At 40.0% G+C, this 238,371-nt stretch overlaps 8 protein-coding genes across 29 annotated transcripts; 4 read left to right on the top strand and 4 right to left on the bottom strand.

Annotated features, from left to right (window-relative positions):
• Positions 1-469: 469 nt before the first annotated feature.
• Positions 470-2,273, bottom strand: LOC119898599 (A.superbus venom factor 1-like). Of its 2 annotated transcripts, XR_005443605.1 has the most exons (5): positions 2,119-2,273; positions 2,021-2,038; positions 1,887-1,921; positions 1,528-1,566; positions 470-985 (listed from the first exon to the last, which is right to left on the bottom strand). XR_005443605.1 is itself a non-coding variant. In XM_038712746.1 (4 exons), the coding sequence occupies exons 2-4, from the start codon at positions 1,892-1,894 to the stop codon at positions 709-711; spliced, it is 324 nt and encodes a 107-aa protein (XP_038568674.1). In that variant the 5' UTR covers positions 1,895-2,038; positions 2,119-2,261; the 3' UTR covers positions 470-708. The 2 variants fall into 2 exon arrangements, 1 of the variants encoding a protein (XP_038568674.1); XM_038712746.1 differs by having other exon boundaries at positions 1,887-2,038; positions 2,119-2,261.
• A 1,053-nt stretch (positions 2,274-3,326) lies between these two features.
• On the bottom strand, positions 3,327-9,235 carry LOC119898596 (coiled-coil domain-containing protein 130 homolog). Its single transcript, XM_038712744.1, has 10 exons — positions 9,147-9,235; positions 8,376-8,426; positions 8,225-8,278; positions 8,044-8,126; positions 7,255-7,310; positions 7,101-7,161; positions 6,820-6,962; positions 6,386-6,558; positions 5,852-5,990; positions 3,327-4,234 (listed from the first exon to the last, which is right to left on the bottom strand). The coding sequence occupies exons 2-10, from the start codon at positions 8,376-8,378 to the stop codon at positions 3,723-3,725; spliced, it is 1,224 nt and encodes a 407-aa protein (XP_038568672.1). The 5' UTR covers positions 8,379-8,426; positions 9,147-9,235; the 3' UTR covers positions 3,327-3,722.
• Positions 9,222-10,788, top strand: LOC119898597 (transcription factor IIIA-like). The gene has a single exon (XM_038712745.1). It carries the CDS (start codon positions 9,340-9,342, stop codon positions 10,423-10,425), a length of 1,086 nt encoding a protein of 361 aa, XP_038568673.1. The 5' UTR covers positions 9,222-9,339; the 3' UTR covers positions 10,426-10,788.
• Positions 10,789-15,949: 5,161 nt separating this feature from the next.
• Positions 15,950-17,280, top strand: LOC119898759 (persephin-like). Its single transcript, XM_038712971.1, has 2 exons — positions 15,950-16,028; positions 16,297-17,280. Exons 1-2 carry the CDS (start codon positions 15,950-15,952, stop codon positions 16,761-16,763), a joined length of 546 nt encoding a protein of 181 aa, XP_038568899.1. The 3' UTR covers positions 16,764-17,280.
• A 264-nt stretch (positions 17,281-17,544) lies between these two features.
• Positions 17,545-22,289, bottom strand: LOC119898595 (WD repeat domain-containing protein 83). Its single transcript, XM_038712743.1, has 10 exons — positions 22,138-22,289; positions 21,662-21,772; positions 21,390-21,510; positions 21,105-21,210; positions 20,739-20,787; positions 20,348-20,474; positions 20,083-20,150; positions 19,780-19,888; positions 18,776-18,890; positions 17,545-18,469 (listed from the first exon to the last, which is right to left on the bottom strand). The coding sequence occupies exons 2-10, from the start codon at positions 21,762-21,764 to the stop codon at positions 18,314-18,316; spliced, it is 954 nt and encodes a 317-aa protein (XP_038568671.1). The 5' UTR covers positions 21,765-21,772; positions 22,138-22,289; the 3' UTR covers positions 17,545-18,313.
• Positions 22,290-22,407: 118 nt separating this feature from the next.
• Positions 22,408-26,682, top strand: wdr83os (WD repeat domain 83 opposite strand). 2 transcript variants are annotated; one of them, XM_038712742.1, is made up of 5 exons: positions 22,425-22,568; positions 23,148-23,337; positions 23,504-23,609; positions 24,668-24,765; positions 26,295-26,682. In XM_038712742.1, coding segments are annotated over exons 2-5 (273 nt in total). In that variant the 5' UTR covers positions 22,425-22,568; positions 23,148-23,335; the 3' UTR covers positions 26,362-26,682. The 2 variants fall into 2 exon arrangements, with proteins under 2 accessions (XP_038568669.1, XP_038568670.1); XM_038712741.1 differs by lacking the exon at positions 23,148-23,337 and having other exon boundaries at positions 22,408-22,568.
• Positions 26,683-79,299: 52,617 nt separating this feature from the next.
• On the top strand, positions 79,300-222,068 carry cacna1ab (calcium channel, voltage-dependent, P/Q type, alpha 1A subunit, b). 20 transcript variants are annotated; one of them, XM_038712719.1, is made up of 52 exons: positions 79,300-81,255; positions 119,378-119,483; positions 119,870-120,009; positions 135,941-136,032; positions 136,592-136,744; positions 137,299-137,486; positions 139,774-139,877; positions 140,037-140,152; positions 140,297-140,341; positions 140,799-140,891; positions 141,141-141,338; positions 145,371-145,483; positions 146,592-146,704; positions 147,602-147,733; positions 147,842-147,914; positions 149,793-149,913; positions 150,245-150,312; positions 150,593-150,699; positions 151,501-151,521; positions 153,119-153,272; positions 155,255-155,847; positions 156,629-156,936; positions 158,555-158,687; positions 158,887-159,016; positions 160,061-160,120; positions 160,445-160,551; positions 161,480-161,482; positions 166,346-166,357; positions 168,901-169,000; positions 169,880-170,040; positions 170,515-170,652; positions 171,240-171,441; positions 171,578-171,742; positions 173,077-173,187; positions 173,533-173,616; positions 178,882-178,998; positions 179,086-179,151; positions 179,499-179,596; positions 180,102-180,252; positions 180,869-180,996; positions 181,701-181,797; positions 190,159-190,264; positions 190,622-190,729; positions 193,696-193,799; positions 197,480-197,601; positions 198,884-199,019; positions 202,298-202,411; positions 205,114-205,131; positions 205,665-205,700; positions 209,451-209,652; positions 211,070-211,308; positions 212,159-222,068. In XM_038712719.1, the coding sequence occupies exons 1-52, from the start codon at positions 80,957-80,959 to the stop codon at positions 212,885-212,887; spliced, it is 7,314 nt and encodes a 2,437-aa protein (XP_038568647.1). In that variant the 5' UTR covers positions 79,300-80,956; the 3' UTR covers positions 212,888-222,068. The 20 variants fall into 20 exon arrangements, with proteins under 20 accessions (XP_038568647.1, XP_038568668.1, XP_038568666.1 ...); XM_038712728.1 differs by having other exon boundaries at positions 80,957-81,255; positions 153,119-153,251; XM_038712722.1 differs by lacking the exon at positions 181,701-181,797 and adding an exon at positions 185,407-185,503 and having other exon boundaries at positions 80,957-81,255; positions 193,699-193,799.
• Positions 222,069-231,397: 9,329 nt separating this feature from the next.
• On the bottom strand, positions 231,398-232,894 carry ier2b (immediate early response 2b). Its single transcript, XM_038712718.1, has one exon. It carries the CDS (start codon positions 232,740-232,742, stop codon positions 232,191-232,193), a length of 552 nt encoding a protein of 183 aa, XP_038568646.1. The 5' UTR covers positions 232,743-232,894; the 3' UTR covers positions 231,398-232,190.
• Positions 232,895-238,371: the final 5,477 nt, after the last annotated feature.

Raw genomic sequence — 238,371 nt, 5'->3', positions numbered from 1 at the left:
AGGCTTTCATGTGTCTTGCCTTTCCTAATCAAGTCCAATCAGTATAATCAAACACAGCTGGACTCAAATGAAGGTGTAGAACCATCTCAAGGATGATCAGAAGAAATAGACAGCACCTGAGTTAAATATGAGTGTCACGGCAAAGGGTCTGAATACTTATGACCATGTGATATTTCAGTTTTTCTTTTTTAATAAATTTGCAAAAATTTCTACATTTCTGTTTTTTTCTGTCAAGATGGGGTGCTGAGTGTACATTACTGAGAAATAAAATGAACTTTTTTGATTTTTGGAAAATGGCTGCAATGAAACAAAGAGTGACAAATTTAAAGGGGTCTGAATACTTTCCGTACCCACTGTATGTGGTACAAAGTTTGACTCTATTTGTTGTTGCATTTGAATGCTAAATTCAAAATGTATCAGCATTGCAAAGCTAATAAATCCATCTAATGGCATTCCCATGAGACAGTAGTAATGATTTTGGCCTAAATTTACCTTTATTTATCCAAAAATTCAAAGGCATAAACCTCACCTGATAACGTTTCTTATCAGTTACACACATCAAATAACTTTTACAGTGAGGAAAAACAATTGGAAGAAAATGCAGACTTCCTTTCATTTTCAAGCACTCAGATTAGGTCCATAGTTGTGATATTACAAAGACAACACAAATGCATTTCTATGAACTTTGAATCTACCTTCTACCCTAATTTAAGACAAATTAAGTTTTTGCCAAAACACCCTCATGTCTCTTTGAACTAGACCTAGGCACCTTAAGTTATGACCCTGGTGAGTCACCTGTATGGATTTGAGAATGTAGTATCCATTTTCCACATTGAGTGTGACAGAGTCCTGGAGGAGTGTGGCAGTCTTACTGAAGTCCTGGATAGAGATGGAGACAGTGATGGGGTTGGATAGACCGTCTGCCTGTAGGTAGATGTTCTCCTGGCTGTCTGTCCTCAGCAGATCTGGAGCCAGAAGGGTGAACCTGCAGGAAAACACCACAACCTGAGGCATGAAGTACTACTACTACTTTCATTGTCGTTAGTACTACTTGACTAACTACTGATACATCGACTACGTCAATACTTCCCAATCACATTTATATTCCTGGAAATGTTGTGAAGGCTTTTAAATCAGCATTTAGATACATAACATTAATAGAAAATATATTGAAACAGTTAACTGAATTAATTCAATAGAAACATGGCCAAATGTTTCAGGTGAAGGAGGAACTTGGACTCATTATCTCTGACCCTGAATACTGCTGCTACTGTTAGGCCACAGCTGCTGCTGTGCAACTATTACCACTAAAAACAAACAATACTTAAATGTGTAACATTTTGTTTTGAAAGATAACAGGCACACTGCAAAGCTTGTGAAGGGCAAGCAAAGAGAAAGAATTGATGAGTGATAAGATGTCAGAAGGTTACAGAAGGTTACAACAGAGGTTAGGTTGGAGTAAAACTTAACCCAGTCCTCAGTTAGTAGTACTATTCTGTTTGACTGTTGTATTATTGACAACTGTACCTCGGTGCAGAACTAATTGAGACCACTGGGTCTGCAGCGCTGCAAAAAACAGGACAAGTATTAATTTCATCATGATAGATTCGTCATGACACAACCCTGCAAATTTAAGCAGAGCATTAAAAGTCAGGTGGTATTTAGTTTCAGTGGGCTATGGCGACATATGGAAATTACAACAAGAAGGGAAAAGGAAGTGACACTCTTGTACTAACTTAAAACAAAAGAAGCAGGAATTTGTCATTTTTAAACTGTTTGTGTCAAACACAGTGTATCCCATCATTCATTCTACAACATGATAAGAAAATAAATTTTTAAACTGTATTTATTTCTTTCATCCGTTAAGTCCAGCTTTGGTAACTTACCCGTGCATACAAAGAATGTTTCTGCTGAGACAAATCTGGGGAGCAGAATCAGAAATAACAACTTAAGCTGTCAAAGGTTGCAACCGCATACATGATCTCTATGCGTACACGCACACTCACACTCACACTCATACCTGTGTCGCCAGCGTAACCTGTAAATAACACAACTTCATTAGTAAACACAACTTCAAAGGTGTAAATTGTCCTAAGTAAGCAGTCAACAAAAACTTACCTTCTTTTACTTTCTGTATGTCCATCGCAGTTGCAGAGAAGCACGAAAAATACAATGCCCTGTAGCATCCACTGACTCATGTTTACTGAGTGGTAGCCTCAGTGGACTGTGGCCACAGGACGAGATGGTCAACTTCTATAGCAGACCCCAAGCCCCCCCTCCTACCACATCAGACACTGTACAGTCAACAGGAAGAAGAGGGGCCATGGTTTCAGATCAATAATAAGGCCCGGACTGAAAAAACAGACTCCAGGTTTGCTGGTCAGCAGGCTCTCACATGCAACCTGTTCCCAAACTATAAGGAATCAGCATTAAAATGGGAAAAAAATGTTATTTCAGATACACATATAAAAACTTCGAAAAGACTCCGAAAGGACAAATACACTTCCGAGTTTTCTTCATTTCATCTTTCATCCTCATCCCCAACAGTGCCCTCTAAAGAGCAATGCCACTGCTACATTAGCTGCCTGTGATTTAACTATTCTTTATCTTCCATACAACAGTGCCACTGCAGCAGGTTTACTAATTCCTGAGCGATTTGAGGTAAAGACCATTTCAAGTGTGCGTCCTGAAAGTTGTTAAAGCCCCTAAATACCCACATCACACACACTGTTCTGCATGATTAGAACTCCTCTCTGGACTGTGTGTGCGTGTTCCAACTGTGGTTTACTTGCATCTCTATCACTTCGCCGTTAGCGGTGTTCAACTTCTTACGGTGGGACAACTAATCATTCTTATTAGTACATAGAGTTTTGTGACATGTAATTCGAGCATTGCGCTTCTCAACTTCAACAGAGCAGAGGTCTAATCAGTAACAACAACTGAACCTGTGTGGGTAGGCATGACCTTTAACACAAAAAACACCCAGCTTAAAGCAGTGTCTGTAACATGCAGTGAAGTTTTCAGATCACTCACAAAAGAAAAATACTATGAACTGCACTGGACATTAAGGTTCTTGGTGAAAACTAGATTTACTTATTTTTGTAATCATTACTCAAAATGTTTTTAGGTGGCATTGTTTCTGCTTTACAGGAGATACTGTTAGTGGACAACATGTACTCTCTGCCGTCTCGTGTATGTTAAATGAAAGTAGGTTAGCAGCTTTGCTCTTTGATTCTTGACCAGAGTCAAAAACATGATGTTCACCACTGGTTGAGGGTGGGGTACAGCAAAAGGCTGCAACAGTTTACAATGTTCAGATAACAAACTCAACTCAAATAACAGTTTTAATGGTATTACACAGTATTTTGCATTTACTTTTACAAGGTGTCTGACAGTGTTGTCATCAGTCCACAGATATGTGGAAATCTAAAAAACTAATAACATTTTAAGCTGGGTTTTCAGCATTTGCACTTAGTCCTTATGAACAGACTGGATCATCATATGACACATTCATGACAATGATTTCCGCAGGCCGCCAAGCTTAAAACTAAAATCTTATTTCACACATTTTGTGTTAGAAAACAAAATATTTCCATTGTGACCAGATAGACGAGTTAACACCACTGTTTTCACAAGTGAACGGCAACACATGTTAAAGCAGATGTCTGCAGCTCTCACAAGCATTTTCAGTTTGTGTTTAACTCTTACAAAATGATTATCATTCAGCCGCATTGTCCAGGGTCTGAATCTGAGTCGCTGTAGTCTGCCACCAGAGATGTGACGGCTCCCAAACTTTTGTACTGTTCCTTCTCCTTCCCAAAGTCCTTCGTTAGTCCTTCATCTGCTTCCTCTGTGGTTTTGGCAAGCGCCTCCCTGAAGCCACTGTCATTTGTCTCTGTTACCTCCTGTCCCACTTTTGTAGTGGCTATACTTGGGGCTTCCTCTCTTTGTGCGACCTTTGAAATCTCTCCATCACATGTGTTGATTTCAGGGTATGACTTCCTGCGAGTGATGGTGGCGCAGGGTTCAGTTTTAATTCCCAGTCCTCCTGTGCGTTTGCGGATCAAGGGGCTGTGTGAGGAGCCCAGGGCTTTGGCCACTGCTGCTTCTTTCCCCTGCAGGCCAAGCTTATGGAGCAGACTGCCTGCTGCACTTCCTGGTGTGGCTGAGGTGGAGTTGAACCACGAACGAGAGGAGATCTCTTTCCGCTTGCTGTGCTGCTTGTCGTCATAGGCTGATTAGGGAGGGAAGCCGTGTTAATATTAGAATTCAAGCTCTGTTTACATACAAATAAAGTAAATATATTAAAAACATATTTAATCTGTTCTTAACATTTGCAAAAAGAGAATGTTTTTGGTGTCATTAGAATTTAAAAGTTTGGCCATGCGAAAAAGCAAAAGTAGTGAAGAGGATATAGGATTTGACAAGATAGGCTTTCTTAAAGAGGTCTAATGTGTCTGCCATTGGCTATTTAGCTCAGTTAGCTATTATGTTATTGGCTGAGTCAAGAATGGGCACCAGCACCTGGTCTGGAACCGTGCAGACCAGGGTCAAACACAGCCTATGAGACTGAGGGAGACCAGTTTGATGACAAGGCTCAGCTATATATTTTGGCCAAATCATACACTGTAGCTTTAACATGGGTATTTTTTTCAGTTATTTTCATTTTTCTCTTTACTGTTGCACCATAGTAAAAATTTGACAAATGTTTCCTATGATTTTCTATCACAATTATTTTATTTATTTTGATGCAGCAGCTTTTTTTTATTAATACAAGGCCCGTGTCCACCAAAGCATTTTTTACCAGCTGATAACGCCACCTGCTCTTCTGAAAACGCCTAGCTGGGAGCCCTAGGGTGCGTTTTGAAGGCACAGTGGGGGGGTTTTTCGAGACACTGTGGTTGTGGTCCGTACGTGGATTTTATGAGATTTTGCGGGCGAGGAAACACCTCCGCGAGTAGCACATCGTTTCGTTCAAGATCGGATGTGCTCGGTGCGGTGTGTGTCCCGCCCCTTCTGCACTGTAATTGGACCGCTGGGTAAAAAGTGACAAGTGACGAGCAGCGTTTTTCCCCAAAGTTGAACATTTTTCAACTCTCGCCGACCGGAAAAAAAACACTCAGCGCCTCATCACGCTGCTGGCGTTTTTACCAGCTTGGAAAAACGCGGCGCTCCCATTGGAATGAATTGAAAATAGACGCTGGCGTCAGAAAAAAACACTTTGGTGGTCCTAATACATTCTTTTGCCAGTTTATTATGTACAACTAAATACAAGCAAAAAACAATGAAGTGCCCTGAAAAATGTTCTGTTTCTAGAAAACGTGTTGATTGAACTTGACGTTCATTTTGGAAGCTGTAGTCTGGTGTTGCGGTAAGATGTACTGCATTTTTACTGAGGGGCGTTTTACATCTCCATTACATCAATGCAAGTGAAGTAATTATTATATTATATATATAATTATATAGACTGAAATTAAAAAAAAGAAATAAAAAATTGTGCAGACTTTGTGCATGTGTGCTGTCTGGATGGGGTTCAGATGGGTTTGTAAATGTGAAGTTTCTCAAAAATATGATGTGTTTCCAGGTCCAGATAACACACTACATCTACATTTTGTTCTAAAAGGGTCTTCCGAATATGCATTTTTATAAAATCCTTCCAGTTAGAAAAACTTGCAGCATGTAACCTGACATGTACAAGAATAAGCTGGTCTGCCCCATTTGAAGAATTCAATTTAAAGAGCTGCTTATGTCAGCCATCATATTTCTCTTAAAGACGGTGATGGTGCATAGATGTTCGCACATGTATTTGAACAGTGTGTTTGTGAGTTTAGACCCTGTATCTGTTACGTACAGTCAGGTGCCTGGTAGGTGAGCAGTGCTGCCAGTTTCTTGTCCTCCTCCTTCTCTGGCAGCAATGGTATGGACAGGTTGGTCCTCATCCTGACTGTGTTGTCCTTCTCCTCTTGATCAGCCAGAACTTTCTTCTCCGTCTGCCCCGCAAATTAAATCAGCGCTGTCAGTTTAGTGTGCAATACAATCTCAAATAACGTCAAGAAATCTGAACCTGGAATTACTGCTTCATGTGCTGCTTGAAGTCATTTTCTGGTGATTATTTTGTCATCTTTAAAATTGTAGTTTTTGCATAAACCTACTTACTCCCATGTACATAGGATGATGTGTGAGAACGACAGGCATGCAATAATTGTAGTGGATTTTATAGAACAATACACATTAGGAAAAAATACTGTGGTACTGCAGGTTAACACAACTTTAATTAGCCAATTTATCAATGCAAAGGCACATTTCAGAGAAAGATAGTGAAAACAACTGATGATGAATGTAATGATAATAAAACAGTTACCAACACAACAGGGCACTATCCTACCCTGAACTTCCTGCGGAGGGTACTGTTGAGCTGAAAGTCGTCCTTCCAGCTGGACTGGTAGTCTTGAATCTCTGACAAAGAAGGCAGAGCCTTCTTAAACTTCTCCTTGTCTTTCCCACCATGGTCCAGTTTAAACATGGCATCTGTCTCCAGTTTCTCCTTCTCCGTCCGCTCTGTACAGATTGAATTGATTAGAAACAGAAAACATACAGACAAAAGAAAAATCAATTATCTCCACCTTTATAAAAAAAAAGATCTGGAAGACTCTTTATAACCTCATAGCTGTGAGACCATAAAGACAAATTTTCAGTTTGTGATGGGCTGTGCACTTTACACTGCATGTTCAAAAAGGAAAACCTACGTTTAATGGTCACAGGGCTGATTTCCAGCCTAAATTACACCATCAAGAAACAAAGCAAACATGTATCCTTTACCTGTGGTGAGTATCTGTTCATTTTCAGCCATGTCCCAGCGTTCCTCCTTCCTGTTTGCCCCAGATACTATTACATAATCGCAGGTCGCTGGATCTGTCTGCATCTCGATGTAGTTGACACACAGATGGCACTTCATCCTAAACCTGGTTGAGTAGACAAAAACTTTTAGAGGTCAGAGATCCATGATGATTTTCTGTTGTTTAAGGAGATATCATAAACTGCACCACAAGCTTAGAATGTAAAGTTCACATTAACAGTCAACCCAGTCCATCTGTGTTTACCTGTAGATTGGCGTGGTGTAGTAGTTCCCCACTTTCTTCTTCTCAGCATTGTAGCGGACCCCTGCACATGCAGAACATTTGTGTCATGGATATGAAAAGACATTGTATCAGACTGTGAGACCGATCCTACTTAAAAGTTGTTCTTCAAACTTACCCATGCCAATGTGATTTTTGCAGCCATCACACCAGATGTTGTAGGGCATCTCAAACCTTAATGAACAAACAGTCAGTTAAAACACTTGTTTGTTGAAAACAATGAAAAACACCAATTCAGGGATTAAAAGTTCCATTACTTCCCATCTCTTTCTTTTTAAGATCTTCTTTACAGATGTACTGTAGCATTTCTGCCTGTCATTTGTTTGTATAAATATTAGGGGTGAAACAACTAATCGACGTAGTCGACAAAAATCGATTATTAAATTTGTCGCCAACAAATTTAATAATTGATTTGTCCATGACGTCATCGGGCCGTAGCGATACCATCAGCTTAACGGGGTGAAGTGATAGTATTAACACCTAAAATCACAGAGTTTTGTGAGTTGTTGAGTTTGGGGAAACTATATACTTTGTGAAACACTGTCTACTACAAAATCATTATTATTGGTCCCCTTTTGTAAATTTGGCAAATGTAATACATTAAGTTATTCCTTTCTTATATATACACACATATATATATATACACACACACACACACACACACACACACACATAGCGTCATTGTGTTCAGTACCAAGTTCCATTACTTCCCATCTCTGTCTTTCTAAGGTCTACTTTTCGATTATTCGTTTCAATAATCGAGAGATTAATCGTTTATCAAAATAGTCGTTAGTTGCATCCCTCTAATAAATATGATAATAAATATGTTGAAATAAATGTACCTGTTCGATAACATGTCAGTACCTGTATTGCAAATGATAATCATTAATTATTTCTGTGTACTAACCTGATAATGAGAATGCCCTGGGACAGTTTCCTGGCCCTCTCCCGCAGAGCGTGGGTGTTATGATAGCCATTGAGGGATCCATGCTAAAGATAAAGAATGACAGCAGTGTAAGTCAGTATATTCACACACAAAAGCTGAACTAAAAACAGTGACACATACTGGTCTGCGGGATCATACACACCTTGGCCGGATCAAAATCTGGAGGGTAGTACTTGTTTGTTCCTTTTCTTTCACCCTGTCACGTAAACAGTACAGGGGTCTTTGTTAGTAAAGAGTACAACATATGTTATTATCTGTATCTTGACAGACCGATTATATACATCACTGCTTACCATAGTGACACCTGGATCTCCACACCAGTAATGGATTCACCCTTTTTTCACCTGAACAAAAAAAAAGTAATGTCACTGACATCATACTGTAAAGCTCTTTGGTTACATGTAAAAACAAAGTTATATACACTTAGTTGCCAGTTTAAGTCCAGCCAGCTAAAACTAAGGTTAAGGTTAGGGTGTTGTAGGTGTTTCTATTTTATCTGCTCTTTCACATTCACCTTGGTTAACGATACGTTGGCTGATTTCCCTTAACTTTGTTGTCTTAAGTACCTTGTTTAATTTGCTAACAGAACACAAGAGAAACATAACTTTATCTTCTTAGAAACTTAAAAACGCAATCCTTCAACAAATTTACTTAGTTAGTTAACGTTAAAAACGTGTAAACAACGTACGTTAGTTATAACGTTAAGTTATACACAACGCCGTGGAAACAGTTAAGTTAGCAACAACAACTTTGTTTGGCTAAATACTGGGACCTTCTTTCGCTTCTTTTCTGATAGGTTAGTGAGGTGTGTGTGTGTGGACCGTAAACCCTTACGTTGTTTTATAAGATATATGAAATTATTAAACTGCCATATTTTGCATAGAGTTTGGTGTGACAACGCATCGGAGCTAATAGCAAGCTAACATTAGCATTAGCTATGTAACGTCAGCGACCTCTTCGTGTTAATATGGCAAACATGTAGCTAAATGACAACTGCAAACAAACTCATTTTAAACGCGCTGCTGTCATGTTTACTCTTCAGCACAAACATAAAAGATACTTACAAATGCTCTTGTAGCTGCACAAGCAACCATCAGCTAAACACCAGAGCATAACGTTCAGGTTTCGGAAGTTGCGTCACGTTGCAGAGGATTGTGGGTAATACCGGTGTGAAGACGGAAAACGTGCTCGGAGCAGCAGACTCCAGGGGAAAATATTTTCAACGTGTGTTCGCTGTCGTATGTTAACACCGCAGATATGAAAACTAAAACGGAACCGCAGAAACGTTACATCTGCTCGTTTCCCGACTGTCCGGCGGCTTATAACAAACAGTGGAAACTGGACGTTCACTTGTGTAAACACACGGGGATCAAGCCGTACTCGTGTGAGCACGATGGCTGCGGCAAGTCCTTCTGTAGCCCTTATCACCTGTCGCGACATGAGCTCACTCACAGCGGTGTGAAGCCTTTTCACTGCACCGAGGATGGCTGTACGGAGGCCTTCACCACCAACGCAAACCGGAACAGACACATCAGCCGTGTTCACACCCAAGACCAAAAGAAGTATGTTTGCAAGTTTGAAGGCTGCACGCTCGAGTTCAAGAAGAACAAGCAGCTAAAGTCCCACATGTGTGAGCAGCACACCCAGCTGCCCCCTTACCCGTGCACTTATGAAGGCTGCCAGATGCGATTCACCTTCCCCAGCAAGCTGAAACGACACGAGAAGGTGCATAAAGGGTACCCCTGTGCAGAGGACGGCTGCAGCTTCATAGGAAAGACCTGGACGGACTACCTGAAGCACAGGAAGGAGCAGCACAGGCTCATTGTGAAATGTGACCAGTGTAACAAGGTATTTAGGGACTCCTGGTTCCTGCAGCAGCATCAGCAGGTCCACTCTGAGATGCGGGTGGTCCTCAGGTGCCCCCGGGAGGGCTGTGACAGATCATTTACCACAACCTTCAACCTGGAGAGCCACATCAGCTCCTTCCACGAGGAGCTGCGGCCCTTTGCCTGTACCCACGCAGGCTGCAGGAAGACCTTTGCCATGAGGCAGAGCCTCCAGCGCCACAGCATTGTCCATGACCCTGACAGAAAGAAGCTAAAGAAGCCTGGACCCAAAAGATCTCTTGCTTCCAGGTTAAGTGGTTACAGCGAAACAAAGAGAGTGGTCAGGAAAAAGCGCAGGGAACCTGAATCCATTAGAGAGTCTGCTCAAAAGACTGATCCACCTGGTCCGGTTGAGTTGGTGTCCCTCCTGCAGGACACGTCCTTGCTGTGCAGCCCTGGTGTGGACACACATGGACTTACTAATGCCCTAACTACACCTCTGACCATGAAGGCTTAAATAAAGGAATTCATATGAACATTTTGAAGACAGCCGGCACTAGAAAAGAGCATTTATGATGTATTATCTTTTCTACCTCGGTAGTTGGAGTTCTTTATGTTGTGTAAATTTAGTCCACCACTTTCTTGGAATCAAATCTTGTTGGCATCATTTTCAGTTATACTCTCTACTTAAACTATTTCTGGTGGACTTTTGTTGATTTTCTGGAGCCAATAAATCCAGTATATTTGTGCCATTATAAATTTAAGAAAATAAACCGTCTATGTTGTAAATGTTTTTTTTGTAAAATGTAATGTAAAATAAAACATTGCAGTAAGACATTGTTGTGTCTAAATTAAACCTGTGGATGCCTTGATGAATGTATTTTGTGTCTGGATATTCTGTTCTAGTCCATTAGGCCTAATGTGGGTAAAAAAACATGTTTTGATATGATGCATTTTATCAGTTTAAATCCATAAAATGATAAAAATTTGGCCATTTTACATTTACAAAATGTCTGGCAGGATCTTTTACTAATGTGTATTATTATTATAGAGAGAGAGAGAGAGAAAACCTGCAGATTCTTGTGCCTTTATGACACATGGTGGAGTGTCTCAGCTCTGACCATCAGATTTACAGCATTAACAGGAGCAGCTCCATACAAGTTTGAGATTCCAAGGTTAAATCCTCTCTGAATATTTCCCGTTACTAGAAGCCTGCTCCCTACATTCCTGCCCTGCTCTGTTCAGACGAGCCCTATATGGACTGACTGTCTGACCAGCTCACCCAGGAATGCACAGCAGACCTCATCCAATGAGTATTTGTACAGTTTGAGTGTAACGTAATCATTTCCTCTTCTTACATGGCTTTTTAAGTCATAAAACCTGAATTCAGCATGTGGAACAAATGCTCAGATTTGCCTTGATTAGACTGCTGCAGCGACACTGACCGCTCTTTGTAACACTGCAGTGTAATCGCTGTGTCGTCTCATGAGTCAACATTTGTTTCTACAAACTACACATTTTCAGCTTTCTTTTGTAAACTTTAACTGGTGTCCTTTGTTTGGCCATCTTATTTTTAACCTTTACATCTCAGATTTTCCATACTTTTAGCAGCTCATGTATAAATAGATATTGTTCCTGTTCTATTTTTATCACTTCATATCAGTTTTGGCATGAACTCAGGCTACATTTAGCCAAGTCTGGATTCATGCCGGAGCATCAGCTGTCTGGCTGCCTGTGAACAGATTAGGTAAAAAATGGTTACAGGCTACATAAAATGTTTTTTTAAACATTAGATAAGGTACAGCAGGTTTAAGTATGATATATATATATATATATATATATATATATATGGTTTTTTTTTAAAAATGAAGTCTGGAATGAAGAATTTGTCTGGATTAAAAAGGAAGTAAGTAATTTCTGGTGGTTAAAATTCCATCTGGATTAAGAAATATATTCTTTGTATAAGCTAACACCTATAGAGGAGCATGGATGTAATTACTGTTTGATTTTAATTGGCAAGATCAAGTTATTAGATGTTCTATAAATCCTCCAAAGTAGAGGATTTATTTTCATTTTTCATAGAAGAGAAAGACACACAGGAAGCGGTATATTCTAAAAAAAAAAATAAAAGTCTGCTTCATGAGAACAAAATAAACGTTCTGAACGTGCAGGAATGCACCAGAGGAGAGAGTGCTGGAGGGAGCGATTTTCCCCTAAAAGATCTATGATGCCTTGAAAAAGATTGAAAAGTAGGGAGCAGAAAGCAGCCCAGAGGTTAGACAAGCTGCGAGGTTCCTACTGAGAAAGCTGGGCCATTGGGGATAAAGGGACGACCTGCCCTGCAATAACTGTAACTGCAGGTGTTTCCTTGGAAAAATGATGAAATCTGCAGCTGCTCCTCTAGAGTTGCTGTGGCCACCAGTAGAGGATGTTTATCAATGTGAAAATCTGTTGTACGTAAGATATATGTATATAAACAATTTAAGAAAAGTATTGCTGACAAAGCTAACATCATGATATTTAGGAGGTGAAAAGTTTAACTGTGCTAAATTTGCTAATTAGCATTCATCACAAAGTACAGCTGAGGCTGATGGAGTTAGTGTTGCAGGTATTTGGTCATAAAACACGGTACTGGACACATTTCTGGTGCCAGAGTAAAAGTCAGGGAATCACCAAAGTAATCAAAATCATCCTGTGGAGGACGATCCATCCAATAGTTATTGACACATTTCACTCAAAACCATGAATGTCAACCTCATGGTGATAATGGGGAAAAGCCTGGGGATCACCAAATCCTACCACCAAAAATCCTCACATAATGAATCCCATGGGTAAACATATTATGTTGTTATCTAAGAGCTTATTGTGTGATTTCAATCCAAACAGGCTGTCCTTTGTTTTAAATTTGTGATTATCAATTTTGGCTTAAAGAATAGGTGACACATTTAAAATGATTGGTATATAGCACCAGTAAGGTTTTGAGATCTGGCCAGGTTTACCACTGTATAAAAATCATTGTGTCTTTTATCCCTTATTTCTTATCTTTTTTCTTTTTTCTTTTTTTTACAGAAATTGATGCCACGTTCTTTCCATTCTTTTCTCATGACAACCCTGAATTCCAGACTGGTTCTTTAGGCCGTAATCCAAAGGGATTTCTCTATCTCCACTGTATTTCTCCCACCACCTCCTCTGCTGTCCTTCTGTCTTTTCATCTCTTGCTTGGCCTTTGTCCTGCTGTCTATTTGAGAGGTGGAAGGAATGTGTCAGGCCCTTTGCCCTGTTGTGTTCTTTGTTTTCTGTACAAATTACCAGGAAATAGAAACTGTCCGTGTGAATGATTTTGCTTGCTTGTGGACAGCTGAGTTAAGCAGAGCTCTTATTGTTTTCAACTTGTGCAGGTTGACAAAGGTCTTTATTTACTGTATCTGCAGAAACGTGGAGGGTTAGATTCCCAGTATAATTACAGTCTGAACAAGGCCATGGAGAAGATCCAGACTGGGTCAAGACTGGGTGCAGTTTTGTGTCTTGCTCAATGGCGCTTCACCGTCACTATATTTACCCCAGGCTAGGAGACTAGGACTAGGAGAGGTCCAGTGATCCAGTTTTGAGTGCTAAAACTCACATTCATTAGCCTGTTAAAGCCATTAAGCCTTTTATATTTAACTCTATAAGATAAAACAAATCTATTAACATCACATTTGTGACTCTTGAAAATAAAGTTGTCTCAATTAGTGTTTATATGAAGGTTAAGAGGATGGTGATGTGAAGAGGATGTTGATTTTTTCTTATTTTCATCCTTGTGTGTGCATGGGTTTTCTCCCACAGTCCAAAGATATGAAGGGCAAGTGAATTGGGATGTCTTAATTGCTACAGGCATGTACGTGTTTGGCTGTTTTCGTATATATGATCCATCCTAAAACATTCAGTTTAAAACTGTAAAATGAAACCATCCCTTAAAACTATTGGTGAATATTTAACAGGTAGTCCAGAATGCATGAAAATAGGTAGGATACTGAAATAAAGCATGAAGAAACATAGGTATTTGGGGGAAAATGTGCTCAAGTCAGATGTATTGAGTTTCCTAGGCTATAACTGAGGAGGAGCTCACTACAAAAACACTGTAATTTTTCAATTTAATGTCTAATTTACTGCAGTCTCTAAAACCTTATCCTTGAAAGAATTATAGAAATTCCTGGCAGTAAATTTCCTGGGCCATTATTAGTTCAAGATTTAGGGATGATTCCTTTGTAATTCCTATCAACAGAGCTATAATACATGAAAAATGGGGTTGTTTAAATATAATAAATAATCTTGTCTCATTGGACACACTCCTCATGTCTAAATATAACTAAGTGAAGCCAGGAGTCAGGCATTAACAAAATGCAGTAGAAATAATGTAATAGTTATGATAACTGCATTAATTGCCTGCATTGTAGTGTATATTTCACAATATACATATTGCTTGAGTTGCTCTTTTTCACAAACATTTTCTCACAATTCTTTAGCTTTTATCTTTAGTTTCACACTTTCATGATGCACCTGCCCGTCTTATTTTGATTGTTAATTCTGTCATTGTTATTATTTTAATGACGTATCCAACATATGTTTGAGAAAAGTAGCTACTTGGCTAACAGTTATGTTAATCATATATTTAAATATCATCAAAGTATCAAGATTAGTTAGTTTTTGAGTAACTAGTAATGCACCATTCCTGTTTGTCTAAGCCACATGGAGCGTTTGAAATACAACTTACAAATGGACCGCATGGGGAAGCATTAGGGAGTCAAAGAATGTCTCTCTATGATAGTCAAATGACACAACCATATTGGCTTGAGTGAGTAAATCTCTTACCCAATATGAAACCAGTAAAATCATTCACTTACTAACTAATAATTTCCATTTGGCACACTCAAGCTGTTGTTATAGCTAAAATGTTTTGAAAATAATCAGCTAATTTCCTATGCACTTGTGTATCAATCATCATCAACACCAATCATGTCAGATGTAGATTAGTGTAGGAAAGACAGATAGAGAATACGTTTAGCAACTCACAAATTGATATGGGTTCAGTTCACAATTTCGGTTACATCAGTTGCTAAATGAGGGTTGCACTTTCTTGTAAACTCCAAATTCCATTCACTGCCTTTTTGGGCCCTATAACCGTTACATAATGCATATTCTACTTATTCTACATGTCAGGCACACATTGCTGACGAGATCCCTCAATTTATGGACCAGCTCAAGACGAGTCACCCGTTGTGGAATGTCTGCTGAAACAGGCCCTGTTGCGTTCTAATTATAACCCGACTTCCCTTACTTCTTTGGAGGTTAACCTTTTAAAGTTTTTTTTGCTTTCCTGTATTGATCCTCAGATGTAACATTTAAAATAAGATCAGTGACAAAAGCCGAATACAACAGGGGACTATTATAAGACATTTCACAATGTATTTTCTGCCTCCTTCCTTTACATTTCCTACATGGATAATTTTTGTGTTTATGTATTGATAAAGTTCTGTCTATGAATTTATAACTCGGCTGCTTGCCTGCCTTTCCACTTCCGTGTCTGTCTAGCTACCTATCTACTGATTCATTTATCACACATTCTTCTCAGCATCATCAATGTGACATCATTGTCCACTCCTTAGCAGCTTTTAAGAGCCCCAAACCTCTGGGAATCCATATTGCCAGGGGCCAACATCCTCTGGAAGAAACATCTGGGGGAAAACTTAACAATAAGCTAGTGATTTACACCAATTAGATAATCCCAACAGGACAAATTCTGGGTCAAGCTCCCGCCTGCCCTCCTACGCTCCCTGTCAGGCACAGGTGAGTGGGATAGTCTGTTGGCAAGTAACGGGTTAGTCTGTCTCCCCCCTACACCTCCTCACCTCATCCCTTCACCCCCCTTCATCTCCGAGGGCTATATATTGGAGGTTGTGACTCGTCTTCATCTTAAGCATCACTTGCACCCGCAGACATACAAACACACAAGTGTCTGGTTCATTTTGAGCGACGGCTCAGACGAAGAGCAGACTCTAGCGATGAGGTCCCTGTTGAAACTGGTTGTGATTCTGTTTTGCGTCCAGAGGGGAGAGAGCCGCTGGCTGACATCATTGATTGGTAAGTGCCGGTCGAAGGGACGGCCGTGACCTATGACCTTTTGGCTAAAATCTAATTTTTGATTGCTTTGAGAGCAACGTGTTAACTATTGTGTCTAGACTTAAATATGTTTCACTTTAAACTTTAATTTTCTGCCTTTTAGAAGTTACTCATTCTTAGTTAACAGTGTAAATAACTGGTTGAGTGTTTTATACATTACATCTATCAGAATTTTGTACATCAGATGTATATATATATATATATATAAAACTCTTTTTGCCTTTTCCAGATCAGAATCAAAAAACAGCATCTACACACACGTCACCAAATGATGACAAGAGAAACGGAGATCCAGCTGCGGAAGATGGCCAAACAGAAGCTTCTGGAGTCGTGCCATCACCCGATCCCTTCGTCCTGATCCCAGTCCGGTCACGTCGCTCTACTCTGGACTCCCAGTGTGGCCTGCGCTCCATCCTGTTGCAGGTTCGAGACCTCGGGCTGGGATACGACTCAGACGAGACCGTCCTCTTCAAGTACTGCAGTGGGACGTGTCCTCACGTTCGCTCCAACCATGACCTCACCCTTTCCAGCCTGCTGTTGAGTGGGGTGCTCCCTCAGCCAGCACCTGGGGAGCTGTGGCACAACGCGCCCTGCTGCAGGCCCACCCACCACGAGGACATGGCCTTCCTCGATAACTCGCACCGCTGGCACAAGGTGGAGAAGCTGTCAGCCGCTGGCTGCAGTTGTGTGGGTTAGACAGCTGAGCGTAGACGGTTGAATGGGGGAATGTGAAGGGGTTGGGGTGTATGATGGTTTGTGAGGACACATTTGCTGGCAGGTTTTCTTGTAATGTCTGTTAATGATTTCATTCGAAAATGTCTTACCATTGAGGAAGCTGAAACCTATTCTTACAAAGGTTATTTATGTCAACGTCAATGAGCACTTTTGGGTGAACACCTCATGAATCCGGTGACGATAATTTAAATGTTTTGACTTCAACTGGTGCTCTCATGGGCCTCAGTTGATTAGATTTGTATTACTGTTGGCATTTGCCAACTTAAAAAAACTATAGTGATGGCAGTCAAGGAAAAACTGCTCAACTGATCCCTCCCTATTCTAAATCTGACAAAGCAGTGCAAAATGGTAAAAACTGAGCGGAGACACATTTCTACTACAAACTACTTGACTATTTTTGTAAATAAGCTGACATGTATTTATTTAAAATCTTCAGTGCAATTAATAATACGATGGATCATACATACGAAGCTGCGCAGATCCACCTTGTGGTTTGACAACGCAGCTGAGTGAAGTTCTTCACAATTCAGACTTATTCATCAACAGTCCAGCTACAGTTTTTAAAAAATGTATTTATGTAAGATAAGTTATTTATTTATTTGCTGCCATTCTTTTGTCATGCTGATTAACTTATTTTGTAATGCGCCTATCTATATGTTCATTGTGCGTAAAGTTCCTAATAAACGTGTACAGAACTCAACAGTGTGGTGGGGGGATCATTAATTTCAAGAGAAAAATGGCATGTGGTGTATACAAGAATATGTTTATTCAAGGTTTTGTACAAAAATATATGTTTTGCACACATACAAAAACCCAAGTCCTAGATCATTTAACTAGAATTAGATTCACATCCAGATCATGTGCGCTGTACATCTGTGAACCAGAGTTCAACATCATTTTCTGTTTTTGTGTCAGATGACATGTCTAGAGAACTAAATCTTTGTAAAGCTAACAGTCATAAAGACAGACTGATGAGCTGGCTAAGATGTTAGCTGTACCTGAATGGCTGCTGTGTGTCTATGTAGCTCACTTCTGGCTAAAATAAAACATTTCCCCCTTTGGCTACCACCATGAGCCTTTGAAAATGTGATTCACTTTCATGTATTGACTATTCCCTTTTTGACTGACCCAACAAAAGGCAAAGAAATAACGATTCCCTTAGGAATCTGTGTGATTTTCCTGGTGCCTCTCAAAAAGGTCTGATTGCTCAGGTATGTGTACTTTTCACTGTCCCTACCCTGTATCACATTTGACAAGTATGCCAGGGTACAAGTTCTGCTAGAAATGCTCACACTGTTAATAAAAAAAACTACCTTCAATGGTCCTGTGTTTAGAGTCAAAAACGAAATGTGAGAGTAAGTTATTTTTAATTAATCAATTAATTAGTTTTCAAGCATAAAGTTTATCAGGTTTTAAAGTTACAATGTTCACAGACTGTATGATGTTGAAATAACAGAAAAATAAATCAATCCTCTTAGCATGTAAATGTGGCTTTTGAGTATTTTCACCAATTATGTGGCCATTGCATCCTCCTCTGTCTCCTCTGGCTCTGCGCCCCACACCTGAACACGCCCCTCCATGGCTGTAATGAGGCAGGTCTCTGTGGGATGGAAGGACAATGACTGGACAACCGCTTTCCCCACTGGCAGTTTCAAGGACAAAGATCCCTGGTGGTGAGAAAAACAACAACAAAAAACACATTATACAGAATTTGTATGCTTTCAGTACACTTTCTATATCTGTTTCTAACATAAGGTTAGATCATATTTGAAAGTTTCTGCAGCATTCATGTGCTGGTGAGATGCAACCCAAAGGTTACAGGCTGCTCTTCTGCATGATACAAAGCAGTTTAGTATTGGTGGAGTGCCAACTAGCTCCATATTTTCCCTGTTTTTCTGTGCACTTTCTAAAATGCCTATGTTGAATTCATTGTGTTTAATGCATTATGAACATAAATGTAACCACACACTTACTTCCACCAGGTCCCAGCAGTAGACATGACCGTCCTCTGAGCAGCTAAGGACGTGAGTATCTTTACTGGACAGGCAGCAGTCCAGCTTATAGCCCTTCATCTTGTGTCCTGTATACCTGAGTGACACAAAGAAACAAACAGAAACATCATAATAATCTAACCTTATGTTAGAAACAGATATAGAAATTTATTATTATTATTACATTACATTTATTTATCTCAACTGTATGTTTATCTACGTGTAGCACCTTATCACCAAAGCAAATCCCTCGTACGTGTAAAATACTACTTGGCAATGAAGCTCTTTCTGATTCTGATTTGAGTCTGAATTAATATGCATAAATTACATACATACCAACATTACAGGGGGTGGACAATACAACAGATACACCTTTACAATAAATTGTACCTTTTAGAATTTTGTGATGTTCACTTGTTGTTTGTTGGGCTGAGCTGGTTTAGATAGGTACAGTAAATATGGGCCGAACTGCTACTTTTTGCATTTATATGTTCAATATGCTGAAATTGTTAGTTAAGCCTCATTGCGTTTGGTTTTATGCAGATTTTTACCCAATAATACTGATTTTTAGAACGAGCAGATTGGTTTAAAAGGATTGACACCCACATTTCTATGTCAGTGTGCGTTTAAAATATGTTATGTTTCCTGCTGCAAGAAGACACTCTTCATGAGTGTCACTGAGTCATGTCCTGTTGGGGTTCAAACATTCTTTCACGGATATAAAGTGAAGTGAAATACAGAATGAAATCGCAACTTTACTCAAATTTCCACTTGGATTTCTGCCTTAGCTATTTTTATACCCCACTTTTCAGATGCTTTATAATATGAAAACAAAAAGATTACTTGCTAAAAAAAAAAGCTGATAAATGAGGAGGCCCAGTAATAATGTGTGCAGTGGAGAAAAACTGCTGTCTAGATTAGTTGACTAGCAAGTGAAGCCATGATGGGGACACACCACACTGAAAATGAGACTGAACAGCACTCACTCTCCCAGCATTTCCCCAGTGCTCTTGTCCAGTAGTCTGACTGTTGAATCTAGACTGGAGCTCAGAGTGCACTGACCGTCCTGACTGAAACACACACATGTGATGGGACCTGGAACACACACAAGTTACAGGTTCTGTAGTTTCATGGACATAGGTTTCCAAAAGTCATTATTTTCATTCACTACTATTACTACAACAATTGTACTTCTGCTAATTCTACTATTGCTCCTAATACTAACAACAGTAGGATTCATTGTTTACTATTGATGAATGCTGAAAAGATAGAATGAAAAGATTACTAACTGCTGATGAAGTCAACATGCAGCTGTCCCATTCTCAGATCGTAGCGTCTCACTCTCCCATCCACAGACCTAATTACCAGATAATAGTTTTTAAATAGTGCCACAGTGAAATCTCCAAATTAAATCTCTGTCTAACTGGTGGGAATGTAAAAGGGGGAATACATTTTCCCTTTATTTGCTTCCAGTTCAATGCTGCAGTCTGGACAAGAAGATATAAGTGGTGTATATATTTGTGATAAATACAATCTTAAGTCTTCTGTGCTGACCCGGTGAGCAGCTCGTGTTGTGCCACCTTCAGGCTGCTGATACCATCCTGAGCCTCATCTAGAACCTGGATGGGCTCAAATCTTCTGGACCTGGTGTCCCAGCACCGAACTGTCCCATCTATGGACCCTGGATGAAGAGAAAACAAGCCCAGACCACAAATAAATTGATATACATGTTTACTGGAATTAACACTAAAACGCAATTAGAATCAGTAAATGGTAAGTATTAGTGTTAATGAGTTGGTTACAATTTAACATAAATACAGACCAAGAAACTCAATGTTCAAGTGGCAAGATATTTCACATAACAATGCACTATCCAAGAAAATACACAATGTATACTGGATAATGTATTGTGCACTGTAGACATTTTACATGAGTGAAGACATACCAGACAAAATGACAGTCGCCTCCTCGTTGAACTGGACACAGTTGACTTTCTGTAAGCAGGAAATTTGAGTGTTTTAATATTCTTTAATTTGTTTTTTTGTGAGTGTCTTTGTGCCTGGGTTTGAAGGTTTGTTGTTGGGACTGTGTTGTTTTCCAGCGTCTTCTGTCTGTTGTTTGTGTTATTTTATTTAATCCCAGTACCCATTCCCTATTGGAGGCCTTTGTCTCCTGCCAGGTCGTTATTGTAAAAAAGAATCTTTCTTAATTAACATGCCTGGTAAAATAAAGGTGCAAAAAAATTAAACTAAACTTTATAAATGACAAAATAACAATTGGGTTACAAAGAGTTATAAACAGCAGAACTGACCCCGGCATGACCTCTGAGTTTACGTGTGACCTGGCCCGTGGCGACATCCCACAGGATCACTGTTTTATCCGAGCTGCAGGAGCAAATCTGGCTGTTGTCGAAGGAACTGTTGAAACAGCCAATGAGAAACAAACACTGTAACGTCTTGCGGGGTTCAAATATAGCTTCAGCATTTGTTCTTTCATACACACACACACACACACTCATTTATCATGCATTTTAATGCTATATTGGTGGGTTGACCTTCCCAACGCACTGTGGAGGAGGCTGTGACAATTCCCTCACCCATCAGCATCCAGAACCTCATATCCGTGGCCACTGTAGGTCTTCAGCTGGGTCCCTCGGCTCACACTCCACAGCTTTAGAGATTTGTCACTGCCACAAGACAGCAGGTAGTTCCCATCAGCTGACCAAGCACGGACACATCAGACAGAGGCAGGTATAAATAAAAAAGGTATAAATACATTTCATGGATGACCCACATCTCTCATTAAAAAGCAAGCTACTTATGCCGATATCTCAACATTAGGATGATAAATATGTTGTCTCTTTCGCACCGTTGAAGCGAACAGCTCTCACAGCTCCTTGCGCACAGTCTATGGTCCTGAGCAGATGTTGAGGGAGTTGAGGAGCCTGAGGTCTGGGCTGAGGAAACGCCATGACATAACCTGTGTGGAGAAACACAACACAAACATGTGAGCCACACTAATAACTCCCCTTTCAAGACAGTTAAGTGTGCTGTGGTTTAACAAAGGTTTAAATACTGCAACACTAACTATAAAGTAGGTTTGTGTTATTTCTTGCCACATGAAAATGACAGCACTTCGTTAGCTTTCTCAAAGGACACTAATAGAAGTTACAATGGAAACCTATGGAGCTATATGGAAGTTTATGGGATAAATTTTTGTGTAGTTACTAGTTTGAACAGTGGATTATTAATACATTAAGCGTGTTTTACTTACTGAACATCAGACAGCTTAAACGCATCAGTTCCTACTTACAGCAGTTTTTCAGTGCTACTGAGTTAACTTACTTGAATCGTTTAACCAGAGTTCAATTTCAAAGGAGTGGCATGTTGACGTTCCTGGTGCAATTACTAAAAAAAATAGGTTTATCCCCTTGTTTGTAACAATCAACAGCTTCTTCCATTCATTTTTCTCATCATGTTTGCTAGTACGCGCAATGCACACTGGGATCCCATTCTCTTGTCAAAATAAAAGTTCCACACCACCCCCCCCCACCTGTTTCACCTTGTGGCTGCGGATCGCTTTACAGTATTATTTTGAAATCCACCGGATATACCTAGCCCTTCTAACTCGATTCATGACGAGGCTGGTCAGCTGTCTGTCGGTAACCGGAGTGTATACATTTCTTAATAATAAGTCTCAACAGGAGCGCATTATTGTAACACATTATGTCTACCAACAATATGGCAGACCCGAGGAGACAAAATAAGATTTTAAGGTGAGCATTTCATGCAGAAAAACGAAGTTTTTTGTTGATGGACTTAGCTAACCATATTAGCTTGGTTAACGGTAGCTAACTGCCAACTAGCTAACCTTTAACACAAGTCATGAGCACAGCTTAAAAGGGATTTGATTGAGCTGTGGGATTTACACTCCCCAGAACACCCAATAAATAAAGATAACTGCTTAATATGTAGTCGATTGTCAGTGACTAAATAATGAATCACTAAACATATCGTGTTTTAGCAAATGGGTTGTTTTGTGTCTTATTGCGATTTGCCCTTGTCTCAATTGTGACCACCAATCTTGTTAGTTAACGTTAGTTGTTAGTTGATTTCTTCAGGCTGTGTGTGAGACCACAGGGGCACGGTAATGAACGACGACTGTAATCAATTTGGTCCCACTAAGACATCACTGTACCCCTTCCACATATTTTAGTGTAGCTTTGTTCTGGACCTCACATATTAGCCTCTATACTATAACGTTACCACTGAAGGGAAACTTTGTGACAATATTTTGTCGAAGGTCCTGTTTCATAGATGACAAAGCTAGGTCCATAATGAAATGGTGTTCCCAGTTTTGTATTGAGGAAATTGACTGGCCTGCACAGAGCCCTGACCTCAACCCCATCCAACACCTCTGGCCAGGCCTAATCACCCAACATCAGTATTGGACCTCACTGATTCTCTTTCGGCTGAATGGGAGTAAATCCCTGCAGCCAGGTTAAAAAATCTGGTTGACTACCCGGAAAAGTTGGAGGCTGCCATGTGAGTAATAACCATGGTTTTGGAATGTAATGTCGTTCAGCAATCGCATATGGGCGTAATCATGTGATACTGTAATTGTAACAGAAGACAAGTGGTTTAACAGTGAATCTAACATAAAAAATTGTTGCATCGTGTTTCTGGTTAATAAAAGTTGGTGGTGTCGCAGGTACAAGCCGCCCAGCACAGAGGCCAATCCCACACTGGAGGACCCCACACCTGACTACATGAACCTGCTCGGCATGATCTTCAGCATGTGCGGACTGATGCTCAAGGTGACCTCCACACACACACACACACACACACACACACACAGTAGAACCACTGTGACTCCCATCTCTCTTTTGTCCTCTGCCTCTGTGTTTACGTGTGTGTTGTGTGAAAGGGCTTTTGCCCCTGAATGGTAGACCTTGGTCCAGCTCAATTGTTCCATTTAGAAGATTAAAGGTAAACTCACCTTTTTAGATGAAAGGATGAAGGGCAGCTTTTGACTTTCAGCACTGAGGACAAAGTAAATTAAACAAAGACGGGAAAGCAGTAAGCTCATGTATCCTCTCAGTCCAATAGTAGAGTTATTTGTTTAATTGATTGTCTTTCCATCAACAAACAACTATGTTTACTTGTCATTGTTTTTTCCCCCCCAAAACAAATAGCCTAAATTGTTTTAAGAATGTATCAGGCAAAGACTGCCTGATTGTGGGTTTTCTGTAAGTATCATATTAAAAATGCAATTAAAGATCTTGACGCAGCTGCTAATACTGTATGAATATCGGGCACATATGAAGGACTACCAGGGCAACCCATTCCCTTCAGAACAGGTTTTTCCCCCAGGGTGCTGTTATGCTGTTTGGAAATTGAATGTATGTATCAGTTATCAGTCACTTTTTACTCCCCTCCAGCTCTCTCTGTAGCTCAGACAATCCTTGCTACCTGCATGTGCTGATCCATTTTTTCACCCATATTTTTTGTCTTAATAATTGCTATCTTTATAATAACAAACAGCAGCTCATGTGTAGGTTCGTGTTTTACATTTCACGTGTGTTTTCTTGACAAAATGTGGTTTGGAGACCAGCGTCGGGTGACAGTTGTTGTCAGCTCACAATGTGAGTGTTGTCACCGATCAGTTACATAGTGTGAACGCCACAACGACTTCAAGACTCCCGTCACAAGATGGCAAGTTGTGTAGTCTGCACGAGGGATAAGTGTTACTCTAGTTCCATAGTAAACTTCAACAGCTGAGCCTTTTTCATCTGATGTCCCATTATATACATTTTTATTTTTCTATTATTCCACATGCGTGTACAGCTAACCTTTTGTAACATGTGTGTTTCAGCTGAAGTGGTGTGCCTGGATCGCAGTCTACTGCTCTTTCATCAGCTTTGCAAACTCCAGAAGCTCAGAGGACACCAAACAGATGATGAGCAGCTTCATGTGAGTATACAGCACCATGTGTTTATGCAAACAGGATATACTGTATGTGTGTCCTTCTTGTGCACCATTTTACACAAATATATGCTGAACTTCTTGTAACATCACTACACATCACAGCATGCTGCAATTTACCAGAAATGTCGTTTTGAGAGGGCTGAACCAAAGGGATCAGATGAAAACATCTAAAATGAGTTAGTTAGTTAATTAGAGTCCAGCTTTCTGGATAAAGTGCTCGCTGTCTGCTGTTGAGGAGACTGCTTGAATTTCTATCTTAGTTTTGTCTAAAATAAAGTAAGGAGATAGTTGGATATTATAGTTGACTTAAAGTGGACTCTATCTTGAAGAAACGTACAGAATTAGTTAATAAGGTTTTACATTATTTGATGTCTTTATATCAAATACATAATGGTGGGATACAGTTATTCCCATTAATTGATAAGTTTTATTGTTTTACATAAACTTGATATATTGCTATAAATGTTTATGGTAGAGTGTGTGCTCACTCGAAAACAAACTCATTTGGTTTAATTAGGTAAATGGCCCACTTCTCTGTTGAAAGTCTTGGGTTTGAAAATGGCTAATAAAGGTACTATGTGTTTACATTGAAGTTTTGAATTATGCAGCTTTTAACTGTAGGTTAGACTGACTTCTGTCTGCCACTGGGGCCTGAGATGAGCCAGCTCTAATGTCCAAAACCTTTTAACTGTCTGACCTCCCGGGGACGATACATTTCCATCTGCATAGAAAAGAGTACTACAGTAGGGCACCTGTCCAGGCCTCACAGACAGATTTGCAAGGAGGAAAAAAAAAACAACCCCTTCTGGTCTATAGTCAAGATGAGGTTGAATTAAAGACAAGCTTGATGCACTCTTAGTCTAGTATTGCAAAATGTTTGGCTCAGCAAATAATGTCAGACGATGGACTTAATACATCAGCCTCATGTGCATAGAAGCTGGTTCAAGGCCAATTTTAGGACATTTGTTAACAGCCAAGATATGATGTCAGTATCCATCTGTTATTAAACAAAGGTGAGTGCCTATACAAGATGAAAGAGCTGTGGAGGGCAGGTGTGTCATAGAGGTTATCAGGAGAACCTGCCTTCACACATGTTTAGACCAATTAACCACAGAGGCTCCAGCGGCTCAGGGATAAAATCTTCACGCTTGCATTATTACTAATCGGACCTGTGCTCGCCTGCATCGTTTCAGGATATGCCAAACTTGTCAGCAAAATATCTTGCTGAATAAGTAAAAGACAACTGGAGTGTGTTTTGCTTTGTAGGCAATAAGTAAAAAGTAATTTTAAAAAGTCACATAAACAAAGCTACTCAAGGACCGCAGCAAATGCAAACAAAGAAAATTCCATGGCGGGGAAACTGTTAATCTACACCTCGATAAAGAATAATCTGTATTTCATATATTCTTTACTCTTTCAAGTAATATTTTAACTTCCAGAAGTGCAGGTAAATGATTCACTTCCTGTAGCACTCTTAAAATTATGTTTATTCTTGTTCTCTGTGCTGTCGGCAGGCTGTCCATCTCCGCAGTTGTGATGTCCTACCTCCAGAACCCACAGCCGATGTCGCCGCCATGGTAGCTGAGAGCCAACCACAGAAGAACATGGAAGTAAATTGTGGATGCTGGACTGATTGGCCCCCCTGGCCATCATGGAGGAAAAACAGAGACAGAAAGGAAGATAAAATAATAGAAAGAGAAGAGGTGAGGGAAAACAGATGACCAGGAAGGGGGGGACAGTAAGGTGGACACTACGTCAAGATGGAGAGATCAAATGGTCTTCGGCTGTGTTCTCATCTTTTTCTCTTTTTAACCTTTTCTAAGTTTGTTTGACAATGAAATTTTACTGTTGGGCCGATCTGTCGCAGGATTTCGTAAATAAAGTTGTACGATTTAAAAGGAACTGCTTCCTTTTTTATTTTTACCTTATTTACTATTCTATAACTTATAAATACTATGTTTATGTCCACATCCTCGTGGTCATTTTAACAGGGAAGCTCAAATCTGACTTTGTGCTTAACAGGAAGTGTTATAAAAGCAAACTGAGGCCTCTCCAAGTAAATACAACCATTTATTGCACACTTTGGTTTTTACGCAGTTTTCTTTTAAACCTACACAATCAACCCAGCTTATAATACACTTTGACAAATGTTCAACTTCATGTAGCATTTTAAACCGGACACTTGATTACAGCATATGGAGAAATACAAGAGAAGAAAGGACAACAAAAATAAAATGCCAGATATCGTTTTATTCTCGGTCTAAATTAAACTGCCTATTAACAAGACTGTCACTAAAGTTGTCAGATTGTGTAAACACAGAATATATGACAGAAATGTTGGCATAAAGCCCCCCTCAGCCACAGTAAATCATCACATATGAAGGAATAGTTGCTCACAGGTAACCCAGATTAAAAACTGACTCCCTTTCTTGTACAGAACACTGATTGAGTGAAAGGTTTCCGTCAGCTTTTCTGTTCGAGAGCTGTTACATCTGGTAATCAACCACCCACACACCCGGGGCTTTCCTCCTCCAGCCTCTCATCTAGTAAGGGCGCTGCTCTTTCTCCTCTACAACACATGTAGACGCACGCAGTATTAACTGCTTGTGTGTGCTGATGATGGGAAGGAAGCTGGGGAGTCAGCTGGATGCAGACTGATTTACAGGCATTATAACTCATGTGTCCCCAGACCTGGCACTGCTGCAGCCACACATAGTGGGTGCTCAGGCTTCTTGGCTTGTGGCCACTATTTCAGCTAACTCCAGTGGCTTTTCTCCTGATTTAGTCCTGACTCACACACCTCTAACTCACTCTTTTATTTTTTATTTTTTTGTAGAACGAACAACTCTCTTTATCCCATTGTTGTGGTTTATAAATTCTGTCTGCCCCGGTCATAACGGTGCATTTGTTGTTGATTGCTGTCAGAGGGAGAGGATATTGAAATTGTCCGAGTCAGCAGTTATCGTCTGCATTGATCGGTGGGCTGCGTAATTTGGATATTAAAACCTGTCACAGTTTGCTGAATGTAGATCTTAAGTTCAGTGGGTGACGGGCTGGGGGCGATTTTAATTAAATCTAATCTCCATACTCTGCTGGATCTGCCCAATGAGAGCAGTCTAGAGAGACTACAGGGAAACAGGCCTCCTTCTTACTCTGTAACACTAGAGGGCACAATGGCATCACAAATCAGTGAGTATCCAATGCATCATTATAAAATAACATAAGGTGTATGTTGCCTAATTAGTTAATTTATTCATAAAAGGCATTAAAAGTCAAGTAAAATAATATCTCCTCCCATAAATGTTTGAATGATAGGCATCAAGAATAGCATTATTAATTATATTTTTTATTTCATTGTGTTGCTTCTTGGAGATGTAGAATGAATGGCAGGTGGTCTAGTTTAGAGAGACTCCTAAAACCAGATGTCCATCCAGTGACCATCACAGGTCTACCATAGGAGTCCAGTCATCTCTGTTACCCCCCCCCTGCTCAAACATCTTGCTGCTACCAGTCAAATTAGATGGAGACACCAGAGTAACTTGGTTTTTTTTGCCCCTTAAGAAGAACCCGTTTGCCTGCTATTCATTTGCAGTGTGAATTCCACAGATTTGAAACTTGCTCTACAGGAAGCCTTAATTTTGTTATGTCCCTTTCTTTGGGCCTTGAGGGATTTCAAATCAGGGAGTAATTGCACCCATCATATTTTCTTCCGCTTCAAGGATCAAAATCTAAAAGGTGAATAGTTTATAGAAGCATCATAACCAGCAACTATTCAGTAACGTCGTCCCCTCAATAAGGGGAACAGGACACAACCAAACTACACAAGTCAGCAAACACGAGGCTTGCTGACTTATGGAGCTGATATGGTTAAGGAAAAATCAGCCTGACATCAGCACCACCAGCCAGATCATCCCAGGGTCAGGGATTTGAAGCAGTAAACTTTCAGACCTAACACAGTACTTTAACCTTCAGTTGGTGTCCTGCCCTGCCTGTCATTATTATAAATTATAACACTTTTTAAGATGTTAATTATTTACTGTATTTGATCTGAACTGTAGCTCAAACTGCATGGTAGCCTTAACACCGCGCCTGTGTCATTTGTGCGCGTGTACTTGTGCCTGTGTGGACGTGTTGGTGCATGTTTACTGAACCCCACCAAGTCTCTGCAGTATAACAGCGAGGTTGCTTTCTGTGTCCTCAAATGAGGTTAAACTGTGTTGCACCTCGCCTATATTTGAATCCTTTATATGGGTGTGTGTGTGTTTGTGTGAGAAAGTGTATGTACGGCTACAGGCTTTAATTTTCAGGAGCAAGGTGTTATTACTTGATGTGAATGCCAGCAGTGTTGGTGGGAAGATGCTGAGTTGGGCATCCTCTATCGTGAGCCTGTCGGACACACACACACACACACACTATAAAGACTCTGGGTACACAAAGACTGAAAAGGCATACAGAAGTGCTAACACACGCACACATTCAAATGTTAGTGTCACCAGTATTATGAGGTGAATTTTCCGGCTGCATCACAGCTTGATGTTTTTTTTAAAAAAAAGGGCCAAAGTCAGTTCCCTGTGACATTGGTCCTTCAGCTTCTGCCTAGTTGCTTAAAATGATCTCAATATTTTCTGTCGTCCTCCTAATCTCTCTTTTTTTCCTCTGTTAAAGGCACCCGCACATGTGAATGGACCTGCAATACCACAGAGAGACAGAGGGAAAATGTTGAATAGGATTGAGAGAGGGGGAGAGAGAATTCATGACTGCTTGCCAAAACCTGCACTACAGTGGACACTGATGATGTCTGTCAATTGTCTGTTAAATCAAGTTTATTTTAAATATATTTGTTCATTTTAACATCCGTACATCATCTGATTATATTAATAATACAGTAAGTTTGTCCTCTTCATGTTATGGTAGTAATTGGGAAGATTTCATTCTGAATTTATTCTTATTACTTTATTTATCCTAAGTAATCTATGAAACACACACCAATGTGTTTAAGGTGAACATTAGAGTGTGGCAGTTCTTTTAGCCTGTCTATGTTGCTTATATAGATTTTATTGTTGTAACAATATTGTCCGCAAGGCCTCTCTTGAAAAAGAGATATTGGCTTCAATGAGACTTTTAGTTAAATCAAAGACAAAATAACATACAACAAACAATAACAAAAGCAGGATGGAGTAGCAGTAAGTAGAATTACAGAATAACCATCAGGGTATTTTCTTTTACAGTGTAGCCTATGTAGGCTGATATTAAGTAAATCTATTGTAGGATATGTAGTGTAAACCATGCGAGATATTTGAAATACTGTGTACAATAGTCTAACATGAGTGCAACGTACAGTTTATCAACAAAATACAACATCTGAATGAAGCTGATCTGCATGGACAGGATGAAGAAGAAGAGCTAGAAGTGTGAAGGTGAGACTTTCAGATACTCCGATTCAGACAGATAAAACGAGAGTGAAGGGGCAGAGGGAGACCTACAGACAGAGAAAGAGGGGTGGGTGGAGAGAAATGGAGAGCCAGATCGAGTGGAAGTTGGAGAGAGAGAGAGGGAGAGAGAGAGAGAGGGAGAGAGAGAGAGAGTCCTGTGTGGTGGATGAGGAGCATGCAGCGCACAGAACGAAGCGTCCTTTTAAGAACAACAGACCTCTACAGGCGACTCAATCGAAAATTGACTTGATTGCTTTCCAGTTCTCCAACTGACAGCTCGGTGTTAGCGTCACCAAATATTAGCCTACCGGACAGGCCTAGTGCCAACACTGCTCTGTTGACATCACAGTGACATTCATTGACCGGCGGACATCACTTTTGTCGGGATGTTCTGGATGTGAACATGGAGTTTTCCTCCCGTCCGGTGGTGGATACGTTACTGTTCCTTCTCCGCCCGTCCAGTCCTCCTAGCACCGCTGACTGGTTTCCAGTTGCCACCGCCCGACAGGTGAGCAGGTCGAGGGCAACGGAGTCCCGGTGGGCGGGTCTGGAGTCCCCTGAGCCCGCAGGCTTAGTACCCGCTGGACAGCAGAGCACATGACAGACAGGTAAGACAGCGTGGACCTGACGGGGTTAACAGCTGCGTTTAAAGCACTGTTCATTAAGTTCAGGCGTTTTCTTTTTTCACTCAAATGTTTGCCAGAAAAGATGAAATAGGAAGTATTTATGGAGCATGTAGTAGCCCACACCTGACAAGCCCAACATGAGATCATTATAGCTATTGTGCCTATTGGGTTAAAATCGCACGTTTTTTCTAGATGTACAATGAAACTAACTTTGGTCACGATGATATTAGCCTACTAAATGTTTGGCCAATTTAATTTGATTTATTTTATCATTTCTGCTACGTCTTTGCTTTACGTATTTTCCCCAAAAAATATATATGACTCATCACAAAATGACCCAATCAGGCCAATCAGCAACATCACAAAGTTGAGTCAGTCATGCAATTAATTAAAAAAGCGTGACACAAAATTACAGATATTCCAAAATCAGAATTTGATGCTTTAGATTCATCTTATTCTGGAGCATAAATGAATGGTTACCGTTCAACTGGCAGTAAAAGTATGATTCATTCATTCATTTTTTACCTAGGGCAGCTGATGTCTGAGCTACTGAGTCAGAAGAACTACTTTTAATGCCTCCAATGAGCGAGCAATTGTGGGAAGAGATTTAATTTGTGTCCACTTTTATCCAAATTTGCAGCGTAGGAGTTAACCTGATTAGCAAATGTGTAATTAAAATTTATTTGGGTAATTAAAATGACCATTGACATTGATTAAAAGGTCTAGGTCTGATTGATTAACGTTTTTTTTCTTGTTATTACAGTATATTTCCCCATCAGGCCTCCAATTTTGGTCAAACTCAGACCAGTTGTTGTGTGAGACTTTACATCATATGATGATGGCAGAAAGATAAGGCTCAAACCAAACCGAAACACAGAGCAGTGAGCTGGAGCATCTTCATCTCAATGTAATTATAACTGTATTTGCCTTTGCTCAGTCACTATTGATAAAGGATTAGAGGACAGACCATGGTTTATTTTCTGTACTCTGATACAGATGCTGATATTGAGATCTTTGCACTCCTTATTGATTCCTTTAGCATTTGAGATGCATCGGGCTGTCAGAAAGCCTTTCTGCCAGAAACACGTGGTAAACGTTGTGGAACAGTCACAGTTTGGTTAAGTTTAGGCACCAAAACTTGGTTAGGTTTAGGAAAGATCATGGTTTGGGTTCAAATAAGTATGTAAGTTACATCAGTTAAGTTATGTTATGTATGAAGCTTTTGTGAGGTAAGTTTAAATACTTTAACTTACGTAATTTAACTTCAAATAAGTCAATGCTGAATTTTAGTGTTACATGGGACATGAACAGCAGTCTCTTGGGTGAAAGTTTGTTTGACCCATCCATGTGCTTGACTATGCTCTTTATACTACCTGACTTCCTAAAGGCTTTCTGCCAGAAGCCCAGTGTGTCCCATACATACATACCTTGTGCATCTGTAGTCATAGAGTTTCAAGTCATGCGGTGCAACAAAATGTTGGTATGTGACAACCTGGGAATGAGAACGGGCTGAAATGCTCCACTACATCACCAGCTGGTTCCTAAATTTCTTTCAGTCTGAAGTTTGGTGCTGAGCATGTAGTGCATAGTGAGTTTATCAGAGTTTTTTCACTGAAAACTGCCTGCTGCCTCTGGAAACTACACTGACGAGAGCGTGAGAGGAAACCAAAACAGTAATGTTGCAGCCGTAAAAACAAAAGAATGAAAGACGCAGCTCTGTAGAGCTGAGGGAAAGAGCCTGGTGATGTGGGTTCACTACAAGTGACCACTTTGACTCATGCAGCTTTAACCTAAAATTCTGTTTTAAAAGATCATTACGAAGATCTTTTAATAGTCAGCGTGAACAGAAAGTATGATTACAGAAACAAAGCCACATTTACAATGTTGAAATGGGAACCTTACTCCTGTTTTAAGACAGTATTGCACGACTGTGAAACTGTCCTTTAACAGACATTTAAAAAAAGAATACATGCGTAGTATTGTTTACAAAAAGAGGTCTAGCACATCACATCATATATCATAAATATTTGAAATGCACTTCATATAACTCTAATGAACAGTCCTCCACATTCAGCACTGTAAAAAAACAAGAAGCAAACTTTTAACAGCTACCAGAAAATAGAAAATAACTGCAGGCACAGTGTGTTTAAATGGACAGAGCTTCACTCTGTTTAAAAATAGTTACAGCAGAAGCACCAAAACACTGACAGCCATGTAACCAATACCTAAATTACGTCATACCACCAGAGCATCATACCATTTTCCGATAAGACACTGCATAAGGTTTGTCTTCCCTGTGCCACAGTGGGCTGACAGAGGGGAGCATTTGAACTTCTTAAGATGCTTCAGGGCTGCTATGCGGGTCTAGAAAACACCATGAAAGTCTAACACTTTCAACACAAGGTAGAGTGAAAAATAATAATTATATGAGACCACCCTCTATCTATACAAAGAACAAACAGCTCTCCTACTCATGTTAAAGAGAAAAAATCCTCCTGCAAAACCTCAACTCTTCTTCTATAGGAGCCGAGAACATGATAGACATCGGGTTTTTCTGCGCAGGCTATTATTGTACACATTCAGCATGGTGTCAAATCTGCTTTTGGATGAGTCAGTTATATAAAATCTCTATGTACAGATCTCTCGAAAGTAGCACTGTACCTCTTAGCCAAAAATATTCTGTTCCATTACTATTTTGGCCTGTGTTGGTCCAAACCTGACATCAGTTTAACATCATCAGATCTAAATGTTATATCGAATCTTTACAGGGAGCAGATTTCTTCCTGCTTCAACCCCCACAGAATCAGCGTTGTAGAAAGGATTAGAGTCGTTCTGACAGCTCTGAGCATGTGTGTTTGTATTCCTGTTTACTAAATGCAATCTCACACCTGCACTCTTTCCTGTTGCTTCTGGGTCATCTCTCTGCTGACCCTCTCTTTTCAGGACTGCATTTATCCATCTCTCCATCCCATTATCCATCAGTCCTCTCAGTGTTTTCCATTCCTCTGTCAGCTTTACTCGACTGAATAGAGCCTTATTGGCATGAGACAAAACAGTGGTGCTGTCAGAGTCTGTTGTTGTCAAACTAAGCCAACAATAAGCAGAAGCTGCCAAAGATGAAAAGTCAACAATGTCCAGCATTGGGGACAAACGGAGGTAAACAAGATACACGTGGAGAATAAATAAATAGATAGTGTAGATAGGGGCTGTGTTGCTGCCAGTCACATAATTTGATAGGATGTGATCAAATTAGTGCCATGTTGGCGTATACTATTATTGATGATGTTACAGCTGATACGATAGCTCAGAGGGTTGTTACTGCTCTAAAGACATTTGGAACGGTTTGTCAGGGAACCCATGGATGGTTTGATCTGGTCTCAACCACTACAGGGTGTTAAAAAGTCTAGAGTGACGCAGCTTTTATGGGTTGTTGTAGTGGAGTTGAGGAGAGTTGTCATTAATGACTGCATTGTAACTGTAATAGAACTAGACTAGGTCACTGATATAGCTGATCCACCAACATATATTAATTATATTTGTCGAATTATGCAGTGTGCTGTGAAATCATACTACTTTCCAACTATATTCTGTAAAATGAACAAGAGACAAAATAAGTCAGAGGAAAATTATAAACCAACATTTGAAGATCAAATGAGCTTGCTCAGATCTGAAGACAAAACTCAGCCCTGTTTCCTCACTACAGTTCTTATAGATGTGTTAATGTCATATCAGTTTTTGTTTACTTTCTGTATTTCCTAACATATCATCAAGCAAGATTCTTTACCCTTAGATTGGAAAAACAACGGAAAACAGTAAAGAAAACACAAGTGATCTTAAGTGTTGGAGGCAAAAGCTTCAGCGGCTAAGCTATTTGTAGCACACTGTGTTAGATGTGGCGTTCTGTCAAATATTCAAGTGCAACATGCACTGTTTCATGTATAGCTACGTATTTCCAACAATGTAGAAAAAAGGTGAGCAAAGTAAAATAATACTTTAAAGTGTGTTAGCAGTGTTTAGCTTAACATCCCTACTGGGTTATGTGAATCTCAAGTATAATATTGAAAGGAATCCATCAGTTCTAGTTATTTGTTGTTGCTGTTTTTATCATTGTTGTTGCTTTTTTGCAAAGGCAAAGGTGCTTATTAAATTCCTACACACTACATGTCTATATCTCAGAGTATGAATAGTGATTGACGTGGCTTATCCTTTAGACAGTGGAGGCCACGAATAGACCTAAAAACAGTGTTTAGTCTATCTTTCAGAAAATAAACCTCCAGCATGTCTGCTGGAGGTTATAGCCCAACATATATTTCATACTCTTTGTAGTACTGCCCTCCATGGTAATCCTCCTATGTTGCACAAGCACAAACGTACACTCTACATGGACTCTACCATGTTCAATAAAGTTAGGTAAGGTTTTTGTATCCAGGATAAAGTATGGTGTAAATTTGATGTGTTGGTACAATTTTTAGGAAACTTTGGCAGACTTGTAAAACATATGATTTTTGTTTACAGTAATCCATCAACAAAAATGATCCTATAATATAGAGGCTACAGGTCTATAATATAAAGGCTACTCTGAAAGGGGCCACTCTGTGAAATGAGTACTTTTTATGTATATTTTGCTATACTTTACTATACTTTCACAATTTTGAATGCAGGCATTTTACTTGCAGAGAACTTTTACAGTTTGCTGTTGGTTCTTTTACTGTTCATGATTGGAATATTTCATCCACCGCTTTATTTAATTTGAATTTTGTTGTATCCTACATCTATTCATTTTCTGTCACATGACTGGTTGAGTTTTTCTGTTTACATCTGGATCTCTGTGATACAGGTAGGTCTTCCCACTCAGAGCATGACGTAAATCAAACGTGGTCGTCATGGGTGTACTGGGCTCAGCGGAGTAAACAACATCCTGTGTTCTGGCTTTTATGCTGTAGTTGGGATGAAAGCTGGAGTGAGTCAGCGTGCCGTGGCACCCTTGGGTGAAACCTAAAGTAAATACTTCCACTGCAAAAAAGTGGCAGGGTTCAGCAGAGCATTGATGCAAACAACAGCTGTAAAAAGAGGCACTTTACTATTTTGCCTGCCTTTGTCATGGCTGTCTGTCCCCGTGTGTCCATCAGCAACTTAGATTTATAAGCTCCAGTAAAATCTTTCTCCTCTACTGCCCCATAATTTTGGTCACCTCTCTCAGAATAATGAATCTTAGCATGTTGCCAGCTGATTTTATTCATGTCCAGAGATAGTGTGGTGACTCAGTGAGACAGTTTACAATTTAATTACGTTTTCCCGAGCCAAAATCACTTGATCTCCATTTGCTAATTGGAAACAGCTTTTGTTTTTTCTTTTTCAGCAACACTGTGCTGGGGTGATCTTCTTACAACCCATTATGACGTATTTGGACTATAAATGTGAACATCATATGTGGAATTAGAACAAAGCTGTTGGAACATATAAATATATGTATGGTATGAGTGCTCATTTATTGTTTTATTACCTCAGTTTTTATGGTGGGATGTTGGTTGGTAGTGCCAATGGTTTGTCTTTCAAAAGTCTTAAACCTCCATCTATGAGGAATGGTAAGCAGGTTAGAGCAAGTCTGGGTAATACACACATAAACACACTCTTCATAAATGTGCACTGCTCTTTTCGCAGTTCAGTGGTCTAAGAAAAACACTCCTACACTTCATTTAGCTCAGTACATTTACTCCTTAATGTTCCCACCTGGGACATTTCTGCTGTCATGGGATGTACATTTTATTGCACAGATGAAGTAACCTACCCACCTGCTGAGGCTCACATACAGATGCACTGTATAATATTTATACAATATCAGGAGGCTATGGTTTTGTGTATACTGTATGTTATGTGTTACTGAATATATATGGGATTTTAAAGCTGAAATGTGTAACTTTCTGCAAATTGTCATTCTCTATAGCAGTAAAAGGAAATTTAAACTACAAACAAAGATGGCGAGCATCCAGGGTCCTGCTTGTGATGAAAAATGACAATTTACTATACCCTTTAACAAAATGTACATTACTGTGCATTCTCATGGGCGCAAGGTTTATATAGACTGTTACAGAACCGCATTCTCCAATATAACGTCAACGTTTTAGCTGTTTTAAAAACATCTATGTCAAGTGTGAGTGGTAAATTATTGTGTGACTTTTTTGTGTGCTGTTTGAGCCTCATAGCTTATGTGAGAGGTTAAAACAGTGCAACGTATCAGCATTCACCTGCTTCTTGATAGATGCAGCATTCAGAGATCTGTGACCTGAGAGGTCAGAGCGTTTGGGGAGTTGACAGGCAGAAGGAGGTCAGCGGCAGTCAGACAGTCAGAATACCAGGAAAATAGGAGCTGTATTAGGCTGCTAAAGGGTAGGCTGAATCACCTTTATTCCTGCCGAATGAGTGACTGACCAAGTGGCTGCCTGGACTGTTTGCCTAATCTGAATGACTGACTTGCTATAAAACGTTGGTGAGGCTATGTTCCTCTTTTTGAAGACTGTGCTTGCAGATAAGTGGCTGGCTTACTAAAGCTTGCAAGCTAGATAAGTTACCTTTTACAGGATGCCAGTTCTTTTTCCTAGGTTGGTGAAGTCATGACCCCCCCCCCTACTTTGCCTCTGATTGGCTTGTACTCTTTGATTGAGCTTGTTAGGTTTCGGCAAGAGGAGTGAGATTGGTTAGAGTCATGCTGGCCGCACACTGGAAGTTTATTGGGCTGAGTTTGGGTCCAATTCGCCTGTCGATTATCGTCCCAAATTACCCCGAAATGCAAGGGGTTTACCGACTGGATCGGAGGCACCCCGATTTCAAACTGTTAAGATTGGGGAACCTCGCAACAGCCAATCAGAACCAGCTGATCGGGAAGCATCACCAACATGTTGCGTATTTGCTCGAAAGTCTGACTCCATGTTTAATTATTTCTGAAGTCACATTCGAACATGTAAGTTTCTGTGAGATCCCAAGTCCCCAGAATCGCTAATATATACGGCAAGTATGTGGTCCTGCATCTTGAGTGAGTCATCTGGTGTTTGCGTTCTTACCATTAAAATATTGGTTAATTCTGTTGTTATGTCTGTGGTGCATGTTATTCAAATCTGTTAAGATTTGAAAATCTTCTAGTGTGCACCAGGCATTAGGGTAAGATTATCATGGTAAGCCAATCAGAGACACAATAAGCCAATCAGAGGCAGAGTGGGGCGGATCATGCCTTCGCCTTCCTAGGAAAAAAAATATTGCTTACAGGGTGAGTCTGTCACTTAAAGAGAAGGTTTGTCCTTTTGCTAGGCTAGAAAGTTTCGTGTTTCGGTCCAATGCTGTGCTTATGTGTTTAATTTTAGAATCCGTCAATGACTTGGCTTTTTTTTTTTAGCTTCTAGTATTTGTTATTGAGAACAGGCACTAATTCAGTACGTTATAATGTGAAACTGGTGGGTTAGGACAGGACCATATTTGTAATGTTGCTAAAAAGCAAATCCTTTGTGTGGTGGAGAAAAGTATTCAAACCTCAACTCCTCAATACCGCTAATTTTTTGCGTCATGGTCACTGACTTGGAAAGCATTTAATGTATAGTTTAAATGTGATAATGTGAGGAAATGTATGTAAGTCAGTGACTTGGGTATTTCTTTCATGTTTCTAGTACTTTCTCAAGAGGAACAGGCATTTAAGTGTGATAGTGTGAGGATAAGATTTGTGGACAGAAGCACAAATTTAATGGCAGCTAATTTTAGTTAACGTAGGCAACAAGCCAGCCAGCAAAGTCAGGCTTTCTTAATTGGTCCTTGTCTGCTGATAATGGTAATGACAAACTCATCTCTGAGATTATGCACATGTTCATTTTCTGACAAACAACCCTCGGGTAATTCTCATCCTCTGTGACCCAACTGTCCCACACCATTGGCACTAGTCAGTACTTACAGGCTGTATGGCTGGTTCAGCATGTTAAATCTGCCTTAGAGGCTCTAGCACTGTAATTAACTTACTATATTTTACCAGAAATTCATGATTAATATGCACTGATGGATTGTTGCTACTATCTGACAGGAACTAGGGAAATTTGTGATTTGTGTAATAGGAAACACCTTTATGTTTGATTTCTGTTAATGTAAAAGAAAAAAGTTCTTCTTGGCTAAATTTCTTAGTTTTAACCATCCCACTCTATCCATCCATCCATCCATCCATCGTCAACCGCTTATCCTGTGTACAGGGTCGTGGGGGTCTGGAGCCAATCCCAGCTGAAAGGCGTGGTACACCCTGGACAGGTTGCCAATCCATCGCAGGGCCGCACATAGACAGACAACCACTCACACCTAAGGACAATTTTGGAGACAACAATTCACCTAGCCTGCATGTCTTTGGATGGTGGGAGGAAACCGGAGCACCCGGAGAGAATCCACACGGACAAGGGGAGAACATGCAAACTCCACACAGAAAGGCCGGGGCAACCAGGGTTTGAACCCACGACCTTCTTGCTGTGAGGCGACAGGGCTAACTGCACCACCGCGCCGCCCCCATTCAGTTTATATATTTATTTATTAATTATGATCTTGTTTGTGGTAGAAGCATTGTTACAACACGTTTTGTAACGTTACTGCGCTGGAATCTGTAATTAGGATTAAAAACATATTGTGGACTTATGTTGTATAGATACGGTCATGCACTGTCAGGTAAAACAGCCTCCCTTGCCCATACAAAATAACTTGGCCAGTCAGCTCTACCGCTGCTGAATTCCCTGTCAGTCCTTACTGTATTGATGATGAGGTGTTTTTCACAGTAAATTTTGAGAAATTATGGTCCAAGTAGCTGCTCAGAACTGCTTCAAGGGTAGGAAAAGGTTTTACTCATCCACTTTCCCAGGCCAGATTTTCAAAGCGCTGCCCAGGGATCCAGTTCAGTGACCTTCCAATCAAAATCCTGCTTCTGTGGGGTATTGCTCCCCATTTCTCTTCTCCAACTCTCTTAAAGGTACAATGTGTAATTCCTGGCCACATGTTCCAAGCACTTAGGGGGCAGCATTTAACCTTCCAACCTACCGTCCGAGAATTGTATGATTTATTAATTGCAGCGATGACACTGTTCAAAATTGTGAACAGCTTGATACAATAAAAAAATGTTTAGCGAACTTTCCAAATGTCCAATCTCATCAAAACCGTAATGCCAAGTAGTTACAATATGGTGAAGCAATCAACATTTTCTCACTCAGTCTACTACTGGATCCATACAGTCTCAATTCAAAGTCATTAGTTATTTAAATTAAATCTAACAGCAAGGCAAGAATACGCATAGTTCGACCAAACTGCAAAATAACACTGCTATCTTATAATCTTCACATGTGCTGTTGGCCTCTAGTTTACATTAAGCTTGCTTAGATCAGTTTTAGCAAGGTCCTAGAAGCAAGAAAACATGTTTTTCAGTATGGTTTGTGTTGTCATTAGTTGCACTAAAGATACCTTTTGCCATTGAGTAACCTGAGTTATGTCGGACCACATGAACCAATACCCCAATTTAGGTTTTGGTATGCTTTAAATAATAACAATAAAAAACTTAATTTATACAGCACTTTATGAAAACAAAGTTACAAAGTGCTTTACATGGTTGGAACCAGGATTAAAACATTTCAGGACTGAGGCAAGTAAAAACAGGAAACAAAAAATGGAAAAGCCAGGTCACCTTTAGTCTTGAGCCAGGACTATGAGGATCTGAGGCCTGGGTCATATTGGATCTGAGCCACCCACCAAGAAAAATGTTCGAAGAAGTGCAATTAATTATTAAGATCCCACTCTCAAGTTTAAAAACGGATTTAAGATTGGCTTTGTGTTATCAGAAATTATTTTAGTAGTGTGCAACTAATTATTATGTACATTATTGATTGTCCAGGGTGTACCCCGCCTTTCGCCCGATGTCAGCTGGGTTTGGCTCCAGCCCCCCGCGACCCTGTACACAAGATAAGCGGTTGACGATGGATGGATCGTTCAGGATGAGCACCCACTGTGTCATCTTTCAAGTGCTTATTTTGTGCTGAATAACAGTATAGTTAGACACTCTGTCCTTGTTTGAAAAAGTAACCGCTTCTGCAAAGATGACATGTTTGATAATGTCATAGCGAATTCTGTTTATGTATTTGACTAAACGATTAATCAGCTGATCGTTTCAGCCCTAATCTTCCTGCAGTTTTATAGTGACTGAAGCATTCAACCATGGTGGCTGCTACTTCGTCTCCAGTTATTACCTTGTCTAACAGATGGTAAATGTTTGAGTAGTGGAGTTGTAGATGCATGGTGTGGCTGCGAGGCAGGGCTTTGGTTGTCTTCCTTCACTGGTACTCTGCAGTGTATATCTACAGTATGCAGAGTTGTAGTAGTTTCCTGTTAAGCCAGACTTGCAGAAGCCTCCTTGTCCCTTCTGCTGTCATTCCCCGGGGGAGAAAGAGAGACATAATGACCAAAAGCGAGAAAGGATTTTGCTTCATATGCATGGCTCTGCTCTGTCTTTCTTTCTCAGCAATTAGTCATTCCTCCGCTCATCTGTCATGTTCCCTAATCTCTCCCACTCTTTCTCCCTCATCCTGCTGGCTTTTGCTGCCTCTGTACCCTTTATTAAAGTGCTCTCTCCATCGTACCATTGTGCCTTTTGGGTAAATGCTGGTTGTGTGTTGTTTGTTTTCCCCACCTCCCCAATGTCTCACATTTTCCCCTCTTCCATTACTGTCTTCCTATTTCACCCTCATCTACTCACCCACTCGCCCTCTCTATCTGTCCATCAACCTCTCTGTCTCCCCTCATAATCTCTTAGTGTGTCCTCTGTGTCTGTGTTAGTTCTGTAGTTTGCCCTTGTGCTATGTTATGTGCATGGTCCTTAGTTTGTGTGTTCTCTCTTGCTACCACTAATACAACTAGACCTGTGTTATTCAAGCCCTGCGGCACACATACACACCCTCAATCACCCTACAAAGTCCTTACCATAGCAGTATGTCTCATCATTGTACCTGCAGTGTGTGAGTGTAAATCTGTGTGTGTGCGCCTGTCTCTGTGAATTAGTTTTCGCTTTACACCATGTCAGGGAGAAATAATGTGTAATGCACTCTCAGCAGATAACTGGTGAGGAAAAATGCTGTTTCCAATATGCCAGTGTGCACACACACATGCACAGATCCACATGAACACGTACGAACAAACCAGGAGCAATTTTTTGTGTGCAGTTACGTAGTAAAAATTTAAGTGCCAGGTTTGTGTCATTAGTCTTTGCAGGCATTTAATTAAGCGTATTTCCCCTTTATCTTCCCATCCACCCCTCTTTTCTCCCCACCTCTCATTGTTGTTTGTCCTCTGTAGTTTTATTGAATGTCTGGTTTATTAATGTGCCCACTCTCTATGTGGATTCGCATTCTTCACCTTTTCTCACTTTTGTTTTTTGTTCTTTACCAAGGGAAAAAAACATTAATTAACTTTTTTTCAGATAGTACGCTCTGGTTTATACTTATTTCTAACATATAAAGTTGAGAAAGAGCAAAGCACATATTTTTAGTAAGGATTATTGGTTGAAAACTGCAACATAATAATATAATATACAGTATAATATTTTAAGGCTGTCTGAATCCGGCAACATTTTCCTGCCATAGTAAGTCATCAGTGCAAACTACACAAAAAATGGTATAGAAGGATTAATGTGCAACTGGAAATGTATATACATTGATTTCTAGAGAGAAAGTTGAGGAAGTCACAAAAGCATGTATTCTCACTGTGACATACAAGACAATTTGTGCATCCTGACCTTGAGTTCACTTGCTTAATGATGCCTGACTAGAAGTTCACAAGAGGTTAACTAAAAGAAGAGTTCATGGTCATTGCTAAATCGCTAAACAAACCGGGGTAGTGACTGTGCATTGGATAAGACACATGAGACCCAGGTTCGAGTCCTCACTGCAACACATCCACTAATGTGTCCCTTAGCTGGCTGTTAGATTGTGATGGTAAACAAACTCCAGTCTCCCGCATGCAAGTTGAATGTGCTACACATCAATCCACCATCCTGTCCTTCACACCCTTTCTTTCCGCCTTGCAACATTAAAGCTATTCCACTGTGGCAATGGATTGTGTGAAAAAAAGTATTGCCATATAGTGCCTTAATGTAATTTCTTTTTCTAAACTGAAGCTGGCACCATTATTCCTTCAATTATATGTACCATTAACATAAAATGATGACTAATGTCAGTTGTATTAACTGAAATACCTTATCTTCAAGTACATGTTCAATAAACAGTATAAACATGATAGTTTAGAAAGCAGCTTCTGAAGATACTCTCTTATTAAAACACTTCTGAAGTTGTGAAGCTGCTAAAGCTTTGCTGACAATGGTTTTAGTGGCAATATCTGTTTTTATTCTAGTGCTAACTTTTAATTTTTAAGTTTTTGTTGTTTATAAAGTGAGTATCTTTGGAAGCAGCTTGTCCTCTTGTTGAACAGGTAGTACACATTAACCATACATGTCATGGATGACATAATGCATTTTGTTATAGATGGCATTATTTTTATGATGAATGCACATTGGAGTGAAGGAAGTTTATTTCAATTATTTCCTCCCTTGTTCACCTACACCTCCTTTTACACCAAATCTTGATTAGTCACAACTTTCTTACTCTTGTTATTTCCCCCAATTTTTACTCTCTACATCTCTCACCTTCTGCATCCGTCAGTCCCTCCACATCCTTTCCTTTCATACTTTCTTCCATTTTCTTTTCACAACTGTACTCTCTGAAGTCTTTCCCTCCCTCCTGTCTGTCTGTCTCTACATTCAGGATTGAGGTTGCAGTGTCCCTCTGATGTTACTTTCACACATTCACAAAAAAAGGGAGCTACAGCAGGTTATTCATCATCATGATTTTATAAAAATGATGATATTTGTGTAAGTCTTTCCTAAAATCAATCATTCAAGGAGGAAGACAGCAGCTGGTAAAATGAAATACAAACCAAATTTCTTTTAAAAAGAGTTAATACTGTGTCTGTGAGGGGATAAAGAAGAATATAGCTACATCATGCACAATTCTCATTTAAGGCTGCAACGCTTTTATTTTCCAATGCTGTCAAATCTGACATGCTTGCAACAAAACTGGGTCATACAAAGTGTTGTCCAACCATGTCTGAATGCAAAAGTGTTTGTACCTGTTATCATGGCCACTCTCAAAGTCGGGATGAAAAGCCTGCTTTCATAGTCTCAGGCTATCCTTCAAGTTTCATTTTCAAAATTTGACTCAAAAATTAAAAATCAAATTAGGATTCTTGTATAAATAGTAATTCCATCTGTGCAATCTGCCTTTATGTGGGTCCTTGACAATGGAGATATTCTTCATTGTGATACAACACTTCAGCAGTTAAATCTTGTGTATCACAGTGCATTACGCTTTATCACAAATGACACATTTTGTACTCAATCATTGTTCTCTGTATCACACGGTTGAGTGGACTTCATTACAGCCAAGAAGAAATAGCTATCTTGTGTTATTCATCTATAAAGTTGTTGAAGTTTCCAAACTACCCCACATCTCTTCTCTCATTTAAATCTAGGAAGTACAATTGACAATCCAGTTCCTACCTGACCTTAGATATCCCTCATGTATGCACTAATGTTGGCAGAAGTGCGTTCAGGTACTTTGCACCTTTTAAATGGTAATAACTGCCCTCAAACTACAGTCTTACATTCACCTAGAAGATTTTAAGGCTTTATTATCCGCTGTTTTCTATGGTTTTTGTAAGTGTGTAAGTAATTCTTTGTTGTTGTTGTTGTTGTTGTTTTAATTCTGTTTGTTGTTGCTGTTGTTGTTCCTGTGAATGTGTCTGTTCTCAGGTCTCTCTTGGAAAAGAGATATAATCTCAATGAGACTGCCTGATTAAATAAAGATTTAATTAAATCCTGGCTGGATTCCACTGCCCCCCTAACCTCCCTCGTCTGTTGTTTGCGTGTCTTTGTTATCTCTATGAAATGAATCATACAATGGGCATACAGTAACAATGCACACTTTCAGACAGCCTCTCCTTGAAGGCATAGATGGTGCTGCACATGATAAGTCACTGTGATAATGATCAATAGCATTCTCCCTACACACATTCACACTAGCTGGCCAATCGATGGGTGAGGCGATCATGCTTGTCTAATCCAAAATTGTTGGACGGAAAGAAAACTCACCACCAGCTCTCAGAACTTGATGTCAAATGCTTATTTTAGTTTGTGTAAAAGTTAAATGTATAACTTCAAATCCCCACTTTGGAAAAGCATACACATATTCAGTTATTTGTTGATATTTAGAATAATATTAATAATTGATTAATTGAAACAATACATCAATTGTTAATATTGATAATTATCTTTTCATTGATCAATCCATTATATCTGTCTGGAAAAGAGTATAAGTTTTGAATGTTCTTCCCTTTCCTCTCCCCTCTTCTCACTTTTCTGCTTCCCTATTTTCTTCCCATACCCCTCTTCTTTCTTCTTTCATATCTCTTTCCGTCTCCTCCTCATCCAGCTCCATGCTGTCCCCCCTCTACCAGGACCATGGCGGCTCGGTGGTGTGGCCCCAGAATACATCCTGCTCCTCCTCCTCTCAGGGCCTCCAACGGCCACTACGCTGCCACCCTCCCCCAATCAGCGGGAGCAGCGTGGGCCCCAACCCCACCTACTATCACGCTGTCTATGACGTCCGGGTGGAGCAGTACAGAGAAGTGCCCTTTATCGGTGGAGGTGGTGGCTATGGGGTTCGCTCCAGCCGGGGCTCCATGTCCCTGGTTACCAGCAACACCGACCCCACAGTTCCACCGATCCGACGAAGGGGAGGACTGGTGGACCACCGTGATGTCATCCTGGCCCACCAGGCACACAAGCGGCACAACACGCCACAGGCCAGGAGGAAACAATGGGAGTGAGTACAGTTGAAATAATAATAGAATTATTAAGGGGAGGAGCTGCCTTTTTGTGATATATTCATCGTTACTCAAAATAGTATAATGTAGCTTTTCTAAAGTTTCTGAAAAATCTTATTTTCCCCAGTCAGTGTATGGCAAATGTCTCTAAATACTTCTTAATTCATCAGACATTGGGGGCAGTATATATGGTGATAAGACAAGAATCAGACATGTAGCTCATTCTGAACGCTTCACTGTAATCAACATTCACTTGTAACTGAATTTATCTGACGTTGACACAGAATCAAAAAGTGAACAATTAAGCCTTGTGATCGTATGTTTATTACCAAATACAAGTTTGGAATCATATCAGACTCCCAGTTTTTTCTTCTCATCATAACTGGGAGTTTCATGCTCATCGAAATCTTGGACTTGATCTGCCAGTAAACTAATATTGCCTACCTAACGTTTGAGTTTAAATTAGGTTACTTCTAGAACCCTGGACAGCCAAAATAACTCGCTACTCTTTAGGGATGGGAGCATAGTCGGTGAAAGGTACTGTATGTAGGAGAGAACCTGGTCAGGTAGCATACAATAGGTTTATCAGAGCGTGTTTGTTGAAAACAGCTAACTTCTGCGGCTGGAAATGAGGATGATGAGAGCTGAGAGACTGAACCTAAACAGTAAATGTGCCGTTAAACCAAAACATTTAACTTAGAGAGGCTAAAACGCTTCGTAGAGCTGCAGAAGTGGGTGATGATTCTCAGTGGGTTAGTCACTTCAAGTGACCCATTTCATGTAACATGTATTCATTTGATTCATTGTAAATATAAATAATATATAGATTAGCAAAGCTTTAAACTGTCGTTAAGGCGGTAAACGTTTTTCTGAGAACATAACTGGAGCTGAAAACAATGTGTAATCAACACTGATGGTAATTGCGGTGTGGTATCAGCTAATCAGCTTCTGTCAGAACATCAAGGAGAGCTGTTCCTCCACCTGCAGGTCCATCCCTCAATCTTCCTCTCACCCTCCCTCCTCCTCCTCCTCCTGTTTCCCATAGAGATGTTATTCATTATCCTGCACACCTCATATGTGCAAAGCTCCTTCTGATTATCTGTTACCTACCTAACATAGGGCTCTGTACGGGTTACCTAGAGACAGGGAAAGAGCCATTAAACATAATTACTATTGTTTATCAGTAATTGCCTTAATCATATGTGCGATCTAGCAGGCTTAGCAAGATCCCAGTTCATCCTAGCCATGATTATCTAATACAAGGTGTAGACAAAAGCTTTTACCTTAGAAGTAAGGGCTGCATAGGAGGGTCAAATTTTAAGTTGCCTGTCAAATAGAAACATTTTACAGCGATAAACAAACTTTGTAATATGTTTAGGGGAACATTAACAAAAGACTATGACAATTTATATGAAATAAAGACAAATGGTCACAATTTGAAGCTACCCAACAAGGATATAATGTGGCGGGTTGATCAACAGCGCTAAAATCTGACGATTGACATTGCAGATGTGCCGAAAGATTTGATGAATGATGGTGTTTTCAGTATGTGTTGGAGAACAGAACTAAACAGAGCTGAACTTTCCAACCTGGGGTGCATCAGATGGTAATTTGGCCTAAGAATTGGAAGCTATAAGATTTACTGCAATTTGCTGTATATGTGTCCAAATAGTGCGAGAGCTTTTAGTAAAAAAGTGATTCAAACAACTAGAAAATCAATAGCTTTGTGTCTTAAGTGATTGTATATCTCTGACAGACAGCTTAGGAAGAGAATGTTTTCTTTAACATCACAAGCTGTATTTGTGGATTTGATGATCACATAATGTAGAGACTGTTCCCAGTGAGGCACCAAATGTCTTAAAACAGCGTTTAAGAATTTGCTTTGGAGCTGCCACATATAGTTTTTAGAATGGAAATGAGCTCTGTGTGCTGTATCTCTCATTAGAAAGTCACGGAGGACAGAGAGTCTGCAGGTTTTTCTCGCAGTCAAACTCTACAGCAGCTGATTTGAGTGACTAACACACCTTCAAAAACAAGAGGACGTAATCTGTGAAATAAAAGTGAGCTTGGCTGCAATAAGAACATGTACACTATTCATTCAAAATGCCACACGGTTGCGAACAGTTGCTCTATACGTTGCCTGAGTTGACTGTCTTACCAGCTACTGGTAAAACTTGGCTTGGCATGTCCTTGAACACGTGGAGTTCGGAACTTTGTAATAGAGACAGTGGGTGGTGACAGAAAGTGACTTTATAAAGCCTTGGTTTTTTTGACACACGAACAAGCAGGAAGACGAACCGACAGACAGCTGCTGACCCAGTTGCAGATCAGACCAGGTGTGTCAGCAAAGCCTGGGGGGCTAAGCTGATTTTTATTAGACATGACAGGTTAAAACCCCACTTACCTTGTCATGCAGCAGATCCATGGATGGAAGGATTGCCGATAGGTTACATAGATTTAATTTCCCTCTGGTCCTGTGTGACTGTTCTTCTCTCCCCCTTTCTGCCACCCCCTCTGTTTTAATGCCGCCCTCCATCTCTAAGGTAGTCCATGACGGCTAGTTGATCACACCCAAATGGCATATACTGCAACAGGACCAATAGCCTTTGGCAGCTCATCTGCCAGTATTCCTCCCTAATCATGATTGAGAGCATGTTTACTGCTTTTGCTGCATCACCTGTCTCTGCTGTCTCTGCCACCTGTTCCGTTCATTAGTGACAGAACACAGCGATTCCGTATGTTGCCAAAAAATTATATAATCAATCAAATAGCAAAAGAACATATTAATTCATTAAGAATAGATGAAATGTGATGTGCTACATCCCCAGTTGTGAAAGTAGTGTTACGACCACACAAGAAACAAATAAAACAAACTATAAGGTAAGCAAACTATACAGATTATAAATATACTATAAATCTAAAATAATGATAAATCTAAATTAATGATAAATCTGAAATAATTGACTACAATAGAATACAATAGCATAACAATAGTACAATGACATGATGTAAAAAGAAAATATAACAAGTTATTACACAGTAAGAGAAGTGTAGTGATTATGTGGTATGATGTTCTACTAACATAAATGATAATAATATGAAATTATAATAATTACAGTGTCATTATGGTGACTGTAGTGTCTGCAGTGATGAGAGCTTTTATAATTCTGAGTTGGTTTTTCAATGCAAACTCTGCAGAAACTCTGAAACAGATGGAAATAAAAAACGGCCCCAGTGCGCTATTCAAATTTTCATGTTGTTTTGCAGTGTACCCTGTGGACTGTTACAGTTTTGGATGAAGTGTGTGTAAGTCAGGGTGACAGGGCATGCCTCATAAACTGGTAAGACTGGAGACTGGGGAGACTTTTGGGTTGAGGGTGTGTTCGGAGGCTGTCTTGACCAGAAAAATGAAAGCAGTGGTTGTTTCATCTAGCAACCTCATCAGGACAAAATTATAGTTTGTTTAATAATTATTTGTACATTTATCTTTGGGCTTTAATGTCCTTTTGGTCTGGACATACATTGAATATTTTTTCCCCCTATTTTCCTTGAGCAACATTTATCATTTTCCTCACCACATTTGCAATTTTGGTAAAAGATACACACACTTAAAATAAATTAAATATATTTTATCAACTAATTCACTGTAAAAGAAAACAATCCTAAGAGTTTGGATCCTTGCAGCTCTGTGAGACTGTAAGACACAGCAGTGCTTTGACCCGAAATGCTAACATGAGTTTAGCATGCTAACATTTGCTAATTAGTGCAGTAGAAACAACAGAAACTAATGGGAATGTCATTAGTTTTGCAGGTATAATGCAAATGTCATGCCAATCCATCCAAGAGTTAGACATTGCAGTCAAAACCAATAATTTGAACTTAATGGTGGTGCTAGAGAAAATGTCAGTGGATCACCACAGTCATTAGGATACAAAATCTGTGAACCATGAATAGCTGTAAAAAAATGTTACCTAATAGATGAATATGAGTGAAAACACTGACCTGCTGGTGGTGCTAGAGTAAAAGTCTGGGGATCACCAAAATCATTAGTGGGGAACATGAACGTTGAGATATTTCAGTCTGGACCAAAATGGAGGATCGACTGACAGACCGACTTTGCCAAGAGCAATGCATAACGTAGCTAAAGAAGTTTTTAATTTTTTTTAGCAAGTGATTGGAAGTTAAAGGGAAAGTGTAAAGTTTTGTATTTATTTTACACTTCAGTTCTATTTTTGAATTGTCTGATAACCTTTTACTACATTAAAAAAAGAGAGCAACAAGGGGCTCAACCATGTTAATTTTAGGTTTTTGTGGAAGTGAGAAGTAACATCTTATTCGACAGCCATAACCTATTTTGTTTTTCTAAAGCCAGCCTTGAAAGTCAAACTTGAAATGCAGTCCCTGTCCTGGTCATGCTCGTGTTCCTTTAACCTCTTTGTTGCCACCAGAATTCAGTTACTGTAGATGTGTTTTTTAGGCAGTGACATTCCTAAAGGTCACCGTAAGCTGAGAAAGCCTGTGGTTTGGAAAACATGAGGCAAAAATAGGGAAAGGCAGGGTCCGAGGGAAGAGCTGACTGCCCTATGTATTCCCCTGCCGAGCATGGAAGCGTGTTGAAGCAAGAGATGATGCTTTTTCTTTCATGACAATAAATTATCCAAAACCAAGAGGACCAGGCCGTGCACTGGTTGACATTGTGATTAAGAAGTGAAAGTACTTAGATTCTTAGATGCTCGTTTTTTGATCATGTGATGTCATTGGAGTGAGTCAAACCTCACACTAACACTTACATAAATTAAAAATAAATAAATATAAAAATAAAAAGCCTCCAGCAAGGAAAGTGGTGGATTCATTTACTATGTTTTTAAAGTGAGAAATAACTCAACTAACTCTCTTCATTTTTGGACATCTTTAAAAAAAAACAAAAAAACAATGAGAACATACATTATATACCACTAACAAACACAATTAACAGCAACAGCTATTAAAGGGGCAACATGGAAAATACGAGAATCTTAGTTGAAAACGTTCAAAAAAATGAACTAACCTTATCAACACAATGTGAAGAAGTAACAGCTCTGACTTTATATGAAAGATGCGTCTGTATTGTGTATTTCAGAGATATCTACTGAGGTTAGCATGCTAACCAGCTTTTATAAAGTTCAATGAAGTAGCACTGTGGGACAAGAGAACCTGATTTTTAGTCATTTCGTAGGCAAAGACACCTGGGGCGGTGCATGTACTGTGGTTGACATCAATCATGGCTAATCAAATCAGCTGTCTCCTGCCCAAACGGCACACCCGCTATCTTGCTGACAGTTCAGTGACGGAGAGGAGAGGCTTGTCCCCACTGGTCGTAACACATGTAAAATATACATTAGTACAGTCATATACTCCACCCTTATTAAATGATTGTCTAATTCTTCTAAGTATAGTTTTTTGGGCATTTTGTTTCATTATGTCACATATACAGTATATCCACATATCTTGTGTGTGGTGGTGTGCAGCAGACATTTGGATTGGTTATATTCACAATTTAACCACATTTACAGTATAATTACTTTACAAAAATTTATTTATTTATTTTTCATTTTGCTGGTAATTTGTTCTACTTGAATGATTTAAATGATTCTATTATATTTGCAAAATTGAAGTGAAATTATATGACCAAGAGAAAATGGAAAACTTAGAAACATAGAAACCTACAATAAACAAACTGAAATTCTAACACTACAAAACATCTGTCCATTCTGATTCGAGTGATGTCATGGTGAGGCTCAAAAAAAATGAATGAAAGAAGAGTAACAAAATTCACCAAAATTCTTTCTGTCTTCTATTCTTATAGTCCGTCTCTCTCTCCTCCTCCTGCCTCTTTTCTAGTTTCTCTTTCTCCTCAGAGGGAGGTGGCAGCCATTTGCAGTGCTCTCACGCCAAAGCTACAACATCTTGCCAAAATCAGCTCCACACCAACAACACACATCCAGTGATCAGATAGAACAGACTTTTTCATTTTCATTTATTTCAGGTGCATAATAATGAGAGAGAGGGGAACAGGTTCACAGATGATCAGCCTGTGTTTGTATGTAGTGTCTGTTCTCCTTGTTGTCAACATCAGCTAAGTTGTGTGTTAGCAAACTGTTGCTGCAGATGCTGCTGCGAACTTAACACGCAAAGAGGACGAGACCGTCCCAGAGTCAGCACTCCGGCTCAAGACAGCAATACTCACAACACTCCTGCTACTATAGCTAACATCACAACAACAGCATGTAAATAGAAAGTAAGTTGAAAGTCTGTGGGCAGTTAATTTAACATTACCTGACACACAAAACATGTCTGGAATATTGTTGCGTGGCTTTGTCCGAGCCACTTTGTTTCCCATTTACAGAGTCAGGGCTGTGTACAAACATTACAGTGTAGTGTACACACAGAACAGACAGCTAGCAGACCGTGGGGAGATATTTGAATTGAAAACAAAAAGACGTGTATTGGATTAGAATCGCATACCCCACCCTGCCTAATTGAGTTTTGGTTATGTTGAACACCACTGATGGTCTGTGATTTATGAATGTTGGACTCCTGTTCACATGTGATTATATAACCCTGTAAACTAACTAAGAACTTTGACAGGTCATACCAGGGTTCAAACAAACTACGAGACAATACAAGTCTCATTTAAGGGCGTGTCCTTACTGGATGATTATTTATGTTTGAAGACAAATGTTTGAATGTTTAAGAGCAGCAAACTTTTTCTTCTTCAGCGCACCCCTATATTTTTAGTATATCAGTCTGCACTTTTTTTGGCCTACAGTCAATAATTTAATAACATACACTTAGCGCCGTATTAATTTGGAGGAACATTCTCTCTTTCTCTATACAGAGTTGAGAGTTAAAGTCCCACATTTTGTACCCCCACCATCCACCCTGACCACCTCCCGATTTCCGGTGCTGTACAAGAACATTTTCTGGACTCGCCATGTTGCCATTCAACATAATCAACATATTTGGCAAAACCATATACAGTAAATGTTAAACGTTTTGGTGACAGGATTGCGTGAGTGGCAGATGGAGATATTAAAAGAAAGGAGGGGGAAAGTCAAATGTTCCTCACCTCATCTCTGTTTGTCCCTCAGTGACTCTTTCTGTTGTGTTGTATTAGTGCCAGCATCAGTCAGTTTGTTTTGCTGGCTTGGCGACACCACTCTTCTGCCAGCTGCACTTCAGCCTGGAGAGTGCACATCATTCATTTTAATATTTATCCACCCCCCCTTCTACTTCTCCTTTCCATTCACCCATCAGTGCTGTCCTCTCCTTTCCTCATCTTTATTTCACTCCCTCTTCTTATATATTTTGCTATTTCCTTTTAGCTTCTGTTCTGTTCTTATCCGTCCCTCCTCCCTATTAGTTAAACTTTTTTCATCCTTCCTTTTCTCTTTTGTCTATACACACTACTCTCCCTCCCCTGTCTACCCATTCTGGCTCTCTGTGTCTCCTCCCCCCTTTTCATTGATGTCAGAATTAGTATTCTGATTTGCAGCAACTATTCATGCTGTTTTTGTGATAAATCGATGTGACTGTTCGCCTGTGAAGCACAGTGATGTTATTTTTTTTCACCCAAGGTTGTTTGGTTTCATGAAAAGTGATTTAGTTTCCAGTGCTCAACACCCATCAAATTTTTCACACTACACTGATTGGCTGCAATAAATCAAGTTACTAAAAGTTGTAAAGTAAAGTTCAGTTTATTCAGTCTATTCAAGTTCTAAAGTAAATTATCTTCTAGATCAGAGGTGTATTGTATGATAATTACATTTGTAACCCTATCTCCTGGAAAAAACAAATGTAATGACCTGAATTTCTGTCAAAATCTGCCAAGTCGCAAAATGTTGAGACTGAACATGTCTGCTAAAAGTTAATGGACAACATGTTGCCCTACAAAATGCGACCATAGCAACCAAAGCATGTTGAAACTTCGTTATGGTTATGTTTAGGTGCTCACAGCACTTGGTTAAGTTTGGGAGAGATCATCTTGCTTTTCCTCAAACTTCTTTCCCCCAGGTTTGTTACCTAAACCATACCACACGCAGGACTCAGGAAACAAACGCTGGTGTCAAAGTTGGCCACAAACCCTGCAAATTGCACGTGATACAAAAATATTTTTCAGAACATAATCCAGGCAGAAATTGTTTCCTAAAATGTTAGCTGGCTGATATTATTTCTCCATTGAAGAGTCTCAAATTATTATGCTTCATTTACAGATACCTTCATCTCTCTGTCATTTATGCCTTTCATCCAAATCCTCAGTGAATCACCCCACTTCCTTTCCTTTATTTCACCTCGACCTGCCCACCTCCAAACACAAGCTCGCACATGTGTACCCCACCTCACCCCAACAGCCAGTCAGTTTGATCAAACGTTTGATGGTTCTTTGACTGACAACCACTCAGAACAACACACACACACACACACACACACACACACACACACACACACACACACACATAGAGGATCAAAGCTGAGTGTGTGTTGGAGCTGTAGGAGTCCCCATGTGGGAAACTGCTGCCCTCTTGTGTTGATGGTGATGAAGTGATCTCATTATCTTTTGAGATGTGTTTGATTTATTCTCTTGAACGCATAAAATTGGAGTCCTCCCTCTCCTCCTGTGTTTTGTGTGTGTGTGTGTGGGTTTGTAACAGCAAAGTGATACAGGACCAAATGCGTAATGCTGACACATGCTGTGACGCAGTTAGTCTCCATGCCCCCACCCCCCCCACACACAAACACAAACACACACAAACACACACCCTAGTGAATACAAGGCACAAGGTAGATTTATTTATCATTTTAAAACACAGGGTTGTATAATGAGATGAAGTTGTGGCTCCCTTTATGCTACTCACAAAAACTAAAACGTTACATACAAAAATGATATACTGTAGATGAGTGGATAAATAACAATTCATAGAAATAAAACTATTTTTCATGGTGCAGTGCTGAGGATGAATTTAAGAGTCTCAGCCTGGGGGAAGAAGCGGCTCTGTAGTGGTGCAACAGCAGATGCTTCTGTATCTCTTGCCAGACTGCAGCAGGGTGAACAGGCTGTGGCTGGGTGGGTACTGTCTTTTAGTATCCTAAAGTTAAGCTTGAATTAATTCATTGTGTTGACTATTTGAAAATTTTTCCTGTTGATTTAACTTGCGTATGTAAGTTATCAGTTGAAAAAAAAGGCCTAGTTGCTGCATGTTTTGAGTTTGAAAGAAACATAGACATAATCAACTAATTATTAGGGTTGAGCAAGTACTCAGTTGAAACGTGTTTCCAGTACATATCCTTTTTACGAGTATGACTTTCATCAGAGTAAAATGTGCCAATATCTGTTTTCTATTAAACTATAAATATAGGAGCCTTTAAATATATATATATATATATTATTGTAATCAAAAATACTGCTCTGAAGCTCAATTCTGAGGCTGTTCTGTAAATAGTTTTCTAATAAGTTTAGCAACTTGTGATTAACCCATACCAATTTCAGGGTTAAATAACCAGTTAGTCCTGCCCACATCCAGGTTTAGCACCTGCCCTGCCTGTTCCAAGTAAGGGACAGCCGGGACGAATGAAACACTTTTCAAATATACGTCATTTTAAAATATAAGGTTACAGACAGAAATCATTTGCTGTTGTCATTAACAACTCACATGTGTGTTCTATCAATACCAGGTGTTATCTTGTTAAAATGTGGAACGACTTCAGTATAATTTCACTTTGAAGGAAAGGTGCGCATTGTTTCATTGATCCCTACTGTGCGGGACCGATGAAACACAACGACATACATTTAAATAGTTTAAGTTATTCTTGTTTTTATATAGAAAGCTTGAGACTGCCCTTCTTAATACCTAATTGCAAACTCATTATGTCCTTTTTCTCGTTCCAACAGTGACTCTTGACGTTTAAACTTCACTAGCTTCTAAACTGTAAAACTTTGACATTTAAAACTTCAGTGTTAAAGTACTAACTAATCTTTTATGTGATCGTGACCATGGCACACAAAAAGATCGCTTGAGTGAATTTACTTTCTGTGATTGAAAACAGCTTCTTTCATATAACTCCGTGAAAGTGTGACGTATCCACCTGATTTTTCCCTGTTCTGTTAAGCACTGTGGACTGAATGTGCTGAGGTAGTTTGGCATATCAGACTTGTATGGGCTCCGAGAAAATCGCTGTGTTTCATTCATCCCGCGTTTCAATCGTCCCGGCTCTCCCCTACAGATACAGAAAATTTGTTGAACAGATACAGATGCAGATAGTTGTGTACTTGCTCATCCCTACTAATTATAAACTGCATATAAGTCATATATTCAAATTCCAACCAAAATATAGGGCATTTTGTGGTAAACCAAAACTAGTGCTAGTGCCACTGCTGGAGGAAAGAATTCCCGCAGCAGCCTTAAGGCTCTTTCAGGTAGGAGGTGATATGCGCCATGCTTGCTGCTGGGTTCAGTGTAAAAGTTCAACTTTGACCACGGCGAAGCTCGCCAAGAGGCAACAAACTGCCCTGGTACGATGGAAGTCATCGAAGATAATGGGTGGTTCTGTTGTAACGTCTGTCTGAAAGGCCCTTTTTACATGTACACTGAAACAAATTTGGACTTAAAATCCTCTTAACTTGAAATGGAAAGTAGTATAAATGTGGTTAAGTTGTTTTAACTTAAAATTGTAAGGTAGAATAATGCAGAAATGTATGTCGGTGAGACTAGTCAAGAGACGTTTTCTTGCATTGAAAAGTAAAATAATTTAACTCAATGTATGAAGTTGAAACAAGTTGTTAGTTCAGTCAACTAAAAAAATAACGTTGAGACAACTAGAACACTGTGGTTATATCAACTTTATGAACTTTAATTTGTGAATTGAAACAAAGACAATTGTCGAGTTGGGGTTAACTTGTATTTTCAAGGCAGCAGGTGATCTTGCACTTCCAACTTGAATTGCAACTTTATGATGTTTCCAGTCAGGATGTTTTCTGCTGCTCCTCTGTAAAAATGTTGCCAGTCGTTTCTGAGCTTTCTTCATCAGCATGGAGATGTGAGATGACCATGGCCGGTTCACTGTGATGCTGATTCCCAGGAACCTAAAACTGTTCACCTGCTCCATCTCAGCTCCACTGATGTAGACAGGAGTGTGTGTCTCCACCTCCTTTTTCCAAAAGTCAACAATCAGCTCCTTGGTTTTCACTGACAGTGAGGTTGTTCTCTGTGCACCACTTTTCTCATTGTTGTTCGGCCGATGGTGGTGGTGTCATCTGCAAACTTCACGATAGAGTTTTCTCCATATTGGGGGTTTTAGTGTACGGGATGTACATCATGAACAGAGTGGGGCTAAGCACACAGGGGGCCGTTGTTGAGTATACAAACACACACACAAGGTGGTGTTCATGTTGCATTCATGTCAAACAAAAACTGTACTTCTCAAAACTAGCATGGGCATCCAGGTTGGTTGGTTAGTTAGTTAGACTTTATTGTCTGCCAGGGGCAGAGCATTGTACATCCAGGGAAGACACACATCATCACACACCAGTTACAGACAGAAATACATGATTAGAGAAAGGAGACATAGGAAATGAGTGAAGGTGAAGACAGAAAAATTCAAGACATAGTGATGAAGGACTTTGGGAAATGACTAGAGGGGGTCACTGCTAGTTTGGGCAGCATTAGCTCTGCCCGTGGGGACTTGGCTTCAGAACCGGAGGGTCATGAGTTTGAGTCCAGCATGGGCCATTGCCGAAGATGCCCTTGAAAAATGGCTGCCCAATGCTCGTAATTAGGATGGGTTAAATGCAGAGAACAAATTCTGCACGCATTGTGCTTTGTCTAAATTGTATGTGGTAAATAAAGTGGATTATCTGTATCATCAAATATGGACTGAGCTTTGGTGATAAAGAATGAGGAAGTGATGAGTGGAGACTGAGGACAGAAACAGAAGTGTCAGTAAAGAGAAAAGTAATTGGTAATTATGGTTCTGGAAGAGCAATCAATGCTTTGCGTGTAACAGGCAAAGAAAGGCTGAGTTCACAGTTGTACTATACATAAACTGCACATACACACATATAGCATTGATTACTTCTATTACTGCTGTGATTTTTAGGTTGACAGAATAAAACAACGATGTGCTGCAGTACTTTGTGTGACCACTAGATGCCAGCAGACACAAATACTTGCAGGTCTTGACTAATTTTCTAAACCAGCAAGTAGACTACAATAGTTTCAGCACCAGGAGAGTCAAGTTTGAGGTTTGTGCATCAGAATTAAGCTCATGGTCATTTAGGGTTTGTGTTAGAGACACAGTTACATTACAGACAACTTTAGAGAGTAAGGTACATTTTAAAATGTGGATTAACAAATGTCTGTGCTGTGGTGGAAGACACACTCAGATATTTTATTTAACTAAAGTAACAATGCCACAGTGTTGAAATACTCTGAAAGTCCTGATTATAAGTAATTTAAATTTAAAGTAGAAAAGTATTAGCATCAAAATATACCAAAATCACTTCATTGTGCAGAATAGCCCATTTCAAAGTAATTTATATAATACATTGGGTTTTAATTATAGATGAGTTAATATGTATATCACTTTAATGTTGCAGCTGGTAAAGATGGAGCTAATTTTAATTACTTTATATACTGCTGGGAAGCTGAATATCCCCCTGGGATCAATTAAATTCTTGTCTTAACTGTAGTGGAGTAAAGAGTATAACATATGCCTCTGATTGGTAATGGAGTAGAAGTGTAAAGTAGCAAAAATGGAAATAATCAAGTAAAGTACAAGTACTTCAAAACTGTACTTAGGTACAATACTTGAGTAAATGTACTTAGTTTAGTAGCTTTCCAACTCGTATGTGTGTGTGTAGCAATGCAGAAATATTGTACTTATCTGCAGTATCTCATGTGACCACTATGTGTCAGTAGAGGACTTCCCAAATGAATCAGTCATGATATCAAACACATAATGAAATGGCTGATTTTGTTCCCACCACTTTTTAAAGCAAAATTTATTGAATAACGTTTTGAAATATAGCTTAAATAACAAATGAAAATGCTTTTAGAAAGGTTTATTTGCACACTAAGAAAACATGCAATGCTATTATAATATAGAAGAAAGAAATGTGCATCCCGATCTTATTTGACTTTATTTTATCCCTTTTATTTTATTGTATTTTACTAATTTTATATTAATCTGTATTTTAGTCTTTTCAATGTTTTCATGCTCTTATCTTGTTTTTTTGTATTATTCTTTACACTTGTTAAAGCACTTTGTAACTTGTTTTTGAAAAGTGCTCTACAAATAAGGATTATTATTATTATTATTATTGACCAAAAAAAGTAACTTAAAATAAAAAAAACAAGCTACTGATTATTAAATGACCCAAAAACATGCATGCGCCAATCAGTAACTTTAACAGTTTCTTTGTGGCCAAGTTTTCTATTCTCTCCCTTTGAACATGACAAAAGACGAGGGAAGACTAAATCATGCCTACATACAGTATGTGTTGCCTCAGCAGGGATGATATTACATGAGAAAGGTTTATCTACAGGAGAAACAGATCTGAAAGCAACACGAATGACTAAGAGCGGCACTGACTTAGATTCTATTATATTTATATATTTCCTTTTACATAAAAAACTACATTTTCACCATAAATTGGTGCAGAAACTTTCACCAGATTGCAGAAAACAAAGTGTTTAATGAACAAAATTTCCTGGGGGAGGTCCCCTCAGACCCCCCCTCATACATCTCAGCATTAAGGATATCTTTAAAACATTGTCTATGGATCTTTTCGTCTCATTCTCATGAACCTAATACTGCTTATCATGATGTCGTGAGCTAAGTGTCTTTTCACACCCCAAATCCTATGTCCCCACCACTTTTCAACACAAAGTGACGCCCTTGGTACTACAGGACTCATGCTCTATTGGGACAAACACAGGTTTGAGGTGAAACAGTCAGCTGGGATTGGCTCCAGCAACCCTGTACGCAGGATAAGTGGTTGACGATGGATGGACCAACATGTTTAAAGCCGACAACATGCCGTTTCTGTAGACTGTAGGTGTTTCTGGTCAACGACAAAGAAACTTTGCTGGTATTTTCATTGTTTTCACCATTATTCCAAATTGCATGTGTAAAAAAAACTGAAGACATTTAAATTTGGTTATAGTCAGGAGATTTCAGATGTAAATATGTGTGCAGTAGAGACTGTAAAGCAGAACAGTCTGACGGCTCAGCAAATTCCTTTTTCCTGGATAAATAGAAGGTTTAGAAATAGAAGGTTTAGAAATCATTGATTCGTCCTTTATTTTAATGAGGAGAAATCCACAGGGAACATGTTTGCTCTCTCTGAGGAGTGAACAGTGCACAAGGCAGCAGTTTAAACAAATATCCTTTTGCAAAACCACGCATAGGGAAATACACGTACTTCATGCATTAATTCACACTGTCATACTGTATTAAAACACTTAACCCATGCCATTCCACAACAGTCTCCATTATCAGAGAAACATGGGCAGAAAATCACAAGTTTGTTCCCTGCATTTGTGTTCAATATAGGTGTTGATTTATTTATTTATGTATTTGTTATTGGCATTTCTGCAATTTCTGACAGTAAAGAGAGAGAGACAGGCAGGACAGGGGAGAGAGACTGAATGACGTGCACAAAGGGCCCCGGCCCTGGCCGCTGCAATCAGGACTGCATGCTTAACCAGGTGAGCTACCGGGTTAAAGATGATTTTTTTTATTATTATTATTATTATTCTGCAGGGGAAAAAAGTCTCAGTCAAAAACTATTTTTCCCTGGCAAAGGAAACTTTGCCGACGTTGGTTGGAGTCTGAAATGACTATTGCAGAAACTGGGTGTGTTTGTTTTGTTGTGTCAGCGTGGATTGCCAGCCGCATGTTGTGGCCAAAACAGTCAGCCTATCAATTAGCTAATAGTCTTAGTCACAGCTATCTTCCTGTAATGACAAAGCCATTTCTCTGCTTGGAGAGAAGGCCTTGTTGGATGGTGGCGTGTGAAGGGTTGGGCTGCACAGCATGGCTATAATGGCAGTGGTGGAGATTTGCAAAGCCTTTTTTGTCTCACTCACATTGCTATTTTAGATAGTGAATTGCACTCTACTAATTACTTTTACTTGCAAAGCCTCATAGAGGCTTGCTAAACATTTATTATTTTTCCTTCTGGGTTCAATTATTTGACAAAACAAAAATTGAATGTATTATTGCTTAGCTGATGAGTTTGAAATTCAAGATGTTGGACTTCTCCAGCATGTGAAACAGCCTAATAGCCACAGTTTCAAACATGATTGTAATCTAACAGTGAAAATCCCACATGTCAATGACTGAGACAAAAAAGTATGAACTGGTGTGAATAATACAATGAATGATGGCTGAATTCCATTTAGCTTCTTTTGTGTCTTTAGGATCGCCAGTCGTAACACTTACTGGGACATCTTTATTTTGAAAGATATTTTTTGGGGCTTTTGATATTTTTTCAGCCTTTGTACATGGGAACCGACTGGCATCTTTGATGTTGTTAGTAATAGTAGCAGGTGTAGTAATCCCTCTATGAAAAAAAAGAATTGTCGGCCTAGCTGGTCTCTATATTGCACATGGGAATGTGTACTATAGACATAAAAAAGTCCCCTTTCATAAACAATACATTTTGCTATTTGGCATAATCAAATGACATTTAAAAATAACTGTCTTCTTTGAGATATGGTCCACTAAAGTTAAGAAAAAGTAAAAGACCTGTAATGTTGCCTTTTGCTTGATGCCCCCATAATACAAGACAACCTCATGTTGGGGGAGTTAAAACAAGCTAAAACAGGGTTAAGTTTCTGTTTCAGGTCTGGGTAAGTTGGGACAACTAAAATAAATGGGTGATGCCGTCATTATTCTAGCGAGGACAATTTCAAAGTTCTCACAATACAATACTTCGCATACGATAAATGACCATGACGCCGTAATCTCAGTTTACTGCTCCCTATGGAGTAAACTAGTGAGTGTTTTATGAAGGGAATAATGAATGAATGAAAGAATGAATGACTACTCCTTCTTGATTGTGGTAGATGACATTCTGTTTTTCCTAAGAGCTCTTTATACTCTTTCTCTCTCTGACTCTCTCCAGCTGTCACTCAGGGCACCCCCTCTTTGTGATTGGCCGGCTGCCAGCCACTCCCATTTAGTAAGGGCACAGCCTTACCCTTCATGCATCAGCTTTTTCTCAATGAAATCTTTACACTGGGGACATTTATGGCGAACACACACACACACACACTGGCATTATACTTATGTATGTGATATGTGATATATGTGATATATTGACTTAGTAAATTAGTTTAAACTTTAAATGGCTTTTAAGCACATTAAAGCTGCACTCAGCCAGTGTTTTATGAAACAATCCACCTGTTACTTAATGAGTTATTGAATTAATTGAATTATAGCTGTAGCACACCATTTCCCACAAATTATTTAGGGTGACACATGCATTATTTGTAAAAGGTTTACTGGACCTCTTCATAAACTGAAGCTGTTTTCGCCAAAATGCAACTTTTCTCAAAAACTCATCATGCTGCTTCCAGGTTATATAATGCAGCTGCCTAGATACTGTACTGTAGGAATATGACACATTTCACCAAAGTGATCAAAATCTTCTAGATGAATTCAAACCGTACATTCGAATATGCTCAACATTTCAGATTTGTATAATTTCCTAATAAAAGTGCAACTCTTCCAATGACAGTTAAGAAAAAGTTGGCTTAGTTTTGATCGAGTCTCTTAGATGGATTGAGACTTTGGTCAGTTGATTTGTTTAGTGTAAAAATTCAGCTTGTTTCAGCAGTTTAGTGTTTGATTTGCACCACTTTCATAAGTAAACGACAATAGTATGTAGTCTTTTTTCTCACTTGGTGTGAAACTATCAGACAAGGAAAGGGAGGAGGGTGGGTCTCTCTCTCACACACACACACACACACACACACACACATAGATTTGTCATATCAAGAGTTGGAAAAGAAAGAGAAAAAAGTAGGGAGAATGAGGGGTTATGGAGATGCAGAGAAAGGGACAGAGAAATGGAAGTAAAAAAATAGAAAGGAGGACGACGAAAAAAGAGCAGAGACACAGTGACATGGAGGTAGAGTGAACGTGAGACAAAAGTCAGAGAAATGAGAAGGAAGCCGATAGGTGAGAGACAAAAGCGGATGGAAGTGAATGATTAAGGAGGTGGGAGAAATAAAGGGGCAATGATGGAAGAGACCAGCTCGTCCTCGCCAGAAAAACGACCATATAGGTAGATGTGCAGCAGCTTATTATGACCCATATATACGTTTGTTGTTACACTGCGATCTCCAATGTATGATGCTATCAAATGAGGAAGCCAGGTGATGTAAAATAAGGAGCGAGAAAGTCGAGGTAATGAGGTGGATTGGGTGGGATGGATGGGTCAAACAAACAGGACCCAGGAACACGAGTTTTGAGGTCCAAGTCAACCTTGACGTAAAAAGTTATAAATGAAATATTGTTGCGAGGGTGAGTTAAGTTACGACTTAACCACAGTCTTTTTGGTGACCAAACCAAGTAGTTTTGTTGCCTAAACCAAAGCAAACAGCAACATAGAATATTCTTACGGTCTAAACATCAGATAGATTTGTTGTTCTAGTTGTATGCCGGCACTGTATCTCCTCAGCTAGGCTCAATAAACCACACTATGTTAAGTCTTCATCAGTCTCCGAAAGTTCTTTACACCTGAACCTGGCTCACAATATTTCTTCAACAAATTTGTTCCGGTATGCCTGTCGCTGGACTCGTACTTTCCAACAGACGTATATTTAGTTTTGGGGAACAGTCATGTCGTTTTGGGACAATTGACAGTAGAACTATTATGAGGAGATTTTGCGTGAGACGATAGGACGCAAAGTGTGAATCAGAGAAAGAAGAGAGAGGGAGGTTGAAGAGGACAGAAAGAAGCTCCGGAGGGGGAGCGAAGGAGAAATAGAGAAGGAAGAAGGAATAAAGTTAGGAGGAAAGGAGAGGGAGAGGTGACTTCATCTAGGATAAACAGCGAAAAGAGAGAGATGAGGAGGTATGGAAAGGTTCAGGTGAGAGCAACAGAAGGGAGAAAGGAGAGATGTGGGGAGCAGATTTATCCAGTCACTTTATCATTGCCTCGTTTACCTCTGTGTCCTGGTCTACTTACAATACACACACACACAGTGTTACTTACAAACCTATGAGGACCCTTACTGGCCTAACACATTCCCATGCCCCTAACAATCACATCTACATGTCTAACCCAAACCCTTACTCTTCCCTTAACCTAAGGCTAAATGTATCCTGAAATGATCATTATGGTTTATTACAACTTATTTTGTATTTTGCCCATCATTTCTATTGATTATGGTAGTCTACTCACCAGTTTGAAGGACAATTCCACTGATTTAACACACAAAAGCCTGTTTATAGGTCTTCTACTGCATATATTGTATAAAGCTTCTTGTTGCCCCCAAAGGAACGGCATGACATCTGATAAATTACCTCAAGTGATGTCACTTGAGTCAGCGTTGGTTAAGGCCGAAGAATACAAGCCAGAAAATTAAAAACATCGGCGGAAGAAGAGTTTACCGGATATCTATAGCCCATCCCTCATCTCTGATGCAGGCTAGCGGCTCGAGGCTAAGTTAGCTGCTACTATATAACACACCTGAAACTTGACCGAACTGTCATGAGTTGCAGTGTGAGACATGTAAGCGCCAGGTTTTGACAAGACAGGAGAATGCGTCCAGCTCTCCATTATGACTCTGACAATGTCCATCCATCCATCCATCCATCGTCAACCGCTTATCCTGCCTACAGGGTCGCGGGGTCTGACAATGTCATCGGACTAAAATGGTAAATTAGTAGAGTACTCTTTTCATAGTTGAGATCTAGGAATGCAGCAACATCGCTACAAAGAAGTCTAAAGCCAAACTTATTTGAAGGAGAAAACAAAGGCAAATGGCAAAAAAATATTACCTTGAAGACATCCTTCCCAGTTAACAGATGAACTTTCTGGTTCAACTTTAATCTACTGTGCTGTAGTGCACTTGCAAATTTTAGAGATTATTTTACAGACATTTCAGGTGCGCTCACTTTCAGTTTTACCTCCAAATAAAGCATTTAAGGTAATCTGGATAAGCAGGATAGTTGTCCACATACATACAGTGGGTACGGAAAGTATTCAGACCCCTTTAAATTTTTCACTCTTTGTTTCATTGCAGCCATTTTCCAAAAATCAAAAAAGTTCATTTTATTTCTCAGTAATGTACACTCAGCACCCCATCTTGACAGAAAAAAAAACAGAAATGTAGAAATTTTTGCAAATTTATTAAAAAAGAAAAACTGAAATATCACATGGTCATAAGTATTCAGACCCTTTGCTCAGTATTTAGTAGAATGAGTCGTTTTGGGAAAGTTTTTCACATCTGGATTTGCGTATCCTCTGCCATTCCTCCTTGCAGATCCTCTCCAGTTCTGTCAGGTTGGATGGTAAACGTTGGTGGACAGCCATTTTCAGGTCTCTCCAGAGATGCTCAGTTGGGTTTAAGTCAGGGCTCTGGCTGGGCCATTCAAGAACAGCCACGGAGTTGTTGTGAAGCCACTCCTTCGTTATTTTAGCGGTGTGCTTAGGGTCATTGTTTTGTTGGAAGGTAAACCTTCGGCCCAGTCTGAGGTCCAGAGCACTCTGGAAAAGGTTTTCGTCCAGGATATCCCTGTACTTGGCCGCATTCATCTTTCCCTCGATTGCAACCAGTCGTCCTGTCCCTGCAGCTGAAAAACACCCCCACAGCATGATGCTGCCACCACCATGCTTCACTGTTGAGACTGTATTGGACAGGTGATGAGCAGTGCCTGGTTTTCTCCACACATACCGCTTAGAATTAAGGCCAAAAAGTTCTATCATGGTCTCATCAGACCAGAGGATCTTATTTATCACCATCTTGGAGTCCTTCAGGTGTTTTTTAGCAAACTCCATGCAGGCTTTCATGTGTCTTGCACTGAGGAGAGGCTTCCGTCGGGCCACTCTGCCATAAAGCCCCGACTGGTGGATTGCTGCAGTGATGGTTGACTTACTACAACTTTCTCCCATCTCCCGACTGCATCTCTGGAGCTCAGCCACAGTGACCTTTGGGTTCTTCTTTACCTCTCTCACCAAGGCTCTTTTCCCCCGATAGCTCAGTTTGGCCGGACGGCCAGCTTTAGGAAGGGTTCTGGTCGTCCCAAACGTCTTCCATTTGAGGATTATGGAGGCCACTGTGCTCTTAGGAACCTTAAGTGCAGCAGAAATTTTTTTGTAACCTTGGCCAGATCTGTGCCTTGCCACAATTCTGTCTCTGAGCTCTTCAGGCAGTTCCTTTGACCTCATGATTCTCATTTGCTCTGACATGCACTGTGAGCTGTAAGGTCTTATATAGACAGGTGTGTGGCTTTCCTAATCAAGTCCAATCAGTATAATCAAACACAGCTGGACTCAAATGAAGGTGTAGAACCATCTCAAGGATCAGAAGAAATAGACAGCACCTGAGTTAAATATGAGTGTCACGGCAAAGGGTCTGAATACTTATGACCATGTGATATTTCAGTTTTTCTTTTTTAATAAATTTGCAAAAATTTCTACATTTCAGTTTTTTTTCTGTCAAGATGGGGTGCTGAGTGTACATTACTGAGAAATAAAATGAACTTTTTAGATTTTTGGAAAATGGCTGCAATGAAACAAAGAGTGAAAAATTTAAAGGGGTCTGAATACTTTCCGTACCCACTGTATATACACACATGCACTGTATATATTTATATAGATAGATAAATAACCTACACATACATAAAAGTCCACACTTAAACACACAAAGAGCACACAGCATTGAAAGAGTAAAACTGACACACACTTTCACACAAACCTACACAATCACCAGTTTACAACACACCTCCAATACCGAGACTGTAACAGCAGATAAACTCACACATTCATACGGCACAGTAAGCACATAGATAACACACACATATACACTAAGGAGATGTGTTCAGAGTTTAGCAAGGGAACAGAGAGAAAACAGGCTGTTCTGTTCCCCTCCCTTCCTCCTTCATATCTCTCCTCCCCCCACGCCCTCTCACTACCCCCCCCCCCTCTGTCCCTGTTCTCATCCTTTTCACCTTCCTCCACCTCCTTATCTTTCCCTTTCAATCGTTCGCATGCTCGCTCCGCTCCTTGTCTCCTTTTTGTCATTTTGTTATCTCTTTTCTCTCACTTCCTATCTGACCTTATTTCCTGCCTCCTCTACATCTCTCCTCTTCCACCATATTTACCTTCCTCTCAACTGCTTTTCATCATATTTTTAGCTCCTCACCTTTTGTTTTTGACCTGGTTACTTGTCTCCTCCCTACTTTTTCTTGTACTTTTTCTTTTTTGTCCTTTTATGCTTTCTTCTGCTCATTTTTATCCTTTTCTACTTCTTCTTCTTCTTCTTTTCTCATGTTACATGATACATGTGTGTTTTTGTAGAGATAAGGGCTTTTGCTGACATGCCTGTAACAACCATTCATTTATCTTTCTACCATTTTTTACTGGTCCCACCATACATCTAGTGGAAGGCAGATACGCCACCTGGAGAGACAAAGGTTCTGTCCACATAGTACCAAAAATAGGCAGACACTCGCATTACTTCCCAGTCCACCTGGTCTAGCTTTACTTGAACAGGCCCCGCTTGGGAATTAAACCTCTGTTGTTGATCTTCATGCTGCTTGCCAGATTTGTTGCCAGAGACATGCAACTATTCTCGAGGACACGGGACTAAACATGCAGTACTGCTGTTGAGCCCACTACCCACTGAGACAATGATGACTGGTTTGTAGGGCAACATTGCAAATGAGGCCATAGGAACATTGGGCCCTGCTATGAGGTTTTGTGCATCCACTCTTGGGTATCTGCCACTAGCCTAAAATAATTTGTATTGTACAAATTATTCTGATTTCATTTTGAGCTAATTTTCAATGTAATGGCTCAATTAAACCCAGAAATATTCTCTTGAACTGGAGTGGTTGATGATCAACTTTGATTTGTCTAAGTTTGCTAACTTTGTCTCAAAATCCTAGAAAAGAAGGCCCTATGAACTATTTAAGTAATATCCTTTGAATTCTCCAGTACTATTTAAATGTTGCTGAGAACGTTCTCGATTGTTGGCCTTTTTTTGTTTGAAAATGTATATGCAGCACAATGGTTCTGGCCTATCTGTGGTGTCCTTTAAGTCCAGGAGGGCTGGGCATAGTAGTATGCATGGCAATAATAAAAAACATAATTCATTCATTCATTCAATGATATCCCCAGGAATTTATACTGGATGAATCTTCAATGCACAATTAACGTCAAGTGCAAATGTTCATTGTCAGTGCAGAAAGTGGAAAATAATGATGTTGTAGTCGGGGCAGTGGATGGGTTTGTAATAGACCTGCAATCAATGATAAACTTAATGATAACTTAACGACAGTTTGTTTTCCATTATCATGATTTTTCCCTAACCTTAACCGTACCATAGTTGTCATGCGAAGTAATTTTTAAAAAACTGGTGTGTTCATTGTGAGAAAGAGTGTGTAGCTTATTTATTTGTTGCAAAATATGTGTTTTCCCACCACTGAAACCTGGTGTGTTAATATTGTAGAAACACAGGGATGTGACAGTCCAAGGATCACAGAAACATATAAAAGTTGATGAATGAAGTTTAAATCAAGTTCAGTTTAATTGTGCTATTACTGCAGTCACCTAATACACTTAGCTGTAAAAGTGAAAATGTAAAGTTTAAGTTAGTTCCCACATTTCATTTTCTGCCTGTTTGGCTCTTAAAATTTTTAAAATGTCTATTAGGATTTAAAAATCATGTGGTAAATCTACAAAATTAGTCTTAAATATAACCAGTGATGACCAGATTACTCGTTGTCGGTTGTTGCATCCTCAGTTTCAGAAAAAGGGCCATAACTCGACAGACCCTATTCTGACAGCATTTTTTTTTTTTAATGTGCACAGATGACTCTTCTGTTCTGGGCAAAGTGGGACTCACACAGAGCTGTGGGTGCACTTTTATGTCAAGAAAAGAAAAATTGCACAAAATACTACAGGGAGATTGCTTTGTCCTACTTTTTTGCAGGTGGAACGCAGCGTTCTCTGGCCATGAACATGCTGTTAATTGTTTAATTGGTTTAACATATTAATAGCACAGAGTTACCCAGTGACACAAGATCAGACGCACATGGAAATAACTAATTACATGTTGGAATATGGGAACAAGCTGACTGTTGGTGACTACTTATTTTAGGTTCTTAACCTTATGTAACAACAACATGTGGATTTTGATGTTATTTTTTAATGTCTGTATGTGAGGGTTTGGGTTGTGTGATACTTCTTTTTACTATGACAAGGCAGCATGATCTATTTCCTAAATTGTTCATGTATTTAGAGATAAATGTAATTGTGTCTGTAGCGCAGCAGAGTAGAATCTCTCTGTTCTTCAGTGTCCATCTCTCAGACTGGACTGCATCAACATGTGTGATTCATCTGTCTTAAGATGCTTAATTCAAGCTGGACACTGAGCTGACCCACTTTAGTGATCTAACTTCATCCATCCACCTTTTCATCCTGCCCCTTCCTTTTCTCTCCTGCGGTGCACTCATCACTTATTCTCTTACAGATATCTACAGTCATGGTGGACTATTAACATTCAGCCTCCTTCTTTTTGACGTTCTTTATTTTCACCCAAACTCGCCCCGCTAATGAAATACTAGCCCAGAAATTTTACCTATTAAACCCCTCCATCTCACCTAAATGGCAGAGCTGATTTTGAACGAGAAAAAGGCGCATTAGGATAAAAAAAGATTGTGGATCTTAGCAACGTCCTGACTGTGCTCTTTAATCAGTCAGAGTATTGGGAGTCATAATTCACTCACCCACAGTAAGGAGCAGTAGTTCCCACACTACAGCCTCTTTGAAATGATGGATCATGATGTTTCCTCTGGTTATACATCAACTAAAGTAACTGTACAGTAATAATAGTATGAGGAATTTTAGGAAGACTGACATTTCCTTGCGATACACTTAAATAACTTTGTGTCTGGAAACCTTTCAGACTCTTTCCTTTTCTCATTTCTGAATTTTGCGGCAGCAAGGTCTCTCTATTTTCAGCATTAGTGGCTCCAGCTCTGCTGCAGAGTAATTTTTAACGTTAACCAAAAATGACTATTTTAAAATGTCCTCTCTACAAAATAATGCCTACAGTAAAAGGGTTAACCAAACAGATCATATTTTCCAATCTTATTTGGGTTGATTCTCCTGTAAATTTAACATTTATCCGACTGGGTGGTTATTACAGCCCCTCGGTGGGTATTAGACATCCTGAGACATATGGGCTTGACGTGCTTGACTTGCCTTTCTGTTGGCCATCCCTCAGACTCTGGCAGGTTGCCACAAATTGTGCTGCACTGAAATGAGCATTCTGGGTTTTCTCCCGAAATTTTTTGAATCTTGGATTGGCCTGTGAGGGTTTTTATATTATATTTACTGGTGATTTTAGGCAAGAATGCTTAATGCTGATCTGAATTTCTGCCAGGGGATAAAGTAATGGTTGACTTTCTGTCTGTCTGTCTGTCTGTCTCTCTCTCTCCCTGACTCCCTAACATATTAGTGAAGATAACCGAAGACCATTTCAGATAATGGAATAGATTGTAGTTTATCAGTTATTATGTTACTGCATTTTTTAAATGAATTATTTATATTAATATACCAGAACTGACAACTAAATTGTAAGCTTTTGTAGAAGGTTGAGCTTTCACATTATTCATCAGATCAGCTTTTTCTGATGACGTAAAATGTAAGCACTTAAGAACCAAAAATGTTAAGCTGAATTTTTTGGGTCAGTATTGTATTTTATTATATCACCATCATATCACATATCCTTTCTACTTCCCCTTCCAGTCCTTTTCAATGGTTTCCTCAACAATAAGCACTTAATTTATTAATTTTGTTTCACATGCACTATATGAAGCCATGTGTGCAGAGGAAGCAGGATTTAAACTTCCCTCTCAAGCTGTCGTGTTTCATTCTTCACACAATTACAACCTCCTTTTTGTATGTAAATGAGCACAAAACGATGCCTTTCATCTCCGCCATTACATCTTGCCCGTCTATATGTAGGCCGTCTTTTCACGCTGTGTTGTAGTCCCGCTATTGAGAACAGCTATAAGCACTTATGCCTTCTTATGTAGTCAGACGGCAAGTCGTACAAACTTCATTTTTGGATGAGATCACAAACTGACATTGTATAAAATAGGTGTTAATGGTTCAGTGTTTAAGTTTTTACTGTAGAAACATGGCGGCACATGACAACATCCATGTAAAGGGACCAGTGGTGTATGTAGATAGAAATGGCTCATTCTAAGGTAATAAGAACATAACGTTTCATTATGTAAAGTCTTTATACACCACTGTAAACATAGTTATGTATATTATATTTCATTTCTGTTAATAGATCCTCCTAAATATTAACCACTGGTCCTTTAAAGGTCATTCTTGACCATGGGAATAGTAGTTTGACCAAAGGAAAATACTCAAGATCCATTTACTACCTTTTCAGCTAGTGGGGCCCAAAGCCTTTAACTGCATCTAATTGTCTCAGTCAATGTATGGATCAGTATTTGCTCAGTTCTCATTTACATGACTTGTTGTTTAAAATGTAATCTTGCATTGGGTGTGAATGACCTTCTTGAGTATTTTTTGGCTGTCTGCTGACTCCTGGTCAGTGACCTTTGACTCCTTCCCAGCCGACGCTGTGACCAGTTTTACTGTAGTCTTTAGATACACCTGATCGTCTTTTTCTATTCATTCAGTCTCTTGTGCAGGGTCCTTTCCCTTTCACTGATGTAGTATTCCCCAAGATGAAATTTGCAAATAATGTCATAAACCACTCCAGAGAGATAGAAATGTCCAAATGTGCCAAAAGTGTAACTATACACGCAGTAAATAATCATATACATGTATAGCCTACATATGTGTGTGTATGTGTATGTGTGTGTGTATATGTCAGTACTATATTACTGTGTGGTCACTGGTGTGTGTGTGAGCGGAAGTGTACTCTAGGTGGTCTAACCTCTATGGTTTCATCATGCAGTTTATTAAAGTCTCCTTCTCTTTCAGTCAGTTTCTCCGTCTCTGATCTCAGTCTTCCTTTTTTCCGCTGTTCTCTCCTTCCCTCTCTTTTTTTTCTTTCTATCCGTCGTATAGTGCTGATTCTTTGACTAGAATGCTTACTCCACACACCAGAGCTGGGCCCATTAGCTGAGACCAGCACACTCCTCTTCCTCCTCCTCCTCTTCTGCTTCCCTCCTGCATTCCTCCTCTCCACTTCCATTAACCAGCCAATCAATTAATACAGGTTGAGTCGGCGTGAGAACGAGCCAAAAAAAGAGCAATCTTCTAATTAGCTTGGACGCTACATCAGCTCGCTATATCTCTCTGCCTGTCTGCATAACCCCTCTACACCACTACCGCTATTCTTTCTCTCTCTCTCTCTCTCTCTCTCTCACACACACACACACACACACACTCTTTACATAATGATCTTGAACAGTGAGAGCTGAGTTTCCTGAATATTCTCTGCACAAGTGCATACACATACACACAGGCGTAAGTTAAAATCAGCATCATGTCACTAGATGTTACATATATACCTCTTGTTTTCATCTGCCACAGTCCAGTAAAACACAGCTAGTCGACATTATGAGTGAAACCTTGTAAGTGTTTTGTATGTGTGTTTGTGTCTTAGGCGGGCAATCTTTACCAAAAAAAAATCTAATTTGTTGTGTACTCAATGGCAAAATAGCAGTATTGTGAAGTATTGTGCTCGGCTTCGACTGCCGCAGTGTTGCTGCAGGCTGTCATGCTGAACTGGTCCAAGTAATCAGACAGCCTCAATTCCTGTCCTGTAACTGTATCTGACGTAAATACAAATGTACCTGTAACTTTAAATCAGCTTCTCTTCAAACATTTAGTGAAACTGTCGGGATGCTAGCTCTATGCTGCTGGATCATTTTGACTCCAGCTCGTTTTTGAAATTGCAGCAAGTACATTTGCTAGAAGTTTCTTGCAGTGCTATATTTGGCAGCAGTTTGAATAGACAGCCCTCCAAAACACACCACACACACAACACAAGTTGATTTTGTTCAGCCTCGGTGCTGTCAAACTTACACCCAAGTTTCATTTCAGCAAGCTAAAAATCCAATTCGGTCATATCTAGTTAGCAGCTGGAAGATTAAAATAAAAAAGGAGATGTGGAATAGTCAGAGCTGTAGTTTTTTTCTTTAGAATGGATATTGTGAGCTGTAAAATTCAATAGAAAGAATACTATATCATCAGCAAACAGTACACCAGTCTCTAAAATAACAAGTTTATTTTGAGGAATCTACATAGAGTTGTGTGCTAAAATTGGTAAACAAATGTTGTCATGAGCCGAAAAGCAGCATGTAATATATCCCAGTTAGTTATGGCATTGCAGCAGTCTTGGCTTTTTAAACATTTTAACTTGAATGAACATGAATTTTACTGCTAGCTACTCACTATATCATGCACAAATATAACAAATGCAAGAAAATAATATTGTTACATGAAAAGCTTTCTATCAAAGACAAATGATATTCAGTTTGCTTGTAACTTGTAAATGTTTGTGTGGGTGGGTGTGGTGCGTGAATATGTGTTACAGAGGAGGTTACATACAGTAGCTTTGAACTGTAGTTGTGGTGATCATTTAGCAAGTATTCATGCGCTTCATCAGTATGTGTACACATCTTATCTGCGTGTGAGAGAAACTTCCTCTCTCTCTGACTGTACAGAGTTTACAGATCAAAGTTTAATAATGAGGATGATGTCTAATACGCAGTCCTACCATAAATAATGAAGAGACAAGAATCTTTGGTCCACATGTACTGTATATGTTCACACACACTTCTTCAAAGAGAAATAAGACATATTAATTGCAGTTTATCCACTGTGTGAAGATCCAGATATTTTAGTTTAGTTTTTTAGAAAGCACAGACTGTCATGGTATTTGTTGTTGTTATTGAATTTCTTTTAACTGCTATAGTGTACAGTAGTTGTACTAGTTGTAGTGTGAGTACCACTATCAGTAGCGTTAGATGAGAATAATATTTTCCCTGCTCTGCTTGTCAACAACTCGTCTCGAAAATTATTTTGAGTTTGAATGAAACTTTGTTGAAGTTATCATTGGGCGACACCAGATTAACTTCTAATGAAGAACCTACTTGTTAATTATTAACAGTTATATAGTACAGGTGCAGGACCATCTTAGTTCCAACAGCAGTGTTTATATGAGTTTATGTATTACTAGCAGCAGCAGTTGTAATAACAGTAGAGGTTGGCAATTTTAGTAGCTGAAGTAGAGGTCATATTAGGTCCTTTGGAATACTTATATTTATACTATTATATTAATAATAGTAACAATAGTAATGCCTGATGGTACCAAACCAAAATGTTTTATAACTTATTCAGGCCCATTTGTCTTCTACTCCTTCAATGCTTTTGTATCTACCTCTTCATGCTGATTTTTCAAACCTTTCTGTATCCAGGACAGGGTTTTGCTGATGATGCAGGCTGTGTTTTTAGCCTCCCTCATGCTCCCACAGTTATGCATTCACACCTGGAAGTTTCCAGGCACAACTACAATATTCTTCTATGAACTGCTGTCCTGGTGTCATTAGAGCTTAGGTGCTTTGCTCAAGAAAATCTCACCTGTGTACGTTATAGTAGAAGATAGATTCTACTACCTCTTGGCTCGCCAAACTACTCCTTCCAAACGTAAATGGTGTGTCCAGAAAGGAGGAATTCCAGGATGTCATTTGTAAGGGGTAGCACAGTATATTTGTTAACAGGTCATTTCTTTAAAACTATGCACAACCCAGAAAATACTGTGCAAATTATTCCTCCTGATGATACAGATAAATGCTAAACACTTGTTTTAATTTGCATAGGGAATAGTTTAGTGTGTATTATGTGTCACAGAACCACATGAGCTAACTCGTGATATTTGTGACAGAATATAATGTACATGGGAGAGCAGTATGTGTTATGTTTATGTGATGAATTTCAAACCTGCTCTGAAGTGAATAGCTTTATACTTCAGCCATTTCACATGTAATATATTATAAACGATATATTAATATATTTAAACGAATCATTCCAGTTGAATAAAACAGATCAAGTAGTGAATTTGCTAGAATAACCGTAGAGCGCGGGGAAAATGTGCAATTTCGAGAAGAAAAAAAAACAGGAGACGAACGAAATGTATTTGATACCATTCAGGTATTTTGTTTTAAATTTAAATTTAGTATTGGTGCATAAAGTCGGGAAACTTGTGATGGAAAGATTTAAATCAATGGTCAAGTCTCTTGTATCGGTCAAGCTCAAAAACACTGCATCCCACCTTCACTACTCCACATCCCCAATTTCCAACACCGAGTCTTTGTTTATTCTTGGAGGCTTTGAATGAAGTTATCCAGATGACATTACTGTAACATCATTAGGGGTTATATATTCTGTATTTCTGACAGATTTTCCTTTAAGCATGATGTACTTGTTTGCACTATTTAGACCAATTAAAAGCTCTGTAAGCAGTATCTTTTACATGAACAATGAAACAAATAACACTATAATATGGAAGTGCTGTTAAATGCCGATCCCACTGAGACCAACACCCCAGTCTGTAGATCTATTTGTATGATTGTTTTTGCTTCATCTGTTTATATGGTCAAGCTGGAAATCCATTTTAACAATTTGTTATTTTTGGGGGTATACTGCAGTCATTTTACTTTGCCTATTTTAAATTTCATCTATGTTTACTGTACGTTTCAGCCATTAGAGAGTAAAAATAAAACTGCCATTTGACAAACTGCAGCTGCAGCAGTCAATGAAGAAAACAAGCTGCTGGCACCGGCAGCCTGGCACTCAGCTTCACTTAAGGAAAAGATGGAGGAGACCTTTTTTGTGGACCTAAATCTATCTGAATCCCCATAGGTTAAAATAAAATCCTAGGCTGCATTTTAGGGAACCACTTCATCTTCAAGTTAAATTCAATAAACTAAGAATCATGTTCATTGCCGCAGTTTCTTATCATTTATAAAATCACAGCTATTTTCTGGATTAGGCCACCATTTCTACTCAAAACTAAATCTAATTTTGTAATGAAACTTTTAGAATAGACATTAACAGTTCTAAGTGAATCATATTGTCCAATTTAATTTTTGAACTCGAATTGGCCCTCTTTACCCTGCTGTGGTGTAGCTCTCTCTTTTCTCATTCTCTACCTCTCAGACAGCTCTGTATCTTTGGCCTGCTGAGTGAGATCAGAGAACAGAAAGGGAGGGGGTAGGAGGAGGAGAGGTGGGGGTAAGGAGGGGGCGTCGTTTCAAGGGGGAGGTGCCAGGGCTTCCTGCGGGGGTTGCCTGTGTGAACGCACCCTGAATGACAATGCTGCGCATCAGGGCCTCAGCACGACTTCCTCAGCAGCAGCGCACACACCAACCAACACACAAACACACACTCACAAGGAGAGAGCTTGGGAGAACTGCATGGGCATGCAGCAGCAGCAGCGATAACAGAGGCATGCCAGTGTGCAAAAAAAAACAAAACACAAGAAAAAACGAAAGGACAAGGAGGGAGAGCGCTAAATGTCTCCAGCCGTCACCTTCCTGTCCGGTCGTCCTCATTATCAATAAGTGATGGTGGCAGCTTTTCATCTCTGGCATCAGATCACCGCGTGGTTTCCCGTGAGCGCGCAAATCACAGGCAGGCTTGTCCACCAGCACCACCCCACCCCACCACCAACCACCTCTTCCCGACACTCACTTTCACTATCTCTCCCATGCTGTCAGCGGGAACGGGCTTTTATCATGCCTGTTAGTATCCACTAGTCTACGGGAATCAGATGACGAGCAAATCCAGCGATGCGCACACGTTGTGACGTTGAAAAGCCATCTTGTAAATGATACCATAGCTCTGAGACCATGACAGCAGGTGGGTTATACGCACTGCGTGACCTCAAGGTAACAGTAGAGCCCAGTCAGAGCGTTATAATAGAGAAATTAGCCATAATGCAAATGCGACTCATCTTAAGAAAATGTATTGTTACATTTGAGAACTATAAAAGGCCAAAATAACTGATGTGAAAGTGCAAATAGGATTCATTTGACCCACTTTATTTATGGCCAAAGTCCATTTTGTGTTTTTTCCAGTGACTATAACATATTTATCTAACAAGGTGGGAGACTCAAACATGTGAAATAGTTTGTGACATGGAAAACAAATGGGTTTAGGGCTGTATTGAAAGAGTGAACAATGCATTGCATGTGTCCTTCAACAGGGTTGCTCAAATAAAGGGGCAATGTAAGTACTCCAGGTGCACGGTGCATTGTTCCTCCAGTACTTAAAAAAAGCTTAAAAAGATATCGAGAACTTAGATTTGGTGTGCAGAAAACCCCTTTCACCTTCCACACAGTGCCATTGTTAGATAAGCACCTGACTGAATTAAACTGCAATGCAGAGGATTGCCACTTTTCTTGACTTAGTGGGATTTACTTCTTAGTAGTTTGTATTACAAGTAAATGAAAATATTATGCCCAATTCAACACAATCATCTGTGAGGAGGACATTAATTGTCACATTATATGTAATGTAGGTTGAAAAACACAACCTACATGTGTTTGCTCATTTAACATTTTTTTTAAACATACATAGGTCCCAAGTTTGATGAGAAGGAAAAACAGGAGTACATGTACACCACACACAACAGTTTTGTGAGACTTTGTTGACCTCTACATAGTCTAGCACAGTTTGCCTTCAGATCCATTCTAAAACCCACCATATGGCTCACTTTGAGTAATCTACCAAGTGATTTTTAGAACAGACTCAGAACTCCAAATTATAGGTGGTTACCTGCCAAAGTAGCTGGTAGAGAAGACAAACAGCGAGCAGAACTCACAAACACTTCTCACCATTTAACAGATGGCCGGAGGTACACTAACTAACCCACCCTCATGCACACCGAAAGTAATCTCTTCCAAAGGCATGCAGGTGGTGTACAGAGCTTTAAACTCTTGTTTCAGCACTTTGAACAGCACCACAAGGCCTTGGAAACATGTCAGTAGCTGTTTAAGGACCAAGGACAGCGTCTAAGTGCTAATGTGACCAAAATTGGTGTTTTTAATGGCCTTTAACTCAATTGTTGTTCTTATATTTATTATATATCTATAAATAAAAATCAGTTTGAAAGGGATTTTCTGGCCACTGTCTTTTCATGGATTTCACAACCCCAACTACATTCCCAACCACCACCTTCATTTTCTTGTCCTGGAGAGGTGACAGCTTGGTCCATTTAGCCCATGCAAACAGCTTGCTGAATTGCATCAAAGAAGACTCAGATGCCAGAGCCAGAATGACAGACGGCTTGGAGGAGAAGGGAGGAATGAAGGGAGATAAAACCTCTTTCAAATTGTCCTCAAAATAACAGTATGTCCTCAAAAGAACAAACAGAGCACTCCAAACTCTCCCTGGTCTCAAATGAAATGTTGGTCCAACTTAGTTTATTGGCAACATCTTTTTTCATACATTTATCAGTTGAGAAAATTCTACAAAAACCATGGCCGTTTTTTTACCAAGGAATCCCATTTGAGCCGACTTTTATTGTTAGATTTGGCTTGGTACAGGGTTACATAACTGTCTGTGCTGTCAGGTGTGGGATGAAAGTAGGGACAATGGAACTATCGATTAAAAATAATCATCTGTATACACTAGCCAACAGATACTGCTGGGAGGATCCCCTGAAGTCTTTCCCCTGAAGAGACCAAAAGTGGCCACTGAATCATTTATTGGTAATCAGTTTCTCACCTTTAGCGTACTGTAATCCACATTAATTTACAATTCCCCGCTTATGGAAAAGCCTTCTGCTTGGCCTGGTGTGTTTAAGTAAACAGTGAATGGGGGGATTGCACTGTAGTGTTGGTGCTTGTGACATTTGGCGACCATGTCAGGAAACAGTGAGCGGGATCTCCTCAAGGGCCCATGTCCACAGTGTGCGTCTAACATCATCGGTGACCAGTATTTTAAAACATATTACTGATTAATACATAAAGAAAGGAACAATTATAAGACCTAGATCACCAAAGCGTAGTCTAGAAGTATTTTAGCCTTTCGACCAGATGACATGTTTCGCTGGACGTAGTTTCTTTATAACAATTATACGATTCAATTTAGAGTCACCCGGCTATAGGTAAGGCCAGCTGCCGTACCTTACCATACCCAACTGACACCCATACTCCATCGTGCGCTATGGGTAGTGGGTTGGAGTGGGGGAGGCTCCGGGGAGGCGGCGTGCGTCGTGCGCTGCAAGGCTTGGCCACGGATCTGCGCGCGGCGCTCGGTTCCTGTCAGACTGATCAGATGTTCAGTGCGCGGCTCAACCCGACGGCTGACTGAACGCAGGAGCGCCGGAGAAACGCTCCGCTCGTCGGGGTTATTCGTTTCCAAGGCTGATCTCCAGGGGAATATACAGCCTCCGGACCGACTGCGTGTTGGATCACGTCCCCCTGGGGGGTCGAGGGAGGAAAGAAATATAACAGAAGGAGGGATAGGGAGAGAGAGAGTGCTAGAGAGAGAAGACACGCTGGACTTGCTGTAGCTCTGCGGGGCTTGCTGCCTCTCTCTGGTTTGGGGAGCCTCGGGGGCGATGCTGCTGGGCGGGGATGCTGCACGGTTTCTGGCCGATGGCGGAGAAGATGCGAGCCGCTGCTACACACCCGCACCGCCGCCGTCGTATTTCCCGAACAAGAATTGATGATAGTGATGATGCTGCCTCCCCCAGTGGTCTTTTTCTGCTCCTCCGGATCCTACTCGTCCTGGATTCTTCTCCCAACCTTGGATTATAGATGATTGTTGTGGACATTATTTTTCTTTTAACTTCATCAACTCTTTTTTTCCGGGGGGAAGTGTGGGAAGACATAAATTAGTAGATTGAGGACCGGTGTATTTTCGTCTCCAAGTGCGCGCAATCACGCCCAAAATCAGTGACCGACGCCTTGGTGAGGAGGAGGGGGAGGAGGACGAGGAGGAGGGGGGATGCCGCACCGTCCATCACCAAATATCAACAAATGTCACCAGGCTCGGATTTTGGGGAAGCCCCCCTCAGTTGGCGTTTGCGTGTAACCCGAGTGGCGTGGTGGCAGTGAGAGGTGGCAGCAGGGATATCTACCGTGCCACATCAAACATTGCAGATAAATGGCACAAGAATAAATGAATTATTGAAGATTGTACTTATCTATTTCTATTTTTATCTCGCGAAAAAAGGGGACTTGGGGAGGGGAAAAAAGACAACTGCAGATCCTGTCAAGATGCACTAGACTGTTGAGAGGGAAAAAAGACGCAGTCTCCAGCAAGGGTAGCCTACTTAGTGATGATTGCAATATGTATTTAAACGCACAGCTATGCATCCTTCTCGCATGTATTTAAGGTGATCGATTTGTTTGCCTATTGAATTGCAAGATCCGGCTCACTCTTGGAGAGGTTTTTCCCAACCAAAAAAATAATAAAAACTGGATGCCTTGCTTTTTCGACGGAGAGAAAACGCCGATGCTCTGACAAGATATCTAACATTTTTGACAGTTTTCTCACCCGCCAATAAAACCAACTGTGTTTTTTTTTCCGTCAGAGAACTGATTTGCCAGAAATTACATAAACGCATCGCTCTATTTGCCATTCATATTCCAAACACACGATCAGAGACACTGTGCGTTTTCCCTCTCCCTTCCTCTCCCTCCCCTCTCCTCTCCTCCTCCTCCTTTCCTCCCTCCCTCCCTCTCCACACACAAATGGAGGTATCTTCTCGGCGCTGAAGATCTGGGAAGGAGACACAGATAGATAGAAGGAGAAACAGACAGAGATAAGCCAGAGAAGGAACCGAATCCAACTCTATTCTGCATGTGTGTTTGGAGCCGAAGCTGATGGGGTGGTGGCATGTGGAGGTGTCACTCTAAGGTTCCCCCCCGGCTCCTTCCTAACCTCTGGCGTTTGGTGTCTGCAGAATGGCGCGTTTTGGAGACGAGCTACCCAACAGGTATGGAGGAGGAGGAGGAGGTGGTGGTGGCGGTGGTGGCGGGGGTGCCGGCGGACAAGGGGGGCCCGGCCGTGGCGGCAGCAGGCAAGGGGGGCCCCCCGGGGGACAGCGGATGTACAAGCAGTCGATGGCCCAGAGAGCCCGGACCATGGCCCTGTACAACCCCATACCCGTCCGGCAGAGCTGCCTAACGGTCAACCGCTCCCTCTTCCTCTTCAGCGAAGACAACCTGGTGAGGAAATACGCCAAAAAGATCACCGAATGGCCATATCCTTTCATAAGCATTGCCGAGCAGCCTGCCAAGGTACTGGGGTTGTTGTGTGGTGTGTTTGCTGGTGTGGTTGGCGAGGTGTGGCCTAGTGTGGTAAGAGTGGTTTGGTGCTGAAATAGCCAGCACCTGCAGGATGAAAGTTGTGGTTGTTGTGGTGATTTCCAGTGTGGAGTGGTGTGTTTTTTATTTTATTTTAGTTTTTGGCATTTAGTGATGTTTTTTAATTGTCTTCTTTTTTACACTAATGTGTTTTGCAGTGTTGCTTTGCAGTGAGATGTTACATGATGACATGATGTGTGCCTCTGAAGTGTTGTATGGCTTTTTGCAGTGTGCTGTTGATTGATACATGACACAACACATGATTTCACTTCACTCTCACTGCTGTGTCAAACACCGATGGCCTCAGGCTCATCTGATAAAGCTGCTATTGATGGAATAAAAGATGATGTTGATAAGGAGGGTTGTCATGAAACCAGCCATCACAATCATGTTAATGCTGCTGGTGATTAAGATGCATCTTGAATACAGCGTTTAGCTAGAACCTGTTAGTGACCTGTGTGTGTGTGTGTGTGTGTGTTTTGGGGCAATAGTTGTAGTCAGAGCTGAGTGCTGATGTCAGCGTTATGAAGGCTTAAGCACCATGCCACCAGAAGGGAGAGGAAATGACTCTCTCCCTCTCTAATTACTACTGACCATATATGGGCGGCCTGTGGCTTGTCCTGCAGGAAGGCAGTGGAAAAAGCTGTAATTGTCAGGACAGGTCAGTCTATTGCTATTAGAACCTGGAATACTTTTATCTCTTTCGGGCTCAAGTCTATTACTTCTTGGTTACAAGAAGAAAACCTGCTAAATCCGATGTGCTGTGTGTTAATGTGTTTTGTTGCTTGGTGATGTAGTTTTAAGTTATTAGATGGTCAGTAAAAAGATGAACCGAGGGGCGCAATCATTACACCATTAGCATCTTAGACCCGTATACCACCAGAATACCCGAGAGGGCATAGTTTTCAGATTCAAGAGGATAACTGGCCATATGTAGACAATGTGACATCACAATAAGGTATTTTCAGTCGCTGCAATCAAGCTTTAAATTTAAACTGATTAACAGATTAACTTGCTTTAGGGCCACACATCAAATATAAGCTGTAAACAAAGCAGACCCCACATTAGAGCTGAAATATCTGTGGCTCAGGAGGTAGAGCGGGTTGGCGGGTTGGCCGTTAATCGGAAGGTCGGCGGTTCAATCCCGGGTCCCCAAGGCTGCATGTCGAAGTGTCCTTGGGCAAGATACTGAACCCCGAATCGTGTATGTGTAATGTGTGTGTCTGTTAGTTTCTGTTTGAGCACTTAGGCTCAGTGACTGAATGTGAGTGAATAGTGAATGCAGATGTAGTGTGAAAGCGCTTTGAGTGGTCGAAAAGACTAGAAAGGTGCTATACAAATAGTGAGCATTTACATTCTTGCTGGTTGAGTAATTGATTAATCAACTAATTACATTTTACAAACAATACATTTTTTTAGGGATAGTGCACAGAGACAGATCATGGGAACATGCAGGAAGAGAAGTAGGGGGTCTTCAAACTACAGACAAAGGCCCCTCTACAAGATGCGCTGCAAAATGATATAATAATTAAGGACCTATTTTAAAATGTGGTTTCAGTTGAATGTGTGCTGAAATGATGGATATTCCTGAACAAATGTGCAATTAATGAAATTGCCACAAGTCAACTGGGGCTGTTAGAACCTCTAGAGGTCTGAGTCACAGGCGCAGTTGCTCACTTTGTTGGTAGTACAGCTTTGCCTGAAGATCAAGTTGGTGCACCTGTCATTCTACCATTTTGGACCAGTGTCTGTCAATCACAATGGGAGAAATGGGAGAAATCTAGGGCTGGACGATATGGCCAAAAATGTTATCACGATAAAAAGTTTCATATCTTTCGATATCGATATCGATCGATATCTATCGAAGTATCAAATCTTCATTTCTTTCGAGTTTAAAGGCTGATCTTTGCTCCTGAGTGAAAGTTGAAGAAACTAATTAATTAATTGTGGTTTAAACTCTTCTTTTTGGTCAACACTTGAGGCCAAACAGTGTATCACTTCACAAATCTGAGGTAGAACATTCAAAACAATTATGATAAAGTCTTTGTTAACAAATATGCAGTAAAATTAAGTAAAAGCTTTTTTTCCTCAAAGTACAAAGACAAACTGCATCAGCTGATCTCAAGTGTTTGATACTGTTTATCAGTAGGTGTTAAGCCATGTAACGCCTTAAATGATGTGAGAATCAGGTTGGTCATATGATCCTGTAGTTGTGTATGTGCCTGTGTAAGTGTGCGTTTGTGGTAATGGTGGTGTGTGTTTATATGTTATAAAAAATTCATAGTGATATTCTCCCACAGAATAACAAAATAACTTTAATGACTACATCAGATCTTTATGTGCTTGAATCAGAAATGAACAAAATAATATGCATCACTGAATAACCAGACTGGCCTTCCTCTTTCAATTATTTTCCCTGAGGTATTTTATTTACTGCAGTATTCACTTATTTACCTTTATATGTATACTATCATATAGTATGAGACTTGTACAGTACAGGTGTCATCTACATAGTGTGGCCCTATACAATGCAACTTTACATGACTAGAATATACAGTTACATTTTCCATAGAGACAATTAATATAGAAAACAGATTGAGATCTCACAATCCACTTAAGTCAATAAAGAGCATTTTATTCTAAAATTTGATGTAAGGAATCCAAATGTTACCTATTCACACCAACTGAAAAACCTTTTGAGACCAGTGCATGTTTGAAAAAGAGGCTTTATTGGACGAGAGGGACTGCTGTGTTTTGGCAGAGAGCCTCCATGAAGGGTAATCTTTCTGCCAAAATGTTTTGACTTTTTTGCAGAAATAAAAACACTTTTAGGAATTCCATCAGCTTACTGAGCTGAGTTTGTTCTCTCCTTGCAACTTTCTTTTTTCAGTGTGTATACGTTGCTTTCATGGTGAACATGCTTTTATTTTTGATTCAATATTTAGAAATGTACATTGCTGAGGAGGATTATGTTTAGTGGTAATTTTGTGAGACTATGAATGTGTGAATCAAAATGTTATATTTATTGTTTTGCAGTTGATTGATCTAAAATTTAAATGAAATTAAATGTAGTCATACCCAACCTACTGTATGATGAACTTATACAGGCTAAATAGAAATATAAACTGTTATTGGAACATAAATATACATGCATATAATGTTGCGAAATAAAATCAGATGCAATTAAAAATAAACCAATCACAAAAACATTTACGCCTACAAATTAAGAACTAATGTTAATGCTGTTGTCCACTTAGCAAGGCTGCTGACAATATAATAAGCCTACTTTATAACGACAAAACAATGTGTGAAAATAATCGAACGATCTTCCTTGTTACTCATCTCATCAAGAAACATGATGTCATGAATCTACTAGTCATTAAATTATCACTTCTTCAACAAATGTGAATTACAGAGAAAACCTGAAGTAGAAAGCGTCAAAAGTTAGCCTTTAATTAGTTAAACTATGATGACATAATGAAAACCTACACCACCTACAGATAGTTTTCTATTGTCTCAACCAAAAGGTGTTGTTTTTATTTTACTGGCAATGTTTTGTTTCAACCCAGGAAGTGTGATGCTCTTATGCGTCATTAGGGAGAAGTTTGTTGGATGCATGGTCGTACAAAATGCAGGATTTGGATTTAGATGGCTTTGGCCTCCTGCTTTAGCATTATCTTCACCTGGTAAAACAATTGGTAAGCACTAGAGCCAGACCGATATGGGATTTTAAAGACTAATTAAATTTGAGGATTTTAAAATCTGATATTCCGATGTATTGGCAGATACACATTTGTTTGCTTCTTTTTATAAAAACTTCCATAGATTATCCGAAGTTATGAGACCTCACCAAGATAACATGACACAATGAAGTCTAAAATGAATTATTGTTATTATTGTTATTGTTAATTTATATTATTATATTTATTATTAATATTGTTAATAATACTTTGAACAAAGCTGATAAATGTCAGATGATTTTTGTGTTTTGTGATGCATTTGTGAAACTGCAATAGGGAAACTATGCAACGGCAACACCCATAACATAATTGAAAGAGCCGTCTCTCCATTTCTTTTTTAAAGAGGTGGTATTAAGCTTTTTGCCTTTTACCCTCTCCTTTATTGAGTTGGAAATCTTTTTTGTGCATATAATAGGTTTGCATAGTGAAAAAGCCCAAAGTCCATCACCCATCTCCCACAGAAAACACTGCTCTGAACTGCCTGAAAACAGCTCGTTTCCCAAAATGCACGTCATAGAACGCTCGCCAAGCGGCTAGTCCAACACACCCTCTCCTCTCCCTTCCAAACACTAGCTACCCTCCAGGCAGTCAATGGACATAAAGTTGTTACTGTGATGTAGAGACAGAGCTCAGTTAAAACTTTATGGATGAAAGATACAGTTGTTACAGATTAATAACTCACCACTCTGAAACTCTTGCTCCGGTCTATGTTGCCAAGCTGGTCGACAACAAACATATACAGCTGAACCGAAGCCATGTTTACTGGCCTCTCGCTGACCTGCCCTTCTCTGCTTCTGATTGGCTCGTAGTCCTTAACTTGGAACTGCGCATGTACAACTAATAATAATAATAATAATCTTTATTTGTAGAGCACTTTTCAAAAACAAGTTACAAAGTGCTTTAACAAGTGTAAAGACAATAATACCCAAGAGACAATAATACAAAAACAATACAAGATAAAAGCATGAAAACATTGAAAAGACTAAAATACATGTTAAAGATAAAATAAATAAATATAGATAAATATATAAAATAAGTAAAATAGAATAATATAAAAGGGATAAAATAAAGTCAAATGAGATCGGGAAAGGCTCTCCTATAAAAGTATGTATTAAGAAGGGACTTAAAAGAGTTCACTGACTCAGCCAACCTGATTTCCTTGGGCAGGCTGTTCCAGAGCCTCGGGGCCCTGACAGCAAACGCTCTGTCCCCTTTAGTTTTCAGTCGTGATGAGATGAAGGCATGTAAAATGGTCTCGGTGTCCTTAAAAGTTAACATAGATCGAATTTTTGCTATATTTCTAAGTTGATAAAAACATGATTGAACAAGCTTTTGTGCTGCTCAAAATTTAAATTACAAAACAAACACCAAGGTTCTTTACAACAGGCTTAATGTGATATCTGCTGGGACCCAATGACCAGGATTTCTGTTTTGTCTGAGTTCAGCTGGAGGAAATTATTTGACATCCATTTTTTAACTTCACAAATGCAGTTGTTAAGTGAACTCAGCATGCCAGGGTGTGTGGATCTGACGGGCAAGTACATTTGTGTGTCATCAGCATAAATATGAAAAGAAATACCATGTTTATGGATAATATGTCCAGGGGGAAGCAGATACAAGGAAAACAAAATGGGTCCTAAGACCGACCCCTGAGGCACACCATATTTAACTGGACAGAACGAAGAGACATAGTTGTTTACAAACATGCAAAACTTCCTATTTGACGGGTAGGATGAAAACCATTCTAGGGCAGTACCAGAGATCCCCACCCAGTGCCTCAGTCTGTCTAACATGATGCTGTGATCAATGGTGTCAAAAGCATCGCTAAGATCCAGGAGTACCAGGACTGAGCACATACCTTAATCGGCAGACATTAAAAGGTCATTGGTGACTTTAAGCAGGGCAGTCTCAGTGCTGTGGTACTTCCTGAAACCAGATTGAAACTTTTCAAATAATTTGTTATTTTTCTAGTACAGATGTATCACTCCATTGCTAAAATGAAGCCTTCAATACACAGGGTGAAAAGCCTTCTCTCAATACACAGGGTGAAAAGCCTTCAATACACAGGGTGAAAAGCCTTCAATACACAGAGTGAAAAGCCTTCAATAGACAGGGTGAAAAGAGGAGCTGCAGCAATGTGAAGTTTGACAAAATATGGTGTTTTTTTGAAAATGAAACCATGTAAACCTGTTCTGGTACAACCCATAAATAAGATTTTGAACCTGAAAATTATTATAATATTACCTTTTTAATTGTCGGATGTTATTAACACATATACCGATTTATCTGCAATAAAGGGTAGGCTATGCATTGACGTTCACTTCTCCTCCAAAACATGCTGGACTGAGTGGCAAAACATCTGTTACTATGGCTGCGTTTAACAGTGGAAACAGCGAAACCGGCGACTATCAAATTAAAGGCAGTTGGACTCAACGGTGATCCTTACTGCTTACCAAAGAACCAGTGGTCCTTTTAGATGTGCTGTTTGTGTTTTCGCTGATTCAAGCTAACGCTGTTGCTTGTCTTTCTGCCACTCAGTGAGCGTAACTGCAGTGACTTCCATGTACTGTGCCATGTACTGTCACACGCATACCCTCTATTTGCCCATATTGGCCAATAATATTGGCACACAGATTTATTGGTCAGGCTCAAGTAAACACATTCATTTGAGTATCCTGTTTAAACATTCTGGGTATGGAAGCAGCAGAAACATAAGCATAAAACAGAATCTGTACAGGGTTTTACTCAATATGTGAAGAGTGTTCATTGCAAGAGAAATTTAAAGAACATCCACTTCCTGATTTGAAAGCGAACTGACACATCCCAGCATGCCGCCATCTGTACAGAGTCAGGCTGTGTTGGCTGGCAGGCGCTGTGGCTTCTTCCACCAGAGGCCCAGAGGACTTCATTATACCTCCCTCCCCTCCCTCTGTCTGCACTTTCCCATTCCCTCTCTCTCTCTCTCTACCCTCCTTTCATCTCCTCTTCTCCGCTGCACTTCTTCCCCTGCAACTCTGCCTTAAATGTTATGTCCTCCATCTTCTCTCTTTTTCTCTTCCCTGTTTTGTCTTTATTCTTCTGTCACTCTTAATATAATTCAATTTAGATACTGTTTTAGCAGTATTGTTAATCATAGAGTAGTGTACAAAATGGAAAAAGGGGAACACTACGTAGAAAACATGATTGAAACTTGACATTTATCTTCGTTTCATGTATCAATTAGAGGAACGTTACAATCATATGTAATCAATATATACAAACATATCTAATGTTTTCATCTGTCACAATTTTCCAACTAAATCTTGATTCTAGTCTCTTTCTTTTGCAAATATGTTCTGAATATCTGACATTTCCAGGTTTATTTATGCTCAAAAAATGTGCTTAAAACAGGTGGATGGAAACACAATTATGGTATTGTATTGTGTTTGACTACAAGTCCCCAGAACAGCTTTGAATTAAACATTTAATGTGAAATCATTTTTATGAATCTTAAATTCAGACTGTACTTTAAAAGTGCATCTATCTGACCCACTGCATACCATGTTGCCATGTTGTCAGTAAAATAGACTATCGATGTTGAACAGATAACCACGACACCAAACACTGGATTTTGTATTCGACACCATGGATAGATGGAAAAATAATTGATTAAGGTGGCAAGGGTGTTTTTTCGGCTCTGTGAAATGCTACTTCCTTAACGTAAGCTTTTCACGCAAATAATGCAGCAGAGGCACCATGATGGAACTATGTAAATTCTTTTAGTTAGGCTACATGAGATGCGTTCACATTAATTCCTTCAAGATACATGTTTGTTTGAATTTCCACAAACTAGATTTTTATATTCTTTGGGGGTAAAGGTGACAGCCCTACAGCGTGGGAAACAAACCATTCAGTGACACCTCATATCCTTGATGGAAGCATCTATATTTGTTGTTTCTCCACTCATTTATTCAGGTTTTTGAATTTGTCCCTGCTGTATCTTCAGTCACTCCCTGGCCTTTTCTTTTATCCTGTCAATTGACTTTAGCTTACTTCAAATCTGCTTTATTGCTATACGAATAGAAATCTATATCTATTTCGCCAAAGCAGCAGAGTATCAAACAAGGTGATAGTATCAGTATATGCTTTATGGCTCTCTCTCTTTCTGTCTCTCTCTCTCTCTGACCATCTGTCCTGGGCGTTCATTGTCTGTGTGGGTTTCACACTTGCCCAGCTGGGTTCTGGCCACACTGCCTGGTATCATGTGAGGGAAAGACAAGTGGAGAGAGGTAGACAGTATTTGGCAGTGAGAGAGAGGAGAGATTAAAGATAGACCCCCCCACCCCCCACCCATCTGGGACAATCAGAAGGAAGAATGTCACCTTGTCTTTATAACCTGTAACTGAGTAGCGCCCCCCTTGGGTCAATCAGTGGTTGTGGAATGCATCATATTGTCAAAATCTGATCCTAAGGTAATCAGTGTTTCAGTGAACAAACACAAATACAAACTTAAGCACTAATCAGAATATTCATAAAAAGTAAAGATACACAGGTTTGGGATTCTTTTAACTAACAATGAATCTGTTGATAATAGGTATTTTAAATTCTTTATTATATAAAATGTCTAAAATAGTGAAAATTGATAACTGCTGAAGCCAAAGGTGAGATCTTCATAATACTTAATTTGCCCGACCAACAGTCTAAAACCCATAGATTATTAATTTACAGTCATATCAAATTGTAAACAGTAAATATTCCTCAGATTTAATCAGCTGTAACCAGTCAATGTTATTTTTTCTTCATAAGTTAATTAATTGCTATGAATCAGTTATTAAAATGATTAAACATTTTAAGTAATTATATTTTAGTAAACTAATTGTTCAGTTGAGCAATCGTTTCAGCAATAATGCAGATTTTTTGATCTATAGGTGTGTGTGGATGAGCATCTCCTAATGTGTGTTTATGTTAATATGAATGATACATGAATGTGAATACTAAGAATAATGAATATGAATTCCAGCTAATCAGACATACAGATACTCTCTCTCACACACACACACACAGACAGATACAGATACATAGAAATAGTAAAAATAGACCGGTAGTCAAAGAAACATGTATGTGGCTATTAAAATCATTTAATTCAACACTTATGCATCCGTAAATAAACATATAAATGATGTATGGACCCATACTCACACACACACACACACACACACACACACTTGCTGACGAATCAGCTGGTGACTTGGCTTCATCCGTCTGGTGTGGAGAAAGCAGATCCGTTCAGATCAGTCACGGCTGACAGAGGCTCTGATAGCTGCATGTGTGTGTGTGTGTGTGTGTGTGTGTGTGTGTGTGTGTGTGGGTGGGTATTTGTGGGTGGGTGGGTATAGGGGCAGGTGATACTGTAACACCTGTTCAGCAGGATCACTTACCTCAGGGGGCTCGGTTGCATCCCAGCACATGCACATGCACATACACACACACACACACACACACACACACACACACACATGCATAGTCAGTGCAGCCCAGTGGTTGGCAGAAAAAGGACCATTTGGGACGTTAACGCTTCAGTGTGCAATCTATCCCCCTCCCCCCTCTCTCCCTGCGTCTCATTTACCATAATACAATCTGATGACATAATGGCACGTTTGATATTGCTGATGCCATGATATCATATCATTGCAGTATATCAGTATCTTCAAAAAATATTATATTTCAAGCACCAATGACAAAAACTAATAAAAAATAAAATAAAAAAGGGCGGCACAGTGATGCAGTGGTTAGTACTGTCGCCTCACAGCAAGAAGGTCTTGGGTTTGAACCTTGGTCGTTCCAGGCCTTTCTCTGTGGAGTTTGCATGTTCTCCCCGTGTCCGCGTGGGTTGTCTCCAGCTTCCTCCCGCCGTCCAAAGACATGCAGGCTAGGTTAATTGGTGATGCTAAATTGTCCTTAGGTGTGCGTGTGCCTGGTTGTTTGGCTATGTGTGGCCCTGCAATGGACTGGCGACCTGTCCAGGGTGTACCCCGCCTTTTGTCCGATGTGAGCTGGGATTGGCTCCAGCCCCCCGCCACCCTGTACGCAGGATAAGCGGTTGACGATGGATGGATGGATGGATGGATGGATGGACATAAACTATATAGCAGAGATGTGGACTCAAATATGATGACTTTAGACAAAATCAAAAAATCAAATCAAAAAAGTCAACTTTAGCTTTATTATCAGTGACTCTTAACTTCACTTGGACTTCATCCTTTAGACTTGGAATGACATGATATATTATGAATCAAACTGACAGCCGCAGATCTTATTGCACAAGCACGGAGGAGGAAAAGGTTTGTCTGGCAGTGCAGGTGATACCTCAGATTTTCACATTTGAACGTTAAAATCATTCAAAATGATTCATTATTTTGGCAAAGGACTTGTTCAGGATTTGAAGCACAAACTTTAGGACTTGGTCTGACACAGAACATACTGTAATAGCCTAGACCCACGACTTGTGAGAAAATTATCAATGAATTTGTTCAACCTCTGCTAAGTAGTGGACAGACAGATTCACACATACATACTTCATTTGATTAGATACATACTTGCATCCATCCATGGATAGATATAGTTGGCTCCCTCTTACAATGTCCTGACAGACAAGCACCATAGTAATGGTTGTTTTGACAGAACTCTACTCCAGATATGCGATCCTCACAGTCAATTCCCTCAGTGTGTGAGTGTGTGTGTGTTTGTCTGGATCTCACTGTGGTGAAATGTGATGCCCCTGCTGTCCTCTCCTCAACTCTGTGTGTGGGCTGCCACCGTGCTGTGTGTGTGATGTCTGGTGCATATTATTGCATAAATTACCAGAAAGACAAGAAAGTTTAGCCTTTTGACATAAATCCACAAGATCTGGGTTTTTGTTTAATGTGTGAGAATTTTAGAATGAAAAAAAGTGTTTTTGTAGAGGTTTAGAAGATGCAGATGAAGAAAAACTAAAATGAAAAATTGAATGGAAGGAGAGACAGCGGTGAAGAGAGGCACTGAAAGTAAGATGAAGCAAAAAGAAGGGATGTAGAAAGATGAAGAAATACATAAAGAAGTAGAGTGAAGTAAATATATAGTAGAGCCAACTAGAGAAATGTATAAAAAAGAGGGAAACAAGAAAATGGTTTGATGACAACAGGAAGAGAACAAGAGAAATGTAATGGAGAATAAGAACAAAAGGAGATCAATCAACTGGTCATGAAGTAGGTTCTCAAACTGAATGTAAAAAGTGATCAGTTTTTTCCAGTAAAGTTTACCTAACAAAATGCTGGCAAAATATTGACAAACGGCAGCTGTTTACGCAGAAATTTGTCCCAAATAATACAAAAATATGTAGGAAGCCACATATTAAGGGTTAAAATCTGGCTTAATTCATACAATGTCTGCCCAGTTCACCTGGGAAATTCTGATGACTGAATTTGAAGTGACTTGAAGTGATTCTTTCACCAGACAATACTCACCACTAAGTTGGTCTTGATGAACTGCAAATTGTAATTTCTTTGTCAAACAAACAACCAATGAAGAAAATCATCCTGCGAAGAACAGCCATGTTTCATTTTAGTGAAGTTACTTAAAGAATAATATTAGCTACAGCTGATCTAATTTGTCATTTTAACTGGTGAAAATGATGGTCAGCGTCAGCTAAAAACACATAACAGAGAAGAGTGAGGACAGAGAAAAGAATCCAAAACTCAACTTTCCAGAGTCCAGCCTAGAGATGAGAAGGGATAAAGAGTAAAAAAAGGAAACGACAATGAAGTGTAGAAAGAAATTGGTTAAGACAAGAACATAGAGAACTTGATAGAGGTTGGAGGTTGAGAAAGATTTTTTAAAAAAGAGGTGGAGAATGGAAGCGGGAAATAGAAAAAGACAGAGGCGGAAAAAGAGAGCTATATGTGCTGGGAAAGAGTAGAGAAAGATAGTGAGCAGTGAGGATAAAAAGACACCGCTGGAGAGAGATAGAAAGAGACAGAAATGTGGAGAAAGCAGGAGAATTAGAGAGTGATAGAGGTGGAGAGCCATAGTGTTTTCCCCCCATGTTGAGTCACTGATCTACATTCAATCTGCTCTATGTGAATTATTGATTGGCCTTTAGCCAGCCTGTGTTTGTGTGTGTGTGTGTGTGCGTGTGTGTGTGAGTGATGTTGCTGAGATGCTTTTGCTGAAAAGCACAGTGGTGGCGTTTTCTTCTCCTTTTTTATTCTATTGATGGAAATGGAGGTAGAATAGGGAGAATGGGACAGATTGATGCACACATGCATGTGTTCACCCCATGCACACAGTCATACACACACACACACACACACACACATACTGTATCCATCCACAAACACATTTCCATTTTTTCGCTCACAACATCCATGCATATGAAATTGCACTTATACACACACATGCGTATGTACACACACACACAAAAGAAACAAACCTTCGAGGCAGTGCTGATATCTAAATACCAACAGGAAGGGGTTTAACACACACATGGGAGACTGAGGTTCTTTAAACCAATAGCCCCCTTTTTACCAACCTGGATGGTTTCTTCTGAGGCCAGATGAACCAGCAGTCATCTCATTGTGGACTGACTAGTTTTCAGTTTATGCATTTTGGCATTTTATGAACATTTGGATTCAGCATTTCTTCAACGCACCTGCACAATGCCTGAACATCAGAAAATAGATGTTATTAGTAGACTATTGTTTCTTTGTGTGGGTGAGTTTCTATATTTGTAGACTGTCTCATCTCCTGCTCACTTGTCTGCATCTCAGGTGTCCAACAGACGTCTTAGTCATCGTCCTCTTAGTCAAGATGCATTATTCATTTCTTATTTACACTCAGATCTGTGTGGGCCAGTTAGAAATGATGGTCAGTTATAAGTTTGGTTAACCCAGCACTTTGTCCTGCCAAAATCTGAGAGAAACCTATTTCCACAGCAGGAAGTGGTCATGCAGAGGACATGCAAGTACAAACGACAAGTAGTTTGACACCAAAACTCTTGGAACTCCAAAGGGGAAAAATGTAATGGAAAATTGGAGACAATTTGTGGAAACTGGGTTTAATTAACAAATGATGAGTGAAGGGTTGAATAGGGGTGAATAGTTTAGAAAGTGTATATGCTGTCCAAGTTCTACATAAAGTTGGTATGTTACAATCAATACAGGACAACCTGTTCTTCATTCTGGACAAAGCTGTAGATTTCCATCAACAGAATGGAGAACAATTATGTCTGCCCCCTCCACAGTTAAGTCAAAGATAACTGATCTGTTATTGTTCATTCTGGTGGCTATTTCTAATCTTTCTCTTTCTCTCAGTAATCAGGTTGCAGGTCATTGCAATGAAATTAAATAAAAAACAATTTTGAACATTTTCTTTAATCAATACCCAAAGCGAAAAATGCATTTATGTTGTTTACACCTATTACAGACTGTCTTCACCAGAAAAACAATGGCATTGGACGTGTAAAATGACCTAATGTTTTAAGTAATCAGTTGAGGTCATGCAAATGATTGTCATCTTACAGCAGCACGTCTTGATGGCGATCAGAACCTTTCAGTAGTTTTTACTTTACTTTCTGGTTTCATTTGGTGTCAAAGTAAGATGACCATCTTCTTATATTCCTGTCAAGAAACTAAGCTTGAAACAGACCCGCTGTTTCAGGGTCAGATTCAGGTCATTTCTCAAGGTACTAGTCCCAACAAAAACAACAAAGTCACTTTAATCCACTAGGATTTTTGTTCAGTGAATTGCAAGCCATGTCCGTGTTGTCTAGAAAGGCATTGTGACATTGTATAACGGTCTGCCATGGATACATGGTTGGTGTCTGACTACTGGCATCCATTGTTTGCAAATGTGGTATGCGCCTACTTGATGTCTACAATATAACCTATATGGGCAAAATGTTTAGTTCATTAATTATTAGTAGACTGAAAGCAGGTTAATCTGCTATTACTTTAATAAGTATTTCCAGTTCTAGCCTTTCAGTTGTGGGGATTAGTAGCTTTTCTTTGGCTGATGTTTTGGTTTTTCAGGCTGGCCTACCTGCCTGTCTACCTGCGTGCAATCTGCCTGTGCACTCATTGCGCATGAAAAGTGTTTTGGGGGAGTGGTTTTGGAGGCAGGCTTGAAGGAAGGGAGTGGGATTTTTGGTTGGATACTTTAAGGTTTAGCTGTCTCTTGCTAGAGTAGCTCACCTCCGCTCCGAAACGAAATAATGAAATAGTTGCAGCCCAGTTTCAGATTATTTTAAATTTTCTACTTTGTTTGAAAGCAAAGTGAGACTGCAGAGACATTTTTAAACACAACTGTGTAGGATTTGAACTAGTGACCTTATATTTACATTGCTGATGGGATGTAAGGAAGGTGGTGAATTTCTGTTGCAGGGAGGAAAATGAGGGCCGTCCTCCCCTCTATCCCAGCCAGTCTGCTTCTAATAGTTATTTTGCCAAAGTAATGAATGGTGGTGTCGGGAAATGATCACCTTAATGATCGTAATTATTGTAATTGAGCTGCAATAGAACATTATTTGAGGTTTCAGATAGATAAGGAGAGGAGTGGTGCGTGTTTTTGATGTGAAGGGTGTGTAAGGTTGGATAAGGACAGGAGGAGAAGACGTAGGGAGCGGGAATATTGCACAGCTGCTCATCTTCCTCTCATTTATCTCTTCTTTTCCTCTCCGGCTCTTCCTGACTGAGCCTTTCACCCGCCCTCCTCCTCCTCCTCCTCCTCCTCCATCTCTTCCTCTTCTTACACCCATCTCAGCTCGCTTGTGTTTGCTCTCCTCACTTCCCCCCCCCCCTCCATTTTACTCTGGCTGCTGTCGACTGCAGTGTGGAGAGCAGAGCGGAGCAGAGAGAGGCAGGAAAAGAGATGCAGAGATGCAGAGAGAAATATGCAGTGCAGGGGATGGAGGAGAAAAGAGAGAGAGAGAGAGAGGAATGAAGGAGTAGTGACAGGCTCAGTGTGTGTTTGATCTGTGCTGGTTTCTTCCCCCCTATAGCCCCAGGTACCTCTACCCAGAAACAGGGCCAAGTGCAGGCATCTGAATGTGTGTGCGTCTACTAAAGTCTGTGTGGGCAAGAATGCGTAGGTGTGATTGTTGCTGTCGTGTGTTCTTGGCATTTGTGTGTGGTTCTGTGTTCCTGTTTGTGTGTGAGTGTATATCAAAAGCTAATCTGAAGCTTGATTTTGTTTTGCAGTAGAGTCCCAAGCTGCTATCGGCCATTCTTTCCATTACCCAACATTTCTTGCTGTGTGGAGTGTGATTGTGTGCCCCTTACTTAAAGTAAAGCACCTATCTCCGCTGTCTGTCTGTCTGTCTGTCTGTCTGTCTGTCTGTCTGTCTGTCTGTCTGTCTGTCTGTCTCTGTTGCTGGATGTTTACCGATGGTGCAGTTATTGCAGTGATGCATCATTAACATTGCAATGCCTGTAGTGCATACTGTATATACTGCACTCACACCAAGTATCATATTTACTGTAGACAATACATTTATGTAATAAATTATATTTCCCATTATAAATGTTATGGCAGACAAAAGATTTTAAAATGTCAGGCTTTTATCATTACCAAGATTAAGAACAAAACTAGTGCTTAGGAACTAATGGAAAGTCGTAATAGAAATACATCTAAATAATTAGTTATATTCTTGTTAATGCAACCAATTATGCCAGTTTAAAAGTGGGCTACATCTACTTCATTTCACTTACTGGTAATTGTTAAAGTAACGTGTGAACAGCGATTCATTAGACAACAGCAATTCTTGACTGATTTACAGGGATTTTCTTTCCATAAGATGAACTGTGACACGCACGTTATGTAAATATACAGTATATACAGCATAGTAGACAACAAAAGACATATCACACCATAGTTTTGTCAGATGTCTGTTTGTTATCAGTGGATGGAGATAATTCTGCAATGACAGGACTAATGAAGCCAAATGAAGTCATTTGATAAACTGAAGAATCCAAGCTATGATAAATTGGTTTTAGTGCTTGGTAGGTCAGAGGTGGTTATTGAACAGCTGGTAGGGATTTGGTGTGTTGCTCAAGGGCATTTAAGTGGAGTGGATGCTCTCAGGTCAGATGAGATTGAACCATTGCTTTGTATCTGAAGGACAGGTCTTGTTTAAACCTTTTACTATGTTTAGCAATTCCCCAATTTAAAGACAATAGCTAAGTTTCTTTTTAAAATTGTAACTAAATAGGTTTTGTGGAAATATTGTTTTTTGTTATTGTTTTCTTCTACAATATGGTATAACAGTAAGTGCATTAAGGATATGTAGGCTGAGAACTGGAAGTTGTGTCCATGAAAATATCTTGCATCACCATATAAGGTCTCCCAAATTTCTGCAAAATCTATAACTTTGTAAGATCTTCAACAGATTAGATTAGGGTTGAATAAACCTCCTTGCAGTTTTAGAATTATCAGTACACACCCATGATGTCTTACTACACAAGCAGTAAAACTGAGAAAAGACCCTTCTTCTCATTAACTTTTTTTTATCATGAGATAATGAGTGGAGAAAAATAACACTCTTCTTTTGGTCAGAGCAGGCATTTGGTCAGCGTTGCGCAAACTAAACAGAGTGCCAGCTGAGAGTCCAGTCGAGCTGACTGAGACACTGCAGCATCAGCAGCGTGCCAATCAGCCTGCCAACCAGTTAGTGTGTCACTTGGCCAAGCCAGGGGATTGGTCCTGTCACTCGGAGAGGGTGGGCCCTGGGGTCAGGACGGCTGTCAATCAACGGGCCCCGAGGCAAAGATGCTGAGGAGGATGAGTGGATAACTGAGTGGAGGAGAGTCATGCTGTGAGGGCCGAAGGAGGCGGTCAGATGGATAAGTGACACTTTAATTAGGTAAAGAGTAGTGAGATTTTATGGTGTGTGATGGGGTTAGACCAATATAATGGTCTGCCAATATAGTGGGCTGATTCAGGCTTTTAGTTAAATACTGGGCAGTGTTGGTGTTTCTCTCTGACCACAACTGTGAAACCTGAAATTGATATTTTTTACAGACCTTAATTATTCATGTAATCATCCCAATATGCCTTTTAGAGCTCAAACTACTTGTGGATTAATCATCTAGTCGATCAACAGATAAGTAATTGGCCAATTTTGATATTTGCTAATTGATCAATTTCCATAATAAAAAAAGGGCAGTCTTGCGGTCCACTTACTAGCCTTTTCCAGTGCTCTGTGATATCTGAGGAGAAGGAGGAAGAGGAGGTGTGTTCAGCATTAGCAGCTGTTTGTCAGCTCCTGACCCCGGATGGTGACCTCTGCGGTTGTCCAGGAGGGGAAGGGGAGGTCAAACAAATGTCCGTCTGACCTCGCCCTTGTCAGCTACAGCACAAAGCAAGTTTATGGTTCTTCTTTATCAGCCCAGAATATGTCTAATTTGTAAACGAGACACTTTGTGACAGTAACACATACTCGTAGAGAAAATTAGCAAAATAAAGACTGATTTTTAAGGGAACGCATTTAACATAAGTCCTGGTTTATCAGCCACAGGTTGGTCACTATACACATATGTAAGAAATGTTGAATGTGGACCTAAAGGTATTTTTATTATTTTTATTTTTAATATTGCACTTTCTAATGAATTATTCCAGTACAATCCATGTTGGTAAACTGTCCACTTGAGTGTGGCAAGGAACAGCAGTAGTAATTTATTTCTATAGAAGAAAAAATTTAATTAAGAAGGCATGAACTGTGAAATGACAGAAGGAAAGGAAATAAAATAAAAAATATTTTTAACATTTTATGAGTGCACCAAATTGTAAGAATGCTTGAAATAATCTGATGACATGCATTAGAGAAATACAACCTCAGACAAAATTGTAGAATAAAAAAAAAAAAAGATTTAATCATGCATTTCAGATATCAAGTAGGATGTGCCCCTGCACTTGGACATGTCTACTCTGTACTTTGCATTCGATTTTGCAGCACCTAAACCGCATTATAAAGTAGGTAGCTCAAATCAAGCGAACTGATTGGTTCATAGTAGTGTGATAATGAGTGCCATGTTGAATTGAATTTCTTTGTGCAGATCCGCATCACTCCGTGACAAAGTAACGTTACACTGTAACGTTTAACTGGCTAGTTATAAACTCCCCACATAATGGAAATGGACACTCCAAATGTAAACTTTGACCTCCTGGCACGCCTTACCAAGTGGCTTGAGCAGGTCTCTCTGGAAAAAAGACACCAGTTAAACAATATGTGCAAAAGAGGAGGTCAACGAGCTCGTGTTGCATAGCAACCCCCATGTATTATGTGCAGGCAGCCAGGTGGGACTACATTTTGTATTCATAAAAAATATTTATTGACGAAATAAAAAAAATCAAAGTGAAGTATGTCTATTACTTTTTTTGCCATACTTGACGACTAAGACGACCCTTAACTGTGATATATTAAAAGTATATCACAGCCTGTTGTGAGCTATAACTTAAATAATCTTTTTGCTTTGCTGAACCCAAAATGCAAGAGTATTCTTGCTTTGTGTCTGAAATTGCTTAAAATAACCAACAATTAAAATACGCAAGACAACCTGCAGCAGTTCACACGTGTGGATTAAATATATAAGCATAGCAAATTCAGAAGTCTTACTAATCCTAAGTTTATGGGGCATCTTAATGTTCAGAGGTAATATTCAAACATCACTATGTTCCACGTAAAGAAATTATACGTGAAAATTTTGTTAGTGATACCTAATCGAACTCTGCAGCATCAGTTTGGTGGACTGGATTGTCTCAGTCATGTCTGCACACAGACTCTTATCTCAGTCTATCAGCAGGCCTGCTACATTAGCCAGGGTCGCTACGTCAATACAGCCTCAGATCTCAGGGTCAAAGGTCGTCTGTTTGAACCAGAGGGGACGAGACGTCGATGTCATTAAGTCTCCCAGGGCTCCTCCAATCACAGAGCAGCTGTGTGCTCAGGGTGGTACAGTAGAGAGGACTTAGAGAGGTAGACAGATATGAGTGTATGATACCTATTTATAAACTGAAGTCTCGAAGGGAAGAAAAATAGATGAGAAAATAATATTCTGCTACATTTTCATATACTGTATATGTTTTCTATCAAAATCCCAATGTTACTGTTTGACCTAACAATACTCAGTAGGGCAGATATTTTAATTTAACACATTTCTTATCATATTATGACAATATCAAGGGTAGGACTATGGATACTCTAACAATACTGAACCTAAACTCAGTGTGGGTCTGAGTGACAAAAGCCCTAGCTTTAAAGTCTATTTTCATTTGAACAAATTACATGAAAAAACTGTGTTGTCCTTTAAATATGCTTGCCACGTTTGATGCTTCAGACTGCATGATTCAGATTGCATTTACTTTGCAATGTCTTCTATCTTGTGGTTTAGTCATGTAACAAAACTAATTCTTCCATATATAAAGAAGTAACAGTTTGGATTTCAATCAAGATTTTATCAACCAGACGAAGAACATTTGTTGCCATGGCAACTTTACCATATTCCTACTGGACAGTATCTTACAGTATAGGAAGCTATTTTAGATCATCCTTGCAACACATACAAACCAATTTAAAGCTTTTGTAAGGAATAATATCTTAACTGAAATCTTGATGAGAAAATGTTTTGTACAACTTGGGCCAGTGGCAAAAAAGTCAAGATTTTAGCAAATTCCGAACTAAAATTTTGATTATATCCAGTTTCATGTCACAGTAAATCTCCCTACACAAAATATTTGTGCAATAAAATGCAGCATGGACTATTCTGTGGTGTATAAGTCAGTATCATTGTTGTCTGTTAAGTACTTTTAATTTAACTAATGAAGCATTTTCACATTGGCTTAAAAACATGAGCAGTAAAAGCTGCAGATAGACAGCTCGACTCCTTACAGTAACAGGGAGACCTCGCCTTCTGTTAATGTGACTATGCAAAATCTGACATGAAGAATAAGAAGAAAACCACTGCTGATTTCGTCCATGGTGGTCCAGAGTGGGGAGTGTTTTTATTTTTTTTGTGCTTGTGTGTCTGTCTGTGGAGAGAAATCTGTGTGTATGTAACAATACCAAGAGAGTATGTGCTAGGAGAAGGTGGGGAAAAAAAGACAGAGAGGAGAGGACATAATTATAATTACAGTCTTTAATCCTCTGGACACACGCACACACACACTGGGCAAGCTTTTAATTAACTATTTGGCGACAGGGGATTCTGGTATTGGGCTAATTATTTGAACCACACATCCCTGCACTCGTCTCCTACTCTGAAACACATTCAGAGAGGCAGACAGGTATTCCTCACTTTGAGCTCACCTGGTAATTGAAAGGTTTTGCGTGGAGATCAGTTCGCTCCAAAATCCCTTGAAGCTGAAGTCAAAATCATCGGGGACAGCGAGCGAGCTAAAGTTAGGCTTCTTTTCTGCTGCAGACTTATCCACAGTCTAATACGGATTTAGTGTTACAGGAGGACAAGGAGGCAGAATAACCGGCTGTCGTCTCCTTATTAAAGGTTTTTAAGGCTCCACAACTTTATCTCGCATAATTCAGCTCAGTTAAAACATTGTCAAATCCTAAGAGGGATTTTGTTTGCAGAATGAGTTTACAATAGAAATACAATATAAAAGCACAGAATAACACCCAGTACCACCAGATAACAGAAGCAGACACCATTACAAGCAAACGATTCACCATATTATTGTATTTACCATATAAACTAAAAGACAAGAGAAAATGAGGGATATGTTAATAGTTTGATATTATAGCGACAAATATTCATTCTCTGTATTTAACCCATCCCTGAAGGGAGCAGTGGGCAGCCGCTGTGCAGCTCCGGGGGACCATCTCCAGATTCTGGTGTCTGGTCAGTGGCACTGACTAAAGAACCTGACATGTTTTTGATGGTGGGGTAAACCAGCACGTGCAGAACATCCAATACTTTGAGTAAAAAGGTGATAAAAACGTGTTATAAAGATGACTTCCACTTCCAGCAAACACAAAGTAACATGAACATCTTTAACTGCTAGATGTTAAACCTTGTTCATCAGCCACTCACTGACTTATATTATTATAATGCTATTATTTTTTGTTTGCTTTGACACACACAGATTATGTAGAACCAGAGAAACAATGAGTTTAAAGAGACTAAAACCTTCTGAGATGATTTTCAGTCCATTCAGCACCATAGAGACTCTTTCTCTTGACAGGCACTTGATTAATTTGTAATATGAAAAAAATTAAATAAAATAAATAATGTAATATGAAATCGTGAATTTTAAAGGAAATATTACAGCACAAGACATCAGTTATAGTAGTTGGCTACATATATAACTAGTACGTGGATATTTAACATACATTTCCCCATTTTACAATAATTACTAGACTTACTGTCAAGAATTTAATATAAAATTCAGTGAGTTTGAATTTAGATTGTATAAACGGACTAGCTAAAACTTACAATGAAACTTTATTTTACACATTACTTTTATCGTTTCATTTGCTCATTTATATTTTACACAAGTAGACTCTTTTATTTAAAGGTCTAATAGACACAGTTTGTTCTTCCTTGCCTTAGTTGTGGTGGTCTTAAAGGGCAACTAACATAAGAGAACATCATTAGTTTTGAGTGTTTTAGTGTTCTGTAACTGTGTCATCACTGTTTAAATGGTTAGAATGAAGTGCAGCATCAATTTTGTAAGCAATGAAAAACCTTTGTGAGAATATATTGAGTATTAGATGTAGAACAAACATGATTTTAGTCTAGTAAACATCAAATATCTGTATCTGTCTTGATCAGTGTATGTGGTGTTAAGTGTCTGTGGGTGTATTTTTTACACGTCTGATTGTGAGTGTGCATAAATGTGTCTGTGTAGGTGTGTGTATGCCAAAATGTGTGTGTCTGTGTCTGTGTGTGTGTGTGTGTGTTTGCTGGTGGAAGCAGCAGTCAGGTGGATGCAGTCTGTTTCTAAATCAGATCTCTGTGTGATTCACTGGGATGATGAGTCACCACAGCAGCACCGGCACAACCAGCCTTGTCTTCCAATACACCCCCCTAACACATACATGCGCGCGCACACACACACACACATTTAGTACCTTGTAGCTATGGCCCTATGGTGTTTGTTTCCGACTGTACATGTATGTGATATTTTAGCGTGTGTTTTCATATGTACACTTGCTTGTGCGTATAGGTACTGTGTGTGAGTGTGCTAAATAATGGGATAGTGTGCTGTTTTGCAGATGTGATTTGGTGACTAATGTGGAAGGTGCTGATGTCATGCATTTGCTTCTCCTCACTGCTGAACTCCTCATTTCCTGGACATTCATCATTTATCAGCCAATCACCTTGCGCGCACACACACACACAAGCATGTGTACACTCATTTATAAACCAGCTTGAAGATGCAGGCAGTACAATATGCAGGATATAAGCTATTGACACATCATGACAAGTTGCTTTCATTGAAGGAACTGTGTGGAACGAGGTAGAAAGATGTACAGAGGAAATAAAGCAAGGGTAAAAAGAAGGAAAAATCAGGGGATAGATGTGTGATTCAACAAAGCAGCATTCAAGAAATTGACTGAGAATGTGTGAAATCAAACTAGTAACAGTAGTAGTAGTACTACTAGTAACATGGATCCACATTATGTAACCTCCATCTGCGTCAGACAGCTGAGTGTAACTGGATCATATTGATTGGAGCATTGAACACACATGGATCCTCCAACTAACTGCAGTCTACATATGTAGTCTGATTGAATTTGGATCAAGGAAAAGTGCTTAAAGGCAGGATTGTTCTGGAGAAATACAGCCAAAGCTGCAGAGCGAATGGCGTTGCGATTATTTTTGTTACACCCTAACCCTAATTAAACCATTTAACTAATTAAATATGTTTCAAGTGAATTACTGATCTCCAACACATAACCTAACTAGCTAACGTTACCATTAAGTGAACGAGGTTTACTATTCAGAGTGAACACCAGCATCAACGCCAGAGGGAGACCAGGGAAGAAGTCAAGACAGCGTAGGTTACTCCTATAATTCATTGATTTATACTAACTTTAAAACTTTTAACTTTTTAACAAAGATTTTTGCTTTGGAACGATATAAAATAAAAGCAAATTAACTGTACACTAACAATGTAATGTCTATTTAGAACAATAAAGCAACAGTCCCCTTTCAAACTACTTCTGTAGTTTATTTTTCTTATTTGCTTATAGGTTTTCGGCAGTAACTCAGTGGAGAATGTTGCTGTAGGCAACATCACGAGCCAGATGTTCCTTGATGTACTTTAAACCATTACTCATTACTAATAACTTTTTTAAAGCTGGGTCTCCGACATTGGCAGCGTTGTGTTGGACAGATTTGTGCTGCGGTGTTCATGAGGGGGAGCGAGACGAGCGAGAGGATGTGCTGCGTGAATGCGCCACGGTGCTGATCTGCAATCAAATAACATTTTAAATAGGCCTAGTAAAATTTTAAAAAACCTAAATCAGTAGGTGGCGGTCAGCGTTGATATTGTTATAACTGAACGTATAGGACAGACTGCTTTTCCTCTGTCTCTGCTGCTCTGTAGTTGCTGCTGCAGTGGTCTGAGTAACTGAGTCCTGTGGGGCTGACTGGCCGGCCGGCTGGCACCGCTAACCTCGCGGGCGCTTGGGGAGCTTCTCAACCCCGAAAATGTTTGAGCACATTTTCGATTCGCTGTCAACTTTGGTAAAACTGTCAATAATCAAATTCTACACAGTTGATTTCTCGCCTCAAAACCGCTCAAAAGTGTATTTAGTGATCAAATTTGTAAAAACAAAAGCCGTTCTTTCTCCTTTACATTCCACTTCTTGCATGAATGCTTCTTCTTTGTGAGTAGTTTTACAGTCAAGCAGTCATGGCAGACAGTGGAAGCGACGCTGCACTTCCTGCAGTGCATTGCAGAAATAAACAACCAGAAATGTTCCTAATATGAAGATTGCTATCTCTCCCTTAAACGACATCTATGTAATGATGCGTCAACAATGAAATTTCACGGCTAATAATTATATGATTGAAGAAAATTTTATTTAAGAAAATAAAGGTGCCCTGATCAACAGTCAATACAACATAAAAAACTAAGGGTTAATTTACACAGTTAACAAACAGCAAGTTAAATATAACAGCAGGTGTTATAGTTCACAGGGGTCCTCTTGCAGTTTAGTTGTAATTTTAGTTATTCTCGTATATTAAAGATTAATCTGCAATTTTCTGCAGAGGTCCCAGAAATATGTCACTTGACATGGTTAAGCTTTATTTGAGAGTGAGAACATGACCACAAATACTGACATACTGAATATTCTGCTGGCCAAATATTGTTCATGTAGAGCTCATCCTGTTTTTTAATGCATTTAAAATGTATTTAAAAATAATTGCATTTAAAATATAATCTCCTCACACTTTCACAAGACAGCCTATATTTATAATGTATTTTGTTTATTTTACTTTCCAATTTTAATTATTTGCTTTCGTCAGTCATGTTCTCGGATCTAGGTATTGAAATGAACCAGTATCACATTCTACAGATGTGTATTGTATATGATAAAACGGGAAAAAAGTTGATGAAAAGAAATTAAACTGTATTTCCTTACATTTCAGAGGTATAAACAAACACACTCTTTTGTTTTACTGATTATTTTTGCTGTGTGGCAAAGATGTTACCAGCAGAAACACTGACACACACCCTGAGCTGTGGTCCATACTTTGAATCGGCGTCAGCACAACGCCACTGCCTCGACACCTAGCTACCACTGATCCTACCTCTGATCCTACCAGCTTGTACACCACAGCTTGTACACCAAAGCTTGTACACCAAAGCTTGTACACCACAGCTTGTACACCAAAGCTTGTACACCAAAGCTTGTACACCACAGCTTGTACACCAAAGCTTGTACACCACAGCTTGTACACCAATGCTTGTACACCACAGCTTCTACACCAACGCTTGTACACCAAAGCTTGTACACCACAGCTTGTACACCAAGCTTGTACACCACAGCTTGTACACCACAGCTTGTACACCAAGCTTGTACACCACAGCTTCTACACCAACGCTTGTACACCAAAGCTTGTACACCACAGCTTGTACACCACAGCTTGTACACCAAAGCTTGTACACCACAGCTTGTACACCAAAGCTTGTACACCACAGCTTGTACACCACAGGCTGATGCTATCCACCTATAATCACGCAGCTTACTAGACTATGCTGCTTAAAATAGAGGAAATGGTTAGCAATATGACACTTCTAATATATTGCATGTTTTGCTAACTAGTATCATAAACATTGTTTAATTGTTTTCATTTGTCTGATTGTTCTCTGAAGTGGTGTATAAATCAAGGAACTCATATACCTGTAAAATCAGCTCAGCCCTTAGAGTATGCATCATCTTCTGCAGAGTTTATGTGAAATGTGTGAGCATGTGTAAGTGCATATTTGTGTGTTTGTGTATATGAGTGTGTACGTGTATGGAGCAAGTGAGGAGGGGATGTTCAGAGATTTGTGGCTAAGGTGTGTGTGTGGGGGTGTGTTAGAGAGAGAGAGAGAAAGAGAAGACAGAATACTCGGTCATCAGTTTTCTTGACAGTTTTACGGCTGCTGAGCTAGCAGGACGCTGTGGGATGTTAGTTAGCCCACCTTCTCACACATCAGACCTGTGTGTGTGTGCATGAGTACTGTATGTGCCTCCATGTGTGTGTGTGTGTGTGTACTTGACTGTGTTGGCTGCTGATTCCTCCGACTGCAGCTGCAGACACTGCATCAGCTCTCATTGACTTTGACTACCTGGTCGACCTGTGGGCCCGAACATGTTCCCATGTACTGTATGTGTGTATGTGCATCAGTATAATGTTTGTATATGAGATTATAATGTGGGTGTGGCCAGGAAGTGGATTTAACCTTAAAGCTTACCTGAGTCATGAAAGGGAGCCGTAATTGAAGGGATGAATATGTATCCCTCAATCTCAACCCATCTAATTTTTAAGCAGGGAGGATTTTCAGTACTGTGGTCCACCAAAGTTAATCAGACATATTAGGAGAAATTGGTTGTAGACCAGGCACAAAGAACTTTTTCTCTACCTGCAGTAGCCTCTATAGACCAGAATACAATAAAGCCAGAATACACTGACCCCAGATTCAAGCGACGTGTGCGCTGCGTTACGGCTGCGCCACGCCTGCCAGAGCTAATTGCAGACATTTAGTCAATGCTTGTGCTCACACCTGAAGCATTCCAGCGCATCCCAGAAGCGACCCAGAAGCGTCTCTTCGCTCTGCAGAGAATAAGCAGCGAGTCCATTTTTGACGGAAGCCGCGTCAAGCAGGACAGAGTGGATGAACCAGACTGGAGGTCAGACACAGAAACGGCAAAGAGAATCTGGTCGATTTTCAAAATTAAAATACCCTCTGATTCCCGATCGTATATCAACAATAAACACATTTAAAACAGAAATAAAAAAATTAAATAAGAACGTAGCCTATTTAACCAGAGTAGAAGCACAAAAATCAAGGACAACTGACAAAAACAACACAATCTGAACATGTAAGCAAAAACATGTTGGCAAAACGCTCTTATTCTGAAATGCTCCATGTGGGACATGAAGACCTGCAGAAAATGGAACAAAATCGGTTCACAGCGACCTGTTATCTGTAGTATTAAGTATAATAAACAAATAAACAACAAGTCAACAACGCTTGCTGCTGAAACGCTTCCAGTGTGCGTTGACGCCTTGCAGAGGACAGAACAAAACAGCACAGCTGTAATGCACTGCACACGCCGTCTGTGTGAGTCCAGGGTTAGACCATACAACTAAATACCAAACATTAACACTCATATGCTATGTCAGCTTCATGCCTCATTCAACTTCTCATACCATTGTAGTTTCTCTGTGATTATGCGCTTAGCAGCAAAAGTTGTTCAGGAAATCAATTGCATTCAATGCCTGGGATAAATCATTAACAGCAACAACAAAGCTATAGTGTATCACCATGATGCATTTCATTAGCTCTGTGCCTGTACTCTGCATAATGACAATAAAGTTGAATATAATCTAATCTAAAGATATGCACGGATGTTTGCTAAGTTATTGTAGGACCGTCAGAAAAAGGCCTGTTACACGAGTGTAATGGATTGTAATGACTAGACATTATTGACCAAAATATATAATTCCATAACATACATACAGTGTTTTCTCCTTGCACATTCACAGAGCCGCATAGCTTTTATGGTCAAAAATTCTACTGCATTGTTGCTAATCATGTTTCTGTTGGTGTTTACTATGGTTTGTTGACTCCACACAGTCAGTATCTCTGGAAATAGCTTCTTATCTGACAGCATAATCTCAAAAATAGTAATAATGGTTTTATTATGGGGTGGGAGGCCACAGGGGGACAAAAATCAATAAAAATAATTGTCTGTAATCAACTGTCTGAGCATAGGTTCAGGTAGCATAGGAGAAACAGTAATGGTGTGACTGACCAAGAAAAGAAAGAGACAAACTATAAGCATGATTAAGAACTCATGAGCATGTGTTATGATTTGTGCTAGCTATCTCAAGTAGGTGACATCTGCTTAGTTCTTTAAGCAGTAGGTAAAAGGTGTTCCATCAAGGCTATCTGATTATATATTGGGTTTGTTGAAAGGCATTATGGGAAATAAAGGATATTAAAATATCAAGTAAAAGTAGACATGCAACAGCACTTACTGTACCAACCCATGTATTAACCCATTGACTGCCTTGAAAATGACAGATTGATCATACCCAACCATATCTTTTGTCAGTCTGCCATCCACAAAGGAACAATGTACAAACCTTTCAGGGGCACATTGAAAGACTTGAAGTGTCTTAAATCTGTATTCCTGTCACTATAATTGGAAATATTCATCATTATTTTTTTTACATGTAAAGGTTGTTGTGACCTAGAACCTGTATTCAGTATGTGATCATAACCTATACATGACCTGTTTCATAAGTCCAGTGTATTTTATCAGTGCATCACCAGAACCCTTTGAGGGCTGGTGTGTTCTGCTCCTTCAGTCTTTACTGCTGAAACATCCACTGCTGCCATTTAGACAAACCACTTGGTATTTTAATGTTAGAACCAACAGTTTAGCTGGTGGCTCACTGAGCATGCTCAAGGCTCTCTCTCTTGCTCTAACTCTCTCTCTCTCTCTCTCTCTCACACACACACACACACACACACACGCACATATATGCACACACATCCTGCAGCTGCTTCAGCAGCAGAACTAAAATGGAGATGGTACACGTGTGTGTGTGCGTGTGTGTGTGCGTGTATGTGTGCATGTGTGTGTGTGTGTGTGTGAGTGTGTCTCCTTGTCTGCTGACAGTAACCTACTTTTATGGAACCGACTCACTCAGAATGATAAAAATACTTCCTCCTCTTCCTCCTTCTCTCTGTCTATCTTTACTTCTATCTCCTCTTCCACTTGTCTCTGCACCCCCTTATCCTCCCCTCCTCTCCTCTACCCATCGCTCCCTCTATCTCTTCCTCTTTACATCCCCATTTCTCAGTCTCTTCCTGATCTCTTCATCTTTCCCTCTTCTTAACCCCAATCTTTCACCTTCCTTCTTTATTTCCTTCTTATCTCAATCACTCCCTCTCCTTATTTCCTTTCCTTATGTATATCCTTTCATATCTTCCATCTCTTCCTCCATCGTTCCTTCTTTGCTTTCTTATTACCCTTCTTTCATCGTTTCTTCTCTCATTCCTGTCTTTTTTCCCTCCTTTTCTTCTCCTCTTTTTCTCCCCCTTCACCAATTTTTTACTCCCTTTGCCCCCTATCCTCCTTCCATCTCTTCTTTATTAATATTACATTTATTAATTATTTAACTCTCTCTCTCTTTTTCTCTTATTCTGGCTACTCCCTCTTCTTAATTTTTGCTCTTTTTTCCCCTTTTTTAAAATTCCTCTCCCATCTTCCCATCCTGGTACGGAGAAGCTGATGCTGCAGCCATCAGCTTGGTTGAGGTAAAACTGTATGATGGAGGGAGTGAGAGAGGAAAAGGGAACAAATTGCAGAAGGAAAGGAAGTAGCAATGAAAAGAATAGTAGGAGAGTATCTTCCGGCACAAGAAGCCCAGATTAAGAGGGAAGAGAAAGAGGCCTTAACTCAGGATAGCGTGAGAAAGAGAGAGAGGGAAGATTAAGAGAGAATGATGGTGGAGATATGTGATGCCTTTGGCTGGATAAGGGAAATATGGTTAGAAGAGGTTGGATTCAAAATAAAACAATAACAAAAAATAATTATTTAAAAAAAATAATGCATACTTCTTTTAGTGGTTGATTATGATTCTATTATATATATATTTTCCCACCTTTACAATATTATTAGTCATTGATTTGTTATTTCTGGTTGCTTCTTGCTCTTCACTGTTTAAGCCAATAGCCAATTTTTTCCTGTACAACAATCCTCAGGTTGCTTTTCAACCAAATTCTCCAGTAGCTCATTTGTTTTTGTCTTTTTTATTTTAATGTAAACCTCAGTGGTACATTGTTAAGACTACTGCAGCTCTGCAAGTGATGGTAACCAGTGCGTTTTTTGTTTATTGCACTTTGTTGGATTGTAAAAGCTGCGTCAGGATTTTATTGAAAATGCTTAAATGCCCCAAAGCCATTTTTGGGTACCAGAACAACAAATGCTAGGATTCAGGATGTGACACGTTTGAGAGAAATAAACAAGTAGTGAAAGTTAAAATAAGAAAACAAACTTTTTGTCCTCTGCAGCTGGTAAATTTATCAGCCACCACATTTAATAATTCAGAAGATTGTTAAAATAGAACAGGACTCCAGATGATGGCTGACCTACAAAAGAAGCTGCTCAAGCAGAGTTACCTGCCAGAGTTAAAATCAGCATAGCACTGGTGGCTGATGAAAGCTTCATATGTGTTTTGTTTTATTACTCGCACTTTTTGCGTAGATCACAATGTTTTGTGAATATACATATACAAAATTATGTATATTCACAGCACAAAAAATTGCATCGCAAAATATTCTTTTCTCGTGTCTTTTGTAACACACTGCACACTGTTATATATAATGACTGATGTTTCTGTATATTCATACAAATGTTTGATAGATAGGTTTGTTGTTTTATATTTTTTTGCAGTGACATTTCTTTGCTTTCCAAATGACCCAATTCTAATGGCTAGAATTAAAATCTGATCTTCTCTAATCTAATCTAAATTAATGTAATTTCTAGTTAATTAAAGTAAACTAAACACAGGAGAGAACAGTGCCAGTGATGAAGCCATGATCTGAGCGGTTCAGCAGTTATACAGTATGTATATGTGCGTGTGTTTACACAGCTGGCACAGCCTAGAAATGAGACTCTTTCATTGAGTTGCATCATAGAAGACGCTGGAAGTGTTACTGTGTGTTTGTATGTACTGTGTGTGTGTGTGTGTGTGTGTGTGTGTGTGTGTGTGTGAATCTATGCAGTTCTCATTACCAGCCTGCAAAGTGGCATAGCAGATATTTGGCTAAAAAACAAGCTTCTTCCACAAATCAAAAAGAGCTGGGGTCAGGGGAAAGATAGAGAGAGTGAGAGAGAGAGACAGAGAGAGATGCACCCTTTCATCTTTCACATGTCTATATATAGTGGTTCATGAAGGAGAAGAGTGGAGCAGGATATGAGGGAGGAGGGGAAGTGGAGTGAGGGTATGGAGAGAAGGCAAGATGGCTGAATAAGAATCGAGAAGAAACGAAGTAGGGATGGGCACTTCAAGCTAAAATAATATTCAATGAAAGTATTCGACCATTCTTCGAAGACGCCAAGAAAACACACACAAAGCGAGAGACAGTGAAAGTGCGTCCGCTTTGAAATAACGGAATATATTTGAATAGTTTTGTAGACTTTTGATATTCTAGCTTTACCTGTGTTACCTGTTCCAGATTTCTTGCCCAGAAATATACATTCAGACCCAGATCTCCACACTTTGTTTTAGCACTGTGCCAGCACTGGAGTGAGTAGCTGGTAACTGGTGGTCCCGATGGCTCTGCTGATGAAGGATGTTAGGGAGACGTTGTGGTAGTGTTCAGTACTGAAAAAGGAACTTTATTTCCAGCGCATCAAGCCCATCTCCTTTGGTGTAGTCCAAATGATTGTGCCACACGCACGTTTTACTGACTCCTACTTTTTCTAATTGAATTACTATTCAAAAATTGTGAAGCATCCCTGAAAGAAACATGTAGAGTGATTTTCAGTAATTTTAGGATCTGAAAGACAGAGAGAAGGAGGAGTATTCAACCTGCTGAGAAACTGAGGACAAGAGAGAAGGAGGAGGCAGGTGGAGCGATCGAAAGTAGGGGGAGTTAGAAGGATGGTGACATAGGTAAGGGAGGAGGAGATGAAACTTTAAGCATGTGACAAAAACTAGACTGTTCCATAGCGGCAAAAGCTGCAAGGATGCAAAAATATAAATGAAAATTGAAATAAAATAAATGAAACAAAGCGTTACCTCAGGCAGATCACTTCAGTGGCTGATCACAATCATTAGCTCATTTACAGCTGTGTAGCGATCAACTTCAACAATCATATTAATGCACGTGTAAAGCATGGAGATTATAAGCTGACACTTACCACTGTCTCTCTGCTGATTACGCTCATGCAAATGCACATTGCTGCCAAGGGTTCAAACTATTTTACTACCGTCAAACTGACGTGAAAAAAATAAAGACAGAAGCTAATGCCTACCGATCACAGAGTAAAAGTGAACCACCGTATTAACTTACCTGACTATTGAGAAAGAGGACAATGATATCAAGGATCAACACTGTTCGTGTACAGCTGGGTAGACCTCTATTCACTATTACAATCATTAAAAAGCAGAACAGTTGGGTTATATAACGTTACATTCAGTAGTAAATTAGCTAGCGTTAGCTAACTAACATTACATTATAAACAATCCACAGCCTACATTTTCCATATTTGTTTTAGGTTTTGGAAAGTGAATAAATCATGCTTCTCCTTTCAACCTCTCTGGGTAGCAACTGTAATTACAAGTTTCACAGGAACATTTGACCGTATTTTGGAAAAATACAGCGAAGAATTGCTAGAAAAAGACTTCTTTTGCATACGAGTCAATGGAGCGCATCCATTAAAGTGTCAGACCCTAGTTACAGCGAGTCCGATACTGCGCTGCGATTGGCACGCTGCATATTCGGGGCGTGGCTTAGCAAAGGGTCAATTCGATCATAGAAGATCATTTGGACCCAGTCTGATTCTGGTCCCGATACTAGGAACTGAGTGAACCACTGAAGACCTCTTTTTAGTAGCTATTATCTTCAACATCCCGTCATTGTGTTATTTACAATGTTCTTCTTCAAGATGAATGTTGTCACTTTTGCATATTGCTACAAATACATTGTAATCTTTAAATATGGATCACAAACAGCCAATGAACATGAAAGGACAGACATTTGCTGAATTTTCTGCTCAAGCTGAAATATTTTGAAGAGCACACATGAAGTTGTATGGATGAATTATTTCTACATTGACCTCTATGGGTCTGTTGTACTTGTTAGCGCACCCCAAATCACAGATGGCTGTGGTCAGGTATGGTGGTGGTACATTTGTGACCACACCGAGCTGTGATGTAGCACTGCACTAAAACACAATGAGAAGTGCTGTAGGACACAGGGTGTTTCAGAGAATGAACTACATGTAGATGGCAGCACAAGCATAATAATTAGACTGGATGTATTGGGATACTTGTTAACTCACAGAGCTATGTCTTCGCCTCATCTCGCACTGAATCTGGAACTGTTTGTCTGTTTGCCTTTTTACAGTGACCTCATATGCATTTGTGTCGTCTCTTATTTTCCCTGCGGACTTGAAAAACATGAGTGAAGGAAATGCGAGTGAATGAATCTGCAGAAATTCCTTAAGACTCTTTTAAACTTTAATTGGAGTTGAAATTTGAAGGATATTCAACTGCGTATACCTGCTTCTTGCTATTTTTAAGCTCCGCATGTTTATGAGGGGGATGGAGAGAGAGAGAGAGCGAGAGAAAGAGCACTTGCGTCACTCCCATAAAGGAACTGACTCTTGCTGAGTCGAGTGCTACACAGTTTCATTTATTTGATAAAGCTTCATTTGGTGTGATTTAAAATCTCCCCCTCATCAGGCTCGGCTCCCCTAAAGCACAGCCTCAGCGCCACGCCAAAATGCCTCATCAGCTGAAAACACACACACACAAACACACTTGGGTGAACACACTCACACACACACACACACGCACACATACCGACAAGCAAACTGGTACACAAGGACATTTTTCACAGGATGACTTAGACTGAGGCATATTTAAACAGGTGTGGGTAGTTTTGTGGAGGTTTGGGCTTGGAGACAGAGGAGGAATATTTAACAGGTAGTTAGTTTACTGTCTTCATGGAGGAATTCTTCACCATGTTGGGTACACACACGCTACATTAGGCTGGAAACACTGTGACAGGTAGTACAAAATTTGTGAATGTAGTAAAGTACACTGAACAAAATTATAAACACAACACTTTTGTTTTTGCCCCCATTCATCATGAGGCTGAACTCAAAGATCTAAGACTTTCTCTATGTACACAAAAGGCCTATTTCTCTCAAATATTGTTCACAAATCTGTCAAAGTCTGTGTTTGTGAGCACTTCTCCTTTGCCGAGATAATCCATCCACCTCACAGGTGTTTCATATCAAGATGCTGATCAGACAGCATGGGGATTGCATAGGTGTGCCTTAGGCTGGCCACAATAAAAGGCCGGATATGTGAGTGGATCGTTTTATTCTTCTGCCAGTGGCTGCACCTGCAAGTGTTTATGAGGTATGGAAACACTGAATATGCATCCCCCGTTTACTAAATAGGCTGAAATATTGGCCCTTTCCATCACAGCCAATTTTACATAACTGCCTGTTTATATTGTATTGTTTTCCAAACTTGTTTAATATTGGGATTCTTGAAGAAGTGTAAAATACATCTTTCAGATTGCTTGTTGTGTCTCACCAACAGTTCAAAACTCAAATATAGTCAATTTGCCATCAAAGAAGACAAAGAAATCCAGCAAATGTTCACTGAGATGCTGGAACCAATGAATGTTTGTATTTCGTGCTTACAAAAAGAATGAAATGACAAATTTATTGTTAAAATTGCCAGAGATTAATATTGCGACTGATGAATCAATTTTTTCAGCACTAAACATACATTTTCTTTTTTCCCCATTTTGGGACAATTTTCTGGGAGGAGTAAGATATTAGTGTGTGCAGGAGTTAAGATACAAGCAGTCAGATGGGACAGATGGGTGGTAATAGTGTTTTAAAGGCTATTAAAATACAGGTGTATATGAAGAAATATAAGCTCCATAATACAACAATGTATTGGAAGTGCTAAAAACGCTTGCACAAAGAATTTACCTTCAAAAACAAGCAGAAACAATCCTGTGACCCAGTCAAGACATACATCTGAAACTGAAGACTCCAGGGGACTGATGCAAAGACGTTTCATGTGGTACCTTGTTAATCCTGAATCCCCGGGAACACAGATTATTTGAGTCTGTGAAACTGAGGTTTTAGGTTTACAAGGACGGGGCTTTAATGCCTAAAGGGTCAATTCACCATAATCACAATATTACTGTATTTGATCGCTTTCTGTTCGTGGTATCAGCCATTTTGAAATGTTGCCTGGAAAATGGAGCATCTCCATAAACACCAATCATCTCTCTCTCTTTAATAAGATAATACACTTGCTGGCACAACCATAGCGTGTGTCTGATTGTGTATACACAATAATAGGCAAAAGAGCAACAAAATGTTGTTGATTTAGGTATTACCTTTCTCCCTGCGTGTGTATTTATGTTCCAAAGCATTATCTGTGTATATCTATGCACTAGTTAGTTTAATAATGCATGTTTGTGTATGTGTACATTGCCATGTATTCATTCTGTTTGCATACATGCTTTTGTGTGTGTGTTTAATTGTTTGCTTTGAGTAGCCGCCTGCAGTGGAAAGTAGAGATAAAGAGTGAAAAGAAGAGGACAGACAGTGAATGTGCGTGCGCTCGTGCGTGTGTGTGTGAGGTCAGTGTATTTTGGCACGGCAGAGCTTGTTTGTGGCCATCAGAAAGCCATTTTAATTAATGAGAGAGGAACACACACACACACACATTTTTGCAGTGCTCACCAATAATACTGTTGCCAAAAATTTCTGCTCTCTAATGGCTTCCGATTCAACTAATCTTTCTTTCTCTCTGAAAAAGAAGTAATGGGTGGAGTGGGAGACAGAAGGTGAGGAGAACAGAGGGGAAGATACAATTTGGGGGGAGCCAGAGGACGAAAAGGAGCACGGGAAGACAGAAGGAGTGACATTTCACACTCAACTGGAGAGTGGTATAAGAATACAACAAGAAAGAAATTAAAAGAGAAAAGGTGTGAGGAGAAGAACAGAAAATCACTAAAAAAAAGGAAAAGTGGTAGAAGACAAAACAGAAACGGAAAGAAAAACAAAAGACAAGACAACAAAACAGGGAGAACGAAAGATCTCAACACATAAAGGGAGACACACACACACACACACACGCACACACACATAGAGAGGGAGTGTTCCCTCCTGCTTTCAGCAGGTTGTTAGGCCAGCAGAGTGTGTGTCTGCTGAATAATAGATGGTGTAGCAGGGTAGCATGTAGTCTGACCAGTGTGAACACACACACACACACACACACACAGCATCTGTGTGCTGCATAAGGTTACTATAAATTGCTACAAAATCCAAAATGTTGGTCATACCGTACTTATAATGATTTGAGAATTTTTTTTAAATGAAATATAAATGAGTCTGCCCACTAGATGTCAGCATGTTTTCTTATCGCACTAGATGTGTATTATCTGCCTAATTACAATTAAAAAGAAGACTGGCTAAAATGTGGTTAATTAACCAAATATGTATTCCAACTTTAAGTTTTAGAGTTCTGAACCCTTTCTACAATTAGAGCTACTTAAAAAGAAATCTGTCGAGAGCTAAAGACCTAGCTGATCACATTGAATATTTAGTGTGTGTAATATTTAGTCCTCTCTTCTCTTGTATCGTCAACACATACGTTTTGTTAAGCTGAAAAGATGCATGAGGAAGCATCTCTTCACTGTTAAAAGAAAAAACAGAGGCTTGATCTTTACAGTGTACTGTATGGAGGAGTGGTGAACTCCACCGGGAAAAATGTCTGATGTTAATACTACATTACCACGGCAGAGTGGAGAAAGAAATTGGCTAAGTAGATCAGCTACTCCACATCTGTTGATGTCAGGATTGATAAGTCTACAACCTAGCTGGAATCCCAGCTGTTTTGTGGGCAAGTCAGTGTTAAGTCTTGAGTACAAGCTTAAGCAAAGATTCAGACCGAAAACAGCCCTGCACTAAAACAGTGGAGGGGGCTGCGTTGGTGGGAACGTTAGATGCACCCTGCTGGATGACATTGCATTGCAGCAAAAGGTGAGACTGCTTCAACTTTTTTGCCACTCGACCTGTTGTTGTTTTGCCAGAACCCCCTCATTTGGCACCCCTGCTGCATCAACAGATTGGCTCCATTCAAAGTAGTCTGTTTCACACAGGGCTACTGTCACTCTAAACGTGTCAAGAAGAGGACACAATCTTCATGAGCAAAATGAAAGACAAGATGTAGGTCTTTCATGATGCTGACATGGCACTACATGGCATTCATATAAGCCTTGCGTGCAGTGTCATGTCAGAAATCCTGACGTCAACTTGTCTTGAAGCCAGGTTGGTTTAACTGTTTGGAATCCCCCCGTGTGTAACTGTAATTTTAGTCAAGCTTCACGAAAATTATAGTTTCAAATAGCTACATAACAGTTTTTAACAATAATATTAGGAAACTAAAATTGCCAATCTAACCCAGAATGCCGTTTTGCCCTCAGGAACATTATACCCTGTGTGTGTCTCACAAGTAGGTAGGTGCGTCTGACAGCCAGCGTGTGCTGTGTAGTTCAGCATCGTCTTGCTAGTGTGTACTACTCAGACCGACCTGTCTGATCCTCTCACATCAACCAGCAGCCTCTTATCCCTCACACACACACACACACACAGAGGCCGTCCTCCGGCCGTAGTGTCAATGTCAGCGTTGCATCTGGTAAACACGACAATAGACACGTACTCCCACCACACACACACACACACACACACAGACAAACACATACAGGCTAACAGGATAATGACTGGCCAATTAGACACAGGCTTGATCTGTCTGGATGTATCCAGTCATCTTAGCCCCTCCGGCAGCCATTACTCAGGCATGGACACACACACACACCACAACACATACAAATACACTTGACTGGTTGGAGCGCTGTGAAAAGCTGGCTGCTCCACCAGGCGACCTCTGTGAGTCAGCCTGTGTGTGTGTAGAGGGAATTTGTTTTTTCACATAGCGCTTTGATAAACTGACCATTTTCAGTTTAAATTTAATAATGTCAATCATTGCTGCATTTCTGTTGCATCTGATTTTCAGGTTGCAGGAGCGCAGAAGCCTCAAATACCTAATGTGCTCATATAGTTAACCAAACCTCCCTCAAGCTTTTCTGGTTGTCTGTGTTATTGATAGCCACATACAGCAGTGAGATGCACGTAAAGGGACAACATGTTTTACACACAGTGTAAAATCAAAGTCAACTACTGTGACATTCAAGCAGAGTTAAGTGTATTTACAAATTAAAACAAACAGATGAGTCACAATGTTCTTTGCAGGAAAACCAGAGATGCAAAAACAAATAATCAAAAGCAATAACACCAAAAAATAGTCTTAGCACATTGTATTTTCCATCCTTTATGTGTCTGTCAAAATGAATTTGTAATTGAACATGATCATTGTGTTTTGAACTTTAACATAAGAGAATCAAATGGACTTTTGGGTTCTAAGAGAATGCCGGACAAATTATTTTATGCAATTTTGAAAATGTCATAACTCGTGGATCAATCATTTTAATGCAATTTCACCTTTATTGGGCAGTTTGACATTAGAGACCATAAGAAATATATGGAGAGAGAGGGTGGGGTGGGGGGGGGATGTCACTAAGGTCCCCATCCAGACTGACAGCTGGCCATTGGGACACAAGTCACGGTGAAATTTTAAACAAAAGTTGATCAGCAGTGGCTTGATCTCTGCAGTGTGAATGATTACAATATATATGTATATGAGTTGTGTATTTGTGTGATACTTGTTGGTGATGTTGGCCTTAACTCCAGCTGCACTCCGTTTGAATGGATGATCCTCACCACCATCATTGCAAACTGCATCGTCCTGGCTTTGGAACAGCATCTTCCTGATGGAGACAAGACACCTCTGTCTGAACGACTGGTAACAAAAACACACACACACAAATCAGTATATACAAACATGTACATAAAGGCAGTATGTCTACGAACAGAAATAATACACAAAGGCTCAAACACACAGAGACACATGGTTTACAGTAAATACACAGATGAATACGTAGACATGCATCCACAGAGCACACACAGGCACAAAATACACAATCACACAGACGAATGACAGTACATGCTCACAGTGGTTGAAATCTTTTCTTACAAAAACTGCCACAATCTGCCTGTTGCTGACCCTCTTCGCATTCCACTTTCCTCACCTGATCTACCCTGTATTCTTTTGTTCAACCCTGTTTTCTCTCTTTCCATCCTCTTTTTTACCCCTTTGCTCCTCACCTCCCCTGCTTTCCTCCCCTGCAGGAGGAGACGGAGCCCTACTTCATAGCCATCTTCTGTTTTGAGTCTGGGATAAAGATCCTGGCTCTGGGTTTTGCATTACATAAGGGCTCCTACCTGAGGAACGGCTGGAACGTTATGGACTTCGTGGTCGTGCTCACTGGGTGAGTTCACAATAATACCCCTATTAAAATTTTATACTTTTTCTACTTCTGTTGTTTATTTCTTCTTCTTTTATTTTAAATATACTATTTTTCTTTACTCTCTCCTGCTCACTGTTTATTTGTATGTTATTCATGTTATTCAAATTAGTTTAGTGTTTTTACTTATTTCTGTCCACATGGTGCCTAATGTGTACCTCTGGATACTGAAATGTGTAGGATTTGTTTCCATGGCTACCTGCTCCACTTCAGCGCTGGGTTAGTTGGGCCAATCAGGTCGAGGCTTTAAAAAAAAAATAGAACATCACACAGCTATATACAACCAGAAATGAGCTTTTCTTCTGCTATAGTGCTATTTTTCATGACACAGCAAAGGGTTCAAACATGTTTTATTACATCCTTAAATCTGATGGAGGGCAATTTACAGTTTGCACAAACATTTCTGCATTCAGGTTTCTGCCAAAAGCAGACTGTGATCAGATGATTTAAGTGCATTTAAGCCCACTGAGTAAAAGGATCGCTGTTAATATAGGTAAGCAAAAACTTCTGTGTGTGAGGGTGTGTTAAATATGGCTGCCTGAGCTAGAGATGGGGGATGGGTGGAGATGGTAATAAGATATAGTGTTTGTCAAGGGGGGAAAAGACTGAAATACAGGCACACACAGTTATTTCAGTGAATCCAGTTCCTTTCAAAAAGTGTGTTTTATTAGCGTTGATGCTGATATCAATGTTACAAACGCATAAACGTAACCAATCGCCATTTTTACATTTAATCCTTACGCTGAATCTGTATGTGTGAGCATCTTATAGTAGCATGACTTCCTCTTTTTTCTGATTCAAACACACTCACACAGACACAGCAGAGGTCTAGTTTGACAAGGTGTGCGTGTGTGATCAGGGCCACTCCCCCTCAGTCGCAGGCCTCCTTTAATGAGGACACACACACAGGCAGGCTGGATCAGAGCAGCACTGCAGGGAGCAGCAACCAGGGCAAAGTGAAATGTCACTTCTCCAGGAGATGGGGGAGCAGGTTTGTTGTTATGGCAATAGCCGAGAGTGGTAGCAGAATTTTCTCCTTCTATCTCTCTCTCTCTCTCTTTTCATTCTTTCTCTGTTCAATTTTAATGTACATTATTAGAAGTGCACTTACTGTCAAAGCTAAAACAAGAAATACCTTATATCAGATTACAACAGCAGCTGTTATATTAATGATAAACACAATTTCAGCACTGATCAAGAAATACACTGATAAAACACCAGCACCTACTGTCGTACCCTGCCGGTCCCTTTGTCTCGTCACTCATCTTCACAGGGTGTTACCTGCTACCACGGAGTTGACGCACGCATAAAATGTTGCTAGACCTCGCTAAGGTGTGTTCACATGTAGCGATGTTTTTAACACCTTTCTTATCCCATAGTTTCTCATGGGGAATGCACATGTGGTGCTCATAATGGCAGCTCTGAGGGCAGGGACCTCTGGGATGTTGAGCTTGAAGTATCATTCCTGAACTTGGAAAGATAAGACAAAAAAAATCTCAACACAAAAAGGGCCCCTCAACTATTCAGAACTAGTTTTGTGAGTGAAAACAAGAAGCTTCATGTCATGCCCAGTCAGATCAAGTATAAAAGAGACTTTAAAATAGTAGTGTGGACCTGGACATTACACCAGTCATACTCACCAATCTGCAATATCATTTTTATTTACTATTTATTTTCAGTTGCTTCTACTTTGCCTTAATTTTAAGTAGCTGGACCATCAAAAACAAAAGCACATGCTGCAGTTCTCACAGCATCATAGGTGCAGTATAAAAAAAGAAATAAAGGTAATAAGAATAAAAAATTATTAGAATCATCTGCTATGGCCTTCATAGTCACCTGGTCAGACAGTGCTCTCCACCACCATCATTAAAACACCAAATGAGAGACTCATATCTCATTTGTTCATCCCTCCAGTAGAGTTCCACAGACTTGTAGAAACTATGCCAAGCACTGTTGCTCACTGATTTAATGAGTCACCCATAGATAGATGGATGGATGGTATATACAGATAAATAGACAGAGAGACTGAGGGAGCCCTTGAGAGATGAAACCACCCCTTGCCAGAGAAGCAGTAGAGTAGAGCTGTACTACTGCAGCTAGATAACCGAGGGAGGAAAAAGGAGGAGGAGGTGGCAGAACAAGAGGACATGTGACGATGTCTCTTTGTTCCCCTGGGCTCTGGAGAACAGGACAGAGAGAGAGAGAGGGGAGGGGGGGATACAAGATGGGTTTGGCTGTTAAAGAAGGTGTGAGAGGGATGCAGAGAAGAGAGGAGGAAGACCACAGGAAGGAGGGAAGAGTGATGGGTGCAGGGACAGCGGAGGTGAGAGTGATGTATGGAGGGAGAGAGATTTGGAAGAAGGATAGGAGGAGGAGGGAAGGCAAAGATGGAAGAAGGGGGGAAGGGAGAGAGAGGGAAATGAGAAAGAGCAAACGCTGAAAGGAGCATGCTCAGAGAAGGAGTGAGTGTGTGCGTTTGTGTGTGAACGCTGCAGTAACCTCCTTTTCCCTGCTCCCAATGATCAATCACTCAGCACAGCCTATATAACACACACTGCTGTTACCTTGTGGTGCATAGACACTCGTACACATATGCACACACACATAATGTATTTCTGTAGATACTGTGTGTGTGTGTGTGTTTGTATACACACAATTACTGTGCTTGGCCTATATTGCCAATTGTAGTCATATTTGTATTTGTACAAGTGTTAGTGTATATTCATGTAGAACATTTGAAATTGAATGCAAGGTCTTGGTATGAACACATGCTGCAAGAAGCGAGCATATGTTCACCATGTTTTCCTCCTGTGTGTGTGTGTGTGAGTGTGTTCTTGGAGTACCAATTGAAGACCTCGAGAGGGAAGACATATTTGGAAACTTCTCTGAAGGGTCATTTGAGGGGTTCAAATCTCTCTCACAATATAGTAAAAACTCACTGCTTTATTAGATTTCCCAACTGCCTTGTTTGGAAGTTCCTAAATTCAAAAAGTCAAACCGTCAGTGACGCTCATTGGCTAAAGAATGAATTATGCCTGTAAGGGTCCTCACTTGTATGGTAGTGCAAACATGTGTGCCGTTCTTTGAAGTTAACGTGCCTCCTCCTCCGCAAGCTGTAGCTTTCATTTACCGTCGTTCTTTTGGTGACCTCAGTGTTACTGCGTTTACACTTTGCATATAAGATGCCTCCAAATCAAAGTAGATTCCCATTACATTTGCTAAGCACATTCATGATCCCAATGTGAGACTCACTTTTAAAGAACCTGTGACCTTTCCTGTAGTGCTACCTTATAGACAAACTGTATTTGTAGCCCCACTACTGCTAAGAATAGCTAAATATAATTGTTTGGTCCAACACTTTCATAATGTGGCAGGTAAAAAACATTGCGGCTTTGTTCGATTTTACGTGTTAATAGTGTCAGACTCTCTCTTTCTCACTTTCTCCTCTTTTGGTTTCTGAAGGAATTTGTGCTGTGCAAGTCGTGACTGAGGAGGCTTCTGGCACTGTGCTGTGAAGTGTGCATGTATGTGTGCTGACTTCATTCTTGGCAAACACTGGAGAGAGATACTTGATGAGGACAGGAATTAATGAGAGAGGGGGAAAAGGAGGACAGGGGACACACACACACAGAGTGACTAGTGTATTTAGTATTCAGGGATGACGGTCCATTGATTTTCAGTGCCATGCTGTGACGTCACACAGTAATCTAATCATTTACGATAGACTCTGGGCCAGTCAGTCAATGAGAGGACACCACAGACGTGCCTATGACTCTTCTAATGGATGTTCACAGATACAATGATCAAAAATAGAACTCTCAGTTTACACGTTTGGTATATATTTTTAAGCAGTATGCCGTATACTTGCATGTATATTTTCCTGGATGGACTATTATGGAGAGGCCTAACAAAAATAGAATATTGAAGCAAAAAACGTGATCCGGTAATTCATATGGGAAAGTCTGATTAAATAAATACCCATACCTTTGTCTTTATAAAAAACTCTTTTTTGCTTAGCTTAGTAACTCAAATGTTGTGATAATGCTAGTAAACCATTATCACAACATAGCATGTGCAATGTAAATATAATATCTAAAATATGATTGGAATCATAATAAGAATGTAAGGGATCTACTGTGCAAGTAAAAATTAACAGACAGACGATGTCTATGATGTCACAGATTAAACTTAAACATCAAGTTATTTGCCTATGATACTACATAATCTCAGACGATGGATGTCTGGCCTAGGACGCCAAGATGGAATAGGTCAAAGTGGTCATTGCCTGCTAAACCTCTATCAGTTTATGTACATGCATACGACACTCCTAAAGGGAGTGTTTTGCCCCATCTCAGGGGGAAAAACATAGCATACTGAGTCACTACACTAGAGTATCTGGCAAAGATACCAAATGACATCAGAGCTCAACACAGAGGGAAACAGGAACCTCTGACTCAATGCTGGGACGACTCACAGCTGAGTTTTGCATCAGAAACAGGACAGATCAGATGAAACACATCTTCTTAAAGATATTTATCAGGCTGTATGGACTCAGAGAAACATAGCTAACTTTGGTGTGAATCAGGTCACTCTCTAAAATATTACTTCAGATTGGTAATTGGTACACACAGGTGTTACAGTAAGTACAGTACTTCCTCTTAGAAAATGAAATATCGACATTAAGTGAGGAAATGAAGTGCAGCAGGGAAAGAGAAATGAGGTCACAGAGGGAGAGTACCTGGCTGAAAATTGTCCCTTTGCCATCACTTCCATTATCATTATTGCTCTGCAGTCATTTACAGGCTCATCTCTCTCTCTATATATGTTACCTCCAACTCTACGCCCTGAAGGCCATCTGCTGCATATGAACACACACACGCACACTAGGTTGCACAAACATTATAATGGCTGCGTGTCTGAGAATAGTCAATGAGCTGTTCCAAGAAGATGGAGTTGAAAACCTTTAAATGTAAAGAGGAGAGGCGTGTCACCAATGAGGTGAGCACATCTTCACAAGAAAAACAACAGCATTGTTGTTCAAATGCCTAAAATGTCCTTTGGAAGTAGGTGGAATTAGCGAGACATTGTAGCACCTCAAAATCACACATGGAAGAGTTTGAGGTGGATGGATGGGTCAACATGGCTGTTCCCTACTACTAACCAAATAGCTTTAACCCAAATCAGCCAAATATTTTCTCTAACATTAAACAATTTGTTTTTGTGCCTAAACCTAAACAACCCTCAACTACAGTGGTGGCAGATTAGAAATTGGTCAAAGTTTTGGAAGGCACTGATGATTCTGACTTGTTCAGTGAGAGGTAAGTGGCAAAAAGTAGACATATCTCTTTAAACAAAATCATTTTTGCCAAAAGCCTGTTTCAGTGTGTGGTGCTTTGTACACACCCACACACCCTTGTGAACAGAAATAGAGACACAGACACAAACACACACCTTCTGACACACAATGTGAGGTCAGCAGAGTGATAAAGTTAGGCATTAAACCAGTTCATCATCACACCCACACTGTTGACAACCATTTGTCTTGCTGAAGTGTCCTTTTGCAAGACACTTAATCTTAACCAGCTCCAGCTCTGCTGCTCTCTGCCTGACTCTGACTTCTGACACCTCTGGCAGGGAAGGAAAACTGCACCACAAGAAAATTTTCTACTAGGGGGTGGTGATGGAGCAGTGGATAAAGACACATACCTTTGGTGTTAGAGACCCGGGTTTGAATCCACTGTGAGACACCAATGTGTCCCTGAGCAAGACACTTAACCCCTAGCTGCTCCAGAGGTGTGCGACCTCTGATATATATATATATATATATATCAATTGTAAGTTGCTTTGGATGAAAGCGTCGGCTAAATGTAATCCACTACTTTCAGGGGATCAGTACATTTTACCTTTTAAAACACCCATGACTGAACAACTGACTGTTTTGTAATCATAGTACTTTGGTCATCCCAACAGACATCCGTACACAAGTTTACATTTTTTGCTGTTTCTGTTTGGGAAGTTATCATTTCACCATTGATACAAAAATCAATTCATTGCTTGAAGACGTCAGCATCAGATCAAGTAAGCCTCACTAATACTGAATTTCAACCTGCATAAAGCTGAATTGGAGCTGTATTTCTTGCCACCTAGTTAAAGTCCAATATTCATTATACTTGTCCCTGCAGCTGCAACAAAGTTGATTAGAGAGGACACAACTACACATTCTTTACACATAAACATTCAACTACATGACATATTGCACCCACCAACACACTGAGAGGAAGGACAAGGATGCAAAAGTCCAGAAGTTGTTGCTCTCGTGTGGTCCAAGAGTCATGCTGGCAGGAGACGGGGGGACAGGTGGGCCAATTAGAGAGAGCGAGAATGAGGGAGAGAGGTGAACGGAAAAACCGATGGAAGATTATAGACACAGGAAAGAATGACGTGGGTGAACAGGAGAGAGGAAAAACAAGAGTGTCTATATAATTAAAGGACAGGCATGGATGGAAGGATGAAGCTGGACTGACAAGCAGCTGCTTTGTCAGAAAATGAGATTACTGGTTTCAACTGGGAAAATATGGCAATAGTGAAAGCAGATCAAACTTCCCTGTTGCTGCTTTTACCTTTTGCATCTTTTGACAGGAACGGTTTGGGTCAAATGTCCTCAACGGCTAATTAAACAGAACAAATTTCCTATTAAAAAATAATATACTGCTCACTGAACAGAGTTTTAAAATTTTGAATATCTGCATTACTACCTTAAATCCAGCGATCAAGGTACTCTTATGCAGAAGACTTAGTCTCTGAAACCCTCCAGTGGCCAAAGGGTGTTTGCAGAAAAGCATGCACACTTAGCAAACCTTCCCTAGATAAATAAAGGTTAATAAAACATATATGTGATTAAAAGACACGGGGTTGATGGATAGAGTAAAGATATAGAGGAGAGAGTAGGAAAGACGAGACAATCCCTCCTTATTGGCCACTTTCATTTCTCCCCATCCTCCCTCCACCTGATCCTACATGAAGTGAAATTAGAAGAAGACAGAAGCACTAAGGGAGGGAGAGAAGGAAAGGCAGGGGGGAAAAGGAATGAAGGGAAAATAAGGGTGTTTGGTTGGGGGTGGAGGTAGAGAGAAAGTCCATCAGCTGAGTGTTAGCACTCTGCTGAGATCAGCAATAATGTGAGAGTGAGAAAATGAAGAGAGGGAAAGGAAGAGGAAGAGGGGATGAGGATGGAGAATGTGGTCAGAATGAGAGTGCTTTCATCCAGCCTCTGCCAATGAAAGCTTCAGCAACCAGGAGATGGAAAGAAGAAAAAAAAAAAGCAGAGGGGAATGAAATGAGAAATAAAAAAGAGAAGTTTGGGTGGAATGAAAAAAGAAAGCTGTGTCTTTGATGAAGTGAGAGGGAGGGGTCTCATGACATAAGCTGGTGGAAAAGATTCCCAGTCCCTGAGGTGATGGAGCCATTACAATACCCCTCTTTCACCTCCAATCCTACCACTGATTTCTCTCCTGACACCCCTCTGCACCTAGCAAATGGGCTCTCCCAACAAGGGGAATTGACTGGGGCATACCACCTTGATTGCGGAGGTTGGGGTAAGCGGTGACATAACAGTTGTAAAGTGCTGCTTAATGTCCTGTATCTATAGGAAAGAGACAAACAACAGATTCAGTAATTTCAGCAAGTGACCCAAAACAACAAATGCTTACTTTCAAATGATAAGGAACACTAGCAGCTATTGTAATTATGGGAGCAAAGGAGGAAGTCAGGTGACGTTATTATAGAGCATGAAAGTCCACATAGAGAGGAGGGCAGGGTGGATGGATGGGCCAACAAAACATTGGACTTATAACACAGAAGACTGTAATATTTTTCATTACACTATGACCAAAATTATTCCCGAACCATAACCATGTATTTATTATTGGAACATTGACAACAAAGGTCCCCTAACCCTCACAAAGTTTTCATTTTAACCCAAAACACAACATTTCCTTAAACCTAACCATAGCTTAATCAGTGAGCTGTTTTGGAAGGCATAGACAAATTATGTTGTCCTTCTGATAGGGGTGTCACATCAGACAACGCAGTTAAAAAACACATCATGTTTGATTTAGATGACTTGTTTGGATTTTTGGAAGCTACAACTACGGGATACATTTAATTGTTTAACTACATAAACATTTAGATCTTAGATTTGATACATCTTACTTAACATACAGAACCTACTGTAGATGGTTGTGTTTTCACTTTAGTGTTTGCTTCCAAATATGTGAATATGTGTTTGTTTTGAATTTGTCAAAAACGTGTCAGGTCATTACACTGTTTGTGATGCTTGCTCCATTGTAAAATAGTGGCAAACCAACTAGACTAGGTTATTTTACCCAAGGGCACCTGTACCTATGTCAGTCCTGTGCTGGGAAATGTTCCAGCAGCTCAAATCATGACCCTGACATACCTTTGGCAGTTTTGGAAAGCAAATTAATAACTGCCAGAGCAAAAGTCAATGTGTTAATGACAGTGAGCCAAGACCTTGTTATTTACATCAAGGTATTTGGCAGACACTTTTGTTGCAGACATATCTATATACCCATAGTGATAATTGAACCAGTGTCCCATTCTTTCCCTATTATGCCATTTGTTTATTTCTTACACTATGTTCGAACATATTGTCACACTGGAACATTGTCCATCACATGCGTGTATGTGTGTGTGTGTGGTGGGGGGGGTTAGGGCTCAGTGGGAGACACTAAGGGGACAGGAGCTCACACTGTGATGACACATGGCACTCCCACACTATTTCCACACAACACACACAAAAACCCATGTGCACACAAACACACACACACAAATACACACACATACACGCACATACAGCTCATGCACATGTCACTGGCTGGAACTTGTCCCAGTCTCTTGCATGTTGTGATAGCATTTGTTACATACAACACCCTCATGAATGCACATGGTCTTTAACATAGGCACATACATGTTATCTATGTAAGTTAAGTATCATTATCAGTAAATGCTAGCTCATATATGCCACTACACTGACATCAATATGTCAGTCTCAGAGCCCTGATGACAAAGACACAAGTCCTCAATCTGGACCTCTGAACTGCCAGGATATCTCAGAAGTTTGACAATTCAGAAATATAACCCTTAAAGTCAACAAAACCCACAAATCCTATAATAGTGGAATTGTTATCTTGTCGTCTGACATCTAAGTTATTGTTAAATCTCAATGGAATGTTATGAATGCAAAAATGACTTTTTCATGCTCTTTAAATGGCAATGGTAGCTGCATTTTGACTGTATTTAATAAATGGTTAAATATTATTAAAACCAATCAGAGTCAATGGAGTAAAGTTCCTGATTTAACAACTGCCCTAAATTACTAGTTTAGGATGTCTGAAGATTCTCCGTCATCCAGGTAACAGTTATCCAAGGAGGGTTGAGTGAAGGGCTACTAATTGTTTGTGTGTATGTGGGATTTATGTGTCTGTGTACATGTTGAGAAAAACAATAATTCCTGTGTTCAACATACTAGCAGCAGAAGAGAAAGTGGGTCATCCATACTACCTGGGCTGCACGGCATTCGTCACTGTCATCAAATTGTACTCTGTATATATTTGATGTGAGTGTGTCTGTGTTTGTATTTGGTAAATGGATGCGCTTACACACGTTTGGTCAGTGTGTGTGTGTGTGCATGCAAGGTAAGTTACACTTGCACCATGTACAGGAGCTGCTGTTAAGGGTGTGAGGGGGTAGGTAAGGATAATGTGTGTGTGTGTGTGTGTGTGTGTGTGTGTGTGTGTGTGTGTGTGTGTGTGTGTGTGTGTGTGGGTGGGTGGGTGGGAGATGCGGGGTTTGAAGGGGTTGAAAATCAATCGTTAGGAGACCCACTTCCCATCCCCGTTGCTGCGGCAATACCAAGATTCCATCAATGAGCCAGAGCTGCGTTGCCCTGGCAACGCTTATGAATGAGAGCAGGTCGGTAACCGTGGAGACTCAGCGAAGAGAGGAATCACCGGTTGCCATGGCAATGCCATGAACGGGGAGAGACCAGGCAAAGTGAAGGTGGCGAGTGACCTCTGAGATGTTCATAATCAGCTCCATCAATCATCATCCTCACACTGCTGCACCTCTGTAGAGACCGAGACGACAGGACGGGATCGCACACTTCAGATCTTTCAAGCAGTTTTCAACTGTTGAGTTGATGTTTTGAAAGTCAGCAATGTTTACAGTGGATTTTATTAAAGGTCCAGTGTGTAATATTTAGGAGGATCTATTAACAGAAATGCAACATTATATCCATAATTATGTTTTCTGTGGTGTATAAAATCCTTCATAATGAACCGCTATGTTTTTATTACCTTAGAATGAGTCATTTCTATCTACATACAACACGGGTCCTCTTACATGGACTTCGCCATGTTGCACCACCATCTTTCTACAGTAGCCGAAACGGACAAAAGTCTCTACAAAGCGCGTTTTGTCACTAAGTTTAATCCATACAAAGAAGAAGAAGCATCATTAGTAGTAGCAGTTATTGACAGGTTTATTAGAAGTAAGAAAATATGAGAAATTTGAACAAAAAATGAGGCCCACACATTGAATTTAGCACAAGAGTGAGAGTGTGTTGGCCACCTTTGCTTCTCCTGCGTGTATGCAAAGGGAGGGCTGAGCGGTGAGTGATGGTGTATTCATGTGGTGTTGGAAACATCTGAATCTTTAATCCTTAAATCTTTAAAGGGCTAATTATTTATTAGCGGCCACTAGCGGTGTGGTTTGAAGATTGCAACCAGGTGTGTGCTCTTGTGCGTGCTCACTTAAATTCATGTGCGAGCATAATCTGAAACACATCCCACAATCAACGCGGATACACCGGCATGCTGGCTGTGGCTTTTCAACAGACATGTTCAGGCTCTGTTACTTCAGTGTTCTTGGCTCCACAGAATAGTAATGGTGGATAGCGTTAGCTGGTAAAGTAATGTGTAAAGCCATAACTTCTCGGCGTTAACCAGCGAGCTAACGTGACTCTCTTAGTGACTCCAGCCTTTGTAATGTTTTCATAAGACGACATCTGATTCTTGTTTGGCCTGACAGGCTTCAGCACAGAAACCTTTATTGTTGTTTTTACCCTTACGTGGAGTATATGTCAGAGTCTATGTTGTTTTGTGGTGTTAGGCTACATCCCGACCCGGTGTCCTCACATTAAAAGCAGAATAGTGGCTGTTCCAAGCAATAGAGGAAACAGGAGTGTGTTTCATTTCTAAGTGAGGTTACAGCCCATTGACAATAAGGTGGTGAAACTTTGATTTATTAATAAGTGATTTCATTGAAAAACTACATATAGCCCCTTTAAAGCAAAAATAGAAATAAAGTGTACACTGTAATAGTAGGAATCAAAGGAAAAGAAAGATTAGAGTAGACCTAATCTTTAATATTATATCATGATAAATCACAATATTCTTACAATACTTGAATGTCATGTTTTTTTAAAGAAGTCATGGTTTTCAAAAATAGGCAAAGTTTTCAAGGATTACTGTTATGCATATTATAGCACAGTTTAAATCGTGTGCGTGGCTTTGCAGGTTGATAGTTAGGTGTTTCCCAGCAGTGACAGCCTCTGTCATCACTGTCGATAAAACTCTCCCTCTTTTTCTCTCTAGAGTCTCTCTGCCTCTCTCTCTCTTCGGGGGGTTCCTCTCTCTCTCAGCAGTTGAATCTCACACTTTTGACATACAGGACTATCACTCTTTTTCAATCTACTTACTCTCTCACTCTGTGTCTCTGTGTCTCTTGAGGGTTGTTCCGTCTTTTCACTCCCACTCTGTATTTCATCAGAGATTGTCATCTCTAGTGTCTATGTGTGTTTGTGTGTGTGTAGAATCCCTGTCATTTAAATGAATGCTTTTGTAAGTTTTGGTATATGTTGAACCGTAGCTAAATAACAGAGAAAAGAGGCGGAGGCCGTTCAAGACAAGGATTAGCATATAAGCTGACAATTTAAGGAAAACAATAGCAAATATAAGTAAATGGGCTTTTCTGACATGACAGCTATATAACTATACATTTCTTTCACAAATGCTAATTCATAGCCTACAGAGACAAGTATGCATCTTCTGACGAGGTTAAACTATGCTGGCTACAACTCCTTATCTCTTTTTCCCATTAGACCTAGACAAGTTGTTATCCTCATGAATGTTTCTTTAATCCACGTAGTCTGTCCATTTCTGTCTCATCCTGCTTGTTATTCAGCAATAACGAGACATCATTTCGGCAAATATTTCCAGTTTCTTTGCTCAGAATTACTATGACTCTTTAGCCAAATTACATTTTTTCTTTCCCCAGTATTGAACATTCCCTGCGTTTCTTTAACATGTACACAATGCCATCATTTTAATCTTTATGGTTTTAGAGAGACAGCTTTTCTTGCCTAATTTTCTGGTATATATTCTGTCCATTTTAGACCTATTAAACAATCTTTGAAATCTGCTAATTGGCTTGCCCGTCACAACACACAGTTTGTTTAAGGTTACTGTTAGTCATTCCATATCCTTATTTAGCATTTCCCTTGCCATTTTTTCCTTTCTGCTCAGTTGTTTTCTTCCTCTTCTTCCATTTAACCATTACCCTTTCCTTTCTTGTGTTGTTGTTTCTCTGATCCCCTCTCTCCTAACACCCCTCCATACCCCTCCCCCTCCATCCCATCCGTCCACCCCCATCACAACCGGCAGCACAGTCGGTGCTCCCTCTACTGGCAACTTCAGTGCACTGTGGGCAGGTTCAGCTGTTGCCAGGGGTGACTGCATCCTGGAGGTTTGGGTTGTCTGGCAGAAGCGGATGGTTGCCGTCTCGCACGGATGAATATTGAAGCTCTGCTTTTGGCCCTGACTGAGATGTACGGGAGAAAGGGAAGCAGTGAAATTGGACAAAAATAAACAGAGAGCAAAAGGAGAGAAAATGAATGACAGAGAGAGACGGAAAAGCAGAAAAAGTCAGAATTTAGATTCATGATATCAAAACAGCCCCTTTGCTCTTTTGTGTCATCCATCTACTCACCCATGCATAAATTCAACAATGAAACAGGGAAATAGGGAGGAGCAGGAAGAAAAATTAAAACATAAAACATTAAAAATAGATTTAGAATGAGAAATGTAGCTAAAGTAGGCGATTTATTTCAGAAGCATTATTTTTTTTAAATATTTGTTAAAATTCTCTTTACATCCCAATAAATCAATAAAATAAATGTTCTGATGCAAAACTGAAAAAAATCTGCTATCTGTGGCTGTCGCAGGACTGTAACAAGCCTGCCTACCTGCGCACACTCTGCCCATGCCTTCACTGCACTGTTAACTGTGGGAGTGGTACACTGGGGTAGTGGTTTTGGAGGGAGGCCTGAAGGGAAGGGGTGGGATTTTTTTGTTGGATACTTTCAAAAGCTATCTTTTATCCAAAGCGACTTACAATTGCTATGTATGTCAGAGGTTGCACATCTCTGGAGCAGCTAAGGGTTAGGCGTCTTGTTCAGGGACACATTGGTGGATGTGTTGCAGTGGGGAAATGAACCTGGGTCTCTCACACCAAAGACATGCGTCTTATCTGCTGTGCCATCACCGCCCGCGGTGCAAACTATGACATGAAAGTACTGTACATCAGGTGTAGCTGTAAAACTTGTAATAAAGATTATAATAAATAATTATATATAATAGATAAACATTCAAAAAGTTAGATAAAAAGAAAATTTTGAATGTCAACAAAATCAATATGGGATACTTATATATACAAAATGTGCAGAAAATGTGTACCACATGTTGTTTAACAGAAGTTACATTCAGATTACATAAAAGAAAATTCACCTGTAGATCACATGCATTTATATATGTATACTTTGCACTCTCATTTACACAGAGACTTTGTCTACACTGTTTAATCTATATGTGTGTTCTGTTGGATCATTACTGGTCCTGAAGCTGTTTGCTTATTTTGCTGAGGTCCAGGGTTTTCAGATCTGCAGCATGGCCTTTAGCCGTGGCAGTTAAAAAGCCATTGAGGGAATGAGGGGCTTGGCTGTCGGTACCGTGCCTGTTAATAAATGACCTCTTACTGGAATTAACAACTAACCTGGAGAGAGATGGAGGAGGGAGGAGTGGGGTGGGGGTGAAGACGAGGGAGGATGGAACAGAAAGACGGATGTGAGGAAGAGATGCCAAAATTTAAAATTGAGAAGACAGCTCTTCTAAGTGGACAGATTTTTGAAGCCTTTTGGCACAAAATGTATTCTGCAAACACATGCAGTTTGCCAGGCATCTGAGGCACACTCTGTGTGATTGCAGTTACTTTTGTAATTGTAAATGCATTTTATGGTTCAGAAATTGTTAGAAACAGATATGGTAGGTGATGATGATACATGACGTGATTGATTACTCATTCTGCTGGTTCACACATTTTCATGGGCCAGTTTTGTACGGAAATATTTTTTGACTGAAGCGCAGATTGCACAGCTGTATTAAAAAGAGAGGTTGCGATGGTGGGGGGAAAAAAACTACAACCATTGTATTGCACCTACTGAGGTCGATTTTGCTTGCAGAATACACTTGGAGATATAATCCTGGACACTGACTGCGTACTAAGCAACTGCCTTACAAAGTCAAGCACTAAATATATGCAGATTGCAAGCACAAATTTAATAAAAGCCACAGCACACATTTGCCTAGCATTTTCATGCTCAAATCTCCGACCTGCAGTCATTTTGATTTGTAAAACATGTCAAAATGTGTTGCGAGAAAATGCATGTTACAAATTTGATGAAAAAGGTGCCTGCCTTTTGTTTTCTCTCTTTGTCCTGGCTTATATCGGAGGGTTTGCACATGTAAATACAGTATACTTACTATTTTAATTGAGTAAAGCCACCTTTCTCAGGTTAAATACATTTTAGCTGTAATAGAGATATGTCATTAGTAACCAAACACACCTTTAACTATGTGTGAGTATGGACATTAGGAAATCTTTCTGAGCACAGAAAGTAACCAATCAAAATTCCTTTGGAATCTGATCCGTAAAGACAAATAAGGTGTCTGCAGTTAATTAATGTCACCTTTATATAAATGTCTTGATACTGAAGTTCAAAGAGTGCCGACACACTGAATTTCTAAGTGCAGCTTTACGGAAAGAAGCAAAAATGAATATTGTGGAAAATACGCATTTTTTATTATAAGTTGTTGTTTTGTGTGACTTACGGTCAAAGTCTGCCTATTTATCGTGCTCCTCCCCTCCGTTTCTCTCTCTCTGATTCTTCAGAGCATCCCTTCTCTACGCCCCCACATTTCCCCCCTCCCCAGGGTGTTGGACAGACCCTGCCATCCGCCCCCGCACAAGACTGTTGACTGACTATACACCAGAGCTTCACACTTACACACACACTATACATGCATTCAGTTCTTTCACAACCGTAGGTGTGTCTCTGAAGGGGGACGAGGCAGTAGTGGCAAGAGCCATATACAATAATTCCTGTTGTTTAACTTAGATTTTAAATGACGTGGTAACCTACAATATGTGGCTTATCACTTCTAACTCCTCTCAGTAGATGTTTATTCCGGTGTGAATCTCGAAGAGAAAACCTTTCAAGCTCACCTGGATTAAGCAAGGGATTTTGGTGTGGACACATTTGTCTTTGCTCATGAGACTCAATGTGCCACTGTGAAATGTCACAGTAGTTTAGGTGGTCTGTGCTGAAGCAGTTAGTTAGGCAATAATGTTACAGCTATAAATCGAACAACACAGGGTGTGACAAGCATTTATAAACAAATTTGATGATTTTGAAAGACAAGGCCTGTTAAACTGACATTGCTCGCTGTTTTCTCCCTTTTTCTTGCTTTTCTCTCTGCAGTATTTTGTCATCTGTGGGGTCTCAGCTTGACCTAAGGACACTACGAGCTGTCAGAGTGCTTCGACCTCTGAAACTGGTGTCTGGGATTCCCAGTAAGTGCTTCTGTGTGTTTTCTTTGTGTGAACAGTGCTTTGTGTGCTTTAACTACAGTAACTGCAGTCTTAGTCATACATTATAAATAGTGTCACTACTGCATATCACCTTTTGCTTTTTACATCTCAAACTGCCAGTGCATTTTCCCCTCAACCATGTGACAACATAGAACCAGGAGTAAGAGTAGCAAATGTTTTTTTGTTTTCAGATGTAAACTGGTCATTTAGGTTACAGTTAATTTTTCAACAATGTGAATGGCTGGAAACCTCAAATCAGCTCACAATGACCTGGCTGTGAATGCAGTCTCTTTAATTTTCAGATGCATTACATTAAGCGGATGCTTTTAACCAAAGCGACTTACAATTGCTAAGTATGTCAGAGGTTGCACACCTCTGGAGAAACTAGGGGTTTAGTGTCTTGCTCAAGGACAAATTGGGGGATGTCTCACACTGGTGAATTAAACCCGGGTCTCTCACACCAGAGGCATGTGTCTTAACCACTGCTCCACAACCACCACCACCCTTTACTGCAAGCGCCATCTCTATTTTTGTCCTCCAGGTCTGCAGGTGGTGCTCAAGTCCATTATGAAGGCTATGATCCCCCTGCTGCAAATTGGCCTACTGTTGTTTGTGGCCATCCTCATGTTTGCCATCATCGGCCTGGAGTTCTACATGGGAAAGTTCCACACTGCCTGCTACGACGAAGTCACAAGTAAGAAAAATGACAAAATGTACTATTGTTGCCAGCAGCCATAGTAAAATAAAGGGAAATTTAGTGTTTTTGAATTTTAAGGTGGCTCTGTCCATTTAGTCATGCCAGAGGCCATTTTCATGGAAGATATTTTGACATACACAGCAAGAAAAGCATAACATTAGCTGTAAATAATGATGGCTGAATTCCATTTATCTGCTTCAGTTTCAGGGTCTTTGTATTGTGGATGCTGGCTGTCACATTGGCATAACATTCTAGGATGCAGACCCATCATTAATGTTATTAGTAACATGTTTTCCTACTGCTATGTGTTAAAATGCCTGCTATGTAAGAGGCACACCGACGTGAAACCCAGCCATTATAAATGTTATTAATTACACCTGTTTTAATGAGTCAAAATGTCCACTATGAGGTCTGTTAACTTGTCTACACTACCAGCCTCTTGGATAGGTAACACATTATTGTTGAAAGTTTGCTTTCTGATCCAAAGTGAACTTGTGTTACTTAATAGTAAAGGTGGATATTTCTCTCTTTCTGTCTCTCTCTTTCATTAGGAGAGGTAGTGGAAGAATCGCCATGCGGCACAGAGGAGCCTTCCCGGTTGTGTGCTAACGGCACAGTGTGTAGTGGTGGTTGGATTGGACCCAACTACGGCATCACCCAGTTCGACAACATCCTGTTCGCCGTGCTCACCGTCTTCCAGTGCATCACCATGGAGGGATGGACAGACATGCTCTATTATGTAAGTCAGCCTGTCCAGTGAGCCTGTCTAGTTTAGTTTACAGTACAACATCAAGGAGTCTCAGGCCCTACCCATTATGTCCCTGAGCTACAATGTCCTATAATAAACAATAAAGTCACATGTAGTATTAACAGTAGACTCACAAATCACCATGAAAATCACTAGATTATTAATTATAACTAGGCTTATAATTCTTGTAAAGCACAGTCCTTACTGCTAGCGACAAATTAATGAGCAAGCTTCCCCTCAGCAGAATCTGTTGAGTATGATCAGAAATGTCACCTATGCTGAACAAACTTGTACCCACATATAGTATTGAACATGTATTTATTTTTATATCTTAAAAAGAAGAACAGACAGATGTTTTAGGAAGAAGCACTAGGCTTACCAGGTAGCCAAACGGAAAAAGGATTTAGGCTGTTCTCAGACTGACAAGCACAGTGTATTAAGAACTGCAAGGGTTTGTGTTGGTGAGGTATGGTTTGTTGGTACATGCACTGATGACATAAAATACAAGCAAAGTCTTGTTTGAATAAAATATCCACGAGTCTAAAGGCTTATCAGAAACAGATGCGTTAAATTTAGAAAGTTTTCACAGGGACATTTAATAAATTTCTTGTCTTGTCTTAATAATTGCAAGGTAAACAGTACAAGCAATAAAAAATAAATAGTGGTTAACTTTCTTCACTCTTCATGTTTCAACAAGTGTGTTCAGTTACATGTATTTAATTGACCAACATAGTTGAAAGCTCTTTCTGTCCTCTGTGATGTGTATTAGGTCTGTACAGTATGTTTTTTTAGCACACTGAAGGACTTGCGGGGGTGGGTGGGTGCAGAGGCTGGTGATTGGCTTGAATTTCATTCAGCTAAATGAGGCATAAAGTAGTTTGAGATTTGATTCAAAACACAATTTATTTGTCCAAAAGCCATTTTCATCCCTCTCTCTCTTTATCAGTCTGTATAACTTCCTTTATCTGTCTTCTCGTCTGTCCTTTTCTTGCCTTTGGAGTCGCTCTCCTTCTCTCTCTCTCCGCCTACTTTTCTTCCACTCTCTATTCTGGTCCGTCTCGCTCTATATTTAACATCTTTTCTGATGGATGGAGGCTGACTTCCACTCTCACACAGGCAGTCAGGAGGAAACCAATGAAAGTTTAATAGAGAACGGGCTGCTTGCACTGTACCATGCAGTATAAAATCTAACAAATGCACACAGCACTCCAGCAGCAGATAATAATCAGCTGATAGTTCCATTTGAGCATTACACAGGTCGCAGAAAGGCGATATTCTCCAGTATGCTGATTTCTCTGATTGTCAGCTGGATTTACACCTCACTGCAATCAATGTTTGTGAAAGCAGGAGATGCTGTGTCGTAAAGTCTCTGAATCCAGGTCAGACTTTAAGTTAGATCACTCCAGAGCCAGCATAATATACAGTACATACTTCAGCTCTCCTTGGTTCTTGTGCAGTACAGAGAAAGATCCTAAACGATAGCTGAGATAAAAATTCAAACCAAATCACATATACTATAGTCATGCATTTCAGAAATCAAAGTTAACAAAACAGAGGAAACACTATCTGCAACAGCTTAAAATTGACAGAATTTCCTAAGAGTTTTTGACCACTAGCAGCTCTATGGAGCAATGTTTGTAGGTGTGGGTCCCTGCTTCCCCTAGGACTCACATGCAGTTGGCCAAGAACGCGTACTGTTGATAGTTTCATGCTATTCCGCTCTGTGGGGGTAGTAACGTGCCAACAAACATTTTAATGCGCCAACAAATGCGGTGAAGAAGAAGACTGCTAGCAAACACACGTGGATGTAAATAAGGCACAATTTGAATTGGCTTTGCGAATGTTTTGTGAGAAAGGAAATGATTTCAAGATGTTTGTTAGAGCTCTGATACACTCCATGTGTTTTGGGGAGAAACACATAACTTTTGTTTCTTTATAAGAATGCGCACCTTTAACTTTTTTTTTGTTAAATTATTTGAGTAGTAAAGTGCATAGTACCAGGTGGTACAGGGATTATTTAAAACAATAAAATAATCGACCCTCACCAAGGCTGTATTGAACTGATAGAGGTAGTAGATAAAATTTAGGACATTCGCAATCGAGAATCCGTGCACAAAAGGAGCAATAAAAGTGAAAATTATTCTGACCTTTCAGGTCTTCATCAGTCTGAAGAAAAAAAACAAAAGACATACTGTATTGGAAATTTTTATATATTAGATGATCAGTAATAACACATTTGTCTGTGTCTCTGTGTTTGTGCCTGTTTTTTCTTTTGCAGAGTAATGATGTGGAGGGCAGTGCCTGGAACTGGATGTACTACATCCCCCTCATCATCATCGGCTCCTTCTTCATGCTCAACCTGGTGCTGGGTGTACTCTCAGGGTATGTCTTCTGTCTGTCTGTGGACAATTGCAGTCATCATTTCAACATAAAATTCCCTTTTTTTTTGCCTCTATGTTTTGTATATTTATGCTGTATTTTGAGTCTCATTTGATTGCAATGACCAAACTAATATAGACAAAATGACAAATGTGCCCACAGTGAATTTGCCAAAGAGAGAGAGCGAGTGGAGAACAGGAGTGAGTTCCTCAAGCTGAGGCGACAGCAGCAGATTGAGAGAGAGCTCAATGGATACCTGGAGTGGATCTGCAAAGCAGGTCAGTGCACACTGACAAATGCACTGAGTCACTTGTACACTGGTACACACTGCTTATTCCCATGTATAGACATACTTTATGTGAGAAACCAACAAGATCCTAATGCCGTGTGCTAACATCTTTCTTTATTATTTGCTTGGACAGAAGAGGTGATTTTGGCTGAGGACGATGGCACAGGGAACTTTGATGGTAACTGACCTTCTGTCTTCTTAATTGTGTGTGTGTGTACTGTACACTTTAAGTGAGACAGAGAAAAAGAGAAACGCTGACATTAGTGCAGTCAGCAAAAGACAGAGTATCAAGACAGAGCTACAAAGAGAATAGAGATAGCGAGAATGGTGCATTCACAGTGGCAGATTGTATCATGACAGCAGATTTGTAAAAACATACTTTGGTTCTAGAGGATAAATAAGGATACTAGACACTGTATGATGGAAAATCTGAAAACACTGTTCAAGCAGACAGGTTTGGTGCATGTTTTTAGCACAGTATTTAGCTAACAATGCTTAGCAACTTCAGAATTGCTCACGTAATTGTGCAAATGTGGTGTAAAATACACCTGCAAAGGCAAGAAGTAATGGAAGGGTAAGAGACTAACATTTGAGAAATAGACAGATGAAGAAACTATCCTCTTTTCTCATGCTAGGTTCGAGGCAAAGGCCAACCATCAAAACCAAAAACAACAAGACAGAGCTGCTGAACCCTGAGGAAGGAGAGGACAACATGGGAGATGCAGTAGGTAAGAAAATCAGAGGAATGGATAGGTGTATGAAAGGGATGAAGACGCACAAGGATTACAACCTTATTCAAAGCATACTCAGACCAGTAATTTCACGGTGGTGGTGGTGGTGGGGGGCGGGGTGTAAAACTATTATGTCACGTTAATGACAAGCCTTATATCATTTAAAGTGTTGGTGGTGGTGTTGGGTGCAAAAAAATTATTCTATCAACTCTAGACTGTCGTGTCTCCCTCCCTCCCTCCCCCCAGGTTTTGCCCGCTCCAGTATAAAGAGCGGTAAAGAGGGCTCCAATTACAGTAAGAGGGAGCGACGACTGCGATTCTTCATCCGCAAGATAGTAAAGACACAGGCTTTCTATTGGACGGTGCTCTGCCTGGTGGGCCTCAACACCATGTGTGTGGCTGCGGTACATTACGACCAGCCTGAGCTGCTCTCTGATTTCCTCTGTGAGTAAAAACACACATGCAACACTGAATATATACAGGTACACATCCACACATACTGTGCAATGCGTGAACAAACCTGTGTGCAGACGACATACAATCAACTACAGGAACGTTTCCAGTTTAGGTTTCTAAGTTTAAGTTCCTTACTCCCAAAATGTTGCTTACTAGGTAAGCACAACACTAGATAGATAGATAGATAGATAGATAGATAGATAGATAGATAGATAGATAGATAGATAGATAGATAGATAGATAGATAGATAGATACTGGAACATTTATTTTTAAATAGAAAAATATTGAGCAAATTTTTCAAACACACACATCAGTCTCTATGAATCATTTTTTCCATCTCTCATTTACTTCTGTTGAAGCCAGTGCGACTGACAAATTCAAGAACGCATTTCCTGTTTTTCTGGAGCTCTAACAGACGCACGGGTCGAAGTTTGCCTTTGCTCAACTGTCACTCACTCAGTCAAGATAACTTGAAGGCAAATATGGCTGTACCTTTACGTTACTAAATTCAGCGCTATAGCCGCAATATTATACAGTTGACTCTAAAAACGCTTTTCTGTTTAATCATCACTGCTGCCGACACGCACCTCGTCCCCACCTGAATCATCATTTTACTCTTCAAAATTTCCTCCTACACAAGCAAACAACAGATTTATGTTTTAACCTCTCAAATAAAACATTTTGATCTTTCTCTGCTAAAAAATATCCATCTTTCTTTCGGTTTCAGTCATAATTACTCAGTTATCCTAGATAGGCAAAATAAACAGTTTTTTTGTTGGTAGTGGCAGCTTGACAATAGGATTACTGAAAAGAAATACAGGTCTTAAGTATGAGACATAAATACTGAACCTTATTTGCTGTTGTTTTTGATTGTACTGTACATAAAATTCAGCATGAGCTTTATAGCAGAAAATTGTTTAAAGGAGACCTATTAAAAATTTGTCGACGTGAAATTTTATCGTGGACGCATCGTTACATAGATGTCGTTTAAGGGAGAGATAGCAATCTTCATATTAGGAACATTTCTGGTTGTTTATTTCGAACTGCAATGCACTGCAGGAAGTGCTGGAGGCAGCGTCGCTTCCACTGTCTGCCATGACTGCTTGACTGTAAAACTACTCACGAAGAAGAAGCATTCGTGCAAGAAGTGGAATGTAAAGGAGAAAGATGCGAACAGCAGAACGGCTTTTGTTTTTACAAATTTAATCACTAAATACACTTTTGAGCGGTTTTGAGGCGAGAAATCAACTGTGTAGAATTTGATTATTGACAGTTTTACCAAAGTTGATCGAAAATGTGCTCAAACATTTTCGGGGCTGAGAAGCTCCACAAGCGCCCGCGAGGTTAGCGGTGCCAGTCGGCCCCACAGGGCCCAGTTACTCCGACCACTGCAGCAGAGACAGAGGAAAAGCAGTCTGTCCTATACGTTCAGTTATTTTTGGCGGCCCGCAACAATATCAACGCTGACCGCCACATACTGATTATTTTTTATTTTTTTATTTGACTAGGCCTATTTAAAATGTTATTTGATTGCAGATCAGCACCGTGGCGCATTCACGCAGCACATCCTCTCGCTCGTCTCGCTCCCCCTCATGAACACCGCAGCACAAATCTGTCCAACACAATGCTGCCAATGTCGGAGACCCAGCTTTAAAAAAGTTATTAGTAATGAGTAATGGTTTAAAGTACATTAAGGAACATCTGGCTCGTGATGTTGCCTACAGCAACATTCTCCACTGAGTTACTGCCGAAAACCACTTTTGAAAAATAAACTGCAGAAGTAGTTTGAAAGGGGACTGTTGCTTTATTGTTCTAAATAGACATTACATTCTTAGTGCACAGTTGTGGTTATAGTACTTGTTTTTAATTTGCTTTTATTTTATATAGTTCCAAAGCAAAAGTCTTTGTTAAAAACGTAAAAGTTAGTTAGTATAAATCAGTGAATTATAGGAGTAGCCTACGCTGTCTTGACTTCTTCCCTGGTCTCCCTCTGGCGTTGATGCTGGTGTTCACTCTGAATAGTAAACCTCGTTCACTTAATGGTAACGTTAGCTAGTTAGGTTATGTGTTGGAGATCAGTAATTCACTTGAAACATATTTAAGTAGTTTAATGGTTTAATTAGGGTTAGGGTGTAACAAAAATAATCGCGACTAGATAGATAGAAATAAACAGATTAGTTGCAGCCCTACTGGTAACATGCTTCAGGTCTTGCCCAATCAGAAGACAGTAGGCTTTGAGAGGGGGGGCTAAAAGAGATCTAAGAAAGCATCTACAGCTTGTTTGAGACAAAGGCTGAAATGAAGCCCTACATCAGGGGTCGGTAAATAAGTCTGGCATCGGGCCAGATTTTTTTCAAGTCATTAGATGGCTGGCCAGAACATAGTCAATTTATCAGGGCCGGCCCTGACAGTGTTGGAGCCCTAGGCAAGATTTGAAATTCAGCAGGATTTCTGCTCATGTCCAAAACTTTCTGCACATTCAGAATCTCGCACACATATCTCTGTTCTCTGACATGTTCGCAATATTAAGAGACTAACATCATCACCTAATGAACATTCACAATATTTTTTAGTCTACTTGCCTGTTCTCTGTTATTTCTCTGCTGGTAGTTAGCTATCCCCTTTAGACCGTTTGACCGACCCAGTTTGGGACTGCATGCTGCATGTGAAACCAAAACCAAAACCAAAACAAAACACTACTGATCAGGCAGAAATCTGTCCATAAATCCTCACACACACATTGACTTCAGCAGCTCTAATAAAGTGCAGCTTACAGTCCCAAACAGAGCAAGGTTATGTCTAAGTTTTCTGATGTTTATATTGCAAAACTCTACCAGTTATGTAACCACTCGTCACAACTGTCTGGACTCGCGACGTGCACTTAATTACTATCACGGTGTTACATCAACTGGGCTGAGTTGATTCGCTCTGAACTTTGATTATTTCATTATTTTTCTCCTTTTTCAACACATTGATTATGACGAGATCATTTTACATGTTCACAATTAAGCATGTGCAGGAGTGTGTGCATCCTGGCGATTGGTCCACATCAATCTCTGGACGCTTTTCATTTCCCCAGTATCTCCAAGCTGAGGAAGTTCCTGCGTTTCTCATTCACGGGAATCCAAACTATTTTTCTGATGGATTTTTCAGAGGTTTGTCAAGCAAGCCAGAGACTCTTTTGAATTTCTTTCAGAACTTTTCAAAGTAAAAGCTCTCAATTAAACACAACATAAACTACTGTTGCAAAGATGTTCTTGTGTTACAATCCCTTAAGAGGAAGTGATTATGTGAGTAACTTTTGCTGTCATGACTGAGATCTGTTTCAGCACCAGCCGCTGTTAAAGTAATCTGGCCACGGGCTAAATATTATTGCTGTCGGGCCAGCTTTGGCCCTCAGGCCGCCTATTGCTGACCACTACTTGAAGGGCCAGTATAAGATAGAAAATAATTTTTTTGAACTTTGAAGCTTGCCATACAGGAGTCACAGAACTACAATATAGGACTGGAAACGCATTATAACAGGTTTCCTTTAATATTTCGAAGATTTGTAGTAGCTACTTGTATCAATGATATATAGTATATTTACATTCTGCTTGTTAAGTTAAAGTAGATCTACATTATTTCATGACCACACACACACACACACACTCAGCCACACACACAAGGACACACAGGACCCTCAGTGGAGTCAGCTCGTTGTCTCTGGCCGATGTCCAGTGTCATTAGCATATGAAGCTGTAGCTGCTGATGGAGTCCATTCATCACCAGACTGTCATACACTGCTGGGATCGCACAATTATCGACATCCACTCATCTAACTCTTTCTCTCTCACTCTCTTTCGCTTCTTTCTCTTTTGCTTCCCCTCACTTTCTCTGTCTTTTTTTCTGGCTTTCCCACCTCTTGTTTTCCTCCCTTCTTTTTTTGATCCACTCTTTATCTCTCTATGTCCTCACCATCCTCATTCTTCCTCCTCCCATCCCTCCTTTCCCTCTTTCTTTCTTTTTCCTCCCTCCAGTCTATGCAGAGTTTATCTTCCTCGGTTTGTTCATGTCTGAGATGCTGATCAAGATGTATGGCCTGGGCATCCAGCCCTACTTCCACTCCTCATTCAACTGCTTCGACTGTGTGGTGAGTGCACATGCGCGTTCGCGTGCGCGCTAACACACACACGCACACACACACACACACACACACTTACACACACTTTAACTGAGTGAAAAAACTAATTTCACTATTAACTGTCAGGCTTTGATGACAAATCCAGCACTCCATTTAATCAACAGATCTTAGAAATACATTTCTCTCATGAAGCCCTGCAACAAATGAACAATGAGCAGATTCAGTATCATGTTTGTCACCAGTACATGTGCAATATTGTGCGTTAATTCATGCCGACAATGTTGCAGAGGCTTATGGACAGGTTACTTCATATTATATGCTGTACATTGCAAGGTGACATCATGTAATACTGTGTTCATTCAGATGGCAGTGGATGATTAGAGACTCTAATTGTATTTGTATAGCGGTCTCAGATTGAAAGCGTTTTTTATTGTTTGTTTTTGGATTGACTTATTCGATATTCGTCAAAAATTAAGCTCCATGATGATTTCAAAGCTTAAATTAACTCAGAGATGATGGACATTCTTAGGCATGAGTTGTTCCTGTCAAAGTTTTGGAGAACTGGCTGTTTAAAGTGCCTGTGAATAGAGTTGGATTCAGATAGCTGAGTCTTTTTACAAGTTGGTAATATATGGAGTTTGTTCGCTTGTAGTCTAATAAACCATTTATAAAATATTTCATATTTCTCTCATTTTTTGTTTCTGAAGAGACCTGTGCAGAATATTTGATGATTGAGCTAATATGTAGCCTATATTCAGTTTTAGCTCTTTGATGTCTCATAGTTTTAGTTATTCATTAAGTTTGTAGTTAAAATTTTTTCAAAACTAAACTAAACTTGTAAGTCCCATTGACTGATGTGGATATATTGGGTGAGAGATAAATCGTTAAAACTGCTAGCTGCGTGTGAATGTGCATAAAAAGTAATAGGCAAAAATAATGTCAGATTTTAATTTGTCATTTAAAATAGCGATGTATTCTTGCAATGTCAAGAACACATGGTTTCACAAGCACCGCAGAAACGAGTCTGCCCTTTGCCGTTTTTTTATAATGAATAAGTAAAGAACTGCATTTATCTGTGTTCCATTTTAAAATGTGTTGCATTTGTGTGGATGTGCAGGTAATTGTGGGCAGTATCTTTGAGGTGGTATGGGCCACCATCAAACCAGGCACATCCTTTGGAATCAGTGTGTTACGAGCTCTGCGACTACTCCGCATCTTCAAAGTCACCAAGTATGTCTCTCTCTCTCTCTCTATCTCACTAAATTGTGGCATTTAATTTGAAAGTCTTTTCACTGTTGTAACATCTAAATAGTTCTTGGATTTTTGGCACTTTGACACTTCTTTCCGGTCCCTTCAGGGGAAATGTTAATTGGATATGGCTCAAGAACATTGTCCTGTTTTTTTTATGTGAAACTTTCCTTCTCAATACAGCGCTGCTTATTTGGACAAATCTCACTTGAAATTGAGTCTTTTACCCTCAGTGGAGTTACTTGGTGAACTCAGATGAAACTATATTTTGGGGTGAATGCAACCAGGGTTTAAAAAGTCAATTAGTCAGCATTATTGTTACTGTCTTTTAATTAGAGCTCTGACGCTTTGCCTTGACCCCAGTTGGACTTGACCAGGTTCTGCTCTATGTTAAATTGATGTGGGTTTGAGAAAGAAGTTTTGGGGCTGATCAGAACTCTACAGTACTAGAAATAACAATGAACTGTGTTGAAAATCTGAAATAATGAAAAAAGTGAGTACTAAAAGGAAAAAAACAGAAAGATTAGTTAGTATTTCAATGTATTGGACCTTATTAAAAAAAAATCTAAATGATTTGCATATTGTTGCTGTTTGTTATTGCCAGACAAGTGTGAAAATTAAAATACTGCCTAATGATTATTGCAAGAAGAAATGTGACAATATATCCACAGATAAATAGTTGAGGGTTTAAATCCTAATTTTCTTTTTTTCCCCCTTAATGCTATTTTTCTTTTACCTTCCCGTCCTCTACCACTGCCCTCTTCTCTTTATTTTTTTACTTTTCTCCCTGTTTCTCTTCTTTGTGTGTCCTTAATCTCTGTCTTCCTTCTTACCTACTTTTATCCTTGCTTCATTTATCTTCCTCCCCCTCTTCCTCAGGTACTGGGCTCCTCTTCGAAACCTGGTGGTTTCTCTGCTAAACTCCATGAAGTCCATCGTCAGTTTGCTCTTCCTCCTCTTCCTTTTCATTGTGGTCTTTGCCTTGTTGGGGATGCAGCTGTTTGGAGGACAGTCAGTATCAACACAAACAAGCTTGCTTCTCTGTATTAACTTTATATTTCTGTCTTACTTTGTGTATGACTGTCATGGTTTTTCACTACTTTATTTTCTTTTTCTCAGATTCAACTTTGAAGCCGGAACACCACCTACTAACTTTGACACTTTTGCAGCAGCAATCATGACGGTGTTTCAGGTAAGAAAGAGAGATGTTTTTATGCTTCTGTATAAAAAGAAATTAATTATTGATATGATGTGGCCCATATTGAGCTTTTTTGTAGGCATCATTAATTAGCTAATCATGTTCACTCACAATGGTAAAGGTTCTTCTTGAGCACAGATTCATTCTTTCATAAAAATCTGTAAAACCGGCTATGACATTCTTTCACATATATAGATTTATTCAAAAGCAGGACAGAGTTCAGTTTAATAAACTCTGAGCTTTCCCTTTGCTGAAATTGTACTTTTTAAAAATGTTTTATGTGAATTAAACTTGAATTTATTCAGCTATATGGTTGAAAATTTTGTCCTTTTGCAAATTACCCGTAGGTGCCATTGAGTTACTGCATTTTCCAAACATGACTCACACTTAAACGCACTCATGTGCATTTTCAGGATGGCTGAAACCCTTTTCGAGAGAGAAATTTTGTGACGCCCATTGTTGCCATGTCATCAGTTTGTCAGATGACTTGTTCAGTCCTGACTGCAGTCTCCATGTTTCTGTGTTCTCTTTGCTTATTTAGAGAGACAGCTTTGTGAAGAGCCATTTGTTATTTTATTGTCTCTGAGTGACTCAGAGCCCAGCTCAGTGTGTGTGTGTGTGTGTGTGCGTGTGTGTGTGTGTGTGCAAACGTTGATGCTCATGCACCAGTGTGTGAGAAGTATCTTTAGGTTTGGGGAATTAAAATCAGAAATAAAAATTGTGCCTCCTTATTACCCCCATCTGTTAAATTCAGTAAATTTCTTCTCAAATGAGTTTAGATAAATTTTTTTCAATATTATTTTCACATGAATGGTTAAGGTAGGAAGTAACACATCTTCACTTGCAGCAGGCAATATGATGAAGGTACATTTCTTTCCAATATTATTTCTAAATCTCACATCAATATAATTTAGAAAAATGAAAATAAAAGTTTTAATGGATTTAATTTATGTTCAGGGCTGTGTAGTTTTTCAATTAAATCACTTATCAATAAATCATTTCTTTTACACCATTTGTCAACAGGCTGTAGCTTTACAGAGAAACGTACACACCTGTTTTCTCTATTGTTGCAACAGCCACTATTCTGCTTCTTATGTGAAGGAATCGGGTCATGTTCTCTGCATGCGCGCTCCCGAGCCTCTTGCCTACTACAGCAACAACACTGCAGTTAACAAAATGGAGTCCAGTAACTGGCTCCCAGCACAACACAGACTCTACATAAGGATAAAAAAAATGGCACAGGACAACAACACAGTGGAAGACCCCTTCACTACAGTAATGTTACTTACTTAAAAAACTTTTACAAAGTGTGGCAACGATCTCATTTAAATTTCAGTCTAGCTCATTAAGCATTTTTGTTACCATCCAAGTCATTTAGCTATGCTGACATTACTGAGCCTTAAGTGAAATGTACAAAAAATAACGTTAAAACATCTTCAGATCGTCAATGTAACGTTATCATGTAACAAGAATGGATTGTTTGACCTCAAGCTGATAAAAATATTACTGTAATGTTACAGTTGCACCTGAGTTTCCAGCATGTTGTGTGCAGCTGTCCCCCAGTGAGTCTGTCAGATTTTGCTCACTTATGAGTTCGAGCACGAGTACGAGCATACATCTAAAAATCGCACTACCAGTGGCCCCTGAAAACTACATATAGCCCCTTTAAGTTGTCTGAACTTAAGCATAGTTTTTCAACTGTCCTCAGAATATATTTGTTTTTGTCGAGGTGAAAAGATAATCAATGCAATAATGTAATCAATTCTGGATTTAAATGTTTTTAATGAGCCCTAAATACATCAAACCAGTAAGATTTACTCCATGACAACCTTCTTAGTAAGACAATCTCTTTCACCATTTCTCTCTCTGTAGATCTTGACAGGAGAGGACTGGAACATGGTGATGTACGATGGCATTGAGTCCCAGGGAGGAGTAAATGACAAAGGAATGATCTTCTCCATTTTCTTCATTGTCCTCACACTCTTTGGCAACTGTATCCTGCCTGCACACTCACATATACATACAGTATACACAAATGTACGATAATATGTACATTTACAAGCAAAAATACACAGACAGATATTAAGACTGCGACCATGACAATGATGATGAAATGTTGATGTCAACTTGTGTCTTCCTTTTCCTGTCCATTTGAGCTCCTTAAATTTAAGAAAAACAAGTCCACTTCCTGTCATTCCTCAGACTTCCCTATGTCTGCTACCCAACTTCTCTCTTTTCCTCTCGACTTTGTTCTTCCTGAGAAACTGAGCTTTCTCTGTGGTTGTCCTTGGATCAGCATTTCTCCTTAACGTCTGCCACCACAGACACTCTGCTTAATGTCTTCTTGGCCATTGCTGTGGACAATCTGGCCAATGCCCAGGAGCTCACCAAGGTACAGGATCAAATCAGAAAAAACACATTATCCCCCTTATTTTAAGAAAAATAAGTAGAAAGTAAATATTTTGTTACTCGTGAAAGATATCTGGATTAATGGACACTGGATTAATCTGGAATTTAAATTTTGATTTGATTTAAAAACTACACAACAGACGTGATACAACTTGGCTTTTGTTCTATGGTTGCTGTTTTTGTACTTTTTATTATTATTTTATGTGGCAGTGCCATTTAAACTCAAATCAAGTGACCAATATGATTATTTGCTTCTCCAAAAGGACGAGGAGGAACAGGAGGAAGCAGCCAATCAGAAGACAGCAATGCAGAAAGCTAAGGAAGTGGCAGAAGTCAGCCCGCTGTCAGCAGCCAACCTGTCTATTGCTGCGTGAGTACACACACATTCACATACGCGTCTAAAACATAAATACATACAAAATATATACACATTTATACACTTTGCATACACATACTGTACAAAATTACCCTCATAGACACATGCCCACACTGATATACAAAATAGTCTTGCACACACACAGTTCTGGACAAAAGTGTCTCTCACTCACTCTTTTTGCTTTTTGTAAAATAGTGCACACACAGAAATCACTGTTTCTTTCTCAAATCTGTCTTTCCTAACATTTCTGATTGGCAGGCATTCACATACACGTGATGCACACATTCACACACACAAACACCCACCATCACACTCTCTCCATTCTCATCCTCTAAAACATGATTAAGCGATTGTTCTGAGAGTGAAAGGAACAGATTCGGGGCTTTGTGAAGTGAAGACGAGCGAGAGGCGGACAGTCTGTAAAATCTGGTCCTGGCAACAGAAACGCTGACAATAGGACACATCAAAATGATGCTCACAAAAACCCTGCTGCTCTTTAGAAGTCACCGGACTCTTTACTCTTTCACAGCCTTTGATGGCTAGATTAGGTGGTTTTATGCTACATTTATGAATGTTAATTAGACACTAACTTGTCAGTTATTTACTGTAACAGGGGCGTGGATGATTTCTAGTTATGGAATTAAAAGCTCATAAGCGTCCTTTCAATCACAGAACAGTATGTTTTCACATGTGTTTTGTATAAAAAGAAAAGACTGGGTCGTTAACATGAGCAGCAGTAGGCATCATGGCAATCAGCATTAACCAGTTGATTCAAATGTTTTGTGATTTTCAAAGCCTTTCAGATGAACAGCTCTGGTATAGTAACACAACATGGTGACACTCCTTTGCTTTGTTTTTGGTCACACACTCACAAACTCTACTGTCGAGAGATTGAGACAGGGTGGTTTTGGGACTAATGAAAGATCTGTTAAGATTTCTCATTCTCACATTGTTTTTTGAACTCAACATCTTCTAAAACATTCTGAGACATTGTATGTCTTCTTTGCTTCTTGACAAACTCTGTCCCCAGTCTGCGTTAAAGATGTCAAAAGACGCTTTCCACTTGCTTCCATTCTTTCTGATTTTACTTCCTCCATGGCAGCAAAACATAATGCACGAGCCAATAGAAAACTCCTTGGGTTAAACTGGGTTTACTGGACACTTTTAGGGCTGACTTAATCTAGCAGATGCCTTGAAGATGGACAGATAGGAACCACGGATGTATTATAAGAACTGGATACAAGACTCCAGCATGGCCTCTGTTGGCCTCCAATCATTTGAATGAAAATTGCTCACCCAGTGCATAAGTCAAAAAAGTTTTCTGGCATCCTGGTTTGCTTCCATGTTGTGCAGCTCATTAGTGTTTCTCTCCCTGGCACTTCATATTGGGAATGACCTCCCACATGTAATATAGCTTGTCTAGGCGCTGAGAAAATATTACAAATTTGAAACGTTTTTGGTTGCAGAATTCATTATACAAAGAGAAATAATTGACCTTGTTTGCAGTTGGAGGCATCCTATCAACCATTTTACAGACATCTCTTTCGTAATGGTAGTTTATGGCGAAAATCCTTTTTTGCCACAGGGGATTTTTTTTGATGCAGTTGGCTACTGGGACAAATTGGCAGCAGAGCTGAGTGGCAGAGCTTTATCCAACTCTTTTAATACATCCATGATAGAAACTGATTAGGCTAGCAGCATAAAGGACACTAACAACCCAAAATGCAACACTCTCTTAAAGTGACAGGTTCAATTCATAACACAAGAGCTGGAACTGCTACATTCAAAGAGAGACGTTATTATGTAAAATGAATAGTCATTAAATATATTGCACTTTTGAAAATTTCTGGGGGAAAAAACTCACAAACACTCCCTTAAGTAGAAGACAGTGTAATTTATATTCAATGTGAAAACACTGCTAGTGAGACTGGAGCTCTATGGAAGTCATTGTTCAATTTCTCACACAGTTCAAGGTGTTTTCATTCTGCTTTTCTGTGTCTCAGCCATGTTTTGCTGCGTTGATATTGTCCACAGCTCGTGCTTCCTTCATTCACACATTCAACTTACTGTTACATGCTGCCACATTGAAATTGCAGTGTACTTTTGCTTTATTCGTTTTTGTACTGAAGAAAGTTCTTTCCGTTATAATGGTATACTGTTACTTCTTCATGTTGCTGCTAATTTCTTACAGGGATCTTAGGGGTGCATCCTAGAATCTCTAATTCTTTCTCCCTCTATCTATCTGCCATTTTCCTGTCTTCCTCACCCTCTCTTTGCCATCACCATCTACCCCTTTCCTCCTCCCTCAACCTCTCCCCTTCATCTGTATTCCTCTTCTCTTTTCTCCACTTTTCAAAACCTCCTTACTCTCCTTCCCTCCATTATATCCCTCTTCACCAACACCTCCCAACAGTAAGGAGCAGCAAAAGAACCACATCAAGGGCAACAAGTCAGTATGGGAGCAGAGAACAAGCGAGATCCGCCGACAGAACCTGATGACGAGCCGTGAGGCGCTCTACAATGAGCTGGAGCAGGAGGACTGGAAGGTGGGAGGGGAGGGAGAGGAGGTGAGGATCCCCCCCGAAAAAAGACACACATATACACATATATATGCAGTCTACTCCTGATATATATGGTGAATATTTGTTGCAATGTGTGTAGTGTGTGTAACCACTTAAAGAGACATTATCACCCATGTTTAGTTGGGGCTGTAGACATGAGACCCACGTCACTTAAAATAATTTCACTAACTTTCTCACCGAACAAACAACTCTTGGATGTCAATTGAAAATATTTTCAATTAAAAAGTGGAAGTTACCAGATGCACATTTGATAATGTAAGTAAATATTCTGAGTTCTTGCCACTTGTATCCGGTGACCTAAGCACATGGTCCAGAAAGTATATGTCCCCAATAAACTATTTTCCAACATTTTAAGAACAAATTAGACACGTGTTTGTCAGTTGTTCCCCAAGAGTTGGATTACTGCAAAGTTGCGAAGATTTTCCTAAAGTTTAGAAGTTGATGGGTTACGAAAATCCTGAAATTAATTTCATCCTTGTTCCACTGTAAATGAAGTAAGATAGTCTTGGTCTGAGATCCAACATCTATTTAAGATTTTAACTTGATCCTGATTAGTGGTATTGACAATGACAGGCATTTTTCCTGACCTCCAACTTCTAACATCGGTATGTCGGTGCACTGTGACGTTACCATTGTGTGTGGATACAGGTGCAACAGAGCACACTTCTGACCACACCCAACCACAACCATGAGCGATTCTGAGGCTTCTGGGAAAGTTTCAACTAAGTCGGGTAGTTAAACACTGCTTTTCAGCCTTAAATTACATTCCATTTCAGCCCATCTGTATGTGACGTGTAGTGAGCTACAGTGGAAACACTGGAGTAACACAGTGGCCTGATCAGTTCAGATTGCTGTGTTTTCATGCTTCAGTTCCCTTTTGTTATGTTTTGATTCCAGGGTGTAATGTCCCTTTAAGCCTGTGAAAGAGTGTTATTATTGTGCTATCCGCTGCTATATGGGACGGCTTGAAGCTGCGTGCTTGGGAGCAATGCATTATTAAAGTGGGGCATGCAGAGAAATCCAGAGCTGTACCCAAAGAAGGCACTGCCCCACTCAAATGTGGAGAGGGGCGAAGTGCAACTCACTTCAAAAAGAATTCAAAAAGAAGATGATCAGGAGTCGACTGGATATGGCTCGGCAAACTGTATATTTATAGCTGGAGCTGTTTCCCATTTTGTGGCTCTAGAAAGATTCATGACAATTTTGATATCAAATTGTTCAAGTGGAGCCTAAAATGGTGGACTATTTGCCGAACTGTGTATATCTGTGGCTCGGGAGGGAATAAGGTGGGGGCAGTGCAAGTGTTGCCAATGGGTTTATTCTTGGTAAACTGAGATGTAAATAAGGAATAAACTGCTCGAAATATGGTCACAGTTGGCCTATACTCTGATCTTTGCCCCAGCTTTGAAGTAAACTATTTCTGGAAATACAGAAACCATGTAAATGCAACTGTGATATGAGTTTGGTAAGCTGCTGGAAATCATTACATTTCAGCTATACAGACGCAAATATACACGGAATTCAATAAGGAAATAAGAATTATTCCCTTTGTTGTTGTAGATACATGTTTTTTTTTGCCCAAAATTGGCAAAATGCATTTCTTTTTTTGTCATTCAGTAGTATAAACAAATGTAATTGTTGTATACTTTAAGCCGTTAAGACCTATGGCACCCTCTATAAAAGCAGGCATTGTTTCAAAACATTGTTTCAAAACCTTAATCTTTCTCTTAAGATTTTCTTAAAAACTTGACAGAATTGTCAGTGTTCACTAAAACCTTTATTTCTCTGCCTCTGAGAGCTTACACTTTTGCATTACAAAAGATTGCATTTGCCCTGGTGTTCATTCATATTTTTCATAAAGCAGGAGAATATGTCATTTTGTGATTTTCTGTGGGATCCTTTACAATGTATCTGAAGTTTTAGCAGCACCCACTCATCCCATCTGCTACACTATTACCCCGACCTAGGTGTCCTACCCACGGAAAGGACGTGGTGATATGAAGACCCACCTGGACCGGCCGTTGGTGGTCAACCCGCAGGACAACCGCAACAACAACACCAACAAGACCCAACCTGGTGAACTGCCTCTGGACCAGGAGTACCGGCGTCAGGACATCAACCACCACCGCCGAGCTGCCCACTATTATCATCACCATCACCACCATCAGAAAGTCGTTGGGCCGGACAGTGGAGACACAGGCCAGCCGGCGGAGACCCGCCTGGAACGTGGCTTCAGCTACACATCTCTGGGCAATGTGGAGGGCCAGCAAGGAGAGGAGAGGCACAGCCACAGGAGCCACCGGGGCCACCGGCACAAGAACAGGGAAGGCAGGGAGGCTCGCAGCTTGTCTCCCCACCAGAGTGAGGGGAGAGAGGGGAACAACGAACATAGAAGGTCCAGGCAGCACCGCAGGGCAGCAAGGGAGGGCGAAGAAGGCAGGAGACACAGATCTAGGGGGACGGAGGGAGAGGGTGACAACGGCGAGGAAGGGGAGGGACGGAAGGCGAGACGGCATCACCACGGCAACCAAGAGAGGAGCAGAGGGCATCGTACCAGAAAGTGAGTGAATAAAGGGTTTATTTTTTCCCTGTGTGTATCTCAAATTACAAAGGCATAAAAGTTAAGTTTGTCTTTGTCTAAGAAATCAGGAAGCGACCTGACACTTTTGAACAGGTGAAGGACTCATGTTGTGATGTGAAGCCTGGCTGCTCATCACAAATTGGTTGCATTTAAATTTCTTTCATGGTTGGTGATGCTTACATCTGAGGGAATGAATGATTTTAGCATTTTATGTATATTAAATAAATAAATGTTTTCTAGCTTTAAGTGACTGTGTGATGAATTTTTGTTGTTTTATTTTCTGGTTTGCTTTCATTTAGAAGTTTCTGTGTTAGAGCTGTGGCATCTTTAGAGGAAGGAAGGGCCTGTGACGGACTCGCAGGATAAGGAATGTCAAAATTATGGCGTCCAAAGTCACACTAAGCACATTTTAGCAAGACTTACCAGCCTCACCAGGGTGAGGTGACAAATGTGCACAGTCACTTCTTTAAATTTAACACTATGTGAACTACCATTACACAACATATAACAGACAGCTATTCCCTCCAACTGCCCCATGACAGTAAAATAAGGCCATGAATTTTGTCAGGTGAAAGATGTCAAGCATATTTTAATCTCCCCAGTTTGTGGCAGGCTCTGTTTGTGTTGGTACAGTGGAGACAGTGCACATCTTGTGACATATAGTGCTACCTCTAGTGTTTTTGATAAGATGCTCCTTTTTTCACCCAATCATTTTGATTCTTATCCTTACCACCCCCCCCACCCCCCCCCCCTTTATTAGGGAACACCACAGCACCTGTCCCAGCCTCTCCACCACACGACCCATACAGCAATACAACGAGGACCTGGACAACTTCCGCAACAACAGCAAGCTGGCCAGTGCCCATGAGCATCCTTATGCCCTCCCACCGGATCACCTCGATCATCCTGACCACGTCAACAACCTGCTGAACTGCCGTGATGCCGGCTCCCATACTTTGCTCCACAGCATGGACAGCCTGATCCTAACTAGCATGGCCAAACCTGAATACACAAAGATAGACATGCCACCCGTCTACCCCTACCCATCCACCAATGCCATCCTGCAAGGTGAGCATTTGGGGGTATTAGTCATGTGTAAACAAGGGTATAAGTAGATATATAGATTCTGAAGGTGCGTCACACAGCCCCTGACATTTGAAAGTAGAGAACTGGCTGAACACAAAAAATCACTTGAATTTCTCTCTGGATCTGCGTCATTTTTGACAAACGTGCAGCTATTTGAGATTAAGTCCCTGTCCTAATACCTTGGCCCTACCACTCAGTCCTACCCATGTGTTTCTGTTGTATCCGACAGTACATTTCTACATACAGTTCAGTGGCTCATTAAATCCAGGTTTGTGGGGTTTGGGTCATGTAGAACTACATATTGCCTTTGAAATAGAGCATTTCCAATTTCTTCCTGAAAAACTAGTGATGATGGGGGGAAAAAAATGTGTGTGGCTGAAGAAGATATATAAATATTGTAATTGTAATTTGGCAAAAGTCTGATATATATTGTCCATTGTCCAACACGAAAAAGAGTGGCATCTTGATTCTTGTAGATGTGCTATTTTAGTAAAAATAATGGTAAAATGAGCCTACTTCTAACCTGATGTATTACCTTAGTAAACACTGTTATAATGAGTTTTTGCTCTCAATCGTTAGTTTAAAGTCTTCTTCAACACAGCATGATGTTCATTTAGTAAACAAATTAGAGAAAAATAGACCATAAATCAGGGGATGCTACAGACTACCTTGTCATTGACAGTTCGCTACCATGGCAGCCTCAATCAGGTTAGAGTGACCACCTTCTTAGCCAAATATGGTCATGTCCGGTGCCTGGTTGCAAAAATCAACATGGCAGCAGCCAAACTGCCAGAGTTGAGGCTTCAAAACGGTAGTCCACAAACCAATGGGTGACATCACAATGACTATGTCCACTTCTTTTATGTGATAAAACCCCACACTTATTAATGAAATAAATCACCAAAAATATAAAATTCTAATCTACAGCACAAATTGAACTGCAGGCTTTACAGTTCAGTACAGTTGTCTCGATTAATGCTCTCTGTAGTATTTGACAACTCATTCATCTTAAAAAAATACTTAAGCAATTTAGTTTTGCACTTCCATAAAGTTAGAGGACACTTCAATAGACAGATGATACATTTTGATGCAGAAGAGTCCAATATATCCTGACTTTTTGTATCATTCAAGTTACAAAAACACTGGTTCCTACCATTTCTATAATATAACTCAAACTGACTTGTAAATGTCCACATCTTTCAGTCTACATGCCCCCATTTTGTAACACAGGTTTTCCATTTAAAAATGTGTAGTTTTAAAGAACAAGCCGAGATACATATGTCGTGTCACTTGAGCAATTTTCTCAATTGACAAAGCTAATCTTGGGGCCACAGCGGACACTGGTTTCACACACTGAGTAGTACTCCCCATAAATTAAACTTGGCATGTGAAATCGGTGGCATGGCCCTTTTAAAAACATTGGTTTTACGTTTTAAGTGTTTGCCAGTAAAGCAGTCTCATTCGGTTCTATTCTTGAAACAGTTCTGGCGGATGTTGTTTTATGTATTCACTCACTTGATCTGGTGAAGATGACCTCTTTCTGTCTGTCTGTCTGTTTGTCCATTCCTCTTCCTGTGTTTTCTCTCTTTGTTTTGCTCAGTGAACAAGAACGCTAACACCGACCAGAAGAAAAGCGAGGAGAAGAAGGAGGAGGAGGACGAGGGAGGAGATGAAGATGGCCCCAAACCCATGCCTCCCTACAGCTCCTGCTTCATTATGTCCACCACCAACCCGTGAGTATTTACCATACAGTCTATGGTATTTACGTGTGTGTGTGTGTGTGTGAGAGAGAGAGAGAGAGAGTGGTCACCTTGGTCAAAAATTGTTGTAAAACATTGTACTATGTACTTATTGAAGATTGAAAATGAAAATTATTTTGTTTTGTGTGCTTTTTTGTGTCAACATGCGTATGTGTCTGTGTGTTTGCACCAGATTTAGGAAGTGCTGTCACTACATCCTGACTCTGAAGTATTTTGAGTTCAGCATCCTGTCTGTCATCGCAATGAGCAGTATCGCCCTTGCTGCAGAGGACCCTGTCTCGCCTGACTCACTTCAGAACAATGTGAGACATTGCTCTGTGTGTCTTTCTGTCCACCTGTGATTGTGTGTGTGTCTATGTCCTTTTGAAAATAAAAGGTCTCCCAGGGATGTAAAGATAAGCCAAATCTTCCATAGTGAGGACACAATTTTTAATTGTACAGAGGTTAGTCTAGGGTTTTAAAGTAAAATAATGTTAGTTTAGGTTAGAATCATGTTAGTGATGTGGTTAATAATGGTGATGAAGATATTTGTTTTATCTTGCACCAGGGCTGGGCAGGATTCTGTGTGTAACTGTACACCAGCATATTGGAAAATGTTTAACGTATCATCTTTATACATCTTTATATGCCAGTTATATAGGTTATGTATTAAGTTGTATGTATTACAGCACCACTTGTAGACAATTCTTTAACATATTTTTAACAGAACATGTCTCTTAGTAATTTTCACAGTAGTTTTTTAAATAGCATCACAGATGACATAATTTGGCAGGTCTTCGGCTTAATACTGGATGATATATGAAAACCAGATTTTTTGGGTTGAGCTCTGAGCAAACTGACGCAAGAAGAGATATAGATATAACAATTGAATGCAGGATGCTTGATTGATGTCCAGTTTCAGTCAAACTACAACTGGCCCTGCATCAGCAAAGCACAGGGATGTAAGTCCTCTTGAGTGAGCGTAATTCTGAGTCCGCTCAAAATCTTTTTTAGCGTGACATGTTAAATGGAGTAAACCCTTTTGTCCATGGAGGCTGTAACTGCTCGTGTCGACTGACTAGTAGTTCCTCTGCTTATTCCAAGCACAAGATAGAAGATATTTAGTAAAGGTTGTAATGAAATAGATATTGTGAAATGGCAGTTTGAAAATAGAAAATGAAAGCAGGATTAAGATTAGAATTAGGATTAGGGTCTAGTTGGTTTGATTATTTGTCTCTTTCTCTCTTGTTGTTGATTTCTCCGGTTCTGTTTCTTCTTTTTTTCTCACTGATTCATCATTCTGCTTCTCTCTCTCTCTATCCTTCAAATATGATAATTATATCTCATGGTGTTGTGTTGCTCTGCAGGTGCTGCGTTATTTTGACTACGTTTTCACAGGCGTCTTCACATTTGAAATGTTGATCAAGGTAACAAAGTATCACTGTGTGTGTGAGAGACAGAGTGTGTATATTAACTACTTTTTAAAAGCTTTGCATAATTGTGTTTTTTGCTTATGTGTTTCTTTTTTGTGCAAAAACCTCTGCGTTAATATTTATGTTTGTGGTTGTTTGCCTGTGAGGGTTTTTTGTGTATTGTTTATTTGTGCTGTGTGTCTGTGCCCTTCTAAATGCACTGACTTGTGTATGAGTGTGTTGTTTAAATAACTGTATGTGTTGCTTTATGGATGTTAATACCGTATATATGCATGTATGTATTTGTGTGTTATACTGACTGTGTGCCATGTCTTCCAGATGGTGGTGCTGGGCTTGTTTCTCCACCAGGGCTCCTACTTCCGCGACTTGTGGAACATTCTGGACTTTATAGTGGTTAGTGGTGCTCTGGTGGCCTTCGCCTTCACGTAAGTCCCCTCCCCCCCACCCTCCCCTTCATCATCTCCACCACCCCCCCACACACGCACACACACATTCCACCATCCTCAGAAAGACCCTTGTCGCCCAGCCTTGTGCGTTCGATACACCAGGCAATGCTGATCTTTCTCTCCTATTTTCTCAGCCTCCTGTACTTCAGAAATCATCACCTCCAGTCCTTGTATTTCTACTCTGCTCTTCTTTGTCTTTTTCCACTTCCCGTCTCTGCTCTAGTATTGTACTTTTATTGTTTTTTGTCTGTCTTGGTACTCTCTTTGTCTCTCAAACTTTTTTCTGTAGGCTTGTCATTGTCTCTTTATTTCCCTCCCTCCTGCAGTCCAACCTTTTCTCCATTTACATCTCTATTTCCTCATTGGTCATCATCACATATGGTATCGTATCAGCAGGTCTTTCTCTACGTTTCATCGCCACCTTCATCATACACAACCACCCATAATCCTTAAGTAAATTATTTTCACAATGTTCTGGATGATCATCACCAATCTCTGGCCTACACTCTAAAAAGGAAAAGGGCTCCTCTTAAATTTTGTAATCTTTGGGGAACCTCAGAGGGTACCCTGCGGTACTCCTGAGAAATGATTATCACATTAGTTGTCTAAATGTCTTAACTTTTTTTGCATAGTTCTTCTGTAGTTCCAAGTGAGGAATCATAAAGTATAAAATTAGTTTTTAGAGTGTAGTCACACTGTCTTCACCCACATTTCACCCCCACAAATCCCAAACTTTGCCTGAAACATTCACCTCCAAACCTATCCCAAACATCATCTCCTTTACTGTCTGACTAATACAATATAAAGTACCACCGGCTCCTTCTCACCATTTTCTTTTCCCAATCTTCCTTGATCCTGTTCCCTACCCTTTGCTAATTCATGCTGCTCTGATATTTCCACCAACCAGGCCGTGAGTCATTCCTTCCTCTTTTCTTGTATCTAAAGCCCTGATCCCTCAAACATTTGCTTACCAACACTCCCACCAGGTCCTCCACAGCTTTGGTTCCTGCCTTCACCTCCTTCTAGATACCTTTCAACCCCCTCTTTCATAACAATTCTCCAACTATCATTAACCTACATTTATCCGATTTCCTCACTTCATCCCACTTACACCCACTTACACTCTCTTATTTTTAACATACAGCAAAGAGAGAACAAGGGAATATCTCATTTTCAGGGCTCTCTGTTAACCTCTCCTATGCTTCAGCAAACAAAGAGGGAAGTTTTAAAAAAAAATCAGATGCTTCTCCATTTTGGCTACATTTTGTTATCATGCTCCAACTCCAAGCTGTCCAAAAATTCATACCTCACAGTCAGTCCAATTTCTCCTGCCAGAATGAGCAACAAGAAGCCCATTATTTCTTTGTTTTTAAATGTTTTAGATTTAAATTAAAAAAGAGAGTGCAAATTTGCTAATCTTGCAAAATATGTCAAATTATGTCAGGACAAGCTGGGGTTTTTTGTGCTGTATGTTGTGAATAAGTGTTACCCATTGCTCCCTAGCTTGTCATTATCCCTACCCAACCCCAGCCTCCACCCGTGTCTGAATATAACTCCTAAAATCCGTAATTTACCCTTCAGCCCCTGCAAACTCCACCACACGCACCATTCAACCCCACCTCTCCAATAAGCATTAAAGCCAACATCCTGCCTTCAACCCAACCATACCCCCACCTTTTCATCCTCCCCAATCCTCCAGGCTGGAGGGTCCCTATTGGTCAGTCCGTGGGGGTGAGGGCGCCCCAGACACCTTTAACCCTTTAAGTGCCCAGGCTTTCTGTTCGCAACAGGGAGGAACGCCACCTGAGCTCATCGCCTCGTTCCCCTCTCTCTCTTTTACCCACACACACTCAAACACAAACACACATACTCTTCTGTTGTTCTGACCATGTTAACGTAACCGGCGGCTCAGGTATTTAACTCTCCTTCCTCTGCACGACCTGGGGAAGTCAGACTGAATGTGGGAGGGAAGGAGCATGCTGGGGCAGGGTGTGGTGGGTGGAATGATTTGTTATTATGCCGAGATAGTGTATAGATAAATACATATGAATTAAATATGTATGATACATGAAACTGGAGGGACTGAATGTGTGTCTGTGTGAGAAAAAACCCCAGAAGAGTAAGTGAGAGAGAAAGAAGCTTGTGTGTGCATCCTCCTCAGCTCTGTGGATGCCCAGTGCATGTTTGCCTTGGTGACTGCATGAACCTGAACACAACCTGCGATGCAGTAGACTGCATTACTTAGAACTATGTTACTGATGTTCTAGGTCAGTCACAGGCAAAGAATGTATTCCAGTTAAATATGTTCTGTGAATCTTAGAGCTAATATCTACTGTCAAAATGTGTTCAGACTGACTGCAAAGCAAATTATAGAAATGGGGCTACTGCAAAAAAAAAGTCTATGGAAATACATGTGACAATAATAAAGTACATGCAGATTTGTTTGAGGTGGCATGAACAGAGGTCAAGATACCCAAGCTGAAATTGTTTTGTATTATTCAACATTTTTCTGCTTGTGAACAAATTCCATGAAAAGAGTAAAACCAATAATGTTAGTTAGTCCATCTGTCAATACTTGATTTCCCTACCCTGTCTTTGGCACTAAGACAAGCCCATTTGTTTCTACTGAAGATGTCTTTCAAAATGTGTCACAAATATATAGTTTGATTTCCAAACTAGGTTAAATAATTTTCTAAAACAAGCTGGGCGCTGTATTTTTTAACAAACTTTGCTCAAACATGGAAGAAACGTGCACTTGGGAACTATTCTCAGCTAAAAATAAATACAATAGCTTTAGAGCAGCAGGGCAGCATATATGGGCTCAGCTCTGAACACACAACATCTATTGTATATCTGTATGTCCTGGAATAGATTTTCCCTCTCTTATCTCACATGATAAAACATTTCGCCTACGTCTCATATAAAAAAAACAGAGGCAGACATCTCACACCACTCCACAGCTAGTAGTGTTAATGACTTCACTTAGCACTCACTCTGAACACACAATACCTCTGTTTTTAATAGCAAATATAAGTTATTATCCTGTTCTGAATGCCATTGTCACTATACGTTCACACTGCCGGCAACTGCAAGCTTTAGCCAGTGTTAATTATGGTTGATGTGTCTCTTTGATAATCAAAAAGGCTGTCATCATGTCCAACAATATAAGCAAACACATATCAGCTATTGAACAGTATCAAAGCCATGTGTGTTGCTCACAGTCTGAATCCAGAGTGAACAGTGTTCAAGGAATCAACAGCAGCAAAGGTAAATCAAGCAGCAAGCAGAATGGGGAAGGTGCACATACAAGCTTTTTAACACACAGCTTTCAGGAGACAGGTGTTATGAATTTAAAGTGATATAATACTTTGGTTAAACACTTCAAGTCACTTTTACTGTACATACAATATCAGAGCTACCAATAGCATCAGGACAAATAAAACTGCAAACAAGTAGAAATTACTGTCCAGTACAAACATTAAAAACATTTTTTACCTGACAGTGATTTTTCTCAGTCAAATTACAGATTGAAAGTATCAAAGCAGCACCAGGCACAGGTTCCCAGAAATAATAATAGTGGACAGATCATGAACATTAATACGCAGCAAAAAGTGAAATTGTTCAATCAAAGATGTATATCACTTTGGCTAACAAGCCAAGCAATACCTGCACAAAAAACAACAAAACAAGTTGAAAATCGCTCCACTGCTGCACCCTCCACAGCATGACTCCCCGTTGGAATAAAGATCCCTCCTCCTTGTCCTCTCCTCTCCCCTCTCTTGGCCTCTCACTTCCCTAATCTCCCTTTCCGTTACCTTTTAAGATGCTCTCCCACCATTGGCCCTCTCACCTTTGCCTCTTCTCTCCACCCTTTTTTCCTCTCCACCAACTCCCCACCTTTGCCTCATCATTCCCACCATCTGCTCCAGGGCTGAGCGATAGTACAGTTTTGCTTAAGGGGCAAAGGCTTCACACACACCTATGAAATTTCACTTTGACGCATGACATTGTTTCAAAGCAGGTACATCAGAGAGCCATTGTACAGAGAGGAGTTTTAGCATGGTCAGAGTGCAATGGCTTCATATTTTTATGGGTTATAAACACAACAATTGCGCTTCTGGCACCCTTCATCCTCCAAATAAATGCTGTATGAAAAATTACTGAGAACTGCATGCAGTCGCAGTACTCTGTGAGAATGCCTTGTCATTCTATTGATGGTGTGTGTGTATGGGAGAATACACACAAATCCTGGTTTCTTGAGTCTGTACTCATGATGGATATCCTGAGTGTATGGCCATGTGCTCTAACATGTCAAGAAAACCTGGAACCGGCCCTTTTTCTTCCCCTTTGCTGATGTGCATGCAAAAGAGCTTTGATAAAATCCCACTAGATGATTGCAGATCTAATGGGGGCAATTTGTGCTGTAGGCCTGGCCTAATTGATCATTATGGTGTGATAAGATAAGAATCTGTGTAAATGGATGCAGCAATCGAGTTTCCTCTTCCAACCATGAAGGTAAATCTTCATAGAGCTGGTAGCACAGCAGAAGACAGCCAGGAGGGAAGGTTTGCACATCCAGAGTCTTGGTCAGAAGTTAACTGAGAATTATTGTCGGATGCTTTTTTTAAAGACGACACATGCTTAAATGTTGGATTTATGTAATTTATCCTAGCCCTTTTCAGATTATATGAATTATTGTTTGTTTTAGGTGTTATGTCATTATTTAAAAAAATTCAAATGGTGTTTTAGCCATAACATTCCATGCATGTCAGATTAGCACATTTGATCACAATAATGTACTGTATTTGCTAGCTTTGTTAATATTACCTATACAAAGCTATGCTGATGGTATAGAAATGAAAATGCTGATGGACCTATTGTGAAACAAGCAATTTACAATATGGATCAAGTTAAAATGCAGACTTTTGGAATAGTTCATTTTTTAGTAATTTTTGAATAAGACATACCAATGTCAAATCAGGCAATGATTTCCAAGCTATCAACTTTTTAGTTAAGCTTTTGGGTGGCTAACTGCCTGTCTTTCAACTGATCTATCAGATGAAATCAGGAAATCACCAGATTTATAAAGTTATCCTTCACCTTTTTATTGTTAGCTTGTTGTGCACTGTGAAAGTGTTTATTAGAAGATTTTCTTAACTATCAAAGTGTCAGAATATTGTATTTGTCAAGAGGATGTGCAGTTTTACTGTTTAATTTAAACAAGTGGCCAGTGTTGTATCGTGGTTGTGATCCATGCTGTTTAACAACCTTGTGGTCTTATAAAGCCAAACAAATCTCACGGAAATTGTGCAATATACACGATAATTCAGTATGTAGAACTCAACTTATCTAATAACAAATTCAGCAGACATGTATGTAGACATCCCATCCAGTTGTCAAGGAGACCATAGGTGGGTGTGGGGGGGAGGTTGAATGAGAGGGAGTGATGTGTGTATCTGAGTGTGTATACAACATGTGTGTTAGTGGATTAGTGGATGAGGAGTTTTAAAAGCAGGTATGACCATCTTGCTGTCCTTCCTTCCTTGTCTGTCTCTCATATGGATGTATTTTTTCCTGTTTCTACCAAACCCCCTCTCTTTTGTCTTGTGTCTGTCTTTGTTGGTTTTTCTCTTTCAATGTGTGTCTCTGTGTGTGTGTCTGTCTTTCTATGTGTTTTCCCTTCTCCTGCCTTCCCTTCCTCCTCCTCTTCTTCTGTCTTTCTTTCTGTCGCTGTCTGACTCTCGCTGTCCCCACCTTCGTTGAAACTCCACAGGAGCACCACCCGGTAAAGTTCTTCCTCTGTCCTCCTCCGCTCTGTCCCCTGCTCTCCACCACCGGATCAAATTGGCTTCTCTCTCTTTCTTTCTTTGTTCTTCTGATCGTTCGTACTCATTCTCGCCATTTCATAACTTGTCTATTCTTCACATGCCAAAGAAAACCATCCAAACACCATAATAGCTTCGTCGATAGGTTTGATTTAAAGGTTTTGATTTGATGCCCACAGGTTTTTTGGAAGTACTAGGGTTCCACTTTTGCAAATGATTAATTTACTAGTCAAAATGTCCATGATACATACATTTTTTTGAAAAATTGTGATACTTCACCCACAGTCTCTTTAACAGGCATGCCATGTAGGCTTTAAAGGTGGCTGCAAAAAGCATTTTTGTTTTATCCTTCACACAGGTTAGGGTCAGTTAAAATGTATATGATTCAAAAGATTTTAAATAACTTTGCCACCGTCCATCCTTATGCTCAGTACATTCACTTATTTTCACCAAAATTAGGCTACTATGCTACTTGCATCGCAATCCCAGCTCTTCACGTAGCAGTCAGATTCAATCCAGAAAGTTTGTTCAAACATATGTTTAGCAGGCATGACAGAATGCTCAAACAGTGTACTATACATACTCATACATACACACATGCATTGTGAGACTTAAAGAGCCGATGCCTTATCATTATGCTAGTGTGTGCGTGCAAGTTCTTGTGTGTGTGTGTGTGTGTGTGTGTGTGTGTGTGCGTGTGCATAGGGATGTTTTTAATTCCTAACACCTATGGCCTTACTGGGCTTTACTCTAATACTCTCAAGCTGCTCTGATAGAGAGACCTCAGTCTTACTCAACTTCAAAGGAGGAAGGCCTATTGATTATCGATTGAGTCTCACTCTCGCACACACACACACACACACACAACTCCCCGCACGCATACACGTAGAATTTCCAAGGCTCAGACTCAATCAATCAGCCTTGAATTGAATTGTCTTACGTTTTCTGCCATGGGAGCTGAGTTCATAGTTAAAGAGCGAGCCTTGATGGACGACCTCTCTTCTGCTCTGGCTTGGCAGGCATCCAGGCGCCTCCTGCCTTGTGTTTTTGAAAATGGCCCATCCACTTACAGTAAAGATCAACTCGGCTATTTACTCCCTTGACACCCCAATTTTTCCTCACTGATACTGGTTTATGGGCGTACAAATCATGAACAGAATGTTCAGTTATGGGCTTCGGAGGGGAAACAAGCGCATTAAAACACACAACCTAAATCGTTTCCTCCGGTCGCCCTCATGGCTCGTTTGACGCTAGTGGTGCAACATGTTCGTTTGTGTTATGACATGTGATGTTGTGTTCTGCAAACAACATCACATGTCCCCAGAGTCTCGCATAGCCTTCCTGTACTTGTGTCTTTCGATTCAGGTTGCAGTCCTGAGCGAAGAAAAATACAAACACATCTTCTGAAATTTGGATTCAAGTGAAAGGAAGCTATGTGAAACATACCAGAATCTGTTCATTTAGTGTTTCAAAAATCTGGATTATATCGACATAATCCTAGCCATGTAATACTTAAAGTTCACACTTCATGTTTTCACATCTAAAATCTCCCATTTCTTCCGAAGAACCGAACAGCGCGTCACTGAAAAAGAAAGAAAGAGGTTTGGCTGGGCACTCTGCCGGGAGATGCCTGTCTATAGAATGAGTGAATGTTTATTGTATAATGGTCAAGATTATAATAAATGATAATGGGGATCTTGATGTCCATGAAACCAAAGGGTCAGGCAAGTGATTGCTTTCCCTCCCACTGGTTTCATGTTTGACGTGTAATTAAAAGTGTCTTTATTCTGCAGAAGAAGAGACTATAAGAGCTTTGATAGTCCACACTGATGCAGTGTACTGCAAGTGTCAACTCATGTGTTGCTTTCACTTAGATTGCCATTACAGCAGTTATGTTTAAAGGGGCTATATGTAGTTTTTCAATAAAATCACTTAATAAATCAAATGTTTATTGCCTTAATGTCAGTGGGCTTTAACCTCACTTAGAAATGAAGCACACGCCTGTTTTCTCTGTTGCAGTCATGTAACGAGCATGGATTAGTTCAACCTCAAGCTGATATATATATTACTCTAACATTGCAGCGGGAGTTTACCTGAGTTTCCAGCGTGTTGTGTATATACGGGAATATTCAGGGAGCCTGAACATGTCTGGAGAAAAGCCACAGCCGACATGCTGGTGTTTCCGCGTTTATTGTGGGACCTCTCTAAGAAAGCGGTTGTGTTTCGTTTTGTTGTATGCTCGCTCATGAGTTCAAGCGAGCACGCGTACGAGCGCACACCTGGTTGCAATCTTAAAACCGCACCGATAGTGGCCGCTGAAACTACATATTACCCCTTTAAGATAAATTCAACTTTGAGGACATACCCCTAAGTCCACCTCACCCTCTTTTTAAAAACACTTGATAATACCAGAGGGTGCAGGAAGGGCCCTTTATGATTGTTCCATAGCTTGATTCTTCCACTCTGTTCTCTAATTCTCTGTTGTTCTTTGGTTGAACTCTAGGGGGAGCAGCAAGGGCAAAGACATCAGTACGATAAAGTCCCTCCGTGTGCTGAGGGTGCTTCGTCCTCTGAAGACCATTAAACGACTCCCCAAGTTAAAGGTAGGCGCTCAGCAGGTCTGTTGGTGCTTCTCAGCTCTGGGGCTACAAACATGTAGTGCAGTTTTCTGGATTAAGTAAACAAGGTCTATCTCATTTCAAAGGCTCCTCTGAATCAGAAGTAAAGTCTTCTTTTGGAAGAATTTGGACCCCTCAGTATATCACTGAATTCCTTAAAAGATGCAGCCCCTGGAGTGGGACACAGCTTGCGGCACATCTTTGTGTAAAAATGTGCGTGCATTATTGGAACAGTGACATCTGCTCTTTTTCTATTTCTTCATGTTTTATTTTCATGGCTTTTGTCATCGGCTTTATTCTTTATGAAGACGTTGCACTCACCAAAATAACTGCTGAGATCCCAAAATGTGGTGACGTTGCTGAACTAAGTACATAAACAGGACAAAAGAGGCGATGATCTGAGCTGTTGTAAACAAACAACCAGCCAAATTTTTTTGGAAAAGAAAACAAAGGCGAACAGTAAAATTATTACCAAAACTGTTCGTCAGAAATATCAATTACAGTTTGCAGACTAAATTCCTGGTTGTACTTTTCTTTAAACCTTCAGCACAGACAACACCATTTCTCTGGAAGTTGTTTAAAAGCATTAGGATATGATGTAGACAAGGCAGGCTAGGGAAAAGAGGTCAATGCATAACTCAACATCTCACATAGAGTGGACTTGCCCTTAAAAGTTGGGGGAAAAAATGTAAAGATAATTTAGGGTTACATGAATGTTATCAGAATACTGCAGCACTGACAACTGACCTTCATATTTAGTATTTTGAGATATTATCCCACTGTTGCCTTCTCTGTGTAGTCATGCTGGTTAATTAGCCTACACATACAGTTAAAGTATGTTTGTCTCCCGTCTCTATCTTGCAGGCTGTGTTTGACTGTGTGGTCAACTCTCTGAAGAATGTGCTGAACATCTTGATTGTCTACATGCTCTTCATGTTCATCTTTGCTGTGGTGGCCGTGCAGCTCTTCAAGGGCAGATTCTTCTACTGCACGGACGAATCCAAAGAGTTTGAGCGCGACTGCAGGTTGGTTCAGGGACACATAGTGCACAATACACACAACACAATTTCATTCAGTATGTTTTCCGTGAAGTGCCAAAAGAAATTTAGAGTATTATATATATATATATTTTACACATTATTAAGAATAAATTGTTGTACTGTTAAATGATTTCACTCCCTTCACTTCCTTTGGTATTTTTCTATTTGTATTTTATGTTAAGTAGAAAAATATAAGTCACTTATTGCCTTGGCACAGTTGTATCAGTTTTTCTTTTGCTACGACCTTGAGGAGTTTGCTGGGAATGTTAATAAATAGTGTTGTTCAGTGAGAAAATAGTCACTCTATAAGACGTAACCCCCCTAACTTCTCATTATGTCAAACAGAAACAAAGATGTAGGGTGTGGTAGTCCTGGTGCTTTCTGTTCTATCTATTACTTATCAATCAGTAAAAACAGTAAACCTGCAAATCATTATAAACCCTGTGTGTGTTCCTTCAGGGGCGAGTACTTGGTGTATGACAGAGATGAGGTTAAAGCTCAGAAGCGGGAGTGGAAGAAGTACGATTTCCACTACGACAACGTGGCTTGGGCCCTGCTCACCCTCTTCACTGTCTCCACTGGAGAGGGGTGGCCGCAGTGAGTGGGATGCACACAGACACACACACCTAAACTTGTTCATAATACACTCTCCAATTTGAGATCCTACTCATAACATTACTGGGGCTGCATAAATGTGGATAAACTATATATTGTAATTGGATGAGTTTTGGTATCCACATTTATTAATCATGTAGTAGAGGCATAGAAGTAATCCTGAAAAAAAAAAAAGGAATTTTAAACAGCTGCTCTAATCCAAAAGTCCAGGATGTAAAAATAAAATACGAATTTCTTGAATTCTAAGATATTGTGCATCATGGCTATGGTTGAAATATCCAGAAATATCAAATTTATTCATTTAAACCATAAATCTGAAGCTGAAACAAACAGGCTGCATATTAATGATAATATTTTCTGTAACAAGTTAATGTTATTTGGGAAAATTCTATACACTTAATGGCATAACCTTACAGAGTTATTATTGGCAAACAGATAGTCAAATAAAAAGTAGATATGTTAATCTAAAAACACAATGAATGCTAATGCATATATTTACATTGGTGTGACCATAAACTTCCCTGTACCCTAACTTTATTTTTAATTTGAATTTTCTCTTCCTCTCGCAGGGTGTTAAAGCACTCAGTGGACTCCACCTATGAGAATCAGGGCCCTAGCCCAGGTTACAGGATGGAAATGTCCATCTTTTACGTGGTGTACTTCGTTGTCTTCCCCTTCTTCTTCGTAAACATCTTTGTGGCTCTTATCATCATCACCTTCCAGGAACAGGGGGATAAGATGATGGAGGACTATAGCTTAGAAAAAAATGAGGTGAGGAGAGATTCAGAGGTCTCTAAATCGTCTAGTGTTTAAAATATATTTTTAAAGCTTCTTAAAGAGTTAAAAGACACAAGTAATGTTATTGTAACTCTTCTTTCCTCTCCTCTCATTTCCTTTCCTCCAACAGAGAGCATGTATAGATTTTGCCATCAACGCCAGGCCTCTGACTCGCCACATGCCGAAGAATAAACTAAGCTTCCAGTATCGCATGTGGCAGTTTGTGGTGTCTCCGCCCTTCGAGTACAGCATCATGTCTCTGATTGCGCTCAACACCATCGTCCTTATGATGAAGGTACAAATCTGTTTGTCAGTGTGGACTCTCTAACAGTGTCTTCTGCCAACTGTGATGTTTTCTTGATGAGACTTGCTGTAATGTAAAACTCTCAAAACTATTTAATCAGTGCCATCCTAGTTTGGTCTCCAAGAACTGAACCCATTTATAAAGCTGCATTAATCAACATTTTAGTATTAACAATGGATTAAATGACTATGACTATAAAAAACTATGCACAAAGTGAAAGGTGTTGCTTGTGGTGATGAACCCACAGAAATGACTCTGCAGTGTCCCTCATCTCTACAGAGCCTTTTTGCATCTTTCAGCTCATGGTTTTGGTTTTATGCCTCACACCTTTACTGTTTTAGTTCACTTTCATCATCCCTGTTTTCAGCAAAAACGTTAACATAAACCCACTGTACCCTACCTACCCAGCGCCAAATGACAGACAGACAAAGTTAGTGGCTAGCTGGTGAACATAGTGGAGCATTTAGCATCTAAAGAGCCAGATATTTCCTTTTGGAGTTTGTGGATAAAAAAACAGAGCTAAAAGAGAGTGAATATTAGACATACATTTATCCAGTCATCAGAAACGCAACTCTGAACTTATGAATGCTGATGTTGCTCTGACTGACGAGTGTGTAAATAGATTAGTGTTGGCTAACACATTAGACGTATCAGTTCAGTAAATTACAGTAATGCAGCTTTAGATCAAATGCTAATGTCCGGATTCAAAATTGGCAAATAAGGAGTCAACTAAATACAACATTTTCATTATACAAAGACACTATAATTATTTTTAAAGGCCTTTACTTATACTAGTATATAGTTTTCTTCTTATCATGATGTAACTACTGTAACTATTTCCTCAATATGACAAGCTTTGTTTTGCTCTAATAACATCAGTCATTTTCTGTGAGGAAGAAAGCTCTGTCATTAAGCAAAATAAAATATTTTCATTAGAGAAAAGACTGTTGACAGGTTAGTATGTTGAAATCATTGCATATTCATTTTTGTCAGTATCTCATAACAAGACATATCGTTTTCTCACTGTCACAGAATAACCTTTTATTTGGCCTGGCTGGTGATGATTTACCAAATGTTACATGTCAACATGGCAAGGATGCATTTTCTTATTACTTTGTCTTCAGTTTTGGGAGGATACTGTGATCACAAAACTAAAAGAGACACAAAACTAAAATTATTTTTCTCTGTGCTGCACGTCCTTCTCATAAACCAAGCATTATGTCTGTCCTGGGAAAACAAGATGCTGCTTAGGAAGAACTCTGCACTCTTACATTTACTTTTACTGTTCTCATCCTTTTTCTATCCTTTTTTTTGTGTGTCTCTAGTTTGAAGGTGCATCACATACCTACAATGAAGTCCTGAAGAACCTCAACATCGTGTTTACCACCTTCTTCTTCATGGAGTCAATCCTCAAGATCATCGCTTTCGGCCCTCTGGTAAGGCTGAAAACCACAAACACATATACACTCTCACATATTGCTTATCTAGGTTGGCCCAGTGTATATGCTTGAGTGTTTCGTCCTATTATTCATTTATAAAGCGAGTTATTTTGGTAGACAGATCTAGAGCATGTTCTTCCTGTCCTGAAAAACTCAGAGCGTACCGTGTTGCACAGCCGTCACGCTATCAGCCTCCTTCCAGCCTGTCTCCACGGTAACAACACCACCATTGGCCAGGAGTGTGTCCATTACTACCCCTTGGTTTCAGTTCCCAGAGAGTGCAACTGGCTCTCTGTCTTCTCGTTTGGCTGATGTCTGTCACTTTTCTGTCTTTCCCAACAGAATTACTTCAGAGATGCCTGGAACATTTTTGATTTTGTCTCCGTCCTTGGAAGTATCACTGACATATTAGTGACAGAACTAGTGGTAAGTGCTGTGAAGGGTTTGGATAAATTGACAGCAGCTGTTTGCAGCTGAATACTAGTTGATGATTTGACACATGAAACTGACGTGGTGGACTCAAAGGAAAAATCAGCCTTCTTTTCATTGTCCAACCCAGTCTTTCAACAAGATCTAGGTTTTACTTTAGTTTCATTTGTCTGTTCTCAGTAAATATACATTTTAAATTAATTTAGAGGAGGCAACCAATGTAATTGTTGTTATAAACATGACCACCTTTCTATTGGGAGTCATAAAGTGACCATGTGTAGGTCTTTTTGCCCAAGCAAATACCTTACTGAATGTACAAACAAGCAGAACACAAATTCATGATTTGTATTTTACTTATTTAGACAGCAATTATTTGACAAGCAAAATTGTTCAATGCTAACGTTCCAGTAAGATTATAAAAAAGAATCACATATTCCATTAAGCTGTTATACTACCACTTAAAAACACCAGGTATATTGATGAAAAAGATAAAAATAATTGTTCTGGACTGATTTTTCCTTAAGTCAGTTACCTATCACACCATCTAGTCACATTCACACAGAGGTGGGGCTGAAAGGGAAAACTTGCAGAGGGAAACAGCTAGTCTGGCTCTTTCTAAAGGTAACAAAATCCATCTACCGTGCACAGTGGCTTCCTAAAGTCTCCGCTCACAGTGACAAGACTATAGGAAGTCACTACCCCTGGCCAAGAAACAAATAAACGTACAATATGTACCTATATAATAAAATATGTATTTATAATAATTATGATGTGCTGGTAGTCATATTTTTTTTTGTTTTGTTTAACCCTATTTTATTCTTTAGCAAAGCTTTGCTAACCAGCTAATGTGATAATGTCATATTTACCATACAGACATAAAAAGGGTATCAATCTTCTGATCTATTTCTTGGCAAGAAAGCGGATGCGGATATTTCCTTAAACTATTTCTTTAACTATCAAAACATCTGTTTTAGACTTTTGTTTTCTTGCTAAAATAAATTTAGCTGTCTGTCAGACAGACAATTACATTTATGATTCTAAAGAGATAACAGACATTAACTAATTGTACCTTGCAAGTATCCAATGGTCTGTGTGTGTCTATATGCGGTGTTTACATTATTTTATGGAATGTTTCATTCAAAAATTCATGCAGAATTTAAATAGTTGTTAAATATTTGATCATTTTGTGACTATAGTTTCATTTCAAATTCTTCAAATTTCCATTTTTGGAGTGAAACCTGCCACACAACTGAATTACAGAGGATTGGTGTGCAGTATTCCTTCAACCCCAAATGTCAAATAATTAGTCCACATTGCCGGCATTCAAATTACAACCCATGTAGTTAAGTACAACCGGGGAACAGACTAGTGGAGTCTGATGTTTGGGGTTAAATAGTAATGTGTACCAATCATTGATTGTGCCTTAACTTGTGTTTATATCACTGTTACCTGTGATTTTGTTGTTTGTACAGTATGTCTATTAGTATGTATCTGTTTTATTCTATACATATGAGCTTAATATGATATAATAGATATAAGACTTGATATTTGTAGTAACTTCAGCCCCTCTTTGTTTGTTTTACACCTTACACCAAAGCGATTTTGGTTTTGACATCTGGGATTCGGTTATGAACTTACTAAACCTCTCTAATTTGAACCGAAGTCTTCCTTTAATTCACACTGACTAGATTAGCAGTAAGGGTGCTAATTACTGCAAAACAACTGTGTTTTCAGATGATTAAAGATACCCTTTGGCCATGTTGGTGCTAAATTTACATCTCAGCTGTCTGAACAGACATTGATTGACATTATAGCTGTTGTCAACAATGAACTGACCATTTCAGACATTAGATTGATTCTCTGTCAGTTTGCAGCTTCTAACCTGCCAGTTAAGCACATCTGATCTTTACCCTAGCTAAAAACCAGTGTTAGTGGTGGCTAATAATCGCATGCTTATATTGACTTGGTTGCATAGTTACCATGTGGACAAAGCCAAAAAACAGCTGCTAGTTCAGAATAACTACACTGGCTTTGTCTTGTAACAGCTCTGGAGACTACATTTCCCCAAAACTGAGCCAACATCTACTTAATAAGACCAGTCTTTTTCTCTACTGACTGGCAAATGCAAGACAGCCAGCAAATCAAATAAGGAGAAAAGAAGGCTCGGCACACTTTTGACCAGTGCAAGAATTAACTCAAAATGGCATACAGAGCAAAGTCACTGTCATGCAGCAAATGCAGGTCACACAACACAACAAATTTTACAAATACAGCGTATCAAAATCTGAGGATAAAACAATACAGAAAGAAAACATATAATCAAAATGACAATGTAAATACATGTCAGTGGAAACATTGCAAATGCTTAAAAACTTTGAAGTTAATGACTTTACTTAAAATAACTACTAATTTTGTAGGGAGAACTGAACGCCACAACAAGTTTCTTGCTGTCCAATGCTAAAGCTAACAGAATAAGAAAGTACTACATGGTTTTCTAATAGGGCTGACATGAAAGAGGGGCTGAACATATTGAATCTCAAATCACTCACTAACTGTTGTTGTTGACTTGAACTTGTGTTTCACTGCCTTTTTAATGACACCCATAATGATTCCGTCTTCCTCTTCTATCTCTTTACATGCTTTCTTTAAACCTCTCTACTTTGTTGGCGTCCTACGCCCCTCCCACTCCCTCCTCCTCTGATAAAATCCATCCAATCAAAATGCACTATGAAATCCTTTCATCGTGTTTTCCATCCGTGCTGCGCCATGCCATGTGGTGGTGGTGCTGTGATGATGATGATGATGATGATGATGATAATGATGGTGGTGGTGTGCGTTTCGCCCCATGCCTCTGCCCAATAAAAAACACGACCAACACCCCCCCCACACACACACACACAAACTCACACAAATGTCTCTCACCCACTCACAATGTACTACAACTTACCCACAAAAAAAACTCCCTCCCTATTCATCTTTCTACATCTTCGCACATGTAGAATCTGGTTGGTTTGTAATTTATCTCTCAAAGCTTTCTGCTGCATCCTCATTGGTCATGCGTACCCCCGACTCATTCCTTACCCCCAGTCACCTGCTCCCCTTTGACCAGTCTTAACCCTAAACCGCAGTGCATGCGCTTCCTGGATGATGACCCTTTAAACCCTTTGTACTTGATGACATGGAACGGTTTATTATTAACATAATAAATTTTTACATAGCAATACAGGTACATATATGTATGTATATGCAATTCCCTAGAAAACGTAAGAAGTTTTGCACATGTTAAAGTTGAATATTTAATTTACTCTTGCTTTTGATTGATGGCAGTGCAAAAAAGTTTCCTGTTTGCAGTACTTTATTCATTCAATTCAAAAGTCTTCAAAGTTTCAAAAATGTTTCCAGCCAAATTAGTGATATAGAACATGGGCTGCCGTTATACACAATATTGGCAAACACAACTTCAATATTTTGCTCCTGGCAAAGGTTTTGTGCACCAAAATAGGTAGACTGGGATCGTTTTCAACATGTAGTTGATTGTTTGATACTATACCTATTTTATTTTACTCACAGCATCCGTGTGGGGTAGTGCTGACCACCTCAAAGATCACATGTAATTAAAGTGCAATACGTTAATAACTTATATTCTTTGCATCAGTATGAGGGTATGCATATTTGTGTTATCATAACATTACAACAAACCATTAGCGTTAACATTAGCAGCTAGCTTTTACCAGCACTTGGTTCAACACAATCTGATGCAAATTGAAAAACTAAAATCTCTTCTTAGTGCAACAATAGAAGGGAATGCGTGAAAGTTCACAATGTGCTCGGCCGCACTGGTCCTTACTGGTCTGCATGTAGGCCGGTTCTTCCCTCAAAGAGTATGCTGCCATGCCAAACCATGCCTGCACTGAGGCTGCTCGTTTGTCCCTTCTTCTTCCTCTCCCTCTTCATGCTCCTCTTCCTGCCATGCCTGTCAACCACAAAATGCCAATGCCTCATCAGGGAGTTTGGCTGTTGTGCATTACATTATTCTTTCTGTGACACTGTAAAAACCACCAATAAAAATCAGCAAATTCATTGGGCTTAATCCATGTCGAGACCATGGTGTGTTTATGGGCCTTTTCACACTTGGTCTACATGCTTGAGTCTGTACCCAAGTTTGTTTTCTTCTTGTCTAGCAGATGGAGTAATTACTACAGGATTGTTTTTCACACACAAGAGTTACTCTAAAGCATGGATAGATTTTGTCAGAGGCATCCTCATCATTATTCATCTTCAACTGGTACTTTAGTGCAAAAACTTCGGAAAGCAGTCTTGCCTGGGTGTGGGGTAGGTCATGATCCAACTGCACCTTCAAACAAGGCCCATAAAAATAATCAATGTGTCATAAACATATTAGTATGTTTTTGACAGTTGACAGTAATATTTCCTTTGCTCCAAATTTCACCACAAAGTTTCCTTTTGTGTACGTAATAACAATTGGTGTTGGCTCAGAGAGCACCAGAGCATGCTCAAAGCAAACCCCAGACACTGTTTTGTGGTGGACCTGAGACCAGCTTTCTGGGCTGAAGACCATAGCAACACTTTACCAAAGATACCAAACTGTCCAGACTGGAAAATAATCTCCCAATTTCAACCCAAGTGTGAAAACGCTCCAAGTTTATCCAACTCAGATACAAAATGGGTGCTGTTCTCTGGAGATGAGATGCCGGATGTGGGCTGATTTTGAAAAAAAAAAAGCTTTTTTTAAAGAGGTGTCACAGACAACCCAAGCCATGCTCTTCAGGCCACAGAGAAAGTGTGTGTGATTGTGTCTGTGTGTGACTGGCCGTGTGTGTGTGTGTGACTGGCCGTGTGTGTGTGTGTGGTTGACAGGCACAGTGCACTGTGCTCCATCTTGTGTGGCCTGCTTGCCCCCCCAGAGATCAGTGCATTTGGTTCTCTTAAAAAAAAGCATTCTGCTGTACCAGATTGGATGATGACCTTTAGACTATTTGACTTATGAGTTTCCTTATTTCCTCTCTTTTTCCTTCTTTTGTCTTATGACCCTTTCTCTGTCTTTCTCTCGTTTATACTTGAATCTACTAAGAGCCATTATGTTTGCAGTTGGTTATGTTTTGTTGGGTTTAATTTCCCCCCTCTCTCTTTGTCCTCTCGTTCTTCCGCTGTTGTTTTTTTGTTTTTTGTGTTTGGTAGAGGGAGGTTCTGAAAGTGTCATGTGTTTGGTGAATCTGACTGTGTTCTCCCTTTGTGCTGTAGGATAACTTCATCAACTTGAGCTTCCTGAGGCTGTTCAGAGCGGCTCGCCTCATCAAGCTACTGAGACAGGGAGAAACCATCCGCATCCTGTTGTGGACCTTTGTCCAGTCCTTCAAGGTATTCAGTCATTAACAGAATTTACATATAGTCACAATACATGTAGCCGCTCTTACAAATATTTCCTGTCTCTATCTTCTCTTCTAGGCTCTGCCATACGTGTGCCTGCTCATTGCCATGCTCTTCTTCATCTATGCCATCATCGGCATGCAGGTGAGTACTGCCTATCTAAACACATTAAAACACATTCTTATATGTATTTGTATAGGTGTGTATGCAAAATCTGAATCAGCAAAGTAACTCCCAAATAAATGCAGTGGAAGTACAAAAAATAAGTTAAGCAACATTGGCCTCTTAAATATAAATTAGAAGAATAAGTACAGCACCACAAAGTTTAAGCACTCAAGTTACGTACAAGTACCTCAAAATAAAATGTAATTACTGTGAGTGAGTAAATGTGCTGATTAGAAATCTAATACAGACGTAGCATTTTGGTACTACATTGTTTCAGTGTTACCATCAGAGTGGAGAAAATGCAGTAATTTCTTTTTTGTGTGCAGTTGTTTGGGAATGTGGCACTAAATGAGGAGGAAGGGAGTGCAATCAATGACCACAATAACTTCAGAACCTTCATCATGGCCCTAATGCTGCTGTTCAGGTGAGTCTTATAGACAATTACATACAATGTACATCGAAATGTTCACACAGGCCTCCTCATTCTCAAAATGTTAACATGTGACCCACAGGAGTTGTAATTTTCAAGCTGTGACCCTTAAATAGTTGCTCTCACACACATTTCTAAAGGACTGTGATTTTGCAAGTGTATATATTGCGTACACACATGTTCAGCGACTCCTAGATGCATTTCACAGTCCTGTTGTGTTTGCGTGTGTGTGTGTTAATGTGTAAGTGTATTTAATTTCTTGTGTCCCAACAAACTAATGCACCATTGTAGAAAACTAAAACACACTTGGCACTGAGTTAATAGTTAAATAATCAAATCAGTTTTCGTCTGTGGTTGCTACTTCCATGATTTCTGAAATTCATCAGCATATTATCATTTTTATGAATTCTGATGTTCCCAAAGCTGAGCCACAGCAACATACTCTGTTTAATTTTTGCTTTTTTTAACTTCACTCTTTCATTTGTTTCCCCTCATGCAGGAGTGCTACGGGCGAGGCGTGGCATGAGATCATGTTGGCTTGCCTGGGTGGCAAGAAATGCGACCCGGCCTCAGGGAACACAGAGCCTGAATGTGGCAGCACCTTCGCCTACACTTACTTTGTCTCCTTCATCTTCCTCTGTTCTTTCCTGGTGAGAATTAAAAAAGAATGGCACTTTAACCAGTTCAGTTAATTTAAAATGTGCATTTGTGTGTATTTTTATATTAAATCCCATGACCTCTCCTTACTAGAAAACAGTATATTTTTGTTACAAATGTGCGAACATTCAAACCTAAAGGGAATAATATCATTTATTTCTCAACACTCCCATCTTCCCTGGTCTTACTACACTGTGTTCAAACACCAGTATTTATTTTGTAAACCTGGATACCATGTTCCAAAATGGCTAAAACAGTTTGCTACTGTGTTGTGTGGCAAATGACACGTGTCCATTTGTGTTTCTTTCACTGAGCCAAACTGTTCGTCCTATCAACTTTAAACTATGGTGACAACACGTGCAAATGAGAAAGTTTTAAAACTTATCCAGCTGTAGATACATGGTAGAAAGTCACATATTTTTCCTCTAACTGCTGGATGTCCATAACAGTCATCAGCATTAAAAAAACACTAGTAACAATTCTGCAAGCCCAATCTAACATCTGTCTTACATCTGAAATCCATGATCCCTGATTTTCAGTAGTGTTTGATTATTATACCATGACAAAAAAATATTTTGCTGACGTTTGATTACATCGTCCTTGTTCCAGATGCTGAATCTGTTCGTGGCCGTCATCATGGACAACTTTGAGTACCTGACCAGAGACTCGTCTATCCTGGGGCCACATCACCTGGACGAGTATGTAAGGATATGGGCCGAGTACGACCCTTCCGCCTGGTGAGTGGCACAAACACAATCATACACACCTGCAGTAGAATGACACGAACCAATACAAAGGCAGAAACACATATGAAGTAGCAAATACACAGACATACAGACGGTATTATAAAAAGATGACATACACACAGTGCTGATGTGTAATGTAAAACGTTGGCAAACATTAGATGTGTCTACACATGTTTGGACGGTCTATTGCTGAATGTAAAGTAACTCTTAACCCTTGACTTTCTCTCCTGTCCCAATTGGGGCAAAGACTGGTGTCATGATCTCATCCAAGAAGTGTTGTGATGAAACAGAATCCACATCACGTGATGATAGGTGTTAAAAGTGGATTAGTTAAAGCTGGCCTGTCTGAGTTATCCAGCTATATCCCTGTCTTCCTCTCTCACTTTCTCTCTGAACCTTTCTGCCTTCTTTCTCTAATTGCACAATGTGTGCACAGTTGAGATAAATGTAACCCTCTCCTCTTCTTCTCCCCCCCTCTGTAATTAGTGTGTGTGGGCATGCATGAGAGGAAGGTGTCTTACATCGATTTTTCTCAGTATAAATAAATGCTCTCTCTTCTTCTACCTTTCTTTTTTCTTCTTCTTTATCATCTTATCTCATCTTTTTCTAACTCCACTCTCTTTCTTTCTTTCTTTCTCTCTCTGTATTCTGTGTGTTCCCTCACCTAACCTCCACTCCTTGTATTTTTCTTGCAGCGGGCGCATACATTATAAGGATATGTACAGTTTATTGCGAGTTATCTCCCCTCCCCTGGGCCTTGGCAAGAAATGCCCACATAGGGTGGCCTGCAAGGTTTGGACCAAACCCCTAAAGCACAAACTTAAACGCAACCTGCTCGCCTTTAAGAGACTGGAATGAATGTCGCTCTTTATCACTTTTAAAACAAATTCTTTCCTACTTCAACTTTTTATTTCATTTGGTTTGTTTTTTCTGTTTGGGTTTGCATTATTAAGTTCTTTTAATCCCATTTCACCATTGAATCATTTCTTTGGGGGGTTTCTGTTGTATATGCATTCTGACATGACAATGAGAATGTTTGGGACAATGCAGAAATGCACACACACACTCTTGTACACACTCACACACACCAGTAGCGGTGTGTGAAGCATGAGGTGGTGCACTGCACTCGCTATTGTCTTCTGACTGAACGCTGGGAAAATGACACTGATTTGTTCACTTTTAATTCAGTATTATGTTAACACCAGAGTCTAGACTCCAGTCAGCCATTGTCTTTTATTTCTGCTTGCTGTCTAATTTTGCCTGGGCAGAAAATGGTCGAGCAATGTGCATTGTTCTTGTTTGAGTTGGGTTTGGGTGAGGGAGGTGGGGTTACTTTAGTACAGAGACATATGCAGAGAGGGCTTGGTCTGAATACTCACCACAGCTCAAGAGAGACTTTGCTTATAGTCACTCACACAGCTAATTTGCCTAAAACTGCTAATTATTGTGCCTCCCTGACACATGTTATGAAACACTATGCTAAGGTGTGTGTAATATTTAATTTTAATAAAGCCACTGTGTGTAGATGTTTTATAGAATCTTATCCTAATGGCTTATTTATAGAAAAAATGTAACAATCCTTGTGAAAAAACATACATCCTTTTTGATATTACAACTGAAGGTCAGATTTTTTAAAATCCTATACATAGTGGCTTTATTATTGTAATTATTGTAGTGTAAATTATTGTAAGACCTGTTACATGCTCTTGATAAAAACACACAACAACCCAAATAGCAATGCACAGGGTGAGCAACGACCAGGGAGGAAGTCAAATATACAATTTCTCATCTCGCATTCTCAACCCACTGGAATCTACTGTAGCTTTTATTTTATTTTCAAGGAACTCTTTTGTGTACAATAAAACCAGAGGTTCATTCTCTTTGCCAATTTTTGTGGTAAATACACCAGTCCCAGATCACATTGATATTACTTCCCCTCTGCGCATTTGTTATGTAAGCAGAGAGCTTGTGTATCCCACATGCTTGTGTTGGCACACCTTGAGTGGAGAATGTAACAGGCCTTATGGAGCAGTTTATAATCAATGTCACATGAAATACTAAAATATTATGGCCAAACCTGCTCTGTTTGTGGCTCTGGTATGTGGGAAAAGACGGAAAGGGGCAGGGTGTGTGTGTGATTTGGGGCAGAAACTCTGGGCATAAAAAGGTCTTGTGTCCACCAGGTACCTCTTAAGAACTTCCTGTGTCAATAGATGCTTGTGGGAAGAATTGTTGGTCATGACATCTGCGTTTGCTTTGTGACTGTTAAGATCTTTTTAAGGTGCTGCAGTGTTTTGTTTAGGCATAAGAAATTGTCAAAGGTTCAGTTCACCCATATCATAAAAGAAAACATCTACTTACCTCTACTTACCCCTGGTGAAATGTAGCCGTGCACATAGTTTCAATTGTATATGCTGAGACATTGGGTCCCAATACACACACTTGCTACAATGTATTTGCAATAGTAGTCAAACGCCTTATTGTGTGACATATTTCTGGTAAATACCACAGTGCCTATTAAAACTGCTGGAGTATTTATATTTCTTATATTTATGTTTACATAGTAGTATTTATATAAACTGGAAGAGGCTCAGTATCATCCGTAAATCATTACCGTTATAATCAAATGAAAAATGAATAGGGGACTCAGAACCTGAGAGGAGTAATAAAATTATTGAGGCAATTAAATTGAGTTTTGTGGAAACAGATAGGTCTATTTTTTATTATTTACTTCTATTGTCATTGAACTTACTGTAAAAAAAATAAATAAATAAATAAAAAAATAACCTGCACCATCTGCCGCTGGCTGCAGATTTGTGGCTCTGTTTGTTCACATGGTGCCACTCTACACCATCCAGACAACAATATAATTTTCTCAAGAAGCGTTTTTCCATTTTTGTGGAGCTGTTGGTAATACTTCACAGTAATTTGGCTCCGCTGTTTCAGAGCTCTGAGACCAGTAGTGTAACTAGCTGAGATTCATTAATCTCCACACCCTTTTTATTTATATTTCATCCAGCCCTTTTGCGCTTTTCACTGCCACACCTACACGCACCAAAATAGAGCGCTTGGACACATCCACACGGTCTGAACACTTTGTCGCTGTTGCGCTTACCTGATTAATGTGGAACTCTAGTCCCATTGAATCCTTTCACAGCGAGGTCTGTGGATTATCGTGAGACACTGTTTCGATGCTGTGAGCGTGATAAATTCTATTTAGCTCCATTGTAACTGAAGCGGTGACAGAAATCTCAGAGTAGTGCATGTGAAACCCAAGGCACATAAAACTGAAAATATCTGCATAGCTACAGTGAGGGGGAAACTATTTGATCCCCTGCTGATTTTGTACGTTTGCCCACTGACAAAGAAATTAAAAGTCTATAATTTTAATGGTAGGTTTATTTGATCAGTGAGAGACGGAATAACAACAAAACAAACCAGAAAAACGGTGACCATTAAAATTATAGACTGATCATTTCTTTGTCAGTGGGCAAACGTACAAAATCAGCAGGGGATCAAATAGTTTTTTCCCTCACTGTAGGAATCACAAATGGTAAGTGATTGAACATATTTTTCTGATGAGGGTGAATTGACCTTCTAAAAGCCAAGACCTAGCTGTTAGCACCGTTGGGGTCTCTCAACCCTTCCTGTCATCGTTAGGATGGGCTCCCATGAACATCTGGAGGTGCAGCTGTGAGCCGAGGTTCCTGGTGGACACCCAGCCTCAGTAACGGACTGCATTGACTTGTCATTGTGACTCACTCCGATCTCTGCAGCGGTGCTTTTCTTTGCCTGCTAGAAGCCCCGCTGCCAGTTCTATCCGAGCGGCGAAAGAGGGCAAAGACTAAAAAAATCCCAAATCCCCTTTTCACCTCGCATAGAACGGTATCTCAACGGTATAACAACAACTAACTAAACTGAATAACACCTCCTCCTCCAACCCTCCCCTCCTTCCCCAACCTTTCTCCCTTCCCTCCTTCCTTTCCTCTCCCTTACTTTATGATATACCAGACTAGAAGCCACGTAACACACCCCCTCGTTCTCTCTCTTTCACTTTCTTTCTCACTTTGTCTCACCACAGCAACCACATATCCACAGCGATAAAAACAATAACCTCTGTGTATTTGTTTCCCTCCCTCTTCCTTTCCTTTGTTGGTGACTTTCTTTTTTCTCCTCATGTCTCCTCCTCCAAACACACCTCTGTACCCCCCCCCCCCCCCCCCGGTTTTCCCTTTCCCTACTCCTCATTGTTTTTCTTTATTTCGTTTCAACGTCGTCCGTCTTTGTATGTTCTGTCTGTCGTGTGTGTGTGTGTGTGTGTGTGTTGGCGTGTGGGTGTTTGAATGCATGTGCGCATGTGATATGTGTGTGTGTGTGTGTGTGTATTTGTGGACACCCCAGCGGCCGGATCAGTTACACAGACATGTATCAGATGCTAAGACACATGTGTCCGCCGCTAGGCCTTGGGAAGAGGTGTCCCGCCCGGGTCGCCTATAAGGTAGACTCGCCCCCCACCTTAACCCACCACCCCCCTCAACCACCACCCCACCTCCTTCTGTCCCTCCCTTCTTCTCCCATCATTCCTTTCTTACCTCCTTTTTCCCCTCCCATCTTCGTCCTTTAACCTCCCCATCGCTGGGGAGGAGAACCTCTCCTCTCATACCTGCTGAAATCTCCCTGTTCCTTTCCTCCTTCTCCTCGTTTCCCCTTCTCCTCCACCTCCCTCTTTCCCTCCTCCCAGCGGTGTTCTCCTCATTGTCTGTTAGTGGTGGTTGTGGTGGTGGTGAGCGCTGTCCTCTCTTCTCTCTCTCCGACCGCGGGGATGGAGGATGGGCTTTTGTCGTGCAGTGAAGTGAAGTGATAGTGGAGTGGTAGTCAATCCTCTTTCTTTTATTTCCTCTCGTCAGGCCGCAGGAGTAAGGGAACGGAGGAAGCTTTGCGAGTCCTTCTGCAACCTGCACGGACGCATGCACGCGCACATACAAGCATACAACCACAATCCAGTCAGAAAAACATAGAGAGAGCACAGATCTGACAAAGAATTTCCCTTTTTCCAAACAAATTAAGGAACTTTTTTAAATTGATGTGTGCATATTTTACTGCTTCTTGCGGTATAAGTACTGTTGTAACATTAATATTTTTAGAATAAATTACAAATTTAAGGCAAAAAAATGTATACAACATATATATAACGTATAAATTAAAGATATTATTGGGTCCACATTTTCTCATTATGTGTTACAAGTATGATTATTTGCACTACATTTTTAAAATGACATCCTGTAAATGACGCCAATGACCCCAGGACAACCAATTGCTTGTGGTAATTAGTGATATTCTATGTGAGCATATATATGGAATTATGTATGCTAAAATGTGAAAAATATATAGCTTACACAAGCCATTGCTTCACACTAAGAAACATAAATAATTTGTTCATGTGAAAATTCCTAGTGTGGAGGGGAACAACATCTAAAGTGAGAATATTTTAACCAGGGTTGTATTCACACAGTGCAACTATTTGCTTACGATGCAGGTACAGAAGGACCGGCAAGGGTGTCTGTCTTCAGTCCTCTGAGTCTCTTATTCCTGTGGATGGCACTATAGTGCACACATAACACATGCCCACATTACCACTCACACACACTGTGCACATACAAAAGATAATAATGCATAATAAAATCAGTAGGAAAACTGCTGGACCGTGTAGTTTTTTGTCTTTTTTCAAGATGATTTTTTGACACCCAAGGAAACCAGTGTCTTTGGCTTCTCTTTGTGCCTCAGACTACCACTGTAACGATTTTGGTCGAGTATTTCAGCATCCGCTGTCTCTTGTTGTGTCCACTCTTTCTCTCCACCTCAGTAGAGTCCAACTCTTTCTATGCTCTCTGCCAATCTCTTTCTTAGTGACATCCAGATTCACCAAAATAGTATTGAAAAGACGATTTGAGTTGCTTCAGCAAAGAGTTCTTATAACATTGCTGATCATGTTTGTTTTGCCAAGAAACTCTAAAATCTTTGCACCCAAAAAGCTTTTAGAATTGGAACTTTATTTTTTAAATTTTTTTTAACCTTAATACAAAAATGATACTCATGTAAAATTGTCTAAAACTGGCTATATGTTTATTTAATTCAGGAATTATCTTTATTATTATTTGACTAGACAGTCAATGACACTCAGCCACTACAGTTTTTACTTAATTGGTGCTATGGACAGAGAGTTTTGTTTGTACCAATCAAGTATTGAGGTTTGATTCCCAGTCTTAGACAGAAATCCCTCTCACTCACAAGTGAAAATATTCCTTTGACTGGCACCTATATATAAGCCTGCTGTTCATAGATGGTGAGTTAACAGAATGATTCTGATCAAATATTGCAAACTCTCCAAACTGCTAATCCTTTATTGAATCTGGGTGTCAGTACCCAATTCACCCTGTCTCTCTTTCCCATTTTTCTCACTTTTGTCCCTTTCCTTCTTTTCGCCTTTCTTCTCCTTTTTCTCCTGTTTTGCTCTTTTCTTCTCTGTCTTTTCCTACGTTTTGCCCTTTGATCTTTTTTCTCATTTTTGTTGTTCTTTTTCCTTTCCTACCTGTCAACTTTTCCTCTCTCTATCATTCTTCTGTCCTTCTACCTCTACGTTCACTTGTCTGTCGGCATTCAACACCCATCTTCATTCCTTCATAGCATCCCTCCATCCATCCAAGCCCGCTCTGTCTCTATCTTACCTCTCCTCTTTGTTATTATTTTTCTTTTTCTCCAGAATGTCAACCTGTATTGGCAGTGGCCCTCATCACATACTTCAGCCATCAAAGCCTTCCAGTATTCATTGAAACAGTTTCACAGAAAAAGTCCACTAAAGGACGATTTGAGATCAGAAAGGCCTCGTGTTTTTGTTTTTTTCAGAATAGAGAGGGGAAGGTTAGACATCTTGAACCTTTTTGACATTGATTACTCTTAATGCTTAGACAAAGTTCTGGATCTTCCCTTTAGTGGACAATATGCTACTGGAAAAAGTAGTTTTGAGTAATGTGTATCGCTATGACACCTTGTTTTTTTAACTGACCTCTCCTCAGTAAACTTATGTCAGTGTTGTTTTTAGTCCTCGTCTTTATCTCTTGTCTTGTTTTGTAATTTCCAGCCTCTCTCTTCTCTTTCCTTTCTATCTACACAAACACATACACATACACACACACACACACACACATTCAGTTCTTCTATCTGTTAATTGCAATTGACCCATGTTTTCTTGATTCCTTTTATACTCTTTCAGTGTTTTCACAATCCTCCTCTCCCTCCTCATTCTCGCCCTTCCCTTTTTATCTGTAAATACATCTCATGACCAAGCTTAGAGTCGCCTAGTTTAACTCAACTAATGGCTGTCCCTACCATGTGTCCCCTTTGATAGACCCCCATTCCCTTACCCTGAAGTACTACTACTAGAAAGTCTGGTTGGTCCAAAACAAAAACAGAAAGAACTTCAATCATCTCTTTTTGATCTTCTCTATGATTTTTTTCTTCTTTCAGGGAATGCCACAACTCTAATCCTCTCTAACTCTTACAACCCCTTAAGACACTGCACCCGTTTGGCATTGAGAGAGATCTTGACTTGATATGAAGTACTACCATCGCTGTCCAATTTGACTTTGATTACGGGAACCATGATTGTAAAAATGTGCATAGCGAAAAAAAAAAAAAAGATAAGAAGAATCTGTCAATCAGTAGGATCAATCCAGTTGGATTGAGGATACTCTCTTTGCGCGGATGCACGGCCGCTTGTATTGTGAAAGTGGGTTTTGAGGGAAGTCGGGTGGGTAATGGGTAGGTGGGAAGAGTTGCAGCTTAGATAATGGGAGTGAAGTTAAGGCATGTTGCATGCTCAGTGTGTCCTGGTTTGTGGGATTTTTCTAGGGGATGTTGTGTGGTGCATGCAGTCCTTGCACTCTCTGTCGCATGGCTATGGGCGACATCGAGCCTGCCTGTCTGCCTGCCGAGCGCTGTGGATGTTGGTCCATGCCCTCTGCCTGCCGCGCACTTGGCTTTGGACATGCCCAACACTCGCACACACTCAGGAACACACGAGCACGTACACAACCCCACCGCCATTGTGCTGCCGTGCTTGCCATCGTTAGTGCCCAACGCTCATGTTCGTAGGTAAATCTGATGGATGCCAACTGGTCGAGATAGGAACGGCAAGCAGCCCTAGCTGGCCCAGCTTGTTTCGTTCTATCCGCAAGTTTCTCCATTGGTTTTACTTGGTATAGACATGTAAAGACAGGGAACCTCCTTACAGGTAGGGGGAGCTCTATAGCAGATGCCTCAGTTTAATGAAACAACAGCAGTCTCCTGTTAAATTGCAGAATTACTCCAGTGATACTGTTTTTGTTCTCTAGTCAACCTATTTTGTCTCCAAAGGACTCCAATTAAGTACCCTTAATTGCAGTCTGTGCAAATAACTGTGTGTAAGTGGGTGGGAGGGGGGGTTGGTGTATGTGTACTGTTATAAATCTATATGTGTGTAACAACAGAGATGTGTAAATGCGCCAATGCATTCACACATTTAGGGAACATGGGCACAGGTTGGGTCGGAGGCTATTTTAGCTCCGATTGTTCTTCCTTGTGGTTCTCGGCTCTCACAGTTGCTTAGCAGCAGGTGGCCCTCATTGGATAGCTGTGCTGTCTTGTAGAGTATCATTGGAAAAACAGGAGACTCAGTGACTCGCCTATTCAATTCTTTCCTGAAGCAAATGTTCTTGTAGTTGCAAATGCATGCACTAGTAAAATTAATGAAACTGTGCTGCAGACATAACACATGAATGCATTCACTCAATATATTCATTTATCAGAGGACCTGATCAGAAGTGCCTCAAGTGGAAATTCACTGTATTGACTTATTAGGCTACATTGATCAGATCTGAATCTGCAAGAATTATTGTGACACCTAGTCCTCCTTGCCTTAACTCTAAACTGTCTCAGGGAACAATAAATAAAACCCAGGACGAATCCAGTCCAGTTGTAATTGGCTGTTGTCTATGGAGCTCTCTCAACCCCGTCCCCAACCCCTCACCCGCTCCCCTTCCTGGAGGTTCAGGCACACCACACTTTAGCAAGGACACGTACCTTTCTCATCCTCTCATCCTGACTGGCTCTCCACAGAGGCTGCTGCGCATGGATCTGCCAGTTGCTGATGACAACACGGTGCATTTTAACTCCACCCTCATGGCTCTGATCAGGACTGCACTGGATATAAAGATTGCTAAGGGTATGGCCTTATAGTACAATCATCCCTTTACTCTATCTGTTAATTTCAGTTTCTTTCTTGTCTGTCCTTCTTAGGTATTCCTGGGTAATTCATTGGGATGACTTTTGTTTGTCTATTTATCTGCTGCTCTAAATGCTCTAAATTGTAGCAAATGCAACAAAACTAACACTAACAAATTACTTTTTTGTTTTGTGCGAATGTGTACACGCGTGAATGGTTAAAAATCTATTGCCCTTCCTTTTGGTCTGTGCCTTCTTTGTCCTGTGTTTATGCGTGTGGGGTGTTTGTATATGTTTGGATGTACGTACAAATGTTTGATGCGTGTGTGTGGGAACACTGGGTGGCGGGGCTACCCAGGCGGTGCAGACAAGCACCAGATGGATGCGGAGCTGAGAAAGGAGATGATGGCTATTTGGCCCAACTTGTCACAGAAGACACTGGACCTGCTGGTTACACCGCACAAGGGTAAGTTGCAGGAAAGCAGAGCATAGTGGTGTTTGTGTGTCCGATCACCAACTCACCAAGAGGACAGCTTCCACCAGTCAGTGTCATTCAATGCTTCGCATCTCCTGATCAGGCTACAATAGCATAAACACACACATTGTACATATAGTACAAACACATCTGCATATATAAATACACCAATTGAGATTCTGCACATTCATCCGTCCTGACAATTCTGTGAGCCAGAGCAAAATATCTCAACAACTACTGGCTAGACTGCCATGACATTGGGTCTGAAGACTCGTGGGGATTTATAGTGGATTTTGGTGACTCCCTGGCCTGTTGTATAGCGTCACCATGACAGACAACGTGCTACGTCAGTAACTCATTGTTAACTCCCCCATCCAAACAATAGGAGTCACTAGTGTAACGACAAAGACATGACCCATCACTGGCTCTACCACAGTGGAAAGCCTAAGTCTAAACCAGAGGTATTGTTGCGTCACAGGATGTACTGGTAAAATGATTTGTTGTCAAGTCTAGGGGAATTAATTAGCACTAAGCCTTAAGCCAGAGATATACTTGCTTTCAAGTACACGTTTGCGTGTGCATGGCTGCCTTGTGCATCCTGCATCCATTTGGAACGTTGACTGTGCATGTCCTCAGTTATTTACACTATTTGTCCGCAAGATACCATACACACATGGACAGTAGGGGCAGTACGTCTGTGCACGACGGTAAATCACATATGCCATCCATGATGGCGCTGCTGTCGCCTTTTCTGCTGTGAGCCATGTTTATTGTTTACATCATGCAAAATCGGAAGTTCTATACAGTACACGGAGAGTTGTCTGGTGTGCCCTCTAGTGGAATTCTCCGGTGACACAGTATGTGAACAATTCTGTTCACAGTGCAGACAGTTGTCTACACAAACACGTGGTTAAAAAGCAAACATATCTCCTGCTTTAAGGATATACCAGCAACTAACAGGCCACAACCTGTTGAATGACACAACCACAAAGGAGGCCTAGGAATCTGTCTAGAAATTTGGTCCCTACAGCACCTGTGTACCTAGCCCAGTTTTAATAAACTGTGGAAGGGATGGAGCATTTTATACTGGATTCTTGCAAAACAGACAGATTTTTGCATCAATGGTCACACAGTGGCTTTCAAATGTAGATGAATGATGCATCTACTTACTAGTTGAAATATAGTTGCTGCATCATTTGTGTTAACAGATAAACATAGCACACATGAATGCACCATACCATACATGCACTGTAGGTACACCAGAGCACACAAGTCCACCGATACATAGAACACAGCAGAGTGGACACGGCAGCACACACGCCCGCACTGCTGATTTTTACACCCATTCAGTTAGTCCTGGTATCAGGGGGTGCCTGCTATAGAAGATCCTCTATAGAAGTCTTTTCACTACAGGAAAATTGAGAAGCAAATAAACTACTAAAATAGATCTAGTCTACTAAGTTTATATAAGGTGATTGTGATGAATGACCATCTGTTTAGAATACAATTATTTCAATGATTTTAGTGTTAATATGAATACAAGTATAATGATGCATGTTTAGCAATACCTGCAAGTTGTTTGGCTAAACGCATGACAGCTAATAAGGTCTAAGATATGCATTGTCATGTCTTATTGCCCAGTGATATAAAAAGAGAATAAGATATGTGTGATCATATCTTATCATGAGTTAATATAAATTTTGATGCTGGAAGACTTGTAGCCATGCCACTTTGAAAAGGGCACCACTCATGCAGTAAGACAGTTAACTACACAGTGAAGTTATTTGACAACCAAAACAAAGCTCAGTATTTTTCTGATTTTAAATGTTTATGTTTTCCATCCAAACTCTGGGGATACATGTGCAGAGTTTTTAGAAAAAAATTGAGCTCCTGTTTTCCATGGATCATTTCACTGAGGTGTCAAAGGCTTTCTTAATGAGGTGGCTACCTAGTCCTCAGCCTTAGTATAAAGACTAAAGATAAAACATACTAAAGTTTTGATATGGTTAGATGATAATCAAGTATGAGAGAATGTTGACTGATCAGCGATAGGTACAGCATCTGCCTGTGAAAAGACTATTGGCTTTGATGTATTAATAACTGTACAGTGTTGTAATATTATGTACACCAGCAAGTGAGCTCAGCTCTGTTTCCGTTGAGGGGAACATTTAGACAATGTTCCTTTAAGACAACAAAATCATATCCGTTTCTGTTGCGATGAGTATTTTACAAAATGTTATTTGTCCCGTTAAATTGCGTAGTCTGAATGCCCCTTTGAAATTTGGCAATTTCCACATTTATTTGGAGGTAAATAAAAGACCTGCTTTCCATACAGTTCTCAGAAGCACATTGTCAGCGACTTTTTCCTTTGTGTCCCCTTATTACACATATAGGTGTACATAATTGCATTAACTGATTATTTATTGTTAATAAAAAATGTTCAGTTGTTTATTAAAGTGTATTAGCCAATGTGAATGAGGTTTTGTGTGCACACAAGCATGAAAGTAGATATGTTTGCATTCATGTTATAATGAGAGCAACAGAGAGGTGTAGGCCTACTTTACAGTACTTTGAGCTTGTTAAAAACTAAAATACTTATTTAGTTTTTCATTTTTGCTCTTACAAGTTTTCTTGCTCACAATTATTGGTTACCACTGACCAAATGTTCTGTGATTGAACTTCCCCCGGTCTCTGAAGATGGAAAAAAACAGAACTTACGGAATTGAGAACTGAATATTTGGTTTCTTAATTTTCAGGTCTGTCCCTCCCCCATGAATTGATTGTATGAAACAGAATCGTCCCCACTGCTGGTGTATTCTGCATGTTATTGTGAATTTCTCTGTGTCAGTGGTTTGTGTTTCAATCTGATGTCTCGTCCCCCACTCCCATTCCCCCCACGGCTCAGGGTCCCATCCCACCCCGGTCTAATCTTGCAGGGTAACTTGTCATTTTCTCAGCAGCCACAGACTTGACGGTGGGCAAAATCTACGCCGCCATGATGATCATGGAATACTACCGGCAGAGCAAAACGAAAAAGCTGCAGGCCCTGCGAGAGGAACAGGTAGACCCAGAGAAATTCCGTGTATGCAAAACGACAGTCTTTTTTCTCTTCTTCCTCCTCCTGGCCTTCTTTTTTGATACCGCTTCCACTAGCTCTTGGACTGAGTTTTGCCTGTTTTCTGCCAAATGTGGATTTAAAAGCATGAGAACCATATCTTATACGTTTAAATCCTTTATAACTCCCAGTTACACTTACAGACAAACCCCATACTTCCCTCTCAGCCTGTGCTATTTCCTTCATTAGCATGCTACCTGAAAGTCTATCCCCTTTTTCAAGCACCTTGTTGCTCCCTTGGTCAACCTTATTCCTTTTAAAATGCTTGCAAACAGAGGTATCTGTTTCAACTTTTCTTTGTCTTTTCACCATGGGCTGTTTGAACGTGGTGTTACAAAGGTTTACCAATTTACAACTATGTTTTTTGGTGTTGGTAATGTTCTGAACAATTATGTTAATGATGATACCACATGGCCTTACCTTTTGTTCCATGTCAGTGCTCTTCCCCTCCTGTCGATGAATGCTTTTGAGATGCACTCGCTCCCACTATCTCTGTTTTTCAGTCCACCCTGTGGGCGTGTAGAAACATCTCTCCACTCATGTAATACCTCCTGTTCACTCAGCAAGACATTAGTTGGTTCAGAATTTGATACTAAATTTTGCCGGATACAATAAAGTCCACATTTGCTCATGGATAGCCCCGACCATGTTGTCTGAGACATATCTTCTGAAATGGGATTTCCATTTTGCAGAACAAAGGAGTGCATTGTTGGTTGGAGAGTATGTTAGTCTTTTTTTCTTTCGAACAATGCGTCCCTGCAAATACAGTATGTGTTGGTATGTTCCCGAATGCAGCCATCCCATTGGACTGAATAGACAGGTCCACACAGGCTCTTTCAACATCAGCATTACACGAAGACTTTAATAAGTCTGTGTCTGACAACTTGCCATCGCTACAGTATCTCACTTCACTTCTTCTTCTCTTCTTCTCTTTCTCTGTGGTCTCCTGTTTTTGTAATGTCCTACCACTTTAAAGGAAGAATCCACACAAAAACATCCTAACACTGTTATAAAGGTTTTGCTGTTTGATGATCACAAATCATCATTCTAGTCAATGTCTTATCATGTTGAGATATTTACAGTAAAGCTACAATGAAGTTTAATAGCAGATTATTTCTTGGTTACCTGAAACATGAAGTTGGTCTTTGATACAATGGACAAAGATCCATATTTCTCTCTCAGAAGTACCTTCAACAAACAAAAATATAATGCAGCAATAACACCTGGTGTCCACATGCCCACCTTTGAAGCAATAATGGTAACTACTATACCTATACATGTTAATAAAAAATACAACATGTTATAATATAGCTTTAGTATTATTACTATAAAGTCATTATTGCAGTAACTGACAATACATATGGTGGTGGTATGCCTCATTTGTATCACACATGTGGATTAAATATAACAGTATCTCATGTATTGAAATGAAAGCAACATTTTGGCAGCAAAGACTGAAAGAAATGCAACAGAACTGTAGTCCTTGCCAACAAGTATTTGGTATAAATTATGGAGATCTTTCAATCAAATGGGCTACGGAAAAGGTGCCAGAAAAACGTTTGAATCTGCTGAAAATCTTTTAAAAGAACAGCACCAAAAGACCACCATCCTGTTTTTTCATGTTAGTTTTGGCCAAGGAATTGGTAGTGTGATATTTTTTATATTTGCACCTCCCAAACTTAAAGCAAAAATGCAAATTAAAGCAATGTATGGAAAAGGCTGTACATTAAATCAGAAAATTACTCCCGTTCTGATTATAGCAGTGTAAGAGAACCAGGGAGTGGATTTTTTCTTTAACTCCTCATTTCTCGTGCTTGTCTCTCTCCTCCTCCGTTACTCCTCCGTCTGTGTATTCCTCGTGCCTAGTTGAGTTTCAACTGTCCTCCTCAGTGTTTGTTGAGCTGTTATTGTGTCTCAGATATTTTGTTGTTTCCTCTTTGTCTGCTGTTTGTCATTCTTCGCTGTGTTTTTTTCACTGTTATCTATAGTCCGTCGTTCCTGCCTTCCATGCCGTCTCTGTCCTCTGATGCGCTCCCTTTATCCTTCCAGGAAGAGATGAGATCTTGACTTATCAAGCTCTCGTTATTTGGTCAATCCAGGTTGATTGTCACCAAGTTGCTCTAACCAAGACCCATTCTCTCCAGTCTGTGTTCATGAATCTGTCTGTTTGCTGTCTGCTGTGGTGGTTGGTGGGATGTTGAGTGGAGGTTCCTGTGACCAGTGCGCCGTATGTAATCAGTCAATCCATTCATTGATAAGTAGGCCAATGCTGAAACATACTTTATCAAAGCCAGTGTCTGTGTTAGGTGTTCATGTTTTCGCCATAATCCATTGTACCATGAATTTTCTCAGGGTGCATCACTGGAGTTAGCCAGTGCCAAACCAGACTGTCCAGAGACGAACTTGAGCCATATACCTCCCATAGCACAGGAGATGGTGACTGGACAGGATAAGACAAAATGCTGACAGGCTCTAAAAGGCAGAATTGATGTCACTTGTTCAAAGGAGGACTTTGAAGGCATTCAATTGACACAGTGCACACACTGGCAGCCATATTGGTGGACCATAGCTCTGCTGAATCTGCTGATTGCTAACTAAATGTCTAAACAAACAACTTGAAGGCCTCAGCAGAAGTCAGAAGTCATGGTAAATTTCTGAGCTTTTTTGACCAGGAATTGATATTTCATACACTCATTACAGTCTCCAGATTAGATAGATAATGTCGCCATTTAGCACCTCCATGATGACAAATGATGGATTTGTTATTACCACTTTCACCAGCCAAATAATCAGTCTTTCTAAAGATCTGTTTGACTGGTAAAACTGTAATTGTCTTTGAAATGTTTTGTAGTACATTGTAGCCAGACGAGTTTCTTGTCCAGCACATCAGCCTGATGTCTCAGAGGAGGTTTGGACATGTATCTGTTTCTGGACAGGCCTCGATCCATCTGCACTCATTTAGCATTCAGCCTTAAGCTTCCAGGCTGTGGAGGGACATGACACAGGCTGTAGCAGTCATGAACCATCGCCTTTAAGATACTCTTAAGAGGACTCCATTACCCAGGATCCCCTGGGAGGAAAACTGCCTGACCTCTGATCTGATGGAAGCAGAAGTTGCTTTTTAATACAGCTAGTTCAGGATCAGATGTCTACTTCACACAAAATGGCACATTACTCAAAAAAATCTTGGCAGATGAAAGATCACACATTTTCAAATGATGATTTTTGAGTAAAATCTGTTCTTGATGATGTGTTTGATGATGTATGGTAATCTGGTCCAAGACCTGTGATTTAAGAGCAATCTTATCTCAAATGCCTAAGGTAGAAGTTCCCCTCTGACACAGATCTGAGACCAGCTTTCCCTCCCTGAACAAACTGATATAAAGGAAAAAGTCAGTTAATTTGAATACCAGCAGTGTCCCTTTAAATGCTTGTTCAGTGTGGGTAGTAGATCTCAGATCAGTAGTCTGGCAGGAAACTTTACCTTGGATACCCACAGCCATGTGCTTGCTGATGGCGCCCCCGTGTGGGTGCATGCTGCGAGTGCATCCTGTGTTTGTGTCCTGTGTCTGCCCCTTGAGTGTGCCTGATGCCAGCCTGCAGGCCATGTCGTGTATCTCACACAGAACCGAACGCCATTAATGTTTCAGCGCATGGAGCCACCCTCTGAGGGAGGGGGCACGGATGGCCAGGGGGGCCAAGGCCTGAACGGCCTCCCCAACACCCAGCCGGACAACCTCAACAGCATGTGAGTAGACTGGGCACGGGTGGGAACCCATATGCAGTGTATTACAACCAAATAAGACAGCAGGAAACATAAGTACTTGCACACAAATATTTCCTATAGTTATCTATGGATGTACATTTTGTAGTAAATTATATGCTAATATGTACACATAACAATTAAAAATTTGGCCCTTGGTCAGATTTTTAGAGGCATCTTGCTTTCAAGGGCAATGTTTTTTAAATGTTCCATAATATATTAGGAAAGTAACCTGGCAAAAAATGTTACATTTTCATCAACCTCCGGACCTCAGTTGCAGAATTTTTTCCAATATTGGTTACTATCGAAGCAAGGTTAAATCAAGGGCAACTGGACTTGGTTGAAGATACTTGAAGACATTTTGCCTCTTAAAGAGGCTTGGTTGCTGTAGATTTTGTAGATGTAGTAGTTTTGTGGTGCACTAAACAGTTGCCACACTAAACAGTTGCCACTGTCTCAGGCTGAATGTTTTGATTTTTTACAAATTGTAAACCGTCATCACTTTTATGTGTAAACAGTGGACAACAATTAATTAACATTAAGTTGAAGGAACTTTCTAATTTAAGACATTTTTTTTTTTAATTTAAATTAAAGTAAAGTGTTTGTTGTGACTACATTTATGTTTCATATCTGAATGAAAAGTTGAGTGAATTGAAGGTAAACTGACTCAACTCCCATACAGTACAGTATAATACATATATACTGCATCTGTAGTTATTACTTGGCTTTGGGTGTATTTGATCATGTTTTTCAATTATTTCTTGTTGTGTGTCAAAGTGTGTGTGTGTGAGAGAGAGAGAGAGAGAGAGTGCTTTTCTGTTTAGCTTACTCAGGTTTGTCCTGTGGAAAGTACTGTTTATCAGGGTGAAATTGAGCCAAAATGGCACATTTGTTTAAACATTTACAAATGTCTGTTTGTGTCTGTGCATGTATGAGAGTGTTGAGTTGTCAGTTGATGGGAGGTGAGGTTAATTTAGTCTGTAGAAACATACTGTAACATTTTATAATGGTATAGTTAGCTTGAAGGAGGGTTACAAAGGAAAGGTTAGATTATTATTATTTCTTCTTTTTTTTTTTAAACACTCAAAGTGTCATTTTGCACAATAAAATGAATCTGCAGAGAAATTTAACAACACGCGAGAAACAATGATTAGATTAAATCAGCTACTTGACGTTGGCGTATGACTGCTAGTCATCTGTGAATTTCTTTAGTTGAAGACATTCCTGATTTGTAATCCCCTGACTTGTGTGTATGTGTGGGTGCCAGACCTCCTGAGGGTGGCATGACTGAGAGCCAGTCGTGGGTGACGGCCAAGGCCCAGGAAATGTTCCAGAAGACGGGCAACTGGAGCCCCGACAGGCCCTACCCCGATGATCTCCACAACAACCGTCACAACCCGCAGGTATGACAAGCACAAACTCACATGTCGTCAGCATGGTAACACACCAATTCAAGCCCGAACATGTTCTCCACTCACGCAAACAGTTTGTCCCCAATCACACTGGTTACGTTCAGGTCAAGACTCCTTCAACAGTAGCTGAGTATAATCAATAAAGTCTTCAGCAGGTAATTTGTTAGCAACAAATTTAAAGATGCTGGTGGGAAACATTCCTCAGGTTTGTTGCGGTGCATAGATCAAAAAACAGTTTGAAGCATCACATTTATTACACAAAACCTGAGATTATTTCATTCATGTAATTGTAAATACTAAAAGTGTGAAAACAGCAATCTCCACTGCTTACCATACTAATTCCTACAGTATGTAGGCCTAGTTAAAGCTCAGAGCTTTTTTTGCCAATGAAATTCATAAACTGAATTTTTTTTTTTATTCCTCAATGCCAATTCTTAAATAAAAGTATAAATAATCTAAACCTAGATATCCACACTATCTGCCCTCTGAATTTATCAAGCTCTGGAGAGTCAGAGCTTAAATATAGAAGTGTAGCCTTTGTGTGGAAGAATTAAAGAAGTCAAATTAAAGCCATTGTTGTAAGGTGAGTGACGCTGTGGAAACAAGAGAAAAAAATTTCTTTGCTTCTTCAGGTAAGTATTTTATTCCAAAGTTTCTGATTCATAGCTAAACTCACAAGTGGTGGGCATTTGAGGGGTTAAAGATGATCAATGTGAATCCATGGGGCCAAATGTGTTTCTAATTGGAAAGTTATAAGAACTCCATCTCAATGCTCTGTTTGAGTGTCCTTGTTGAGAAAAAGACTGAGAACTGTTAGTCCTAAATCTGCTGCTTCATCCCTAACACCATGTTCATAGCAATAAATTAGTTCAGCGTTGAACTCTTTTCAGTATCTGACTGCTGGATATTGCTGCTACTACTCCAGCGTTCAAGACTGTAGTGTCTCTCTGTCCTTTGAGCTCTTCTTTTTTGGAACCTGTCTCTTTCTTCATCTTCCTGCTCGACGTCCACATCTCCCGTATTCTCTTAGTCTTACCATCTTTCTATTCCTTGATTTTTCCGGTTCACTTTTCAGCATCCTCTTGAATCAATGGCTTGGAGGTGGTAGATGTGTTTTGTGACCTACACCTTCTCCTCCTAGCTGCCCCTTACTTTCACTTGTCTGTTGGGACGTCCCTACTCCCCAGCCCCTCATCTCACTCTTCAATCCCATGACTAATATACTAAAATGTATTTGAATTTGGAATTGTGTCACATACTCTTTGGAAAGAAAAGGCTGATATTTAGGAATATACGTTCTTTAGTGATATTTTTTTTTCCCCAGATTTGAACCTTCGGATTGGCAGTTTTATGGCAGAAAGGTCCCAGTGTTTTTAAAGAAGCTTTTCTCAATGGTCCGTATCTGGTTTCAGAATTACAGGAGAGTAAATATACGCACATCACGTAGGTGCAAGGCCGTCAGAAAACAGTGTCAATGAAAAAAGGTAACCCCCTGCACACTTCTTCAATTGCACAGAAGTTTAATAATGACAACATTTTAATCCTTCTTGCATCTTCATTCTGACCCGATGAAGATCCGATTAGGATTGTAACATTGTCATTAGTAAACTTAGTGTACTTTGAGTATTGAGTAAGTGTGCAGGCATTAGCTTTTGTCATTGACAAAGTTTGGTTTTGTGCCACAACCCAGAATGAGCATTCACAACACTATAGAGAGTCATTCGCTTCCTGCCCATGGGACCTTATTTCGGAAAAAATATGTATGGCGAGACTTATTTTTTGATCCGGTTTGAACCGTGCCCTAATTTACACATATGATGTTTGTCATTTTAAAAGATGATTTTGTTTATCAAGAAAATTTCAGTTCAATGAGCTACATCTTTCGTCTTGCACGATATATTGTACGTCAGCAACATGTTAACGCTGTAATGCTAGCTAACGTTCATTGCTTGGTTGCTACTAGCTAGGTAACTTAGCTGTGTTCCAAGCAAAAATAGATCTCACCTGATGTGTTTAATCCAACGATTCCTGGTCCTTTTACCACATCATCTGCACATCTAAGTTCTTTGACCTTACAGTGAGGGGGGAAACTATTTGATCCCCTGCTGATTTTGTATGTTTGCCCACTGATAAAGAAATGATCAGTCTATAATTTTAATGGTAGGTTTATTTGAACAGTGAGAGACAGAATAACAAAAAAAAAAAAAAGAAAGAAAAATGCATGTCAAAAATGTCATAAATTTATTTGAATTTTAATGAGTGAAATAAGTATTTGACCTCTCTGCAAAACATGACTTAGTACTTGGTGGCTAAACCATTGTTGGCAATCAGGTCAGATGTTTCTTGTAGTTGGCCACCAGAGCTTTCTTGAGCAGGGGGACCTGGCGGGCACTGTAGGATTTCAGTCCTCAGCTCATTACCCGTGTAAAAGACTGGGAGAAAGAAATCTTTCTGATTGAGAAGGGGTCAAATACTTATTTCACTCATTAAAATGCAAATCAGTTTATAATATTTTTGACATGCGTTTTTTTCTGGATTTCTTTGTTGGTATTCTGTCTCTCACTGTTCAAATAAACCTACCATTGAAATTATAGACTGATCTTTTCTTGTCAGTGGGCAAACGAACAAAATCAGCAGTCATTGAGAGAAGTTACGACGTCACATACGCGATTTTGGGTTTGTGGTTTTTGTAATTATGTATTTTCACAGTGTTATCCATCAACAGTTTTACATCAAACTGCGACTTTCTTGACTTCTAAATGTATATTTTAAATCATCATCATATGTGTAATTCAGAGCACATTTCAAACGGGATCGAAAAATTTGTTGTCTCTTGCCTTTGACTACCGTACATATTTTTCCCGAAATAAGGTCCAATGGTGTTCCACCGGAAGGGGAGGGACTTAGGCTCTCTATACATTAACCCACATTCTGACATTAGAGTAGTGGGCTAATAGACTTAATCTAATTACTACCCACCTCATCTAAATGTTTCAGAACCTCAACATTAACTTAACATAGGTTGCAACCGTTAATTTATGCAACAACAAGTTGCATAAATTAAGACAAAAATGTAGTCCTTTATGCCTGAAATTGAAAAGAAAGACCAAATTGGAACTTAATAAACTTTACTGATACATCATTGAATTTATTTCATTTTCCTACCACCTCGGTTAGCGCCTCCCTTGATTAGTCGACGACACCTCCTCCTGTCAGAGTGCCCTCCCTCAGCAGACAGTGGTCACGCCCCCTCTCATTGTGTTTTACAGACGGTAGAGATGAGGGAGATGGGGCGGGACGGGTACTCCGACACTGAGCCCTATCACCCAATGGATGTGCATGGGCGGACCCTCTCCATGCCCCGCCTCTCGGCAGACAACCAAGTGAGCACCTCCATCCCACCATCATCACCATCATCATCATCATCATTCTCCATTACTATGCCTGTTAGCGGTGTAGACAGTTGAAGTGAATTCAAAAAGTCTCTCTTTGCATTCTGAACAGGGAAGAGAACCGAGTCTGAAATAAACCCACACCTTCTAGTTTAAATCCCAAATATGTGTTTGTTTTATTACTTTTTTTTATATTTAGTCCAAATATATTTAACAGAAAATATTCAACAAATTATTTTTTATGTGTTTTTTTTTCACTACTCTAGTCTTCTGCATGGGAAACATGGTTCACTTCCTACAAAATGTTTTGCCAGGATGCAAAGAAGCAATTAGACTTTTGTAAATTCACCTCCCTCTGTCTGGCCCCCCTTTCCCTCCCTTCCTGCCACCATACCTCCACCTCCTCCTCCCTCCCTCTAACCCGCCACTCATCCAGCAGCCGACCCACCACTGTTCAGCTTCAAGAGAGCTCCTCTCTGAGCAGTACAGTGAAACTGCATGCTGAAATTGGAGCAGCAAGTAACATGGGTCAGAGGGCTGGATAAGTGTTCTAGATTTATATCAAATATATTTCTAGAAGACCTATAAGTATAGAATATCTTATCGCTACCAACCTGATCCTGCTCCCTAATCCATTTCCATTAAATCCTTGGTGTGTCTGTCCTGTGTAAACTGTGGCCAGAGTTAGTGTCTCTCTTCAGCAGGGAAATTGAGAAACAACCACATGGTGACCAAAGATAGATAAACTGTAGGTTGCCACTTCATTGTATTCTGAAATCATTTTATGGACATCTCAGCAGGGACAACTATATCATTGGCTTGCTCAAACTGACTCCCTTAGTTGACTTCTTGGATGTGTGTGGGACAGACGGAGAGCGGTGTAGTAGAAGTTGCTGTAAATCACAGTTTGACCCTGTTGCTGAAGTTTAATAACTATGTTACAATCGAGTGAGGAAAAAAAGTAATTCACGCTTTCAACATTCTGCAAGTTAAGATTTCATATTAGTCAGGGACAGATCGATGTAGACCAAATATTTTGAGAGTTAAATCCTGACTACATGCACTCTGAAATCTGGTCTCAAAAATTTCTCCTGCAGGTTTGGTAGCTTTCACACAGAGAATGTGAGAGGGCACTTTTAACAGCACATGACCTTATCTGGTTATTAGAGTAATATCTTTGCTATAGTTATAAACTCATTTATCTAAATAAAAAAGATGGTGGATAATACATGGATGTAGCCTGTCCACTGTCCACTTCATATTAATCTGTTTAGTTTAAGTTTGCAACGGATATAAACTACCAACTAAAGTGTATGAAGATGGTAAGAAAAGGCAAGCCTACTGCTCGCAACCTGTGGGCGAATTGTTTCAAAAAGTTACTCTATGTTTACATAGATCTTGGGTTCTCTCCCAGATCTAGGGTGGCAGATTGACTACAGTTCGCCATTGTTTAGTGCTTGCTTTGTATTATTTCTCAGTAATGCACTTGGATCATTTTTTATCATCCTGTTTTAAAACAAAATGAGAGGAGTGTTATAATCTATATATATGATATTTAGAAAATAGTTTACTTGGAGGACATGCGGACTTTACTATGAAGCCTCTGGCTGCAGTTGCACACACACTCACACACACATTCATGCATACAAGCATTGCCATACTCCGACATGTCACTGCACCCATGTCATGTTGCTCTCACTTTGGTATGTTGGTTACTCCATGGAGTGTTTTTTTGTAGGAGGATGAGATAGGAGAGCGTATAAGAGAAATGTGATGTCCACATAAACAGATGATGTGTGAAGAAAGTAGATAAGGTGTTCTTACAGTTTCCACTTTCTTAGTATTTTAAGTTTGTAATTTATAAGATGGGGGGTTGATATGTGAGAATATTTTGGAGCTTGTAAAACTTTACGTGTCTGTTGTTATCAGTTATTATATATAATGATGTTATTTAGGCTTCTTTGAACTTGTCCCCTAAAATACACTTAATACACACACACACACACACACATATATATATATATATATATATACATATTATATATATATATATATTATATATATTATATATTCCTACTATACATATATACAGTAAATACCCGTAAAGCTGGCAGTTAGCACATAATACACACATTTCAGTTAGTTTGAGTATGTTTGAGAGCCAACACAGCAAAGGTTTCACTCACAATAGACTTTATATTAGCTATGAATACACTCTTTGTGGACTCTTCTTTTCAAATGGATACGGGAGAATCAGTTATTTTTACTGCTCTTCATACTCCAACACTACCTGACCCGTGTTTGGTGCCTGTAGCTTTTAACACTATTAAAAAAAAAGAATAAAATAAGAATAAGATCAACAATAATAATAATAATAATAATAATACATTTTATTTACAGAGTGTTTTTAATGGTACTCAAAGACACTTCACATATGTTTTTATTCCTCTGGTAATAGTCCTGGAACATACAGTACCAGTCTTGGTATTAATATAAGTAGATGCTACTTTTAAATAATTAGATGTGTATAATATAATTACATACTAACTCAACATAAATAGAGAGAGTCTGACGTGGGAGTGTAGAATGTCTTGTGTGTGTGTGTGTGTGTGTGTGTGTGTTGCGTACACAATATATATGTGTGACTCCATACACTGTTACTTACTGCCTTCTAACACTACTCTGCTTTACAGAGAGCTCATGCTGTTTCGGTAAGTGTGTGTATGAGTGTGTGGATGCGCATGCATCTTACATTGTTCTCTGTCCTCTCTTGCTCACTGGCACACCCACCTCACTCTTATGTGTGTACGCTGGCCTTCTTTAAATTAACTGGGTCCTCTCTCTCTCTCTCTCTCTCTCTGTCCCCCTTTTCACTTATTTTTGTACATTATTTTCCAAATTTTTACCTCTTTTTTAATCCTTCATTTTCTCCTTCATGTCCTACATCTATCTTCCCCCTCCTTCTGTTTGTCTCTCACCTCCTTCCCAAAACATCTTTACGTCCTCTAAATAATCCCATTATCCTTCCTCTCTGTCATCTGTCATTGTTTATCATCAACTACACATTCATTTCTGTCTCTTTCTCTGGCTCTGGCTCTATTGTCTTTCGGTCCTGACGGCTATGCTATGTCGGGTCTATGCTCTGTCTGTGTGTGTGTGTGTGTGTGTGTGTGTGTGTGTGTGTGTGTGTGTGCACTACACTGCTCTGCTCTACGTATCATCTCTGTGTTTGCCTGCTCTGCAGCGGAGGAGACACAGGCCTCGTGGAAATAACCTCAGTGTATGTACCTCTCTCTAGCTCTATCTCTCTCCCTTTCCCTTCCCTCTTCATTCTTCTGTCTCTCTGTCAATTATTTTTCATACTGGATCTGCACTAAAATTTGGGCTGTCTGACAGGTCATCTAAATTTTTAATACTCTCAGAGACTATTCAGTATCAAAGACAATACCCTGAGATCCTGTGGGTGTTCATTATATCAAATCCCATGTTTGATTCTAAATGTGGTCTATATTTTTTCATCAATAGCCATTTAATAGATGTGCATTCTGCAATTGCATTATGTCAGTCTTCAGTTTGTAAAATGCTCACACACTTGGTGCACAGTCCCTATGAGCTTGGGTTTTGTAAAAACATTTCCCCTGTATTTTTATTCTTACCTATTTACATGTGCATATTCACAACACACATTGCCAGTGCTGGATGTAAAGTAAGATACACAGAGTGTCTGAGAAGATGCGTGCAGCAATGCACAGTCAGTTCTTTCCTGTGAGCTTCTCTGCATTTCGACCTACAACAAAATGATAGCCTGGTCAGTAGTTTACTGTTGAAACAACTACAGATCTAGTTTTCAAACGGCAACCGACTGAGAGAGTGAAACCCCTATCATCGGCTCTGACTTGAAACTTTGGCAAGCATTTGCCAGTCAATTACAGATGTTGTGTTCACTGTTGTTGGTTGTATAAAGCAGCAGTGAACACTGCTCATCCAGTGTGTTTTAAGTTCTTTAAACACCAAACACTGAAGGAAACAAACTTTGATTTTGAAAGTTGCCATGTCACAATTATTGCAGTGGGTCCATATTCATGTTCTCCCTTCTTCCCGCGGATAAAGTATTTGCATAACACTTTTTATGGTTTGTGAGGATTTTCTGTTTTGGCAGGATGTCAATTTACTGCAACTTAAAAGAGACACCATCTGAGTTGTGTTGATGCAATGAACCCCACCCACCTGGTACTCCAAGCTCTTTAAAACTGTGGCCTAATTGTCACTATTCAGATCTGCTTTGATCTCTCCCCTTCTCTATCTATCCTGTCAGCCTGTCTTTGAGCTGTGCCAGTCTCTCTCTTTCTTTTTCCCTCTTTCTTTCTCTCTCCCGTGTCTGTTCGTGTTGAGGTCTCTCTGCTCTCCATTGCTTGTTTTCTGTGACGAGAATCCCTGGAGTTCAGCTTGTATGCAGCGTGTGTGTGTGTGTGTGTTCCTTTCTGTGCATTATATGTGCGTTTTAGTCTGTTGCATTGCTGCAGACCTGGTCAACAGTGTATGACGAAAGCATGGACTGGCCTGATGTGCAACTGTTGGCCTGTACGGGGAATTGGCAGCGTGCCGGCATGTCATTAGTCATGCATGGCGTGGCAGAGCTCAGTCTTGCTGTGGATGTGATGGAGAGGTAGTGGTGTACCAACAAGGGAAAGTGTTGCTTCAGCCAAAGGCTGTCATTCAGTAGTCTGAAAGGTAAAGGGAAAGATGGACAGAGTCAGAATAGGGCACTCATAAACCACTTTCTGTCTTAAGTTGGATGACATCATGGTTTATAACTTTTCAGTGCATAATTTGTTACGAGGGGTGTAATGTGAAAATGAATTCACTAAACAGTGCATTTGGACACACAAGTCTCCAGGATCATAATGTTACTGTGATATTGTTAGGATTGTCTGGGTAAACATGTTTTTTTTTTCAGTCTTTTATACCTGTTTAATGTAAAACCCATTGTAACACATCCTTTTCAAGCGTTTGTGTGTATAAGCATAAAAGTGTATGCAAACGTGCAGTACCGTGCTGCCAGCTACCCAGAGGGCGTGCATGTAAGGCTGCTCAGAAAGTGTACAGACTGCTGTCCATGTGTAGTCCAGCTCCACTCAGGACGATGAATCCTCTTGTGTTCGTCTGAATCTTGGTCCGGCCTGCTGCTTGCAGACTGACCTGTGCCTTATCATCAGGGTGATGTGAAGCTTTCTCGTGGTTCAGAGTGTCAGCAGGGTCCTGTCCTGGTCAGAAGAGCCTGATAATGAACCTAGCAAGAAAATCGCACAAGACTTGTTCTATAATACATTATGTAGACCTTAACTAGAGCCAGTTCCTTATATGAGTTTCTGTAATTTACTGTTTTCCTGATGTAATCGAAAGTGTCTTGATTTTAACATGGCTAAACACAACCACTAACAGGTTAGAAATGTGTAATATTTGAGTAAGTGCACTACTTTAATGCAGTAGATTTTTTATACATATACATTAACTTAAAGTACTAGGCAGGTTAAAATAGATTAATGTATAATATAATGGTAAAGGAGTTACTGTAATCCCACATTATCTAGTTAATTGTACAATTTGCCAGCCACTTTTAAAAAGCCCTGACAACAACATTTTGAAAAACAATAATCTATCCTGTAGGATTTTCCTGTTGGGTTCTTGCAAAGCGTTTTGACCAGGCTGTAATGCTACTGAATGTCAGTTTACCTTATCCACCTGGCTGCCATATTTAATTAATGGCATACGCAGTGTTGGGAAGCAGTACATTTATAGAGGAATACAAGCAGTCTGTGGAGAAAAATATATTTAATATTCTCTAAATGTTTGCGATGAGCAGAATAAGAGATGAAACAACTACAAATATCTAAATAAATTAAAGTAAAATTGGATTGAATGAAAAAATATTGTTTATTCATGTGTTAAAATTAAACCTGGTGAGACTTAATTCGTTAATTCAGCTGTCACAAGCTTCTATAGTGTTGGTAATGCAGCAGTGTGCATTCATAGTTGTGCTTTTTTGACATTCAAGTAGAAAATATTTATAATCTGCTAGAATTTACATTGCAATCATTGTTTTAATTATTTTATTTACAAAAAATGTGAGGATAAAGGAGGGAAAATAAAAGTAAACATCTGATGTTGGTTGGTCCGATGATATTCCAACTTCGACATGGAGAAAAATGTTGCTTTCCAACCTGAGTATGATCTAAAGGAAATAAACTTGCCATTTGAAAGTCCAGTAGGCTCCCCTGCCTTGTGCATGTGAGGCATGGTTTCTACGACCCTCTTTCATGCTTGCTCTCTGTCTCTGCCCCCTCCTTCTCTTCCTCTCAGTTCCCTGTTATCTTTCTGTCTGTTTCATTCCTCCATGTTTTGGTCAAGAAGCATGGTATTACATGTGCTTGTCAAAGTAGTTCGTTATTTCAGGTGCTATGGGTCAAGCTATATGAATGCAAAGATTGTAAGCTGATATGTGATTTAATATGATCAAACAGTACTCAGAAACCATTTGAGTGTTTGTTTTCAGATCAGATGGGTGCAGGTTGCCAGACAGGACAACACAAGAACCAAAATGTAGATATTGTCAAAATCGAATTGCAACCTGTGAAAACCTGAATTGTCCTAGTGTGGGTAACCACCACCCACCTAAACCAAGAGCTGTTTGGTACTGCTGTTTGACCCAAGTCACATACTGCCATTCACAAGGCACATATACACACAGGAATGCACAATCTGATGCAGCTCTGTGGTAGTGTCATACACTCATTAAAAGTCAGTGAAGTGAGTGTTGAGAGTGTCGTCCTTCTCACAGCTGAGGATCGACTCCACCGGTCACAATGCATCAAATCTAAGTTCTTTTCTCCTCTCTTTCTTCTTTCTCTCTCTCCCCCACTATTTTTTTTTATCTCTTTTCTTCTTATCACATTCTCTCCTACCTTATGTTCTCTGTCTGTCCCTCTCCCCTTCTGTATTTCCTTCGCTGCTCTCTCCTTCGTCCACGCAGACCATCACTGACACCAGTCCGATGCGACGCTCCACCTCCAGCCTGGTCCATGGACGTACAGGTCGGGGCGTGAGGCTGGACGACTACTCCCTGGAGAGGGTGGTGTCTGAAGAGGGGAGACACGGAGGAGGACGCAGACACAGAGACAGGAGTCACCGTGCCTCACAGCGCTCCCTGACCAGATATACAGACGCAGACACGGGTGAGCCACTCATAGTGGACATCTATATGCTACCTTTCATGCTACCCTAACATCTTGCTTGCATCTGCAAATCTACACTGAACGTTTACAGCTGTAAATACCTCAATGTATCTCCAATGTTGAATTTACTTAATGTAGGTTACAGTATCAAAGTAATGAATAAAAATTCCAAACCAGCAGCCTCTACTGGCGTACAGTAGCTCAGACAGGTGGTGTGGTCTGTCTGTCCATTCAACACTTGGGACCAGAATGAAATCTGAACAACTTCAGTATTGTATAGATTTCTATGACATGGCATATAGTAATTTTGAAATGAGAATGAAAATGTAAAATTGCATTCTTTATCCTAACTTTAGCTTTAACATGTTAACCTGCTGGCATTTGTATCCGTATGTGGCATTTTATACGCTATACAGCTCAGCTATACAGCTCAGCTATACACAGTAAGGGCGTACACTCTATGCTAGCTGAGGTTGATGAAGTAGCCTGGTTAGAGGATAAACAACACTGGCCTTTCCTTAGACACTGTAGCAGCATCCATTGCTGTCTGCCAAAACGAAGATTAAGATAATAAGAGAATATTTGTGTGCAAGCCTTTTAGCTAGTTTCAGGAAGAGTTGGACATTCTAATGTTTTCCTGTGAGCTGTATTTGCAAGAGCACAGTCAGCGGAAGTTCATTTTCTATCCCAAATCAGTGACTACACAACACACTTGGGTGATAAGAAATGCTACTCCTGCCATTATATATGGGGTGATTACATAACAAAGAAATTTTCATGCAACCATAACATGAACAAAGTACGCAGTGTTGCTTTATGGTTTGGTCAAGGACGACTCAGTAGCAGTTTTTGAGGCAATTAAGAGCAATCTGTGCATTTATTGAGCTAAGAGAGCAGAGTTGTCATCATATTCACTACATTTTATGTGAGTCAAGTCTTGGCACAAAGAAGTCCTTGAAAAGAACATTGTGCAAGCAGATAGCCCACTTCATCAGTAATTGCAAGTGCAAATTGCATGCTTCAGCTATAAAACTAATGTAACAAGGCTGGCACAGTTAAACTCTAAATCCCCCTTATAATTGGAGAGCTCTCTAATCTGATGGAGAAGACTTTCTGCTTTCCAGACTCGGTAGTGAAGGTGGTGTTTTTAAGTTTGTTTTCTTTACTCTACATTTGACTGCACAGGTATAGTGGATTCTTGCATGGATAGGCATTTAATTTTTTCCCTTTAAAATTTGGCACTTTCATTGCTTTAGGTTGTTTATTTCACTTTTCCCATATAAAAAGAAGAATCTTTTATCCTACATTAACTTGCAGGAGATGTTGTAATCTTAAATTGCGTGGTGTAGCTCATATCTTAACAAAATAATGTGTTCTCTTGTATTTATCAATGTAAACTGAGACATATCCTTGCTAGGCCTGGGCACAGACCTCAGCACTACCACGCAGTCGGGCGACCTTCCACCCAAGGAGCGCGAGCGGGACCGCGGCCGGACCAAGGACCGCCGTCACCACCATCACCACCATCACCATCACAGCTCCATGGACAAAGAGCGCTATGGCCCTGACCGCCCTGACTACACCCACAGGCATCCACACGACCGCCACTGGTCCCGCTCACCCAGTGAGGGGCCTGATGGACGAGGACACAGACAGGTGGGCTCCAAAGACACTGAGATTAATGCCAAGTGTGCATAAAATATTAGTGACAGTTTTCCAATACTGTCCAATACTGTCTTTACTGTTCCTGTTGTTAATTTCCATATACAGTGTGTAGAATACATTATATAAAGCTTATCACTCAATACAGGTTGGATAAAAACCCTAATGTGCCTGGAGGATGTTCTGTACTGTCATTATGGATACTAAAGTGCAGAGGATGGTACTTTACTTTACCTAGTTACATTATACTCAATCTTGTAGTCACAGTAGTGTAGGCTTTCTTTAATATTAGCCAAAATATTTTCCAGGTATTTGACTGCTTAAAATCCAATAAGTTGTGTTTGTCATACAGTAGGTCTAGCTGTTTGATGTGTGAATCCCAGTATATATCTGTTACTAGGAACTGAGCACAGAGGTGAAATATAAAAAAAGAAGTGATCCTTAACTCGTGCATTTTGCTCCCACCACAGCATCTGTTATTTTATCCAGTAAGAGTTCGCATAAAGTCAAACACCTACTTATGGATATCAATCTCTCTTTTTTGTTTTATGCTTTTTTCTTTATCACTGTTTCTCTCTCTGTCCATTTTTCTTCAACGTGATGTGTGGCTTCTTGGTGTCAATTTTTTGCCTCATCACTATGTTTTTGAATGATTTTCAATGGTGTTTATCTATCTATCTATCTATCTATCTATCTATCTATCTATCTATCTATCTATCTATCTATCTATCTATCTATCCCTCCCTCCCTGTCTCTCTATCTCTCTATTCACCACCACTCTGCTCTACTCTGGTCTCTGTTGTTGTGGTGCGTTTTGATTTTCCTTGTTTACATTTTGCTGTAGGGCAGTAGTTCGGTGAGCGGCAGCCCGGTCCCGTCCACTTCGGGGACCAGCACTCCTCGGAGAGGCCGTCGGCAGCTGCCCCAGACCCCTGCTGTCCCCCGTCCACATGTCACCTACTCTCCCGCTGTCCGCAAGCCTATCTATGGTCCCCCAGGGCCGGGCCGACTCCGCTCCCCCTCCCCCCGACACTTCTCCCCGCCAGACCACGACAGAGGCTACCACCACCGACCCCCGTCACGCCAAGCTTCTCCCCACCACGGGGGCTCCTCGTCCCGGCACGGTTCGCCGCGCTCCCCTAGGCACCAGTCCCCACGCTCGCCCCTCCATGGCTCACCTAGGTCCCCTCACCGAGGCCGCTGGAGCGGGCCTCCGCCAGGGGACAGCCTGGAGGGCGACGGGCCCTTCTACGAGCGTGACTACGAGTACGAGCGGCACCATGAGCCCCCTGCCTACGAGCAAAGCCTCTCCCATGGCAACCCACACCCACATGGGGGAAATCCTCATCCACACCCTCGCTCACCTAGGACTGCCCGCCATGGGCCCCCTCCACCCCCTCACCCGCACCCACGTAGGGTGCCCAATGGCTACCGCTCATCCTCACCTTCCCCACATCGGCGGGGGCCGCCAGGGGCACCCCCCCACCCGCACCACCGCCCACCCCATGCCCGAGGGCCCCGCAAGGGCCTGCATGAACCTTATAGTGAGACGGACGAGGATGACTGGTGCTAGCAACCACAGGGAGCGAGGGATAAGGGCAGGAGAGGAGAAGAAGAATAGCAGTCTCCGGTGCTCTGGCCTTGGACATGTAGACTTTTAATAAAGCCGAGGTTGTGAAAATGTTAGGCGGTACAAGGTTGAGCACCTTCCAAACCCTCTACCTTCAGCCCTAGAACTCTAAATGAAAGGAAAGGGCAGAGGGGAGGGGGGGGGAGGGTGCTGCAAATAGCTTTTTACAGATTTTGTGTTAGTCTCAAATCAGTGACAGAGCAGCGCATGGATAAAATGACAAAGAGACAGCCAAGACAAATAGGGCAAGGCCCGGGCACAGTTTACCTCTGCCTCTCTCAGTCTCAGAACTACTAGAATTCTGTGCTTGACCAGCAAGGCCACGCTGCAGAAGGAAGAGAGAGGTATGGGAACAGGAAAGCGAGGGAGGAGCATGTAAAATGACCAGGGATGATCGTGGTTTGAGGCCTAAAAGCACTTCTCCCAGACTGTCAAGTGATTGGTTAGTTTCGTAAGATGTGTGCTATCTGTCGCTGGTTAATCTGCTCATGTAAAAGCCAGAGTCCACTGTTTTGACTTTGCTCCTCAAACAGATGTGTTTAAAGAAAAATAAATTAACAAAAAGCCAGGACCCCTAACCCTTACATGCCAAGCTATGCCTCCAGAAAATCAAACTTGAACAATGAAGAACAAAATGAAAACTTTACAAACAATGAAAAGAAAAAAAGGGAGAACAACCACTTTATCTTTAACCTTTTTCCTTTCCAAAGGACAGAACCAGGAAGCTCCGCCTATACTGCAAAAACCAGCCAATCACAGTGCTGGCTGATATTTGATGAGTTTTATCATCTCTGTTTACTGTTAAAGACTCACTTAATGCTGACGGAACTGGTGTGACATCACTTCCTGTCCGGCGGTGGTGGTAGTGGAAGGGGGCCGTCACGGTGTGAGCTCACTTCCTGTTCGAGTGTGCTATGGGAGTGTGGGCTCAGATAACTTGAGAAGGGAGTCGGACACTTCGTCAAGCCCCTTCCTCCTCGGTTAATCGACCCGGCGCAAGGCGAGGAATGATCTGACAGGAAATTACATCACACGGTTGAGTGGGGCGGAGGAGAGGAAAGGAGGGATGGGGAAAAAGACTAATTTCTTCAGTATTTCTTCTATCGATTACTTCTCCTTCTTGTTCTTCTTCGGACATTGGAGCTTGGTTCTTCTGTTGCATTCGCTCAGCCTCCTTTGATCTTTTTTGGAGTCCAAAATTTGATGGAAACCTGCATGATTGAATAAATACATACTAGAGAGGAAATCTAACTGGTGTGGGTGGGACCTGGGGGCTTTATAGGAAACTTTGCATTTAGGTTTACAAAAGAAGTTCTCTTCTTTCAGACTCTCTCTCTCTCTCTCTCTCTCTCTCTCTCTCTCTCTCTCTCTCTCTCTCGTACATCTCAAATGTAATTTTAGCTTACTTTTTACCCGAAACAGGCTTTGACAGTCGGCTGTTTTGTTTGTCTCAGTTTTCTGCCGACACGGTTACAAAGCTTCGTTTCTACAACCTGTTAAGACGGGAAACACTGCAGGCTCACATTAAAGTTTCCTGTTGATCTTGAGAAACAAGAGGGAGAAAGAGTGGGGAGAAGCGGACTTCTACCACACTTAATTTATTATTGTTAATGATAGTCTTATGAATAATGATATCAATGTCAATGCAAAACGATGATGACAATGATGATACTGATGATTGATTGATTGATAGAACTGCTGTAGATTTGTTGTCATGTTTTTGAAGTTTATCTGTGCTATGTCCATCTTGTTTACATCGGTTATATTTTTATCCCCCCCATTCAATGACGTTTACCGGGTTCCTGATGCCTTCCTGCAACGTTTTGGGGCAATGACGGCTTGGGAACATTCACTTAGCAGCGTTGCGTGTTGTAACGCAACTCTTACGATACACTCTCTCTTCAGAATGGTGGAGGTAAAGGTCAGGGGAGCTTCCTGCTACCTGACTTGCAATGATTCATGGGGTCAGTACTCTTGTCAAGCCTACCCAGAGATCAAGAATTCATGCAGGGGTAGACCAGGTCATTGAGAATGTGGAAGAGTTTGTCTGCCTTTTACAATGCAAAGGTTTCACATAACCCTGTTTTACTGAAGTTTGAATTCTTCCACTGGCAGCCAAAAAACGAATCTCAATCTTTTCCCTCTGTCAGGTTCTGTAGTTTTGTTGTGAGATTGGTTGCCAGCAGTGACAACACAGTATCGGTGGTACAGTGTTAATGTCAGTTAGTATCCGGTGGTGTTCTCTTTTTTTGCCACCCGGGGGCAGTTATCAGCGCACATTATCTGCCCTGACTTCCCCCTCTGTAGGACAGCCTCCGCGCCACATCCTGGTTTCTAGATCTGCTTACGCCTGTCTCTTATATCTTTGTAAGATATATAGATGTAGTCCCATCCTAGTCAAGAAATGTGGATGTAGCCTGGGAGACGCCATATCTGTCCGTTTTATTGTCCGTCCTTCGGCCTGCCTGTCTGTGCCAATGCTGACCCCTCCTCCAGCCCCTTCTCTCAGGTCTGGATAACCAGAGTTCAGTCACCAAATCACCTATCCAATAATATGAAGTTGTAGCAAAGCTGAGACTTCTTCTGCCAAAACCCACTTCAGTATTCACCAACCTCTCTGTCCTCATTTAATTTTTATTTTTCTGTCCATTTGCTTTGACATCTGTTCTTTCAGCTTGCCAGAGAGCGACACTGAAGACACAAAGGCATTACAGGACAGAAATGCTTAGGACTAATTATCTCATCCTTATTGTTATGAGGGACAACAATTATTGAATATTCAATAACTCTAGGACAAGATGATAAAGTATAGATACATATAGATGATAAACTATAAATCTAGATATAGTACAGTAGATGTAGTTATAGATAACAGACAGAGTTTAATTAAAGTTTCAGATATTTATTTATTTTGCATACCGTTCATATTCATGACACGGTCAACGATCTAGCTACTCTTGAAACCTCGCACTGTTTTCTTCAGTCGCAGAAGCCAGTAAACAAACCCCAGTCCACGTGTTTTGACTCTATGCAGACCTCATAAGCATCCTCATTATATTATTTTGTAAGAGAAACTGCAGCGCTGTGGAACTGTAACGGATTAATTAAACTGGAACACGCGGATCTGAGAAAATGTTAAGATCGACACCACGTTTGCACACGCCACTTGACATCACATCCACAGTGAAACCTCTGTCTTTCATGTACCTCTGTCGCTGTCTAATTCCCCCCTCTTCTAGAGGATCCCTTTTCCCTCCCCGTCTTTCTCTCCTCTCCCAAAATATGTTGCCTCCAGGCCTAGTAATGAGCATAGCATAGTGAAGATGTCGATTGGGGGGGGGGGGGGTGTTTTGTTGATTGTTAAATTGTTTGGCTGGAGTAGAGGGACACAAACCCGAAACCCCTCTGCCCTCACTTCCCATAAAGAGAGGTTACGGCAGGTGGGGACGCTTCCCCAAAACCCCCTACAGAGCCACAGTGCCTTCTGTATCAGAGTCACATTCGTCACCCCCCAATCTCTTTGCCCCTAGCCAATCCTGTCTACCCCCCACCCATTGTAGGAGTTGAGATCAACCACACTACGCCTTAAAAGTCAAGTCTCACAGGCTCCCATGCTAGCATAGAAACAGGGAGAGCTGTGATTTTGAGACTGGGCCAGAGGAAATAGCCAAAAGGTTGGACTTGATGTAGGGAAATCAATATCACATCCGGTATGGGCTTAATCACTTTAAACTCCCATTCAAATATCCACACAGTTTAAATTAGAGCCTCGTGTTTTTGACTTTTAAAGACTCAAATGGTCATTGTTGATATACCGGATGCTGCTAACAGGCTAGCCCTCATGGCTTCACCTCCCTTTTAGGCGTGGCATGTTTCGGCCATCGGAGAGATGTCGTGGGTCCAGTTTCAGGCGGTGTAGTGAAAGGTTTACAGAGGTGCAAAGCAGTTGGCTTACTTCTCAGGTCCCTCTAGTGTTAGGTAGCTAGATAGTTAGACAACATAGGGATGAGTCCGCTACGAAACAAGCAGGCCTTGGATTGGGTTATTGTATGGTTTTACCTGGCGTGGCATTATACGTAGTAATGTTGACCTCCCCACCCCTTCCTTTCACTAACCTACATTACACACTCTGACCATTCACCTCCCCATCCGCCGCCTGCTAACGTACCAACACTCCAAGCTTGTTGACAGACAGGCAGGAACACCCCGCCTCCATTTTGGCTCCACAACACCACTCGCTTGTCCAGAATTGTAACAGCGGATCCAAAATGGCCGACACACAACACTGCCCTTGTGTGAAAGCATGTTGTGTGTTCTTTTCCGAGAGCGAATCCCATTCTTTTGGGGAAAAATATAACATCTGATCTTTCTTGTTTATGTGGTTGTTTCACTGATATTTTTGAAAGAGGTTGGGGGGATTGAAGGTTTTTGCTCAGCCATTACTTCTCTCCACGTCTGCTTTCTGCGTCTTCACCTCCGAGTTCTGTCACCCATCAGTCTTAACCTCCGACTAATCATTTTTTTCTTGTCTTCTTCATTATGGGACGAAGGAAAAGCTAACAAACACACCAACCCATCCACTCAGTCGGCTGTGAAATTGTGTCAGTTGGGCAGTTGTGAGGCAACGTGTCGACAAAAACATGAATAAGGGCTCTCTTTAAAAAAAACTACACAGTGGGTTTTAATGTACAGTAGTGCTGCCAAAAGTTGTGCTTATGTAGCTGAAGCCACGCTGTGGTCTCCCCTTTGTACAGCACTAGATGTGTGCATGCGTGTGTGTGGAGGGGGTCAAGAGTGAGACAGGGAGGGAGGGACGGGAGGGTCAAAAGGCAATGAGAGAGATTTTAATTATGTAGGGGTCCTGTTTGGGGTGGAGGGGATAGTTTTGGGGAGGGAGGAGCAGCAGCAGCAGAGGTCGTAGTGATGTTAACACACAATTTCACAATGGCACTGGACCACTTTTCAGACTCATCCTCATGCTCAAATGCCATTTTGTCACCGTCACCCCACCCACTCTTGGTCGCACTTTGAGGGGGGCGGAGTTACTGCTGCGACAGGGAGACATTCACTGTATGTTTGTGTCTTGGTGTCTGTGAGAGTGTGTAAAAGTATATACATGTATATGCAGGTGTTTTGAGCGCCGTGCGAGTGTGTTGAGGGCTGAAACTGATTATTTTTATCATTGATTAATCTGGCAATGATCAATTCATTAGTCATGTAGTCAGAAAATGTTTTTAAAAATGCAACTTTTTCATGTTTTATATATTTTTTTGTTGTTTCAGGACTACTGGTGTATATCAGCTGTTGAGCTATACCCTTTAGATAGATAAGGTAAAATAAGATAGAAAAACAATTTCCTTTTTCTTTTTCTCAATATACATAGCATTTCTTGTAAAGTAAAATAAAATATGAGTAAAACTACAAATACTTAAATGAAAGTGTGGTGACTATTTGACAAATTACCACAAGTAAGTGAAAGTAGCAAATCCTCCTCGAACCAGACACCTAGGCATTTTTGGTTAATAAACTACTTAAACATTTAAAAGCGGGGTATGCGATTCTAATCCAATACACCTCTTTTGTCAAATTCAGCAAATACCTCCTTACGGTGCGCTGGAAAAAAATTCTGGTGTTCGTACACAGCCCTTGCCTTGTAAATGGGAAACAAATAAAGTGGCCCGCCACACAACACTATTCCAACCATTCCAGCCATGATTAGTGTGTCAGGTAACATTAGATGAGTTTCCCGGGGACATTCAGCTTACTTTCTTGTTTGCCAAGATATTCTGTTATGATGATAGCCATAGTAGCAGGAGAGTTGTGAGTATCGCTGTCTGGAGCTGGTGTGCGGGCTTCGCCAGCAGCTGTAGCAACAGTTTAAAAACCCACAACTTAGCTAATGTTCGTTAAATTACTTGCTGTGTCGTTGTTCACTTTATATCATGGTACTGGATTTCTCCAGAATCAAATTGATTATCAGTATTATTGTTTTATTGTTGGGTTGATTAATCAATTAATCAACTAATCGTTTCAGTACTAAGTGTGTGTGTGTGTGTGTGTGTGTGTGTGTGTGTGTGTGTGTGTGTGTGTGTGTGTGTGTCCTTACACCATCAGCTACAGTAGGTAACCCTCAGTGCCTTACACTGTACAGGACACAATGATTTGTCCTTCTGAGACAATCACAGCGCACACACATAAGATTTTAATGTCCTCACCGCCTTCTTCATCCTCCTCTCTCCCTACCTCACCTACTCTTCACCTTCCTTTTGGATCATTAAGTCAAGTCTGGATGGGTGAGGGTGGAGGGGGAGGAGGGTCAGTAGATAATCATGTAATTTCTCTCACCCATTCTCTCCTGTGCCGTTTATTGTATATTTTGGCTCTGTAATTCTTGTGTATATAATCCATAAACTTTCTGAAAAACTCATTGTGTTCATCTTATTTTCATTAATTCTGTCTTATCTCGCTGTGTTTCATTCGTCCTTCTCAGCATCTTCACTTTGAGTTCATCTTTCTGTTTCTCTCCCCTCCTCCCTCATGTAACACCATTCATAAACACAAGGTGGTGGGATTGAGCTTTCACCATTATCACTCATTATGAAAGGTGTACCCAATGTCTGTAAATGCCCTGTAGGTTGAATGAGTTCATGCTTGCCAGTTCATGCTTGCGCATGTGTGCGTGGGTGTGTTTTGTCTGTAAATGGATGACTGCAGTGTGTTTGCTGTGTGCTTGTCTTTGCAAATGTCTTAAGTTCTTTATGGATTCCAGCAGGTATTAGGGGTGAATTTCCTGTTGATTTCTGCACAATAATTTATAATTCATTCACTTGCATTAATAAGTTATATTCTCCAATTACTTTATTTGTGTGCACAAATTAACAGAAGATTGTGTTAGCCCATAAAATACAATATGTTTAAAGCTGGACTAATCAACTAGGGAGCAAAACAAAACCCTAATATATTATCACCTTATGGCTAAAGTTTATCCAGCAGACACGGAGTTGTGTTTGTGTCTCCCCAATTAATTAAAGTTCTTGTTTTAGCTCTGTTTTGGTCTATAACAAATTCTAAGAAAAAATCTGATAAACTGCTAGATGTTTCCCAGCTAGTTGCTAACTTTATCTGCTGTTTGTTGCAGAGAGTGAGGAAGGAGAAGGCTACTGAGACAACTTCTGATGTAGCATAGGAAATGTTTGAGAGAGCGTCTTTGATACTGGATTAAGTTCAGTAAATTGTGTGCACATCTATAGCCTACTGAAACACAGCTGCTAGCCTGACTTTAATGCTGTGGGTGCTCCTTGCTAATACCGTTAATTTGAAGACAGGACTTATTAAAGCGAGGAATGAGGAATACATTTTTTGTGCATATGTTATCAAACATTGATCCTCAGAGACATGGGTGAAATGTCTCCTGCTGCCGCCATAGCAACTCTCAAGTCCCCTCTCTGTATTTCCATCTATCTCCGTCTTTATTTCAAATTTTTCTCCATTTGTTTCCATTACCATCAGCCCAGTGGAGACATGTTGCTTCCAGAAGATCTGTCCTCATGTTTTGACGTCAGCGTGCTGGACGCTGGACGCCGATCTCTCCCAAAACATCTCAAGGTGCCCCAAGATCAGGAAATTAGCAGGATCTAGTTTTAACCCTTTGTAGCACAGATTTGATTACTCTCTGACAAGTTGGATTTATTGTAATGTCTTTGACTCATGACTAGTCAGAGAAGATTTTGGGGTCCTTGAACCGAACATATACCAGACAAATATTCTAACAGAAATATAAACAATAATGTGATTGGTTTAGGTTTGCACAGGCCAAAATGAACCATTAGCTCCTTCACTGGACAAGGTTTTGGTAACCTATCATCTGATAGAAGTAGAGATTGAGGAGCCAAGAAATCTGAAAATGGAATGTAAAGATTTGGGACAGATTTGTCTCGTCGTCTCTGGCTTTCATACAGGTTTACACTAAAACCTGTATTTTAACTAACAATTTACTTGATGTCGCTTTGCAGTTAGAAATATCACAATCATTTATTATTTATGTTCCTTATTACAGCTATATGATTCTTAGGTGACATTTGGTAAAATAATCAAACAGTTCAAACATGCTAACAAGCTTAGGGAGTAAAAGCTTCAGAGTAAACTACTCCAAACATAAAATACAACAAAACAAAAATATTAATGATGAGATTGCCACCATTGGATGGAGAAAAGCAGCTACAAAGGGTTAAATATAACTTCAAAGTATCCAAATACAATAAAAGTCAGTGCAGAGACGCATTGGGGAAACTCTCTGAAGCAACTACCAACCACCCATCTCATCACCATGCAAACCATCAGACACTTGACCCAGTAGAAACCGAACCAGTGCCACAGTAGAAAACCATACAGGATTCACTCAGTAAGTTGGGGGGGAAAAAAGAGAAAAAATAAACATACATGGCAATTTAAGATAAAAGAGAAGTATTTAATAACAGATTTGCATGTGCAATGTGCATGCCACTATGTGGGGTAACAAGTCAACTTCAGGAATTAAAAAAATAAATATCAAGAAAAAAGTATATATGTAAAAATATATATAGATAGATGTTTTTAAGAGCAATGTGTTTCTTTTTTCTTCTATTTTTAAAAACAAAAAATGAAAAAAAAACTTGACAAAAAAAAAAAAAACGAAAATGAAACAAAAAAAAAAATCATCCTGATAAAAAAAAAAATGGAAATGACTTTGGTGATGAAATCAAAGAATGTTTGTTTGTTATATTTGCCAGTTATTTCACGGGGAAAACCTGTGAGGGAACAAGGATAGTTAACACTTTAACTAACATTACAAAAAAAAAAGAAAAAATGATTTTAAAAAGGGGGAGAAGGAATACAAAACTTTTCCTTAATGAAAAACAATCCCTTTGAGAGTAAAGAGCTGCCTGAATCTGAATCTGGTGATGTTATTCCCGTTTATTCCGGCTATGAAATCCCTTCTTTCTCTCTCCCTCTCTCTTTCTCTGACCATCTCCTTCTCTGTTTCTTTCTCTATCTATCTCTGCTGTTTCTACCAGTGCATTTTGTAATTTCAAACAGAACTCTTCCTAAAGAACCTGAATAAACCAGAGAGAATGCATTCTACCCATCCCGCTGTCTGTTTTATTGAGCCTGCACCCAGTAACACACACTTTAGTAATGAGATTACACATAATCAGATAATGTTTTCATTGTCTAATTACAGGTGCAAAATTGTTAATTTAAAGGAAAGGGACAACATTTAGGAAAATATGCATATTGGCTTTCTTTCTTAAATATGAAATATTAAATAAGAAGTTTGGACACTCCACTGCTTCGCTGCAACCATGTGATGCTGACAAGACAACTTCCATTTTTACAATTTGATTTCTGTGTGGTTTAAACATAGTAATTAGTCACCTTTAAAGATGTTGGTTAGCAGTTTTTGTTGCCTTCAGACAGAGCCAAGCTACCTGTATCCCCCTGCTTCCAGGCTTTGTGCTAAGCTACCTCCTGGCAGTAGCTAGCCAAAATGTCAAACTATATCTTTATGTTATACATTATGAATATGTTATCTTTAACACAATAACATTTTTGTTGGCCAATTATTAAAACAGTTACCTATTATGAGCTTTTACACCCTTTAAAACTGAGTGCAGAAGTCAGCCATAAAGGATACAGTATAATTTTTTATATTTATTTTTTTTGCAGCATATTACAACAGAAATACAGATCAAGTGATAGTTACAGTGGCACTTAATTTAAGGATTAGACTGGAGTTATTCTATATTTTTTATATTTTTAGCAAATCCCATGAAAAGACAAAAACCACAAATGTATTCATCGCTAAATGCGTGACTCCCTTATCCTATCTGTGGTACTCAGCGCAAAGCCCACTGGTTCCTACTGAAGATGTAAGTCTTTTAAACAGCTCACAAATATATAGTTTTTATCTTGTGTCTGACAACATCATGGGAAGAATCCCTAATAGAGGTAAGCTTTTTGACTGTGTCGCTCTCATCAAAGCCACCAGACTCCCTTTACAAAATAGTATTTTTACCTCTCTGGTCTACGGTTGCCTCGACTGTGTAACTTTGGTGTTTTTTTTACCTTTTTAAAACACCAAAGACACACAATAACACAAACAAACTAACCAACCGAGGCAGTGGTAGACCGGCAACTCTGGTGTGCTGCAAAGTAAAATTGCTTTTTTGCTTTGATGACAGCGATATAGAGACGTTTTTTAAACAAAAATGATCTTACTCTTTAAAATGTCTATTTCTGTAGGGATCCTTTCTGCAATGTTGTCAAACACTGTAATAATAATCTGAGCCTGTCAGTTTGTGCTAATTTCTGCTTTTCCTCCAGTGCATTTCAGAGGCAAATCTACACTACTAGGAAACTGCTCCTGGGCCCAGGAACCCCAAAGGTGCCAATAGCACAAAAAGTTCACAGTGCATTAATTGTTTGCACATAATTTGATTAACAGCCAAGTTTCCTAATCTTGTGGCCTTTTCTTGAAGAGAATCCCGTGTCAAAATTTACTTTTAAGGCTGATCTCAGACCTTATTTCATATTCTGCTCAAATTGTGCATATTCCTAACCCAATTTGTATTTAATCACTCATTGTTACAAACTGAAACAATGTCTGCCCATGATACATACACTATATGATAGGAACTTGGAGGTGACAGGGTAAATACACAAAGTACATATGGTGTTACTTTATAGACAAATATTTTACACACAAAACTTATTTCAAAATAAAATTAACCTATAAAATATGATTCATTTTTATAGATGAAGTGATCGGCAGCAGCACCTGAACCACCTACGACATCAAAAATACTGTATAAAAATTAATACTTTGCAGGACTTTTACTAGACTTTTTTTTTTCTCATGTCCAACTTTTTAAGGATGTGAACACTTCTCCCGTCACTTACATAAATGCAGTTTTATATTTTTGACAGCTTTCTGATTTACATAGATGATAACAGTATTATTTATTAGTAATAACTGTTATTCAGGGAAGTTGTCAATGTACATAAAGTGGCAAAGAGTACCCAGTCACATCTAACAGGTTCTTTTTTGGATTAATGTTTTCAAAGGAAAACTAATAATCATTTAAGTAGCAAAATCCATCAGGATAAACTTTCTAAATTTGATTTCATAAATTCTACAGACATTATACTGCGTGATACAATAAACAATCACAATAAGTAATGTAACTGCTGTTCAATACAGTTTCACATACAAGCTAATTATAAACCATCACAGGTGAGATGAAGCTGCAAAATATACCATGCTGGTTCTCCTTCTATTTAAGAATTTAAAACATGTTGAAATCAAACGACCCCCTCTCTGAATGTCCTCAGACTGCTTCCCTCCTCCTCTTTCTCCTCTTCTCTGTCTACGTCTAGCACTACGTCACTGGTGTGGGCTGTGGAAGACACACACACACAATCTTTTGCTATGTCCTGCACTTCCCCCTCCCTGTGTAGTCACGTTTTATTGATATCCCTCCTCCTTTTACATCCCTTCCTCCCCCTTCTTTCTTTGATCGCTTGCTGCTCTTCCTGCAGCCCTCCTTCTCCTCACATCTGTCCTTCCTCCTCCTCTCTGTCTCTCTGTTTCCCACCTCCTCATGCACACACACTGGGTGGCATTCAAATGACACCTAAAGAGGCTAAAAACACAAGAAGAATTATCTTTTAATGTGATTATTGTGAAAAGATGCAATTATCTGTGGGCTTTAAGGACATTTAAAAACACTAAAAGCATAGCCCCTGGCCATTAGCCTGCCCACTGCAGCATGAACACACACGTGTGCGCACACACACACACACACACAGCTGTACAAGGCCAGATGTATTAGAGTGCTCTCCTGCATCTGAGTCTTAAAATAGACTCCTCCTACACATTCTGTCGCCCGCCGGCATCAACGCATCACTTCCTGTCTCTGTCAGCTCTGCTGCTGCTCACACACACACTCACACACACACACTCACACACACACACACACACACACACACACACACACACACACACACATTCTTACTCATTCACATTCTTGGTTAGTCAGTCCTCTGCTGTACTGAAGTGTCTCAATCAGTCACACAGTCAGCGCTGTGAGAGTATAGACTGTATGTGTGAGAGGCATGTGGTCAGCCTCTTGACATGTGATCATCAGATAATTACTGACACACACACACACACACACAGAGAGATACAACACATGATTACTTCCTCTCCACAAGACACTTTCAAACTGAATTTCAACAGGGTATTACTTCCTGTTCACAGAAACGCAGTTTGCTCAAAATGGGCTGTTGGAGGTTAATATTGAATCTGATCTTTTTGCATTTAAAGTTACTAACTGATATGTTGAGCCAAATAACATAAATTGTACCATTCTTATTCCAGAATTGTTGAACATTTATCTTAGACAATTTTAGTCCGTTAATCAATGAACAAAAATACACAAATGATGATCACATTAAATATACTCAATATGTTTAGAGTCATCAGTCATGTACTGTCTGAACGTTACTTAGGGAAGGGGAGTTCAGAAAAGGTTGAGGGTTATATATGTTTTTATATCTGGTGAGTCTAACTGAGCATTGGATGGTATTTTAATTTTTTACTCACCCCAAATAAATTTTTTCTTTTCATCAATTAAAAAGACAATTGATGGCTGTAGGACAGCGATCCTGTCTCTATTTCAGTGCTTAATTTTCCCCATCACAAGTCAGGTTTCCATCCACATTTAGCAAACACACATCAAAAGAATTAATGTATGCTACTATCCACTACCATTATTCATATATTAGGAGTTGGTGCATCAAGATGAATGGCTAGTGGTTCTCATTCTCCCGTCAGGTGCTATTAAACCATTGCAAAAATGAGAGGTGACAGCGGCAATCAAATCTCAAAAGATGGAAAACTATGTAGAAAGCAGGATGGAAATACGGCATTTCACTTTGTTTCTTAGATCAATTTGAGGAACGTTACAGTCTCATCATCGCTCCTCACAGACCTGATGTTTTTGTCTGCCACTATTTTCCCTACAGTGGAGCAACAGCTTTAGTGGACGTCGTATTTTAGTGTGTTTCCATTACACTTTGTTTTTATCAGTACACCGATGTTTCCACCTTAGCCAAGCAGAAATGAGTTATGAGAAACACAAACACATGTGGGTCTTTATTGATCAAGTTTAGCCTTATATATTATTGAATTATTCTAAAATAAAAAGTGGCAGGAGTATTCATAATTTTGTTATGTTTGCCACTTCAAACGTGTGTATTAGTAGCTGTTGTGATTAGTATTCCACCTCTATATTGAGGTTTGATTTAGATCATAAATGATTTATGCTTTGCCTCTTTAGCTATTTAGATTTGAAATATTGAAATATTTGAAATTGAAAGTGAAATATAAATAAGCCTCAACCAGCCCATCCCAATAATGTTTTGTACATTCCCTTAATTTATAAATGTTTATAGTCAAATTCACTTTATGCTACTTTTTTATATTAATGTGACACCCAGATGCGTTTTTTAATTCAGTTTAATAACACAATCAGTGTCATGCAGTAATAATTTACATTTCAAACTAGTATGTAATCTAACCACAATACGGTCGTCATAATGGAGGTGTACACCATGAGATATAGGATCAAAGACCCTGTATTGGCCCCCACACATCTTCACCCGACTCCTTCACTCTGATTGGTTGCACAGTGTATCTGCCTCCATCACAGGCAGAAGCGTGCCGATCGATGCATGCATGCATCCTGTGTGAAGACATTTCCTGCGCTGATCTTTTTTTAGCTCTGAGCTGTTATAGCTCCACGTCACTGTGACTGTCTGGCCTCTGTTCTCTGCATCTTAATCAGGCTGCACACATATATGGACGTCACAGTGCAGGACTGGGTGACGGTGGTCCACTGAAAACATGTCTACAATTTGCTTAGCTTGCTGTAGCAGCAGTATTTTTGTTAGGGATGTTTTTTGTGCAGCAAGACATGTTAGGGGAAGATTTTACTCCAATGTTGGTTGGTCTGTCTTTCCATCACTTTGGTCAAAACTGAAATATCTCAACTTCGACAGGACTGACTGCCATGAAATATTGCTTCCCAGAGGATGGAAGGAAGGAAGCCTACTGACTTTAGTAATCCCCTAACGTTTCCTCTAGCGCCACCAGCAGGTTCACATAGTGGTTTTGAGTGGAATGTCTCAATAAGTATGGATTGCTATGAAATTTGGAAAAGACATTCATGTCCCTCTCAAGATGAATTGTAATCAGTATTGGAATCCCTTCACTTTTCAGGTAGCACCATCATCAGGTCAAAATTTCTATTCGTCCAGTAGCCTAATTACCTGCAAAGCTGCTGACATTCCAGTCAGCCCCAGCTGCACTTTGTGTTTAGTGCTAATTAGGAAACGTTAGCATACTAGCACACTAAACTAAGATGTTGAACATGGTGACCATTATATCTCCTAATCATCAGTATGGTAGCATTATCCCTGTGAGCATGTTAGCATGCTAACATGAACATTTAGCTCAAAGCACCACTGTGCCCATATGAACAACCTTACAGAGCCGCTAGTCTTAGTCTTGTTGACAGTTTAAAGACCAAAATTCTTACATAGTTTAAAATAGAACAAGGACAGTAACAGTGTTATATATGCAGGAATAACGGTAACACAGCACTGTCACAGTTCAACCAGGAGTAGACAGTTGACACAGAACAGAGAATAAACTTGCTTACTTGCTGTAGAATCTGTTTTTATTTTTCATCCATCCATCCATCGTCAACCGCTTATCCTGTGTACAGGTTCGCGGGGGGGGCTGGAGCCCATCCCAGCTGACATCGGGCGAAAGGCGGGGTACGTTTTTATTTTCAGTTTGTTTTAATAGTGAATAAATTTTTATTCGTAAAGCTTCAAATCACTGACTTAAAAGGAACAAAACACTCACACCATCAGTCTCCTTGAAAGGAAATTTGCACCTCTGGCTCCATTAAAGCACTTTTCAGCAAAACAGCACAAACCTGCACACAAAATAATAATTCCAATAACACCATGTCAATGAGGAAATTTGAGCCAGCATGGGTCTGTTCAAAAAATATGTTTACTGTTTGATGTGAGCACATGTACTGTCCAAGGATATGTTGTATTTTCCTTTAAGTGGCTGTGCAGAACATTATGTACCACTGCTCTTGTACCCGTCAGTGGAAAACTTGCAGCTTTCAGACAAACACCCACTAAAGCTCAGCTTTGAATCTCTTCTGAGCAGTTAAGTCGTAGATGTAATCGGGCCAAATCATGTGGTGTTAATGTGACACATATAACGCTCACAAAAGTCCTTGAAAACAAAATGGAGTATCAATTACACAAGACCTACACAGAATGACCTAAATATGAGAAAGATGATGATCAATACCAATGACTCGATCAAAGAGAGTTTTCTGCCATTCAAAGCCCGCCTCGGCTGAAACTCTCAGATGCTCAGTAATGACAGACGTGGCTGATTAATATGACATATTGACAAAACAAATCTCAAAATTGAGTTGTAATGACTATGTTGATGATTGATCACACCTCCTTCTCATTCAGTCCCCCCCTGCACCCTGATTCTTCATCACTACATTTCCCAACCTATAGCCATCATTGATCCTTACTCAGCCCCTTATCCTCAACCCTCAGCTTCCTTTAACTCATTCCATCTGTCCAACTGGCCCTAATTCATCCTGCTAACTAATATTATGTCATTATGTCAAGTGGCATTGTCTTTGTAGGTAAAACTAATTGCAGTGCTTTTTAAACGACACTGCATGACTTAAGTCCTTGCTTTACAAACACGTTTACAGCCTGAAATTCTCTCTAGTTGAACAATTATTGCTAAGGATTTATACATAAATTTTAAAATGAGAGCGTTAACCCCCAAAATGACCCAGATTTTTTCATGTTAAGCTAGTGACGTAATAGGCAGATCAGGGTCACTATGATGTGTACATTCATGTGCTGTGTGGATTTAGGTGGCAACATTCACGGTGCGATGATGCAGCTGCTGAACCTCTGATTTATGAAAACAACATTAGTAAATGTAGTCATAATAAAAACACGAAGCGTTTTAAGTCAGTGGTTCCCAACCTGGGGGTATGACTCCCCCATAAAAAGATTTTAGGGGTCACTTGCTAATTTAAGACATAAGAAGAAAAACAATAATGATTCTTTTACACACAATTTTGTACATTATTTCTAAATAAATGTTTGCTTGTTACTGCATACTTCCACCTCTCTGGGCCTCTAAAAACCCTTGAAATGAACAGAAAGAAATGTTTTGTAAGAAGAGGGAGCATACGAATGTCAAATGGTGACAAAGATAGTGGAAATGCCTTGAAAAGGAAGAAAGATTGTCACCTATCATTGTAAATTGAATATCTTTGGGTTTGGGCTTTTTATTTTTGTACGATTTTAGACATTTCATATTAAATGATTAACTGATTAAATTGAAAATGAGTCGTGGTACGTTACAGCCCTAAAAATGCTAACAAATAGGGACCATAGATGATGTTGATAGTTTAGATGTCACAATGAAAGACAGAAGCAACAGACAAAATAAAAATTAATTCAACTGAACAAAGGCAATGTAAACAGTTTAAATGTGTCCACAGATATCAAGTCCACAGACAAAGATGATGACAAAACAACCCCAACTCAAGGTACATTGAACTAGCTTTTTTCTTAGTCTTATCAGCGGACTGCGTTTTCTCAGTTTCCATGGGCACGTATGATTTCATAGCTCAGTAAGTGGACCTTGAGTTGGGACTGTTTTGACAAATTACTATTTCCAAGGTAAAGAAAGAAGTTTCATTCGTGATGATGATGATGATGATAAAACTGGTGAAAATTGCAGAAAAGGAAAGAAAAAGTTTGTAATGATCGCCAGAACAGCATTATCACGTTCATTGCTGTAATCAGGATTCTCTTCTCTCTTCATTATTTTCATCACATCTCCTTCCTACTCTGAGTTGTCCTCATCAACTTGTTCTTTATTTCGTGTGGTAAGAATAGAAAGAAGATGGGATTATTTTTAGGATAGGGAAATATTTTGTAAAAATTACCAAAATTATAGAAATATCAAGCGTCTAATGTGTAATTATATAAATTACACATTTCAAATGCTCACATGCATGTAAATTCGCAGCACTCGTGATTGATCTGTGAAAGTTGTACAGTCACTTAAACATCCAGGAAATTGTTTATCTCTTAAGTCATGCTGTCCTCTAACTGAAACTAAAATGTCCAACTAATGAAGTCATCACAACGTCTTTTAACAACCTCGCCTTTCTGCCCGTCTAACCAAATTAAACTGCCTTTCTCCTCATATCTGATCGCCCATTGATTCCTCCCTGTTTGGTCTTGTCAACAGGAAATATGGCACATTAAAGGATAATTCTTGTATTGTTTGTTTTTTTGCAATGTGTAAACAAACTGGTGGCTTGTTTACAACCTGGCTGGTTGTCAGGTCACTTGTTTCTGGCTTTGTCAGACTTTGTTGTGTTGCCATATCCCAGGGTTATTATAACTGACAGAAATAATCAAAACATTAGAAACAAGTGGTAAAAAAAAAACTACAATTATCTTTGCCGGAAACTAAATAAACTGTTTTATTAGATGTTTTTAGAGATAAAATCGTCATCATGCCTCATTCTTTATCAACATTTTAATTTTGTTCTCATTTGTCCTCTCTTTGACTCAGATGCTGCTGTCACATGTGGGAAAAAGGAAGTCAGGAGGAGGAGGATGACAATGATGATGGTGGCCAGTGATGAAAACCTGAGCAACCAGATCAACCAGATCAACATCAACTCCGTCACTGAGTTTCAGGGTGTAGTTAGTTTCCACTTATCTAGCAGAAGGTTGCTGCTGCTAATAAAGGTGATGATTAAGAGGCCCTCGGGCTATAAACACCACCTGCTGCTCTTTGTTTCATACAGCTGTGATGTTTGGCCTGAGCTGGGGTGACATTGCATAACTCTTCTATTATCCCTCTTTGAATTGGTGTCAGGTCATGTTGGGAAGGAAGGATGTGATTCACAATTCTGTCATAATCCACAGGAAATGGTACGACCCTGGAAGCTGCTTGTGTGTGTGTGTGAGGGAGAGAGAGAACTTGTTTGTTTGTTTTTAAATGTGTGTGTGTGTGTTTTACTGTAAGCATGAGATTAGGGGCAGCAAGCCAGACTGGCGCTGGGTTGTACCGACCTCCTCCCTCTTATGAAGGATTGACCCTGTGAACTATGGCCTAATATAGACCAATAGCCCTTTAATTTGGAAATATGAGTGTGCAGGGTTTCAAAAGTATGTGTGTGGGTGTGTCTTAGTTTTACTCAGCAACTCTAAACAGCACCTTAAATTCAATTACCTCAGAACAAAGAGGGCAAGACAACTGAATACCCTTTCATCGTGTTTATTACAAATATTTACACCATTAAATCAATCACACAAATGAAAAAGCAGCTTGGAATGTGAGGTAATTTTTTTCACAGGTCAGACATGAACTGGAACATTTCAGTGACATAAAAACACAGAACATTTAGATTACTGGGCTTCCAACACCATGTGGACAGCCTGTTTGTTTTTTCATAGCACCATGTGAACACAGGACAGTCCCCAAGCAGTAGTATGTATTTAAGTCCACAGCAGCAGTTGAATGTGTGTGTGTGTCTGCCTCAATGGTCCTCCTTCCACTTTGAAATGTCTGAGTCTGATATCCTGGCACAAAGGCAGGAAATTCCCTGAAGTCCTAGTTATGTGTGAGTTGCTCTGTGGTCAACCGTTTACCACTCCACTTCTTCTCTGACTGACTCATATCACTCCTGCTGATTCACACATGCACACACTTTGAGTCAGCAGCAGTCATCTGTTTGGACTCATTTTACTGAAAGTGAATCACGGGAAACAGAACTCAACACAGCCAGTTCCCCTTCAGTTTCTTCCTCAAACTTTCCGGCCTGTAGCTCCCCTTGGCCCGTTTCAGTTTCTTCTCCTTCTCTGCTTGTTGATCTCTGTAGGGGCTTTACCAGCCCCGCAGACACAACCCAGATCGACCGGAGAGCTCGCACCATGGCCCCGGTAATCCCTTTGTCCTGGGACAAGGGATCAAGCCGCCCTTATAGGTTAACGAGGAGTTGAGAATCACTCGGCTCCAAAGTCTCATTGGAGGCTATTTTCGCCCTCCATCTGTTCAGAAGGCAGGTATAACCCGATTTAGAGACAAAGCGGACAGGGACTCCCCTGCGCGACAGCTGCCAAGCGGGGCTGCATACCTTTCCTCCCCGGGCTCTAGCCTCGCCCTCTTGCTGGGAAGGAAGTCAGGCGCCGCCGACGCCTTGCCCCGGCGTTTCCTGGACTGCCTGGTCGGGCTCAAGTTCTCTTTGTCCTCTGTGATTTCACTATCACACTCTTCCTCCTCACTGTCCGGCTGCTCTGAGGGCGGCTCGGCTGAGGTCAGTGCCGGCTGGGGCTCAGGCTGCGGCTCTGGCAGACCGTTTTGTTCCGCCTGGCTGGAGCTGGTGTCCATCGGCTCCTCCGGTGTTGGCTGCGCGCCGTTTGGCCCCTCATTCTCCCGGGAGGAATGATAGATGTCCCGGGCAGACCTCATGACAATGGAGAGCAGAAGGCTCCTATGTAGTCTAAGTCCGCCTCTCTGGGTCCTGGAGGCGTACAGTTTGCTTATCGACACGGCCAAGATCCGTCTGGCTTCGGCGTTCACTTCCATAGCGGCTGTGGCACTCATTGTTCTATTATGCGTAATTACGCACGGTTGTTTTGGCACTTTCACCAACGGCTCAACAAGCTTTATCTTGTCCGTAGTTAGACTTTAGTTTGTAGTTTAAATCTGGCTCAGCTGTTCACGAGTTGGTGTAGCCTACTCAGAGAAATGAGAGTGTGCGAGTAACAGGGTGGCTTTTTATTTCCTCTTTGACGTAACGTGGACTTCATTCCTTAGTTGGTGACAAACAGGCGCCTCCCACACCTGCTATAGCTGCAGCGAACACACACATTCACACACCATCTGTTCCGTCTACCGTTTTTTTTTGTCACAGTTGATCTCTTATTAGTTAGATTTCTACTTATGCAGCCCATTATACAAAAGTCTAATTTAGTAGATTAAATTCTTAATATAATAAAAATTCTCTAGCCTGTTTATTATTGCCTCTGTCTCAAGTTCAGCCTCTGTTTGTTAGCTTGCTTATAAATATGAAGGAAGAGGTTTTGCTGTAAATTATTTTTAATATTATAAGCAAGAAAGCAGGCAAAACATTAATTAGGCCTTTAGCACATTTTGTTCCAGGAGAGATAAAGCAAGAATATTTTACAATTACACATATGTAGTGTATTGATAAAACAACTAAAACAAACGTATATATAGAGCTAACCTGCTGCGATGATAAATACAAGTTGCTGTAATACATTTTAGATCGTATGGGATTATTACTTTAGGACAATATATTGTGTTTTACCTATATAAGTACGTTTTGTAATGTTCTATAAGATAAATAAAAATTTCTGTCTTAACTATCTCAACAAGAAGAGGAAGTGTTTGAGATATTTGCTGCGCAATGTTTGAGGAAGTGTTTTAATGGACGGCTCTGAAGCGCTTTACAGAATAAGGGAAATAAAACATAAAAAGAAACCGTAAGAGTGAGATTATGTCGGTCAGTGTTTACATTCTGATAAAACCCCAGCCTGCAGTTCGAAGAAATTACGTTGAAGGAGGAAACATGTATCCAGTTCTCGGGAGTTTCTCTCTCTCTCTCTCTCTCTCTCACTCTCTCTCACTCACTCACACGCACACAAAGATACACGTCACTCACTCGCAGCCTCCATATATGGCCCATCCGGTAGTAAAGTCCCGTGGGGACGCGCACAGTGGAAAAGCCGTGATGCGAACGCGCAACCGCAGCGCCCCCCCCCCCCCCCCCCCCCCGTCCATACCCAGGCACAGCGATGATGGCGTCATCTCTGCACCATATATGGAGTTGTCACCGGTGTGAATTAGGTTACTAAGCAGCGGCACGACTGAGGTCAAACGGCAGGCGGCTGTCAGTCCCAAGCAGTGTGATGATGCTTTCAAGAACTGTTGGAATATTGACAACCAAACAAAGGGTCACATTCTGCAGGCAGACAGTGCATATTAGGCCTATATTTGCACATTCTTTTATTTTTGCACACTGGTGCAGGGTAAACCTAACTTTGATTTACTTGCTTTTTTATTTTACATGTCACCCATGCAGCATTTGAAAGTCTGGAAGTAACCACATATTTCTTTTTACTTGTAGGCCCAGAAAATACCGATCATGAAAATATACAAGTGGGTATTAGAGACATGAATTAAAAAAAAAAATGTAAATTTGAAATATCTTACTTTGTAGTGAAAATAGAATAGCTGATGGAAGTGTGTAAAAATAATAAATATAGAGGACTCAGCTAAAATGATTCCATTTTGATCAAGAACGCTTTGTATACCACAACTCCACCGGTCATACAAGTGTAACAAAATGCTATGATAATTATTCATTCAGTGTGCAAATTACATTTGTTATCAGAAACACTGGCAATCACCGCCCTGAGTTGTGCGATGCTGTAAAAACATGCAAGCTGTAACCATGGAAACCTTTCCCATCCCTTCCAACATGAGGTAAACATGGCGTCAGAAAGACTAACACTATAATGGATCCCAAATGTCAGAACTGCAAGTATACCAATATGTTGTAATTTGTTTGACAGTGGCAGGCTATTGTGGTGTTTAAAAATAAAAAATATAAAGCACCTACGATGAATATTATTGTTGAGAAAAAAAACAGAAACCTCACAATATTAATGCATCTATAATACCTTTTAGTTTTACCCTTAATTGCATATTTAAATACATAAACTCTGCAATGTATTATAATCTCACAAAAACATGTTACATAATTTGGCAAATCAGAGATAAGCCTACTCAATATCAATACTTTAGCTTTAATCAAAAATGTTATTTTAAACTTTACATGCTACTTGAAAGGATGTAAATCAGAATGTATGCTCAACCCTCATGTTCACATTCGCTATCTGCACTCACTCGTCATATGTGGCATTGAAGGAGAAACTGTGAGATGTAAACTGATTTGTTGTTACTGGTACATTTTGCAAGTTTTAATCAGGTTACCAACCTTAAAATGTGCATTAGATGAGTGGTTCTATAAGCTGAGCAGTTCTTAAGCAAAGAAAACAATGTTACATGACTTCAGGTCTGTACCCAGCTGGTCGCTATGGTGACAATGTTATGTGTGATTATACTTACACTGCCTCTGCCTGAGGCCAAATGGGTGGTGGAGTGTGTAGCTAGTGTGTGCAAGTGTGTGTGTGTGTGTGCAGACCAGAGGGTGGGGCCTGTTTTTTCTCTCATGACCTACAATATTTCTCTCTATAGTATAAACACCGGTTGGTAGAACTGGGAAACAACATAGCCATTTTACAGGCAGAAAGCATGGAAACTGTTGCCACAACTAATATTATATTATGGTAAAGATGATCACTTTTATTAGAATTGTCTGGCATTCACTGTATGGTATTACTAAGTTTGTTGGCAGTGTGTTAAACCTCTAATAGATTTCAAAGGACCGTAGTGTCCTTTAAAGACCGAGTGTGCTGGCAAGTTTTAGCCTTAACACAAATCATGTGTCCTTAATTTTTTTGCTGATCATTTATTAATGCAAGCTGTGCATTTTTAGATTTTTGGATGTATTTTTCTTTTAAAAAGATACTTTAATGTCGCATACACGTACATGTTGCGAAATCCATCCCTCAAGAGAGCAGTGGGCAACCACTGTGCAGCGCCCAGGGACCAACTCCAGATCTTTATCAGTGTCTGGTCAAAAGCACTGACTGGAGAACCTAATATGTTTTTGGTGGTTGGGGAAATCCACACAGACACAGGGAGAACATGCAAATTCCACACAGAAAGGTCAGGACGACCGGGGTTTGAAGTTGGCCAGTCATTACCATTAATTTCTGTAAGGTTGAAAATGAATAAACAGATTCTTTTAACTTGTTCTGGCACAGTAACCATGCTGTTTGTTGTCAATGTTACATCATTTCCTCTGTTCAGTATTTCTATATTAAGAATGGATCAAATTACTACGTGTTGTGTAAGGATGATGCAGCTCGTTGTGTTGGTACTATGGCCCACAGCTTTACTGTTTTCAGTCACTCTCACCTCTCTCATTGAACTTGTTTCCAGCTACAACAGGCAGCTGTTTTTAGTGAAAAAGCTCTAAAATCCCATTACATGCCCAGCACCCAACAGCAGACAGACGTAGTTATTGATTAGCTGGTGGACACAGTGGTGCATTTAACCACTAAGACAGATATTTTCCTCAGAAGTTGAAGGATATCAAAATATCAAAAAGGAAATCTAAAAAAATTATTCAATTAATATTGGACTTACATTTTGCAAATGAGAGCTGCAACATCAACAGATCAACGGAAATTGGCAACAATTTATATAATAAAATGATTGTTTTAATAATTAAATTAAAGTACTTTTTCAAGCCAGAACAGTCCCTTGTTTCAGTTTCTCAAATTTGAGAATTTGATGCTTTTCCGTGTCATACATGATTGTAAACTGAATATCTTTGGGGTTTGAATTATCGGTTGGACAAAACAAGACATCTGAAGACATTTTCTTTTTATTATGTTCTGACATTTTACAGACAAAATGATTAATGGAGAAAACAATAGTTTTTCTGTATCTGCTCAGCGTATAAATAAGCCAATGTCTGTTAACATGTTTGCCATATCAACTTTATACGGTGAATAAACTGTGTATTAGTGTTGTTTACAGCTTGTTGCACTGCTCCAAAGCAGCCAAATAATCAATTAATGCAATTTAGATGAACGTCTGCACTGCAAAAATCTATTCAGACTCGACATTCAGGCCGAAATGGAATTACACTGAAACTGAAGCAAGTTTGAGTCAGAATATATATAATGACATGATCATGGAAATAATTGGAAACCAATGGGTGCCTAGAATCAAAGCAGAAATAAAAAATAAATATACTGTAAATATTGAATAGATTTCAAAGTTAATTAGCCAAACATGCTGACACATAGGAGAATGTGGCACTGGTTGTCAATAGCTCTCAACAGGTTTTAATGTTTTCATAGATTTTTAGAAGTATTTAAAAGGTTCTTGAAGACATTAGGTTGAGTGACTGGTGGTTAAAGTGGCCTGTTTAATTGTGCTGCAAATGTATGACACACAGCCTGATGTTTGTTGTGGTTTTCAGTTGCATCCTGGCATCATTCACTATTAATTAATGTCATGACGTGTATTTCCACCTCTTCCTTCTGGAACTTCGGCTCCAGAAGAAAACAGCAGGAAACCGAATAGTAGAAAACAACCACTTTTTTCATTATTCGCTTCTGAATGCACTTCTCAGCAGCAAGTTGTATTTCCAAAAATGAAAATAGGTCATCCTTACAAGGAGCACTTGAAGGCATTGTAAGAGAATGGGTCAGGGTGTCTATATATAGACTGAGCACCTCTCTGGCTGTTTCCCCCTGCCGGTTGACTCTTCTTTCTTATGTTACGCAAGAGCAACCGGTTTGAGAGCAACTTTGCTTAATGACTATGTTTTAAAATTACTCAAACTTTCCACTGAGGCATATCTGCATTCAGCTAAGCTGGACAGTAGATGAATGGTAGAGATAAATAAAGTCATGCAGCAAGTGGAAACTTATTTTGAGCTTTAAAAAAACACCTAAATGATTCTCACTTCAAGTATCTATACATGGATTAATTGTGTAACTGAAAGTCTTGTGCTGTAAAGATTGTAAAGTGTAAAATATTTGAGATTTTGGGCAATATGACTAAAATTGGCTTCACCTAAATGCTATACACTGATTGTTTGGTCGCCATATGTAAGGAATGATACCCAAGGGGTGGTAATGGTGCAGTGGATAAGACACATGCCTTTGGTGTGAGAGACCTGGGTTTGAATCTACTGTGAGACACCAATGTGTCCCTGAGGATAAAAGCATCAGCTAAATGAATAAATGTAAATACCTGACAAGTTATATAAAATATTTGAATTATGTTTGGATATATAAATATTTGGATTATGATGCTTTGAAAGTATGAAATGCCCCTCTGTATTTCGATCACGAGATTTTAACACCACATTATTTTATTTGTTGCTAACTGACAAAATCAGTGCTGAGAAGACTGGTAATTGACCTGTACACTGCATTTTACATTGCAAGTCACCTATTGGCTAAGGAATTTATGAGTATGTTTAGACGTGTGACAAATTATGAAATTTGATAGACCTGGATATGCTAGCTGGAGTACTCCAATAGAAACTGGGATGCCGTTT

The sequence above is a fragment of the Micropterus salmoides genome, unplaced genomic scaffold, assembly GCF_014851395.1.
Source record: "Micropterus salmoides isolate LMB-PRFRI ecotype aquatic unplaced genomic scaffold, ASM1485139v1 Ms_hic_scaffold_12, whole genome shotgun sequence".
In the NCBI taxonomy this organism is placed as follows: Eukaryota; Metazoa; Chordata; class Actinopteri; order Centrarchiformes; family Centrarchidae; genus Micropterus; species Micropterus salmoides.
This window is presented reverse-complemented; position numbering and strand designations above follow the sequence as displayed.

Coding starts and splice junctions, on each gene's coding strand:
- LOC119898599 (XM_038712746.1), bottom strand. Junction 986..1,527: donor TCAATTAGTTCTGCACCGAG/GTACAGTTGTCA, acceptor GTTTTCCTGCAG/GTTCACCCTTCTGGCTCCAG.
- LOC119898596 (XM_038712744.1), bottom strand. Junction 7,311..8,043: donor CAGGGCATTCTCATTATCAG/GTTAGTACACAG, acceptor TTGTTCATTAAG/GTTTGAGATGCCCTACAACA. Junction 4,235..5,851: donor CACCTACCAGGCACCTGACT/GTACGTAACAGA, acceptor CTCCCTAATCAG/CCTATGACGACAAGCAGCAC.
- LOC119898597 (XM_038712745.1), top strand. CDS start 9,340: ATGAAAACTAAAACGGAACCGCAGAAACGTTACATCTGCTCGTTTCCC.
- LOC119898759 (XM_038712971.1), top strand. CDS start 15,950: ATGAGGTCCCTGTTGAAACTGGTTGTGATTCTGTTTTGCGTCCAGAGG. Junction 16,029..16,296: donor CTGGCTGACATCATTGATTG/GTAAGTGCCGGT, acceptor TGCCTTTTCCAG/ATCAGAATCAAAAAACAGCA.
- LOC119898595 (XM_038712743.1), bottom strand. CDS start 21,764: ATGGCGTTTCCTCAGCCCAGACCTCAGGCTCCTCAACTCCCTCAACAT. Junction 20,788..21,104: donor AACTCAGAGGTCATGCCGGG/GTCAGTTCTGCT, acceptor TCCTGCTTACAG/AAAGTCAACTGTGTCCAGTT. Junction 18,470..18,775: donor ACTGCTGGGACCTGGTGGAA/GTAAGTGTGTGG, acceptor TCTCACCACCAG/GGATCTTTGTCCTTGAAACT.
- wdr83os (XM_038712741.1), top strand. CDS start 22,519: ATGTCTACCAACAATATGGCAGACCCGAGGAGACAAAATAAGATTTTA. Junction 22,569..23,503: donor AGACAAAATAAGATTTTAAG/GTGAGCATTTCA, acceptor GTGGTGTCGCAG/GTACAAGCCGCCCAGCACAG. Junction 24,766..26,294: donor CAGATGATGAGCAGCTTCAT/GTGAGTATACAG, acceptor TGCTGTCGGCAG/GCTGTCCATCTCCGCAGTTG.
- cacna1ab (XM_038712719.1), top strand. CDS start 80,957: ATGGCGCGTTTTGGAGACGAGCTACCCAACAGGTATGGAGGAGGAGGA. Junction 140,153..140,296: donor GGAGTGGATCTGCAAAGCAG/GTCAGTGCACAC, acceptor TTGCTTGGACAG/AAGAGGTGATTTTGGCTGAG. Junction 205,701..209,450: donor CTCGTGGAAATAACCTCAGT/GTATGTACCTCT, acceptor TCGTCCACGCAG/ACCATCACTGACACCAGTCC.
- ier2b (XM_038712718.1), bottom strand. CDS start 232,742: ATGAGTGCCACAGCCGCTATGGAAGTGAACGCCGAAGCCAGACGGATC.